We start from the raw sequence: 275,858 nt of genomic DNA, 5'->3' as shown, positions 1-275,858 counted from the left end.
CCACTTGACTCGTGCTGTACTTACTGTCTACTTGCCGTGAACCAATTGAGCATAGCTTGAGCTCTTCTCTTGTCTGCAGATCCATCATTGAGGAGCACAGATAACTGGCCTTTGTACGGAGCCTGGTGCAGGCTTAGTTACGAGCCTGTATGCCACGCAAGTTACTAGGTCTTTTGAAGAGGTGAGAATACTTCTTCAACTCGGTGATGAACTTGGCTCATCGAAGGCTTCAGTGCTCGATGTCTGTGTGGTTTAGTGTGTTCCCTTATCTTGGTCCTCTGTACTTATTTTGTGGCACTTCTTTTCTACTGGTCTGCTGCTGACACAGGTAACGCACAAGCCTTGTCGCACTGAAGACCACAGTGCTCAATGCCCACGTGCATTCCCCTGTCTCACCTCTCAGTGTTCGGTAAACCCAGTTCACTGAAGTCATTGTCGCAGAGCCATGAACACTGGCCATGCATCACCTGCTGCCTATAGATTTTTTTGTGCCGCCTCATTACTGGATAGATGCCACCTCCAGTGCCATGGACATATTATGCACATCCACTGTCCCATTGTTGGAATTGGTTTTCTGAGCTAACCAACAGAAAAATCTCCTGGCTATGACCGGCTGGGGTGTGAGAGTCGGGGAAGAAGACTTGTTGGACTCTTTAAGAGCTCAATCTTGCCGCAGCCAACGGTGGTCTTTAGCATTCTACCACAGCTGCGCTGGTCAAGGGGTTCTCACCTTGCTGTCAGGAGCTGAGCTTCTCACCACAAGTCTGCTTGGAGGCAATCAAGCTTGTGATACCCATGAGTCAGAATTTCATATTGGAATTCTCCACTGCCTTTTGAAGTGAGAAGTCATGCTGACCGACAGAAATTGAGCTTGGCGACATGCCGGCCATTGAGGCCTGTGTTACATCCGCTGTGCTTTTCACCTGACTGAGCACTTTGCCCAGAGCCCCACAGTCCCAGTGTGGGGTGCAGACAAACAGGCGAGCTGCTGACTTAGATGCATAATTCAAATGGGCAGAATGCTTAACCCATTATGCATTCTGCTGATATACCTCCAAAGTCCTCCCAGTAGATATATGTACCATGATATGGGCAGCTTGTAGGTGGCTGCATGCCAGTGTGGCGGGCCTAGTCTTGGTATTGTCTAGGGGCTAATTCCAGGCCCCCTTTTTCCTCTCTGTGACCAAGTAGGCTCTGGAATGCTGCTCCTTTCTCACAGAAATTTTAAACCTGTGGGATGGTCACAGAGCTTTTATTATTCTTTGCATGGGAATAAAGCTGTGACCAGGGGACAGCAGTTCATCACCCTACCCTCCAACCCCAGTGCCCTACGCTCATACCAAGATGACACTCCCACCTTGAACTGACAAATGCACTCCCCTTCTACTGTTCGTGCCCCAACCTGAGACAAGAACCCTCCCTGCTTTTTTTTTTTCTCCCCCCTCTTTGTATTTGACTTATGCCATATGAGTGTCACTTCCCCAGGGCCATGCTCATACCATACATACTTCTATCTGCCACTGGAAGCTGGGAAGCAAAGTCTAGTATTTAAGTTTTTATGGCTGCAGTAACAGCAGCTTTACAAGTGATGCTGTTGGGATAAATCCAAATTCTGCCTTTTCCAGATGTGGATCACTGGACTGAGGCTAGACGCAGTGTGTCATAGACACATGCTTGTCCACATATCAGGTATCTCTTCCCTCAGCATCTGGAAATTCACTACCTTCCTTCTGTTAAGTGTTGAGTTAGGGTGCATCCCCTCTTGCAGGGAGGTGATTACAAGCTAAAGGGAGGCATGTGTTTGTAAGCTCAGACGATATGTCTGCAGTTTATCATGTGAATCACTTCGGTGGAAAAAGGTCCTGTAAGCGTATTTTGACACAAGCTTACCCTAGATTACTGTCTTTGAGGTCAGCGCACATGGCTAGCACCTCCAGTAATGTAGCAGATATCCTCTCCTGCCAAAACTTCCATCTTGCCTTCTTTTCTCCCTTGTCTACGGGACACCATGGGAGCTACAGGTTCGTTCAAATCTGCTCTCACAGCTGCACGGACAGGTGTGACACGCCCAACTGGAACGGCTGTGGCTGTGGAACTTAGGCCCTCGCTGATCCCCATCTATTCATGCCCTTTATATGGACAGCTGCAAGGTGGTCGCACTCCTGTACGCTGCAGGCTATTCTGTCCTTCTTGCAGTCATTACTGAACGAAAGGAGGCCTCCCTCAACACTTGTAAATGGCTTCTTTAACGTTCCATCTGGTACCATTGGATGGTGTTTTGCTGGGCACTGATTACCTCCTCCTCGAAGGGAGCGAGCCCATTGGTTCCACCCTGTGTACTTAGGTCTCCACCTTGGTACCTTTGACTGGTGCTGCACACCCTCTGTCATGCACCTTTGAGCCTTTGGAACAGGCAGACCTAAAGTAGGTCTCAGCGAAAGTGCAAACTTCATGCGATGTCAGTCAGTCCCTTTTGCCTGCGGTGGAGCATAAATGACTCTAGTTTCAGCTTGAGGCTGAACACTGCCTTCCTCCCAATGATTTTGAACCCTGATTTTGTGAATCAAGTTATTGTCCTCCCTGCAGAGGACAAGATCTGACAGATCTGATACCAGGCTGTCCTTACTCTGCCCCATCCCTGGCCTTTGGGATACGTCCACCCTGGAGGTCATCCACTATTCACATAACCACGGTTACATACATAACAAGATTTAAACAGTTCCTCGTTGTAGTCATTTTATTTGGTGACGTAGGAGAGTCATTCAATATTTGTGAACACAAAAAGGGGTTACAGTGTGAGAAAGGTTAAGAATCCCAAACTGTTTTTTCATCATTGTGTTGCTAGTTAAATGAAGAGTTGGGAAAAATAGCTTCTCATCATATTTTATTTTCCCTTGTGGTGAGTCAAGCTCCATACGTCTTCTGATAATTTTGTTAATTTTGTTTAATTTAATTTGCAAATATTTAAAATATGACCATATAACTGGACAGCTACAGTTGTAACATTGAGGCCATTAGGTCTTAGACCAGTGAATTGACTGCCAACAATTTCTGACTATTTTGTAAAGAGCTTTGAAAGGAATTTTTTATGTATTTATTGTATATTTATTGATTAACATGTTTATATTCCTTCTGTTGTTTATTTTTTAACCTTAATCAGAAATGTCTTTAGGCCAACACTCAGAAAATCTCTGCTTGTATATTCCACAACAAGGCTTTAAAATGTCATGCTTATATTTGTTGGTACACTGCATGTCCAAATGTTTGTAGACAACCATTATAATTGGTGAACACATTGAACAAATGTTCAGTCATTCACACTGTTTTGTTAAATCTACATACAAAAACACGGCAAGAAATGGGACACTCTAGAGTAGAATACTATGTCCATGCCCAAAGCGTGAGCTAAATTGGTGTAAAGACACCCAGTTTTGGCCTGTGGGCAGGTAAGCTGCATTTTCTGGAGTGAGCTCCATCCAGTATCTTGGGGATAAGTTGGAGTGGTGTTTGTGATCCAGAATTAATTATCCAACATCAATAGCCAACCTCACTCATTCTCTCATTGTTGCATGCCATCAAACCTCAGAAAATACTTTCCCAAGCCTTTAAAGAGGGAAAAACTACACGTTTTTATTTCTAAGAAAATGTAGATAAGACTTTTTTTCACAAATGTTTGGACATGTAGTGTAGGTTTGTTTAAATGAAAAGAAAATCAATTTCATTCACACATTCAGTGGAAGTAAGATGGGTTTATCTTTTAAACAATGGAAGCATTCAGTTGGATTCACTATAATAATGTGTCATTGCCATAATGTTTCTTAGTATTGTGACTGTGACCGCTTCCTTCATCCTCACTAGAAGTTGATTTTGCAATCCCGTTGCCATCCCTTTTTGGCTCATGGACAGACTGTTGACTTGGCTTACACACCAAATGAGCCACCCTGTACAGTCCGTTGAAGATGACACAAACATTTTCATCTCATTTTCAGTATCACCACAACAGATTTTCTACAAAATGCAGTTTAAATGCAGGTATACAGTAGACTCACAGTACCTAGAGATCAGAGCATTCATATATGTACAGAAATAAAATGATCAGATTGATCTAAGTTAGTCGAAGAAGAATAAATACTTTGACCTGTACTCTGGACAGAAATAAAATCACCAAGGACTACCTGTAAAAGAAAAAAATACAGAAGGATCAAAAGAAAAACTACTGCACATCTCAGATTCTCAGCTGTAGCACACACTATGTTTCCTCTTCTCACAGCTCTACGTCCTTTCAGATCCATAATGTCGAGTTTTCTTATCATGGTAGAATGAATAAACATTTGTGGATTTGTTCAGATCTGAAATATGATAGGGACCTGATTTTTCTTGTCTTTCAAAATTTCAAATGCTTTTAAGGTTTTAATGGTCTTTGTGGTTGACCTAAATCATATTTTCTGTAAGTTTTAAAATATTTTCCTTAAGTTGACCTTCCCTTTCTTAAGTAGTTTGGATCTTTTACTACTTTTACTACATTAATTATTTAACCCAATAGCAGTATCTTCCCTAGAGGATGAATTTACACTACTGTACATACCTTTCCTCTACAAGATTTGTCAGCCATGGTGTTATAAATTACACTTACAAAAAACTATACAGCTCTCTCCCACACTGTTTATAAAATCAAATCAAATATAACAAGCCCTTACAACATCCCATTAGATGTTGTACCCCACAGGGGCCTTCTCTTGAAAACTTGGTCTGGGCACGCTACAATTTGTCTTGCTGTCATGCTATATTTTTGTTAGTTTGTTTTTGGGATGGATTCTTTTAGTTGAAAGCTGGGTCTTGATTTTAGGGGAACAACCTAAAATCAACAAGGGGACAACAGTTCCTGTTTCTGCTACCATGTTTACGCCTCTGTCACATCTCTGTTCCACAAAAACAAGGAAAGAGACCATCCAAATATTCCACTCCTCTGACCACCTACCAGTACCTTATGTATTCAGTTTGTCACCTGTGTGCAAGACATGTGAAGGCTTGTTGACTTTCTTTTTCTTTTTTTCTGTAGAAAATATTGACTAATAGCCAGTTTTCCCAGCACAAGTCCTGCAGAGAAAATATTTCATCTTGGTAGTGTAGATACTCTGGTTATCCAAAACACAGCGAGAACTAATAATAATAAGAAGAAAATACATAGCTGTGAGACACCAAGCTACAGACTGCCAGTCAGAATTTTACATTTACAGTTTTGCAAATGCAAACCACATAACCACACTAGAAGACCTTGAAAAAGATAAAAAGAAAAAGAAAAAAATAAAAATCATCTCTCGTGATTAATGCTGGTCTTACACCAAACCACCCTCTGTTAATTTCCCCACCACAGACAAGTTTCCACTGTGAGAATAATGATACATTGGCTGGAGTTGTTGCATGCTCCTATCCTCTTGACTGTTCAGGGTAAGATGTCAGGATAGCTATCTAAAGTCAGTTTTTTTTCATTTCCAAATGTTCTGATAAAGCCACCTGTGTTTAATATTAATGTAGTATTTAATGTGTAGTCTTGGCTCATGGAAACAATGACCTTTCAGGACCCCCACTCCTTTGCAAATCAAAGTGTGTGATTAATAGATCATTGGCTTTACACCTGAGAGGCTGTCAGACTAGTCTTTTCACAGTCTTCTAATATAGGGTTAACAAATATGACGAGTTTTTAACCACAGACAATTATTTAGCAATATTCGGGCCTTGCAGGGTCACCATAAACATGTGGCAAGAAAGAGAAAAAGCTTATGATAATATTCAACATAATTTTTTAATTTGATTGTCAAGTTGAAAACATGACTGAAGACCACTATCCTGACCATCTTACACGAAACAGCTGAGATAATGAAAATATGCCATAACACTAGCACAACTCTCACTTGTGATTAATTCAGTAACCAGAAGCGACCTACGATTCTGATCATGTTGCAGATGAAATGTGTGCAAATGTAGATTTTGGAGCCTTGCCCAAGGACTATTACTGGTGAAGCGTAGTGTATTTACCTGAGTAATTGAATGCTAGTCTCAGGTGTGGAAAGCAGCAGTGTTAGTGTTCACGCTACACCAATCACATTTTTGTGAATGTTATGTTATGCACTTTATTCCTTGAATCCTTAATGCAACATATGTCAGTTTTATTTCAAGATGATTGCATTTTTCTCCCCCTGTATCTTTGTTGCTGAGAAGCTGGTACAATACACACCCTCCAGCACATCTTTGACGTGTATGAGTTATTGCTCACTTGAGATTACAACAAGAACTTTTTTTTTAAATATTTAACATGTGCCATGCTTACTGACATCTTGCATTTGTTTACTTTGTTTGTTTGTTTGTGCCTGTTAATATTGCTGTATAAAAGAGTTGTGTTGGACAGGAGCTCTGTTGTTTTGTACAAATCAGAATCTGCATGCCTGGAAGGATCCTTTGTGATGGAGTCACCGTTCCTGTACATAAACGTTGTATAAAAAGTATTTGAACCTTTCTTTTTCAAACAAAAGATAAAGTGTTTGAAAAAAATGTCATGGAAGAAAAAGAACAGACCCTTCAAATAAAAACAACCTTTTCCAGTTTTGACTGCCCACTTTCTGTTGTTTTTCTAAAAGCCTCGGGAGTTGATAGGTCCACAAATGTGACCTGATATACATGTACAGTAAGTGACTATGCTTCCCTTCTCTACAGATCGCGTGCGTCTGCACACATTTTTGTTATTTATTTATTTATTTTTTTCAGAATGACTGCTGCGTAAGTAAGTTAGATCTCAGCTGTTAATGTCCCGCAGCGATTTGCCTTTGCTTTGCTTCCAAGGTGCACTTTCATTCCACATGATTTCGCATTTACTGAGAAAAAAAAAACCTGCCTGTCTTGTGATGTGGTTTTCTTGGGTTTCCAAGAGATCACTGGTGGGGAATATGTTTACACATACTGCCACAAAGGAAATTTGGTTTCTTAAATTATGGAAGCCCATTTCTGTCACCAAAATAATAAAAGTAATAGGCACCAATTTGATTTCATTAATATGTAAGTTGCTATCTCAGTATTTCAAGGTACTATCTCATTATTCTGAGATTATAAGTCAATATATTGAGACAATATCTTATTTTTTTTGAGAAAAATATTTCAATATATTGAGAGTAGGGCGGCACGCAGCAGGTAGTGTCGCAGTCACACAGCTCCAGGGACCTGGAGGTTGTGGGTTCGATTCCCGCTCCGGGTGACTGTCTGTGAGGAGTTGGTGTGTTCTCCCCGTGTCCGCATGGGTTTCCTCCGGGTGCTCCAGTTTCCTTCAACAATCCAAAAACACACGTTGATAGGTGGATTGGCGACTCAAAAGTGTCCGTAGGTGTGAATGTGTGTGTGTCTGTGTTGCCCTGTGAAGGACTGGCGCCCCCTACAGGGTGTATTCCCGCCTTGCGATTTTGAGATAGTATACTCTCAATATGTAATGACTTTCTTAGTATACTGACCTATCTCACAATAAGGAAATAACATTTCAATATATTTACTTAGTATCTCAAAATAATAATATAATTACATAATAATATAATAATTATCTCAGTACATTGACTTAGTATCTTAAAACTGAAGACCTGTATTCTGAGGATGAAAGCTTGAAAATATGCGATCATGCAGAAGCATGGAACTTCGGGGCTCTGTTTCTTGTTAAAATCAAAGCTCAAACAGACAAGGTCTCTGCCATTCCACAGAATGTTTCCGTGACACTGCCCCAGAAAATTGCAATGCAAGTGACATTATGCCATTACACAGTGCAATTATAAAGGAAAGATGGATAGCCAAGGTTCCTGAGAGTAAATATCCGCAGTTGTGGAACTCATGACTATGTATCACTACCAACGCTGGCAGCAATGTCTCTAAGATTCCCTGACATCTCGCTGCAGACTTTTTTTTTAATGTTTTAGTTTTATTTATTCAACAAAATGTTACTCACATGATGTCAAAACTTGTCTCTGATTGCTTTGTAGTCCTTGAATGAGCCCGTTTCTGCAACATGGAGTGGGTCCCTCACATGGGAGCAATCATATTTAAAACAGATTTAACAGGGAAAATCTTGTACATCCTGGCCACTAGATGTCATTGTAGTGAGTCTTAATAAACTGGAGAAACAGAGTTTCAGCGTAGTCCTAAATCTAACCCTTGCTGACAGGAATAGACTATATGGTCAAATATCTGTGGACAGCTGCTCATTCAACATTATTTCTAAACCATAAACAAACGTGCTTGTACTGTCAGTGCACAACGTGCTATAAAACTATGTCTCCACATTTAACACTTCCACAGTGAACACACAGATGGAAAAGATGGCAGTGCCTGTGGAACAGTAAGAGACTAGGTGTTTTACTCAGAGGCAATTCAGCCATGGATGTTGAGGGAGGAGAGAGTGCTGTTCCTACACTCCCTCCTCTTGTAATATCCTACCAGTTAAAAGGACCAACCTCTCTGGTCCCAAACACAATTCTCTAACTTCTGGGCACATCTGCCCTATGAAATAAGGTCTAAATAGTCTTAATGGGTTGTTTGGCCTCTACAGTAAGTTTCTACACATCTGGTAAGGCTTTAGATGTGATGCTGGCACTGAGAGCATCAATAATATTGGGTCATGAGTTTTGAATAACATAACCCACTTGAATTCATCCCAGATGTTCTGGATTTAGTAACTTTATTCCAAACATGTAACTCCATTGCCCACAGTCCAGTGCTTATAGAAATGCAATACCTTATAGCCTACAATTAACACAAGGCATAATAATCAGGTGCTGCTGCTGTAATAACAAAAGATGAGTAACAGGGTTCACAATGAGGTCACTGACCTGAATTAAATCATTACATTTCAGGACATATAGTGTGCTTATCCCAATCATAGTTTGCAAAATCTCTTACTATTTCCCCCTGTGTCTGTGTGGGTTTCATCCAAACACACATGGTTGTAGGTAAATTTGCTGTGCAGTGTGTGTGAGTAATTGGGTGTTTGAAATTATCCACAGGTGTGTGTGTGTGACTGACTGGGTTATCGTATAGAATTATGTGTGTGTGTGGTTTCCCAGTTTTCTTCTGTCAGCATGTTTTTAATGCAGGCATTTTTCTGCATTTTACAGCTCATAAGAAAATATGCTACACATTTTGAATTCTGATGGTCATTTCCATTATTCACAGAGCAAATGGAGGAAAAACAGAACAACAACCTTGTTAAAGCAGACTTTAATTCTATTATTTAAATGGATTAATTTAGAGCCTGATCTTTTACAGTCTAAAGCCCACTTCCTAATTGTGTACTTCCAGACAAGTAGAAAACAATTACACATGCACCAAGGGGTGCACTCATAAGGAGCTCTATGTACCCTAAATGTTGCATTCAGTGAGGACCACAAGCATGCACATCAGCTCATTGAGATATAGGCAAGGGCCAGTGAGAACACACTGGTTTGTTTATGTCTGCCTGAAAAACGTGGCTGAAAAATGCATTAAGATATTACTATGAATGTACATGTTTATTAGCTGAAGATGTCGCCGAGATGTTTTCTGAACTGAGCCACTGTAGATTACCCAGTGAACTCCTTTATAAACCCAGATCCAGCCAAGGGCCAGGGCTAAGACAAGCGTGAAGCAACCATACGGAAATGTTTAAAAACGTGTTAATGAGTTGCCGTCTTTGTTAGACTAGAATTAGAATATTTCTGAAGAATAGTTATCTTGATGTTTATCTTAAAAGTAAACTCAGGGGGAAATTGACAACTAGGATGAATCTGGCCTGTGGTTCTAGGGGATTTTAGATTCTGATAACTCAGCGCTGAGTAACTTAGTGATGATAAGAACAATTATAGTGACTTCACCTCAGAAGACTTATTTTATTCTGTTAAGTTCCTGTTTGCTCATATCCTATCAGCAAGGAATGATCTGGGCTTTCATTTATTACAGTTTTTTGGACTTGTAAAAATGTGTTTTTTTTTTCTTCAGAGAGATGTTTTGAAATGCAGCGAAATAACCAGTGTTCACAGTGTGAGGTCTTTTATTAAAACCACATATATATTACATAAACAACATATACACTGTACATAAAAACATTGTGCAAAAGTGTTTTTGAGATTTGAATAAATGCCAATTGTTCATTTAAACTAAAATTCTGAAATATTGAGCTCATTCATATATAAAGAAATCTATGTTACATCAGTTGAATGCTTAGAAACACTGCATTTCAACTTCGATTCGACTTTTACAACAGAACGAAGTTTCTGACAGTTGGATAAACCTTATATCTTATGATTGTCATTATTATGAGATGCTAAGTCATTATTATTGGTGTTATGTTTTTATTGTGATTTGTTAAGTCATGAGATTCTAGTCATTTTTTTTTCAGAGGTTGGTCATTATTTTGAGATGATATTTGTTGTTAAGAAATTGAAGTCATTATTATGAGATGCTAAGTCATTTTTATGAAGTTCCTTCATTCATTCATTATCTGTAAGCGCTTATCCAGTTCAGGGTCGCGTTGGGTCCAGAGCCTACCTGGAGTCATTGGGCATAAAGCAGGAATACACCCTGGAGGGGGCGCCACTCCTTCACAGGGCAACACAGACACACACACATTCACACACACACACTCCCATCTACAGACACGTTTGAGTCTCCAATCCACCTTCCAACATGTGTTTTTGGACCGTGGGAGGAAACCGGAGCACCCGGAGGAAACCCACACAGACACAGAGAGAACACACCAAACTCCTCACAGTCACCCGGAGTGGGACTGTGACACTACCTGCTGAGCCACTGTGCCGCCCCATATGAAGTTCTAAATGATAATCATAAGATGCTAAATTATTACAATTAAATCATTATTTTAAGGTGATAAGTCATTATTATGAGATACTACATCATCATGAAATAATATGTAATTATAAATTTCTCAATATTACAACTTTGGAAGTGACTATATATGGAATTTGACTTGTGAAATTTAGGGCTTTTTAATTTTTCAGTGCAGGGATTTTATGTGGAAGTACCTCTACATTTATGTGAAGTAATGAGTCCAGACTTAGTCATGAAACTGAACGTCACTGGGGGGAGCTATAAACACACCATAATGAACAAAAGACACTTGCTGGCTGGAGTTCCCTCTCAGAGCCTTGCAACACATTCACTGACAGCATCATCCCTGGAGAGGAGCGCTCCATCTCTCAACCGCAGAGTGAGTTCTCTTCTAAATTCTTACTCTAATTCCTTATTCTAAATTCTTCTCAAGTTTTCTATCTTCAGGTTTTTCCTTTAAAAATGTTTTAATGTAATTTACCAGCAGAGCTCTTCACACTGTGTCAGATTTTTTTTTTGTTGAATTTACTAATAGAAAAATACCAAAATGAAAAAAGATATAAAATACAAATATGTTCTATTCATTTCCATTGGAATTTAAGAATTACTGCAAGTCATCAATACTGGGTTTTTTATTTATTATAAATAATTTGTATCAAACTACTGAGATATTACCTTAGATGTATTGTTTAGCGTGAAATTCAAGCCTGTTTGCTTTAGAAAAAAACTCCAGGTGCGCAAATATTTCTCCTGAGATAAGACCTCAGTGATGTCAGGGCTGAGATTTAGAGATCACAATGGAGACACTGTTTAAAGTCTCCTTTTTTGTTGAGAATATTTCTCCTATGGAATGTATAGGAGACGTCTAGAGCAACATGCTTTTGAGCAAGACATCCTTCTTCCAAATAGTTTTACAATGAGACTCCTTTGTGGAAATTTTTTTTTTTTTTTTTTTTTTAGGTCAGCTTGTCTGGTTTGGAGAGTTTCTCGTGAGGCAGGTTTTCATTATCTACACAGGCTGGGCTGTGAAAAATTTGTTTGTGGTTTGAAGTTTATTTGCTTTTGGTAATTTGTTTTGTGCGTGTGTGTTGTATTCTTAAACTATCTCACTTGGAAAATATAGTCATACTGGTCATATGAGAAATCCTGTTGAGTGAAAAGAAGAGATTTTTTTTTCTGTCCTGCAAACATTATTTAATTTTAGTGGGATTAACATCTTGGAACAAAATAAGAATTGTATATTAAAATTGTGGAATTATCTTTGCACAGGTCATGGTTTATCAAACTGTCACAGTGGATATGAGATGAGCTGAAAATTTGTCTTGTGTTGACTTTCTCTTTTACGGACTGTCCCCACTGTGCAGGACTTGGAGAACTGCGTAGAAAACAGAATGACCACAGCGCTGTTATGGATGTGTTTTCTTTTACTCGTCCTGCTGATTCAGCACAGTTCTTTTGGAGTTGAAGTTGCAGGCTTGTCAGGTGAGTATGGAGTCAAAAAAGGGTAAAAAAATGTTGAGCTTGTAAAACAATACCTACAGATGTAAAGGAATTTGTAACTGTGTGTGAGCGACTACATACACGTGAAATTCAAATCCACAAATGTATTGAAATGCTCAAATTTATTCATTCATACATTCATTCATTATCTGTAAGCGCTTATCCAGTTCAGGGTCGCGGTGGGTCCAGAGCCTACCTGGAATCATTGGGCGCATGGCAGGAATACACCCTGGAGGGGGCGCCAGTCCTTCACAGAGCAACACACACACACACTTTTGAGTCGGCAATCCACCTACCAACGTGTGTTTTTGGACCGTGGGAGGAAATCGGAGCACCCGGAGGAAACCCATATGGACACGGGGAGAACACACCAAAGACAGTCACCCGAAGCAGGATTGGAATCCACAATCTCCAGGTCCCTGGAGCTGTGTGACTGTGACACTACCTGCTGCACCACCGTGCCGCCCCTAAACAGCTGTTCCCTGACCAGGAATCGAACCCGGGCCGTGGCAGTGAGAGTCATTATTTGTCATGTATAGAAATAATTATTAAATGTGTAGATTTGCATTTGTAAATCAAATGTTGTGAATGTGTGATTTTATGTGGAAATGTGTGATTTGTGGATCTGTACTTTACGTGTATGTAGTTGCTCAAACACAGTTACAAATTCAGTTACATCTGTGAGTATTATTTTACAAGCTCAAAATCTTTTTGACCCTTTTTGTTTCCATAGTTGAGTCTTCAAATTGACCATGTTTCCTTTGCTATGTATTGTTGGAGCTTACACTACATACATTTAATTGTGGTAAATAGCCAATGAATAATTCCAAGTTAGTCATTTTTATTGTTCTAATCTGTAGTGGACCCTCCAGCCAATATAAAGATCAAGGACCCTGGCCATTTGGGTCATCTAATCATAGAGTGGAGTCGACCGAGCCGCCTTCAGAACCTCAGCGACTGCTCCGTTCGCTACCAACTCCGCTTCTATGATACCTACACCGGGAGATGGAGGGTATGAGAACACGATACATTTACACACAAACAAGATGTTCTTACACAGAGCCATATTTGTATGGGTCCTTAAAGTAACCATATACAACAGAGGATCTTTCTTTGAAAAGACAATTCACGCAAGGAAAGGTCTCTCTGGGAGCTCTGTTTCTTAATAGTGCCTGCCCAGTTATGTACAAGAGACCATGCAGATGCTTGTTACTTTACTAATGTTTTCAGCCTTCATGTATAAGCCTCTGCTTATTTAAACACTGAGTCCATCATTTATGAGTTTTTATGAATAAACCAGCAATTTAAACAATTTGAAGACATTTGTTTGCAATTTTATGGGCGCAATCAGTTATTTTCTCCAACAACTTATTGTCTTCAAATCACGTAACAGCCATTATATTGACACCTTATTGCCTGCATCAGAATTTCTGTACTAAACCAATTTCAGACATAGTCGGCCCATTGTGAGGGACCCTCTCTGAGTAGAATAAACTGGTTTTGGGGAGGACTGCAAAGCACTTTGCTTATTCATCTCTTGAGAGTTGCATTGTAGAATAAAATGTAGAACAGAATAAATGTTTTCATGAATGTTTTATACTTCTTGGTAAGGGAAATGCTGTGCTTTGGAACACCAGCCCTCCGAAACCATGTCCCACAGGGCTCAGAGGCCACGAGATAAGATCGTTAAATCAACAGCCTTCAAATAATTTCCATCCTTCTTTTATATTTTCTTTAACACTTTAAGACTAACATTAAATTATCATCACTGCCAAAAATAAATCAGTAACATTTAATAAAGAGAGGTGAAATGATGCAGGCAAACAGAAATGAACAGAGAGTGAACATGCTTGTCCTTGCACACCCTTATGGGGATTTTTCATGATTCCAACTGCTCCCAGTGTCACATTGGTGCAAATCAGGCCTTATCTGCTTAGTAACCCCAGAGTCTGACCTGACCTTCACATTGTTATTTTTGTTTTTGGCTGCTACACTGTCCTTGAGTGTAGGCAGTAGATCCCTTCTTGAGTCAGCAACATTAGCTCTGGACAGTGTTTGGTGTTTTCTTGTCTGAAATATTCCAGCTGCCGTGCTTAGTATTTACTTTTGTTTGGTGAAGTGACTCTCCAAAAAGAATGGAGCAGAGCAGAAAATAGTTTAGGGGCAAAACGAAGGGTACATTTAAAACTGTGGGTTACAGTATAAGTGTAATGCTGTTTGCTTACAGGAACTAAGCATTGGGCTCTTGGCAATGCCAGGGAGGATCCAGTTTTAGTTCTTAAAAAAAAAGTTTGAAAGAGCAGTGCGTGAGTATGAAGAACATATCAAAGAATGTGCACCTTGCTCTGATGTTATTTAAATTTTTAAAAGGTTCTTGACACTTGCAAAAATATTTCTCTAAATGGCCACTGCTTCCACTATTTCTGCACTATTCAGTTCAAGCTGGAATGAAAGAATTGAACTTAAAGGTAACTTTTTCTGTCAGGTCACACTGAGCACCGCATGTGTCTCAGATGAAGCATGATTCTTGGCATATCTCTCTGAAAAGCCTGCAGCTGAGTTCTGTAGAAGATTGGAAGATTCAGTTTCACTGAACTGCATTATGCAGGCACAAGGCCAAGATGACAGCACATGCCAACATTAACCAGGACTAAAGGGGAGCATATATTGAACAGAAATTAACACTATCCAGGTTCTGAGAGAGGAGAAAAACATAGATGTTTCCCCAGAAGTTCTCTTGAACTAAACATAGCTTGAGTTATGGCCACAGTTAATCACTTTCTCTGGATCTTAAATATATTTGAAACATTGCTATCAGCATCCTGTTCCCGAGTAAACACTGATTTAGATTTCCCTCCTATTCACAGACAATAGCCTCTCCACTCTGTTTACATTGTATTCCTCTCTAAATTGGGCTTTGTGTCATTAGATTTGACAGGGCACAGATGATAGATTTAAATAGCTGTGTAATAAATATATCTTATTTCTTCCTGGTCATATTACATGGAGGTTCCCTCTCCACACATTTCATTAGGCCATCATCAGTGTTAAGATGCTGTATGATCAACATGTTTCATGTTTTAATTTAAACTATGAGGCCAATGTTGTCAGTTCTTTTACTTTAACTATGTTCATTATTGGGGGCTTACAGCACAACATTTAGCATCATGAAACCTGCAGCCTAAATTACCCCACATTTCTCTCACATTGTATGGTTGTTCTGTAAGCTAAACTAACCTGATTAAGTTGTCTCTGAAATTGTATGACACTAATATTTTATATAAATATGGGCTAGAGTACACTGCATCACTGAACAATAGTAGTAGCCATGTTGGACTAATGTCTGATGACATGAAACAAGCATATAACCCCTTCCTGTTTAAAGGAATGTTTAAATGAGTGTGTTGGGGAGGGAGTCTGCAGCAAGGTAGTACATAGTGTACATTATGCAGGTCAATTGTAATAATTCTACTGTAAACTGTCACTGTTTTGTTCAATAAGAAGCTGTGGATGTTTTGGGAGGCTCGAAAATGTTCTCATTTGCAAAATGGAGGGAACTACAGGGAATGTTTGAAAACCATATGAGTTACAGCCTGAACGTTTCTGAATGGCTAACAGGTCAGACTGAAAGTAGCCCTAATTATTAACTATAATAGATTCTGGGAGTAAACATATCATCTGATCATAAAATTAAAACACTTTGAACATTTTCCTTAAAACATATAAGGGTTGTATGCAAGCTACTTTTACTTGTCAGCTACATAAGTCTCCAGCGCAGAGAAAAAGAAGGTCAAAGTAAACATGTCACAGCTAATCACCAGAAAGTGAAGCATACTGAGTTTGTTCCATAAATCTGTCTGGGGTTGTGTACACTAGAAGATATAAATCTTTCACTGACAGATCCTGTTGTACACGCTGCTTTCACTTCTCACTTTTGCTTTCCCCTTGTGGTGGCTGATGGATTTGTTTGTGTGTCTTATAGAGTGTGCGGACAATGAAATTGTCATACGAAGCTCAATTTGACCTGGAGAAACCCATCCAGTTGAAGATGCTCACTCTGGTGAAGGGGCCATGCACCAGTGGGGTGGAGGTCCTGGGAAAGGAGGAGGAGTTTGTGGAGACCTTTGAGCACAAAGGTACATCACTGAGCCATGAGCTCTTTCTTTCCTGAGGCAGTTCTTCAAAACCTATCAAAAGTTTGTGGACCCTTTGGTTTGGGGATCCTCTGAAAGCTTGTATTTAATTATTTTTAGGAAAAAAGATAGCATTTTACTAAGCTAATGAAGGAGCATGTCTATATATTGGGCATGCTTTACTTCAGCCCTCTCAACAGAAGAAAGGGCTAAAAATTTTTTAGAAAGGCATAGTGTCATCAACTTAGCTGTTGTAAACATAACTAAAGACCTTCTACAGTGGTGCTGCTCTCACCCCTAGATGTAATAATCGTGGTAGGATGCTTGGAGGATAGGTTTATTTGGGCCTTTTGTAGACCTTCAGGGTTGAAACAGTGTTCAGGAAATGGGCAGAAAAAAGGCATTGTGACAAAACATATCTTCAAAAACCAGCAGCAGAGAAAACTTTCAGATCAATGTAGAAGAAGTACAATAACTGCTGATTTTCAGGGTGTGATTCCATTCAGTGATTGCTAGTTTTCTGTACAATTCTACTTGACAAATGGAGCAAGATTAATGATAGCATGCTTGAAATGTTAGCCTACAAGTCAGACATAAGTACTGGTTGACACCCCAAAGATTCCTAAAGATTGAATAGTGAATTTGTGCAATGCTGGTTTGTGTAGTTATCGAGTCCTGTTTTTTCTTTGTGCTAAATAACATACCATAAAGATAGTCTTCATGCCTGCTAACCAAAACTAATCTGATGTGTTAGTTTAAAACACTTGGACAAAAGGTGGAAAGTTACTGCCCTGTGCTGATGGGTCTTTTCACAGAAGCAGTGATTGTTTAGAGGGTAAATAAAAGTAAAGCAACACCTCTCCAGTTTAGGCTCAGAGGAGCCATCAGACTGAAACTAAAATGGGATTATCAGGGCCACTGAACAAGGTCATGCTGTACTTTCCAGCTAAGAGCAAGTGAGTAAAAAAAACAAAAAACCTAGTTTCACTCTGCAATTAAATGACCAAAGGTTTATAGACACCCTTTATAATAAGGACACCAGCTGTAGACACAGACAATCAGATATACACACACTAGATATGGGATATATGGATATGGGACACTGGAGCAGTTATACATATGCCCAGTGTGAGGAGTTGGCTAAAGTGGTGTAAAGACCCCAATATTGGACTGTAAAGCAATTGATCTCGAACTCCATGTTGGAGCTCTATCCAGTACATTTGGGATGAGTTAGAGTGGTATTTATGAAGCTGCAATAATCAGTCAACAACATTACTTGACCTCATTAGAGCATTAATGTGTAATGCATGTGTAATACAGCACTGAGTGTAAAGCCTTCCCAGAGGATTAGAAGCTGTTAGTGTGAAGATTAAACAAACCTCCTTTTAAAACCCTGGTGTATATTTTTTTTCTCTCATTCTGAAATGATCCTGAAGACCTTCCACACTTTGGATTTTTACTCTGTTTCTTCAGAAAACAAAGCTGTTCACCCAGACATTTACCATTTAATGTAAACACCCACAAAATTCCCACAATCCATTAGTGTTCTTAGAGTAGTCATCATTTGCTGACAGTTCAGTGAGGATTTTGTGTAGGAAGAAATTCCCGGAGAGGAATTAGGCACTGTTAAACTAAATGCAGCAATTGTGAAGAAAATATTTATATAGGGTTAACTGTGGATTGGTGGAATATCTGGGTCACAAGGGCCTGTTTCTGATTACTTCCTTAGAAGTGTAGCAGGAATTCCCCCCTGGGTCATTCTGTGCTGTAATCTAGAGTCTACACTGATTTAATTAGATATGATCTTTCTCAGATTTGTGGCCCTGATGGAACTATAAACTGCTTTGAAATATTCAGGTTTATCCGGTAGTCTGAGGGGCAAAATGCTGTTTCATCAACAAAGTGTTAAAAGAAATAGAACAAGGTGATGTTCCTCTTTCCACAGAACAATCATCGAGGAAGTTCTTTCACTCAAACTCACGGCAGAGGAAGAGGATAAACATAAACACAAGAAAATCATAAAACATGCTTAGATGTTTAAGCTGTAGACAGCAGGTCATAAATTGCGGACTGATGCATATTTTGCCTTGGTTTTATGTAAGAATTCATGTTATTAAATGATAATCCTTAGACGGTGATTAGAAAGGAAGCTTTCATGGATGAATATTAAGTTGGCTTCTTAAAGCATTTGCCAAGTTAAAGCAGCTGTACATTATGTAATGGGTTTAATAGTTATTCCAGGTGGTTGTTAGGCTATTCCAGGTGGTTCCTAGTGTTCTAGTGGGCATTTCAAGTAGTTCTTTGACTGTTGCTTGAATTCATTCATTTTATAGAAACTGGTTTGCAAATGTTGTACAACCTCACAACCTACCTGATGCAAACAACAAGCTAATCCCCTTCTGAAATTGAAGTGGGAGTGGGTGTAATTGAGTGAGGAGAAAACTACAACATGCAGGAAATTGTCCGACCAGTACCAGGACTTGGAAGCACTTCTCTGAATAAAGAAATCATACTTGAAAGAAAATTGTACGAAAGCTATTTGTCTGACAAGTTAATTCATCACAAGCCCACTCTTCGTGTATAGGTCCTACAGTGCTGTAAAATGTGGCGGGTGTAGGTTAAAAGCAGGAGGAGGGGTTTTAATATTTAAAGCAAAATAATGTAGATATGTTTGCTTGTGAAAGTTTGCGATTGTAAAGTGTTTTTCTTGAATTCTTCTTTTTGTTTGTTTGCTTTTTCCAGGAATAAAGGACTCACGGATAAGGGACTTTCAATGTGTTTACTACAACAAGGAGTACATGGACTGCAAGTGGCGACCAGGTTCTGCTGACACTCCAGACTCTAACCACAAGCTCTATTACTGGTAAAGCTTTATTACACAACAACAATGTGCTCTAAAATATTTGGGATGTAGACATTTAAATTGTAATTGTGAATTTTTGAGACTTTCATGTGTGGGAAAAAGTCACTGAGATTGAATGTGTCATGGTTCATCTCAAATCTGAGTGTTTTGCTTTTTTAAAACCCTGCATTAACCTATGCACAGATGGATTGGACAGCCAAAATATTCATTTATGTTAGTTTAGTGTAGTGATTTCTTTGAAGAACTTTTAAAAGTATTAAAACCTATAGACATCTCTTATCTATCACCTACTCTGAAAACAGTTCTGTTTCACATACAAACATTTTAATGTCACATACGTCTTAATGCTGGAATGCTGGATTTCTACTTTCAGATTAAGATTGAGTATAGGGTTAGGCTTAGAGACATATAATTCCATAATGATAGTATGGATGCATTTGTATACAGGGCACAGCATTATATTTATCCCCTTTAATTTGTAAATTCAGCCAGTTCAAGCTTCACTGTTGTGGCTAGATATGTCCAGCACCTGCACAGCTTGTATAGTATTCATTAAAAAGCTTGAAATTAAAGAACACCTGGAAAAATGCCAACAGACTGCCAGTTGGGTAACCCCACCCCCCAAGCATCTGGCTGTTGGATAACAGAACTATTATTTCTGGCATGTTTGAACTTCATCCACTACCTTTGGGATGGTGTTTGTGATTGAGAACCAACATCAGAACCTGACCTATCTGAATGAATGGATGTTCCAGCATCTGTTGTAAATCCCTATCAGAAGAGTATCCTCATTTTCTTCATTCTCTCAGGCACAGGGAAATGCAGGAAACAGCAGAATGTCCTGAGTACTTCCCTGACACCGAGCTCTGGAAAGGATGCAGGTTTCCTCGGGCCTCTCTTCTGGAGTTTACGGAGTTTAACGTGTGTGTGAATGGCTCTTCCAGAGAAGGGGACCTGTTGCCCGCCTACTTCTCCCTGGAGGTTCAAAACAAAGGTAGCTACACTGGCACAAAAACACAGCCTTGTGGAAGGACACGGTGACCTTAGTCCTTTCCACAACTGAGTGATGAGTTTCAACTTGTCCTTCCACATCAGTAATCAACTAAATACTTGCTAAAATGTGAGCTTACAAGCCACCGCAGTCAGACTCAACAGATTTTTTGTATTGTTGTAAGCTGATAAAGAAACACTTTTATTGTTTTGTTGCATTGTGACATATAATTTATTGTGTTTTTGCAAAGTGATGTAGCAACAGCATTACTGTGTTGCTGCACAGTGACCAGTTCTGTTGTAGTGTTGTGAATGTAATAAATTTTATTGTTGCTGCACAGTGAGATAGAAGCAGCATGTGTAAAAAGTATTGTTGTGTTATTGCATATTTCCATAATGTAATTATTCCATGTAATTATTACAATCATACATAAGATAATATGTAAAATACTCTATGCCAATCCATTAGAGCTTCACATAGGGCCCACCACACACTATTCCAACCTGCAGCCACAAAATGGTTCCTACACCTACACACCAGGGTTGCTGTGGTCGTTTATGATCCATTCAGCAACCAGCTTTCCTTAACTACTACAGTTACTCATTGAGCCATGAGTACCCAAACCACCCACTGCATCACTAGCTCTTCACAGGGGTCATCAGGTAGGCACCTCCTCTCATTGGTGTTTCGCTGAATTAAGCCCACGACACCTCCAGAATGCTCAACAGTGAAGTCTGGCGTCCCAGACCCACCCCCTCCAAGCCAGATTTACAGTTCTACACAACCCTTTACCATCAATAAATCCACACTGGCCTACCTGGTAACTAACGCTGTACCTAGCCCCACTGGCACTGTTAATGCATGCTCAGTGCCACCAGTTCCATGTGAACTTTACATGCTACATCACCAACAACCACAATAGCATTTGCCCAGGTTATCTGTGCTCTCCTTATCCACAACCACTGATGAGACCTTTCAGCTGTTTCTAATAACTCCTTCACAGCTGCCCTTAGTTTCTGACCCCTGCACAAGCAGGGATGTGGCAGACTTGGCTACAAAGCCCCTAAAACCTTTCCACTGGACTTACATGTGCCTGCCACCCATGTTCCCTCACCTCAGCCACCAAGTCTGCACACATCAGCTACTTCCTTTCGAATGCTTCATCAACTGTGTCCTCATTATTATGAAATAAACTATCCGTTTACTTTCAGAGTAGAGCACCATGTTTGGCTTCAATGTAGTTAACACAATGCACTCTGGCAACTGCAGTTTTTTATCTATGTCCACCAGCAATTTCCAAATTCGTGCTTCACCCCATCTACCAATATCTGTAGCCTGCACACATTCTTGGAAACATCCCCGCCTCCCCACACACAAACCTACAGCCACTTGTCAATGCAATTAACCTCTAGGCATTTGCTGTCCAACAAACATGCTAAGACCCTTAGCACTGATTATGTCTCCATGTTTACCTCCCCTGTGACAAACTAACTTTACAAGCAGTATTTTGGCCAAGTCTCCAAAGTGATGACCCATATTTATACAAGACTTTCCTGCTAAATGACTCTATATAACAATGTGAAGATAGCAACACAACTTTCTCTCTATTCATTCCAGCTTATCCTGCTCTTTTATCGTTCTCTATCTCTCTCAGTTCACCCTCTCTTATCTCACCATTTCGCCAACTCTCTCTCTTTCCCTGCAGTAAAGCCTAAGATGGTGTCTAATGTGGAGTTGTTGACTAAGGATGGACTGCTCCAGGTGCACTGGTCACCCCCTACTGGTAATGTGCCAGAGCAGTGTCTGGAGTATGAGCTTGAAGGGACCAATGAGTTCATGGATGGCAGCAAGAGGAAGGTACGGACCGTCACAGAAAATGACATGGAACTTCTGAGTTCAAACACCTTGCTCCTTTTTGCGGAAGTGATGACAATGATTTTAAAAAAAGAGCAAGCAGTCATTTCATGTTAAGAAACAGCAGTAATACTGACACATATTGGACCATTTGTATCAGAGATGATGTATTTTGTACTTTAAACATGGCTGCGGCCAGTGGGGGAGAGTTCTGCACTGCTAAGAGTGTGGCACTCCCTATCAGCATGATTGAGCACAGACCAGGTTAAGAATGACCAATAGGCTTCACTCCCAATAGAACAGGAATATTTTCAGTTTTTCACCTCAATAAAGCTCCAGTATTTGAATAAATGTGGAATAGAATCAAAAAAGGTTTTGTAAAGACACAACAGATTTAGCCATTAGCCATTTCACCTTCGAAGCAAAACACTCCCAATCACACAATACTACCAAGTATGCTAGAGTTAAGGATAACAACACGTGCTTCCTCTGAAACATCTGAATGCAGTAAATACAATGACACTGTTGTTAAACACACATGAAGAACGCAGTTCTACTCACCCAAAGATGTTGCATCACCTAAATGGCATTTTCAAACACTAAGACACACCCTGAATGGATGTGGCATTTTGAAGTTACATGTCAAATCTTAATCTACTTCTCAAGTAATTACCACCACTTTTTGGCAGATGCATTGGGTGAAATGCTTCTTGGCAGTTGTGTCAGATAAATGTGTTTAATACAAGCCATCAATACAAAGTCACACATTCACATTCATGCCTCAAGGTCAATGCCCTTCCAAGCAACAGATTCCTGCACTAGGCGTCTTTTTGTTAAGTTATGGCTGTGTATAATCAGCTTTCCTAAATCTTGGCCTAATCTCTCATTGTTAATATTACCTTTACCCCAGGCAATCCCCACAATCGGTTAAAATATGGAGTTCATGTGTCTATTTAATTAACAAACTCTGGTCACATATGCAGTGATTAAAAAAAAGTCAGTGGTTCTAGACAGATCAGTGAAATGGTCCTAATATATGAAGGCAGCCTTCTTATAAACAGATCTACGAGTTTTTGTATGGAACATAAGGAGTCCTACCATTGATAAAGTTGGGATAATAACTTGTTGTGAATGGAGTGATCAAGTGTATTCATGCACTCCTGTGTTGTATTTTAGTGGACGAATGTGAGTGAGGAGACCACCATTGAATTTGTGAGGAACGGTGAGAGCGAGAAGAGCTGCTTCCGAGTCCGTTCCAAAATCAATGGATACTGCGCTGATGAAGGATTCTGGAGCGAGTGGAGCCCAACCGTGTGTTTTCCAGGTCTGTCACACTTAAAAACACTTGAAATGATTTTGCCTTTAAAGATGTGATCAGATATTTTATCTAAAAGTTAAAAAGTGTAGAACAATTTTACTGACACCTAGTGGCCAGATTTTAATACAAGCATTTTTATATAATGTTAAATATTATTAAAATCAAATAGAATCACTTACACTGTCCCAAAATACAATCACCCCGTTCAGATTGATGCACGATGCTTTAAAAACAAATGCTAGAGAAGAGCTTCAGTGAGCACTCGAACAGCTCCTAACCTCTTGTGTCCCACTTTCTGTTTGTACAGATAATGAAAAGGTGAAAAAACATGAGACACATCTGGAGCAATGGAGCACTATAGTACTGACCAGCAACCTCATCCTCACAGCCCTCATCTTCTGCCTCATAGCATGGGCACTGAAGAAAATGTAAGTTTAATGCTCGTTTGGTTAATTGGTTATAAGCAGTTAATAAACAATAATGAAATCATGATTAATTAATAAAAAAAAGTGGTGTGGAAAAAATATGCGTTACAAATTGCACAGTTAATTCCAAATTCAAAGTCCATATGTACACAGACTAACAGTTTTGTACATAATGTTGATGATAGTAAAAATGTGTTCTGAGGGTCTATTTTGCCCTTCATCCTGCCTTTACCTCTTTGCCAGAAATGAATAAAAATAAAATGAGGCCGATGCATTCCTTTAGAAGAAACCTAAGCACAGTATGCCTCACTATCACAGGTTCATGTGATAACTTGAGGCAACTTTTAAGTCAGACATCTGGTTCCTATCACCACCGCTTTGATCCTTTTGGTAAATTCAGTACATTTCTCCACAATGAGGCATTTCCTGGGAAATCACTGAGAAGTACTTTGTTTATGTCTTGTTGCCTGAATTATACAGAAATTTTGAAACTTCTGTGGAATACTCCTTTAAAGGGGCTGTTGATTTATCATGGCTTTGAAATGCATATTGAAGAAGCCACCAGTATATACTTAATCCTCTCTCTCTCTCTCTCTCTCTCTCTCTCTCTCTCTCTAGGTGGATGAACAGAAAACAACAGAAGTATGTTTTCGACCCACTGTTCAAGGAGAAGGTTCAAAAGGCCATGCCTCCTATTTTGAGTCCTGTGTTTCACTGAATGTCTTCCTGACCATCTACTGACTGGTCACAGTTCACAGAAGATGTCCTGTCGGATACTTCCACATCTACCAGCCAATCGGTTTACAGCACTGACAGATTAAAGTCTGGAGAGTGGATCACTTCAGATGCAGCAGAGTTACTCTGACAGATAGCAGACAGGGATTCCAGGCCTGAATCCAGCACTACACTACGGAGACAGTATGAGCCCCATTGTTAACTCCTCCATATCGTTGGCAGCATAGCAGCACCAGTATTTCTGTCCTGAATGTAATTTCCTTTATTTGTTACTCAACAATTTTATAGTTATTATTATTTGAAAGATGTAATATTTTTAAAGTTACTCAGTGAATTATGCCAGATATCTTGCCTACTTTACAACGTGATGCCTCAAAGCAGCTCTATACGTCTGGGGGTTATTTGTTACATATTGTACATTTATTGCACTACAGTTGCATACTACTTATTTCCATTGAAGCATTGAAGTTTTTGGACCAATGCATTAATATGTTCATTTGTTTATGTATACACTGTTATTGCATAGCTTCTTGAGACCTGTTCATTATTACACTGACGTGTAATGGTTTCTTTTGTTTGAGACATAGCAGTGTGTTTACATGCACATGAGGCTGCCAGATCTAATACTGTATCATGATGGTCTGTGTTTATGTTTTTAAATATGTATATATATATATATATATATTTCTCAATAAAAACGCTTGTTTACATAAATGGGCATGGACCTTCTACGCAAGGCTCAAAGAGAGGATCCAGATCTCTTCTGATGCAACTTGATCATTCATTCCTTATCTGTAAGCGCTTATCCAGTTCAGGGTCATGGTGGGTCCAGAGCCTACCTGGAATTATTGGGCGTAAGGCGGGAATACACCCTGGAGGAGGCGCCAGTCCTTCACAGGGCAACACACACACACACATTCACTTACACACTCAATCTTACGGACACTTTTGAGTCACCAATCCACCTACCAAAGCTGTGTGACTGCGACACAACCTGCTCAAACACATACAGGCATTTATTCACATACACACTCATTCCCTTACACCAGGACAGTTATTAGAGAAGCCAATTCACCTAACCTCCATGTTTTTGAACAGTAGGAGGAAACAGGAGACCCCAGAGGAAACCCATGCAGACACAGGGAGAACATGAAAACTCCACTCAGATAGGACTTGAACCCAAGATCCCAGCACTGGGAGGCGAACGTGCTAACCACCAAGCCACCGTGCCCATTACTTTATGTATGTGTCATGAACACATTTCTGTATAAGGTGTAAAACCCCTTCCATAAAATGCATGTACACACTATTAAGTGCAGTGGGTGTCTGTTGGCTAACAATTCAGAACTGGGAAAGTAGTGTTATCCTCCTTAAAAAGATGTGGGTCTGGCGTAAACCTGGAATTGCTAGGTTCAAAGGGCCCTGGAAAGTGCAACAGTTCGTCTTAGGACATCAAACACTCACCCAGACACTCACACTCTGCTTCACACAGACAATCCACCATCCATCATGTGACTGACTACAGACTGCAGGAAGAAACTGGAGCACCCGGAGGAAACCTGTGCAGCCCTGTTGCTCCACTATGCGGCCAGTCCTAGTTATCTAACACCTAATATTGGATAAGTGAAGGGCCACAAGCCTCTTAACGTACCATATCTATTTTTTTCACTGACAGCTTTTCATAGCAGGTTCTAAAAAAACATAGATCTGTTCCTGTTCTCCACTTCTTACATTGACCGACACCTGTTTAAAACCAGAGTGATGATTCTTCTGCTCATCACAAATTAAAGTGGCCCCCACTCGTCATAAATCAAAATGGGATCAGTACTTAACTATGGTGAAGGTAAATTTGATTCATTTGGACATCGGTCTAGTTCCTGAAGCTCTAACCAATTTGAAACACACTATGATTTATATACTTGCTCTATGGCTTTTAAATATCTGTGTACGTCATGCCAGGATGTCTACGCGAGCCTTTTAAAGCAAACGCTGGCTCAGAAACCCTTTATAAATCCACGAACAGCGCTCTGCTGAACATTTATCCATTCCTTTGGCTGAATTTCATTAGCAGCGCCTGTCATTTTGGGTAGAGTTGGTGCATGTCGCCCCCTGCTGGTAACAGTTAGGAATTGTCCATGAATTACAATTAAACAACATGGAAAAAAATGACACTAAAATGTGATGCTGATTTATTTGGACTATCTTGTTTGTATAGTTGAGACACTCCCCTCTCTCTCTTTCAAACACACACATAATACACTGCAGTTCAAACGTTTTGATTCAATGTCCATTCACCTTAAGCTTGTCTTCCATAATGTAAAATTGACTGTGCTGTAACTGTCTAAAATAACTGCAGTATTATTTTATTTATTTATTTATTGGCTATGTGAGACTATCCAACATCTGACGTGGCTGAATGCTTACAAATCCTCAATGCAGTGTTCAAAGTCTAGTGAAATATTAGGGGAACAGTTAACTGCTTTTAATACCCTTCAAGATTGTGACGGAGCAGAAACATGCCTCCGAGCTCATCCACATGTTAACAGGACACTGACGCTGACAATCTGGGCCCTGAGGTTGTCTCTTCCTCCAGAGATCAGCCTCTGTCACAAACATTCTCTGACAAATTTGAGTGACCTGATTCCAATTTGAGCTATATCAAGTTATCAAGTGAATAAAAGCAACATAATAAAGTAACGTACAAAGAGAACAACACTGATTATATTTATCACCTGACTCAGGAAGGACAAGACACAGACAAATGAATAACAACAGTGATCAGTCAGTTGCATGGGCTTTTCCCAGTAATTATTCTCAAACATGATTTTTTTTTCTGTAAATAAATGGACAGCCATTCATCTCTAGAAATACAATACACCTGCATTGTTCCTCCTCTCAACCAACGTGTTTCTACTGCATAACTGTCCAGACACAGAAAACACATTCTGTTTACACTGCTGTTAAATGTGGACAGAATCTATCTCTAAACCTCCTCTGAATGTGGTCTGAGCGATTTAACGACAATCTGATCACTATGAATCTTGAGGGGGTTTACGGCTGGCTTTTCATGCAGACATGTAAAATACAGAAGTGATCAGATCACAAAAATGCATATTAATGCCAGGTGCAACGTTGTTAGACCTCTTTAAGGGTGGTTGTGGCCCCCTTAAATGTTCTTTAGCCCTGCTTTTTCCTGATGTTATGACTGTATATTTTACAGATACCTGTGTATAATGAGTTAATAGATGTTCACAACTCAGTTTTATTTTTCTACCTGTGGATGGATATACATTTTTTAAAGGCAGCAGCTCCTTGTGGCTTTGCTTTATCTGTACCTCATCAAAGAATTTTGCTGCTATGACGCAATTACCCCTAGACCCCCGGGTTAAAGTTCAGTCCCCCTAAATATTAATTAATCTCTATAACGGGCCTGGCGAGGTGTAAACAGACCCAGTGTGGACAAAAACACCAACATCAAGAGCTTCCAGAGATATCCTCCATCTCTTGCGGCCATTCTCATTCCTGAAGTTGACTGCTTTTTGCCATAAATTGAGCTAAACTGAAGAAAATATATGCTTTTACTTTCATAATATACACGAGGCTTATTATAATTACTCATTTTAAATTCCCATTCCACATTAAATGTGCGCCTTCTCGATGAGTTTCCATTGGGCCCTAAAGTACACTTAGCTGAGGCTGGAGCTGAACTTTTATTCAAATGTTTTATTCCATTCCAACAGGTTTCTACGTTAGTTGAGAAATTATTTCACCTTCAACCAGAAACTTCACGAGGTGTACTATTTAAGTTTTCCATTCCACCTTAAGGCTGAATTTGGAGTCTCAACAAAAATGTCCTTACCTCAAATGGCATAACACGTGAGTAACGCACGTTAGTGGAGTTTTAAAGTACCCAGTCCTCCACAGTACAGTGCTGTAGTCTCTGGAGCAGCTGAGGACACCCCCCCCCCCCCCCCGCGCTGTGAAACGGCGGCTGAGGAACTCCGAGGTGAAGGCTGTGATAATGGATTGGAATCAGAACACGGAGCTCAGTGTTCCACTGTGATTCTGAAGCCCAGGCTCAGAGCTCCTCAGTGTGATGTGAGGAACAGACCAGCAGCCTTCACCCGTACTGCGTTCAGAAACTGACAGCAATAGGATTTATAAACTTCGCCAAGAAGCCAGTAACAGCAGCACAGGCCACGGATGTAGTCTACAGCAGTCAGAGCTACACGACTTACTCAGTACAGTTCCCTTTTTAAGGTTCTGACTTCATGTTTAGTCTTCTAAATTGATTTAAGATATTTACATTTTAACTTAAGATGTTTGTCTTGTTTTCTGATTAATTTGAATTCAGTGTTTTCAGTAATTGTTATATTTTTAGTGCTCTGAGTACATTTTAATATATATTTTAAGTGGTGTATTTAGTATTTCAATTTTAATTCTAGTGATTTCAGTAACTTTTTAATTATAATCTCACTCTTTTTAATAATGCTTGTGTATGTACTTTGTGTGTGTGTGTGTGTGTGTGTGTGTGTGTGTGTGTCTAGGCATGGTATGGATGCAGGTGTGGATGGTAGTAGGATGAGCTCCATGTCTCAGTGGCTGAATTCTGATGTTTTCATCGTGTTTGTGGTGGTGTTGCTCCTCCTCGTTGTTGCTGCCATTGGTGTCTGCTGTGTCACCAGATACCGTCGAACACACACAACAACAGAGTACTGTAGCATTCACACATTAACTTAAACTATCATAAAATGCCATATTTTTTCAGTCATTATAAAAACTAAATACAATCTCTGCATTCTCTCTAGACTTCCAGCTGAGACCAATCATTCACACATCATACACTGCTTTCTCCCTCATTCACACACATCATACACTGCTCTCTCTCTCATTCGCACACATCGTACACTGCTTTTCATGACTTTTGACTCAGTGTTGATGTGTTACTGATGTTTTCAATAATTAAAAAAAAATCTGTATTGTAAATGTCTAAACCTAACCTTGTGGCTGAATGCTAAAGTATTCTCAGAAAAGTTGAAGTGGTTAATGCAGCCAAGGGGAAGAAATTCATTTTTTAATACCCTTCATTTTAGAGGTCACAAGAATGTCTGCACCCTTTTGTCAATATAGTGTACATCACAGTGAGAGTACACTGTACACTCTCTCTCCATTCAGGAGGATGGCAGAAATAGAAATCCTCCCATGTGATGGTTCAGACAGAAGCGGTCAAGTCCGAGTGATCCTCAAGATTGTGACGGAGCAGAAACACGCCTCCGAGCTCATCCACATGTTAACAGGCCACAGGCGCTTAACTGAGGCTGACCAGCTTGCCACAGAGGTTGCCTCTACCTCCATAGATCAGCCTCTGTCACACACACTCTCCAACAGAGGTGAGTGTAATTAGTAGTACTTAGGTACAAGTATAGTTAGTTAGAATTGAAGGTGCACTACATTTTTATATTGTAAATTAACTGTAGAATATGAATAACATGATTTTAAAAAAATATTTTAACAATGGCATCAGCAGAGTGCAGTTTAGGCCTGAAAAACCCTTTTTGAAAAACCTTTCTTAATTGTAGTTCTCCTGCTTGACCTCTTGAGGTCACCGTGTCTAATGCACTGGTAAGTTTGTCAGGGTTCATGATGTGTGACCTCTGGTGGTTAGGCAGTTGAACTACAATAATACATACAGGCACACTGGTGAAATTGCCTAATTCACCTTAAAAACAAAAACAGCCGAGCAAAAACGAACTAGACTAGAAGAATCAAAACAGCAGCTCAATAAATTACCAAGAGTCCTGGGAGATGTGATGTCTGCAACATGGTCCAAAAAATAAACATGTATCCAGACACATTTTTACTGTTGAGTTCCATCACCTTTATTCTTATCAACTCTGACATTCTTATGATATACAGGTGTTCTGCTGCACAGCTGTCGCATTTTGCCCCTTGACCTTCACACACACACACATACACACCTAAAGATTTCTCTAGATTCCTTCAATTTTATGTTAATATCGTACTGTGGATGGGGAAAAAAACAACTAAAATCCTTGTAACCACTCATTGCTGTTGTATTATTCGCTGGTGTTCAGCCTCGGGCCCATCCACAATCATAAAGGACAAGGCCTTTCCTGCACACTGCCTTTACACATAAGTATGATTCCATCACCTGTTGGTTTTCAGTGTTTCTAGTCTGAAACTGATACTATCCCAACTTTTCTGTACTGTGCACATACTGTACTGTTACATTCAGTGTATATTGTGTATATTAACAAAATCTTTAAAGTGCAGAACAAGATATTGTCTGCTCTTCTTTCGTTTAAATACAAGACACTGTTTATTTTAATATTTTTGCGATTGGTTCCGGTTTGAGTAGCACTTTGTCTTTATTAAAGTACAGATCAATCAGTGTTATAATTAGGCATATGTGCTTGAGTAACAGTAATGTGGTAATGCCTGTATCTGCTCTGTCTCTCCCTCAGTCTCACACCACACACAGGCTAGTGATCAGCAGGTCTCCCAGCTGGACTTTCCTACTGATTCTGAGACTGCCGCCACTGGCACACACAGCACTGACTCTGAGGGGACTGAAGAAGAAGGGGTGAAGAATAAAGATAATAATGCAGCTGCTGAGGATGGTGGTGGACCCGTACAATGTCAGGTCAACTGAATGAAGTAAAACACCTGAAGACACCGTAAAGACAAGGTGTAAATATATACAGCACTAATAAAAATGCAAGCTCTAGAGTAATAGAAAATATTAATTCATTGTTTAATTTGTCCTTTGTAAACCCTTCATCATTATCAGGGCTGGTGGTTTGGTGTAATTTATTCCATCTTAGGGCACCACACATTCACTCAGGGTCCTGGAGCTGTGTGGCAACGACACTGCCTGCTACTCCACTACTACTCGTTTTCACTGTCATTATTATAAAATGAATGTAAAATGTAACAATTTAATTCAAATTCAGACAAAATTCAACATGTCCCATGGCTGGAGTAGTCTGATCTATTTAAACTAGGGGTGGGATTTTAACGCGTTAATTTTGATTAATTAATTATTGGGGAAAATAACTATATAAAATCTTTTATGCATTTTAATCTCACTTTGCACCATGGAAAGTTTCTCAGTGCAGTTTCAGTGCATTGAGTTCCAGGCATACAGATTATAACAACGCACAATGTGATGAACATGATGGAGATGATGTAAGAGACTACGCTGGTGGATGGGAAATTTAAATACAAGAAACTTCCAGATGGAAGTACAAACAAAAATGTTGTTATTTGCACTTAATGCAGGAAGGAGTTTGCTTATCACAGGAGCACTTCCACCGTTCGTTACCACCTCAACGCAAAACATGTTGGGGCTAGCGCGCAGGTCAGTAATGTTAACAGTACGTAATGCAAACAGTGTCGCCAGTCAACACTCGACCACTTGTCGGGGTTCACATTCAGAAACAAAACGTCAAAGTCCACGTCAGACAAACTGACTAATTTACTGGCAGTAGACTGGTGGGAAAATAAACAAGATTTTGAATTTAAGCTTATGTTCATTGATTCATTCATCAACCAAACTTAAATCAATATTTCTCATGCTAAATAATGAAATGTGATTAATTTTGATTAATTAATTACAATGCTTCAAGTTAATTCGATATTTCTTTTAATCAAGTCCCACCCCTAATATAAACATAACACATCAAATCTGCAAGAATTACAGGAGTTGATCTGACACAATCTGACATTCTTAAAAACAACCCGATGACAACTGATGCAGTTGAGAATAGTCTTTTAATAGAAAATAGACTTTATAGTAACATATATAACATATATACATCTATGCGTTGGCCTTCAAGACAGCATGAATTAACCTGGTCACAGTGTGTATCTAAGGGTGGATATGAATTGGAGACTGAAGTCTTGGCAAGTGAAAACACCTCATATCCAGGCAATATATATAATATTTCTCATTATGGGAAGCTGTTGTAAAAGCATTGATTTATAAATCAACTACTTGCTAGAATTTTTAACTTTATTTAATTATTTTAATTCCATTGGCAGTTTTTTTAATTGGTAAAAGAAATATATAATTTTATTTATACACTCTATACAAATTATCAGACTAATCTTAATGAGAAATATCATATGTATGGTCTAGACTCAATATATATTGACATACTGGCATTTGAACTGGTGCTCCACCACTTCAGAAAGCACAGCTGCAATACTCTACAGCCCAGTACTGGGAAATTTTATACCCCACCAGCTGACACTTGACAGTGAGCCTAATGACCTTAGGCTCATGTTCAATGGATACGGAGCATTCCATTTCATTTCATGCTTTTCCTGTAGTGATTATACAAAATGCTGCACATTTACCGGATTAGCTCCTTCAGAACTCCACTACACTTAATTCACATAATCCTCCTACTCCACCTTCTTTGTAATCATCTCAACTGAGGAACACTATTTTTGCATGGGTAAGTTTTCATACTATTTTTATCAGAGAAACAGGTCTTTAAACCTCTGAGAGATTCCTTTAGACTCCCCTTCTGCGGCTGGAGCAGCTCCCTCTGACTCCGAGCTCCTTCTCACAGTTCTCTCATAGACCTCCTCCAGAAGTGAGTGAGTCTTCCTGAGCTCAGAGTAATTCTCTCTCAGTTTCTCCAGCTCCATGTTCTTCTCCTCCATCTGTCTGCTGAACTCCTCCTGCATCTTTGTCTTTGAAGTCAAAATGTTCCTGTGGAGTTCAGGCAGCAGGATCTTCATTAAGTTTCTCTCTGCTTCAGCTCTGGCTTCTCCTTCATACGTCTCCATGATCTCCTCCATCTCCCGTCTGTGTCTCTCCTCCATCTCACACCTGTCCCTCTCTCTCTCCTCTTTCAGTCCCTTCACCTTTTCTTCCATTTCTGTCCTTCGCTCTAACTCTCTCTCCAGTTCTCGTTCCAGTCCTCTCTTTTTCTCTTCATCCCTCTCTTCTTTCATTCTTCTCTCTAGGTCAGTTGTTCTGTTGTTAAGTTGTTTTATCTCTCCTTCGTGCTCTTGTACTGCTCCCTCTATCCTTCTCAGAGAGTTCTGCAGCTCCTTTTCATGTTTTTCCTTAGTTTTTCTCTCTTCTTTCATCCTCTTTTCCTCCAATTCTTTCATGATCTTTGTCTCCATTGCTCTGATCTGAGCTTCTGTCTCCAGGTAGATCTCACTGCTGTAGAACTCCTCTCTGTTTCCTTCCACCATCTTCTCGATCTTCTCCAGCAGCTCTGAGACCCGAGACCCCTCTCCACTCTCCTTAATGTTGAGACAGTGAAACCTGTTCCCACATTTCTCCACAAGGCTCTGGACCTCCTGGTTTCCTGACTGGACAAACTCTTCAATCCTCTTCTCTTGGTCTTCATCAGTGACGGTGAAGAGGATCATGGTGTTCCTCCAGCATCTCTCTCCAAACATCTCCTCGATTTTCTGCAGCATGTCTCTCTCCTCTCCTGAGGTCTGCTTCACTGGTATGACTAGGAGGAAGGCGTGGGGTCCTGGGGCCGACAGACGGACACAGAGTCCCACGTCCTGTCTCAGCTCGTCCAGAGAGAGTCCAGGACTGAAATAGTCAGGAGTGTCCACCACAGTCACCTGCCTCCCAGCCACCTGGCCCTGTCTGCTCTCACTCTGCTGCCTCACTGTAGACGCTCCAGCCCTGCTCCTCTCCTCTCGGCCCAGGAGCCTGTTTCCTGCTGCACTCTTCCCACTTCCAGTCCTCCCCAGCAGAACCAGCCTCAGCTCTGATACACCACCAGACTCTGGAGGAGACTCTCCACTCACTGCAGATCAACAAGAATGAAGGGGTTCATTACTTGAATGTTCTGTCTCAGGAAGCATTTCAGAAAGTATATAACATTGTGATCATTTACTTTTTGGAGGAAGTCCTTCTATACTGTTTCTCCTCCTGAGTGGAGCGGCTGGGTCTGGACTCTCTTCACTGACTGAGAAACCACAGCACCAAAATACAGTTTGTGAATATTTAATAATTGTGAAAATTATCTGTAAATGTGTGTAAGATATTTAATGATTCCAAAATTCTGCAAACAACATGTGATAAAACATTCACAGTAAAGGTACTATATTGCACAAAGCATTTGAAGTGACCTGATCAGTTACTTACACTCTGGAGGATTTCCCTCCTTGCTGTTTCTCCTCCTGACTGGAACTGATGATGGAGAGTGTGTTTTTTCCTGCAGCTGCTTGTTTCTCTCCTCTAGAAGTCTCTCTTTCTCTTTAAGCTGTTCCTCTCTCTCCATTAGCTGTGTGTGTATCTCACTTACAATCCTCTCCTTCTCTTCAAGCTGTTTGTCTTTTTCACTCACTTCAGTTTTCTGTTCTTCCAGTTGGATCTTCATCTTCTGGAGTGTGCTGCTCTTTTCCTGCAGCTCCTTTCTCTGTGTCTCCAGTTGATTTTTACAGCTGTCCACCTCTTTCACTGTGTCCTCCAGTAGAGACTCTTTCTCTCTCAGCAGTTTCCTCATATTCACCAGCTCCGTGTCTTTCTCCTTAAACAGTTCACTAACACCTTCAAGTCTTTCATTTGTCTCCTTTAATAACGCGTCTCTTTTATCAATCGTCTCTAAATGTTCTTTTAGAACTGTGTCTTTCTCCTGAAGTCTTTTCTCCATCTCTTCCATTTGTATTCTATGATTCTGCTCTAATTCACTTCTGGTTTGTCTCAGTTCATCTCTGACCTCCGTGAGAAGTCTGTCTTTCTCCTGAAGCTGTGTCTCTCTCTCCATTAGCTGTGTGTCTTGTTCTGTTATAATGTTCTGTTTCTCTTTCAGCTGTTTGGCCTTTTCCTCTAAATCTGTAAGAAATTATGAATTCTACATTTTAGATCATAACAATGTAACACAATCTTAGTTCCCGCGTTATAACTGTTATATTTCAACTGCTCACGTATAACTTAATAAAAAAACACCAACATTCCTCATCAAATTTAATTTTGTGACAATGACCTGCACTAGTTTTGTATTTATTGAGATAAAACACAAAATTAACTCGTGCTTGTGTTGTATCAAATTGTGTTGTAGAAACAATCAACAATTCACTACAAATATGCAATGATTATGAAACTCCAGCAATGCTGCGTATAATAGCTCAATAATGAGTGTATTTTCTGGATCTGTAACTGTACTGTACATCACTTTCTCTGAGGCCAGTTCTTTCTACAATAGTGTGCACTTGTGTCCAGGTGTTCTGACGAGTTGTGCTGCCTTGTCGAAATTTGCTACTATGCAGCTCTGCACATGCTCAGACCAAACTTTTTAATGTTTTCATGTGTTTTTCGTGTTAAATATGTTTTCTCTGGTGCATCACACAATCGTTGTTCACTGTTATTATAAGCTTGAGTGTTCCAAAACTGAACAAGAATTAAATGTAAAACACTATAAAACCACTCCTTATCATCGTAGTAATATCTTTACTAAGGAGATTTGGGCTGTGCATATCTCCTGCTTATACTTCTGTAGGCAGCATCTTCTGATACACTACATTTATCTTACCTACTATTTTATTTAAACAACTGTACGTATAAAAGTACACCATGGCACATTTCGACAAGGAAGCACAACTCATCAGAACAACGGCTGTCCCAGAGGCAAAGAAAACATGGAACATTTGTGTAAAGGCCTTGGAGACCCACCAAGAATGACAGCATTTTAAAATTCCCCAATCACTTCACATCAACAAAGAACAGTATGCACTGCACATTTACAAAGTTAACCAAAACCCTTCAGAAGTGTGTGGTTTTCTGAGATTTACAACTGAACTGAAAATCACTTTCAGGAATCAGTGCCCAAATATAGTCTCCCATCATGTTCTCACTGTACTGTCCTTGGTGATTGTGTTCAAAGTTCATTACGTCCTGGTGAAAGCGGTCGCCTTTCTCCTCTGAATAAGCTCCATATTCTCTCTGAATTTAACTAGGTGGGCATCATGGATTCAGGAGGAACAATGTGGATTCAGCCCCGGTCATGGAACACAGGACCAGCTCTGTACCCTCACTAGGACCCTAGAGGGTGCGTGGGACCATGTCCCTCAAGACATTCTGTGGGGAGTGCTCTGTGAGTATGGGGTACTGGGCCCCAGTCCCTATATAAACAGAGCAGAAGTCTGGTTCGTATGGCTGGCAGTAAGTTGGACGTCGGGGCGGCCCCTTGTTACCAATTCTGTTCATAATCTTTATGGACAGAATTTATCGCCATAGCCAAATGGCGGAAGATGTCTGCTTCGGTGGTCTCAGGATCCCGTGTCTGCTTTTTGGGGATGATGTGGTCTTGTTGGCTTCAACGAGCCATGACCTCCAGCTCTTACTGGACCAGTTTTTCAGCAGAGTGTGAAGCAGCAGGGATGAGAATCAGCACCTCCAAATCTGAGTCCATAGCACTCAGTCCGAAAAGGGTGGAGTGCTCTCTCCAGGTTGGAAGTGAACTCCTGCCTCTAGTGAAGGAGTTCAGATATATCTGGGTCTTGTTCACGAGTGAGGGAAAGATGGAGCAGAACATTGACAGGCGGATTGGTGCAGCGTCAGCAGTAATGCTGACTCTGTACCGGTCTGTTGTGGTGAAGAGAGAGCTGAACAGAAAAGCAAAGCTCTCGATTTACCATTCAGTCTACGTCCCAACCTTCACCTATGGTCATGAGCTTTGGGTAGTGACCGAAAGAATGAGATCGCGGGTACAAGCGGCTGAAATGAGTTTTCTCCGCAGGGTGTCTGGACAATCCCTTAGAGACAGGGTTAGGAGCTCGCATTTCCAGGACAGACTCGGAGTGGAGCAACTGCTCCTCCACATCAAGAAGAGCCAGTTGAGTTGGTTCGGGCATTTGGTCCGGGTGCCTCTTGGACGCCTTCCTGGTGAGGTATTCCAGGCATGCCCAATGGGGAGGAGACCCTGGGGTAGACCCAGAACACGCTGGAGAGACCACATGTCTTGACTGGCCTGGGAATGCCTTGGTATCCCCCCGGAAGAGCTGGAAGAAGTGGGTAGGGAGAGGCAGCTCTGGGTTTCTTTACTCTGACTGTTTACCCTGCGACCTGGACCTGAATAAGTGGACAATTGATGGATGTATGGATGGGCATCAAGGATATGGAGTCTGAGTGACTTCCTGCACCCCACTGCAACAAAGCTCTTTATCAGAGTCTGAACCAGCTGTGCATAGTTTTCACGAAGTATGCTTTGCAGGCCTCACGCATCTTAGCAGATGCTTTCACAGAGAACTTCTTGCGTCTGCTGAATGTATGCAACCTCTTGGTGCCATTTAAATTAACTGTAGCTGTGTGCAGTAGTTCACTTATTCAGCACAACAGCAAATTGTAACATGCTTAGTTGTGTGTTCTGTTCTGTTTTGTTGCTTGTTTGTGCGCCCCTTGTCATGTGACTGTTCCACCCTCTTTTGTGTCTGCTTCCTGCTTGTTCCCAGGTCATGTGATACTCTTCCCTTGTGTTTCTAGTGTCATGTGTCTTAATTGCTGTCTAGGTGTTTCTTTTTTGTGTTGTCTTTATATAGTCATTGTCAGTGTTTCCTGTTTGTGGGTAATTGTATGTATGTTTGCTGTCTTTGCTTTATGTCAATGGTCCTTGCTTGCTCTATATTTAACCTTGCTATGTGTTTCACCCCTTTGTTCTGTATAGTCCTTGTCTATTTCTTAGCCGTGTTTGATGTTTAGAAGCTTTGTTTAGTGTTTAGCTTTGTCTAGTGTTTACCATTGTTTAGTGTTTAGCTTTGTCTAGTGTTTAGCTTTGTCTAGTGTTTAGACTTGTTTAATGTTTAGTGTTTAGCCTTGTTTTGTGTTTAGTGTTAGCTTGCCTCTGTCTTGTTACCTTTTGTTTATTGTTATTAAAGTCTCCTGCATATACCTCATCCCCTTGCTCTTTGACCACTCCTACACACCCCCAGCATTATTACACAAATGAAATGGTTAGTTTAAAATAACTGTATTTATACTGCCATGTACACTTCTGGACAGTCCAAGAAAGTTCTAGACAATTCTGGACAGTTCTAGAAACATCTTGATAGTTGTCACAGTTCCAGAAGCTTTTTGAAATCTATACTCAGCACTGAATATTCATAAAAATATGATCAATTTTAAAATATCATTGTGCTGACCTCAAAAGCAAAGTTAATGGGGCATAATAAATCTTTTCTATTCCTTTTAGGCACAAAGAATTAGGAAAACACACAACACCTGGGAACAAAAAACCTATGTATAATTGTTATATAGTAATTACACAGGTTCACATGTTCTCCACACTGAGAAACACAATCATAGATAGAGCAAGTCATCTCTGTTTTTCAGCCAGTGCAGGAACAAGAGCACTGTTTAGATTCTGTCTCTTTGTCAGGAACGACGTGTGGAAAAGAGCAGTTAAACACATTCATGAGGAAATTAACAATACAGACAATTAATGACAATGTATATGAATATTGAGCAGGCGTCAGAACCATATCTCCATTAAAGCTGGATCTATACTCCACAAACACAACACATCTGAAAAGATCTTTACTGTTAGTTCAGAACAGGGACCTCACCTGTGAGTTTAAGCTGCTGATGTTTCTCTTCCAGCTCTTTCTGCTGAAGAGTGACTTTAGTTTCCTGATCTTCCAGTTGGATCTTCATCTTCTGGAGTGTGCTGCTCTTTTCCTGCAGCTCCTTTCTCTGTGTCTCCAGTTGATTTTTACAGCTGTCCACCTCTTTCACTGTGTCCTTCAGTAGAGACTCTTTCTCTCTCAGCAGTTTCCTCACATTCTCCAGCTCTGTTTTTTTCTCCTGAAGTTGTAGCTGAGTCTCTTTGGTCATTTGTGCAAACATATATAAATACAGTGTACTCTTCTGTTATTATTAAGTAGAATATTAAAGGCAGAACTATCAGTTGTGGGTTTTCCATCCAATAAGTTTTGTGAATTTTGAAAATGGAACTCACATAAATCCCTTTATCTTGCTCATTTTAATACTGCCCCTAATCACGAGAATCTACTTATTTACCTTTTTTCATGTTGAAATGTCTTTATTGTGCATAACATCTGCAGAAAAATTGGATGGAAAGCCAGCTAGTGGCTTTTGTATCACTTTTTTGACTCACCAATCAGCAGAGTAGATTCCTCCATATTCTTTCTCTCCTCTTCTGCCCATACTCTGTCGATCTGTGGAAGTGATAAAAAGTGTGAAGGTTCATTGATGTATACATTCACACAAGAATCAGCAAGAGCAAAAAGCAGCAGGAATTCATTTATTTTCTATTGAAGAAGTGTGCACAGATTGAGAAAAACTAAATAAATCAGGGTAAGCGTATACATGATCTGTATATATATATATATATATATATATATATATATATATATATATATATATATATATATATATGTTTTCTCTTTATCTGTTTTCTTAATCAGATTTTTAGGCCTTAATCCCATATAAGAAATGAGTATGGGGTTTATATGGTCACTTGAATAATTAAATAAATGCAGAGATCCAAATATGATCAGATAATTAAGTGCAGGGAAATGCACTCACTGTGAAAACGCTATTTTGTAATACTCAAAAAAGAAAAAAGACTCATCGATAGTTATTGCAATCATATGACTACAGCTGTTCCTGCCAAGAGTAGCACAAGCAGTTATTATCTAGGGGGTAATTATAGTTTCAGCCCCTTCCTGGGTGTGTTCCCGCCTTGCGCCCAATGCTTTTGGGTAGGCTCCAAACCCACCCTGAATTGGATATGCGGTTACAGACAATGAATGAATGAATGAACGAATGAATGAATGAGTAAAAGGAATGGTCATTTAAATCTTTTTTTTCTGTTTAAAAAATTAACTCTGATTATTATAAAATAGGGTGGCACGGTGTCGCAGTCACACAGCTCTAGGGACCGGGTCGGGTGACTGTCTGTGAGGAGTTGGTGTGTTCTCCCTGTGTCCGCATAGGTTTCCTCCTATCCCAATGATGTCCCAATGATTCCAGGTAGGCTCTGGACCCACCGTGACCCTGAATTGGATAAGCGGTTAATGAATGAATGAATGAATATTATAAAATAATGTACTCACCTGAGAAATGAAGACTTTATCACATGGAGGGCCTATTTTGAGACAAAATTAGAACTTTTAAAATACAGGAACTACAAAATAACACTTTAATCTGTGTATTCTGTAGCACATGTTGCTCCATCAGCTATATTTTTAAGTATAGACTTTCTAGTTTGAGAGATAAAAGTAAAGAGCACTAAAACCTCAGCTCCAGACTAAAGAGCTCAGAGTGTGAAATCTTGTGTGTAGTTTGAGACGTGCTGCTCTGGAGCTTTAGAGAACTTCTCCTGATGGGTTCCTTCACGTTCTGATAAACTGAATCCTGTTTGATATCTTCACTTCACTCTGTAATGATCATATTCCCTCTATGTTTCAACTGATTAATCTCTTCCATTTCATTATTAAACAGTGTTTTTTCACAGAACAGTACAGAATAAAAAGCACTGACATAAACACTCCTCTGCTGGGATATTATTCTGATTCTATCAAAGGTGATAAATCTAAAAGATTTGGAACGTCTCTCAGTATCAGTGTTTAGATCAGATATGTGTGTGTGGGGTGTGTATGTGTGTGTCATTGGTTTGTGAGGAAACTCTCTCTGCTGATGATGTTGAGCTGAACACTACTCTGACATTTATTTTACACTGTTACACTATTCACACTATTTTCACTCACCTCTCTTCTCCCCATGAGACGACCCGCCCTGTCAAAGAAAATAATACAATGTGAAGATTTCATGAATGGATTTGTAAGCTAATTATTACATTTAAATCAGTGGAAAGTAATCCAGATTATTTCCAAAATTAATAAACCTCTCCATAAATATAACAGTTTAACAGAAACTGCAGATGCATATTTGTAAATAAAAATAAAATATTTGTTTTAGTGTTGTCTCTGATCTCACACTCTTTCCCTCTTTCTCTGGTTGTCATTCTAAGCCGTGTAATAATTCATTACTGATGTGTATGTGAAATATGGGCATGTCTGTATGTCATTACTACAGGCCTCTATTGTGTTTAAAGACATTAAATGTATCAAACTAATATTTTATTTGCATCAATGGTGGTGCAGGAACCATCCCTGATGACCATAAGGAAGATGATGATAATGATGCATTGAGAGAGACTACAAGAAATGATGATGATGATGATGTACTGATGATGTGTCATAAATTCTTCCCTCTCCTGACAAAAGAGATCCTGATCCACAGAGTACTGAATGTTCTTATGATTTAATTCACCTGCACCTTATTCTCACCCCTTTAAAAGGCTCCCTCTCGCCTCAGTACTCTGCAAGGTTTTATCTATTCTTCTGACATTCGAAATATTCATACTGAAATTTGTCTCTGGTTCCTTGTTTTTGACCTTTTGCAAGGCTCTTTGACTTCTGAATTTTGGATCACTGTTTTTGGAAGCTGGGACACATGTGCTTGTGCTTTTTTGGACTTTGACCATAGTCTAACTCTTGTCTTTGACTTATCTTTGGTGTTATTTGCTTATGACTGTTTTCTAATAAATAGCTGCATGTGGATCAAAAATTTCCACCTGCTGCTGTTTTGCCGCTTGACGTTACACCTCAAATATTGCATCATCACAAAAGAACAGTGATATCACTCCCAACAGAGTCCACACTGCTTCTAACTGTGGTGTATTTTTTTTTATCAGTAAACTTTATGGTGGAAATGCAGGGCATTGTGCAAAGGAAGGTGGAAGAATCTCTTTTATGATGTTGTAAACTACAAAAACATATCCATTATTTTCAACAGGAACAGTAAACATTTTTATTGCCTTAACACTATAGGTATTTCCTAAAACATTAAACAAAACAAAGGCAATAAATCAAGTGAAATTTGTAAAACTGTATGTAAGTACTCTCTCTCTTTGTTACTGTGGCAATAACTGTTAGACTTTCAGTTCAGACGACCTGTTATCATCCATAACATGTTCTACCAGACAAAAATGTTCACAAGAACATATTAAAACGTTAGATATTCCCATCTAAGGACAAGGTTTTACCAACAGAAGTTATATCTGAGATGAGCTAATGCTAAAGCTAACACTGGCTGCTCAGAGCAATGATAGATGCTGAGGAGGTGCAGGTGCATTTTGGGAAAAAATTTGAACAACCTTTGTTCTGAGATGAGAGATTTTGTCTGGTGCATTTCTGAATTAAACTGTAATAGATGTGATACGTTTATAAACACAGCAGACATTGTGATCAGTGTGAGGAGGGAGGAGTGATATACTCACAGAGTATGAAGGATCTGTGTAAAGGAAAAAAACAGAGCACAGTGTGAGATAAAACCCAATGAGAAAACACTCACATCATTTAAAAACACTTCCTGAGAAACAGTTAATCTTCCACATCAGAAATCTCCTTTATTCATCTGTTACTGTTTTATTTTGAGTTTATATACAGAGGGGAGCTCTGAGATACTTACCCCTTCTCACTTCTACTGTACACTCCTCTGTTGTGTCTCCATCAGTGACCTGACACAGGTAATGTCCTCTATCTGACAGTGTGCAGTTTCTGATCTGTAAGGAGACGTTTCCTCTCTGCAGCTCCTGAGTGAACAGACTCACTCTGCCCTTGTAGCCCCGCCCCTCTGTCACCTGTCTGTTCTTATAGAGACAAACACACTCCGTCTCCTTAAACCACCTGATCTCCAGGTCAACAGCACTGACTTCAGGAGACAGGTGACAGGAGAGAGTGGCAGCAGAGACAGAGTCATATTTATCACCATCAGGTCCAATGAGTTTAAACTCTGTGAAGGAAAACACACACCACGATGTTCACAGTTAAATCTGTTACAGGAAACAATCACAAATCAATATCAAACACTGATCAATATCTGAACATTTGACTCACTGTTGCTTGCAGTTGCCATCTTTATCTCTTCATCTCCTCCTACAGCTTCAGACTAATGACCTCCTACAGAGAGAGAGAGAGAGAGAGAGAGAGAGAGAGAGAGAGAGATTTTGTTATGTTGGGTTTATAGTTACGTAGCTAACACGTTAGGATATGAAGGCTTCCATGCATTTTAAACTAATTAATACAAAAATATTTTGTGTGTGTGTGGTTTTTTTATATATGTATTTTCAAATATCTAATGTTTAATGTTAGCTTGTTGCTAACCTCTCTTCCCTTCGCTCTTCTTCAGAGTTATATCACTGCTTCAGGGAAAAACCTGCTCCATTTTAAAGCAGCTCAGATCTGCTTTTTGTCTAAAACACAACGATCCACAAAAAACAAGCCCGAACCTTCATAAATAAATCTTACACCTCTCTCTCCATTTCAGCGTCCAGAGACGCTTTCACTTTCAATTGCAGCTAGACACACTCTGGGTTGCCAGATTGGAGGAGGAGACTCCACAGTAATAATTTTAATAACTCCTACCAAATTGGTGTTCTGTCGATGTGCTACAATATTGTACTTTTACAAGTATAACCGTCCAAAAAAAAAAACAGTCGGTAGGATATTTTGATAGGCTAAAATAGCATATCACATAATGCCCTACAGGATTAAAAACAGATATGCATAAACTAAATCCTCACATGAAGGAAAATTTTCACACTTCCTGTTCTTCCTTCTGCTTCTGACATCTACGACTCCCATAATTCCCTTGTGTTCGAAGAGTATGTCACATGTTCAAAGCCACCCAATCCTAAAAACCTTTTCAGATCTTCCTCACCTGAATTTTGATTGTATTAACCTGTGAGCATTATCCTGTGTATATTTGCCTGCCAGTTTCATGTTGGGGCATGCACAGAGCTGCTAGGGAGCACAATCCGTTAGGACACTTGTGGAATTAATAAAAGTGATTATATTTATTCTGAAAGTTATATAATAGCATTAATAACATAATAATAATGAAGCTGTTTCAAACACAGTTTTTTCTAAAGATTCCCTGAATCTTCTGATCATATTATGCACTGTAGAGAGAAAAACAGCTAAAACGTTGCATCTGTTCATTGCTCTTAAGCAGCTGCATTACTTGTGCATTCTGGGAAAGTGTTGAGCCTCAGTCTTTCCTCATTCATAAAAGACAAGGACACTGCTGTCATACACAAGCATGATTTTATCAACTGTTGAAAATTTGAATATATTTTTAAAATGTGTTTAATCTGAGACTAAAACTGTCCCATATTTTCAGGAATGTTTTACATGCACCACATTCAGAGTTAGTGTATTTAAACCAAAAACAGAGGTTCCAAAAATATCAAAGATTATACCTTAAATTTCTGCACAGCTTATTTTTCTTATTTTTTTAAACAGGCCCTGTTTTGTTTCCACCTTTTGCTGTATGTGTCTGCATTTCACATTTTTTTTCACATTCAAATATTGGAAATGTGTTTGTGCTTAGTAAGGTAATCTATCACTATTGTTCTCAATTACATGCTTAAGTAAAGCTATTTACTATTACCTTGTTAATACTCATCTGTCTCTCCCTCAATCTCAGACCACACACTAGACAGTGGTCAACAAGTCTCCCAGATGGACTTTCCTACTGATTCACACATGGTCTCTAAGACTGTTGCCGTGGACCTACTCAGCACCAACTCTGTGGGAGACTGATGATGAAAGGGTGAGGAATAATAATGATATAATGATAATACTAATAACACTTCACTCCCTTCTCCTCCTCCTCCTTCCGTTGTCGGTCAAGGTAACTTCCCCGTAAGCAATCCTGATAGGTTTGGTGCCAATCCTAATAAGTGTAGAGGCTTTTTTTTTTTTACAATGCTCTGTGTATTTCTCGAACTTGTTGCCATGCTCTGATCAAAGTAAAATTTCTTTTTATTTTTTTTTTATATTAGGTGGCGCAGCAGGTAGTGTCGCAGTCACACAGCTCCAGGTTGTGGATTTGATTCCCCCTCTGGGTGTGATGAAGAATTCACTTATTCATAGATCATAGTTGTCTGGTACAGTGTGAAATACAACTTCCTTAGAAGACAAGGATACATTTTAATTGGGCTCCTATGATATAATGCGTCCTTGGGGAGATAAGGGTACCATTTTGTGTCCTATGAAAGGCAACCTAATAGGAGGGGCGAGATGACCTCACCCCAAAAAGTGTATGTAAACTGTGGTTTTCCGTGTGTCTTTGTGAGTGAGTCTTTGGGAGGCCTTCTGAAACTGCTCCCCAATGCTTTAAGAAAATAAAGAGCCTGCTGATCTTCCAAGAAAGTCGTCTTCATCTTTCAAGTATTTTTTAAAAGAACTAGAAACTTTTATTAGAACTTATTCTTTCAAGTATTATAGTTAGATTAGATATAAGATTAACACGTCGTAGTAACGACAGGTGACTGTCTGTGAGGAGTTGGTGTGTTCTCCCCGTGTCCACGTGGGTTTCCTCCGGGTGCTCCGGTTTCCTCCCACATTCCAAAAAACACACGTTGGTAGGTGGATTGATGACTCAAAAGTGTCCGTAGGTGTGTGTGTGTGTTGCCCTGTGAAGGACTGGCGCCCCCTCCAGGGTGTATTCCCGCCTTGCGCCCAATGATTCCAGGTAGGCTCTGGACCCACCGCGACCCTGAACTGGATAAGCGGTTACAGATAATGAATGAATGAATGAAAAGATATTAGAATGGTCTGCTGCTGTATGGAACCGTGTACAATGTAAAACCTATGAACAGATTCTCTTTCAATTTAAAGCTATTTTTGACCATTCAAACCAGGGCTGAGCTAGCGGGGAGCTGTTAATACAGATCAAACAGGGAATAGGGCAGTAGCAGTGTATGTTTTAGAGTTTCGTATTATTGTTGCTGACAATGGTTGGAACAAACCTGCCTTAAAAATGGCTTTTCATTACAGACTTAAACCTGCAATTCTATATATCTCAAGATGGGTATATTTCCCTGGCCATTTGTACTGATCGGAAAAAGATCTTCTGCTGCTTAAAGAGGAAAGCAGCGAATAATCCTCCTGTAAACTCATCTCTACATCCTTTAAGCTACCCATAAGAATTTACTGGCCAGATTTTTTCTCTGACCATTTCAGTTCTAATCGACTCTGGTGCAGAGGGGAATTTCATCCATGCCTCCATAGTGCAGAGACCCCAGATTCCGATGACTTTGTTGAAATCCATCCTGCGAGTATGAGCCTTAGACGAAGACCCGGTGGGGAAGGGAGGCATAATGCTCAGTACAGATCCTGTGCTCCTGGAGACCAGCGCTCTTCATCAAGATAACTTTTTATTGATCTTTTTATTGATCATTTTTTCTCTTATTTTAGGACCTCCGTGGCTTGAATTACATAACCCTAACATTTCTTGGTCTAAACAAGAGTTTGAGTCTTGGTCCATGTACTGTATAAGCCACTGTTTGGATTATCCTAGGTTTAGTATTAATCCCACTTCTGTAGAGAGTCCTCATTTAGGGAGACAGTTTGTCAGTCCCAAGGGGTACAGTGACCTTGAAAAGGTATTTACTGAGAATTATGCTGCTAATCTTCAACCACGTCTTTTCTATGATTGTGGTACTAAGTTAACCGATGCTTTAGTTTACCCAAATCATGTATATATTCTATGGAAAGCTATGGAGGATTATATTCAGAAGGCCCTCAACCAAGTTTTCATTAGATTGTCCACATCACCGGCAGTATCCAGATTATTTTTTGTGAAAAGGAAGAATGGAGGATGTGTCCTTATATAGACTATTAAGGTCTAAACTTTGTCACTAAATATAATACTTATCCTCTTCCACTTATTCCGATAGCTTTTTCACTAAATTTGACTTGGTATCTACATCTGCTTTAGGGCGTGATCAGTCTCCTCATTGAACTTTAACCTGGTTAAATTAATTTTTCCTGCTCTTTCAGTACATCTTAGGTTTTTTAGGATTGGATGAAAATGAGTGAGGAGTTATGGGGACAGATTCATCAATTAATTAAACGAGTCCTTCAATGACATAAAGAGTTTGCAGACCGGCATAGAGCATCCAGAACAGTCTATCAGCCTGGGGATTGTGTCTGGCTATCAACCAGGGACATCGGACAATCTGGACAATGTAAAAAACTACTTCTAAGGTATATCTGACCTTTTTTCATTACAAAGAAAATCTATGATGTTACATAGTAACTTGATTTACCCCCCAATACTAGATGACATGTTCGTTCCATGTCTCCTTGTTCAAGCCTGTTTTTTCAGGTCCCCTGAACGAGGCCGTAACAGATAATTCAACCCCCCAGCCAGTGGTTGTTGACTGGGTACCTGTATATTATGTGAGCATGTTGTCTGATTTGCAGAAGCCTGTCAGGTACTTCAGTATCTTGGGGGGGTTATGGCCCTGAGGAGAGGAGTTGGGATTTATCTGGGGATGTGTTGAATCCTGCCTTCAAGATTTTCATGCACATTATCCAGACAAACCTGCTCCATGTCCAAGGGGTCACTCTGGGGCTTGGCTAAGATTTTCAGACTTAGCTCCTCTACAGGCTGGAAGGATGGATTCCATGTCAGATCAGTTTCTGCTTCTAGGAATGTGGCAACAATTCCCAGAGTTGGAGTGACATGGAGTCACATGCTTCAGGACTCTTACATGGTAACTACTCAGAGTATCACAGGACAGTCATTGTTACCGGAATACTAATCTGATTCACCTGTTTTTAGACTATATATACAGTTTGTTTGTTTTTAAATTTTGCAAAGTATTGCCCTTACGTAGAGCCTTGCTGTATTGCTTTTCATATTCTATACATGTTTGTTTTTATGTCTTTGCATGTTCTCTGGTTTTTGGCTTCTGACTTATCCGCTTGTAATAAACTGTGTTGCTTTACTCTGTATTCGTATCACCATTGAGTCCTTACAGGGTACACGTTAAAGTTGCTGAATTCACTTGATAGAAAGAATTTGCTCATACAAAACCCCTGAAATAAGATCTGAGTCAAAACCGCTTTGCCAGTTTATTCAGAGTATTCAGCAGTCAGAACATTTTATGCTTGAAATAAAAAAATAACTATAAAGAGTGTACATGAACAATGTATAAAAGGAAAACGGAAATAAATGAGAGAATAAAATCAAATTACAAGAGCCCAAAGGCTTTACAACTGATGCCTCATTTTGATACAGATTGAAAGAGAGATATTCTCTGCCTTCTGTCCTGACCCAGCAGATCTCCCAGACTTACTCTCTGCAGATCTCTCTGCTCAGTTCAGGGAACCTAAGACCTTATCAGAAAAAAGTTTACCAAGTCTGTACACTGACATGTAAAACTGCTCTAGTTCTAGGTTTTATGGTACATTTGACATAGTCCTGAAATGATAACAGAAAACATAACTTAATTCAATAGGTGTTTTTAAAGTTTTCTTACAGTGGCTTGGTTCATACTGGAGGGCAAATCTCATTTTTCACTATTCCTGCATTGAGCAAGACTTTTTTTCTTAAATTTGAACAACAAAAACATATATTACATATATTACTATATTTTTTATATTTATTTATTTATTGCCATTTATTTATGAACAGGCAACATAGTTTGATCAGGCATATCAGAATTCATATGTTTATCCATCATGTGATGTCCCAGCACACTGAGGAAACCTGACCTGCTTCTGAAGCTGTGAATGATCTTGTGGAGGTGATTGCCCCATTGAAGCTCCATAAACATGTTTCATAGTGAAGCCAAAGAAGTACATGTGTCATAATTAAGCAGACTTGGTTTGTGGGCCCTTGCAAGCCACCACAAAGCAACTGCCATCTCAACAGGAACTGGCTGTTTTAGGTGTGTCATAACGGGCAATAATGTAACTCTCCAGGACAAATTTTCACCAGTCAATGTTCTTCTAACAGGCCCAGACTCCATGCCTAACTTCAATAGGTGCAGTGATTGCAGCTATGAACATGTCATATACCATCTCTTTTTCCATCAACCTTGTGGATAAAAAGTTCAGAACAGTGTCCGAAAATGACTGCCTATAAATAAAATTTATAGGCATTTATCTATGGTGGTCAACTGATACTGCTGCTGTAGTCATTCCCACCACACCAGCCTCATTATCATAAACTATTGTATATTTTGGGTTAAATAGAGAACCCCCGACTATTTTTTATAAGATGGCTATAAGGGGGAAACATGAAAATCTGCTCTGGTAGGTGTACAACAGCAATGACTGTGATGCATATGTCAGTACACTGGTCAACACCTGTCAACAGTACACTCATTTAATTGGAGCTGCATATTTGTTGATGTGTCTGTACTTGACAACTAATTATTTGCGTCTTGGCTTTGAACAACACAACCATCTATCCACCCACAAGAGCTGCGCATTGGTTTCTGCAGATGGTTCAGCTTTTTCTGAGGTGGAGCTCCTTTTAAGGGTTCTCTCATACGCCTCCTGCAGAAGTGAGTGAGTCTTCTTGAGCTCCAAGTAATTCTCTCTCAGTTTCTCCAGCTCCATGTTCTTCTCCTCCATATGTCTGCTGAACTCCTCCAGCATCTGTGTCTTTGAAGCTAAAATGTCCCTTTGGAGTTCAGGCAGCAGGATCTTCATTAAGTTTCTCTCTGCTTCAGCTCTGGCTTCTCCTTCATACGTCTCCATGATCTTCTCCATCTCCCGTCTGTGTCTCTCCTCCATCTCACACCTGTCCCTCTCTCTCTTCTCTTTCAGTCTCTTCACCTTTTCCTCCATTTCTGTCCTTCGCTCTAACTCTCTCTCCAGCTCTCGTTCCAGTCCTCTCCTTTTCTCTTCATCCCTCTCTTCTTTCATTCTTCTCTCTAGGTCAGTTGTTCTGTCATTAAGTTGTTTTATCTCTCCTTCGTGCTCTTGTACTGTTCCTTCTATCCTTCTCAGAGAGTTCTGCAGCTCCTTTTCTATTCTTGCCCTAGTTTCTCTCTCTTCCTTCACCCTCTTTTTGTCCATTTCTTTCATGATCTTTGTCTCCATTGCTCTGATCTGAGCTTCTGTCTCCAGGTAGATCTCACTGCTGTGGAACTCCTCTCCATTTCCTTCCACCATCTTCTCGATCTTCTCCAGCAGCTCTGAGACCTGAGACCCCTCTCCATTCTCCATAATGTTGAGACATTGAAACCTGTTCCCACATTTCTCCACAAGGCTCTGGACCTCCTGGTTTCCTGACTGGACAAACTCTTCAATCCTCTTCTCTTGGTCTTCATCAGTGACGGTGAAGAGGATCATGGTGTTCCTCCAGCATCTCTCTCCAAACATCTCCTCCATTTTCTGCAGCATGTCTCTCTCCTCTCCTGAGGTCTGCTTCACTGGTATGACTAGGAGGAAGGCGTGGGGTCCTGGGACTGAAAGACAGACACAGAGTCCCACGTCCTGTCTCAGCTCATCCAGAGAGAGTCCAGGACTGAAATAGTCAGGAGTGTCCACCACAGTCACCTGCCTCCCAGCCACCTGGCCCTGTCTGCTCTCACTCTGCTGCCTCACTGTAGACGCTCCAGCCCTGCTCCTCTCCTCTCGACCCAGGAGCTTGTTTCCTGCTGCACTCTTCCCACTTCCAGTCCTCCCCAGCAGAACCAGCCTCAGCTCTGATACACCACCAGACTCTGGAGGAGACTCTCCACTCACTGCAGATCAACAAGAATGAAGGGGTTCATTTATTACTGAGGGTGAGAGAATGGTCTGTCTAGAGAAACATTTCAGAGAATATATGTAAATGTGATTATTTACTTAATAGAGGAAGCCCTTCTCTATGGTTTCTCCTCCTGATTGGAGCTGGGTCTGGACTCTCTTCACTGACTGAGGAACCACAGAACCACAATAAACACACGTTCTTAAAGACAACAGTTTGTAGACAGTTAATGCTGTGACAGTGGTCTAGAAATTTGAATCTGTTTACACAACTACTGTTTATTTACTGATCTGTGGCCAGAGCAAAATATCATACTCAGCAAATAAATAAAAACCAAGTACAAAAAATATTATAAAATATAAACTCTAGTATATAATTTTATAATATTTTAATCATAAATCAAATCTTTCATTACATTAAACACAGACATGTGTCAAAAACCCTTCACAGTAATAAAAACAATAAAATGTATTTATTGCAGAAAGTATTTGAAGTGACCTGATCAGTTACTTACAGCCTGGAAGTCTCCCATCCTTGCTGTTTCTCCTCCTGACTGGAACTGATGATGGAGGATGTGTTATTTCCTGCAGCTGCTTGTTTCTCTCCTCTAGAAGTCTCTCTTTCTCTTTAACCTGCTCCTCTCTCTCCTTTAGTTGTGTGTTTATGTCCTCCAGTAAAGACTCTTTCTCTCTCAGCAGTTTCCTCACATTCTCCAGCTCTGTGTCTTTCTCCTTAAACTGTTCAAGTCTTTCATTTGTCTCCTTTAATAACGCGTCTCTTTTATCAATCGTCTCTAAATGTTCTTTTAGAACTGTGTCTTTCTCCTGAAGTCTTTTCTCCATCTCTTCCATTTGTATTCTATGATTCTGTTCTAATTCACTTCTGGTTTGTCTCAGTTCATCTCTGACCTCCGTGAGAAGTCTGTCTTTCTCCAGCAGCTGTTTCTCTCTCTCCATTAGCAATGTATAATGCTCTGTTATAATAAACTGTTTCTCTTCCAGATGTTTGGCCTTTTCCTCTAAATCTGAAAAAAAAAAGAATTTTGGATCATAATTAAACAGTTTCACATGTTCTCCACACTGGGAAAAACAATAATAAAGCAAGTTCTGTTTTTCAGCAGAAAAAAGAGCACTGTTTGGATTCTATCTCTGGAACGGCTGCCAAAACTAAAATAAATGAAATAATTATTAAAATATTTTAAAAATAGGTGGCACGGTGTCGCAGTCACACAGCTCCAGGGGCCTGGAGGTTGTGGGTTCGATTCCCGCTCTGGGTGACTGTCTCTGAGGAGTTGGTGTGTTCTTCCCGTGTCCGCGTGGGTTTCCTCCAGGTGGTCTGCTTTCTTCCCACAGTCCAAAAACACACGTTGGTACATGGATTGGCGACTCAAAAGTGTCCGTAGGTGTGAATGTATGTGTGTGTCTGTGTTGCCCTGTGAAGGACTGGCGCCCCCCTCCAGGGTGTATTCCCGCCTTGCGACCAATGATTCCAGGTAGGCTCTGGACCCACCGCGACCCTGAACTGGATAAGCGCTTACAGATAATGAATGAATAATTTAAAAATAATTTCCTTCATAATGATAATAAATATAAATATAAATTATAAAGACTTATATAATATAAAAAAAGAGAACAGAATATATATATATATTCAGTTTTCATTTTATTATTTATTTTTATTACTATTTATTTTTTGCATTAATTTATTTCTTAATTAAATTAAGAATTAATTATTTTTTCCCATTTTTTTCTTGCTCTTATATGATATAATAAGGGGGCTGTCCATCAATGTCACAGAATCTAAACAGTCTTATTGGTCTTGTAGATCAACTGTGCTTGCTCCATCATCAGTATTTGGTGGTATAGTAATGAAGGCCTTAATATATCCACACCACAACTTGATGAAACACTGGGACTAACCCCGTACGGGAGAGACAGCTCTCTCCCCACGCTTATTCTGCTCTCATAAATAGAGCTGCGGGAGACACTTATGCACAAAATTTTAAAAATATGCATAAATATACAAGTTATAAATGATATTGTACCTGCCCCCTCCACCGATTTATTTATTTGGTGTTTTTATATTCCTCATTTCTCTTTTCTTTCTTTAATTCCACGTTCAGATGTTCGGGTGCTAACCCGGATTGTATCCAAAAAACATAAAACCACGGCTGCCCAAATCCCAGCAGAATTAAATGTGCACCTCAACTCTCCTGTTTCCACCAGAACTGTCCGTCGGGAGCTCCACAGGGTCAATATACACGACCGGGCTGCTATAGCCAAACCTTTGGTCACTCATGCCAATGTCAAACATTGGTTTCAATGGTGCAAGGAGCGCAAATCTTGGGCAGTGGACAATGTGAAACATGTATTGTTCTCTGATGAGTCCACCTTTACTGTGTTCCCCACATCCGGGAGAGTTACGGTGTGGAGAAACCCCAAAGAAGCGTACCACCCAGTCTCTTGCATGCCCCGAGTGAAGCATGGGGGTGGATCAGTGATGGTTTGGGCTGCCATATCATGGCATTCCCTTGGCCCAAAACTTGTGCTAGATGGGCGCGTCACTGCCAAGGACTACCGAACCATTCTGGAGGACCACGTGCATCCAATGGTTCAAACACTGTATCCTGAAGGCAGTGCCATGTATCAGGATGACAATGCACCAATACACACAGTAAGACTGGTGAAAGTTGAGGAACATGAAAGTGAAGTTGAACATCTCCCATGGCCTGCACAGTCACCAGATCTAAATATTATTGAGCCACTTTGGGGTGTTTTGGAGGAGCGAGTCAGGAAACGTTTTCCTCCACCAGCATCACGTAGTGACCTGGCCACTATCCTGCAAGAAGAATGGCTTAAATCCCTCTGACCACTGTGCAGGACTTGTATATGTCATTCCCAAGACGAATTGATGCTGTATTGGCCGCAAAAGGAGGCCCTACACCATACTAATAAATTATTGTTATCTAAAACCAGGTGTTTCACTTTCATTGTCCAACCCCTGTAATTTAACAGTTATTAAAACTGAGATAGATTGGATTAAACGGTAAAAACTCACCTGTCTTCTGTGAAGAAACAACACAGATTTTGAGGGTTTCAGCTTGAGTTTGTAGAGTAGAAATCTGATGTGCTGAAATGACAAAGGCAGAGCATTAATATAATCAAACAAATATTGTCTAATTATTCTGTGTCAGTAAATTTTTACCTGTGAGTTTAAGCTGCTGTTCTTTCTCTTCCAGCTCTTTCTGCTGAAGTGAGAGTTCAGTTTTCTGTTCTTCCAGTTGGATCTTCATCTTCTGGAGTGTGCTGCTCTTTTCCTGCAGCTCCTTTCTCTGTGTCTCCAGTTGATTTTTACAGCTGTCCACCTCTTTCACTGTGTTCTCCAGTAGAGACTCTTTCTGTCCCAGCAGTTTCCTCATATTCACCAGCTCCGTGTCTTTCTCCTGAAGCTGTAGCTGTTTTTCTTTCATCATTTTTTCGAATTTTTCGGTTGTTTCTTTAAGAAGAGTGTCTTTCATTTGTATTTGTTTTTCTTTTTCCATCCGTTCTTCATTTCTCTCTATTAAAATGCTCTCTTTGTCTTTAAGTTTGGCTTCTCCTAAAACCTCTGTTAAAAATATATTAATAAACACATAAGCTCCATCTGGGCATTGCACATATTTCACAGATATGACATCTTTGACAATACTGAGTTCTATAACTCACTTATTGCTCCTTAAAAACACTAGTAGAGTAGTGAGCTGAAACAAACACGAGGACACAAGTTGGAGCAATAAGTATTTGTTACCCTTTTTTTCATGTGTTGCTAGTTAGTGATAGTTTTGTTGGCGAAAGTGTTATAATCCGTGTTTGAGGGTTAGTGAGCAGTGAGCCAGGGTTTGCAGCTGCTAACTTTAGCCGGGTTAGCTCACTTTTTCGATTTTGGTAATGAGTGTTTTTCGCCGGTTGCTATGCGCATGACTGAAGTACACTTTGTGTCGGTGGAACCCAAGCTTTGTTGCGGACAGCGTTGTAATGTTATAATCCGGTTTTGAGAGTTACTGATGAACGAGGGCGAGTGCAAGCACCTGCTTACTTTTAACATTGGACATCATTTCTGGTAACAAGTGCTTTACTGTCGGTTGCTGTGTTTATAACGGCTAATGTACCACCACCGTTACACTTTATTGTTGTAATAACATGGTTCAGTGTGTATTGTGAGCGATATATGGGTTTTATCATGTAGTCAACATTATTTTATTTGATAAAACAAATTCCCTCGGCTCAAATTCAGCCAGAGCCCCAGAGCTGTTCGTTATCTACATTTGTAAACATCACTCGATGAGAGAGAGAGAGAGAGAGAGATGGGTGTGAGGCTTGATTTCAAGACAGTATCTACTAGTATAAACGTGAATTACACTCAGCAGCAGGTAGGGGGAGCTCAGGAAACAAAAAAGCCAATTCTAACTTTGTATTCCTCCTGCAAGTTTAAAATTAAATTATGTTAACTGAATGCTGTAAAGAAGAATCATCTCTTACAGTTTCACAAGCAATGTCATAGGAGTGACTTGGGAAATATGACCTGTGCAAAGGTTATGGCACATTTTATATTCTACAGGCTTTATTTTTGAGGACACAGCCACAGTCTAAAATCAGATAAATTCTTCCCATTCCTGCAGTGACAGTATCTCTACTGAAGTGCATTCAGGTGCCAAAAGCAATTCATATTATGTAAAAACATTTATTCACAACAAAGTGAACGAGAAGAGGATCAAGAACAAGAAGCATATTTATTATTTATTAATTAATTCATGTTCTGTAACCCTGTAACCCTGTCATCCTGTTCAGGGTCATAGTGGGGCCAGAGCCTACTTGGAATAATTGGAATTATTGATATACTTTTAAAAATTACTACTGCATTTATTTTCATAATTATTATATTTGGGCAATGGTAAATTGCACCCCTGCTCCAAGAGTGCACAAAACAGCACACATTAACAGAAAAGCATAATTGCAAAGTCAGAGGATCTTCTAGAATGGTATCAAATATTTTTGAACTGTTATATTAAAAAGATTTTCATATTACAAACTAAACATATTAGTAATGTAGCACTATGTATCCCAGCCAGACCTCTTTCAGTTAAAATGTGTTCCAAAACATCAACACTTCATTGCATGTTGGCTGTGCGAGGCCACTCACATTAATTAAATTCATTTTATAAATTAATATTAAAATAAGGGGTAACGATCAGTGACTATTTTGTATCTTTTCTGTAACTCACCCGTCCGCAGAATAGATTCCTCCATTTTCTTTCTCTCTTGCTCTGTCCATACCCTGTCCCACTGTAGAAGTGAATAAAATAGTGCGAAGTTTCATGACTGTGCTCTGGTCAAAGTCCATCAATATTTTTTAAGTGAAAAGAGGTCATTTTTCTTCTTAGACGTAGGAAAATGCCAAACTCCCCAAAGCTGAAGTAGGAATTGAGCTGATTTGATGACTGAATTGAATTGGTAATATTAACTCAGGTTATTATAAGGTATTATAAGACAATCTGCTCACCTGAGAAATTATGACTTTACCAACACGACTACGCTCTGATTAGAGACAAAATAATAATGTTTAAAATAAAGTACATAAAAACACAAATCGTTTTCACCTGTGTGTTCTGTATCATGTTGTGTACAAGTTCTAAAGGACAAGTTATACTCTTATGAATTTAATAATAATGATATTATTATCCTGATAATCATAATAATAACTTTAAATTTTTTAAAGCATAAGTTAAAAATGTTTTTCCAATTTTCCATTAAAGATTCAACACATCAGCATCCAAGCAGATATTTCAGTCATTTACCCTCACCTTTGCTCTCTTTATCCATCACCCCCTTCTGTAGAAGGAAATAATATAATGTCAGGATTTCATGCATGGGTTCATAAATAGAATATTACATTGATATATCCTGAAAAAATATATCTATAGATCATCTTCTAAAATAAATACATCTCTCCATTAAAAAACAAACAAACATATACAGCCAATTTGACTTGTTACAGTGTTCCCTCTCTCCCTCGTTCACTGTCATGATAAGCTGTGTAATAATGTATTAATGAATTAGGAATATAGGTGAATGTGGGCTAATTATCTGCTCTCTAAAACCTGCTGCCCACTTTCTCTTATTTATTTTCAGATCTTTTTTTTTTAATCAAGGAAATATTGCAGAATTATGTTGTGATGAGGATTGAGTTCACCTGTGTGTGTGTGTGTGTGTCCTATATATATGTCTGCTCCTATTAGTGTGAGAAGCAATTTACTCACCAATACAGAAGGAACTGTGCAAATGAAAAGAACAGGTTCAGTGTGAGATAAAAAACAATGAGAAAACACTAAGAGTTCATCTTCACTGGAGAAACCTTAGTCCATGTAGGGCAAGGCCAGACACCACTGCTGAATGTTCTTGACCTTCAAGCCCTCAGACAGCACTACATGAGAAATACTCATGTTAGTGTAATTTAGTATGTAATCAAACTCTTTCTATCGAAGTCTGTATACAGAATTTTGAGTCTGTTCACAGCCTCAGTCTGGAGATTTCTATCAGAAACAGAGTTACTGTTTATTTTACTGAAATGCTCCGTCTGTCCTTCACTCCACATTAACATCATTTATCCTCTGTGTGATTTACCTCCTGTTTCTGAACACAACTCACTTCTGAACATCTGTGTTTCTCACTTCTGTCTTTTCATGTTTTATTCTGAGATGAGACACTGATGATGAGGCTGAGTTTATACAGAGGGGAGTTCTGAGATACTTACCCACTCTTAATGTACACTCCACCGTTGTGTCTCCATTAGTGACCTGACAAAGGTAATGTCCTGTATCTGACCATGTGCAGTTTCTGATCTGTAAGGAGACGTTTCCTCTCTGCAGCTCCTGAGTGAACAGACTCACTCTGCCCTCGTAGCCCCGCCCCTCTGTCACCTGTCTGTTCTTATAGAGACAAGCACACTCCGTCCCCTTAAACCACCTGATCTCCAGGTCAACAGCACTGACTTCAGGAGACAGGTGACAGGAGAGAGTGGCAGCAGAGCCAGGCCTTTCATCTCTACCACGGGGTCCAATGAGTTCAAACTCTGTGAAGGAATACACACATCATGATGTCCACACTTAAACCTGTACCTAAAACAGTAACAAATCAATATCAAACACTGATCAATATCAGGATGTTTGGCTCACTGTTACTTGCAGTCGCCATTTTATTTATTTATCTCCATCTTCATCTATACATCTTCAACTTCATGACCTCCTAAAGAAACAGAGAGAGAGACAGAGAAATTGTATAGTACACTTTGCATTAACTTTTTAATCATTTAGGTGTTTTGGCACCCCTGATAATTTTCAGGATTTTCGTTTATAAATCATTGGTTGTTCGGATCAGCAATTTCAGTTAAACATATCATATAGCAGACGAACAGTGATATTTGAGAAGTGAAATTAAGTTTATAGGATTTATAGAAAGTGGGCAATAATTATTTAAACACAATTAGGCAGATGCGTATTCAAGAACGTTGTACTTGTTCCTCTGCATAGTAGATTTTGAGCAGTGTTTAGGGTCGTTGTCTTGTTGAAGTATCCAGCCCCGGCACAACTTCAACTTTGTCACTGTTTCTTGAACATTGTTTTTAAGAATCTGCTGATATTGACTAGAATCCATGCAACACTCAACTTTAACAAGTACCTACACTGGCCACACAGCTCCACGGCACGATGGAACCATCACCAAATTTTACTGTGGGTAGCAAGTGTTTGTCTTGGAATGTTCTGTTCTTTATCTGCCATGCATACTGCACATTGTTATGTCCAAATAACTCAAATTTAGTTTCATCACTCCACAGCACCTTATTCCAAAATGAAGCTGGCTTGTCCAAATGTGCTTTAGCATACCTCAACCTGTTCCTCACAGTGGAAACTGACAGCTGAAATCTCTGAGATAGCTTTTTGTATCCTTCCACCTAAATCATGATGTAGAACAATCTTTGTTTTCAGGTCATTTGAGAGTTGTTAATAATAAATAATTTCTCATAATTGGATTCACCTGTGTATGTAGGTCAAGGGTCAGTGAGCTTACAAAACAAATTTCTTGTTCCAATAATTAGTGCTAAAGGTATTCAAATCAATAAAACGACAAGGGTGACCAAATGTATGCACCTGCATAATTTTGTTTAAATAATCAAGTCAAGAGAGTTTTATTGTCAATTCTGCATATGTACAGGACATGCAAAGGATTGAAATTACGTTACTCTCCTCTCCAAGATGCAGTAACAGTTAACAAAAAATAGACTAAATTCAACTAAGCTAAGTATCTAAATATATGAAAGTGAACAAACAGAAGACAAGCGTAGGACATACGATACCAATAGCTCACTGATAGACATACATGAGACAATCGGACACTGACTGAAGACAATAACCTGATTTGGAGGTAAGGCAGTGTAAACAATAGTGCAAAAAATTGTAATAGAAGGAGGTAGAATACTGGATGTACATGACAGTGTAAACAATAGTGCAAGATAATCATAATAGAAGGAGGTAGGATACTGGATGTACAGGGCAGAGTAAACAATAGTGCAAAATAATTGTAATAGGAGGAGGTAGGATACTGGATGTACAAGGCAGAGTAGACAATACTGCAAGATAAATGTATGACAACTAAATAAAGTGAACAAGTGCATACTGGTTCTATTGAAAAAGTCACAGTTAGGTCTGATGAGGAGCTTAAGTGACAGTACCACTATAAACAGAACCGGTGTCAACAGTAGTGCAAATATAGGGATATGAAGCCTGGAGGCTGGTTAAAGTGGTTGAGTGCCTGCCTGATTTTCAAAGACACAGTTGGGTATTGGTGGTAATTGATGAGGTTGCTGAGTAGTGTGTGCGGGGGGCAGAAGTGGGAGGGGGGGCAAGGGAGTAGAGCCGTTGGTGAGCCTTCTTGGCCAGTGATGCTATGTTGATGGTCCAGGAGAGGTCCTCTGTGACGTGCACACCCAGGAACTTGGTGCTGCTCACCCTCTCCACAGCAGCCTCGTTGATGGATAGAGGGGCATGTTGTTTGCAAGTTCTCCTGAAATCCATATCAACCTCCTTGGTCCGGCTCACCTCGCTCCTGTAGTGTGACTTGTCGTTGTTGCTGATGAGGCCTACCACAGGCGTGTCATCCGCAAACTTGTTGAAGAGGTTGGAGGTGTGTGATGGAGAGCAGTCGTGGGTTAGCAGAGTGAACAGAAGGGCGCTCAGCACACATCCTTGGGGAGCCCCCGTGTTCAGAGTGATGGTGCTAGACGAGTTACTGCCAACCCGTACTGCCTGTGCTCTTCCAGTCAGGAAGTCAATCAGCCAGTTGCACAGTGATGTGTTCAGTCCCAGTCTGTTCAGTTTCAGAATGAGTTGTTGGGGGATGATTGTGTTGAATGCAGAACTGAAATCAATAAAAGCATTCTGACATAGGTGTCTTTCTTGTCCAGATGGGTAAGGGCTGAATGGAGAGCAGTGGAGACAGCATCGAACAATTAGATCGATATGCAAACTAGTAGGGGTCCAAGGAGGGAGGGAGGGAAGACCTGATGTGTTGCATGACTAGCTGCTCGAAGCACTTCATGAGGATGGAGGTAAGTGCAACCGGGCGGTAGTCATTAAAACAGGAGGGTGATGACTTATTGGGGACAGGGATTATAGTGGTGGCTTTGAAGCATACAGGGACCACAGCCTGACTCTGTGAGGTGTTGAAGATGTCAGAATACACATCTGCAAGTTTGCCAGCACAGTCCTTCAGCACACGACCAGGTATGTTGTCAGTTCCAGGAGCTTTCCGAGCGTTGATCCTGCTGAATATACTCCTTGTCTGAGGACAGTGTGAGCACCTGGTCTCCAGGAGGGGGCGTGGATTTATGTGCCGGGGTGTGGTTTAGTGCCTCGAACCGAGCGAAGAACCCATTCAGGTCGTTCAGCATAGAGGAGGTGCTGTCACAGGTCTGTGGCAGGGGTTTGTAATCCGTAATGGACTGAATTTCCTGCCACAGGCTCCGAGTGTCTCTGCTCTCACTAAAGCGTTGGAGTGCTGCCTTTCTGATGCCATGGGACAGGTTGGCACTAGCTGTCTTCAGTCCTGCCTGGTCTCCAGATTTGAAGGCAGCATTTCTAACCTTCAGCAGCTTTTGGACCTCACCTGTCAGCCATGGCTTCTGATTGGCATGAATGGTGATGGTCACCATCAAGCAGGGATTCACGGCTGTATGTGTGTTCCGGGACGTGAACGCACGACGGAGATGTACAAAATTATTGCACACTTTCTGTAAATCCTAAAAATTTCATTTCACTTCTCAAATATTACTGTGTTCGTCTGCTATATAATATATTTAACTGAAATTACTGATCCAAACAACTAATGACTTATAATTATCAGGGGTGCCCAAACTATTTCATACCACTGTATGTATACAGGGGTTGGACAATGAAACTGAAACACCTGTCATTTTAGTGTGGGAGGCTTCATGGCTAAATTGAACCAGCATGGTGGCCAATCTTCATTAATTGCACATTGCACCAGTAAGAGCAGAGTGTGAAGGTTTAATTAGCAGAGGGTAAGAGCACAGTTTAGCTCAAAATATTGCAATGCACACAACATTATGGGTGACATGCCAGAGTTCAAAAGAGGACAAATTGTTGGTGCACGTCTTGCTGGCGCATGTGTGACCAATTGCCACGGTATCCAGGGTAATGTCAGCATACCACCAAGAAGGACGAAACACATCTAACAGAATTAACTGTGGATGCAAGAGGAAGCTGTCTGAAAGGGATGTTCGGGTGCTAACCCAGATTGTATCCAAAAAACAAAACCACGGCTGCCCAAATCACAGCAGAATTAAATGTGCACCTCAACTCTTCTGTTTCCACCAGAACTGTCCATCGGGAGCTCCACAGGGTCAAAATACATGGCCGGGCTGCTATAGCCAAACCTTTGGTCACTCATGCCAATGCCAAACGTCGGTTTCAATGGTGCAAGGAGCGCAAATCTTGGGCTGTGGACAATGTGAAACATGCATTGTTCTCTGATGAGTCCACCTTTACTGTGTTCCCCACATCCGGGAGAGTTACGGTGTGGAGAAGCCCCAAAGAAGCGTAGGGTCATGTAAATTAATTCCACCTATTTTGATTGTCAAAATGGGATTAATTTCAAACAGTTGTGCCCATATACAACTTGTTTTCCATGTAAGAACTTTGGGATGTTTGAGTCTTTTTAGAGTTAACAGTCTTTAAAGGTGTAAGGGGGCATTGTGAGTTTCAATCAAGATTGAGTCTCTGTGTCTCTCTGCATTCTTTTCTTGACCCTGGGGGTCCTTAAGTCATAAAAAGGGTCTTTGGAGGGGGTTTTACGGGCCTGCTCTGGAGGTTTATCTCACCTTACGATCTTGGTTAGAGATGTCTCTGAAACGAGCTAAAGTTTGGGTATATCAAATCACATCTTCAGAAAGTCACAATTTCTTATTAGAAATTAATACACATTCATCATATCCACTACATAATCAACCATAAATTATAAAGCACAAGTGGAAATTGCAGATGGCATGACCATAATATTTAACATATAAAATGATAATAAATAGGGTAATGGTAAATATGATGACAGATTTTTTTTTTACTAAGTGTAATGTTATTAGCGATATTAGCGATGATTAGCTTTCTAGATGTAAACAGTAACCTTAGCTAACTGGATTACAATTAATTCTACACACCTTCTACAAATGGGCTACAACCACATAATTACATACTTTAAAAAATTTTTACAAATGTCTTCATCTATTTGTGTCAGAATTGGCTTAGTTGAACTTTACTGAAGATAAAAAAGCTAAGCACTCATCCTGTGAAAAAGCTCTAAACAGTTTTGCATCTGTGTGAATGAGTGAAGGGGTGAGTGTGTGATGCCTTGAGGTGGACTGGTGCGTTCAGGGTTTGTTTACATTTTTGATAACCAACTATGTGCTGGACTATCTGAAGCCACTCACCAAAGAACTCCACTCTGACAGTGTGGATTTAATGGAAGCACACACAGAGGCAAAGAATATTAATTGAGAGAGTGGCAAAGCAAAGCCTGAAATGTTTTTCAAACTGTTTCAGTGCTAGAGAGATAACAAATTCAATAAGTGCGTGACAGTAAAGAAAAGAATGCACGTTAAACAGACAAACAGAGATAACATACCCAGTCCACCCAAGAGAATACAGGTTAAACCTGTTTTATCCCTTCATTGACCTCTTCACTATTGATTTGTAACTGAGATTTGGTAAACGGAAAGATCCTACAATCTTAGCAAAGGCTTTGATGCCAATTCACTGTATAAATCTACAGACGCTGAAGAGGAAGACCTGTACTACACCTGAAACATTCAAATAGAATTACGGATATTTTTTCTTTGCAATATAATTTTCAGCCTTAGTGGCTTAAGATGTGGCTAAGAGGAAATGTGAGAAATAAGATGTTCTCAGGACTAGCTATGATGCCCATTTACAGACACTTAACAGCGGACCAAGAGAATGTTCTGAAACAGTGGAACGTCCCTGGGTAATGAAGTAGTTTGTGTGCATCTAATGAACAGAAAATGCTGTTATTTCACTAAAAGAGTGAAGCCTTTTTCCTAGTCCTTAAATTAATAGATTTGTGATTTTAAATGGTATATCTATTACTTTTAAGTGATATGTAAGACAGTGCAAAGAAAAATGAGAATGAGCACAGAAAGTGCAAGAGGTGAGAGAGAGAGCAGGAATTGTAAACCAAATAAATACATTTCAGTGAAATATATGATACATTTTGCATTTTACACTAACACTAATTTCCCTAGTGTGGACCACTCTAAAACTTTGATGATAGTTAAGGGTGTGCCCTTCATGGTTTTCATCTCTTCATTAGTATTTAAATGAATAAATAAATAATACAGTGGAAACTTACCCGTGTGGGTCTGAGTGAATTTAGAGGCAGAATCTGTAGTAGTTTTTCAGGTTAATACAAATGCTAGTTGTTTTCACATCTTTCGCAGTATTGTATTTTCTCCAGTGCAAGCTGACAACTTGATGCGAAGGACAGAATTCAAAACTGATAGAGTGGCTTTCGCTTTGTTATGTTTCTCAGAGCCGGTTAGGTGGCTACATGTGAACCCATGTGTGGAGTTTGCAGGTTGTTGCTGTTCAGTGTACAGTGTCTTGCTCTAAATGCATTCTATGGTTTCAAGCAGATAAAGTGATACTTAATGTCACTGCACATCATTCTCCATTTTTCACTTTCAAACACTTGCAGAGTTATGACCATTTAACAGATTCTAAAAATGTTCCCCTAATGTTCAGCTTCTCCAAACATGGGTAACACTTTACAGCATTAAGTCATCAGAAAATTCTGAAGCATTAAGAAGAAACAAATGAAAATGGTCATGTTTCAATAACTGTTAGCTTAACAGATAGAGCTTGCACCAATGCATGAATATGAATCAATAAAGGCTTTCTTCAATGTATAAATATATCTGGAATGAACATTAATTATGTTGTTTTCACAAGATACCCTAAATACCCTCAAAATGTTATGAAGTATGAGTCAGAACTTTATTGACTCTTGTGGAGTGAAAACACAGACACAGAATTTTTTTGTACATTTTAGGCTCCCATATGAAGAGGCACACTTATGGTGGTTTATTATTGCTGTTACCTCACTGACTCCACTTTTGATTCAAGATTGTGAGCAATAAATAGTACCTTAAATCATCATTCAAGTCTCTATCATTCAAATGGGGCATGCTACATGGGTCAGTAATAAAGTGTGGATTGTTCATCACTTTACTTTAGAGGGCAAAAACATACATTCATCGTGAATAATCAGTATTTAATCAGTAAACTGTGAATAATAATACTTTATTCTTACATAGTGCTTTTCTAAAACCCAAAGACACTTACAGTCAAGTACATAGACAGATAGGTGGAGACACAGCACACAGACAGTACAGGTTCAGTAGGTGAACCACACATTCCACTTTAGCAGAACATAAATAGTGATTAGTAGACCAAGTTAAACAGAAGGAATACCATAGAAAAGAGAAAAAAAATGAGCCTTAAGATTAGATTTAAATATGGGAAAAGAGGGAGATTTTTTAAACAGAGATGGTAGGGAATTCCAGAGGCGTGGAGAAAGTCGGGAGAAAGCCTGATCACCAAAACCACAGAGTTTGCATGACGGAATTGCAAGAAGTCCAGCAGCTGAAGACCTGAGAGAGTGAAAAGGTACATTGGAAGGAAGGAGGTCAGACAGAAAGAAAAGTGCAAGATTTTATAAGACAGTAAAAGTATCTTGAAATGGATCCAATACCTAACAGGAAGCCAGTGAAGATGCCGAAGGGCAGGTGCAATGTGGTTGTGAATATTAGTGTCTGAAGCTTACGGACAGAGGAGTGGCTGATGGCAGCAAATAGGGAGCTACAGTTGTCAAGTCGACTCGAAATGAAAATCTGAATAAGGATTTCTGCAGCGGACTGAGATAGAGAACATCAGATTTTAGCGAATTTATGTAAGTGAAAGTATGTAGTTTTAACTACTGAGTTTATGGGGGCTTTGAAAAAGATAGTAGGATCGAGGAGGGCACCCAGATATCGGACCATAGCAGAGGGAGAAGTTAATACGTTATCATTGTGAAGAGACAAAGATGGAGTATGATTGAGCGTTGATCTAGAGCCAATGAGGGTTGTCTCAGTCTTATTATCCTTTAACTTGAGAAGCATCCAATTTTTATTCTCAAATAGACAGCTTTCCAAGTTAGTGATAAGTTGGTCATTGACAGAGCTTGTAGTGAGATAGATCTGGGTGTCATCCGCGTAACAGTTGATGACAGTGTTAAAGTAATGCAGTATATGTCTGAGAGGAAAAATTTAGATAGTGAAAAGAACATGTCCAAGGCATAATATAATAAAAACTTACAGACCAGTTAAATCTGAGCCATATAAACAGTCATTGTGGCTAGCCATGTACAAACATAATGTTCCATATTAAAAACGTGGAACTTCTGAATGTAAACAAACAGCAGTTCTTTTTGACCTGGCCTTTACAATTACAGCTTCAAAATCATCGTGATGCTCCACTGAGCTGTAAGCTCATTATTAATATCAGGGTTTCTATGACATTAAAGCACAAAAATGTGTTCAATTCAAGTGAGGCATCTTCAGATTCTCTATATTTTTTTAAGTCCTACTGTATGTTTTATTTGAAAATAATGAACATGTGCTTGAAAAGAGTTGTAAGAAAAGCTAGATTTAAATTATAATCTGTGACCAAAAGAAAAAGATGACATTAACAGTGAATGCTATTAAATTACAAATCAATTTTTAAGTCTGGTTGACTGTCAGACTTTCCAAACCAAAATAAGCAGTTAATAATAATTTATTTCTCAGTTGTTCTGTATGTAGTCCATCATGGCTCAACATTGCAAGGAACTGTCTGTTTTAAGTACAACAAAAAATAATTGTATAATTTATCGAAAACAGTATAATTACACTGATTAACTACTAAACATGAGCTAAAACACTCAGCTCAGCTACTATAACTGAAAACCAGAAGGTAAGCCATCCTTAAAAGATGGCACTGAGCAAAGCACAGTGATTTTTCCAGAGCCTTAAACAGAAAGCAGTATATTTTCTGGTGAGATGAAACCAATGTCATTTTTCCACAGTAGGTGATATAGTTTGGCTCGGCTCTACACAACTTTTGGACTTGGCACATGTTTGATTTTCCACTGGCAACCGAATTGTGTCTGGTGACGTAGCAGAACACTATCACTAACAAGAATCCATTGGCTCTGCAAACCATAGCATTATCTCAGATAAAGGTTGTTTACTCGTTATTTATTAACTGTTGTTGTTGTTTGGGACTAAACACAGCTCTGTACTCAGTTTAGACACATCTGTAAAGTTTTTTGAAGCGTCCAGCCCCTGCTGGAATTTTTGCAGCCACTGATTCAAGCAGTGTTTGAACCTCTTCAAATGACCATGGCATAATTTTATGAGTTGCCATTGTGAGTCGGGTTAAAGCAAATTTCTACTGTAACTTTGAGATTTTACAGTGTTTTTGCTGGATGTTTGCATTTTGTCATGATTGACGAATCCCTCTGGCCAGTCAGTACTCTGCAATGTTTATATGACACATTTAGTCCCTACCCGGCTTGCTGCAAACTATGGGCAAGCAGATACTAAAAAGGAACCAGATTCCAGGGACAAAATTTGCATAACAGGAAAGCAAACAAGCTGAGCCGAGCCACAGAGTTTGTACCATGCAGTAGAAAAGCACCATACAGTTATCTAAGCCTGTAATTTTTATATCAGATAGGGTTCCACATGTTTGGCATGAACCTGGTAAAGGCTCACGCAGTAACTACATAGTGCCCACTCCCAAAATGATGGGAGTAATGTGTAAATATACAACACGTACTTCTCAGCCAACAAACTGTCAGTCAGTTAAGTCTTAGCATATCTTGATTAAACTGGTAATATGGTCACTATATAGTCACTAATATATCGTGTGCATATAAAAAATTCTAGTGCGTAGAAATCTTCATATGTCCAGGTATTCTGCCTTCCTCTCTTCTTCTTTGCTCCTTTCAAATTATTAAAAAAATATAAATTTTCAAAGAGTCTTTAACTCAAACAGAGTTACACAATTTCAAGTGCATCATATCAATTTTCACATTTCCAACCAGCTCATATATGGTTCAGAATATCACATATTAAAACAAACAGAATTATCAATAGTGTAAGCCAACTTTAAAATACCTGTTGGGTCTTTTATTGCTAATTGAAGTATGTGAGACATCAGTGGCTTGGTGATATCTTGATCCGTCTTGAGAACAAGAGAAAGTAATTGTCAAATTCTCAGAAGCAGCTAATACCAAAAAACAACATTATTTAACATTGTCTCTTGTATTAATGTGATTAATTATTTGGAAATACTATGTACAAGAGCTATGTAAACAACACACTCTTAGACACGTGTCAATTTTGCTAGTGATCTAAATGTAAAAGTGTTTTTGCATTAGAGAATGTTCACAATATTTCCAAATATTTGTGGACACAAAATCATCCATGATTTCTTATGAACTGAGTGTTATTTTGCAGTTTGTTGTACCTTTACTGCAGAAACTCCTACTCTTCCAGGAAGGCTTTACACTAGATGTTTTAATGTTATATTGAGGATTTGAGGGCATTCACCCATGAGAACCTTAGTGTCAGGTATCAATTTTGGACAAATAGTTCTAGATCACAAACCCATTCTACGGAACACATAACATTACCTGTATGTTTTCAACAATATATTATACTGTGTACACCTATGTACACATGTCACCTTATGCCGGGATCACACTACAGGAATTTAGGCAAATTCTGATAGGATTTTGGAATGTCCGACAAATTTCCAGTGTCAGGAACTGAATATGAGTGTCCGGAACGAGGAACAGTTGTGCAGTGTGAAATAATTAAACAGCAATGTGGAATCTAGGAGGCCCCATGACACCCTGACGAAAAGTCTAGCATGTTAGAATTTTTGGGATCTTTTCTCCTAGTCATATCCTACAGCGTGTTCCTTTACAATGACCAATAGGAGTAAAGAGCGCTGTCTGGTGCTCATATGTGAACATTGAGAATAAAGAATGAGGGAGGCTGCTGCTGTAGCTGTCAGGTGAAACAATGCAACTGAGGAAATGCTCTTGACATGTTAACACATTACTTCAAGTTCTCTTTGCAGTATATATACAGTCCATACTGTCCTCTGAGGTCAGGTCAATCATTTTTTTTCCTTCTTTTTCTTTTCATAACACAAAACTGCCAGCATTATACACAGGACTTCAGTTGCCATGACTGACAGTTTCTTGGCCTGCCTTCCCAACAACATCTGAACTCACGCAATGAACATCTCACGTGAACAAAGAATTGTCCGTGTCAAACGTGTATTGTTGCCAGTCTCCTGACCAAGACATGGTACAAATTTATAGTGCTAGTCTGACATAGTGAACATTGTGAAAGACAAATATATTGTGTATTTTGATCCCGGCATTAGGGGCTCCATACACTTTTAGCTCTCCCTTGGCATCGTGCATGATCACAGTATGTTCATGTGCATCTGTAGTATAGTACTGAGTGTAGTATTCTACTGGTCAAGGTTTTCCTTGATGAAAATTCAAGCTAGATTTTCACAATTCAACACATTCTCACAATGTGTGCCCCTTAAACATGTGGTATTCACTCATTATAAGGAATGTTACATTGGGTTATTCCGTCTCAATGTTTAACTCATTCATTCATTCATTATCTGTAACCGCTTATCCAGTTCAGGGTCGCGGTGGGTCCAGAGCCTACCTGGAATCATTGGGCGCAAGGCAGGAATACACCCTGGAGGGGGCACCAGTCCTTCACAGGGCAACATCAATGTTTAACTGTCAAAGTTAATTAAGTTTACTAGTGTCAAGGATAGTATTCACATAGCAAATGAAGGCACTACTTTGCACATCCCAAAATTGCCAACAGTTTTCTTACCTTTGAATAGAATTTCCTGCACCTCTCCTAGGAAATTTTTAAAAAGATAGTCAACCACACATTTACAGCAACACTCTCACAGACATCAGCTAATAGAAACTTGAATTATGTAACTCATAAAAAAAAAGGTCATGTGATGCTCAAAAGACCATACTTTCTTAATGAGCAGAATCATTATCAGTGCAAGAAACTAAAAATTACAAACTTGAAAAAACAAAAGCATCCTGTTGGTTGATGATCTATATCATCTATGGATGTGATATCTGGGACAGGGCTTGTGGAGTTGGATGGTCGATCGGAGTTTGGTGATGTCTTATCCTGCCTCTTTTTCTTTTCTGATGAACAGAGAGAGAATGAGAATGACAAATTTAGAAATACAAAACAAGAGAGAGCGACAAAGACATACCTACATTTCCAAATGTTTGCGGACACCAGCTCATCCAACACTTCTTCTGAAATGAAGGGTTTTATTTGGCAGTTTTCTACCAGTGCTACCTTCTAATGTTCTGGGAAAGCTTTACACTGGATCTTGGAACATTGCTGTGAGGATTAGCTTGTATTCATCCATAAGAACACAGTGAGGTCAGGTACAAATATTGGATTAGTTCTGGATCACAGATATCACCCCAAGTATCAAATGGTATTATAACATTAATTTTATATTAATTATAGTTTAAATTGATGAGTTGTATTTAGAGGGAAGCACAGTGGTGCTGCAGGTAGTGTCGCAGTCACACAGCTCCAGGGACTTGGAGGTTGTGGGTTCGATTCCCGCTCGGTGTGACTGTCTGTGAGGAGTTGGTGTGTTCTCCCTGTGTCCGCATGGGTTTCCTCCAGGTGCTCCAGTTTCCTCCCACAGTCCAAAAACACACATTGCAGGTGGATTGGCGACTCGTGTGTGTGTGTGTGTTGCCCTGTGAAGGACTGGCGTCCCCTCCAGGGTGTATTCCCGCCTTGCGCCCAATGATTCCAGGTAGGCTCTGGACCCACCGTGACCCTGAATTGGATAAGCGGTTACTGTCGTCTAATCAACGTTTTCTTAAGGTTGAAAATGAAAGTTGAAAAGACGTCCAAACACAGACGTTGAAAAGACGACTAAAAAAAGTCACATTAAAGACGTCCTTTTAAAGCCGTTATTTCAACGTTGAAATCACGAACCTTATTGTCATTAAATAAACACTGAAGTAAAGTTGAAAAGACATCCAAACATAAACTTTGAAAAGACGAGTAACAGAGTCACATCACAAATACATTACAGATAATGAATGAATGAATGAATGAATGAGTTGTATTTAGAAACATTTAACAATGAAATTTGAAATGAAATGAAGAAAGAAGGAAATCACCTTTCTTCTTGTGAATTCTTGATTGTTGGGCCTTTCCACCATCCCCTGTGGCTTATTTAAAACATACACTTTGTAATTAAAAAATAATATTAAACGTGTAGAATTTGTATAGAACTAATTCACCTAGAACAACTGTGAGAGATGAGAATGTCACTTTATGAACTGTTTATTTAAACAATAAACTTGATTTTCTTCCTTACCTTTGCTTTTTGTCCGTTTCTGGATTAAGAAAAAGACACTTCAGTTATTAACATGACAATCATAACATATATTAAACTATTTACACACCTACACCCACTCATGAACAATTTAATCATGTGCTATGCAAAATTTTAAAAAGTCATACCACTATTTTAAGCCTATCTGTGACCTCCTTCAGTGCAGAATTGTTCTGAGGGCAGCTTAAGAAGCCTCGATCCTCACTGAATAGACAGTCCACTGTGAGGGTGTCCTTTCTGGTTACACATATTCTGCTTTCTGGTACCATGACATCTGGATTAAGGGTTTGATGGAGCACCACTAGAACAGCAGGTTTAACCGCTGCAGAAAAACAGATTGGAGAATTAGTGAATTTAGTGTATGAATTTAGTATTTATCTGTGGGGTGTGGTCGATATTGGCCCACTCCACTCCATTTGTTTCTGGTGATGCTGATGACTACAAGGAGGCCACGTACTACTTACGCAGAGTCACCAAGGAACACTGAACAGACTGAAGCTGTATTGCTACCACAACATGGCTGGCTAACACACAGCAAGGACTACAAAAAAACATCACACACTACCATTTCATGAGCTTGGTGAAATAAACTGCAATTCCACACTGCCAGATTAGCTGAATCATTACACTGCCAGCTTTAATGTTCTCAAAACCAATTCAAAAAAAAAAGTGTGGTGGAAATGAGGAGCACATTATTCACAGCCTCTGTGGTAGAGCACAGCATGTCCCTGAGGATATTAAATCCACACAAAGGGGCTCCCCCAGACAAAGATCGTGGGCTATGCGCTCAGGGCTTGGTCACTGGAGCTGGCTAATATATTTATGAACATTTTCAACATGTCCATTGAACATGCCACAGCACCCACCTGTTTCAAAACAACCACCATTGTCCCTCTCCCAAAATACTGACGCAGGGCTGTTTAAACACTCTTGACTTTTTACAGAATGTATCTGTATGGAGTTAGTTACCTGAAACATCATTAAGTTGTTGCACTGCACCATTAATATCAGTTCCAGCTCGGGAAACAATTGGACAGAAAACCAGAATCACATCACATTCCTCAACTGTGGTCACCGGCTTTAGTTCAGGCCTGGCTTTATGGAGCAGGTTTATGACTTTCTTGTGGACATCTAGAGTGTTTCCTGACACAATAGTCAAGTATTTTGTTGAACCTGTAAGAAAAAATGTAGAATTTTCTAAAGTGTGCAAGGAAATGTCTGAAATATTCACATATCAGAGAATATAAAAATGAAAATGGAAAGGAAATACCAAAAACTACATGTTTAGGAGAAAAATGGAAAATGGCAGAAATGAGACAGTGCCTATGTGTGTGTATTTATATGTAAGTTCAGATGTACTTTAGGTGAATGTAGACATGTGCTGGAGTATAAACCAATACACAGTTGCACATGTAAATGACTAATCAACGTTTTCTTAAGGTTGAAAATGAAAGTTGAAAAGACGTCCAAACACAGACGTTGAAAAGACGACTAAAAAAAGTCACATTAAAGACGTCCTTTTAAAACCGTTATTTCAACGTTGAAATCACATACCTAAATGTCGTTCAATCAGCGTTTTTTTAAGGTTGAAAATGAAAGTTGAAAAGACGACTAAACAAAGTCACATTAAAGACGTCTTTTTAAAGCCGTTATATCAACATTGAAATCACGAACCTAATTGTCATTAAATAAACACTGAAGTAAAGTTGAAAAGACATCCAAACATAAACTTTGAAAAGACGAGTAACAGAGTCACATTACAAATACATTACAGATAATGAATGAATGAATGAATGAATGAGTTGTATTTAGAAACATTTAACAATGAAATTTGAAATGAAATGAAGAAAGAAGGAAATCACCTTTCTTCTTGTAAATTCTTGATTGTTGGGCCTTTCCACCATCCCCTGTGGCTTATTTAAAACATACACTTTGTAATTAAAAAATAATATTAAACGTGTAGAATTTGTATAGAATTAATTCACCTAGAACAACTGTGAGAGATGAGAATGTCACTTTATGAACTGTTTATTTAAACAATAAACTTGATTTTCTTCCTTACCTTTGCTTTTTGTCCGTTTCTGGATTAAGAAAAAGACACTTCAGTTATTAACATGACAATCATAACATATATTAAACTATTTACACACCTACACCCACTCATGAACAATTTAATCATGTGCTATGCAAAATTTTAAAAAGTCATACCACTATTTTAAGCCTATTTGTGACCTCCTTCAGTGCAGAATTGTTCTGAGGGCAGCTTAAGAAGCCTCGATCCTCACTGAATAGACAGTCCACTGTGAGGGTGTCCTTTCTGGTTACACATTTTCTGCTTTCTGGTACCATGACATCTGGATTAAGGGTTTGATGGAGCACCACTAGAACAGCAGGTTTAACCGCTGCAGAAAAACAGATTGGAGAATTAGTGAATTTAGTGTATGAATTTAGTATTTATCTGTGGGGTGTGGTCGATATTGGCCCACTCCACTCCATTTGTTTCTGGTGATGCTGATGACTACAAGGAGGCCACGTACTACTTACGCAGAGTCACCAAGGAACACTGAACAGACTGAAGCTGTATTGCTACCACAACATGGCTGGCTAACACACAGCAAGGACTACAAAAAAACATCACACACTACCATTTCATGAGCTTGGTGAAATAAACTGCAATTCCACACTGCCAGATTAGCTGAATCATTACACTGCCAGCTTTAATGTTCTCAAAACCAATTTAAAAAAAAAAGCGTGGTGGAAATGAGGAGCACATTATTCACAGCCTCTGTGGTAGAGCACAGCATGTCCCTGAGGATATTAAATCCACACAAAGGGGCTCCCTCAGACAAAGATCGTGGGCTATGCGCTCAGGGCTTGGTCACTGGAGCTGGCTAATATATTTATGAACATTTTCAACATGTCCATTGAACATGCCACAGCACCCACCTGTTTCAAAACAACCACCATTGTCCCTCTCCCAAAATACTGACGCAGGGCTGTTTAAACACTCTTGACTTTTTACAGAATGTATCTGTATGGAGTTAGTTACCTGAAACATCATTAAGTTGTTGCACTGCATCATTAATATCAGTTCCAGCTCGGGAAACAATTGGACAGAAAACCAGAATCACATCACATTTCTCAACTGTGGTCACCGGCTTTAGTCCAGGCCTGGCTTTATGGAGCAGGTTTATGACTTTCTTGTGGACATCTAGAGTGTTTCCTGACACAATGGTCAAGTATTTTGTTGAACCTGTAAGAAAAAATGTAGATTTTCTAAAGTGTGCAAGGAAATGTCTGAAATATTCACATATCAGAGAATATAAAAATGAAAATGGAAAGGAAATACCAAAAACTACATGTTTAGGAGAAAAATGGAAAATGGCAGAAATGAGACAGTGCCTATGTGTGTGTATTTATATGTAAGTTCAGATGTACTTTAGGTGAATGTAGACATGTGCTGGAGTATAAACCAATACACAGTTGCACATGTAAATGACTAGTTACTTTCATAATTACAGATTATGTTCTTGCTACTCACAGACAAACTGAAGCATATTTGACACTGTGCTCATATGTGATATAAATGAGTAGATCTATGAAGGTGTCATTTGGAAGAATGTACTGTATATCTCTCAGGCAGTAGCAATTAGACGCATGGACAAACGATTGCGAAAGGACATTCGTGAAATTCCACAGGATTAAGCTACAAGAAATCTGCACTTTTCTTTTTCATTCATTCATTCATTCATTCATTGTCTGTAACCGCTTATCCAATTCAGGGTCGCGGTGAGTCCAGAGCCTACCTGGAATCATTGGGCGCAAGGCGGGAATACACCCTGGAGGGGCGCCAGTCCTTCACAGGGCAACACAGACACACATACACACATTCATTCACACACTCACACCTACGGACACTTTTGAGTCGCCAATCCACCTGCAACGTGTCTTTTGCACGTTTCTTATTTTTGATAATGATTTTAAAAAACTGTCAGTTTAAAAAACTATGAATAAATTTGTAGTGATAGATACTTCCATTAGGTAAATTTTGAGCTTGTTTGCTAACACTACAGATGCCTACCAGTGTATGTTTTAAAAGTTATAAGTAATTGTGGATAATAGCCCTTACAATATATGACGTTAAGGGTACAATTGTAATAATTACTCATGATTATATTCAAGCCAAAGTTGATATAAAATCACGTGACTCACGTGGCATAACGGCTTCCTGAGGAAAGAATGCGACAACTGTTATTAAACCCTTTATTTTATTTCTTCTCAAACATTTACAAGGAAAACGCCAAATAAAATAAGCAGAAACTCACCCGTGTTAGTCTTTCAGAGAGTAGAGGCCGATTCTGTTATAGTTTTGCTGGTATAGCTTTGTTTGTTTGGAGGGAACCCTCAGTAAATCCGAAGATTAAACAGTGAAACTTACTTTCACTTTCGTTTGTGTGAAGTTGACACAATTGCTTCGTCACACCTGGGCGGCTTCGAGTGGAGGCGACTGTCTCACTCTCAGTGCATTCCAGGGGCGTAGAGTTGTGAAGTGACAGGTCCCCACCAATATCCAGCGATTATTGAATTGTCTCCACTAATAATTTGCACCCCTCGAAATAAATAAATAAAATAAAATAAATATAAATCTATCAACATCTCATTAACCTAGAGGTACAGAAAAGTTAAAATCACGTTGTCTTTTCTGTATTTCAAAGAAACGTGTAAGTCACTTAAAGTCAAGTTCGCTCATAAAATGAGTCCATCAAAATAACATTAAAGGCAATGCTAGGCTTTGGCGCACAGCATACAGCCAATATTCTGTATGTTCTGTAACTGTACAACTAACTGCCAACTGTTCTTGTAAATGATCCTTAAAATCCTATTTCTGTTTACGTTCCTAATTCATCTCAGTTCTTATTTTTGGATATTCATTTAAAAATTAAAGACTCTTATTTTGGTGAGTGCTCCTTCACCACTCACACTGCTGCTCCAATCACTCATATTGCTGCTCGCGAAAAGGAAAAGTTAGTAGTGGACAGAAAGCTGCTGGAGGGCTCTCAAAAAACTGCAAAATATCACCTAGCTGAATGCGAACAAGGCGAAATAGTTTTATTTATGGTTTATTCAGAGTACAAGATGCTTCATGTGATAAAATCGTTTTCTTTTTTTCTCTCCGTTTGAAGTATTTAAGGGCATTTATGTGGAGCTGGATTTATGGGTTTCTCACTTAGGAGAATGTAAACTGTGAGAGTGAACTGGGTTGTTTTATACTGAAACATGCTGTTATTATGTATTGTTTCTGTACAGACTCTAATTGTGTACTTTTTTTATTTTTAATTATTTATTTATTTTATTTGAGCTCTTAAGGTGAATTCTGAAATTAAAGGAAATACATCTATGAATCATCAGTTATCAAGTTTTGACCATTATTCGGCTGGGGGTCGCTATAGTAAGAGCTTGACCCTCATCAATCCTGATGACTGATTGCATAAAAGGCTGGGATTAACGACGAAAGGTTTCAACGGCGCCACTTCATCTCGCGTTGTTGACTTCAATCCTCACACGGATTAACGTCAAGGTCTTCAACGGTATCTTTGCGCCCTCTACAGGCAGCAGTATACTGGAACAAAGTGAGTATTACCTGCAAATTGAGAACAGATCAGTAAAGACTGACAAGAAGAAAATATCTTCTCAAGTCAGTAACTATATGCACAGAACTATTTTTTTCATACTGATAAACAGACACATCTTTATGAGTCTTTTTATGGACACTTAATTGTGCAGTTTAACCTGGTCTACTTCTATCACCGAGACAGTGTTAATTGCTTACAGTCCTTTATACTGATTTGATTTCATTGCTTTATGCACTACTGTGCTTTCATTTTGCTAAACTGCCACAAATCAACTGTAAAATGACAGAGCTAATTACGTCTTGTATGAACTCTGAGCAGATTGAGAAGCAAACCGCCAGTCTCCAACAGGACTCTCAAAGTCATGTCCGTATCTTTGAAAATGAATCTAAAACTGCAGAAAATCAACAACTAGAAAGTCAGTTTCAAGAGTCTCAAAATGAATCCAGTTTACCTCTCCGCTCAGAACGCACACAAAAACCCATAGAGAAAATGCTCTCTTTTCAAAAAGAGGAAGCTCATAAAAGGGAAAGGAAATTTATTTCCATGTACACCCAGTGGAAAATTCTGGCCTGAGATGCACACCAGCAGCTCATATTCAGACATTTCAGAGAGCCAGTTGAATGATATAGTTGACAATCTAGCGAAGACAAGAAATGATGTTGCATGCATTTATGATGAAATTAGGTACCGCATGGCGCCCCCATCTGATATACGACGACAAGTTGATGCATGTGTGTCAGTAACAGCGGATATTACCAAAATCATATATGTAAGGATAACAGGTGTGGATGGAGAGTTTGGTGCTGATAGGTAAAGAAATCATCATCACACACTGCTTGATTGTGACCATGCTTGTTCCATTTATGGATCTACTGTCTCACGAGTGAGCCTCAAGTCTAGAACTCATTCTAGTCATGACTCCAGTCATCACTCTATGAATTCATGCTTGACAGCTAAGTGTGCAAATGCTGCAGCAGATGTGGCTGCTAAGGAAGCTATGTATGAAGTATTACTGGAAGAAAATAAACAAAAGGAAAAGATCCAAAATTTGGAAGAACAACATAAAAGAGCACTTGAAGCTTAAAAACAGGAATTAGAACAGTTACAGGCAGAGAAGGATCTAAAGGCAGCTTAGGCTAGACTAGGGGTCTACAGTTAATAAGTGGTATGGAAAACTAGTAACTCATTCATTGCATGTGAGTCAAAGAAAGACAGAGACATGAATCAACCCTCCTTCCAACAGTAATCCAATTTCATAGCTACCTAAGCACAGAAAGATATGTCATCGCTTGCTCACGCCTTTCAAGACAGCATAGCCCTCAATAGGCTTCCAGTGCCAGAACCTTTCATCTTCAGTGGTGATCCAACTGAGTTTGTTGAGTGGAAAAACTCTGTTATGTCACTCATTGATTGAAAGAGCATTTCCTTTGTTGACAAGCTGTACTGTCAAAAAAGTATGTAGGTGGTCCAGCTCATAAAACCCTTGATGAAATCTTTTACAGGAGTGATACTGAAGCTTATCAAGATGCTTGGAACAAATTGAATCAACGATACGGCCATCCAGTCATCATACAAAGAGCATTTAGAGAATGGCTTGCAAACTGGCCAAAAATTCAACACACGGATTCTGTAGGACTGCGAGAGTTTTCTCACTTTCTGAATGCCTGTTTGGATGCCATGCCTCATGTTAAAGGTCTCCAAATATTAAATGATTGTGAAGAAAATCAATAGCAACCTCTCCTTGGAATAGACAAGTTACGCAAACACTGAATCAGAGTCAAGAGTTTCCTACCTTTCGGGAATTTGCTACCTTTGTGTCTATGGAAGCAGAGGTTGCCTGTAATCCAATAACCTCTTTATATGCTCTTCGTTCTTCAGAACCTACTCCAGAGAAACAAATCCTCAGGGAGGTCAAGAGAAATAAGGCCAGTGTTTTCAGCATTCAAATAAACACAGACAGTCAGAGGATAGCTAAGTATCCTGTTAAACAGCTATGCATGCTCTGTCAAGACAACAAACATCAGCTTCACAACTGCTCTGTATTCATAGTCAAGTCTCTAGAAGAACGTCAGAAATTTGTCTAGGAGAAGAAACAAACTGTTATGGGTGTTTAAAGCCTGGGCATAGTGCAAGGGACTGTCACCATTGTCTCCTATGCAGCACCTGCAAAGGAAGGCACCCCAAAGGAAGGCCTATGTGAAGACTGAGAAAACCTGCAAGCTAATGTTAGTGAAACAATGACTGTTGTTGCTCTCAATGTGGTTGGAGAAGAACTTCCCCCAGTTACTCCAGCAGATGCTGTTTGCATTTTGGTGTCTGACTTTAAGGACATCGATGATACAAGCAGAATAGTGTCTCAGGAAGATATTCTTTTCCTGAACAAACTAAAGGAGGGCATAAGGAAAAACACTCAAGACCATTATGAGATGCCCTTGCCCTTTAAGAGATGAGACACACAAGAAACATTATATCATGTCTATGAAAAAGGTCATCGAGAGAGGAGGTGCAGAATAAGTAAAGGATGATGGAACAGAAGGTGAGAAATGGTACATTTCACATCATGGGATCTACCGCCCAAAGAAACCAGACAAACTGCGTGTGGTTTTTGATTGTTCAGCACGGTATGAAGGTACAAGCCTCAATGATCATATTCTTTCTTGACCAGATTTAATTAACAACTTGATTGGCATCCTCATACTATTCCACCAGCACCCTATTGCACTGATGTGTGATATTGAAAAAATGTTTCATGTACATCAATCTGACAGAAACTATCTGCGATTCCTGTGGTGGGAGAATGGAGAGCTCAGTGCACAGTCCAGTGAGTTCCACATGATGGTCCATCACTTTGGTACCATGTCATCTCCTGGGTGTGCAAACTATGGCATGAAGCATTTAGCCAGGGAGAATAATGAATTGTACCCTCTAGGTGCAAGCTTTGTGATGAAGGACTTTTACGTTGATGACGGGATCACTAGCATGGACAGTACAGAAAATGCTATTAAGGCTGCGAGACAGGCACAAGAACTCTGTGCTCTGGGTGGCTTACAGCTACACAAGTTTGTATCAAATAGCGAGGCTGTTCTGGAAAGCATACCATCATCAGAAAGAGCAAAGAATGTGAAGGAGCTGGATCTGGCATTCGGTGACCTGTCTTTGGAAAGAGCCTTAGGTATTCAATGGCACACAGTCTGATTGTTTCAAGTTTAAGATCAAGCTCAAAAACCAGCCAGCCACTCGACGTGGTACACTGTCAACAGCTGCCTCCTTGTATGATCCTTTAGGGTTTGTTGCACCTTTGGTGCTCAATGGAAAACAGATTCTACAAGAGATGTGCAGACATGGCACAGGGTGGTATGATCCCCTGAAAGATGAGCTTCAGCCAAGGTGGGAACGCTGGAAAAGTGATCTGAACAACTTTAAGAAAATTGACATACCTCGTAGCTATGCATCTGCTAGCTTTGGAAAAAATTGTCAGGGCAGAGTTACATATTTTTTCTGATGCAAGCAGCAGTGGCTATAGTCAGTGCTCATACCTAAGACTCAGTAATGAAAACAGAGAGGTTCACTGTGCCTTTGTATGTGAAAGTCAAGAGTAGCTCCCACAGAGCTTACAACAATTCCTAGTTTAGAGGTGACAGCTGCAGTCTGTAAAGGTGAGTGATGTGCTCAAAGAGGAGCTTGGATACTCAGATGTGAAGGAATTTTTCTGGAATGGAAGGAGAAAGACATACTCCTTCCAAAGGATGTAATCCCAGAGCTACCCATCGGGGATCCAGAAAGCAAGGTAACTCATACCCTGAATACTGAAGCTTCAGAGCAACTCAGCCTTATAGATCGCTTATCTAACTTCTCTTCTTTGTCAAGAGCTACACAAGCGGTTGCACGCATTCTTAGAAGAATTAACAAGGACAAATCTCACAGCCTAACTACTGTGTCTGAACGTAAGGATGCACAGCGTGTCATAATCAAGGCTCTGCAGAGACAGATATATCAAGATGAGCTGAGGAGAATAAGCAAAGGATCTTCAGCACTCCTCGTTTCCTAGTTCATTTAAGCACCCTGCGATTATTCCCAAAACTCACCCCATCACAACTATGATCATTTCTCACTACCATGACAAAGTCCAACTTCAAGGCAAAGGCCTTACAATGAATGAGATGATCAAATGGCTTTTGGATCCCCAGAATCAATAGGGCAGTAGCATCCTTTGCTTACAAGTGCATTACCTGTAGGAAGCATAGAAGACCACCTGAGGAACAAAAAATGGCTGATCTTCCACCAGAATGGCTGGACCCATCAGCACCGTTTATTTATTGTAATGGAATGGAGTGCTTTGGTCCCTTTCTTACGAAACAAGGTGGGAGCATTCATAAAAGGTATGCTCTTCTCTTCACATGCTTCTGCTCTCGTACAAGAGTACAAGATGCTTCATGTGATAAAATTATTTTCTCTCTGTTTGAAATATTTAAGGGCATTTGTGTGGAGCTGGATTTATGGGTTTCTCATTTAGGAGAATGTAAACTATGAGAGTGAACTGAGTTGTTTTATACTGAAACATGTTATTATGTATTGTTTCTGTACAGGCTGTAATTGTGAACTCTCTTTGTTTATTTTAGCTCTTACGGTGAATTCTGAAGTTAAAGGAAATAAATAAATCCTACTGAAATAAACTCCTACTGTCTTGTCTTAGCACGGATCAAAGAAAAAAACAGTGGGTGGGGGTTCATAGATTCAAATGTCAAGAGCCTATCGTAGCCCTTGGTGCATTCCATGTGTTTAAGAAGATGACGGATGAAGTGATGCTGTCACCTATCAGGTAATATCTCAGTGTGGTAACTTTCCACACCTCTAGGTTCATTTGCCTCCACTCTATACCATCCATCCATCCATTATCTGTAACCGCTTATCCAATTTAGGGTCGCGGTGGGTCCAGAGCCTACCTGGAATCATCGGGCGCAAGGCGGGAATACACCCTGGAGGGGGCGCCAGTCCTTCACAGGGCAGCACAGACACACACACATTCACTCACACACTCCCACCTACGGACACTTTCGAGTCGCCAATCCACCTGCAATGTGTGTTTTTGGACTGTGAGAGGAAACCGGAGCACCCGGAGGAAACCCACGCGGACACTCTATACCTGTAATATCAAATCACTCCTAATAACCTGATTTAAACTGTTTATGATTCTGACCATTAAATTATGCTTAAACTTTGAAAAACGACTGGACGTATGCTTTAAACTCAACAGGCCAGATGGCCAAGCCTGGGAACGTGAGAAAACACACTTATTTTGCTTGTTGCAAAATTAAAATTGAAATCACATTTTTACTATCGTCATATGTGCAGTTGCCCGAAATGACCACCAGATGGCAGCATCGGCTTAATTTTAGAGCTGTATTAACCACATATGGAACAGAAAAAAAAACTGCAGTTATTATTTGTTTGAGGTTATATATTGTTTTTCTTTTGTTTTATTTTTATAAAAATATGCAAATGTATTCATATATCTGTATATTATTTTCCATCCTCATCACAACATATATACCTAAATATTTAAACACACACATAACGTGTAGTAAATACCTGTGTGTGTGTCTAGACACGCACATGTATATTTGTTCTTAAAGGGCAATTCCATCTTCTTTTTTTTTTTTTCTTTTTTTTTTAATTGCCAAGGAACCAGCACATCCAGCTTTACGGCTGTTACTCACGCTTGTGATGTCACAATATAGGGGTGACATTGTGGTTGGTCTGATTAATCTACAGGTAGGTTATGAGCTCTGTGTGATAAAGGGGCGGGGTACTTGATAACTGTGTGATGTGTATGTTAACACTTATATTGATGTTATTATTATTATTATTGTCATTTGTAAAAGAGCAGTAAACCTGCAGTAAATCTTTGGGGGCTACTTTGCTTTTGAACACCCTGAATGTACCTGGGTAAATCAGTAAAATATCATAAGACATGGCCTGAGGCATCAAACAGCATGTTCACAAACATTGTACGTAATAACTCTCTGTGCGGTTACTTTTAAAGGCATTCTTCACACGTCTAGTTCCATTCGCCACTTTGCGACTTTGAATATTTCATACTGAATCACTCCTGATGATCTTGTTTACAACTCTGACCATTAAATGTTGATTATATTTGAAAAGCTAGTGGAGGTATCCTTTAAATACTCAATAGAGAAGAAGGTCAAGCATGGCAACGTGAGAAAAACCACACAAGACACACATCCAGTTTTTCCTTTCTTTTTTGACCATTTTTTCCATAAAACAAAGTGACATTTTCTACATCACAGGCAAAAATCATGAAGGAATTTCTGATCCAAACAGAAATTTCTACCATAGCCATTCCATACAAGCCCGTGCCCACCCGAATCCCCACCATTCCCCCCTTATACACAGAAATACAAGCCCCAAACCCTATTAATACACTCCTTACATTTCATCATACATCATTGTCACTGAATTCTTCATATTACCATATAGGATAAATCTCCATAAACATTACCCTGATTGTACATATCAAACCCTTTTCTCCATCCAATGGCAGGTGCTTTCAGAAAGTCTACGCTTTCCTTCTTCCCCTGTATTTTTTTTTCCTTTGTTTTCTGGAGTATACATGAGCCTTGGTCATATTTCTATATCACACGCTTTTGCTCCATAGACCGAAGGCCAAGTACACATGATTTTCTACACATAATCAAACTAAGAAAACTTCACACTCTTTTCCTGGAATTCCAATCAGTTTTCGAATGAAAGATACGTGGAACCCTTTGTATCATTCCAGAATAAAGACTGGACTGTAAGTCCAGGTGATCTAGAATGCTGTTTCAGGTGCATTGCCAACTTGTCCAGCTGTTCCAGAATGACGACTCAGACAGAGTTCACAAAATTCCAGCAGTTCCATATTAAAGAAGTAAGCAGAATTCCCAGCATTCCAGAATGAACTCTTAGTTTGAATTCCAGCTGATCCAGAATGCAGGATTCAGGTTCATTCCCAACTGGTCAAAGAAGAAGGATCCTGTACACTCTTTAAAAAAAAAAAAAGTTTTGAAATGCATGTTTGGCTCTAGATAAAGTCTGATTGGTTAAGAACCTTTACAAAATAAGGAGGTTCTCACTCAGAAATGTCATGTACAAAACAATAGTCCCTATAGAACCATCAATGAAAAGATTTTATAAGGAACCTTAAATGGTTCTTATATGGCAAGACTCCAAAGAACCCTCAGTTAAAAAGTTTAGGGAAAGGAAAACTGATTATTCTATGGCATCACTTAAGAACCCTTCGAGTACTTGAGTCCAGCCCAGATAGCAAAATGATTATGGCCCAGGTCTGCCCAATACTCCCCCTTTTTATGGATTGATGTCACTAAGGCAGACCACTACCTCTTGCTACAAGAGCCACATCAACTTTTTGGGTTGATTGTGGCTTGTGTCCAGTTTGCTACGGTCAGCACAGCCATGTCTTGACCAAAAGTGGACCAGATCTGTTTTGTGACATGTGGGCAAACAAGCATTTTTTAATATGCAGCCCACTTTTGCTTCACCTGCAGTTGTCCAGCACCATCTCTCTCGGAAGTGGCCAACATCCGCATGCTATCTGGGAATTGCTCTTGTTCCACAGGAATTCCAGTGTCCCGTTTATAATCAAAATCTAGAACTACAGAAACAGACAAAACAAAGACTCGACGGAATTCCACCTGATCCAAACATCATGACTCAGCGGGAATTCCAACAGTTCCAACTAAAGACATAGTAGGAATTCCAAATGTTCTAGAAAAAGGACTCTAACAGAATTCCGACTGTTCTAAAATGCGAAGCGTCTTTTTGTACAGCTGCCGTGTATTTTGTGAGCGCTAATACAGACAATAAGGCAATAAAAGAGAGATTAAAGTAATCGGACAGTGACCACACACACACATACATATGTTGTCAGAAGAGCTAATAGCAACACAAATTCTGAACCAGAGAGATAGACCCAGTCATTCACACTTCACACACACACAAATACACACCCACACTCGTCTAGGTTTGAGATGCTCTATTTGTTTTGATGGCCAGGCTCTCTGTGGGGTCATAGGGGCTTAACTTTAGCTTGGGGAGGCAAGAGGTAAACAGAGCCAAAATCTTTAAAGGTCTTTAAGACTACCCCATTTAAAGCAGGGCCACCTGGATCTCTATTTAATCCAGAAGGAAGATGGATGCGATTATCAGAGAAGTTACACCACATGCCAAATATTTCTAACCACCATAATCCATGACCAAAGGCCATGTTAGAGAGGAATTCCCAAATTCCAAATTTGTTCCAAATTCAAGTGGTTCAGTGTGAAATTTGCTGTTCTGTAGAAACTGTCTGAGTCAGAGTTTTTGGAAATGTTTTTGATAGGAAGCAGACATCTGCAGAGCTGAAGCTTTTAAAAGAGCCTCACTGGAAGATTTTACACGAAACTGTTACAGATTCACGGCCTGATGCCTGAGGCTGTGTTGTCTGGTAGATTTGTTAAATAAAGCAGTTTGATATATAAAACATGCATTTCTCATAAACACTGCATTTTAAACTCAAACACATTCACAGGAAATTCACTGTCCATTGAGTATCATAAATAAAATGGCCATATATTCATTTTAGACCTTTTGACTCCTGGTTCCTATCACCACCTGGGCAGCGTTTTTCTACAGTGAATCATTTCACATTAAACCACTCTGAATTACTGTTTACATCTTAGCCTCGGAATTATCCAGAAGTCTTAAAAACTCTGAACACCCCTTTAAGTGTTTATAGGTGCTATTATTCTTTATGGTCTCTTCGTGTTTACGACATGAGAGCTTGACCACAGAATGATAAAAAAAAAACATGTTTTGAAAAACGGTACTGGCTTTTTGAATCCAGTTCGTTGCTAAGATGCGCAAAGTAGTGTGTGATCAGTGAGTGAATATATGACGTTTTTGGCACTGAGATTCTTTGCAACATATAACATGGTTCAACTGAAGTACAGCATCTTTTAGAAAAGTGTAAAAGGCAGCCGAAATCCACTCCGCCAGAAAAGCGGATAAAAAAGCGAAAATCTAAGAAAATATTCTTTAGCAGAAAGGTAACGACCATGCTACAAAATGTCGGTAAAGTGAAAAGCGTGGAGCTAGTGGAGAGGCACCGCTGACACAACTTTGTAAAAATGACCCTGTTTTGATGTGAACTTAATGTTTTAAAACGCTCCTACCGAGGCCCTCAAGCTTAGCATAAAAAAGCATATATAGCATAAAACACAAAACACCACTGTAGTCACACCCTTGTTGAGTAAGTCAGGCCTGAGCTGGACTTCTCTGTGACAGAAATGGATTTGCAAAGAACACTGTTACCACGCCCTGTTTTGCCATAAGGTAATTATTCCTCTGTAAGTCACAACATCGTCCAAATTATGAGAGCAATCAGGAATCAACATTGCAGAAATGAATTTGGCTATAGGCTAACACTCCTGCTCTCTGCATTGACACTGAATTAGGCTGCATTTAGACTTCCTATTGTTATTTAACCGTGTTGAAATGTAGCAGTGTGTAGGAGTGTTCACAGGTACGTAACTGTCTCCCTATATCAAAAAAATGTAAACGTGAAAAAACATATCAAGATTGGGTCAATCAATTTGTTCACCACGCTGCTCAATGTGACTACAGTAATTCCTAAAAAAATCCCATTCATTTCTGTGATAGAGGAGTTTAGCTTAGACATTCATTCCTAACATGGGCATGATGCCGGATACAGAATGAAGACACAATTTCAGTGGTCAGAGAAAAAGGAGAGGAAAAAGGAACATGCATATTAAACGAGGCTCAGAGAGTATAAACAAAGTGATGTGTGTGTGTGTGTGTGTGTGAGTGTGTGTGTGAGCATATACAGAGGGTTGTGAAGTCCAGGACATCAAGCACAGACCATTAAGCTATCAGTCACTGGGACTGAAAGAGATTTAACTTTAATCCCTCACTGTTTTGCATCTGTGGCCCAGCTGGGCGTGTGTGTGTGTGTGTGTGTGTGCCTGTATGCACGCATGTATTTGGGGGTGGATGTATAAAACCATTGAAAAGCTAGTGAATTTTTGCATGTGTAATAATGTAAATCATATTATACTGACTTTACATGTAGGGGAGAGCAGGGCAACAAGGAAAATATTTGTGCAATTTTAAATATTTAATATTTAAATATATTGCTGCATTTTGATACAAATTTTGTATCTCCAAATTTACAATTATAAGGAGAAGAATGAATATACACAAATTTCTGTGTAAAAGGATACATTTTTTATATTATTGGCCAGTCAGTCATGATTGTTTTTCCATTGATAGTGTATGTGAATACTCCAATTGTCCACAAGATTAACGCTGGGGGATGAAGTGAATAACATTGATTACCCAGTTACACTGGCACCTGTTGAATGGTGTCATATATGTGGCAGCAAGTAAACAACTGACTTTAAACAGTAAACTATTGGAAGCAGGAGAAATGAACACAAAGGCTACATTGTGAAGGTCATAATATTTGGGCCATAAAAATTCCAATGGGGCAGGTTTCATGTGGTACTTCCAGTGTGTGGTGGTTAGTACCTGCTATGACTTTTGCACATGACACATATTGCCTCCCTCTCACCAAAACATGATAAATTCAGCAAATGTTGGAGAAACGCGTTCTCCTTACTTTTTCAATTTTTACATACAACTGTACCCAAAAAACTGATAGTACTTCAGTGCAGGACTGTAGCCCAGCTGAGTGCGTATATGTATATGTATGTATGTATGTATGTGTGTGTGTGTGTGTGTGTGTGTGTGTAATTGACAGACGTGTTAAGTTTGAACTGCAGTGGATAAGAAGAGGCACTTGCACGTGTCACTGTCAGTTGTGAACTGCACATAATGTGTGTTATGAATATTGGAAAGAAGTAAGTGTCTGTGTTAAGTGTGAATATGTTATATATATATATATATATATATATATATATATATATATATATATTTATACTGGAGAAACTGTAGCATATTAATACTTCGTAGTTGCCCTGGCTAATAAGATACAACAAATACGCTGCCAGTCAATAACTATAGCTCAGATGTTGTTTCCTGTAAATTCCAATGATACGCACATAACAAGATTGCAGTGTAGACACCTAAGAGTTCAGACGCAGGAGTTTCTGATCAACAAGAGAGAAAGAAATACCCTTTGAATCCCTTTGAAGTTAAAAGAATAAAATGTCAAAACCTTGCTCAATTAAGTTGTGCAAAATTCAGACTAAAATTAAAAATACAGGAGAAAAGCCAGTAGTCACTCAAATAAATGTTCAGTGTACTCAGGAAAACTAAATATAATTAAATTAAAGTAGAATTCTTTGGCTCTTATTTGGAGAAATATGGGTTACACCTAAGATAAGAAAAAAAACAGGACACCCTCTGTGAAGTACGGAGGTGGTTTCATCACGATATGAGGCTGCTTCTCTGCAAATACTTTACACATGATCAAACACTCCTGAATAGAGGAATGTATTGGCCAATATTCAGACAGAGTTTAATCTCTTCAGGCAAGAAACATAATCTGAAGGAGTTGGATATTTCACACAGGAAACTACCCCAACCATGCAGCCAAAATAATCAAGACTACACAAAAAGATGAAGATACTTGCATGGCTTGGCCAATCTTTTAACTTGAATCTCACTGAGGATGACAAACTGTGCGCCCATCATAACCACTTTCATAACCTTGGGGAATTATAGATGGTTTAGGGACTGGTCCACAAGGGGGAGCTATTATGCTTCACGTTAATGATACCTTGTGTCCTTGTTGCGTTTTCAAATATATGTCTGAATTCTCTGTGCAATGTTCCCTAACCAGAGGTTGTGAAGATGCATTTTTAAAGAATGACTCCAGAGACAGGTTAGTCCCTGTTTATCTAAGAGGATACATGAGGTCCTAACAGATTTGTATCTGTTTGTCCCACCCTCCTCATACTGAGCAATTATTTTTGACTGCTAGTGTATTTGTGGAGACTCAGCATTCAAACGCACACACCCACTCGCCCCCCACCCCATCCCCATCCCCATCCCACCCCACATACACACACACTAAGTAATCTCTTATTCAGACTCTCAGGACATCTGAGTGCAGCTGGTCAGCTGATGCCGCCTTGCTATTGAGGATAATGGTAATGTTCACCAAGTGCTTATGAGATAGAGTACTGCAGTACAGGCAGAGAGTTTGAGGTCTTGCTGTATGGTTGTGTGTGTGTGTGCGTGCGTGCATGCGTGTGTGCGCGTGTGTGTGTGGTGTATGTGTGACTGTCAGTATCTGTGTATGATTCAAGGTTATTGAGTAGAATATAGAGGCACAGCATGGCTGAGGCTTGGATGATGCTTGCCACACACACACACCAACACAAACACACACACACACACACACACTTATATATATACACACACATTCAGTCCTGTGCAAACTCATAGACCACCCATCACTAATGTAATTTCCAGTCTAAATGGCCATTCAGTATAACTTATTTATATTTCCGAAGATATTTCTGAGGAATTTCCGTCTAAGAGCCACTTGAATAAGTGGAAGTGGAAAGTAGAAAAAAATAGTTCTGTTAAATTCATCTTTCTTCGTGAGTATTTAGTGATCTGTACTTAAAAGTGCAATAGGAAACTTGATTTAACTTTCAAACCAGTTAAAGTAAACCGTTATAAATAATATAACATATCAATAATATGCATAAATGTATTTATTTAAGCAACGTTATCATCACAAGAGCATTCTGTGCCTGTGTAAATATGTTTGAAAAACCTCTTCAAATTGGAGTACCTGTATTTTTTTTTTTGTGGTTCAACTGCTTTGCCACTAGAGGTCACCTTGACTAATGCACTAGTGCATTGGTCAGAATTCAAGATATGTGACCTATGGAATTGAGGTAAGTGAACTACAATAACAGACAGGCACTCCAGGAAAATCATGTAGAGCACCTTTAATGGACATTTTGAGTGGAAATGAAATAAATGAACTGTGGTCTCTGACTGTAGCACAGGACCTCATCAAACACAATAAGGCAATCAGATTATGCAAACACTTTGTTCTCTCTCTCTCTCTCTCTCTCTCTCTCTCTCTCTCACTCTCACTCTCTCTCACTCTCTCAATCTCAATTCTTCTACACTCTCACTATCACACTATCAATAACAAGAACATAAAGTGACGGACAAAGCGAGACGGCAAACGGAAAGCTTTTTCCTCGCACGGAGCGCGTTGGGACCTGTGTAAAAATGGCTACAATCAAAAATGAGGCACTTTTTAAAAAAGTCATATATACTTCTCTCAGGAATATTATGTATACTATATATGTATATTTCTATCATTAGACTATGTAACATCTGTATTACAATTTTTTTTCAATTCATATTGGGGGAAAGAAGGAAAAAAGGAACATTGGCTCTTGGTTGGCAGTCAGAGTCGCTGTAGTCCATCCTTATTGGCTGAAGGATGCGTCCATCTCAGTGTTCATTGGGTGAGACAACCAATTGTCTTTTGGCAAATTCTGATTCGATTGTAGCCGATTCTGAAGAAAGTCTTACGGCAAGAGTCTTACGGAGTGAGTGTCCACACACGTAAGACTCGCATACACAGACATACACTCACACACACAAACACACACCCACTGATCTGTGGAGCAGGCATGGGCCCATTTTCGGTTCCTCTTCAGTGAGCAGGAGATCAACACTCTGAAAAGTGGGAGAAAAAAAGAAAATTAGTGTTACCTTGTGAATTGTTGTAATTGAAAAACAGATGGACACAACAATAGCAAGTCGTCACTGATTCAGTGGGCTGAACAGTTAGTGATCTCCTCCAAGCATGTTCAACTGTGCTATGATGTGCGAGTGACATTTTGATGTTCTCCCTGCCGAAAGAAAATCAAGTATCTTTGTATTATGATTTCCCATGTTTATTTTGCTCTTTACTTCATGTACAAATATAACTAATATGCTGCTTGTCCACTGTATCTCCCTCTCTCTCTCTCTCTCTCTCTCTCACACACACACACACACACACACACACACACACACACTTCATGTTATGGCAAACAACATACCAGTAGGATAAGACAGCCTCCATGACTTCACCAGTTTTGTCTACACACGCAGACACAATGGAAGGTGGGGATAAACACACACACACACACACACACACACACATACATACACACCCACATACACATTCTCAAAATGAATCGCATGTATTGACAAAAAACATGCTAAACATTCCACTCCACTAACGCTGTAGTGTAAATCTCCAATCAATTCCGCTTCTGGAGGAAATGATTCAGTGCACGACGTCCCATTTTTCACCACAATTCAATTCAAATTGATTCTGATTCTTTAGGAAACAACTCAGTGAATCACAATCCCACATTTCAGAACAATTTCAATCTCATTTGATTCAGATTATTTAAGAAATGATTCAATGCATCAAGAAATCCCACATTTCACCTCAATATCTCACATACAGAGAGAGAGACACACACAAACAAACAAACATATACACATATACAAACTCATACATTGGTCAACTTTGGGGGCGACCTTCAATTAGTTTATTAACTGTTTGTATGTCTGTGCTATCTATCCTCACACTTTCTGCTTCCTTTATCCATCTCTCCCCATTCTCTCTGTCCGGCTGTGTCTCGATGCACATGCAGGCGTGAACACACACACACACACACAAATACACACATTTATTGAACAGCTCCCCTGGGATAGCCACAGGTCTGTCTGACACTGAGATTTCCTCTAGAGACTCTCTCTCTCTCTCTCTCTCTCTCTCTATGTCTCTCACACACTATCTTTCTTCATTTGTCTGTCTGCCCTTCTCGTTTGTTTCTCTTTATCTCCATCTATTTCTCAATTTCCTCTATGTTTGTTTGGAAGCACCAATCTATTCTATTTCTGTACCTCTATCATCAAAAAAGCGGTAAACAAACTTGCTTGCTCACACACACACACACACACACACACACACACTGCCAGCAAATCAGATCTTATACGTGGTCAAAGGCAAGGAAATAAATACAAAGAAGCCAAGAGCACTCTATTTGAAGACATCACAGTGATTTAAATTAATTAGATTTGATTATTTAAAAAAAAATTCTTTGGATCTAGGGTTTCATCATGATTCCGTTTAATTTGATTCTGTTACTTTGTGAGTGTCCTGAATCATTTCAGCTTTTGATCATGTGAAATCCTCATATATGGACACAGAAAGTACTTGCATGACTTACATATGGAAACAGGACCAACAGCGATGGCTTTTTATGGACTGATTTAAGTCAGGTGAAGCTGGACCTGTAATGAACCTCTTTGGATGTCCTTGGTCGGTCCGAGCTCTCTGGGTGGTTCAGACAGGCAGCTCAAACCTGATGTTTTGGCGAATTTGAGCAGGACAGGTTTTCTGGAGTCTGAATATCAGAAAGTGTCAACACAGTCTGACCTCACAAATCGGATTTGGCCACTTGTAACTTACCCAAGACTCTTGCTCTAAACATCAAATCCAATGTTTTTCACAATGTGAACAAAGCCCAGATCTGATTTGTATGGACTGACTTTAGTTGTTTTCTTTGTCACACTAATGACACAGGCATGAGTATGCTGAGGCTGGGACGGCAGGAATTTCCAGCCCCAAATGACATATGATGAAATCTGATCTGACCATTCAAACTGAGTCACATGTTCACATCAGACATTAATCAGATTTGAACCCTACATATATGGCTTGAAACCAACTGCAAAAACTGACATCATTATGAGAATTTTCCCGTTCACACTGCAGGAAATCTATTCTGCTAAAATCAGATAAGCCAAGGAATTTTAGACACGCCCGGAGTCTAAAAATAAATGAACAAATTTAATTTGGCCAAAGAGAGGCCACAAATTTTACAAAGAAATCTTAGAGAATAATGCTGCAAAACAGAAAACTATCCAGCTCTCATCTCTCCCTCCCTCTCTCTCTCTCTCTCTCTCTCTCTCTCTCTCTCTCTCTCCATAACAGGAAGCTCTCACAAAAGAAAGGATGGACCAAGCTCAAATCTAGAGTGGCTCTTCACCTCCATCTTCCTCCTCATCCTCCCCTTCATCTCTCCTTCTGATCATTCTGCTTGAGCAGCCTTGACCCTTACCACCACACAATGAAAGAGAGAGAGAGAGAAGTGTACCTTTTCTCAGGTATGCTGAAGAGTGAGAGAGAGTGTGTGATGGAGTAGTGTGGGAGGAGATGGTTCAAGTCTGACCGTCTGAAAGAGTCAACAACTGTGTGTGTGTGTGTGTGTGTGAGAGAGAGAGAGAGAAAGAGAGAGAGAGATGGCCAGATGCCAGGTTTAACTCTCGTACAAGGCGCCACACACATTCTTTGGAGCACTGGAGCGAATCCTCTCTACTCACATCCAACAAATCACACACACACACACACACACACACACACACACACTTTAACCAACTAAACACTTGTTGTAAAACTGTTGTAACGTTAAAACACTTAAATAATGATTGACACATCTCTCAGCCAATCTCAATCTCAAATGTTTTTTCCTTCATCCATGTTCATCCGGTGTTGCCCTTTTTTAACATTCTTTTTGCAAAATTGGAAACCTACAGTTACATTCTGATTTGTGTTCAGATTTTAAAGGGCCCCCTTTTCCAAAATTGGAAAGGTTTGGGTCTTAACCCTGCGATTATCTTTGAGGTCGATTTGACCCCATTCAGTGTTTAACTGGGTAAACATAAAATTAACATGATGCAATGTCCTGTACACATGCTGTACGCATTGGTGTTGTTTGAGGTCAATCTGACCCCAGGCCCATTTAACTGTATAAAGAAATGTACAAAGAAATGTCAATATTTTACACACATTTGATTTGGTTGTTTGGGATGATACTGAGGTCACTATGCCATGCAATTCAAAAAACTTTAGGGCCCTAATCTAACATAACCATAACTGATGGTGCACACGGCGTGGGGAAGTGGAAAACATAACTTTGATATTTCCCGTGCAGTGGGGGGTGGGAAAATATGGTTCCTGCGGAGATATTGATAGTTCACACATCATAGGGATGGAGCAAACATACTTATTATGGTTCATCTTCCTACTTGAACAACAGGGTAGACGTAGTGCTGATAATGTCATCAAATGTCAGGCCCCATGTCTCTAAACACGTTTCATGTTTTCTCCCCATGTCATACACTTTGATGACAGAGAAAGGCAGGGCCGATGAGAGCGTGACAAACACACAGCAGTACGGGATGTATAGACAAGTGGATTCAACAGTCACCCTTTCTTTACAATCTAGGCCCCCATGTGACTGTAGATGAATGTCTGGTTGCATTTTGTGGTCACTGTCTTTCCAGACAATACATGCCGACCAAACCGGCCAAATACGGTATCAAAATATGAGCAACATTTGATGAACAGTCCAGTTAGGCCTGGAATATACAGATGCACACTGGTAAATCTCCTGGGAAGCACCTGAACAAAATCATGTAAAAAATGTTTGTGATGAAGAACAGCAATGTTTGCCTTTTCAGACATAAATGAATGAATGAATGATGCCTTTAAAAAACACATCTCCATTTTTCAATTTTAGGGCAATCAATGAGATTTTATGGAGATCTGCCTATTTCTCCATAGTCACATAACAGGTATTCTGGATGTATAAGGGAGGTGCTTGTGGGGGGTGGTATATATTTAAAGGCTCTTTAAGTAGACAACAAACAATGTAGGTGTCAGAAACCCAGGTAACAATTTTAATTATAATAATTTTTTGAGGTTTAAATTGCTGGTGTCAAATTGACCCCAAGCATAAAAAATGTTAGTAAATTTGAAGGCAACAGAAGGGTTAATGGAACATCTGTGACCAGCTTTGGTCAAAATATCACAAGCATCAAACAACACTGACTTTCTTACCATGTCTAAACAGCCCTATTCAATACGTCTAGTTTCAGTGCCTTCCTAATTAAAGTTCTTTCAAATGATAATGAGCTGCTCGCTGTTCACCCTGACCCTGGCGCACAGCAGTGAGAAGCGAGGAGCAAAAGCTCTTATTTTTTTGTCATTTTCACTTGATTCTCTTTCTTCTCCATTCTCATTTTCTATGTTTTTACTCAGCACTTATTTCTCCACACTTGTTTTGTCTGTTTTGCTCAGTTTAACCTCGTCTTTGTGTTCGTTCTCACATATATGCGGGTTCAGCACTGTTATTGGAGAGAATCACATGAGAGGGCAGGACAACTTTGAAGTTCCTGCTATCCATTTAAGAACAAGAACAAATTCAGAATCAGCCATTGTATCCCACATCCTCAAAATTAATTAGATGGCAAAAACTGTTTGGGTTGTTTTAATCATAGTATGTGGGTTGGTAGGAGCTTCCGATCCCCAAATTAAGGTTTGAATGCACTGAACAAGAGATTTTTTTCCATAATATTTAAGTGGAGCTGATTAATAGAATTTATCCAAAATTATTAGGAAAATTCTTCGATTACTTAACAACCTTTACAAGTATAAAATATTTTTCCTTCTACTGTAAACTCTCCATGATGAAGATGGCACCATCCCCCTCTAATTTAATCTCTAACCTTCACAAGGCACTGGATTAGAAATGCCACACTTTGTGTTTCTGTGGGTTTGTTCTCACCCAAATAATTCCACAATCCCACTCACATTTATCCCCATTGTTCTCAGGACTGTTCTGAGACGTTATTCTCCTCGCTCATCCAGAAATGCATAGAAATTCCCCACAAAGAGAGGGATACAAATAAGCGTGAGTGTATGGCTCATTACCAGCAGACAGATCAATTGGCTGTGCCCTCTGTCCACCCACTTAACTTAGCAATAATCTCTCTGCAGACAAGCTGGGCTTTTTCAGGACACCTACACACACACACACCTACACACACACACACACACACACACACACACACACACACACACTTATATCCACAGGCATATTCCTACTCTCAGAAGACATAGGGTACTGGCTGCTTTCATTTACATTTATTAAAGGTACAAACAGTATAAATCAAGCCTTAAAAAGTCTTAAAGGCAACATTCAAGAAAAAAAAGCATAATCTTGGCTAAAATAATTACATATGATACCAAAACAACTCAATAGCAAAGCTGCTTCTCAATATTAGGCACATGGCACATGGCTATTGAGACCATATCCCTTGCACTGTTCATTCCTCCATCACATGTACAGCATATGTCCAGATTTCTAGAAACCTGACACTCACTGTTAGTGAAAGCACACATTTGGACCAAAGCACTACCTAAAGTCAGGTACGTTTTGATCAGGTTCATATTTTTATTGACAGTAATATCATTGATACATTTAAGCAACGATTAAATCAAGGTGTAATCTCACAGTTGCAGAAATGTCAGAATAAGTCAGAAAAGCTTATCGAGCAATTTCCATTAAGAAACTAGTTTACCAAGGCTAGCATAGGCTAGCATGATGTTAGCTTATTAAGGCTAGGATACATATGTTTTTTGACTCAAAAAAACTGTAACCAAGAATTAATATATATTAATTATTTATTTGCACATGGATGATACAGAGGTTCAGGAAGAATCCTGGAACTATTAAGCAGAACATGCAGAGGCCAGACTTGAGAAGCTTGTGTGAAAATACATTTATTTGATTTGATGTTAAATTTGATCTTTTTTTTTTAAGAAGAAAGAAGGCTGCTTTGTTTTTCATTTGAAACAGCATTTTTGAGGGGCATGAGTTCTTTTGCTTGTTTTTTTTATTGAACTTTTGATTGTTCAATGAAAGAATTAAGCATTTATAAAGTTTTGCAGGCAACTAACTATGTGTCATAGTTATTATTTGTAGTATTATGCCTTCATGTCTGTTATTGACAAAAAATAGTACATTGATGATAGTGTATGATATAGTTCCTTTAAATTCCCAAAATTTCCATGGAAAATTTACATTTTGGAATATTTCCCGAGAAAGTTCCCGAGCTAAAGTTCCCATGGAAAGTAATTTATCGGAAATGTTCCACCCCTTTGCAACTCTACTAGTGACTGCTTTATAGGTGGGTAATATATTTATCACTTAATGTGGAAATGCCTCCAAATTTGGTAGTCAGCTAACTGTGTTACCAAAAAATGCTATTAAACTAAACAACTCAAGTTAAATATGAATTTCTGTGGTAATTCAAACAGTGAATAAAAACTTACAGATGAGTTGAACATCATCCATGTGACAGTTGATTTTTTTAACCTCAAACACACCATTCCACATAAAAAAATGCTTAGCTTCTGAATGTAAACAACCATAGAGAACTGAGGTTACCCACAATTGTAGACGTTCCCTTTAATGTGTAAATGCAAAAGATTAGGCTGGATATTTTCTTTTACAAGAGGAAAAGATGAAAAGGTCAGTTCTTAATGTTAAAAAATAAAATAAAAATTTTTTTGTTAAGATTTGTCAATAAGAGTGTGTGAACTCAATGTAATTAAAAAATAAACTAAGGCAGAAAGCACTTATCCTTTAAGTTCATCAAAGTCCTCAAAAAAAAAAAGACTGTCCACTCAGCAGCAATTTGGCATGGCCACTTGGCAGACTTTTGCACTCATACAAAACCAGGCTACTATCCCTTTGAATCAGGAAATACTTTTAGGCCCAGGCTGCAGCTGAGGGTGCCTGCATTTTTCAGCTTTTACATCACAGAAAACTAATCAGAAAGATCCTTCAGATGCAACCAAAAAATGTATATTTTGCCCTAAGAGACACAACCTATGTGTTTGCCCTTCACAGCTTTCAGTTACCCACAGTTCTCAGCAAAAATATGTCACAGAGAGAATTAAACATGAAAATAAGGCCTCCAGGTTTTCATGTCTTGAGTAAGTTTAATGCCCCCAACTTGAAATGAAATCGTCCTGTATTTGGACATTAAAAGTTGCATATTGAACCAAAATGCAACATGCTTTGTTTTGTATTTTTAGAGTTTATTAGGAAGGATGATTTGTTGTCCCTCAGTGGCCTCTGTGTGTTGGTGTCTGTAACCCCACACCATGGGACAGTAGTTCATGTAATCTCTGGTCCTATCTTAGCTGTAGCCTATATTTCAGTATTAATGTTGCGTCAAAATGTCCTAATGAGACAAGTAAAAATGTTCCATAAACATTAAAAAAATATATTGAAAAAATTTAATTGCAATATATTTCTTCTCCTTTAATGATGATTTTTAAAAAACTGATAAAACTTGAAATGTATTTACAAGCCCTTGGTAGCAAAATTATTTGAACAAATGTCAAAGCAATAACAGACACTGGAAAAGGGACAGAGAGGTAAGTGGGAGGAGAGAGAGAGAGAGAAAGAGCGAGCGAGAGCGAGAGAAAGAGAAAGAGAGAGAATGTGAGAGACAACCTCATTGGCATCACTAAGGAAACCAAGCGGACGAGGCTTCCTTTGACGTACGACAAATCAAAAGTCCAAAAATACGCCTCCAGCCTGCTTCTTTTCTGCATCCTCCGCTAAGCCTCATCACTAGTCTTTCAGCGCAAATCTCTGTGAGAACACAACTGAAACACTTCATTGTTACACTTTGAAGGTCAGGGCTGAATCTCAATGTTACATTACTGACAAACACAAGAAAAAAGTTCCACAGCTTATTTAGAAACTGTTTTAGCGTTATTAAAACCTGTGACGATTTTTATAGCTGCAGCTTTTTGGCTTCATTTATTAAACCAAGTCTAGTCATCAGCAGTCATAATATGTCCAATGTCATGGACTGTTAATAACATAACTAGTCCACCTGGCTAATAACTAATTATCCTACAACAAAATCGACAAGCATTAAAAATATCAATATCCATACAACACTGGTGCCTAGTTTGGCCTAATACACCTATCAGTATTGGATTCTGTGTGTTGCTACTCTTTTACATCACTAACGTAACGATAAAAAACCCTGTCCTTTGAGCATTTCTGGGTGTATGCTTGTTTTTACAATGGTATTTCCTTATCTGGCAAATATGCCTTTATCTTTTTCAGCAAGGACTTTAGATGACAAAGTCCTCCTAATGTGGCCAAGCATTCACACAATAAACACGATAAAGCCAGACACCAAGCACCTACATCAGCTTGAGAGAATTAGCTTATGAAGGGAGAGATAAAGGTAAATGCTTTGGCAATAAAATAAACCCAAGCCATCACGAGAACAAGGAGAAAACCCATATGCTTAGAACTTCAGGTTCATTAATTCATATTTGTTACTATTATGTTATGTAAAATTCATGGTATGAATTAAGGATCTAGAAAGAATTTGGAGGATGCTAAGACTAAAGATTAGATTGAATCTGGGGATTCTGTTCGGTCTGAAAAATACTAGACAAGTATGGATATATAGGTAATACATACAACTGTAGATAAGCTTCCAAATTTAAATTTGTGCACACATATTTAGGTTCAGATTTGCATTTACTCCCACCCTCCCTCCCCACACACACAGACACACACACACACACACCTTAATGATTGCGTGATATGAGGTGCACTACTGCTGCAGTATAATGGAGAGCAGTGTTCTCTGGGTTACTGATGGTTGGGCTTGATTACGGCTTCTCTGACCCAAAGCAACCCGAACGTCTAGACAGCTCTGAGATGGGACACCGTCCCCTCCCCTCCCTTCCCTTTTCCCTTCATTTCTCCTCTCCCCCTTGCTTCTTGCTTCTGCCTTTTCTTCTTCTCCTCTCCTCCCTTCTCATAATTACATTCCATATATATATATATATATATATATATATATATATATATATATATATATATATATATATATATATATGTGTGTGTGTGTGTGTGTGTAAGAGAAAACCGCCCGCCATTAGCCATATAGCCATTCTCACAGAGTTTTTTCTGGCATTTCAAAAACAGGAAAGCCCATACATTGAGTACTTAAAGAAGAGATTATGATACATTACCTCAACAACGTTTAACACATTTCTGTTCGAAGCTCCAGTAAAACACTGAGCTGCACAGCGGTGGATGGTGGAGCTACAGCGCTGAACTGGTGCGAGTGTGTGCCAATTCAGCTATCAACTCTCTGACCCTTTAAACACTTAAACACACATTTTAAGGTCCTGAAAAGAGTACTTGTCCAGGGGACCTCTGCTCACCACAGAACGATTCCAAATTTAGTTCATGAATTGGAATATTATCTTAACTTACGACACCACCTCATGTTCTCTCTGTGAAATATAGCTGAATTAACAGCTCCTACTTGCGCATACGTGTTTCAACATTAGGTGTCAGTCAGTCAGTAAGTGCATATGCCTCTTTTAGGCCGCCTGGCAGGCGGTACGGAAATAACTAAACCAAGAGATATTAAAGATAACGTTTGAAGTGAAGATAAATTATGCATATATAATATTAATAATTGATGTATTCATTGAATACATGTTTTAAAATGTTTACATTGCCGTAAGGATTTGAGTGCTGTGGAGCTGTGGAGCTTTACACACCTCCAGCCCACTCTTGGCACTGAGCATGGTGACCTTAATGGCCACTCCAGACTAGACTGAAAACACCACTGAGGTGACAGAAATTCAGGGAAAGCCATAAAGTGTTTCTAGTGGTCTTCCTAAACTAAGCCACAAACCTTTTAATATATACATTCCTTTACTGCACTTCGTCTTTGTATCTGTCCTCCTGTCTACAGGCTGGTTTTCTACTACTACTCTCCTCCTTTCCTCCCTCATTGTCTTTCCTGTCCATACATTCCATCCTCTCTTTTTTCCCCATCAGTCTATGCTTTATTCCCTCTTACAACTGAATTATGGCTCAGCAATAGAGCAGCCTACATTTTCGCGGCTCTGCTGTCTCATAACTCAGCGCTTATGTCAGCAGTGTTGTTGTATAGAAATGACATCATGAACCACTTAGAATTCACTGCGCTCCGCTTAGAGAATCAGGTGAATGCATTACGGCAGATCAAAGCAGTTTCTCACAGCACTGTGCTTAGCCCAAGGCTAACCTTAACCTTAACCACAAGCTAAAGTTGTGTCTGTAGTACATTTGAATGGTAAATGCTTTAAATTAGTGTACATAATTTTAAAGTAAGAAAATATATTTTTAGGCAAGGTTCATACGTCTATTGTTAATGCTGCCGGGTATTTTCACTTACACAAGACCAGGACCCTATTTCTTTGGATGATGGGAGACATTAAAGTCAAAACGTAAGTGTCTCAAATGTAAAGAACAGTGCCAGTGGTAGAAATGGGCAAAAATTAGTTTGTAGCATTTGGCTGAACAAATAAAAAATGTTTTTGGTTGCTCTGGCACTCATGGCTTCACCACCAAAAAATGTAGTACTCAAAAAACATTTTGGCAAAAATATATTATCAACAAATTAAATAAGCATGATAAATATGTAAGGGATGTATCTTATAGGCTAACATGCTATTCCAGTCAAATTCATTCATTCATTATCTGTAACCGCTTATCCAATTCAGGGTTGCGGTGGGTCCAGAGCCTACCTGGAATCATTGGGCACAAGGCAGGAATACACCCTGGAGGGGGCGCCAGTCCTTCACAGGGCAACACAGACACACACACACATTCACTCACACACATTCACACCTACGGACACTTTTGAGTCGCCAATCCACCTACCAACATGTGTTCCTGGACTGTGGGAGGAAACCGTAGCACCCGGAGGAAACACACGCACACACGGGGAGAACACACCAACTCCTCACAGACAGTCACCTGGAGCAGGAATCGAACCCACAACCTCCAGTTCCCTGAAGCTGTGAGACTGCGCAGGTAGAGAGAGTATGTCTCTTGAATGACACTTAATATCTGTGTATGTTATAGCTGAGAAAATGCCGTAAATAGCCAAATATTCACCAGTAGTAGCATTATGCTAAAGTGGTAAAAATGACAACTGCAGAGAAAAAAAAAACACAAATTATGGCAGTGATTAAAACTATACATTTAAACGTTTATGAGAAGCATGACCATGAACAAGACAATAGGATCACAGAAAAGGTGTCAAAAGATCATTTTTAAAGCTAATGCGATTACCACAGGAGGAGAAACGCTCCCAGAGTCAGTGAGGCAGAAGGAATTCTTATTGAAATTAGGCTCAAGTGTTTCCGCCTCAGGTGAAACCAAAAACAAGTGGCAATAAAGCTGACTAGATTTGAGCCTCGTAGACCTATTCAGGAGCATCATAATTATTTATACTCTTGATTGTTTGTGTGTGTTATGATTATAGCCAATTCAGTTTGGAATGCTTAAGAACTCTGGGATTGTGTGTTTACATAGTTGGAGTTTGGCTGGCAACAGTGCGCGACTTTGTGGTGCCATCAAACAAAGCCCATGTACACATAGTAGGTGGAATGCTAACTGTTAGCAAGAGTGTCTGTATACTGCAACTCTTACATGAGGTCCACAGTTCAGGGGCAAAAACAGTCTGGTATAGCTTAGAACAGTCATTCTCAAACTTGTATATTCAGAGACCCCCCAATTAAAAACTATTCTACTATGTTAACAAGCAAATAACAGGCAATCATATTAACTTAAAGGTAACCGGAGCACTTCTTCATTCCATTGAGGTATGGAGGTATCAGGAATTTCAATGACTGCATCAGCTCTTAAACAGCTCTTACACTGACACCTAGAAACATGAATGTATCACATGCTGTACTAAGCTTATTTTAAACATGGCTGCCAATATCCGGGGGTTTGGGGGGGTGGGTTGGGGGGGTGCACTGGATCATTCAGAGAATGCAGACCAGTTTAATGCTCCATCTTACGTGAATAACACTTCAATTTTTTAAGATATTCAACATTCATTTTCATATATATTGTTTGGTACACATTTGTGAATGATGACCTATAGTGGTAAGGCACAGTGCAAGGCAGCCAATCAGAACAGGGTTCATTTGGCACAGCCTGTTTAAGTCAAAGGAATGAAAAAAAATGTCAGATAAGGGTTAAAATCAATTATAGCAAATCAAACCATACTCAGGTCTTAAATTGGCCTCAAAAGGGTCAAATAAAGCATCATGAAAACATGAGACAAAGATGGAAGAAAGAAAGAAAAAAAGAAAGAAAGAAAGAAAGAAAGAAAGAAAAAGAAGGAAAGAAAGATTAAACTACAAAGGTACAAGGCATAAACACAGGGAGAGGGGGGTGAGAAAGGCAAGAGAGTATGAAAAAAGAGAGTCTAAAAGAGACTGTGTGTGTGTGTGTGTGAGAGAGAGAGAGAGAGAGAGAAAGAGAGAGAGAGAGAGAGAGAGAGAGAGTGAGAGAGAGAGAGAGAGAGAGAGAGAGAGAGAGAGAGAGAGAGAGAGAGAAAGAACACTAAAGCAATAATCAGGCCCATTTTCAGCAGGAGTGAGCCTAAATGGCCATAATTATCCACAATCACTGTGTGTGTTAAATATATGCGTGCAGCTATAAGTCTCCACAGAGGAATCCCTCAGTAGCACAGAAAACCGCTCAGCTACAGCCTCGCTCACTCACACACACACAACATCTTCACAGCTTCAGCTGCTTTCACGCCCACTCCCAGACATTATATTGCACACTCAAACACACACACACACACACATGCATGCACACACAAACAGACGTACTCAAAACCCACACACTCTTACACTCACTTAATTATCTGTAATCACAGAGCGCAAGTCAAATAAGACAGTATATAACCACGCAGAGGAATCCCTTACAAATACACAGCCGTGTTGAGTCCATCCTCATCCACATGCTGTGGTCAGCTCTGCTCTATGGGAGCTGTCAGGCCTCTGCTTTTCACACATATCCACCCCCTGCATTACTGAGAGAGCACACACATATACAGAGACAGCAGTCCTCACTCATAACCAGGCCATTTACTACTACTGCACTGTGAGGAGGATGAGAAAAACACACAAATTCACTTCATCAAACCCACTAGCCTCTGAACAGATTTACTAATCATTCCATTTATACGTCTAGGTCTATAAATTCCAGATATACGTAAATTATATTAAACACCTTGTATGCTGCCTCTTTCATGATTAATACATCTTTATATATGAAAGCTAAGCTGCAAAATCAATGTACTATTTTTACAAGGCCAAGAAAATCAGTAAGAGCATTTACACCTACAGTGCATAAACACCTAGTAGTTTAGCTCTGTCTACTAATGCTGAAGCTATAAAGAATGTTTGTTACTGGCTGTACAGCTTGTACTGGTTTCTGAACAAAGGCCAATACAACAGGAAATCAAATACAGTCTTAAGGAAAAAGGATGCTGGAAAATGATAATGTAAAAATGTATTAGAACTGTTTTTGTTACTCAAATACACACACACACACACACACACACACACACACACACACACACACACACTTGTCTTGAAGGATGCTGGCTTGCTGTGGCTTGAATGACAACTTCAATTGAGATTCTATAAGTAGCTTTATTATATATATATATATATATATATATATATATATATATATATATATATATATATATATATATATATATATATATATATCAACTTCACAATTATGCCTGTGGCTCAATAGACCAATGCCAGATAGACATATTTACACACACCTGAGAGAACATGCAGTTTATAAAAGCAGATGACACTGGTAAGAGTGTAAAATCAGTCCTCTCTTCATTTCAGACAGACAATAACTGATCAGAGTGTCTCCATGATGAAACCCATCTAGAGCATTGCTAAAAACCAGTGCAGGCATCAGAAACATTTGATATGATCCACCACCAACAACACAAAAATTACTAACCTTTGGTGTCCTTCCTGCTGTTCTGGTGGACTCGAAGCTCCTCTGACTTGAAGAAATCAATGCTGGCATAGGTGTTGATGCTGGAGTTTGTGTTTCCCCCCACTGCTGGTCCAGTCAACCCCATAGCTGACCCTCCTCCCAGGACAGAGAAGTGTGCGGCAGAAGATCCATCCAGACTGATCTGAGGGCTCTCCTTACTGGCCAAGTCAAGATCAATATAGTTTAGGCCTTGCTCCAAAGTCGAGGATGCTGCCTGGACCGTGGGTACAGCTGCCACCCCAGGCCCAGCACACTGTGCAGCCGTCGGCTGTCCAGTAGCCCACAGGGGCCCGTCAAGGCCGTGTCGCCGAGGTGCACTGGCTGGTGGGGGTTCAGGGAAAATGGAGGAGGAAGAAGAGGGAGCGAGAGGAATGGGAGGAGGTGCTTTGAAAGTGTCCGAGCGGTGCCTTCGTCGTGCAGAAGATTCTGCCCTGACGAGTCGGGCACCTTGATCGGTCTTGGCAAAAGCCTTGGGTGAGGGAAACTCCATGCTTTGTTCCCGCTCCATAGAGGAAGCCTCAGCTGTTTGGTTAGGTTTAGGGCAATGTGGGGCACCTTCTGCTTTAGCCAATCCAAATGCCATTTCTGTGTAGTCTGTGAAAGAAGCAGACGCCTTGTCTCCAGATGTCCCTGTGATCTTACCACTCTTTCTGTGCCCAATTTCTGCTTCCTGTCCCACCTGAGGTGCTCTAGTGAGCTTCTCTCTGGCCTTTGGGGCTATTGCTGGGATGGGGTTGAAGGAAGAAAGGGGCGTGCAAGACAGTGGAGATGGTGAGTTGCCTAAATCCATGTTAACATACTCAGAGGATGTGGAGATGGTGGTGGAGAGGGGTGCTGAAAAGCTGCGTGGTAGATTGGTACTGCCAACTTGGCATGGAGGTGGTCTGTATAAGGCCTTCTGACCTGCAGAGCACCCCTGATCTACTGCTGTTACCCCTCTGTTGCAACTTCCCTGTTCACCCTGATAAACAATGCTAACATATTCACCCGAGCTCTGGGGTATTGTAGGTTGCAAAGTCTCCCTGACTCTCGGCAGGGTGTTGGCTTTAGATATGTCCACAAAGAGGCTAAAGGGCCTGCCTTTCCGTTGCTGTGGATGACCCTGTTTCTGGACACCTGGCCCTCGCCTCTGCTGGTGATAGTAATGAGCTGAGTCTTTGGGGTGAGCGCCCCCTACCCTGTGTCCTGTGCTTGACCTGATGGTCTTCCCTACTATGCCAGCAGGTAAGGATAGTGGTTTGTCCTCCAAGCTCTCAGTGCTGGCTGAACTAGACGAGAAAGAAGAGGAGGACAGGGAAAGGTGGCCACCTCCATTTGGGCCAACGGAGGTGTCACCTTCACTAGGGTAGCCACCATGCCTACCTCTCCCTCCCGCACCACTGTTGTTCCTACAAACCCCTCCAGGCCTCCTGCCCTCACCCAGATCATCCTCAAAACGTGTAGAGAGTGTGGTATGTTTGTAGGAGCGTGGAAGCGAGAAGTAAGAGTAGACGGTCTTAGGCTGCAATGCATGTTGTTCTGGATGTGAAGGGGGTGTGCTGCAGGCTGACCTGGCACTAATGGGTGACATGTTCATGTAGTCGCTTCCTGCTCGACTCTCCATGCTGCTTCTGCTCCCCCACAAGCACCCACTCATACCATGGAGGTCTGGTGAACAGCTGCTATTTGGGGACATGACCATGTAGCCCTCAGAGGCAGGTAGGCGAATGTGCTGTGGTGGTGAAACGCTGTTGTTTGGGGTCATAGCCATATATTCATCCCCTCCCTTTGCCTCTGCCTCAGACACAGAAAGAGAAAGACTTGCAGGAGTAGTTGTAACGCCTGGCAACATGGACATGTAGCCGCTCTCAATCGATGCATCCTCCGGGATGTCTTTTGTGTTGACACCTTTATCTGCTGAATTTTCTAGCTGCCCACTCGAAGTTGTCACTGAGCTTCCTGAGCCTCGTCGAGAAGTGAATGACTCCCTGCTGGCACTGCGAGACATCACGGCGTAGTCTTCATCTTCCTCCTCTTCCTCTTCCCTGCGGCGAGGCACTATGCGTTCCTGTGCAGAGGACGGTGGAAGGGAGGCCCTCTTGCTAAGCAACCTGCGTTCAGTCTCACACTCTCTGCTGGATGAACGACGAAGAACCCTGCGACCATGTGCTCGCTTGTGGGAGCTATGCCGGTGTCCCACTAACACGCAGCCGGTAGAGGCATCCACTAAACCAGCAGGGAGACCTGAAGCTAAAAGGGAGTGTTCACCAGGGCTGGAGCCATACTCGTCAGAGGAGCCGTAGTCACTGGGTGAACCTGACATTGATACCCTCTGAGGGATCCGAGCATAGGTGCAGATGGGCACAGTTCCCATTGGAGCTACACCCAGTCCACATTCTGAGCCATGGCCAGAGCTGGAGGAGAGACTGGGAGCTGGTGAAGGTGCTGGGTTGGGAGTGTATCGTGCCAAACTGAGCGTGATTTTGGCCGGAGTAGGTGCTCGAGTGGGTTTGGGTCGCAAGGTAGGGGTAGTCGAGCAAGAGGAGCCATTAAGGCTTGGACTAGTGCTGAAAGCAGTTATTCTGCCACTGCTCTCTTCTGTCCGTGCCCCAATACTGGCTGTCCGGGACCTGGAGAAGCCGTGCCTTAGGGTGGGGGATGTGTTGGTGCTGTGAGGCACTCCAGGAGTCTCTGTCCTTGCTCGCCGAGAGAAACCCACCTGGGAAGGTGGCAGATTTGGATGGTGACGTCTGGATGGTACGCTGATAGGGTTTGAAGCAGTGCCACCTCCGCAGGATGCACCCACTGCTTGGGTCTTGCTTCGCTGCCGAAATTCTTCACTCAAGGCTTTCATGGCCTCTAGCAGAGTCTCATGCATATTCTGCGCTACTACAGAATCCTCCACCTGCATCCAAAACTCACCAGGTCCTGTCATGGCTGAGCGGCCCACCTCAATGAAGAAAAAGTTCTCGGAATGGCCACAGCGCCGCACGTTCATCAGTTGGAGCACAACAGCAGCTACGTCTGAGTTGAGCTTTACAAAATTCACTGTCTTATCAGTAAGGCAGAGCCGGTAGATGCCAATCAGGTTCCTTGCCTGGCCTAGGCCCTTGGGCCAAAGCTTCACCTGCCAAACCTCCTTAAAAGCAGGGCCCGGGGACAGCAATCCACACTCTCCTCCACTGCCATAGTCATCAGGTGTCTTACCTACAGTGACAACAAAGAGATGACTGAGTCTACTGAAACGCATTGAAAGGTTACAGTGTGTGTTTATAGAAATGACAGAAAATGTTATAAGAATGTGCTTTAGTCATTTTTCCTGCAATGAATAGAAGTACTTTACAGACACTATGGCAAATTCCATACAAACCAGAGTGTTTCTGCAATTGACTTAAATCACAGCTCAGCGATAAGGCAAAACTTACACTGTACTTATTCTCAGTTTCTAAATAAACTATATGTGTTGCTGTATTTCACGATATAGTGCCATTTTTGATTATATTTAACATTTTAGACACATCTGCGATCTAATGAAACAGGCTTCAATTTCCATGTTTACGTTTTTCTGAATCTGTGGATTATAATTACAACCTGAGAGGCATACGCTGCATGACTTAAATCGTTTGATCTTTAGTTTTGATGTGGATAAAAAAAAAGAAAAAAATTTTTTTTTCAGTATTAAAAATCAATTTATAGGTCATTTCTTTTTTAAGAGTTTTAAACTTAATATCACTGCAATAGAAAGATTTCTATGCATATTATTAGAAACGTGTTTCGCATCATAAGGCATACTGTTGTCATAAACGTGATTAACACAAGGGGCCCCATTTCAATTTAACCGTAATGGGCACATTAAACATAAAACAGAATGTGCGTATTCTAGAATGCCCCTCCCCCCCTTCGCCCAAACCCCCTCAGTAACAGACTGGGCCTATTAACATGTGCAGAAGTGTTTTCTCTGTAGAAGCTTTGTAAATAATAAGGAAAACATGACATTTTACCAGGGGGTGTCCGGACCATGCACATTAATTCATTCGAATTAATTTCCCATTTCTATTCGTATCGAAACGACCCTGTGTGTATTTATGTGGTTGTTACACTGTACTGCGGTTTTGAATGTGAGACTGCGCAGAGTCAGCACTGTGATAAGGGCGTTTACGGACACCCACACACACACACACACACACTCAGCGCGAGGTCTCGACTATGCTAACAAGGACAGTCGAGAATATAGCGGTTATTTCTCTACGCTAAAATCTGACGCGCTCTCTCAGTTCCGGAGACGGGGTGGCGGGGCGCGAGACAGCAGAGACGCAAGTACGCGCTGCACGGAGTCGGAGGAAATGAAAACACGCTGCGGACGCCCTCCCCGCCAGCAGCGCTTGAGCTGAAATGTAGGTTACGCGCACGAGGCGCTCGCTCCAGTGTTCTGAGGATAAAAAACAATAACAGACTGCGCGCGCTGCTGCAGACTCTACTGCACAATGCGCCACCTTCTCACTAAACAACATTATAATACACTATAATATGCTACATTTATCTACACTGTAATACACTATACAACAGTATACTACACGAAGATACACTATAGTACTACACAACTCTATTCTACAATATAATACACTACACTACAATATATTACACCATAATACACTATACTACACTACAATAAACTACACTACAGTATACTACACAACTCTATATTACAATATAATACACTACACTACAATATATTACACTACACTACACTTCAATACGCTACACACAACACTGCACTATACTACACTTCAATACACTACACACAACACTGCACTATACTACACTTTAACACGCTACACACAACATTGCACTATACTACACTTTAATACACTACAAACAACACTGCACTACACTACACTTCAATACACTACAAACAACACTGCACTATACTACACTTCAATACACTACACACAACACTGCACTATACTACACTTCAATACACTACACACAACACTGCACTATACTACACTTCAATACACTACACACAACACTGCACTATACTACACTTCAATACACTACACACAACACTGCACTATACTACACTTCAATACACTACACACAACACTGCACTATACTACACTTCAATACACTACACACAACACTGCACTATGCCACACTATAATACACTACACATAAAACTGCACTATACTACACTTTAATACACTACACACAACACTGCACTATAATACAATTTAATATGCTACACACTGCACTGCACTATGCCACTTAATAATACACTATACACAACACTGCACTATACTACACTTCAATACACTACACACAACTGCATTATACTACATTATACAATACACTATAATTGAATAGAATACACAACACTGCACTGTGTTACAACATACCTTACTCTAGTACACTATATTACACTATAATAAAGTACAATTTACTCTATTGCTCTATAACACACCATAATACACTAGTACAAAACACTTCATACACTACACTGAACTACACTAAACTACAATATAATATACAGTACAGTTTATTATTTTATTAGATGATGCCATAATATATTATAATACATTATATTACACTATGCTGTAATATACAACATAACAAAACATCATATTACACAATTATATATTAATTACTATAATGTCACACTAACAAATGCTGCCAAATGCTTTATTTTTCTGCACCATACTACACAGTACACTACCACTCCACTCTACACAGATACAGTTTTCATTGCACACAAGGTAGCATACATTTCCCTTAACACTTTTTGCACAGGCATCAAAAACACAATCAGAAATCTGACCCAGTGCAGCACGGCAGCTGCGATCTTTATTTAATGCATATTTTCACAAGTGACCTTTTCAAAATGTAAGAGCATAGAACTGGTTGAATTCAGCTGCAAAATGCATTGCAATACATCTCTAAGGAAGATGTAACAAGCTAAGGAACATGAGATGGGTGATATGGAAAAAAAATCATCAGCATGTGAATCAATATTAGAAACATGCACTCTGGTGAAACATGAAGTTTGATGTTAAGTTACATATGTTAGTAACTTTAATGAAGACAGCAATTAGATCAATGTTATATATTAAAGCCTAATATTCTGTGGAATAAATGCAGTTTTGTGTGTGTGTGTGTGTGTGTACAGATGTATTTTCTTTATATTAAAGGCAAGGGTGAATGTTTTTTAAGCTCTGACTGGGTAATGCAGTTATTCTTAAAGAGTTTTTCTTATTATCAGTATTAGTCTTTAGAACCAAAAATACATGGACAATGCATGACATTTTACAACTAGCATAGAACCACATATAGCAGGAAGGTCATGGCTAACAACTACTACAGGAAATGTAGGGAAAATGACATTGGGCTTCACTGAAACATGACAACAAACAAAATGTTTTAATTATCTTTCAACTGTTCCGTTACAGGGGCTAATGCAGCATAAGGGTTCTTAGTGGTGTTCCTGCCTAAGCTGTGACTCAAATACTGTTCTGCCATGTTGGGGGACAATGATGTTAGCCACAGTGTAACACCAATGCTATTTACCTACACTATATCATTGGTTCACACTTCTATCAATCTTGCTGTGAATATCCCTGAGTTCAGTCTGGTTTTGTTTGGATGATTTGGGTGTTCAGTGTACCCCGAGAGGTACATTAGCACCTGTCCCTCATTTCTGAGGAACTGATTGACCCATTTTCCTGAGGATGTCCCAAAAAGGGACATTCCCAAAACTTTGGTAAATGTTTTGAAAATGAGGAGCTAGTTGTCTCCAACTACCCAGGTAACACACCCTTGTATGGCCTTAATGTCTAGCCAGGCTGGAAAACAGCAAGTTCTATCCATATGATACATGTTGGCCTCACATATAATTGACCTCTAGGGTCATTGGGACCAGGATGGGTTTAACATAGGGTCAACCGGGGTAACCCACCTGAAAACCGACGCATGTGAACCCATTATAAAAATAGTGATTATAGCCCACTTGGATCCCACGAATACCACACCTCCCAAGTCCATCTTCTCCTTGAACCCAGCTAGCCTATGTTCCACCCATGTGGGCCCCACTAAGGTGTGCTGGCTGGGTACCGTTAATGGAGTAAAACGCTTAGCATGTGTTGTCTGGGTGGGGGGGCGTTCCTCGGAGCGCCGTTCCCCGTTTATTTGTGTTCATGTGGCCCTTACTTCTGTGCTGGAGCTCAAGCATGGCCTGGTACCACTCGTGCTGTGCCTGCTCGGTGTCGGCGGCGACGGCGAAGCTCTCCGCGCGCGTATACAGCACGATCATGTGCTTGTTCTTCGAGTCCGCGCGCTTGTTGATGTTGAAGCACGCGTCCAGGCGCACGGCCTTCTTGGGCACTGGCGACTTGCTGCGGAATTTCTTCTCGTTCTCGTAGTACTCGAGGCGCGCGGGGCCGCGCTCCGAGGCCGCGCGCAGCACGAAGAAGCGCCGGTGCATGGACTTCTGCTTGCGCAGGTAGCCGCACTTGCGCACGTCCTCGTCGCTCTGCGGCTCCGGTCCCGCCACTGCAGCCGCCGCGTGCGTCTCCATCGCTGTTTTGGCGCGGGTTCGTGTTGTTTTTCTGCCTCCGCACTCTCTCTTTTTCTCTCCTCGGCTCTAGAAACAGAAATCCACGTTCACGCGGTGCACTGCATCTCTACACCTCTCCCCTCTCGCCCCACCGTGCTGCGTCCGCGTGCAAACAAGCCCCACTTCTTCTCCATCGCGCACGGTTGTCTGCGCTTTTTCGCCCCCTTGCCCTGTTTTTGTTTTGTCTCGTCTCCCCCGCGCTAGAAGACCACGTTCACGCGGTGCATCGCATCTTCCCTCCTCGTGCATTCGCATGCAATCCCTCCCTCCTTTACAAACACTATCAACACCAACGCCCCCCCCCCTCACCACCACCACCTCAATGATGTCTTTTTTTTTGTGCTATCGCACCGTCCCGAGAATGCAATGCACTCGTTATTGCACGACCCTGCAAAACATCCCTCCGCCGTGCATGTAACAGAACTCAGTCAGTGCCACCGTACATGTATGTGTGTGTGTGTGTGTGTGTGTGTGGGTGTGTGTAAATGTGTGGAGGCTGGGGGGCTGTAATGGTGGTCGTTCACCGCTTGCTTGCTTCCCCACTGATTGCAAATACGCCCCGCGCGCGCTCCCGTGCAAAAGACTAAAATCACCCCATGCAATAGATGCTGCTCGCGCCTGTATCTTCCTCCCATATGAATCTTATTATATCCCCGTTATATCCGCGACCCTGCTGCTGGTGTTTGACTTCAGCACTAGGAAAGCGCGTGCACTCGCAAAGGCTGTTTTTTTTTTTTCATATTTTTTTTCGGTTCAATTTTTTAATTATTAAATGCGGAATCCCCCCTTTTCCATGGTCACCGCCAGGTCTGTGTGTCTTCCGAACGCAGAGCCTTTAAAATTATAAGAATGGAATTTAACGGCTGTGGCGACACCTGCTGGTGGGCGTTTGCTTCAGACCCTAAAACAACACACTACAGGCTGTGCTTCTGACTGAATCCCAGTAGGAGCTGACTTAAAATAGTGCATACTGATTTTACTTCTCACTTGTTCAAGTGAGTTAAAGAGAATGATGTAATGTGTCAAGACTGGTGAAATTTAAAAGCATGGTCAGCCAAAAAAAACCAACACTGGGTATTATTTAAAGCAACACTGGGTATTTTTTTTTTACCTTAAAATGACATGGGGTGGGGGTCTGGTTTGCAGTATGTGACGTGTCATAGGACATTGGGACGATGGCACGTCATCTGCGCCTGTAGCAGAATTGAACCAGAGTGCGCGCTGCAGAGGCATAACTGTCCACAGTAAAAAAGTTATTTTGACCATTTGGGAAAATGTTTTGTGATTTTAAGCAGGGTTGATAGTAACTATTCATAATCACTTTTTCTGCATCATGAAAACAAATATTTGCATTCAACCTACACACCTTCATTGCCCAGAAACAGTTTGAACCAAGCGCTATATCCGTAAAGAACATGGGTTCCCAAAAAAGGTTAATCAGTAACTACAATGGTTCTCTTTAGAACAACAACTTTTATATAGATCCACTTGCATAGTGAATTTCTATTCATTTGAATTTTTATTTATTTATTTTTCCACAGCAAATTGATTCTAATGTAGAAAGTAAAAACACTCAAACATGTTCTTTAACTGCGACAAGCTGTACATGGTGCAGAAGAATGCTTTCTGGTGCTTTCATTTTCTCCACCCATCTGAAGATATTAAAACATATACCGTGTGTGTTCCTGCCTTGAGCCAACTGGTTCCATCTGGACATTATTCAAATCAGCAATGTGTGAGTTTTAGGAAGCACCAGGTTTAAGGTACCATTTAGGGCGAGGATATTTAGAACACAGCCATTGACACAATGTTGCTATTAAGTAGTGTCAGAGGGGGAGCAAAGCCTAGCCCGTCTTGTCTGATCCCCCTATTGAGTTTTGTCTGCTGAGCCAGAGGATCAGACTGGTGACATTCTGGCCCCAAGTTTCTTACATTCTGTGGAAGGTACTGGGAAGACTTCTAAAATTTAAAACGATATGTCAGTTAGATGTTTAAAAGATATGCTAATGTTTTGGTGCCAGATATCACAAGACTCCTTCAGAGGTCTTCAAAATCCGTACCTAGAAAGGTCAGCTTTATTTTGGCAACACAAAAGGGACCAGCACAAAATGATGGAGGTGGTATTAATGTTTTGGCTGATTCTATGTGCTGTGGTGTATCACAGACTGGTTTTCACTCTGTTTACAGCTCTGTGCCATTAACTTCCCTGAAGCCCATTTGAATTCGGTTGCTAAGGTTGCACGTGTTGACGTCAATGAAGTGTGGACTTTAAGGAGGGCGTAGGGCGCAAGGGGACAGTGAATTGGAACAGACGCGTTGATGCTTTTACGGGGCGGGCCTTGGGTTTTTACAGGCGGCGGAAACCGGAGGATAAACGCTGACTTGCTGTAAACACAAACCGAACGGTTCTAACTTTATATTCACGGGTCTGAGGGAAAAAAGAAGTCTGTATTAGTTTTTGTGGGACGGCCTCCCAATATTTATTACACAATTACTGCTCCCTTTGTTTCTGGGGTCTGGAACCGTGCTAGGGAAATGTTAGAGGTGGTTTAGGTGTTTGTAATGTAGCCGTTTGGCTAGCTAACGTTGACTGAAGCTGCGAGGAGAGTTAACGGTAACATAAACACAGCAGCTAAACGTTAACAGAAGCCGCGGCTGATGGAAACAAATCCAAACTGTGTCTAATTTAGTCTTATATCTGTCTATTAAAAGCTGATACTCCGTTCAGAGCCGTTATGCCCCCCACAAAGGAAAAAACGCCACAAAACAGCATCAATGTCTCCCCGGTGGTGGCGGAGCTCTCGCTCTCTTTCCGTGACGAGCTCACGGCGAGCATCCAGGGCGCGCTCGCGGTGGCCGTGCAGATCGCGGTGGCTGACATCAGCGAGCTCGTGGCCCACGCGCTGCAGGACGTGCGCGAGCAGATGCGCGAGACGCTCCGGGATAACGAGCGGCTCGAGAGCCGTCTGCGCGGCGCCGAGGGCGAGCTGCGCGTGGCCCGAGAGCGTCTGGCACTGACAAAGCAGCAGCAGCAGCGTCGCCAGCGGCAGCAGCGCCGTCTCCCGCGCCCATCGCCGCCGGCTCCCGCGCCAGTGAGGGTCCCGAGTCCTGAGCGGGTGGCACACGTCGAACGGAAATATGAAGTGAACGCTAACGGGAACGGATACGAAGGCGAGTCGTTCTGTGAGATTCGCGAAGACGGGAGCGTGCGCACTAAGGATTTTAAACCCGATATGACGGAGAAGTCCGCAGAAAATCTGGAGTCCGCTCAACAGCTGGAGGCTCAGTGTATGTCACCAGGTGAATGGTGGTGTTAGTTCTTTCTTGTTTTGTAGTTATGGGGAGCTTTGTAACCTCTCGGGTGATGCTCAGAATGTCATAGGTTTGTTCTCTCTCTCTCTCTCTCTCTCTCTCTCTCTCTGACAGACCTTAAGGGCAGTCTTAATTTCCCCAAGCGGATTAATAAAGTATCACTCCTTCTGCCGTTCTCTCTAAGGGGGCACCCCAGGACCAGAGTAGGGAGCACTGCTACAGGGCTAATCTCAAGAAGGAAAATGACCCCTTTTGCATTGTTTACACAGGTGTGAAAGGGAATGCGCACAGTGCACATGAAATCCCTACGCAGTTTAATCAAGCGTGTCTTGTGCCAAACAACGAAGCTGGCACCTCAGCTCTGACGGAGGGGCCTGTGATCATCGGAGTCACTTCTGTGTCTGAGGTAGCAGTGAAGGTGGAGAACACCGAGCATTGCAACGGTCCTGAGACTGAGGAGGAGAGGTTTGTTTCAGATTGCCTCTCGCTGGCCCAGTCCAGAATCCTGGAGGACTGGCGGTCTGAACTTCAGCTTCAGAATTGTCAGTCACACCCCTATACACCTGCTAGCAACACTCTGGGTAAGATTTAAAAGCAGACATTCTAGCAGTAGTTTGAGGAGGAATTATGATCAAATCATGAGCCTGTGCCTGCTTTATGTCTCTCGCTCTTTTTCAGTTGATCCTTCCATCTTCCCGGGAGAGATCCCAGAGCTGGACTTCCTCACTTCAGCGGTCTCCAGCCAGTCAGACCCATTCCCCACCCAGCCACACTCACACAGCGATGACTCTTCCTTCTCCGGTCATGTCCCCGTTCCTCCTCCTCAGCTTTACCCTGCCCACAGCTCAAGCCCCTCGAAGCATGTCTGTAAGGTCTGTAGCCAGTCTTTCAATCGGCTGCAGGATCTTCGCAGGCACCGCACCCTCATGCACCTGAAGAAGGCTGTGCATCATCACAGAGGTCCCAAACACAGTCTTTTCCCCCCAGGCCGCAGCCCTTACCACTGCTCCCAGTGCGGCAGAGACTTCAACCGTGGGGAGCACCTGAAGATCCACCAGAGGATCCACACGGGCGAGAGGCCGTATGTGTGCACCGTCTGCAGCGCACGCTTCCGCCACTCGTGGGCGCTAAAACGGCACTTACGCATCCACACAGGGGAGATGCCCTACCAGTGCGGACAGTGCGGGAGGACCTTCAGGAACTGCGGTGGGTTGAAATTTCATCAGAGGTCACATGCCAAGGGAAAGTAAGAGTCAAGGGAAGGTGCAGAGGTGGAAAAGCCTCAGTTCATTGTACAATCTCCAGCCTCAGCTTTACAGAACAGTTTTTAATCTGCGAATTGTTTATTGTTGCGAGAGTGTGTGTGAATGTGTGAGAGACAGGAAGAAACAATGCACAATGCCCCTCCTTTGAAACTGTAAAAGTATTCCTTCCACACTGGGGTTTTTGGATGTGGTGACCCTGCGATCTAAAAATCAAATCTGAAATTGTGTATTTATGGTATTAAAAGTTAAAATATGTTGATGTTATACAATACTGTAAATATACAGCACTGTGCAAACATCTTAGGCATCTAAGATTATTATTATTATTATTATTAATCAAAATAATCACTATCAATGGTCCTTTATATGAAAATAAACTCTTACAGCTCAAATAACTAGCTTTTTTTAAACCAGATTTTCTCAGGGGCCTAACATTTTGCACAGTACTGTATTTTATGCATTTCTTAGTTTCTTGTTTTTTCCATTTGTCTGCTGGCCTCTGTGTGTCGTCTTGAGCTTCCACAACATTTCCAAAAAAAAAAAAAAAATTTAGTATTTTGTGATATCCAAACTATGATGGGAAAAGCAAGATGTTGAAGGATATAACTGTAATAAACATTTTGAATGGATTATATATAAAAAGCTGGGATAAGGAATGTAATAGTGATTTTAAACTTCATAACTGACAGGTGTCTGATCATATGGCTGGCCATTTTTTAACATTACAGTATCGATGTTCAATACAGTGTTGTATCTTTTGTAAAATTATAAGTTTCCTATTTATTCTTAGGAGGTTTTTTGTTGTTGGGTTTTGTTTTATTTGCTAAGTCATTTTTAAAAAGAAGGACTGACAAACTGCCGAAAAAAAAAAAAAACTTCTGATCTTACCAGTGAATCTCAGGGCTCAACTGGAATTTAAATCCATGCTACAGATGTTTTAACTCTGTCCTGTAGACGCTGCACATTAGCCTGGAATCAGTAGGTGATATTTGACTGTGTTGTGATGTTGTGGGTTACTGAGCAACAAGCTGGATGCAAAAATGGTACCTTTGCTTTTTTTAAATTATGTAAGTGCCTAGGGACTAAAACATTCTCTCTGAACGTTGTTACCCTCTGTTTAATGTTTATATAACTTATCTTAATAAAGATAATTAAACTAAAATTACCCCACTGTGTTGCTCTTACCGTGTCCTGGTTCTTCATTTGGAAGTAGTTCAAAAGACTGCTGACTGCCCTCTGGTGGGATTTCTCATGTTTACCATTCAAACTGGGTTAGTGTGAGAGTGTGCTTACATTGCATGTTCATTTGCACTTCTTACTGTTGGAGATTTGTAATCCTTTCAACATATACTATCCTTTCTTCACAAGTGAGCACAGTTCTGGGTCTTAATGACTGTAATGCCTGTAAACGTATTTGATCAAAATACCACAAGGATCAAACTCCACAGCAACATTCGCCCCCTGCCTAAACAGCTCTGTTTAGAACAGCTTGTTAATGAGCTGCTTGCAGTTCACGCCGATCTGAGTGCACAGCCGTAAAGATCAGAAGCTCAAGCTGTGCCCGGTTGCATAAAACACCATAGGTTTCCCTTAGTGAAGAGTTTCCCTTAACCAAGGGAATCACGTAAGTGTGTTGAATAAAACCCTGCAGACGTTTCACGTAACTAAGGGAGAACGGTAAGGGATTTACTGTAGCGACAGAGGTTTTGTTGCAGTAAAGTTCCACTGTTTCCATGACAACAATAACACCGTGAACACGACAGAAACTTTACTTTATCTAGCCGCCTGCAAAGAGTGTGGTACTCAACACAGCATGCGGAAGACTTGTGGACATGGAAATAAGTTTCACAAAATGCAGGTAAAACGTGGTTACACTGTTCACAATGTCGCTAACACTAGTGATTTTTTTCTCTATCTTGAAAAACTCCTGGGTACACGATCATCTTAAAAACCTCAAAAAAATTCATCCATGTTCTATGTCTTCTGAGCGTTATTGTGAGGTTTTAAGTCCCTTAATTCTAAGGCAATTGATAGTTAAGGAACTTTATGCAACACCTAATGGTTTTTAAGGGATTGCTTAAGGTACGTTCAACACTTAAGACAACATTTAAGTTTAAATGATTTCCCTTAAGAAAGCCCTTATGTACAACTTAAGGCATTTTTTCAGCAACAAAATTAACTTTAAGGGAAATCTTAAGGTAAATTTTCAGTTAAGGTGTTTTATGCAACAGTGTTTTAAGCTGCTTCCTCTCAGTTCTCTTTTTTTCTCAGTTTTTTTCTTCTTTTTTTACTTAATGCTTTTATTTCTGCACACTCAATGTGTTTGTTTTATTACATTTAACCTCATATTTTCCTTTTCACATAAACACAGGTCCAGCGCTGTGATTGGAGAAATTCAGAAGATGGGGTGGGACACTCTTTCTGCACTTGACATCAGAAAAAGAGCAGAATTAGAATGAATAATTTCATCCCATGTTTTCTGTCTTAAGCAGTTCACAGCAAACTGACTGGGTGGTCATGCTTTGCAGTGTGTGGGTGGGAGGTCTCTTGATCAACTTAATAATGTGCACATTCATTGAACAAACTATGTTTTTCATGTCTCCATTAACATATACGTCCAGACGTTTTTCAAAATGAAAAGCATATAACTTTCTGCCAGCTTTGGTTTACTAGTGCTAGTTTTTGTTTGATCTAAAGTAATCACCTGAAACACACAGAAGGGTAGTGTTTATTCACTTCTTACATAGGCAGTAAAATCAAAGTCATTCATCAGTGAGAGTTTCAGAGTACTTTTCAGTCAGTTTAACCTTTTACACACAAATTTAAATAATATTTGTGGCATTTTTTAAAAAAATAATTCAGTAATTGAGCTATAGGTTTAACACACAAAAGTGATAAGGACTCGCATTTGGGGTTAGAATGATAAACAATGGTGAAGAAAAAAAAAAGGCCCAAAGTTGGAGTCCATCTTATGTTCGGAATCTCTGCCTGGCTGCTTTGGAACAAGTTCCGTAACCCCCTGTAATACACTTTTCTGAGCTCCCCAGGCAAATATAACAGAATTCATGGGCACAACTCTGACAGGACACATTGTTACACCCATCTACATGCATCATCAGACTGTGACACTTGGGGCAAGCACGGAACAGCGGGCAGCCCCACACACTGCTAGAGGGCTCTGTGATCAGATCACACTTGAGCAACGTGGAAACAATATGGCAGGACTTGTTGGTGCAGATGGGTGTGTATTTGGGGGAGGAATATGAACATGGGTACAGGCATTGCTTACACAGCAGATGACCACTTGGACACTTCGGACACTGCAGCAGTGGCATGAGGCCTCTAGGTGTGTCACGTACAGGCTTCAGTGAAGAGAAACAAACTGGACACTAGAGCAGATAGACATGGGTTATAGTGATGGTTCCCTGGCTTCTCACTGGAATGTCCCTGCTTTGGGTGAGTCGCATTTACTAGCCACATACTCACAAACAGTATTTATGGAAGTGATTATTTGTTATTTTTACATTTTTGTAAAGTGTAACTCAAATTGTCCTATTCCTCATATAAACAAGGACTACTGATGTGCAGACTGACCAATTAAATGTTTACAGAGAAGGTTATCGACCAATAATGGTAGCTCGTTTGTGAAATTCCGTCTGCATTTTTTTAAGTCTAAAAAAGAGGAAATGTCCAGGTGAAAGAGGATGTCTGGTCACTCTACTTTAACTCACATGGTTCCTCTTATAGAGCGTATGTGAAGTGAGAAGTTTGCCAGTACTTCACTGTACTCACCGTTGTGCTGGGATCTGGCTCCTCTGGCAATGTTTGTGTGTAACTGGTCTCGTAGTGTAGCTGCGTAGAAAACATGATCCTTGTTTAAGAGTTTAGCAGAGCAGGCAGTGGCTCTCTAATCCTGATTCTGGAATGCACTTGCTCTGCACATCTGATACAACCAAAACTCAATATCAAGACCTTCCTGAGCAAACGCTAAAATGTGCAAAGCATTGGCACTCCAGGAAGAGGACTGGGATCTACAGGATTTCAATTTAATTTATTTCTAAAGTATCAGTTAATATTAGGGGAGTAACATTACTGAAAATACAAAACCTTATTCCATAAAAATACTAATAAAACGTATGAGATACATCAGTTTGTACACTGACTGAAAGTGCAGCTATCAGTTCCTCAGAACTGGGAGAAAGATCTCACCTGAGAGAATATGCTGTCTTCTTGAATTGGGGGCTCAGCCTCTTCAGGTTCTTTTGATGGACCTAAAGAACAGTGTACACGTTTGAAATGTATTCTTTCTATAAATGATTAGTGTTTGACTCTGTACTGCATTTACAGCTCGAAGAGGTGACTCCAGGACACTGATTGTATTGCTACGGCAGGTCTGGAGACTTCCGGCCTTGTATTTTCACGTCTTCTCCTGATTTAATACACTTTACTCATTTTGTATCATTGTCAGTGAGGTATTGAAGGTGTGTTAGAGGAAACTCTGTAGTTGTTGCAAAACCATTAGACCGCAGGGGTACACACTAGTGGCGTAGTAAAAAATTGCTAGTGAAAGTGAAACCTTCTTTGTTTTGACAGATTCACATATTGTATAAGAAATATGTTTCAAAATATTTAATAAAGGAATTTAATCACGTGTGAGAATATTTCTGAGTTCTGTTATTTAACAACATCAACTAACTGAAGCATTGATTTAAAAGATTACTACTTAGGAAGAAAGGCAGAGCTGGAATCAAGTACCTGTTCCCATCCCTTTTTTGTTGTTTGTTTTCCTCGTTTCTGGCTTTTCTTCTTTGTTTCAGCAGCCGGAGCCGTGATTCTTTGTAGCTCGCGCAGGTCTTATGTTACACAAAAAGGACCAGATGAGGAGAGAATGTCACAAACATCTTGACTGTTGTGTGATTTCAAACTGAAAGTAAGTGGCAATAACCTAGCCACATAGTGTTGTAGTTTCTGAGAAAAACCGTTTGTCAGCTGAAAAGTCCTGGTGGTATCTGAGTTCTGCTTTTGTCATTTTAGCTTTAATATTACTTATTCCCTTAAGTGAGGCACTGTTACCTGCTCTTTCTTTTGTTAAGAATGATATATGAGTGTTCTTTCAGGAGAAGGAACAATCAAGTGTGTGTGTGTGTGTGTGGTGTGTGTGTGTGTGTGTCAAAAACAAACACAGAACTCATCCCCATAAAAAAATATTTAATGTACACAAAAAAGAACATTTTTAAGAACCAGAAATACAAAATAATAATAATAATAATATAAGATAACAAATCATTAACAGGCCGGTTTTTATTTAGGTTTATATGCAATAAATAAATACAGGGAGGTATGAATTATGGTGCCAGTTTTTTCCCCACATTAGTACAAATACATATTTCAATTTATTCCGTAGATGGGTATCTGCACTTCTCACCGTTAAAGATCTGTCATTCTCCTTCTAACATATCTAAACATTATTTGTAGACAAAGATGATCCCACCCAAGTAGATATTTTTGAAATTTTCCCCTTATACCATAGTTGTCTCGAGTGATCCTTTGAAAGGCACTCATTTTGCTAAAGTGAATGCTCGCTTTGGGCTGCATCCGTTAGGTTTACCACATATACACGATCATAACTCACAACACTGGACTAAGTACCAAACTTGGAGTTCAGTACCAACTTTGAACGCACCAGATTTATGAACTCAGAACCAAACTGTTTTAGGCAGAGAAAGTAGTCTATCACTTTACGTTTGGAATCTCTGCCTGGGTGCTATGGAACAAACACCGTAATCATCAATTTCACACATCTCTGAGCCACGCAGGCAAATAAAACAGAATTCGTAATTACAGCTTTGACAGAATATATTACTACACGCTTCTACATGCATCATCAGACTGTGGCAGGCAGGGCAAGCACGGAACAGCGGGCAGCCACATACACTGCTCGAGCGATCTGTGACCAGATCACATTTGAGCAGCGTGGAGATCAGAGGGCAGGACCTGTTGGTGCAGGTGGGATTGCTTATAAATGAGTTGTAAAAGCATGGGTACAGGCATTGGTCACACAGCAGCTGACCACCAGGACATTTTGGACACTGCAGCAGTGGCATGAGGTGTCTTGCTGAGCTCATAACAGGATTCAGAGGAGTGAAACAAACTGGGCACTGTAGAGAAGATAGACACAGGTTATAGTGCTTGTTCCTGGTCTCATACCTGGAGTGTTCGAGCCTTGTGTAAGTCATATTTACCAGCAACAATATATCTGTAACTGTATTAATGATTAAAATTTTTTTTTTAAGTGCAACACTAATTGCTCTGTGAGACTGGGACAAACAAATCAGCCCTGGAATTTTGGACCAGACGGGTTCCACATCATTTGATAACACACACCTTTTTCAAATCAATCAATCAAATTTTATTTATATAGCGCTTTTCACAACAAAAAGTCGTCACAAAGCAGCTTTACAGAGATCCGGGTCCAAGCCTCCTATGAGCAAGCCAGGGTCAACAGTGGCAAGGAAAAACTCCCTCAGCACACGAGGAAGAAACCTTGGAAGGAACCAAGACTCATACGGGGAACCCATCCTCCTCGGGTCGACACCGGAGAAACAACAGAGAACAGAAGTAAAAGTGAAATGACCGATGAAGGGGTTATAGTAATATAAATGTAGTATATTAGTGATGATAGAGAAGCAGAAATGAAAATGGTGAGGATGATGATATTAGTGATGTATGAGTCTGATGAAGGAGGAGGTGATCAGGGATTCTGTGTGAGTTAAAATTAGGTGCAGAGTTAATCTGAAATAAAACAGCATGGCCAAGCATCATAGTGTAGATGAGACAAGGACAGGATCTTGTACAGGACACAGGGGCTGGATCAGGGCAACACCTGGAGAGCAGCAGGACATCTCAAAGCATGAGAGAGAGACAGGAGAAAGAAAGCCAGACAAAGGGAACAAATAAAAACACAGAGGTTAGTAGGGTCATGGTAAAGAACGGGGAAATTTGTCCTGCGAAAAAAGCTTCCACTGGTCAGGCAAGAGAACCCAGCGACAGACAGCGTGTTGGCGGTTACTACACAGCTAACTAAGAATGCTGTAGCTATGGTGATATGACAGGGTTAACACAGAACAGTGATAATATGAAAACCAGCCCGAACACCAATATAGAAGGAGTAACCTGAAGGTGAGTGATTAACCAAAAGCTTGTTTAAAAAGGTAGGTTTTTAATCTAGATTTAAAGATTGAGAGTGTGTCTGAGCCCCGAACAGTAACCGGAAGGCTATTCCAGAGTTGAGGAGCTTTGTGAGAAAAGGCTCTTCCTCCTGCTGTGTTTTTCTTAATGCGAGGAACAAAGAGTAGATGGGCATCCTGTGAACGAAGTGTACGTGACGGGCGATAAGGTATGAGAAGTTCAGTAAGATACTGCGGGCCTAAACCATTTAGAGATTTATAAGCTAAGAGGAGTATTTTATAGTCAATGCGAAATTTTACAGGTAGCCAGTGTAGGGACGAGAGAACTGGGGTGATATGTTCGAATTTTCTAGCTCTAGTGAGCACCCTGGCTGCTGCATTTTGAACTAACTGAAGCTTGTGTAACGCTTTGCACGAGCTCCCTGCCAGGAGCGCATTGCAGTAGTCTAGACGTGAAGTTATAAAAGCATGCACTAGTTTCTCTGCATCTTTTAATGATAAAATATGCCGAATTTTGGCAATATTGCGTAGGTGGAAGAAGGCGGTTTTGACTGTATTGGATATGTGGGTATCAAATGTGAGAGTCGAATCAAAGGCTACCCCTAAGTTTTTAATGATGGCATTGTGTTTTACTGTTGAATTATCAATAGCAGCATTTCTGAGTGAATGTATCTGAGTATCTTTACCTAGTAACAAGACCTCAGTTTTATCAGAATTTAACATGAGAAAGTTTTGCATCATCCAGTCTTTAATTTCAGTTAGACATTCTGTTATTTTACGTAGACAAGCAACATCATTGGGTTTGGCTGATATATACAGTTGTGTGTCATCAGCATAACAGTGGAATTGAATCCCATGCTTACGGATTAGTCGACCCAGTGGCAGCATGTAGAGTGTGAACAATACAGGGCCGAGCACTGATCCTTGTGGAACACCATATTTAACTAAAGTATGATTAGAGGATTTATTATTCAGATAAACAAATTGGTAACGATCGGATAAATAAGATCTGAACCAAGAGAGGGCAGATCCTTTTAATCCTACCAGATTTTCCAGCCTATCAAGAAGCATCACATGATCTATGGTATCAAATGCTGCACTAAGGTCAAGCAGCACCAGAATAGATATATAGCCCTTATCATGTGAAAGGAGTAAGTCATTAGTTACTCTTGTTAGAGCCGTTTCTGTGCTGTGATTTGGTCTAAATCCAGACTGAAAAATGTCATGAATGTCGTTGTTTTGTAGATAAGAGCACAACTGCTGTGACACGACTTTTTCTAGAATCTTAGCAATAAAAGGGAGGTTTGAAATTGGCCTGTAGTTTGCGAGTACGAGAGGGTCAAGATTGGGTTTTTTAATAATTGGTTTGATTACCGCTAGTTTCAGAGGTTTTGGTACATATCCAATGTTGAGGGATGAGTTTATTATTGTGAGCAATGGTCTAATGAGTTTAGGTAAAATTTGTTTAAATAATTGTGTTGGTACAGGATCCAGTAAGCATGTAGTTGATTTAGATGAGCTAATTAAACTAAGCAAGTCATTTTCATCGACAGAATTCAAGTAGTCTAAGTGCACCTCAGAGCTGGCGGGGGGTTCATCTACGGGAGCCGATGTGACTTTGGACTGATTTTGGATTTTGAGGCGAATGCAGTCAATTTTATCATTAAAAAACATCATAAAGTCATTGCTACAGAAATCAGAGGGAACAATGGGGTTGATTTCCTTTTTGTTTCCAATTAGATTTGATACAGTGCTAAAAAGGAATCTAGGGTTGTCTTTGTTGTTTTCTATAAGGGAAGAGATGTACTGTGATTTGGCTTTAGATAAGGCATGTTTGTAGTCGGTGAGGCTGTGCTGCCATGCAATTCGGAAACATTCTAGTTTTGTGTGTCTCCATTTACGTTCATGGTTACGGGCAGCCAGTTTTAATGCACGCGTGCTGTCACTGTACCATGGAGCAAGCCTTTTCTCTCTAAATTGTTTGGTCTTGACTGGTGCAACACTATCTAGGTTTGTACACAATAAGTGTTGTAGGTTGTTTGTAATGAGCTCAAGGTCATTTGGGTGAGTTGGAGAAGAAATGGTGGTAAGGTCTGGAAGGTTGTTGATAAAATCACTAACTGTTGAGGATGTTATAGTGCGCTTTCTAATATAGCGTGGTTGTGGACAAATATCAAAGTTTAACGCTATTTCATATGTGATTAGATGGTGATCAGAGATGGTCTCATGTAGCGAGAGATTGGATAGATTCTTTATCTCAATGCCCCGTGTTAACACTAGGTCCAATGTGTGTTTGCATTGATGAGTGGGCCCAGTAACATTCTGAGTGAACCCTAGCGCATCCAAAATTGATTCAAATGCAATTTTAAGTGGATCATGGTCCTTCTCAAAGTGAATATTGAAATCACCAACAATTAAGGCCTTTTCTGATACGATAACTACACTTGAGAGAAAATCAGCAAATTCACAAAGAAATTCTGTATAAGGGCCAGGAGGACGATAGATTGTGATGAGCATAAATGAGTGCTGCCTTTTTGATGCAGTGACTTTAAGAGTAAGTACTTCAAAGGATTTAGTATCATAACTAGATTTTTGTGTTGTGTCAATGGTAGGGTCATAGATTGTGGCTACACCACCACCACGACCAGATGTTCGTGGGCAACTGTAATAGCTGAAGCCAGGGGGAGTGGACTCATTTAGGGCAATGTATTCATTGGCTTTAGCCCATGTTTCGCAGAGACATAATGCATTGAGTTTGTTATCAGTAATAATATCACAGACAGTGAGTGCTTTGGATGTTAGAGATCGTATATTTAAAAGCCCTAATTTAATGCTGGAAGTGCTGAAATATTGCGTTCGCTGCAGTGCCTTGGTGTTAATTCTAATTAGGTTGTTAAAACTGATTTTTGGGCGTTTCTGATAACAAGCTTTGCGGGGAACAGACCTCAAAAGACCTTTTTGGTCTTTTGAATGTGTATACCAACTGTACAACTCTGTAACATTTAGACAATGTTATTAAAACAAAAATATTTAAAATAAATATTACAGAAATATAATGATTTAAAGATCCTTTATTTTTGAAGTGACAGGTCCTGATATCTTTATTACAGCCAATAAATAGCAAGTATTTATTTTTTATTTCTGTATTATTCATTAGTATTTGTTTATTACATTAATTTCCTTTTAGTCTTTTGGCTTTTCTTTTGAAATCCATTCCTCTACATGCTCTTACCCTAATGTTCAGAATACGCAGTTCTACCAAAATAATGAGGGGGCTAGTTTGACCAAGCTTTTCCAAGTGGAGGCTGGCTTGACTCCTGTACCTGTTTTAGGGGGGATGTAGCCCCCCATAAATGTCCTTTAGCTCCCCCGCCCAAAAAAATCCTTTCATTTTCAACAACAGTCTCTGTCTCCATATTTACAACGTCTCTTCATACGCCTTCTCCAAATCCACAAAGCATGTGTAGACTAGCAAACTTCCACGCCCCCTCAATCATCTCTGACCTGTGTCTGGTGTGAGGAGATACATTGTGTACTTCATTGCCAATCACTTCTTTTTTGTAAGCATTTGGTTGTCTGCAACAAGACAGCTCTGAATTCTTGCTGAATCTATTTTTAAGGCGATTCACAAACATCCCATAACCATTTAGGGCATTCGTATTTTCACTGCATATAAGAAAATAATAATGAGAATGACCTCCTTGAAGAGGATTGGGACTACTGTATTAATGTTTCAGTAACTGATCTTTTACATTTCATTTAGTATTACTGGAGTAACAATACTGAAAATGCCAACACTGATTCAGTAGAAAAACCTCCAGTACTTCACTGTGCTCACCTTTGTGCTGGGATCTGACTCCTCTGGCAATGTCTGTGTGTATCTGGTCTCGTAATGTAGCTGTGTGGAAAACACAGGGTCTTGTTTAAGGGTTAAACAGAGCAGGGAGTGGCTCCTAATCCTGATTCTGGAATACTCTTGCTATGCACATCTGATACAACCAAAACTCATAATTAAGACCTTCCAGAGCAGACTTAGATGATTTAGAGCTTAGCGGATATTAAAATGTGCAGGGCCATGGTGTTGCATTATTAATTTTAAATCATGTTTAAAGTATCTATTAATATTAGAGTGGAATGATACTAAAAATACAAAATGTGAATAATTAGACAATTCTGATACAGATATGATAAACATTGACTGTAAAAAGTACAAAGGGATGAGTTTCTCAGAACAGGCTGGAGAGTCTCACCAAGGTTTGACGGATCCTTCTAAGTCCACGTAATCGATCTAAAGAACAGTGTAGATGTTTGGAAGTTATTATATCTTTGAAGTAATAATGTTTGTTTATTCAACAGGTTTTTGGTGAAATGTTGAATGTGGGTTAGAACAGTGGAAATTCTGTAGTTCATATAAGAACTGTTAGACTGCAGTGATAAGGCAAATGTGTCTTGATAGAAATGTGTATCATAAAGAATTTGTTACAAAATATTTATTTAAAAAGGAATTTGATTTCTTAGTTCTGTTATTAAACTACATTAACTGACTGAGGCAATCAAAATATGAACTACATTAACTGACGGGGGAATCAGATTTTTAATTGCAGAGCTAAGATCAATTACCTGAATCCATGTTTCCTTTCTGTATCCTCTTGTCTTTCTTTTAGCGTCCTGAGTGGTAATTCTTTGTATCTCATGCAGATATTATCTAACACATAAAAGAAAAGCTGATGATCAGTGTGATATCCCCAGCTGTAGAGTGCTGTTAAAGTGAAAGTGTCAGTGGCATACGTGTTTTAATCTGTGATTAAATTAACAGCTGGAAAGTCCCTTAGTGTTCATACAGTGAGACGAGACAGGATCTGCTGTTGACGTTTTAACATTTAGTTTTAGGGCATCACCTTAAACCAGGAAGGAATATAAGTTTGTTGACAACAGACGTGACATGATAGTTCCCTAATTTCTATTGTCCTTTCAGTTTCAGTTGTTCTTTCAGAAGAAAGAAGGTAGCATGTGTGCCAAAAACAAACACAGGACTCCTCTCCATACAAAAAGTAAATTTAATCCACACAAACAAGAAAACATTTTGAAAAGAAAATGAATGTCTTAATGCACATTTATTTTAGAGAAACAGTTGGTCCATAACTTTAAAACAAAGCAGAAATACAATAATAATAATAATAATAATAATAATAATAATAATAATAAGTTAGATTTATATAGCGCCTTTCTAATACCCAAGGTCGCTTTACACAAAAAAAAATAATAATAATAAAAAAAATAATAATAAAATAAAAAATATAGAGGAATACACTTATGCTTGCAGAGTGCAGAAATGCAAATAAGTAAAAGTAACACATAACACGTGTAACAGGTAACACGTCATCATCAAATCTGTTTTTGTTGCAGCATGTGCCTGTAACTGTAACTGTCCAGTTCAGGGTCACGGTGGGTCTGGAGACTACCCGGTATCATTGGGTGCAAGGCAGGAATGCACCCTGAAGGGGGCACTAGTCCTGCACAGGGCAACACACACACACATTCACTCACACCTACAGACACTTTTGAGTCACCAATCCACGTACCGATGTGTGTTTTTGGACCGGAAACCGGAGCACCCGGAGGAAACCAACAGGGAGAACACGGCAAACTCCTCACAGACAATCACCTGGAGCGGGACTTGAACCCACAACCTCCAGGTCCCTGGAGCTGGGTGACTGGGACACTACCTGCTGCACCACCGTGCATCACTGTTAGCAAAATTCGAAATTAAGGTTTAAACAGCAGCAGCTGGGTTATCCAGACTAATGTAAAGCCTGCACAAAGGGGTGATGGTGTACATGTTCATTTTGTGTATATATGCCTGTAAAATATATTAATTTAATCTTTTTTTTCTCTCTGAAATTATTTATTTATTTTTTGTGAGGGCAGACATTCTTCGGAATCTTTGCCTGCCTGCTTTGGAACAAGACCCATAATGCTCAAGCTTTTTTGTGCTATGAAGGCAAATGAAATAGAATTTGTGATCACAACTCTGACAGGACACATTGTTACACCCTTCTACATGCATCATCAGACTGCGACACTTGGGGCAAGCACGGAACAGCGGGCAGCCCCACACACTGCTAGAGGGCTCTGTGACCAGATCACACTTGAGCAACGTGGAGACAATATGGCAGTATTTGTTGGTGCATGTGGTGGTGATTATATCACATGGGTACAGGCATTGCTCACAAAGCAGCTGACCCCCAGGACACTTTGGACACTGTAGCAGTGGCATGGAGTTTCTTGCTGTGTCAAATACGGGCTTCAGTGAAGAGGATCAATGTGGACACTGTAGGAAAGTTCGACACTGGTTATAGTCATTGTTCCATGTCTTGTGCCTGGAGATTCTTGTGTTTAGCAAGTCATTTTAAACAGCATCAAAATGAGAACCAATGTTAATGACAACTATTGTTCATTATTTTTATAATCGCTGTGTGAATGTATGAATACAAAAGTAAACCCCCAGTGTTTCACTGTACTCACCGTTGTGCTGGGATCTGGCTCCTCTGGCAACATTTGTGTGTAACTGGTCTCATAGTGTAGCTGCATAGAAAACATGATCCTTGTTTAACAGTTTAGCAGAGCAGGCAGTGGCTCCTAACCCTGATTCTGGAATGCACTTGCTATGTACATCTGATACCACTAAAACTCAATATCAAGACCTTCCTGAGCATATGTGGATGTTTTAGAGCTTAGGGAACGTTAAAATTTGCAGCGTAAGGGTGTTACATTATTAATTTATAAATCATGTGTAAAGTATAATTTGATATTAAAGGAGTAATGATGCTGAAAATATAAAATCTGAATCCATAGACAGCTATGATACAACATACAATATACATCACTTTGTACAATGACTGTAAAAGGTGCAGGGATTCGTTTCTCAGAACAGAGAGGGTCTCACCTGTGAGAATAGGATGCTTCTTTGGAGAGTGGGACAGGCCCATTGAAGTCCTTGTGCCAGACCTAAAGAACAGTGTAGATGTTTGAAAGTTATTAAATGAATTAATTATGAATGTTTGACTCAATGCTAATCAATGTACAGATTAAAGTCATGATTCCAGGACACTGATGGAATTGCTCCTGCAGGACTTCACAACTCCAGAGTAGAGACCTCCTGCCTTCTATTTTCAGGTTTTCTCCTAATGTAACACAACTTATTCAACCGGTTCTGCTGAAGTGCTGAGTGTGTTACAGCAGAAGAACCCTTTAGTTGGTTTATATTCAAACTGCAGGAACAGCCACAAATGGAATATTAAATATGTGAACGTGAAACCCTCCACTTTCTTGATAGAGAAGTGTATCATAAGGAATTTCTTACATAACATTTCATATACAAAGGAATATGAAAACATTTGATAATATATTTTTTATTCAGTTATTTACCTACTTCAACTGACTGAAGCAATAATTTGGAAAATCGGTTCAAAATATAATTTTAATAAGAATTGTAGTGCTAGAATCAAGTACCTGTATCCATCCCTGTTTCCTTTGTATATATGATTGTCCTCTTGTTTTCCTCTTTGTTTCAGCGCCCTGAAACGTGATTCTTTGTAGCTCATGTAGGTATAATCACACACATAAAATAAAAGCTGATGATCAGTGTGATATCCCAAATGTCCTGGCTGTAGAGTGCTGTTAAACTGAAAGTGAATTTCTGTACCATCAGAGTTTTAGTGTCTGGGAAACCACCTTTATCAGCTGGAATGTCCCAAACATTTACAGTGTGCCCTATCCGGTTCCGAAATATCACATTAATCAACCTTCTGCTGTTATATTAACTCGAATTGTAGTTTAATACATTTTTAATCACCTTATGAGCAGCTTGGTAGCAGCAGATATCTTGTCTGTAAGTTTTTATTCACTGTTTTAATTACCACCAAAACTCATTTGTAACTCAAGTTGTTTAGTTTTGTTGCGCTTTTCCTAATGCAGCTAAAGGTCTTTTGAATTTGGGGACATTTCCACCATATGTGATTCGAAACAAAGCAAAGCAAAATAAGCCAATATTACTCACCTATGGAGCAGGAATAGAGCAAAATCCTCATCTCAGTTCATCCGTTTGAATGTTTGGAGATCTCGAAGTTGTCCAGAGAAAGACAAAGAGAAAGAAAGCCTACCATACAGAAACTGAAGCAGTAACTCTTTTTACTCATTTATAGACACTAGGGCTTTGTAAACACATTAGACCAGTTTCCAGCACAAGCAAATGGTAAGAAAACATCTTTTTTGATTACATTCATTAACGTCGCTATTATGAGGCAACCTTGGCTTATTGTTAGATCCTCAGGCCTGGCAGGAACATCCATGGCTGATGTGCCCATTTAGTTAATCACCTTATGAGCAGCTTGGTAGCAGCAGATGTGGTGTTATAGGTTCCTAATTTCTGTTGAATAATTGCCTGCCCTTTCTTACATTAAAGGGGGTGTCTACGATTGTGAGGAAACGCAATTCTCACTGGGAGGTTGTGTTCAGGTTCTGTGTGTGTGTGTGTGTGTGTGTGTGTATGTGTGTGTGTGTTCAATGCCACAGATGGCTTAAATGCCAATGACAATGAAAGGTAGTGTGTTTTAGAAACAAACACAAGACTCATTTCCATACAAGAACGAATATTTAATGCACACAAACAGAAAACATTGTGAAAATAAATTTTGTGTTAATGTAAATTCATTTGACTCGGACAAACAGTACATCAGTAACTTTTAAAACCACAAGAAAGACAAAATCTAAGAAGATCATGTACTAAATTATCAATATATGCCTCTAACCTCTGATGCAGGGGCTGTGACAGTTGGCATCCCTTAATGGTGTTTAATTAGTACAATACCCACTTACCAATCGTGCTTATTGTTGAAGCTCTGTCCTGCCCCTTCTATCACATCTTAGCATGGCTTTAGACAAAGATAATGAAAAGAACGCACATATTCCCACAGTACAAGGCTTTGTTTATACCATTCAAGTGAAACACATTGCAAAGAAGAAGCTGGTTTTCTGTGTTTATTCACTTCTTACACTGGAAGTGAATTCAGGAAAAATCACCAGTGAACGTTTTACATTTCTTTCCAGTTAAAGTCATTTTAGTGCATAATCGTGACCAAAGGTCATTTCAAGATCATCAGTGCCAAGTTTTCATCCTGGAAATTTCACCTTTTTGTGTTGTGATTTCAAGTGAATATTTAAAAGACACTGATTTTGTTAATTCTATTTAAGATGACCCAAAAATTATACTCCTCTGTGGATAAACATGTGGAAGATCTAATAATGTGGTTGATTCTGAACCAAGGGTCATTTTAAAAATGTAATTTGTTTTCTATTTAAACAACAGTAGGAACATTTGGGTTCAAAATTAGAGTTAAGTACCAAGTAGAAATGAGCCTGTTTTAAGCTCAGAACCAAAGTGTCTTGTGTTAAGTGTAAAGTCCATCTCCTTATGTTTGGAATCTCTGCCTGGCTGCTCTCGGTTTGGAACAAGTCAAGGACCAGTAATGGACTAAATCTACTTCACACTCCTGTCTGCTATTTAGACAGATAAAACAGAATCTGTGCTTGCACATTTGACAAGAGATATACTTGCACCCTCTTTCATGCATCAACAGACTGTGGCACATGGGGCAAGCACGGAATTGCGGACAGCCTCTGACTCTGCTCAAGGGATCTGTGACCAGATCACACTTAAGCAATGTGGAGACAAGATGGCAGGATTTGTTGGTGCAGGTGGTGGTGTTTATGTCTGAGGAATATGAGCATGGGTACAGGCATTGCTCACACAGCAGCTGACCACTGGGACACTTTGGACACTGCAGCAGTGGCATGGGGTTACTTGCTGTGTCCAGTACTGGCTTCAGTGAAGTGGAACAATCTGGACACTGTGGAGCAGATAGACACAGGTTATAGTAATGGTTCCCTGTCTAATCCCTGGAGTGTGGGCTTGTTTTTACCAGCAACAAAATACACAGTATTAATAGCAGAGATGATTTATTATTTTTATATTTAATGTGCAACTCTAATTCCTCTACTGGCCTTAAATTGAACTCTTTACACTCCAATGGGTGGGTTCACCACATAGGAGCAGCCAAGTTTAATGTCTAGAGATCTGTATGTTTCACAGTGTGAAAAAGATTAGACTTGTTGGTTAATTGCTAGTGGGAACATGTAAGATGTAAGCACTTCCTTTCAGTTTGTTGAATGCATAAATACAAACATAAACCTCTCGTACTTTACTGTGCTCACCTTTCCGCTGAGATCTGGCTCCTCCGGTACTGTTTGAGTGTAACTGGTTTCGCAGACTGACTGTAAAAATAATTTGGTTCTAGTTAAAGAGTATTCCAGTGCAGACAGTGGTCCCTAATCCTGTTCCAGGAATACACCTGCCATGTTCACTTGATAAAATCAACTTTAACAAGGCCTTTCGGAGAAGACTTGGGTGCTAAACCTGGGGTTGTGGGTTGGAGCCCTGCTCTGGGTGACTGTCTGTGAGAAGTTTGGTGTGTTCTCCCCATGTGTGCGTGGGTTTCCTCCTGGTGCTCCAGTTTCCTCCCACAGTGAAAATCACACGTTACTTAAAAGTGTCCATAGGCGTGAGTGTGTGAGTGAATGTATGAGTGAATGTGTCACCCTGTGAAGGACTCCAGGCAGGTATTCCACTCCTGACCAACCGTGACCTTGAATGGCAGTAATGAGCGATTACAGACAATGAATGAATGAAAACTACACATAGTAGACTCTCCAAAAACATTGTGTGAGTTTTTGCATAACATAAGCCCCACCAAACATTTTACCCTAATTGTACTGTTTTTGCCAGTTATTCTAACCACTGATGGTAAATAACAGACACAGAGAGAATACCGTTATACATTCTGATGCTTGAAGGCATGTTAGGAGTTGGAAAAACCAAGAGCTTGACATCGCAAGAACAAATCCCATTTCTGGAAAAATCTGGAATTTAATTATTTTGAGCATTTATTTAAAGCAACACTAACAGTAACATGACCATAAAAGAATACAATGTAAGAATTTGATTTTTTGTCTCCTGAGCACACCTTACCTGCTGCTGAGTGTAATTCATGTTTACAGTAGTGCTCGCTTGCTCACTTACTTAAACACGATCGGCTCTCAGGGCTTCTACAAACACACACTCTCCCTGTCTCTCTGTCACACAAAAACATACACACACACACACCTCCCACTCACTCTCTCTCACCGAGTGATGTTTACAAAAGTCACAAACAGCTTCAGCTGATGTTGAGCCGGGGGAATGTGTGTAATCAAATAAAATAATGTTAACTACATGATAAAACCCATATATTGCTCATAATACACACTGGACCATGTTATTACAACCATAAAGTGTAACTTTGGTGGTATTCTAGCTATAACAGAAAAACACTTATTAGCACTTATGTATAAAGCTAAAAAGTGAGCTAATCCAGCTAAAGTTAGCAGCCACTACCACTCACCCTCGTTCATCAGTAGCTCTCAAAAACTGGAATATAACACTGTTCTCAACAAAGCTTGGGTTCCATCAACACAAGGTGTAACTAAATCATATAATCCACATAGCAACCAGCAAAAAGCACTTATTACCAGAATCAATGCCTAACGTGAAAAAGTGAGCTAATTCGGTTAAAATTAGCATCCGCAAACCCTGGTTCACACCAAAGTAACTCTCAAAAACTGAATATAACACTTTCGTCAACAAATCTTATCAATAACACATGAAAAAAGTGCCATAAATACTACTCCAACTTGTGTCCTCATGTCTGTTTCAGCTCACTCTACTAAATTCAGTCTAGTATTAACTCGTGTGGCCACTCATTCTTTCTCTCTCTCTTTATTTCTCTTTTTCTCTTCCTTGCTCTCTCTGCCATATAATGTCTGTACCTATAATACTGAGCTAGAATAGTCTTGTAGCATAGCTATCCACCTGTGAGCTATGTGCCTTTAAGCCTTACCCATTTTTTGCAAGAGTCCTCCACCCCATGATTCAGAAGTTGCTTAGTGCAATAAACCAGCAGAGGACCCTGTATAGCAGCTACAGAGGCTCTATTCTCCCTTTTACAGCTCTGTGGAACATCACAATCATTTAGATGCTGTAATTTAATGGTAGAAATACTACATCATTGTGTACAATCATTGTGATGCTCCAATGAGCTGTAATGGGCAGAATGATGTCTCTATCATCGTATTTGGCCTCATCCCAACATTTTAGAGTGTGTTGTCAGTCAGTGAAAACACTGAAAATCTTCTTTGCGCTTTGGCAGAAAATAAAGGGAATAAATACAAAACAGATCCTTGTTGTTTTTTTCCCCTTTGTTTTTTAAAAAAAGGAAACTCTTCTTAAGTCACTTTTTTAGATCACAGTTAAAATGATTCAGCAGTTTACACAATGACTGTGAAAGATGCAGCTTCCCTGAACAGGAAGGAGGTTCTCACCTTTGGTGTTTTGACATTTGCTTGGATGAAGGAACTGACCTGATCGAGTTCTTGTGACGTACCTAAAAGGTGTTTGGAAATCATTATGTCTGTGGATTGTTAATATGTTTAATTTGTACATACAGTATATAGTCAAAAATAATGACTGAAAGACACTGATGGAAAAGCTATAGCAGGACTTCACAGCTGCAGTCCTATAGACACTGTCTTCATCTTGCTTTAACACACCTTATTGTATTGAAGATGTATTAGAGCAGAGGAAAACCTGTAGATGGTGTTAGACTGCAGATGAGTGGCGTATTAAAAATTGCAAGAGAAAGTGAAACCTATTGTAAGGTATGTCACCAAATATTTCATACATAAAGGAGTATAATCACTTCTGAGTATAATTTTAGTTCCATTTACTACTATTACGTTTAAGAATTGCAGAGCTCGAATACCTGTTTCCATTCCTGATTCCTGGGTGTAGTTTTTTTTCTTCCTTGCTTTGCCCGTTCTTCTCTGTTGTTTCACCATTGACTCATCGTCCTGAGCAGTGCTCTCAGGAATGGTTTTCCTCTTCTTTCTAGCTCGGGCAGGCATTTAGATATAGATCAAATTTAGAACTGGTAATCAGTGGATATCCCAGACGTCCTGGTTTTAGTGTTCTCTCTTACTGAAAGCAAGTGACTGAAACAAAAATATTGAAGTCTCTGAGGAAAAACCTGTGGGGAAGTCCCAAAAGTTGTTGTCTTTAACTTTCATTCTACTTTATTAAACAGACAATATAATACCTCTTTTCCACAAGTTCACAAAGTTCTGTGTCTTAAAAATATGTCTGTGTCCAGTTTGGGTTAAAATACCACAAATATCAAATAGCACAGCAATTTGCTTACTTTCGGCACCTGTTCCTTTAAATGATAATGAGCCTTTGTTTACAAATGCCACAGGTTCATTTGTGTGTGAGAACTCAGGAGTGTGGCACAAGGAGCAGGAACACAGCTTTCAAGTCATATTTGCTCAGTTCATTTTATTCTCCTTTATTTCTTCATACTGGTTGTGTTTGTTTTGTTCTGTTTAACCATATCTTTTTACACTCACATAAACACAGGTCCAGTGCTGTCATTGAAAAGATGCAGACAAGAAGGCGGGACAATTCTGAAGTGCCTGTCATCTGTATAAGATGCAGCACAAATTTTTTCAGACATAGGCAGATCATTTTACTGGGTTGATTTCAGAGTTGGTGGGTTGGTAAGGCTCCATACCCAATAAATAATGTGCTAATGCACTCAATGCTTTTTCCCCATGAAAATTCCCATGTACATAAATCACATTTAATCATGATGAAATAAAGTTTGTTGATAGCCTATGTGGTATCCCATGCTCTTGCTTTCTGTTAAAGGATTGCCTTTACTGCCTTACATTAAAGTAATGGGGAGCATAGAGCCTCTGTCATTGTCACTCTGGGCTCAGCACTGCAGAAACTGCACTATGTAAATTTTGGATGAGGGCAGGAAACCACCTCCACTCCCTCCACCTCCCCATTGACTTCTGTACAGTGCTGTAAAGATGAGTCACACAAGGGGGAGCCCCAGTAACAAAAAAACCCAAATCTTACAGTGTTCCTTTAAATGCAAACCAGTTCACATCCTTTGTGAGAAGCAACAATAAAGTATGTGTGTCAAAAACAAGCACAGGACTCGTCACCATACAAAAAGAAATCTTTAATGCGCACAAACAAGAAAACATTTTGAAAACAAGTTAATAAGTCTTAAGTTAAATCTATTTTACTCTAAGTGACTGTACGTCAATGACTTTAAAAAACATTGGAAATACAAAGATTAAAAATATCAGGTAACAAATGATCAACGAGCCTGTTTTTGTTGCAGCATATGCAATAGCCACTTTTTTGATAGGCACCCGAAGCTAGATAGTCAACCAGAGATACTACATTTAGAACTCCCACTCTCCTTAGCACAAATGTTGCTCTTATTCTGAGCCTGGTTCCCCAAATACATCATGATCTTAGAGACCCCAAGCTTCTTATTTCCATTTCTTCTCAACTCTTTATACTTTATAACAGGTAACCAATTGCTGATGGCTTCATGGGGCCCTGTGGATGTTGTGATGGTCCCTGTGCCTGCAGCAATGTTGAGACACCAGGCTCTGAGCTTTCATGAAAGTTTACAAGACCATAAAGTAGTAATCGCAACTCCAAAGACCATATACTGGAAATGCAGGCATTTCTGTCAGATCTTAAAGCTACATATGCTTCCGCAGAGTTTGTTTACACTATTAAAGCCTTGGGGCCATCAGTGTTGTGGATCTCTTGTTGTCCCCTGTGCTAACACTGTAAAAGCCAGAATGACCAATCTCAGTCGAGAAGGCCTGTCAGTCAGTAGCTTCCTGCAGATGTGGAATGATAGGGCAAGGCCAAAGTGTCACTGAGTCGGTGACGAATGATATCATTGATGACTCTCCCAGGTCATTAGTGTGGTATCTGTGAACATAAAGCAGAAGAACACTGGATTGAATTTTTGTGCTACTTAATTGCTATAGGTGTCTTCTATATTTACATCTTATGTCAACTTTTCCAGTTGTATCTGGACACAGAGATTTTAACCAGATGTGCTCACCTTGTCTTTGTGGCTGTGCTGGTGGGTCTGGAGCTCATCGGGATCTGCAAACACCTGCAGACAGAAAGGACAGGCAGCAGCAGTCTTCTTCTGCATCTGTGGCACAGGATCCAGAGGTTTTGGTCGGGTTGACCAATCCTCGTGTTCTAGGCTGCATTTCTGCCGTTCTGTACACACCATACTGATCACAGATGGCCTGACATCCCTCTCGTTCCTTAATGCCACTCTGTCTGGTTCCGATCTACAGCTTGACCCAGATCTAGAACTTGAAGGTTTCTGTGGTGTGTCATCTAGGTTTGTAAAAGAGTTCTTTTCCATCCCTGAAAACAGACCTGATACGTCTCTTGGTTGCTGCATGCCAGCTGGTTCTAGCTTTGGGGCTCTGGGACTGAGACTCTTGGACTCCTTGCTCTGCTGCTCAGCTCCTGTCCCCTGTGCCTCTTGGTGACCCTCCCTGCTCTCACTATGCCTCTGAGAGTGTAACTCTCCTGAGCCAGGCTTTGTCAGACCTGAACTCCAGATCTCCAGTGGAGGCACAGACAGCTGCTGAATGCAGTGGTAGAGAGAAGGGTAGTCGACATACTTAAACTTGGGCACCTTCTCCTTGGGGCTGCTGGGCTGGCGGGACGGCACCCTCCCCAGTGGGCATGAAGCCAGCCAGCCTTCCAGGGGGGGAACAGACAGCTGTTTGATGCACTGGTGCAGCGATGGGAAGTCCACATACTGGAAGCGAGGCACCTTGCGTGGAACATCTGAGAGGTCGTCCTTCCGGACATGCGTTGAAGTTACAGAGTCACCTGGCTCTTTCCTGACCCTCCTGACCTCACGGCCGTGCTCCAGTTGGACAGCAGAGGTGGGGAGTTTGGGCTCACCACCCCCACCTGGAGGGAGGTGCCCACGGTCGTCCATTTGCAGAACAGCAGGGCGAATTCGTCTATCTCCTATCAGCCAAAAGAACAATGCATAACTGATCAAGATTTGAAAGGCAAGTCTATAGATTGTCTTTACCTGGGGGTCAGCAGTCTTATCTACAAAGGAATGCTGAGGCCGTAGATTTTGACCACTGACCAGTGTTAACCCCTTTAACCCCTAAGATTATTATTTACTTATACAAAGTTATTATACAGCATTGCTTTGAATCACTTTTGAAAGTCGTATTAATGTTGAATGAGAAGTGAAAATTTGGACCCAACAGTTCCTCTCTGACATAGTCACATTAGACGCACCCAAGCACTGTAGTGTACGTCTATCCAACACCTTTCTTCATTTAAAACATTTGTCTCTGGATTCTTTTCCAAACCTATGAGCCAGTGTGTCCACAACGAGGCGTCTGTCACAAAAGTCTGTGCTTGGTGGCTACATAGATTTCTGTTGCCTGTTGTACTGAGTAAAAGTGGGTAAACAGCAGTATCACATGACAACTCACTACTGACCTTATACTCCTTTTACTGTGAACAGAATGAGGGGCGCTGAGGGCTGGACTTTAGGCTTTAAAAGTGTGGGTGGCAGGATGGGTTAGTTCTCCTTTTGGCCAGATTGGCAGCATAATGATACCACTGAGGGAGTGTGTGTATGTGGGTGGGTGGGTGCGTGTGCATGTGTGTCATGGGTATAAATAGCTCTGCAGGTATGAAGTGAAGGAGAAAAGTAGGTCAGCCTCAGACTGATCGCCTTCGCCAGGGGGCCCAAAACAAAATATCTGTCACACACACACACTCTCTCACTCTCTCTCTCTCTCTCTCTCTCTCTCTCTCTCTCTCTCTCTCTCTCTCTCTCTCTCTAGGACTTCCTGTTCTGGACACACTGGCTACAGCCAGGACCAAGAACACCTGATACTCCACAAAAGCCAGGGAGCGGTCTGGTGACTATGCCAAGATAAAGTGTGTCATACCTGTAAAACACGTTCCCTTCCTCTGCCCATACACCTCGCAGACAGAGACAAGCTTTCCCAGCAGACTCTGACCACCACTGACCCTTTCTTTTCTTTTGCTTATTGTTCTATTGAACTTTCCTACATGCAGTCAACACACCTTTAATAAATAAACAGTCCAGAAAGAATTTTTGTGAGAGTCATAAAGACTCTCACTAGATGGTTGTTAAAGAGCTGTCCTAAATTTTAAGAGGCTCTTGGTTGCTCCATGCTAGCTGCTTCTTGCTTTGGACTCTGGAATGGACACTTGAGACCCTTTCACATAAGAACTCCAGAGAAACTCCAGAGACACTCCAGATGATCTGGTTTGGAGATTTCCCACAATGGTCCTTTCACGCATGCAACACACAGTGGGAGACTTCTAAGTCATATGCATTCTTGCAGTGGGAATACTCAGGAACATGAGTGACTCTATTCACAGATGCGCTTACTTTGACTTTACTTGGATATTCTACTAGGGCACTATTCACTACTAGGGCACTATACTCAAAAATATTGGGTTTTTGCATTCACACATACAGCTCCTCTGGGTAAACAGCTGTCTCCTTATGCCTTTGAGAACGTAAAGGAGACTCTTTGATGAAGAACTTTTGCCATTTGAGGCTTTAAGTTTTTAGAAGTTCTTCATACTCATAACAATCTTGCTTAAAAGTGAAACTAATGTAAATCTGTGTCCACAAAAAAGTCTTTGCAGGCCTTTGCAGATTGTTTTGAAGTTCTTTATGTTGAGAGACAAACACTTTTTGACATGACAAGCTCATTATATGAAACAAACCTCCAACTACTTTGAAGAATGTGGGTGTGGATTATTGTTTCCTTAAACCTGAACACTTCCCACAAGGTGATCTGAGGCCAGCAGCGTTCTCTGGCATTGAATGACACTGAGGTAACATGACTAGCAGAAATACACACTTCCTGTTTGTTGATGGTAGTGGGCTGTGAGGTGGAAAATGAGGTCAGCTGATCTTTTACAGGCACACTGTGGAGATGTGGTTTAATGGCAGGGAGGGGAGCTGAGGTCTTTTGTAACCCAGCAAACAGTTGTTCGCTGATGACTTAAAAATGTGATAAACTACAACACAAGCACCTTATTTACAAAGATGTACTTGTCTAAAAATGCCTACGTTAGAAAGAGTGAGTTAGAACACTAAGTCCATCTGTGATAAACCTACACCATAAAACTGGTGGAACATAAAACTGGAATAAGAAGCTAACATGTACTTGGGCTTAAATTTGTTCCTCACACATCGCCCTGGCACACAGAGAGAAAAAAACATCCACGAGAACTGGAATTGTGCCTGAGCATGAGGAGGAGGGGGGCGCGTGCTCTACATTCACACTCAGTATGTGTGTGTGCGCGTGAGGAATTGGGTCACGCGCGGTGGCCTACATTTCCAGGGTTTGTTGTCTTCTTCTCTAACTCCCTCTCCCTCCTCCTCCTCCTCACGTTTTTATTTGGGCTGGCCCCTCCACTGTGGACTTGTTTTCTCTTGAAAATGCAACAACTATTTTATTTAAAACAAGTCTTTGGTGAGATTTGTAAAACTGCAAGTGGAAAACTAGTTCACTCATATTACAATAAATCTATCCTTATAAAGAGATTAGGAAGGGTTAAAAATCTGCATTATGATCATTAAATAGGTCAAACATACATGAACATCTGCATTAAGTAGTTATGACCAATGCAGCGAACTCTATTATATGATAAACATGAATAGATCACAAAGTTGAAATGTGTAAGGATATAATAATGGAAGAAACAAAGTAGGGTCAGTAAAACCAGCATGTGCTAAGCTTTAACACTGTTGATCAGTGTGGGACTCACTCTTTGGCAAGCAACAGATCACCACTGTCCCTTTTGTCCTAGTGTTATAACCAAGTACTAATGATTTTAAGGTGTTTATGACCTCATTAGTGATTACTGGTACAGTACAAGCCTTATATTACAACCAGGAATCCCAGTGTTGTGATTATAAATCTCAATTCACATATTTAACAACAACAACCAGCCCATAAACTTTCTTCCAGTTTTAGTTCAAGTTTACAGATTCATGAAGCTTGATTTATGATTATGGATTTGCAGTTCAACAGTTCTACAAACTCTGCCTTTGTTACCAAATACAAAAAATATTGTAGATAAAACGTTTTTTACCCAAAAACACACACAGCCAGACAAATAAAACAGGTGTATTGTTGTATGTGAAAGTTGGAAATCCCTGGACTAATGACATGTGCTAATTTTCTGAGTGGAAGTTTCTTAACTTATCTTCTGGGAGTGAGTGTAAATATGGTGTCAGTACCTGAGTTCCACATTTTAGGGGAAAATAACATGACTTAAAATATCAGCAACACATTTAGACCAGCCCAAACATTTTATATAATTCTTTATATGAGCAGTTGGATACTAGGACTGGGCAATATATGGTAAAATATAATATCAAATATCACTGAATACCTATCATATTCATAGTGATATAGGTTTATGGATAAAAACATCACAGTATTTTGAGACAGGCATAGTTCAGTAGCAGTGCTACATTAGAAAACTGTGTAATGATTTTTATATATCAATATCAGCATGCTGCATATTGTAGTGCACTGATTAAAACAGATCATGGCTAATTATGCTCTCTTTAATTAAGCATGTTTTTCACTCTTTTGTTTAGTATGGACTATCTGTCAGGATAACAAAACATAACAGAATAGCAATGACATCACAATCCTCCTCATTTCTTGTTGTTGATATTAAACCATATTAAATATTTTGTTAATTTTCTTAATAAACAAGTATCAAACTTCTGCACAGTCTGTATGTGCTGTGTAACCTTCTGTGGGGTTGAGGAGACAGTTTAAATATAAAATGTCCCAAAACTTTTACACAGGCTACATTTTAGTTTAACTTCAGTAAATAAGCCGGAAACAATAATAATAACCATAACATTGTAGTTACATACCACTGCTGTGATCATATTAATATACTTGAGAAATGTAAAATGTGAGCTAACTTTTACATAGCCACATTTTTGTATAAAATAAACCAGCAATAATAATGATGATAATAACAATTTATTATTATTATTATTATTATTATTATTATTATTATTATACACTTAAAGTTATTGTAAAACTGGTTAAATAAAGCTAATGAAGCAGGATTAATAGAGAATAATAAGAATATTAATGACATTAAAAATAGTAACATGCAATGCCATAACTGAAGATGATAAATATTCACCAAAACTGCCATAATTTCTGACACATCTTATACTCTACATGCTTCATTTCTGGAGCGGTTATTACCTTCTGTTACCGAGCTGCTTTCAGGTCCATGAATGTGCTGAGCATTTGTGTTGAAGAGTCATTTATTCACGCGCGGCCTCCTCCTCGGTCATAAACAGCCACCATCTCACTCGGGATTATGGAAATATCGCAGAAGAGAGAGGGGAGTTTGTTCTGTAACTGACACCCACCATCACTTCTCTGATGTATTCACTGAGCTCAGGCTAAAGCAGCTACACACACATACTCTCTCTCTCTCTCTCTCTCTCTCTCTCTCTCTCTCTGATAGAGCAGTGCACAGCTCAGCTAAGGCCAATCACACGTTGCTCACGTTTTCCTTCTTGCACTAGTCTGAGCCCGCCTCCTCCACCTCCTCCGCCCAATCAGCTGGCTCGATTAAGTCAAGTGGGCGGAGCTATCCTGTCCTACTTCTAGGCAAATTACAATTCAGCTCAGGGCTTGGCCCAACAGTAGCTGCTCACGTGAGGCCTGACTTGTGAGAAAGAACTTGATAGACTGTTTCAAAGCGTGTGTTTACAGATACTGTTCTCATAAACCGTAATATAATTTTTATAGTGGTTACTGTCCTTCAGACTGTTCATTTAGCTTTGCATCATGTGAATGTACTTCTCACCTAACCTTAGAATTAGCTGGCTGCTAAAAAGTGAAATTTGATCTCTCTCTCTCTCTCTCTCTCTCTCTTTCTCTCTCTCTCTCTCTCTCTCTCTCTCTCTCTCTCTCTCTCTCTCAAGGCTTTTCAACTAGCAGTTAAAATATTCTTAAACCAGTGTATAGTAGTAGTAAACTGGTCTGTTTTTGTTTGATACGGCTGAACTTACAAATGTTCATTAAATAAATATGCAATTGTTCTTTTTGTAGAAAGCAGCAATGCTCAGTTCTCCTAATGCCACTCAAAATACATAAATGCATATTGCCAGACTATAGCTGGAGGACTGAAACTGTGACCTACTGTGCCATTTTGTAATAGTGTCCGAAAACATAGTTGACTATTGCAACTCATGTATGCTATCAGATAGCAGATTACCCATAATCCTTACCATTGTTTGGTAAAAACATGCATGACGTAGTGTCTGAAATAGTTCACTACCCTCCTGAATACAGTTCCCTGTAATGTTACACTATATAGCGAATAGGGAGCCATTTCAGACACAGGGCTGGAGAAAGTGCATTAGACAGAGGAGCACAGCTTGTCTGTTTCTTCCTCTGTTTTTCTTTTCTTACAATATTTAGCAGTGCAAGCTGTTGTAGGCATTCATATTACTCCTTATGCTACTGTACAGCTAGCTCACTAGCTTATAGCAATGTGTGAAAGAATCCTCACATGAACGAATAAATACATTAGTGCACTTCAGAGCACTTACTCATGTGGGCAAGTCCTTAGGTAGGTAGGCTGACATGGAGACTATACAAACATTTTATTTTTCCCACTTATCCAGTTCAGGGTCATGGTGGGTCCTGAGTCTACGCGGAATCACAGGGCGCAAGGCAGGAGTAAAATGATTATATGCGTCTGATACAGCCCCATCAGATAATTCAATTCAAATGTTTTTATTGCTATTTATTAACAGAGCATTAGATTTATTGATCAATACCAGAAGGTAAATAGCATTTATAAAACATATAAATAATTCAAGTAACTTATCTAGCTTTAAATTGCAAATTATGAATTTAACTGCTCCGTCTTGTGTGTTTTTTTTTAAATATATAGTATATGCAGGAAATAAAAGCAGTCCACATTTTCACTAAAACCCCTTTTATTTACACATTTGCATCAGATTTACAGTTTGAACAGTAGCAACATTCTATACATTCTATAATAACATAGCTCAGTTGATGTAATAGAAAACATCGCCCCCTCAAGGACCTGGAGGATTAGTGTATCTTACTGTACAGGAGTGGTCACTCATCAGGTGAGTCTGGACACATCAGTCAAATCCAGACCCTAGATTGAGTCTCATGTATGGAGGGAATGAAATATACTGTGGTTTCCTCAGGGTAAGAAATGTCACAGTTTATGCACACATTTTCATTGTCTTAAAAAATACATTATGACATATAAGTGGATGCAAATGTCTTTGGTGAAAGTATTTGTGGATGTAAGATCATTATGTAATGCACTGATGATATAGTTTACTGGATGAAAGAAGAGTAAGCTCTAATTTCTGATCTCTGGCAGGTATGCTGTATGTGTGAAGGAAGCTAACAGACAAATCTATGCTCTCACTGTTGGTTTGGACTGTGGTGTGTTATCTAGGACATGAGTGTGTGAACTCAGGCTGTGTGGTGCTCTAGGAACAAAACATTTAGAAAAGGAATACGAGTGAGAGTAATGTCTACAATTTTAATTGCGTTTGAAACTCTAAGCAATTTAAAGAATCATTTACATATGTTTTTCTGTAGTTGTTTTATATGTGATCTGTGCTTTGGGAATCTCAGTTATGTGGTGAGATGCAGGCGCCTTTTTAAAAAGCACCTTGTTCATTTTGTCTGGTCTGTTTTTCTGTGTTTTTCTTTTTTACCAAAAAATAGGACTTCAAAATACCTACAAAATGAATTGAAATTAATCTTTCTTATAAACTGCAAGATGTCCCAGGACCAGGCCTTCCTGCTTCCTCCACCCTCTTGACTTTGACTTTAAACACTGACTATAGTGTTAAATAGAATTTAAGATACAGTATTTTAGACAGGCGTTTAATAACATATTGGCGATATATCCATATAATCTCTAGCCGATGTGTAATGTCTGTGGTTTTCCGTAGCAGACTGCAGCTGGTTCACACTGAGAGGCTTTCACAGACACTGAGGGAGGATCTTGATGTCTGTGTGAGGTGAACCCTTGGCTCCATTAGTGCATGTATGGGGAGGTTATTAAGGATAGGAAGGGTACTGATAAAATACCCCCCAAACCACCCCTCTTACCTCCCAACCCTCTCTAAATTTCCCTGAATCTTTTGCTGGCTACTCTCTGATGACGGCCAGTGGGGGAATTTGGGCATCTCCACCTGAATGAACAAAAGAACATGTGTGATTCACCATTATATTCATAGTTTAATAAAATCTCCATGTTTATTTTATCAGGGCTCTATTTTAGCCTACTTAACCCTGTTCTTCAGTGACCAGGACCCCCACAAGACCACCACAGCGCAGGTATGATTTGGGTGGTGGATCAGTCTCAGCGCTGTAGTGTTGGGCTGATACAAGTGGATCAGACGCAGTAGTGCTTCTGGAGTTTTTAAACCCTGTGTTCGCTCACTGTCCACTTTGTTAGGCACTCCTACTTTGTTGGCCCACCTTGTAGATGTAAAATCAGAGACAGTAGCTCATCTGTTTTTTTTTTCATCCTCTAGTCCTTTATCAGTGGACAAAGGATGCTTTTGGCTGGATGTTTTTGGTTGGTGGTCTATTCTCTATACAGCAGTGGCACTGAGGGGCTTAAGAACACTAGCAGCACTGCTGTGATTGATCCACTCGCACCTGCACAACACACGCTAACACATCACCACCACATCAGTGTCACAGCTGCGCTGAGTATGATCCACCACTCAAGTCATACCTGATCTGTGGGGTCTTGATCATTGAAGATTAGGGGTAAAGGGGGCTAACAGTGTATGCAGAGCAACAGATTGATGACAGTTGACAGTTTGTAACTGCAGAAGTACAAAAGGGAACCTATATGGTCAATGAAGCTTATAAACCAGAGGAGTGTAGAAACAAGAAGGCCATTGTAGAGTTATGTCTGACTGATGTATGTTTGGCATTTCAGAGTATTCAGGCCATTTCAGCCTCAATAACTCCTTGCTTTACTAATTAACACATTTTTTAAAAGAGTGGTTTCTGTTGTATGAACCTTTTAAATATAATGCCATGTCTACATTTCAAATGCATATAAAACAGATAATAAAAACAATTAATTAAATATATAAAGGCTTACCTAAAGTGTATTTTTAGCCCATCCTCTTTTGCCGGTCCAGGAACCTCTGCCTCCTGTCTTCTGGAATCTCCTCCAAGCTAATGCCATGATTACTCGCTCTGTATGATAAGACATAGGTGAGTTATAATCATGCTATCAATTACGTCTTTTTACACTGACTTACACCAGTAAAGAGGGGCTGCACTTATCTCTTACCCTGGTGTAAGGTCTGGTGGGATAGGCAGAGGCTTATTGAATCCGTCTTTCCCAACCAACCAGAATGTCTCCTCCACTCCTTTACCCTGGACATGGGAGAGATTCTGATTATACTATTTATATGGCCACTTTAATGTTTATATTAAGTTTGTGGATGGCTCATACAACAAAGTTTAATCTGAAATCAAGGGTATTAAGCATTTGAAGCCTAGTCTTCTGGGAAGGCTACACCATAGTTGGAATGTTTCTGTAAGGATATGATTGCGTTCATGATAACATTACTGAAGTCAGGTGCCCCTGTATGACAGCATAATGTTGCAGCAGGTAGTGTCGCAGTCACACAGCTCCAGGGACCTGGAGGTTGTGGGTTCAAGTCCCGCTCCAGGTCCACAGTCCAGAAACACATGTTGATAGGTGGATTGGTGACTCAAAAGTGGCCGTAGGTGTGAGTGAATGTGTGTATGTGTTGCCCTGTCACCCTCCAGGGTGTGCTCCTGCCTTGCACCCAATGATTCTGGGTCCCACTGTGACCCTGAACTGGATAATAAATGAATAAATGAAGGTGCCCGTGTTGGGCGTTAAATCATCACAAAAGTCACTATAAAGTCACTGTAACTCATCCCAAAATAATTAGACGTAGCTCAGTCACTGCAAAGAACACAGTTCTACTGCTCCATAGCACAATGCTTGGAGGCTTTATACCACTCTATACTTGACAGTGAGCATGGTGAGCTTAGAGATATGTTCATCTTCCAGGGCCCCCTCATTCTAGTTCACACTCTCCTGTTCGTAGCATGAATCCTTTAATTATAAAGGGTTTTGACAAACATTTGGACATGTTTTTGTGTGTGTGTGTGTTTGTCTGTGTGTGTGAGCTCATGTATTACCTTAAGTTCTGTCTTGCCCCTTGAGTCTATTTTGTATCCAAGCTTTAGATCTCGGAGCACCTGGACAGTGCTGGCATTGACGTGTATTCTGTAAGCTGTTAAACAAAGACTCGTATCAGATTATGATCTTGACACTTGCATTCAGACATCACATTCATTAAGGTGAAATGGACCAATATTTTACACAGAATTGTTATGCATGTATTATCTGACACTATTTTATGATAGTCGGGTAATTTGGCCTAAAGTGTGATACATACAGTTTTCTTACTTTCCCTTTTGCAACATCCCATGTATAGGAGGGGATGGGGGCACAACAGGTAGTGTGGCTGTCACATAGTGCTGTGGTATTGGGATTTGCATGCTCTGGTTTCCTCTCATCTCCAAATACACATGCTGGTAAGTGGACTGGCTATTTAAAAGGTGTGAACATGAGTGACTTTATGGGTGTGTGATGCACTGTGATAGGCTGGCATTCTGTCCCGGATGTGTTCCTGTCTTGTGCACAGTGATTTTGGGGACTCCACTGACTCACCACAACCCTGATAAAAATGAAGCAGTTGCATACAATGAATGAATGAATGAATGAGTGAATGGATAAGCGGTTACAGATAATGGATGGATGGATGGATGAACAGGCATGCCAAATAGAAACTCAGCATGTATGTTCACTCATGGTTGTTGGCAGTAATTTAAATGGTAGCATATATTTTAAGCATTGCAAAGTCTGGTTCATTTTACCCCCACTGTAATGAGCTCTGTCTGACCAACTCCTCAGCTGACTTTACATCTGAAACACTGAAATATGCAGAAGATTCATGATTGTGAGGTTCACTTTTTAGAAAGATTTAATTCTGATGTGAGTCCTCTAGGTGGCAGTACTGTCTTTACATGAGCGTGTATCCTGGTCACAGGGTTCCTTTTCATTCACTAGTGGGTCGCGGTATTTCAGGTGTGGCGCAAGGAATCGGAAGAAATCAGCATTTATATACTTGTCTTTATTAATGCCTTTCTGTTTTGCCAATAAAGCTTATTCAATAAAAAGCACACACAATGGGTTCCTTAGTAGCCCTTAAACACACTAAAAGACCATTAGACAGGAGACCAGAAAAATATATCTTGCCTGTAAGCAAAATATTCTTTCTTTTCATACGGTTATTTTGAAAATGCGCCACCGAGATTAACGTCTTTTGGCAGCGAGTCAGACACAGGGTCTTCTTTTAAATATGTTCAAATATAAAGCTGCTCCAATCATCAGCTTCACTGCTTTAATGTTAATTTTTTAACGTTAGTTTTGTACCAGCTCTGGGCTTGGGGTCAGTAATGAGCACAAAATATAACAACGACGGCTAATTACAGTTATGAAAGTGGCTTGTATATAGCTAACTGTTAGGGTAACAGAGGAGGATCTGAGAGTTGTGACGTGCAGCAAGTTAATGTTAGTGTCTGGCTGAGTCCCAAACTACACACTGCTGCACTGTGTGTGTATATATATATATATATACTTAGCAGTGCTTTCTGCAGTGTAGTATGTAAAGCTCCATAGTGTGTGGACAAAGCCTCACTCTCTAACGTTAATGTTAATCAAATGCTGTTCCACATAATAATAAATGCAGTATTTTACTGCCTTATTTACATAGGAATGGGCTTATAGCTAGCTAATATTTTAGGTATGGGGTGGGCTTTCATATATATATATACACACATATCAAACTCATTCCTATACTCTTGCACTTGCCTTTGCTCATTTTGCACAGATTGAAAAGTAAGAAACTGAAGCACAGTTTGAATATTAGGCCAATTTTCTGTGTTTTTGAACACTAATAATAATGTTTTGTGTTACAATATTAAGTTACTGATTTAGAGATAGACGTTGATGTTATTTAAATAAATAAAAATTGTAATCTTGCATGTGTAGTTTATTACAAATGTTTTGGGGTGATATGGTACGTGTGTGTGTGTATATATATTGTACAAGATACAGTATAGTAAGGACCTTTTAAATGTTGTGCTTCAGGTTTCTGGTGACTTGTTAGAGGGCCTTTTGATTTTGCACCAGCAGCCAGGGAAAAAGCCAGTGAGAAAGAGACAGGGAGGGAGGGACAGAGCTCTAGGAGGATGCGACCATTAAAGCAGAATTTTCTTTCTAATTCGGCTGATAGTATTAAGAGCTTACAAAACGCTCTGCAGCTTAAGCTCCCTGAGCCTGTCGCTAGCATGCACACACACACACACACACACAAATTTGAAATACTTTCTCACACTCCTTCAAATTAGTCTTGAAATCATTTTTTTTTACCAAATCACCAACATCAGTGACCTCAAACATCTGTGAAAGGAGCTAAGATATGTTAATATTTGTTTACAATAATTACAGTAAAGTATCTCCCAAAGAACAACTTGAGTGAAAGTACAAAATTAGCTTCTCAAAGTACTTAAGTTCTGAGAAAGTTGTATTGTGGTAATTGGAATTCTCAGAAAATCCAACATCTATCAGCAGAGGGGTTGAAGTCTATAGCACTCTAAAATAATAAGCTAATGCTCCAAAACCCAGTCTGTGATCACAAAGCAACACCGCAGTTAAACAACATCACATTCAACACAAAAAAGCAACCATCACTATCACTAAATGTTAATGTGTAGTAAAGGCATAGATTCCTTAATATTGTGCTTGAGTACAAGTAAATTGAACACTGTCTATCACGTTTTGACTTAATTGAGCTAGAATCACTGTACCCACTTACTACACTTTGTATGCTACACTACGCATATCTTCAGAGCTTCTTTTATTGGACTCTCCCCCATTAGAGCATGTTATAATGAAGGTGATATAGGTGATGAAATTTGGTGGTACTTACGCAGGCCTGTGGATTCCATTCGAGATGCTGTGTTTACTGTGTCCCCAAAAAGACAGTAGCGAGGCATGGTCAAGCCCACTACTCCTGCTACCACTGGACCTGTTATTCACACATAAAAACACACAAGCATCAAATCATCACTAAGTTCAGGGTCGCGGTGGGTCCGGAGCCTACCTGGAATCATTGGGCGCAAGGCAGGAACACACTCTGGAGGAGGCACCAGTCCTTCATAGGGTGACACACCCACAGTCACTCACACACTCACACTTATGGACACTTTAATCCACCTACCAACGTGTGTTTTTGGACTGTGGGAGGAAACCGGAGCACCCGGAGGAAACCCATGCAGACCAAACACACCAAACTCCTCACAGACAGTCACCTGGAGCAGGATTGGACCCACAACCCCCAGGTGCCTGGAGCTGTGTGACTGCGACACTACCTGTGCCACCGTGCCGCCCTGAATTTGACCATATTGGAAAAAATATTATATAAATATTAAATAAAGTATAGAACCTGACATTTATTTTGCATATGCTATGTTTTTTTGTTTTTTGTTTTGTTTTGTTTACTCTTCTTTAGAGGAGAATCTTCAAATCTCGACCTTTTATCCAGTTTCTTGTCTTACATATTCGTTGGGAACAAACTGAAGTGTTGGTGTAACTGTTTGGTCAGCTATTTGCACATGTCCACAAAGTCCAGGGCTGAATATTTTATTCACAATCTGGATGTGAAGACCTCCACTGGGATGTATCCTTATGGTCACTCAGAAAATCAACCAGTCGTGATGTTTGAGACATTTGCACACTGTAAATTTTATTACAGTATTACAGCTGCTTTTTTTTGATTGTCATGGTCCAGTGCAATAGAGCAGAGCCATGTGCTCTGTTTTAACAGGTTTGTGCTAATGAGTGTGGGGTGGGCACTCTAATTGGATGAGGAAGATAATTGGATGTTGCTTGGGATTGGCATCACCCTCAGAATGCACAGCCGTCTAGAGGACGAGGAAGGGAAGGGAGTAGTTGCTATTGTGTAGTTTGCAAATGAAAAGTTTGCTTCTAAAAGCTTGCTACATCCTTTGCTTCTTATAGCAAACATATAGAAAACATATGTGATGTCAGGTACAGATGTTGAGGTTCAGGTACAGGATGATTACTTCCAGATCCCAAATCATTCCAGATGTATTGTTTGAAGTTCTATCATTCCAGAGAACACAGTTCCTCTGCTCCACAGCCCAAATTGTGGGACCTTACACACCTTTTAGACCACATTTGGCATTAAGCATGGTGATGTTTGTAAGGTGGCATTTTACAAAATGTTCTCAAAAAAAAAAAAGGCAGAGTCTCACCAGAGTGGAGTCCAATGCGGATTTTGACCTTTACGCCAGGCATGTGTCTCAGCTTGAACGTCCCAATGCAGGACAGAATGTCCAAAGACATGTTGGCCATCTCTGCTGCGTGCCGGTTACCATTGCGGGATGGGACTCCAGATGCCACCATGTAGGCATCACCAATAGTCTCCACCTGTCAATGCAAAAAAAGATATCAAATCTGATTTAGGCACATTGATCTTGATCCATTTCTCATGTTTTTCAGGACTCTTTTGCCACATTGCGCAATTGTAGTGGTATGAGGTAGGCCAAACAACACAGAACACTTGGAAAATGCAAAAGCAGTTTTTTCAAGATGCCATGAAAGTTGTCAAAATATGTCAAGTTAAGTGTATTTTTTGAAGCTCAGCATTAGAGCTGGATGATATGGTCAAAATGTATATCGCAATATATTTCTTAATTTTGGTCGATAAGATATAATTCCGATATGGATATGTACAATAAAAAGCCACACAAAACGTTCAAGAACTGAAAGCAACATGACATCACCATCAAACAAAAACCTCTTGGCTTTGTAAATATTAGTATTTTTAGACTATATTTAAAACGGAGTGCAATTTACTGATGGCAGCACCTAGACAGATGCTATAAATATCGTATATTGAAATGTTGAAAATGTATGTAAAAATCATATCATTGTTACTGAAACATTTCATATTGCCATATATATTGATATTGAATCATTGCCCAGCCCTGCTCAGCATGCTTGGAGGAGAACACTAACTTTGAAAAGTTTCTATTAGCTGTAATCATTCATTCATGTTCTGTAATGACTTAATCCAGATCAGGATCACAGTGGGTCCGGAGCCTACCTGGAATCATTGGACACAAGGCAGGACCACACCCTGGATAAAGCTATCACAGGGCAACACACACTCTCATCTAGGGGCAATTTCACACAGCCTTCTACTGATCAACGTGTTTTTGGACTGTGGGATGGAAGAGGAGCACCCAGAAGTAATCAACTCGGACAAAGGGAGAGCACACTAAGCTCCTCAAAGACAGAGTCCCTGATCGAACCCAAGACCCCAAGATCCACAGTGCTGCCAATTTACTTTAATACTGATAATAAAATTGTATTATGCTCCATATACTCATCCTTGAAGAATTGAGATACACAGCTGGCGCTGCATATAGTGTAAGGACTTTGTAATGTAGTCTCCTCACCCAAGCAGGGAATGCAGGTGTTACACATCAAGTTTCCCCCTATACAACACACCTTGTAGACATCGTGCATTCCTATGATGGAGTCGAACAGTGTGTAGAGGTCATTGAGCAGGTCGACCACCTCGATGGGTTCACTCAGAGCTGAGATGGTGGTGAAGCCCACGATGTCACTGAAGTAAAGTGTGGCCTCAGCAAAATGCTCCGGGACCACGGGCTTCCCCGTCTTTAGAGCTAGAGCTACTGACCTGGAGCAAGACGCACAACACTCATCAGACTTACAGTCACACCAAATGTGTTATATATTTAGTGTGTGTGTGTTTGTGCATGCATATGCATGCCCTTTTTATGTTTATTTATTTATTATTATTTTTCAAAATTTTATTCAGAACAACATATGATATCATTGTTCAGAGTCATAGAATGGTGTACTGCCATGCTGGGACATACTTGGGCAGCATCTGTGCCAACAGATGGTCAGTTTTCTGCCTCTCCACCTCCAGCTCCTCTGTTCTCTCCCGGATCAGATCCTCCAGGTTTGTGGAGTACTGCTCCAGCATACGCAGCATTGAGTCTATGATGTTGGTCTTCTTGCCTTTACTGATGGTCTTAAACTGCAGCGGCACAGAGATATCACACACACACACACACACACACACACACACACAGAGGATGTAAGGCTTCACAGCCACAGATTTCATGATCAGACACAACAGAACTTCTGAAAACAGACAATCCATAAAAGATACATATGTGGTATGCTGATAATGATATTATTATATCATATCCATACATCATATATACATCATATATATGTGTGTGTGTGTGTGTGTGTGTGTGTGTGTGTGTGTGTGTGTGTGTGTGTGTGTGTGTGTGTTTGTGTACCTGTCTGAAGATCTCCTCAAATGTGGGTCTGAGGTTTGGTTCTTCACTCCAGGACTGTTTCATTAACTGAATGACCTCTAGTGGAGCCTCATCCACAGAGACACTCGGCCGACATAGAGGTGGAGGACAGCGCACCTTATCTACAATCTCTGCACGCACACACACAGATACACACATTTCAGAAGCTCTTACACTGAATTTGTATCTGCATTGTTTGCTGTGTGTGGTTGGCATTAGGGACGAGAAAGACGATGATGAAGGAATCGATGAACAGATGAGAGTGAGTCAGCACAATTGGTTTTTGCTCAAAAATATTTGAACACTGGTACACATTGCCTTCTTTTGAATGTAAATGTTGTTGATGCTGTATGATGGTGTGTGCGTGTGTGTCCTGTAAAGTCTGAAGTACTCTTATTTGAAACCTCAGTGGTGTGGCATCATATTTGGCAAGGGTTTCTCTGATATTACACAAACACATAGAAAAACAGATTCATCCATAATCATCAGATTCACCCTCTAGTGTCAAAAATGTATCAAAAACAACTTGAGCTGATTAATCGTATGTAGTAGATATACATCACTGCCCCATGAAAACATGTATCTCCATTGTTATGGATTTTTCATTTGAAGCAGCTGTCCTAAATTTCATAATGAATAACATTTATTTTATATTGACATCCTTTCAGATTTAAGAAGGCTTTTCCTCTCCCGTAAAGATACTATTCATTCATTGATTCATTAATTGTCTAAAACCACTTATACAGTTTAGGGTCGTGGTGGGTCCAGAGCCAACCTGGAATCACTGGGCGCAAGGCAGGAACACACCCTGGAGGGGGCGCCAGTTCTTCACAGGGCGACACAAACTCATATATTCAGTCACACATGGACACTTTTGAGTCGCCAATCTACCTACCAACGTGTGTTTTTGGACTGTGGGAAGAAAAACGGAGCATCTGGAGAAAACACATGCGGACACAGGGAGAACACACTACACTCATCACAGGCAGTCACCCGGACCCTGGAGCTGTGTGACTGCGACACTACCTGCTGTGCCACCGTGTCCCCCTTAAAGTTACTATTTTAAAGTAAATTTACTTTGGACATCAGTGAAAAACAAGTATACATACCTTGTGGGGGCATGTCCAGCATGCAGAAGGGGGCACTGCGGGAGATAACCTCCTGCATGATGATGGAGAAGCTGTAGACATCCCCTGAATATGTCCCTGTCCTCATCAACCTTGCACTTCGCAGGAGCTCCGGAGCTGTCCACAAGTGATCTGCACAGAGAAAGAGACACGTATTTGCTCCTTAAAAATATGTAGTGAAATGGGATGCTCCAGAAAAGCTGCACATGAACCAACTAGAGAGGTATACATCCACCCACACTAGGCTGTGCAATAGTGGACCTGCATTCTCTGAAGTGAAAGAGCACCATCCTTTACTCATGGTTGGGCTTGTGAGTGTGTGTGTATCTTTGTAACTTACCCTCTGGTTTGCAGTCATCCTGGTATATGTCTTGGGAGTTCATGATTTCATTCAAGCCATAGTCAGTCACCTTCAGAACGAAGCGACCATCCACCACACAGTTCCTCGACTTCAGACGACCATGAATGATGGCCCGATGATGCAGGTATTTCATTCCCTGAAAGGGAAGGGGGATATGAGGGAGGGATGGAGAGCAAAGAGGTGAAGAAAGGGAAAAAGGAAGGTATGAGAGGTTATTTAACACGGCGTGAGTGAACAACTAGAGAAGGTTAATATAAAATTACAAATCAGTAAATCATGTACTCATGTACTTTTTGGGTGGTACAGAGCCATTTAGCTATATTAGGTGGGGTAATAGGCTTGTATTGTGTTGTTTTATTTGACTGTTTTTTGTATTGATTGGGGTATTGGTTTCAACTTGAATGTGGATAATCTCTATCCAGATAAAATCCTGATAAAATGTAAACTGCATTATCAAGAAATTAAAAAGCTGTCCATCCCTGTCTCACCCTGATGAGGTCCATGAGCAGAGAAGATTTGAACATCCAGTCCAGTCTCATGTCCTCGTTACTGAGCAGGTCTTCCAGACTGCCCCGTGAGCAATGCTCTGTCACTACCCCAAAGATCCCTGAGTCATGGAAGAGACCCAGGAACAGGTTCAGATTCTCCTGACGCATGTCTCTCAGCTGCAGAGAAACAGAGAGAAAGAAGAGTGAGGAACTCGCCTTGTGCCCCCTTCATTTTGTGTCATTTTAGATCTCTTCTCTGCCTCTCACCTTAATGAAGACCCTCTGAGTTTTGCCACCGACTTCTAAGATGGACCCTCCATTGGGGCATCTCTTCAGCCACACCCAGTCTCCCTGATAATCACAGGGCACAGGACATTAATGCTTCACACACATATTAACTCTTTAGTGCTGAAAGTTTTTCTATTGTGAAAGGCTTGTTACTGGAAGCCATTTTGAAGCTGTGGATTTTGTAAGATTGGCTACATTGACCATAACTAGACTGAACTCTCGGTTAAAGACGTAAAATTGCACCCTATGGACTCTCAGAAATATAAAAGAGATATAATTGTTTTTTTCACATATACATGGAAACACACCTCAAACACGGCCACATTGGAGCTGTCAGGAGTGGAAGTAATGTAGCTGCGTCCAGACACTGAGTGCCGAGGAGTTTTCACATCCAACTGACTCTTCGCCAAACTGTCATCATTCAGCTTCTGCAGAGAGAGAGGTAGAGAGGTTCCACAAAGACTTAAGTTTTCTGAAGCTGACATTTTAATCACCTAAAAGTATAAAAGTATATATATATATATATAAATTCGCAAGTATATCTAACAAGAATCAAATTGCTTTTTAGTCCCTGACTAAACAACGTAATCCTCCATAGGGTGGGTCTCCCACATGGAGGCGGCCATGTTTAAAGCTGATCACTAGGTGTCAGTATAATTGCTGTTTTACAACAAGGAAAATAATCTGGAGAATATGATTTATTTCTCCTTTGGGTTTTAAAGCACACAGGTTATTATACACTCAGCAGTGGTGTTAAAAGAGGAAAACAGCAGAGATGGAATTAAGACTTAGGCTATGGGAGGTGAGATACAAAAGAACTGGAGAAAACTGTGAAAGCATAAATAGAAAAGCAAGATGGAGTGAAAGAAACAAACTGATAGTGGCAAAGTGAGAGAAATTAACCTTTTTGCTGAGCTGCGTGTTGATGAAGACCAGGTCGTCCAGTGTGAGCACGATCTTAGTGGGGGCTGCTCTTCCTCCTCCTCCTCCTGCTCCTCCTCCTCCTCCTGCAAGCGCTGATAAAATACCTACTTGGCCATTTCCTCTACAGACACACACACACACACACACGCACAGATACAGAATCAGAGAACACAAAATCACCAACTGTCCAGTATCTGAACTGTAAAAAAAAAAGCAGAGGAGCATAAACTCTGAGCCACTATAACTGTCATTTACACTTGGCCACATAAATACATTTCCGAAGCTGACATTCATATGACTGCATAAATAGGGTTCAGTGAGGCATTAAAGTTCACTCTTTACTAAATCTCAAACTAATATATATTTACACTGTCTGCATTCCTTTACTCTGTCCTTTAATGTCTAAACTCTCCAGTTCACTTCTCAAACTTCCGCTTCGATTTTACACTGTCCACTTTTATCCTCTCCATTCACATTCTTAGTGGTGGCATACTCAGTTCCAGAAAGTAAAAATATTTGCCAGACTTTGGTTTCATGTGCTATGACCCCTCTGTGGCTGGTCTGAGATGATTACAGAGACAGCTGGAATGAAATCCTGGAAGAGATTTTTACTTATAATTTTTCTTTTGGTGGCGGCACAGTGGAGCAGCAGGTAGTGTCGCAGTCACACAGCTCCAAGAACCTGGAGGTTGTGGGTGTGAGTCCCGCTCTGGGTGACTGTCCGTGAGGAGTTTGGTGTGTTCTCCCTGTGTCTGTGTGGGTTTCCTCCGGGTGCTCCAGTTTCCTCCCACAGTCCAAAAACACACATTGGCAGGTGGATTGCCGACTCAAAAGTGTCTGTAGGTGTGAGTGAATGTGTGTGTGTCACCCTGTGAAGGACTCGTGCCCCCTCCAGAGTGTGTTCCCGCCTTGCACCCAGTGATTCCGGGTAGGTTCCACTGCAACCCTGAATTGGATAAGCAGTTTCAGACAATGAATGAATGAATTAATTAATTTTTCCTTTGGCCCCCTCTGCCAATGGAAGTCCCCAGTGTAAAGGTCCGACTCAGAAGTGTCCGTAGGTGTGAGTATGTGAGTGTGTCTCGCCCTGCAAAGGACTGGCACCCGCTTCAGGGTGTGTTCCTGCCTTGTGCCCTGTAATTCCGGGCACTGGATAAGGGGTTACAGACAATGAATGAATTAGGATGATATAGCTGACAACTGAGAAATATTCATTAATCAACTACACAGCTGTACATTTAAACATTTGAGAACAATACAAAAATGTCACAACTCCATTTACTTTATTAATCTAAGGTAAACACTTGGTTCAAACCACAGACCTTTGGAACTTGTAGCAATATATGGTTTGGTTTTGCTGTAAGTCCTTCAGTAAGAATGTAAAAATATGGTTATAAAAGTATATAGCACACAGAGCAGTTCAAGAGATTTGGCTAACAAGCAAAAATGCCCAAGCATCTATTTTTACTGTTCCTTTGGCAAAGCAATAAACCAGTGGCTCTGACCACGTCAGTGACAGAGACTCCACATACACACATACAGTCCACCACACACAGCAACCCGTAACCAGAGAAACAGGCTCTTACTTCATATTGTAAAGGAAAACACTGGCAGCCACTAAAGCAGAGAAGAGCAGGAAAAGGAAAAAGTAAGTCAATCCATCCATCCCTGCCAGAGAGAGAGAGAGAGAGAGAGAGAATTGTAAGAAGGTTTTCTTACGAGGAAATCGAATTCTTAATAGGGATCTTATTAAGTGGTCATCCCCAAAGAATTCATCATTGCCAATTTTTCAAAACATCAGAATCTACCCCAGAAGACATAGAGGTTTTAAAGCTAAGGGCTGAAAATGACAAATATTTGATGAAAATTGGTTTGATAAAAGATGCCTTTGTATTAAAAATGGAATTAATAAAAATGCATTTAATATGATAATTGTCATGAAAATATATTTTAAATATCTTATCCGTTTCATCTTTTATCACCAACATGGTGGTGTTTTTCCAAGTGTGGAAAAAGTTAATATTTACCCAAAAAAAAAAAATAGTAAAATATAAAAAAAGACGTACTCTAAGCAATTCTATATTCTCTATGTTTCATTCACACGGAATCACAATGTATACAGCTAATTATGCACATTTATTCAGATTTTGTAAAATAAATGTCCTTACCTCCACTGCAGGCAATGTATTTGCTGAACCAGCAGTTGGGATCACTTCCAGGCGAGGCCCCAGCAAAGTGGATGGATTTGCCCATGTACTTGAGTGCCCCAAACTTGGCGATGGTGTGTGAGGCCTCAAGCATGTGTGTGCGGTAAAGGGTGGAGTCCCGTCCATTTGTGTCCAGCACCACGTATCGGGTCTGCATGCCCTCGCCCTCTTTGCCCCCTGAGACCACCTGGTTAAAGCCATTGAATTCGAAGCCACCTTCGTTCTGGGCCAGAATATCTCCTGTCACCCAGCGTCCACCTCCGGTTGTTCGACTGTTCTCCACTGCCATCGCCGTGTAGTAAAGCATGTTGTAGATTGTGCCAAAGAAAGGAGAGACCTTAGGAAAGGAAAATAAATAAAGAAAAAGAGAAAGAAAAGAAAAGAAAAAAGAGAAATGTCACTGTATGTTTGAGTTTGCAGACAAACTTTAAGTGCACCCATTATGGAAACAGATGTACAGCTGTGCACCCAGTCTCCATAGAAAAGCATAAAACTAAATACCATGCTCTGGAACAAGTGCACATGAACTTGTGCCCCATTCCTGGTAATGACTACATGGTCTAACACTGGGCTGGACCTGATATATATTCAGAATATTTAAGCATTTATACCCTAATTGGCTTTAAAAATGATCTTGGCTAATGGTGAAACACCGCCTCTTCACATGATGAATCATAAATAGTTTCTTGGATTAGATATAATCCTTGTGAATCCCAGGGATAATTCACTAGGTACCAATTCCTATTAGGCCCCATACACTTTCAGAAGGTGTACAGAATCAGATTGGCAAGGCAAGAGCCATCACTGAATACCTTTTAACAATATATTTTTTATATTTTATCTTTCAGGTAGCATCAAACAGGTAGCACAGGTAGCATCACAACCCTGTGTGTTCTCTCTATTTACATAGATTTAATTTAAACATAGAATGTAACTATTTTTTTAAGGTTATTGTAGTTAAATAATGATCAGTCATTCAAATCTAAACTTTGGCTAGTCAATTTTGTTGTTAAAGTGGAGACATATGAGTCTTTTTTTGTGTGGCACAGCCCAGTGGTTTTCAGCTCCACTCTGGGGAGCTACCTTGTGCAGTTTCAAATATTCTGGTCTATCCTTCTCCAACACACCTGATCCACACCTTACATATGTCATGTTTTGAAAATAGTATGCTGGCTATGTAGCATGCCTGTACTATGTGACCAGCAACATCAGCACCAGACAAGCATACACCAGCTTAGACCTGCTTAGGCCAGGTTGGACATTGTTTATTAAAACAAAAAAGTATCTGAAATGCTGAAAAAATACAGTTTAACTACTAAACACCTCTCTGTAAGTGGCACTTTTATCAAGTGCCTCAGTTAACAGTGAAAGTATAATCCCAGAACTCTCCAGTATATTTTAATTTGATTATTACATAAACAGGACCAGAGTTCAGATTTTGGGCATTTTTGAGGGCAGGAATTTCCAAATCACAAGCGCAACAGGAGATGCTCCTGTCATGTTGATACAAAGTAGGCAATGTGGGCAAAGCTGAGTGATAGCTAAATGCAAATTAGGGGGAATATGATGTGGTCATTACCTCTGGGGATGTTAGCACAGGCATGGGAAGGTGTGTGATTTGTGGTTAAAGTGATTTGGGCTCTGAAGCCCTTTACCAGTAAAGTACAACATAGTGCCATGGTATTTACTGGGTGTCCTTGAAACCATGACAACCAAAGATCAGCTGAGGGCCAGTAAGGGTGAGTTCCCAGTTGTTTGGGTAGAGAGAGTTTAGACACAGTAAGCTGTGACATGAATCCTAATTCTCATTATCGGATTGTTATAAGGAAATTGTAAGGTTATTTAACTTAGTTTGACATGATCTCACTTGCATTACGAGACTTCATCCAGGGAACCTGTGTGAGTTGTGGATCTTGCAGCCTTACCTGTTCAGGTGAGGTGCTGCTGCGGATCTCGTAGCTGTCCTGAGCTTCTTTAAAGGCCTCATAGAAGTTCTGCTCCCCTTGGTCTACAGTGATGGTGAGCACCCCGTCATAGGCCCGCCGCAGCTTACTGTCATTGGCCAGGATCTCGTAGGTGACATTTTTATATGGCAGCGAGTAGAGCAGCGTGTCATACGGGATAAAGACATAGCCACGGTCAATCATGCGCATATGCGTCGCCGTTGTCAGCAGATTATACTGAGACTGCCCACCAATGAGGACAGACTGCATGCACATGATGACCACTGTGGAGACAGAGAGATATAGAAAAACCTGATGCAGTGCAATCTACACAAATGTATGACCTTAAAAATGGATTTCAGCTGCATTATGGTGCACCCACCCAGTGCTGACCTAACATAATGGGTGTAGCGTATCTGAAACTGCATTGTGATATTTAGAAAATGCAAATTCAGGACAGTGAGAATCACACAGACGCACCTCTCACTCGGTCGGCATCCCGTACTTTTGTTAGAGCCTTCCTGGGCCCGTCTTTGTCCGACTCCATGGTGACGACAGTGCTGACCGGTAGACCCAGACTGCGGAGTGATGAGGCCAGCTCCTGACCAGTTGCCTCCCAGATGTCACTCTCTTCGGACACGACTGCCACATGCGCCCACTTAAAGAATCGTAGGACGGCAAACAGCACTCGGGATGAGAGTGGCAATGGACGCACAAATGTGGGGTACATGCCTTCTTCCATGTTAGCATTCAGGCAGGCCCAGGACAGCAGGCCTTTATTCCAGTTCTTAGCCAGAAGGGCAGCAGAGGAGCAATAACCAGGGTTGGCCGGCCCCAAGAAGGCTGAGCCGTAGCCCTCCAGCTCTGCGAATCGAGCCAAGCCTCGGGACGTATGGCAGTCCTCATTGATGAGCGTGTAATCATACCAGTAACCTTTGTTGACATTGGGGTCCTTGTTGATGCGGCTGACTGCAAGTCGAGCAGCGAGATCAGGCAGAGCTTTGGAGTACAAGGGGTCACATGTCCAGGGTCCCACAAGAGCAATCTTGAATGTGGCGCCCCAAGCCTCACAGGGCAGGTAAAAGATCATGAACAGAGTCAAGAGGAGCCAGTTACCCCACAAGTTGTAACCTCGCAAAACCCAGTTTGAGGATGTGGGAGTGTCACTTTCTATATCCTGACTAGTGCTTCCTTTCCGTCGTCTCCTCTGTTTTGTGGAAGGGTCCTGATGCCATCGTGGATGGTGCGACTGCCACAGGAAACTAGAGTCTCTATAGGTTGCCATCTTGTTTTCCACCTGTTATGGCTCAGGGAAAAGTTGGAAAAGTGGAAAGTACAGTGTGTGTTTTTATGTCTGTGTTGGGAACTGTGTGGTTACTCTGTGTGGTCAGCCAGCAGGAGGAATGGATGATTTTAAATGCCACTCTGATTGTCCTTTGAGTTTCTACCCACTGCGGGCTTCTAGCCCAACACTGGGTCAATCAACAGACAATACCCAGTCATTGCTGAAAAGGTGTGTGCATGTGTGGGAGTGTGTGTTTGAGGGAAGGACATAGGTGGGAGGTAATAGGAAGATGAGAAAGGCAAAAGACAAAGAAAGAAAGTCAGTTAATGTCAGATTTCTTAAGAACTCATGTAGGTTTTAAGTAACTTTATAAATGATGACCTTCAGTATAGTGTTACCACATTAACATTAACATTAACATGCCCTTTCTTACAACTCTAAATGTTTCCAAACTCCAGTGTCTCCACTTCTACATCTACCTTCTCCCTTAGTCTCCCAAAACCTTTTCACTCTGCTTTGTGGCAATTTCAGCTGGGGCTGTGTGCAAGACCTAGTGCTAGGTTGTGTTATGGGCTGTATTATAGGCTGTATGTCTGGCTGTTTAATAGAATGTGTGCTTGGTTTTGTGCCAAGCTGCGTTACATGCTATTTCACAAGTTTTTTACCAGTTTTGTGCCAGTCTTTGTTAGACACTTCATGCCAGGCTTTGTGTGCACCAGGCTCTGGGCCAGACTGTGTGCCAGGCTGTGTTCTCGTCCCACCCCCATGTGCTTGTGACAAGCTGATTAGGTGATGCAGCTCAGGCTGTATTAGCTGTGGCCACTGCTTGGGCCAAAGAACGTGAGGCCTAATTTCCTTTATCCCTTATATCTTTACTTTGCCATCTCTCTCTCTTTCTCTCTCTCTCTCTCTCTCTCTCTCTCTCTCTCTCTCACACACACACACACACACACACACACACACACACACACACTCTCTCTCTCACTGGCTCTCCTCACTATATCCTAAGATAACCTAAGACTCAGAGGGAGACCGTTCTGGCTGAACTCACTCCCTCGCCAATCTTTAGCCTGTACTTAAATAACACAGGAATTAATTCCTTGGTTACACGAGACTTTACAGTTGCACTTCTCCAGCCATGTCTCCACCCACTACAGTGTCCTTCACACAAGGCAGTACATTTGCCATATAGGGTCAGATTGATTGTAATTATATAAAATATGATGAATTACATATCCTCACCATCAATCTCCTGAATGTTCCCATTAATTTTACAGAAGTACAAAATGTGATTTTAGCTATTTCCAGATAATTTTGTGTTCCTTTCACCATTAAAAATTAATCCCTGTGCAATTATAAATATAAACCCCATTCCCAGAAACTTTTTCCCCCCACATATTTCCCATTCCTTATGTTTATGACGTAATCATTGTTTCCTGACCTCCTCAAAAATATCTCCTTCAAACAAACAAGTTGGGATATTTTGTAAAATGCAATAAAAACTGTGATATGTTCATTCTTTTGAAGCATTTAACTTTCAGAAGCAAACAAAAATGCTTTTATTGTAATTCTTAAATGTAAGGGCATACAGAAATTGACACCTGTAGCACACTCAAAAAGCTGGGACATAGGCATGTTTACCACTGTATTGTATCATCTTTCAATGTAATTACACTGTTTAATCATTTGGGAATGGAGGATACCAATTGCACTTTTGCAAATGGAATTGTTGCCCATTCTGACTCTATACAAGACTTCTGTTATCTGATTCTTCCCTTCATGATGTGACTTCCTCTTTGTCAAATAGATTTTCAGGTTGCATTTCAGGATGCAGCGGTGGACAGTGTGTTTTGGTGAACAGTTTTCAGACGTACTCAGGAACCCATGTGGCTATATTTGTCACAAGCTCATGCAGTGCTGCCTGAGGACTTGAATTACCCTAAATCAATAGCATTATGTATGGTAGATAGTGAAAGCTCTAGAATCTTTGCAATTTTAAGGGAACCTTTAAGCCTTATTTGAAAATTACCTCAAAATGTTTACTTCAAAAAGTCATGTGTCATGGTTATGTTCAGTTAAAGGTTCAGGAAAATTAACAAAACACAGATTTTAATATATATATATATATATATATATATATATATATATATATTCATGCAGTGAATTCATGCAATATTCCATTTTTCAGTGGTCATCCCAAGCAGAGTGTGAAGTTTTAAGCCCAGTATTTGTGTTTAAGTCGGTAAATCCCGGGAGCTTTAGCAATAGCCCTGTCATTAGCCTTGTCCTACCTGTTTATTACTGGGTGTTCTCACTCTTAATCTTAAAAAAAGAGGTTAAACAATGTTAAACTGTTGGACAGTATCATGGGGTTCATGCACCCAATAAAAATAATGAAAATAAAAAGCATGCCAAACATTCCAGAGGTATTGGTATGGTATATTTAGTAACTTTGACTGAGAAGCCAACCCTAAGGTTTGAATCTAATCTACATGTGTGTAAGTCATCAGAAGACTTTTATTTTGAAAAAGACTTTGATAAGCAAAGGCTGGGAATATTGGTAGAAACACAATGACTGGAAAGATGTTGGATGAAAAGAAAATGGTTTGACACCTATGGTGCTAGCATCTCTAAATTTTACTATATAAGCCAAATGAACTTATGCTGACAGAAGATATTTACTCATTAAAAGCTTTGGAAAGTATAAGAAAATTCAGAATAAGAAGAACGATCTATCTAATGCATCTGATCTACCTTAATGTGCAATCTTAGCAACCACAAGGTCAGATATTATTGGGGATGCTAGCTTAGTCACATATAGCACCCACTATTAATAATGACAGATTATGTTTATTGCATATATTAGCATACAAAGTTTAAAAAAATGATAAACATGAAAAACTCACTGATATTTAAGACCAATTTGTTTTACTGAAAATTCACAAAGTTAACTTACATAACTAATTGTGCCTCAAGCTGCACTTTCATATTCTGAAACTATAGGGAAAAGACTATAAAGCTAGCCACAAATAATTCACATACAGAGGAGGAAAACGAAGATTCCTCTAACCTGGGCAGATGGGCCAAATTGAAGGCCTTCTTGAGTAAATCTTCCATAAGAATGACCGGCGTCCAAGAGAAGCCACACTTCTGCACTTTTCCAGTAGAAAATAGGGATTTGAGCAAAAAAAAAAGAAGACAAAAATGAATGCTTGAAAGTACTAATCCAACAAAGGTTAAGTAACATAACAACCATCCGAAGAATGTCTCTTGACCTTTTCCCTGTTCCAGAAGTTTCTTTTAGGCCAAAATGAAAACAGAAATCCCTTATAATTTGAAGAAGTCTTGCCCTGGTTTTCCCTGGAATTTGGAGGCCCGTGTTGGACTGGGTCTTGCCCCAAACCGAGGTGCCTTTTTTCGGGAAAGCCGGTGGAGCAAGAGCCTCTCTGAGCCCCGGGACTTAATGGAAATAGGCAGATTTAGTGCGAGAGAGATGAAGAGCAAGAGGACAGGCGGAGGAGAAAGGAGGGGCGGAGGAGCGCTGAGTCCAAGTGTTGACTTCTCGACCTTCTTTAGCCCTTAATCCACATGGTATACACACAGTGAAGTGCCTTTGGTGTATGTGCTTAGAGGAAGGGGAACAGCATTTTGGGGCATCAATTCCAGTTCAGAATTCCAGAAAACTAGAAAAGTGGTCTGTCAAAGTCCAGGACTTGTTCTGGGATGGTTCCTGGTCCACATTTCCATGAAATAAATGAGAGAAGGTGGGCAATTTCTTTATGTACATCTCTTTTCCTATCATATCCTTTCTGAGGAACACTAAGACCTGAGATCTTTCTCTTTCATTCTTCATTCTGTCAATGTAGGCCCAGGCACTAAATCAGCTTTGTGTTGCGAAGACTCTAAGCTGAAGTCTTCTCAAAACAAAGTCGGGGCCTTTGCTCCCTGTAATATGGCGGCTTGCTATAAAAACCCATTACTCTACAAGCTTAGCTTGCTCTTGTTAACCCTCGTGCATAAGAGGTCTTTGCAAACCTAACTGCAATTATTGTGGACGAAAGATGATCAGCTGTAGTATGAGGAAATTTGACACACATTAGCAAGTTATTTTAGCAGATGTTTCGAATCTGAGACAATGTCAGGAACCAAGGTAGACATCGAATCAAGAGGCAGCCCCTAGGGACCAACACCTGGGTCTGTGTCAAAGACTGGAACAGGGTCCAGATCCTTTGGGTCCTGGTCTGGGGAGCTTGATGGGCATGGGCCCAATGGTGAGGTACATTCAAGGATAACCTGGAGCAACCACAGCTAGAAGGCGTCTAGCATCCTGCCAATTAAGAGGCCGGATTGAAGTTTCATTTCAGAGATCTTGGGGAGTTCTTAATGTTATTGAAAGATGTAGAAAAATGCAACTCCTAACAACCATGCAAGACCTAGTGTGTCATCAAAGCTGCCCTCAAAGATTAAAACAACTTTTAGAGCTTTTCTCTCTGAGAGAGATAAGAAAATAAACTTCTAAATTCACCTCAGATCTGAACAAATCTACAGGTCTGTGTTCGTTCTTTAACCGTGAGCAGAACAACTACTTTACACCATAGGACCGAAAGGATTTGAAGCTTTCAGTAAGTTATTCCTGAGATTTAGAAACATCTGTTAAGGGATAAGATGCCTCACACCCTGCAGAACAATGAGAGATATTCATCACCAGATGTGGCACATTGACTGATTTTGCTCACTTGGTAGAGCATTGGTCTGTGTGGTTGATAGCTGTCTCTTGTGATTATGCACCCTGGACCCTGTATGCTTCCCACATCTGGCAAGTTAAAGAATTTATCTCAAGATTCTGAAGGAGGAGAGGCATCTCTTCTTTTAAGGGGCAGGCTGACCTGGTTTGTCCGGTTGGAGTTTCCCTCATCGTGTGAGACCCTTACACACTGAGTTTTAGGGTTAATCTGGTCTTTGTGGGATCTATGATAGCACAATCAGATCAGTGGTTCCTCCATGACAAGAAAACATGGGTCTATATTTGAAATTGGTATTATTTGATTCTGGAGAAGCAGACTATGCAACTTGGAGGTGGAGGACTGAACTTTGGAGGTGTGTAATAGAAAACGTTCATACATCCTTCTCTAAAAAATTAAGTGCATTATTGCAAATTTTCTTTGTTTTCAGTGCACATTTTTTAGAACACTTGGGAGTTCAACATTGCTTTGGTGACTTCTGAATAATGGTCAGTGTTTAATTTTAGACCTTCTGACCTCCCAGTTGATCCAGTTATATACTTTATCCCCGTTTACTGTTATACACAAACACAGGCAGCTTCTGTCCATACAGGAGGAAGACATACTGGTTCAAACACAATCAGAGTGTCATTAAAGAGCATAAGACAGGCTTATTTTCTGAGGTCAGTGGTCACAACTGTGAGGCCAAAGGTGATAAGAATGTAGTGTTAGGCTGCAGGCCTTTTGACCTGACCCTTTGCGTGGACATAGTGATCTTGGGAGGACGGACTATGAAGAAGGACAGAAAAAGAGAAGGGGTGGGATTTATTCTGTGCACTGTGTTCTGTAACAAGAAATACCTCTCTCTCTCTCTCTCTTATTCATCTATTTTTATGCTGTTTCTAGTCACAACATATAACCACTTATGCTTTCTATGTGGCCACTATCTCCACTAGGCTCCACTGACTCCAGTAGGTTCTGAACTATGTGTGTGTGTTTGTTGGTACGTGTGTGTGCGTGTATGTGTCACTGTCTCACAGAACATCTACAGTCCAGTTGGCCTAATCAGATTACTAAGCTTGGGCCGTGCTATACTGAGCTTCAAACTGCAAGCCTCTTAGCAGCCACCAGCAGAGTGTATGTGTGTGAGGGGGGTTGCGAACAATCTTTGACACATTGATCAATACTAATGAAATAAAATGTACATCAACAGATATTAAAGGGGACTTCCACCGACTCTCTTCTCAGCTCTCTTCTAGAGAAGTGATGAGTCAGAATTGTTCACAGTGATGGTGATAGGAACCAGATGTCTGAAGAGTTTAATACATGCCGTGCTGAAAAAGTAGTACTCTCAAAAATAGTTTTACAACTATGTAACAACATTACATATAAAAGCTTAGATGTCATGTGTAGGTTCACTGGTCGCTATGGATTGTAAATAAAATGGTGGTGTAACTCCGGGTTCTATTTGCCACCACTTTAAAGAGATCAGAGACAGTAATATTCTCACAGTGGAGCATTTTGTTTCAAATCTATCTGACATTGTTTACATCATCTCAGTCACTGGTCAACACAGAATATGTTCAAATTTCGTAGAACACCCCCCACAAATGTTGTAGCCTTTTACCATGTTCCATGTACCATTGCTGTCATTCTAAATAAAGTACCCACTGTGGTAATTAGTGCTGAGGGTAAAGGATAGCATCCAGGGCTTTAGCAATTAGCAGAGCAGACCCTCCTCCTTCTTTCTTCTCTCTTTTTCTCTCTGTCCTCCTGAGTAATCTAACTGAGCAGCAATTACTTCATCCATCACTGACTGAGATCACCATCACACCCAGAGTTTTGGTGAAATACTTTATATTAAAAAATGAATGATAAAAAATGTAAAAATGTATTTTAAAATTCCTTTATTTAAGAACAGAGTTACAGGCGCAGAGAGAAAAACACATTTAATTGAATAATTATTGTTAGGTATTTATATAATGAATCATTAGTTATGCACTAACTACATTTTCAATTACAATAACACAAAGCAAATATTGAACAAATGATTTGCTAAACATTCAGGTTTTATTACATAATTACAGAATTTGAGTATACACAATTTTAAATATAATTTACACGGTATATCAGTAATATTTTAAGGGCTTTTAAAGACTGCATGAATTGGTTTTATGGCCTGTAAGATGTATTCCACATGTACAGTTTCTAGGGACAGAGAAGTGAATATTTTGTTTGTATATATATCCGTGTAATGCAAACATGCAATATATTCTGTATCACTTGCTTTAGATCCCCATAAAAAGAAAGCAGAGCAGAAGCTAAGTATAGACAGCTATGTATAGATTCTTAACGCCATGCTTATATCTTTACATAGCTTTTCACAGAGGTCTGCTGTAATCTCAACACATGGACAATCATTCCTGGTATTGGTATTGGGGTTTCATGAGATTATCGGTGTGTAAGACCTCCCTTTCCCCATCACTCAAAACTCAAAGCTGTCTGAGAATTCTGTGTTCCCCTCCAAGCATGCTGAGCTCCACCAGCTTCACTGGAACTTTGAAAGGGCTCCTGTAGCTCAGAGTAGAAGAAGAGGAAAAGAGGGAACTATTGAGGAAAAGATGGATGGTGAAAATGAGTGAAAACATAGGGTGTAGAAGAAGAAGTGAGTAAGATGGAGTGAGAAAAGTGACAGAGAAGATAGAGGGAAAGTAAGAGAAAGTAGGAATAATCCCAGCTGAGCTCAGAAACAGACATGGCTGTTCTTTGAGTTCTATATTTACTCTCAGGGCTTCGGCGAGCTTTGCTCTTCATAGCCGCTTATGTCAGGTCATGACCCCTCTTCAAGAGAACAGTGATACTTTGGAGAATGGGTGGCCATTCCTCTGACAAAGCCTTTTAATTTTTTCTTTCTTTTTCTGTTTAAAATATGAAGTGATATAAAATAATAACATTAGAATTATTGACAAAAATGTTTATGTGAAATGTGGTGGTAAATTCTGGGTTTTTTTATCCATGTACATTAGTAATTTATTATTTACTTATTTAAGTAGATCAGTATTTTTATATAAATCAATGCAAATGTGGAGAAATTTCATCTATGATTCTTTTTCACATTATACAATTATAAGGACTGGTGGGGTTGTGCCTGAAACTTGATTAGTCCAGCCACAGTTTTAATACAACTGGACTCTTCATCTCATGTAAAAGGTGCTTATTAGAAAACAATGTGAAAAAGGACTGCTTTTTAAAGGATGAATTAATGTACCTTTTATAAATGAGAACCCTTGTTTTTTGCTACTTCAGTTATAGTCCAAGGTCAATCAAACACCTGCGGTTGTCCACTATAGTACATTGCTCAAGTGTGTGGTCAGGCCTCATGAAGCCTCTAAGATAAAATCCTGGGCAGTTCTGACGAAGGCAGCGGAAACAAAGCCTTGTGTGGCACTCAGGACAGACAATGTTTGGACAGCCTTCCCCAGTGTGAGTGAGCAGAGCTTTACAGCAGGGACAGGCTCTAAAATAAGGACAATTCTGCACTGAGCATCTGGAAGTGATGCGTCTGGTTGAGAGCAGGGCTGAGCGAAGAGCGCAGTTGGACAGAGTACAGGCATCACCTATTGAACAGCTGCTTGGCCACTCTCTTTGACAGCCCACACAGAAGCGGTAAACACGTCGCTGAATTTCAGAGCACCTCTGGCAGACGGCACACTGACCCTCCAGCCTTCTCACACATGATGTGTGACAAGCTGGACACTGGAAGAAACATAGGTATGACAAGGTTAGACAAATACATCTACCTACATAAAGTCAGAGATGTATTCTTAGATGTGCTGCTACAAAGCACCTGTTAGACATATCAGCTCATATTTTACTGAGGTGGCCTCAGTTTCAATATGTTATATAATGAACAGCCCCTTATAGATGCTTACTTTGCCTTCTAATACTACAAACGGCATTATATCTGTATATCTATGATATGAGGAGAAATGATATCTCACTCCCCAGGGTTGGGGCATGTTTCAGTGTATATTTCCAGACAAAAACGCTGGCTGCTCATAATCTGGGCTAATGGGGAAGAAGTACAAGACCTGGGTCGAGCAACCATGGAAAATTGCGTCACGTCTTTAATCACACCCCTGACACAGTGCACTGAAATAGCTCTTAATAGCATCTCTATTGGACTTAGAGCCTGAAATAGAGTCTGTGCGAAATGTCTGACGTCACACTGTGCACTGGGCAGTTACGTAGCTTCAGCCTTAGCTTTAGCATTAGCCTTACCTTTACCTCCGTAAGGTCGAAGGAGTCAGCACGACTCATGATCCAGAATCTTCTGGTGTCAACCTGCAGTCAGACAGACATGGAGAGAGAGAGAGAGAGAGAGAGAGAGAGAGAGAGAGAGAGAGAGAGAGAGAGAGAGAGAGAGAGAGAGAGAGAGAGAGAGAGAGAGAGAGAGAGAGAGAGAGAGAGAGAGAGAGAGAGAGAGAGAGTAAAAGAGGGGCAAAGAATAACCATTGAGAGTGAGAGAAAGGAAAGGAACACAGAGATGTCCAGGAGTATTTAGACCATCTCACAATGTTCATGTTTTAGCACTTGTACACTAACATACTTAATTTGAATTGAAGTACCTTATTCTGTAACTCGGGTACAAATTCAGTACGGGATCATAATTGTATTTTTAATTGCAGATTTTTAAGTTGTATTGACTTCATACAATCAATTTCATCTTATATATTGTTTTTTTTACACAATTCTATAATGAAAGCTTACTAACATTCACATCTCAATCTGGAGAAGAGCATGTAATGTACCTTTAGGGAACACAACTGAACTTTAACACACTACACCTACTACTCACTGGTTTATGACAAATTAAGGAAATAAAAGACCTGGAGTTCATTCTAAATTTTACAACAACTTGGCTTTGAGGACACAGAATGTGTGTTTAACTGGCTTCCCTGCCTTGCAGGCCTGTCTCCTGCTAAAATAAATATAATGTGTAATGAAGAGAGGAATCAGACACTGGTGACCACGGGATGGTCAAGCAAATATAGGCAAACCTTTAACTCAGAAAAATTTATAATGCGTCGTTCCTAGAGTTCCGGACGCTCCAACACTGTCAATAAAAGGAAAGATAAACGGAACTCAGTGGTAAACACGTCCCAACATTTTTTGAAAGAAAGAAAGAAAGAGAGATAAATGTTACCTGTATGTCTCTTACTCCTCCGAGCAGTGCACCTGTAACTCACACAGTATTGCGAGTAAATAAAAGCTGATTTGATTTTGTTGGGGTCTATTATACTTTTTTCTTTAGTTACGGAAAGTACCCAGGAAGAGATGAGGGAATCCTCTGAGAAAACTCTTTCACTTTCACACTCTTGAATTATCTACTCATTTCCTCATCTGACTGCTCTTTTTAACCTTCGAACACTTCATTAATTTGTCGTTCACTCCTTATTTCTCACTTTATCAAAGTAAAACAGGGCACGTGCTGATTTGAAATGTTAAGTTAAAACTGATATTAGTTATCACTCTTGCTGATCTTCTTGTTTACATTGTTCCATTCACAAGCATTCCTACACAATGCGGGTAGAATAAAAGCATTTGAACAAAACTAACTTCACCTAAACAGCACCTGCAAAAGACTTTAGAGATGTATGTATGGTGTTAGTGTTACGTTTATCTCTTTATGTGTAATTATTTAATAACCTGATGGCGCCCTCTTGTGTTTAGGTAGCTGAACTGCCTCGCTTCAGTTTTGTTCTAGATACATCACGCTTAGTTAATAATAATGTTTGGCTTATAATGGTAAAATGGTCATAATCATGTATAAAATCTGTCTTAATTAGTGTTAATTAGTCTTAATTGGTCATGTTAACCTTAGTCTCTTGTGGTGGAAACATAGGTGGGTGTAAAATGCACAATTTCCCGATGATAGTGGTGTGTTGCATTACTTAAAAGAAAAAAAGGACCACAGGTGTTTAAACATTCAACTGGTTGAAAATAAAACACTTTAATAAGGACGTCCTAAGGAATCACACATGCACATAAAATGATAGTTCTACAAGTGTTCTTTTGTAAAATGGTTCTATGTAGAACCCTGATGGAACCCTGATGGAACCCTGATGGTTAAAGGGTTCAAGGGGTTGGGGCTCAGAGCAGAAATGGGACACACTTCACCGCGCGCACCTTCTTGTGTTTTACTGGAGCCTCGAACAGAAATGTGTTGAAAGTTGTTAAGGTAGTTTATCATAGTCTCTTCTTCGTATTTGGAAGTGTTTCTGTGTCACACGAGCCTTTCACTTTCTGCTCTATATTTAAAAAAAAACTGAAAGTCGTCACTTTCGTCCCCATAACGACACAAATACACGGACACACCTGACCGTTACTTGTTTATGACGAGTTAATCCAGTTACAGAAGTTTAGAAGAAAACAGACCAACAATCCGGATCATTAAAACCGGGGCAGGGGAGACACTGAATTACAGCTCTCACACACAGCACGTTTTAGCAGCCAGACCTTATAAAATATGAAATATAAGTATTTTTTACAAAATGTCTAGATCCTAGCGGTGCTCTGGTCAAGGCTGTATTATTTCTGGTTGATCAAATGTGGTGTTTGCTTTTAGTAACGTTTAAAAACACAGTTAAAAAGTAAACTCATCCGTTTCTGTCATGATCATGAGTTTTCTGGTGTAAACAAGTCGCAAATAATAACAGGTTATTACAAAAAAATATTATTTTCTTATTTTTGCTTGGGGCCAAATGTTGAACGGAAAGGAATCTGTCCAAAAAGGCATTTGTTATTTATCTTGTCAAAAAGCATCTGTTTATGTATTAAATTTCAGCAGCATAGTTGCATAGTTTATGGAAGCATTTGTGCTGCCAACCTGCCCCATGTGTCCTCTTTTTTGAAAACTCAGATATGGTCACCCTATAGATGGTTATATAGCACCTTTTAGAAAAGGGTTCTATATGACATTATGGCATCTATAACCCATATAGAGGAGCTAGAGGAACTGTTTTGGTGCCATATAAAATTAAATGCAGTTTTACTATTCTCTTCTAGTTATAGTTAGTCTTGTTTTGGATGACGTTAGCCTTGGTTGGAGGAAAGTAAGTAAATGTTTATATGGATGAAGTTAATCCTGTTTTGGGAGACGTTAAAGGTGTTTGGGCAGTATTCATCATCGTTTTGTTAAAGTTAGTCACAGGGTTAGATTTAGCTGTACTTACTGTGCTGTGTATAATCTAATCCAGTGTAAGTGCGCTTTCTCTCAGCTGTTCTGGACACTGCGTTCGGCAGTATGACGTTCTCCTGGGTATGAGTGTGTGTGAACTGCTGTCATATGACTGTGTGTGTTCGTAGTTGGAGAATATTATCAGCATGAGACTCACACATGCAGTGCACAGACAGAAAGACCTACTTGCAGCTGAGATTTACTCACAGCAGAGAGTTAGATAAGACAAGAGCAGCAGAGAAAATTCTGCATGACAAAGATCCACAGAGAAACCAATAGCTGCAGGAAATCAGCCTCACATGGGACACTCATAAAACACAATTAATCCACTTCCAGCTGTGGCTAATATGCTGCTTATAGACGAGCTCAAGGAAGAGTGGAAATTGCACACAACATTAATTTGAGTGGGAAATTTATAGAAGAAATCTGTAAGACTGGACTCTCACTTTTAGTAGAAAGGTTCATACGACTTGTTGCAGGAGTGGAATTATGGCTAATTTCATTCACTAGCTAGGTCTATTACATGATGTTGCCATTGCTTCCACTGAGAATTGTGAAACTTTGATAAAGTTTAAATATAGCTGCTAACACAAAGTCATTGGAGGAGAACATTAAGAGCTTTATTATCTCATTTAAAATGTCCTTTAAAGAACACCATACAAAATTGTTAAGAAAAAATTTAATTTAACCGATATGTAAATAAACATGTAAATACTGTAGTTATACACAAATGCATTGAAGAGTCACATCTTTCAGAGGTCATGACCATTTTAAATAACTTTGGTGGTGTGATGCCAACTCCGTGGAGATGTGTGTAATGTGTGAATAAGACGTGACTGTAAATAGCCTTTTATAAAGTCCACACAAAGCTAAGATTCCATGAATCTAGAGTTTGTCCATTATGTGAATATTTTTGCCCATCCGCACCGCTCATTTGGTAAAATGCTCCTGATGCTTTTTAAGTCCAAAAATTAAAAATGGTTTTCACACAAAAAGTAGCATTAAGAAGGATTTAGCTAAGATATAATAGACACAGAAAAAGTCTGTACAGTGTCACTGAGGTCTTCAGTATTTAGGGAATTTTGACTAGCAATTTTTTTAGTGTGCCTTGTCTGTGGACCTTGTGGGACTGAAAAATCTGGACATTTCCTTATATTCGGTCTGTGTCCATTTTTGGTGTAAAACTAAACTGTAGGCTTCGTTTCTTTATTGTTAGGTTTATTCCTCAGAAATATTTTTCACTCGCCTTAGCAAATGGCTCTTAAGCAAACAGGACATTATTTATAGGCGGAGGTGGGCCACTTCTCCGACAGCTGCGATGAGATTGGCTCAGGCCAAATACTACGAGGTAAGTCTGGCCAATGGCAGGGCAAGATGTGTGCGCGGTGGGCGTGGCTTGGGACAGAGCGAGTGAGTGTGGCTGTTTAAAGCTGAGCGAGAGTGGAGTGAGATGAAGTGTGAGTTGTGAGGAAGCTAGGAGACCATGGCTGAGGGAGAAGGCTGCTACCAGTTTCTGTGTATCCTTGGCGGTGTCACCGCGCTGTTTTACCTGCTGAAGTGGTCGTGGAACTGCTGGAGAGGGTTAAAGGTGTACATACTCTCCCAAATCTGGCACACTGATGTCAGAAAATTCGGCCAGTGGGCAGGTAAGGCAGCCTCACCAGAGAGGAGAAATACTATTCAGAATCAACAGAGAGGGACAACACAACTTCAGTTGACCAGGAGTCCCCAGACTTTTTCATTGTGATTGAATGTAATATAGCTGTATTTCAAATAGTTCAATTTGGTTGCCCTACATGGTGCTTCGTTCAAAAAAGCAGCATTTAAACTGCAGTAGACTAAATATACAGATGTAAATGCTTAGGTCTCATTGACAAAACAGTGATCAGTCTGGTTTTCAGCATAGTTTCCATATACAGACTCGGGTATGAAGGATATTTGTTGAGGTTTTAAATATTTTTAGGGAAGGAAAGTGGCTCTTTAAATGGCTAGAATTTAATTGACACATCAATACAGCTAGTGTGTGTTAGTTTGTTCAAAGTCTGACTGTTTCTGCACATTTACCTGATAATTTAATAGCAGCATGTGCTAGATTCTTGTAATTAAATTGAGGGAGAATATCACCAAACTTTCAAAATTTCTTCACAATTCAGATGTCAAACCGTAAACACTGACAAGTGGAGTGCTTTAATATGAAAGGCTTTCTTCTGGAGAAATGTTCAGAATCAGAATTGTTCACAGTGTTGAGGATAGTAACCAGGCTTCTGAAGAGTTTAATGCCTCTAAAAGCTCCCTCACAGGAGGATATTATTAAATGGTTACAAATGCTCTACCTGATGCCAGGAGCAATCTGAGTTGTAAGATACTCTGCAACTAATAATTTCACCTGCACTCCATTTCTTTTTCCATTTTTCATCTGAAATTACATACCCAGATCAAGAGGCTATCTGCTCAGGCAGTGAATAAACTAGAGGCATTATCATTATTTATTTTTACAGAAAACCCTTCAAATTTGTAAAAGAAACCATTTAGAGGTCCTGAAATATATATGAAGTGGTCAAAAGCTTATGAAAACCACAAAAAATGTAGGCGTTTGTATTATTTTAGAAAAAAATGTCTAAAAAAAATATGAAGAGTTGATGAGTCCCATTACTTTTGTTCTTTTTAAACTTGTGTCTCCAGGGGTCTACTTTCATCAGGTAAAATTTGGAGTTGATACCTCCTACTGATTTGAAGTTATTCAAGATGGAGCAGACAGTGGACAGATGGCCTCTCCACGTGTCTCTTTAGACCCCAAGCTCTCCATAAGGAAAATTATTACTTTTACTGCAAAATACAGTGTAGACCTAATGTCAACATCTTAGTGTTTTTTCTTTTAGAAAGTTTACTTTCTATGAGAAACTAGTCTACTCTTCCTCACCAAGTGTCCATTTACCCCTCACCAACCAGTAAAAACCCTTAGTTATGGTGTGTTTTATTCTGATGTACTGGGTTTATTTCTGATGTTTACACTTGTTTCTCACCGAGTACAGTGTTCCTTTAAATGACTGACGTGTTAAAAGGTGAGAGCTGTACTCTGATTGGCTGTAGAGCAAGGCAACCTCCCCCACACCCCTGCTGCATTTAAATGGCCTCAGTGAGGGAAAGGCAGCTAATAAAAGAAATATAAGCTTTCAAAAGTGGCCTGTGGCTGCCAAATACTACCGTTTGAGTCTCTCTCGCGGTGTCTGGGTCTGTTAGGCGCTGAAAACGTATGAGCTCTGCTGCGTGTTTGTCCCGCCTCCTTGGGTGCACGTTGTCATAACTCTGCCCCTGATTGGTCTACAGACTTGATTGACATGTCGTTGGAAAGCTGAGCGCCTAAGCAGTAGGTGCTCCACGGGGATCATGTTTTAATTATTTTTTTGAAAATGTGTACTTTTTTTTTCTTTTTTTCGGGATTTTTTTCCGACCAGTACTCTTGACACAAACATGAGGATTACTCACGAACGGTTTGACGGAGAGACTCAGATTTAGACTCGTTTTGAAGGGGACAGCCGAAGGTAAGCGCTGCTGTGCTAACGGGGTGTGTGTGAGCCGCCTGTGGGCTCTTCAGCGTCGAGGAGCCGCGGTTTTGTCGTTAATGAAGGAAGAAACCTGGAGTTTGGAATATCTTATTTTTTTGGCTTTAATTCCTTAGTCCTACATTTTAGTGTATATCCTCATGATCCCGAGAGTCTGCCCGGTCCATTGGTGTATGATATATATATATATAAACATTGACTCAAATATGGCGCCGTGAAAATTTTGAATATCCGTACTGTCACTAATATTATTTCATAACACTTTCCTGGCAAGGTATATTTCGACCAAAAATACTTATTTATCGAGTGGGATTATATATAATATGAAATCAATGAAAAGCAGCGACTTTAAGCCTTAATTTGGCACCTTGACTGTGGACCTGTGGTATTTGAGATGTACTGACGGATACAACAGTGAGGGGTTTATATTTTCCGCCTGCGTCCAAAGTGAGAAAAGGTTAAAAGTAATGGTCTTTAATTGTTTTTTAACCACGTGCCGACAAGCTCTTAAATCAACCAAAGGGTTAATCATTCAGTGAGAATCCTGACCAGTCCTGTATAATAACCTGTATAATACATTGAATCATTTTGTGGTTTTCTCATATCACTCACCTCTAGACCAAACATTCAGTGTCTTGTAAACAACAGTATTTACACCCCAGTAAATTTGCCCTTGTTTGCTAAGAGTATGACCCTGTTCACAGACGACAGTAACCCCTCTCTCCAGTGATCAAATGACCAGGCCATGGTTTTGAACTTCATTCATTCATTATCTGTAACAGCTTATCCAGTTCAGGGTCGCGGTGGGTCCAGAGCCTACCTGGAATCATTGGGCGCAAGGCGGGAATACACCCTGGAGGGGGCGCCAGTCCTTCACAGGGCAACACACACACACTCACACACACATTCACACACTTCTAATTTGTCAGTCCACATACCAATGTGTGTTTTTGTACTGTGGGAGAAAAATGGAGCACTTGGAGGAGACTCACACAGACACGGGGAGAACACACCAAACTCCTCACAGACAGTCAGTTCAGGGTCGTGAGTTCAGGAGTGGGCTTTAAACCCACAGCCTCCAGGACCGTGGAGCTGTGTGACTGCGACATTACCTGCTGCACCTCCTTGCCGCCCTGGTTATGAATTTAAGTACTGTAAAATTGACATTAGTGTCTCTACTAACTGTGATTAATGATGTTGTCAGTGATGCTTTATTGTTTGCACCGGTCCTTATCACTGATGATCAGATCACTCCTGAAAATAACCCATACGACCAGTACAAGCACATTACACACACCAGGCTTCCAGAGGCTGCTATCTCTATTTTCAGTTATGAGGACACTGCAGTTAGTAAAGAGTCATTGAGCTAAGCATTTCAAACATCTTTCCACAGTGGTCACTGGGGCGACGTCGGGGATTGGTCGAGCCTACGCCCTGGAGGTCAGTTGTGCCCTTAGCTCTCATTCCCATATGTATCATACATTGTTTATACTGTCCCTGGTTGTAACATTTTTTGTTTGCTTGTCTGTGTCTGTGTGTTAGCTGGCAAAACGAGGCCTGGATATTGTTTTGATTAGTCGTTCAGAGAAGAAGCTCAGCAATGTTGCCAACGAAATAGGTGAGTCTTGACATGACGTGACATCATGATTTATAGTTATTCATTATGTAAATGGATCGTTTCAGTTGTAAAGTATGTTGCTTTTAAATAACAGCAGCTTTTAATCCTTCTCTAAACACAAGGAAAAGATTTTGAGCTTGTCTTACAAGCTTTAAAACACATGGACTATGTCAGGTTTCACCCAGTAATTTTGTAATGTATATTGTAATGTGTTCTCTGCAGAAGATTTATTCTTACTGTGACATAGAAAATCAAAATGTGTATCTGTGCTGTAGAATCACAGTATGGACGAAAGACGCGGATCATTCAGGTCGATTTCACTGAAGGACCGTCCATCTACCCAGCCATCGCACAGCAACTCGCAGACCTGGAAGTCGGCATTCTGGGTAATACACTGAGCTGCCATCGGAGAAAGAGACACCTCTGTGATTACTAATATATTGTGTTTTTAAAAGCGTTAATTATTCAGCAGTCCTCTGTTCAGAGACAGACCCCAAATAAATATGTAGATATAAAGTGGCCAGTCCCTGAACTTCTCTTTAGAATGGCATTACATATAAACAGTGATTTGGCTCCAGACAAACTGAATAGTTTTTGCACGGCAAACCAGCTCATTTTCTTCATAGTCATATTTTATTCATTCATTGTTTGTTCTCATTACAAGTTACACATTCCATTTGATTAACTTTATCATTCTCTGACCTCTGACTCTCTTTCTCTCTCTCTCTCTCTCTCTCTCTCACTCGCTCTCTGTCTTCCCCCCACAGTGAATAACGTTGGTATGAATTATGCCTCAATGTTTATGCATTTTTTGGACATTCCTGACCCAGAACAGGTACAGTGGCATGACTCCTGTGTTCCTATGTATGTGGGTATGTGGATGTGTACATGCATGTTTGTGTGTGTAAATGAAGACACTGTTCTTTGTTTATCTTTGTCTTCTGTATTCAGAAAATTACTGAAGTGATCAACTGCAACATCCTGTCCGTCACGCAGGTATAAATAAATGTGTTGCTTGTTTTTTTTTTTAAACTGAGATTGATTGTGTGATGAAAAAGATGATAATGATGTAGTTTTGTCATTCTTTAGATGAGCAGACTGATTCTTCCACAGATGATTAAAAGGTACACACTGAACTTTATTTTAAATATATCTGATCTGCATTACATTGGGACAGCTGGTGATAATATATGTGTGTGTGTGTGTTTGTAGGGGTAAAGGGCTTATCATCAACATGTCTTCAGAAGCTGCTTCTCAGCCACAGCCCATGCTCGCGGTGTACTCAGCTACAAAGGTAGCACACTCCTTGCTATTAGTATTAGTACTAGCAATAATATTGTTAATGACTATGTTACTGTTATTATAGAAAATTGTTCAAAGTTTACAATCTCTTTCTTTTGTGTGTGGTATATATGAATCCATAATTCTCTTTTCTTCTCTCTTGTAGATATTTGTGACATATTTCTCTCGCTGTCTGCATGCAGAATACAGTTCTCATGGAATCATTGTTCAGGTGAAGTATAAGTTATGATTCAGCACATTGTTAGTTAATGGAGCAACGCATTGCAGTATGTTTTCACCAACGTGAAGCAAACATTATTCATGAAACTGTATGTGCATCATCTTTGTAATTATTTTTATAAACTCACGAGATGAAGAATGATAGTACTTTACAGTCCCTGATTAAAGCAGTTAATTCTCCACAGAGATGGTGCCCTACGTGAGGCAGCCATATTTAGAGTCCCTCATGTTTCCAGGCCTCTGTGTGAGAGTATAATGGCCTTTTTATTTTATAATGTTTGACTGTTTGTGGAGTAAGAATTTTTTTTCTCCCCTTCTCTCTCTCTCTCTCTCTCTCTCTCTCTCTCAGTGTGTGGCTCCATTTGTAGTAAGCACTAATATGACCCATAATATAGAGGTGAATCCTCTGGTGAAAAGTGCTGATTCATTTGCAAGAGAAGCTCTCAACACAGTGGAATACAGCACACATACTAGCGGCTGTCTCTCACATGCACTACAGGTATGGGCACACACACACAGTGCAAGTCTGAATTACAGAATTCTGGGGATACAGTTCTCCTGTAATGCCCTTGAAATGTCCAGTGAACACAGTACATCAATAATTCTAGTTGGCAGCACTGGCCCTTGTTCTAGCAGCATCTGAGCTCAAGGGGAGTTTGGACTCTAACTTATTTGTACTAGCTAAGATACACATTCTGTTTGAACACTCGAGTTGCTCTGTATAATACTGTAAATGTAAGTGTAATTCAGCTCAGTGTGGACCAAATTGCATCAAACACATTTGTTACAGTTTTAACAAATAACAATGCATATAAACCATCTATCTATATAAACTATCATCTGCTGCATGTAAAACTATAGAAAGGCTTGTTACTTAACATGAGTAACAAAACCACCCACTGCGTCATTAGCTCTTCACAGGGGTCATCAGGTAGGCACCTCCCCACGTCAGTGTTTTGCTGAATTAAGCCCACAACACCTCCAGAAGACTCAACAGTGAAGTCTGGCGTCCCAATACCACACTCCTCAAAGCTAGCTTTACAGTCCTACCTTACCCTTGTGTATCAACAACTGTAAATCCACACTGGCCTCCCTGGTGACTAGGGCTGTACCTAGCCCCACTGGCACCGTTAATGCATGCTCAGTTCCACCAGTTCCATGTGGTCTTTACGTGCTGCATCACCAACCACCACAACAGCACCTCTGCAGTGCCACTAGTCTGTGAAATATATTACCATACATCTCATATCAAATGGTTTATATTGAAACAGTGGACTGCAAATTACTTTTGCATGGAACATGGATACATTCAGTCATTCATTATCTTTAAGCGCTTATCCAGTTCAGGGTCGTGGTGGGTCTAGATCCTACCTGGAATCATTGGGCACAAAGCGGGAATACACCCTGGAGAGGGGCGCCAGTCGGAATATGCATTATGCTCCCTCTTGTAGTGCAAGCACAGGTAAACTACCCTCCTTCCCTGACTATGTTTCTATTCCTTTTTCCCCAACAGCACATCGCACTGTCCATCTTTTTCCCATCCTGGCTGCGTCTCTCTTCATTCTGCATACATCACATGAAGAATTACGCTCAGGGCATGTCTCATATAAAGGAGAGAATGTCACATGCCCACAGCAAAGAGGAGTGACTGACACACACACACACACACACACACCAGAATGACCGCCAGACTTCTCTCACTGTACACTGTAAAATACATTCTTATTAAAGGATGCACTCCTTTAAAGGATGTGCTTGTCTCAGTGCCTAGTACACTGTAGGTATTACCTTGCTCCCGATCTCCTACATAGGCAGCTGTGTATCTACATACACAATCCTTTAGACATTTGAGTTGGGGTCTGAGACAAGCCCATAGTGAATAGTTATAACACATTCAATACATTAGGATTAGTCTTGGATAAGGGAATAATTTATACCTGGAAATGTGTTAAGACAGGTCTCTGGCTTAGTCAGGGTCTGGAAAACTGCCTCAATATTGTATTTTTATATTGGCTTTTAAAATACTGTCATTTCAGAATGCATGCATTATGCAAATGAGCTTCTTTTAAATTTTTAAGCAATTCATTTTAATTATTTATTTAATTTAATTTTGAATTTTAATGTATTGTAAAGTGTGTATATCATGCAGGAATATGATTCCCCTACATGATATTCTATACTGTGCACATTGTTAGCATTTTCCCTCATTTTGCTTTCTGCAGCTGGGAAGGAAATAGCACTTTTGGAGAAGTCAGTTCAAGTTTTCAAGCAACTCCTCCACAGGCATTTTAGAAAGACACTAAAACATATATAGGACTCAGTAAAAATACAGGAAAGATCGGGACTGTTTGTTTATTGCATACATTCGCTACTGTATAATGAACTTTGAAAATACAACAGAATTATTTTTACATATTTGTTGGACTATTTACAATAAAACACTGCAATTTATATTAAAGTTATTATTATAATAAAATACATGACACCAATCTCTCTGATTTTGTACAGTGATTGAGTAAAATGCAGTGTGCTGAAAGAAGCAGTTTGAAGCATCTTCATGTTTCTTGTCAAAACAATGCCACACCTCTTACTTTCTTCAGCAACAGAGCAAAGATCTGCTTCTCTGTTCGCTCCACAGGAATGCTCAGCTTGGTGCTTCTCTTTGTTTTTTAAAAAAACATTTTCCTTTCCCCAAAGTTTAATTGTCAATAAAGTTTGGGAATTGGCATTAAAAGGGACACACTCTACCACTTTTCCACCGTGGACCACAGTTAAGGGTCTTAATGAAATGCGGCGTTCTCTCCCTGTCTCAACAGCCCTGTTCAGAACGGCTGATTTCAGTGCCTGGGCCTTTAAATATAAATGAGCCACTCACTGTTCACCCTGGCACGAGCACACAGCAAATATGAGCAGAAGCTCTTGCTTTTAGCAATTTTTGCTCAGTTCTCTTTCTTCTCTGTTATTCAGTGCTCTTATCTGACCTTGTCCTGACCTCACATAAACCCAGGTCAAGCACTGTGATTGAAGAGACTCAGACAAGGGAGTGGGACAGTTCTAAAGTGTCTACACTAGACGTCCAAATCAGTACATCTTGTTTACTCATCTTTCTAGATTTAGGCAGCCCACAAAAAAAAAGGTGGTGGCTTGGTGTGCTCCAACTACACAAGTTTCTCATAATATGTCCTATGCCCAAGTCTATGGCATTGCAGGTTTTTTTTAAGTCCATATGCTACTTACTGTGTATTGCACAAGATCATGTAACCTACAGCAGATAGAGCTTCCACTGAAAATGTTGCTGTACATCTTGTGCATATGCACTGAGACTCATATGCAGTCTCACCCCCTGCCCCTTAAAGACACCCATGCACACTATTTGTCAAAAAATGGAGACCACGCTGAGCAGATCCCACACAGGTGTAGGCACATTTAACAGAAACATAAACTCGAACCCAGAACGGAACAAAAAAAAAAAAAAAAAAACAACCTCCACAGATCTTTGTCAAACCCATGTCATGGTCAACAAAATCTCCAAAAAAAGCAACAGTAACATTCCTTAACAGATCCTTCTTTCAGAGAGTAAAGGAGTAGAACTGTCCTCATGACACACTGAGAAAATGAGGTATGAGAACACCATGTACCTGGAACGAAATTAGGTCAAATACCAGTGAGTGCTGTTCAGCCTTTACACAATCTTTCACAACAGGGCACAGATACCCGATACATTATTTACTACACAAATAAATACCCAATACAAACAGTGTCTCATAAGCAGGAGCGTATTTTTGGAGGATCACTTCCATGTTAAGTTCTGCGATTAAAACCAGAAAATAAGCATTGTTTTTCAATGTTTCCAGTTGAAGCTGTAACAAAACAGGTGCTCTATGGAAGCAAATAGGTCTCAACAGATTTTGATGAGATCGTCAATTAGTGTCTTCAATTAGCCTTTCAGATTTTTGAGACACTTAAAAAAATAAAGAGATAATATCCGCGAAAAGAAGCTAAACGTGTGGTTTTTCCACGGTATGGAACTTGTGTTCGTATTTCGCCACCTAGCGGCGACTGAATGCAACTAGTGCAGCGTTTAAGGTGGAACAGAAAATCCGAATAAGAAACTGGCGAATAAGTAGCCGACGTCAGCGTCGTGGTTGGATGTTGGTTCGATTGGAGATAAGATCGATTGCTCATCCTTTGTATCCCGGAAGTGTATCTCTATTTTTTTTTAACTCGTATTTTTAATCTGAGTTTCGTCTACCGAATTTGAGCAACTTCGAAATAGAATTTTTTATGTGAATTTATTAACCTTTAATAATAACAGTGAAAACGTGTTCTCAAAAATTCACGAGTTCAATTCCAGAGCAATTATATTCAGACGCATGATTGCGAAGCAAAATATTCAGAGGTGGAAATCTGAAGACTTAAATTCAAAAGCAGCAAAATTCAGATTCAGTGCTACAAATTCAAAGGTGGTAATATTTCAAAATCTGATGAGACAGATTTGCTTCCATAGCTCTGTAACAGAAGTCTTTAAATACAGACCTCGACTCCAGTTGGACTGCAGCTAAGCATTTCCTAAATCAGTGGTTTCCCCCCTCAACCAAACTATAACAAAATGACCATCATCTACTAATGACTACAAAACCCAGGACCGAACCTGGAGAAAATGTCAAGCTTTGAACATTTCTAGCTTATTGTATCATATTGTATTGTGTAAATGCATGGTCTGAGAATGCATTGTTGATAATAAAGCTCCACATAAAGTAATTAAGGAGTATTCTATAAAGCTGAATGGGAAGCTGAAAGCCTGTCTATAGATTAAAAACAGAATAAGTTACTCATTGGTGTGGAATATCCCTCTGACATAATTATCAATTGTGTACCTGCTAATTCTGAGGCTAGCCTTGCATATAAATACATACAGACTTACAGTCATTGCAAAAATATTCACACTGGAATAAAGAGCATGGAAGAAAAGTGGAAACTATGACTCAAAAACGGAAATATGTACATAAAGCCTATAAAGACTTTGTTGACAGAGATATTGAACACAGCAATCAAACTCTCCCGTTTAGCATCCTCACTTTTTCTTTTTGCTTGCTTTCAAATGTGACAGATGGAGCATAAAGGGGAATGTAACTGCTCTCCACACAGCGAACTGGTTCAAAGTTTGATTCCTTGCTCAGGCAGCAACACCATGCTACCACAATACGAGTTCTCGGGCAAACTTCCCAACACATAACTAACTAAATTTGTAACATGTAAAACACAACCTGTGCAGTACAATTTGGGTCCCTATTAGAACATGAAAAGAAAAATAAATACCTTTATTAAATATAGAAAAAATATAAATAAACCATCATAAGGCCATTTGCAAGAGGAAATAATTTACCCCCCGCAAGACATTTGTCCTGCTTTATGCCATTTGTACACGTTTCTCTTTGGAACAAGTTAAAAATAAAATAGATGAAGCGTGTAACATTCTCTAAAAGTCTTAAAATATCTTTTCAAATGCAATGACACTCGTGATTGAACACCACTTATCTGTATCAGGCTGATATCAGCAAAAAAGCTGTATATAATTACAAAGAACAATACAGTTAACAAAGTCCAATCCTTTAACAAATCTGTCCTGAAACAACACTCTCACACTAAGGGATGTGCTGTTGTTTTCTACCTTGGGGGCAGTAGTGAATCATTTCAACATGGTGCCCTACGTTTACAATCTCATCATAACTGAAATACTTGAATTAAAAAAAGCTCCTATCAGGATCAAGCACAATCTAAGGTTTCGATACAAGATTTTAAAAGAGAACATTTTGTATCGAGCCAATTGTATATATATATATTTTTTAGTTGAAGTCACTTTGGAAAGAAAGTTCTTATATTCAAATTAAGGCCCTGTTAATCACAGTGGAACAGTGATTAACAAACATACAATAAAACCATCATCTCCTTCTTTGGGTCAGGCTGTTTCTTTCAGTAGCATACGAACAAGAACACAAAACATCTTTGATGCAAAAACTAAATAGCACCATCTTGTGGAGAATTCTTAAACATGAGTGAGTATGAGTGGGTTAGTATGTGTAAATGTGAGAGAGTTGCAGCCAGTTCAGTGAGGTTCTTTCAGAAATAAAACAGTAAATTAAGAGAGTTCAGTGAGTAAACTGTTAAGCATGGCTGATGAGGTCTGTGCAACAAAATCACTTGAGGTGTCAGACATGGTGTTATCTTAAACAAATTGTGTGTTCCCTTGTAAGTGACTCGGACTTGAGATCAAGTTAAGTCTTCCCTTGTGCTAATAGTGGCAAAAGCTTACATTATTCAGACACTCATAGCTCCAGTTTGGCCAAACTCTTGACTTTAATCAGTGACTCACTCACACAGCAACACAATCAAAGCTCTGGACATGCATCACTGGGTCACTGATTGTGTGTGTGTTTGGAAGTGAGTCACTGATTATGTGTGCGTGTATAACAGCTATGCTCTCACACACACACACACACACACACTCAGAGCTCAGTGCATGTAACAGGGGTCAGTCCGTGAATCAGAAGTGTGGGGCCAAGCCCTTGAGTGACAGCGTCCAGCTGCGCCAGGTACTGCTGTGATTGGACGGAATTAGAGGGTGGGAGGGGCAGATAGAGGAAGCGCACAGCGGCAGAGGTGCTGTGTTCTTTCAGAAGTGAGTTCACTGCCGATAAGAATTCCTCCGAGGCAGAGGGGGGCGCTGTGGTGTCTGTACCTCGCAGCATCCGCACTACACGGTCCCAGGCCACTATCTTGATAGTGGCTCGAATCCTCAGCATCCCCAGAAGCTCTCTAAATCTCTCCTCTTTGGCCAACCAGCCTTGGTCTCCAGAGTCTGCCTCCACGCACAGGAAAATGCGTAGCCTCGCCCGGCGCCACCTGGCTGACATATTCAGAATGCAGGCCATCTGCAGGAGGAAAAGGCTGCACACATCTGCAAAGCTGCCACTGCCTTCTGCACTCAAAAGGTTGGATGGCCACACATCGATGGTCTCCATGTTGTCTACTGATATTCCAGACATTCCTATTCCTTTAACTTCAGGCAGTACCTGGAAGAAATAACGAGCCAAACACACGTTTTTGCCCATTTTGATGGCATCCGAAATGATGCCCACATATTCTTCCGGCTGAAGAGAGCGAGGGCTCTCCGTGTGACGGACAGGGGGGAAGTGAGCCTGCAGGGATGGGAGATCCACTCCAAAATTATCCCCCTCAGAACTGGAAAAGAAACCAGAGCCATCCATTGAACTGTCACAGAATGCAGGATCCTGCAGGAAGTAGTCCTCTGGGTAGCAGTTGTCATAGAAACCCAAGACCAGGGTGTTTGGCTTCATACCTCCTATTGGGGAGAGGAAGAGGGAGAAAGCATAGGTGAGAAGGGTTATATTAAACATGGAAACCATTCAGAGATTGTATTATTCATATTAATCCTTTAAAGAAAATTAAACAACAACAACAAAACCTGACATATTTTCCCCTTAGATCAATCATGATGTGGCTGGTGTCTGAGGTGTATTTCCTAAGCTTTGCACTGGAGATATATGGCTAATAGAAATAATAACCAATGGAAACCTATAGTTCAGCTATTAGCATTGAGGTGTTAGACAAATAAACAAGTATATTAACCTAATACAGTGTGACATATTGTCATCTGTACAATCTGATCAAAGCACAACATAAAAGCTAGAATCACAAGCATTAGTGAACTTCAAGACTTTAAGAATAGTTTCCCCTAATGTTGACACTATCACTTTGTTTTGTTTACTGGTGTTACTGTGGGGCAAACAGTTTGCAAGTGCACAAAGGCTTGTGGGAAGTGTAGTCTCACCAAGTCCAGTGATGCGTAGTAGGTGCTGAGTGCCCTGCCGGACCGAGGGAGAGAGAGTCAGGTCCACAAATGCCTTCACCCCCAACTTATCCACAAGACTTAACCAGAAATTATACTGCTGCTGAACAGGGTCTGACGGCAACATGTCTATTGGGGAAAGAAAAAAAAAAGTATCAAAATTTCTGCCATTTTATTTATCAAATACAGTGCTTTATAATGTTTTTAAAGACTTCAGTAAAATAATAAGACAGTATCTGTTATTTTCAGACTGACTACCAATTCTGCTATCCTCTAATCCTTCGTGAGTGCTCTTTTACTGACTACAAGAACACTGCTGACGGTAACAGAGGACTATTCTGACTCTTTTCAGTCGTGGAATTTTAAGGGCTTGCGTATTTAAAAGCATAGCCCTGACATTTTCAGTTATGTTAAGCCTTTAATTTAGGATTTTAAAAACTTTAAAGAAATGGTAAAATATCAAAATGCAAACCTCTTCACTTAGTTCTATGTTTGTGTATTAGTGTATATACAACACAAGACATTCTCATCAAGTATATACTGCCCTCTAGTGCTCACATTAAACAAAAATTGTTTATGTATTATTATTATTATTATTATTATTAAATACACCAAACAAACAAACAAACTCACTATTAACTAAGGGTGCAGTATACATCAATCCATCATAAATATCTGAATCTAAATCAAAATCTAATTAAATCAGTGATCAGTAGTATGCCTTTCTGCTCCACATTTACATATCAAAGATCAGAACCAGGCACCTGTGGGAATTCTATTCCTGTGGGAATTGGGGTCTAAATATATATAGCTCTTTAGTCTCCGTATACTTTACCAAGGTCTCCAAGCTGGACATGTCCCAGGACCAACAGTCCTCCCTTTTTCAGCTGGTTTATGAAGCTGATGAGCTGGCAGGAGGAGCGAGGGTTGGCCACCATCAGCAGCAGCTGGGGCCTCCAGAACTTCACATGATCCTTCCTCGAGTCCAGCATCAGCAGGTACTTGCGCACCTGCAGAATGGATTTACACCCAAAGGTAAGCTCACATTCAAGTTTAAGAGTATTCTTGACAGTGTCAATGACAATGGGAGCAATGGGAGCTTCTTGATCAAATTATGTAAATAATTATTAGCTCTTGTGTGTATTCAGGTATTTCTCTGAATGAATGAATGAGTGGGTGAATGATATATATATATATATATATATATATATATATATATATATATATATATATAAAATGTGTGTGTGTGTGTGTGTGTGTGTGTGTGTACATACCTGATGAAAGATGAGAGCTTGGCTGATGTAGCCCCAGCTACTCGTGGGGGATCTGTAGTGCAGGAAAAGCAGCAGCAGGAGGAGTGTCACGATGCTGGCCGAGGAGTAAACTGGATTTATCACAAACATCATTACTAGACAACTCAGCATCCCCAACAGACACGTGTGCCAGGAGAAGAGCTGGAATGTAGGTCTGAGAGAGAGAGAGACAGAGACAGAGAGAGAAATCACTACCTCACGGTGTTAATGAAGTGCCCCATGCTGTTGTGAATGCAGCAGTGCTGTACTCTACCTGAAGTTAGGAGCTGAAGCCCATTCCAGAGCCAGACAGGCCAAGTCTACTGCAGCATACGCCAGCAGATAAAACACAGTCACCAACCCGGCTATCACATTCAGCTGACCTGCAAACACTGTGCACTGACACACACACACACACAAGCTTATTAAACAGCATTTTTTAATGTGTATTTCCCCATCTTTTTCTTAAAACTGGACATTGCTAGCTTCACACACACACCTGCACCAGAATCCAGGTGAAGAGCACAGCAACCCAGGGGTTTCCTGATCTGGAGGTGACAGCAGCAGGTGCCAGGGGCAAACCTGATTACACACACACACACACACACACACACACACACACACACACACACACACACACACACACACACACACACACACACACACACTTTAGGCATGATTTCTATGTAAGAAAATCATTTACATAAAAATATTGGAATGAATTTTCTCTCTCTCACACACGCACACGCACGCACGCACCAAAAAGCTTGTCGATGGCGAGAGCGTGGAGGATGCGGGATGCTCCTATCATGGAACACATGGCCGCGGACAGAGACGCACAATAAACACCAATTATCACAAATGGAGGCCATATGTTTATCCGCTGAAGCACACCATAATCATTAATCAGCAACGACCTGAAAGAGAGAAAAGCGAGCAAAAGGAAAAGGAGAGAGAGGAAGAGGGAAAGATAAAAATAATTTATAGATGATACTCACTGTTCACTGTAATTTATTGTTCACTGTAGTCAAATAAAAATAACATAATCAACAAACAAATAAAGTGAAAGTGGGCAAACTCAAAGAAGTAATCAAAAAATACAAAACCAGTGACTGAAATGTTAATAACTACAGACTACTCTCTGACTTACCGGTCACAGGTGGAGCTGATCAAGAGGAAGAGGAGGATATAGACGATGAAGGTGTAGACTACAGCCATGATGGTGCCTTTGGGAATGGACACACTGGGGTTCTTCAGCTCACCTGGAGAAAACAATACTGACCACTGAGTGAGTAGTGCTAACCTGCAGTAAAAGCTAGATCACTGGGTTTACTATTGCAATCTTTACTAAAACGCAGTAAACACAAGTACATATTAAAAGGAACACCTACGATTGTGGGGAAACATTTCTCTCTGTTTGCTTACATTCAAAAGCTGTGTCTTTTAATGTGAAATGGTGTGTTTGAGAGAGGGAAAGACTGTAGTTTGTACATGGCTGAAGCTGAACTGTAAGTTAAGTTATTGTTATGTTCTGAGAGAGAGAGAGACTAGAATACTGGACTGAGTCAGTTTGTTTTTCGTTCATTTACAGACATTGGGGCTTTGTAAACACATTAGACTGGGTTTGTACAGGGAAACAAGTTGTTTTTGTGATTACAGTCATGAACGTCGTTTTTAAACAATACATTACAGTAAACAATAGCCATACTGTCAAAGCAGAACATAAAGCACCAGTAATAAACAATGATATATGGTCTGACCTTAGAAGTTTATAGAGCTACTGTAAACCTCACTGTACATTTATACATTTTTACTGAGCAATTTAGTCCTAACTATGTAAACATAGGGTAAAAAGGGGAAACCTAAAAGAGGAAGTCTGTGTGTGTGTGTGTGTGTGTGTGTGTGTTTATGTGTGTTTTTACATGTTTATACCTGACATATTCGCTCCTGCCATAATCCCAGTGCAGCTGGTGAACATCACAGCGAAGACAGTGGAGAATGACATCACCCTGTTCGTACTGTAGTCCAGAGAGTATCCCGCTAAAAAATAAAAGCAGAAAAAGTGAGAAACAGTGCCTTCCTCTCAACTCCATGGTGTCCACCACTGCAACAGCTGACCTTGCCTTTAATTTTCAGTCACTTGCTCATTTTCTGTAACTGCTTTATCCTGTTCAGGGTCATGTTGATCTTCCCTTCCATTAGGGGTCCTGATCCAATCTTAAGCATCGGTATCCAGGCAAATCAAAGCATTTCTCTACTGACTGGTATCTGCTTTATTAAAGAAGAACCATAGCCCGATCCTGTTGTAAATGCAGAGTGCTGTTGTAGTGTTTCTAGTTATACCACTGCACTGCTGCACTAAGTGAAATTCATACAAGCTGTTTATAAAGGCACCTTTTCTTAACGTTGATAAAAAATATTAAGCAACACTTTGGATGCAGACAAGTGCATTTCTTTATTTATTCTACGTTTTTTTCTGCAATGTACTTACAGTGTGCACTGTGCAAAAGTATCTTCTAGGAAAATACAAATAATTTGAGACTTGATATGAGAAATAGATAAAGAATATAGAAAAACTGGACATCCATTTAGAAAACTAAAACTGGACATCCCTGCGTTCCGTATTTGGGAACTTACTACATTTGAATCAAATCTTACTCGAAAAACGTAGTCATGCACAAGCATGAGTCAGGTCTCCCCATCGCATGATGCTGCGAGACATGTGACGAGCCATGAGGTTGTGTTATCGACAAATAGCCGCAGCCAGGGATTGAACATGTGATCAGGCAGTAAGGCTTAGACAGTAAGTTGCTGACTCACGTCTCAGGTTGCTGTTAAGAGTGCTGCTGTTAAAGCCCGTGTAGGTTCCGTTGCGAGAGATCGTTTGGTTGTTGTCCAGGATGTGTGTAAATGTGAAGACTTGCGGATGGACCAGCAGTGGGCTGATGAGGATGGAGAGAATGGCCACAGTCACCACCAGCAAGATGATGAAGGAGGCTTTAGCGTAGATATGAGCTCCGATCAGACACACCAACAGACACAGTAGAAGTAACAAAGAGGCGTACAGCACAGAGAACCAGTAACCCTGAGGAAGAACACGGATCCCCTGTGGAGCTCCTACCACTACAAAGGGAGAGAGAGAGGAGAAAAGATGTGCTATATATAAAAAAAGAGGAAATACAGGTGAAGAAACGACAGTGTTGTAATGGTTTCTGAAAAAGAAGATGTTACAAAAGGTGGTCATCAAGATCTTTCATGAATCAAGTAGCTGATTTGTCCACATGCATGTGGCAAATTTGTCTCAGGATTTAGTCTGACTCACGTGTGCCTAAAGAATTCATTTAATAAAGAAACCCTACACGAATCATTACAAGATCCGACTCATCACTCACCTGGATCCTGACCAAAGATGTCCAGGATTGCCTCCACAAGGCCGAGCACATAGACCCCGCAAGCACACACCTTAGCCAGGTAGAACATGAGGCCAATGCTGCCTCCAAACTCTGGACCCAAAGATCGACTGATCATGACTGATGTTTGCAGATTAAGGACAAAATTTAATACATTCATTCACTAAAACATCATTTTACACTGGCACCTGGTTCCTGAATGTTGTGAAAGATACAGTAAGCCCCTCCCCCCTCCACTGCCCCATTGGTTGAGATGGCACAGATTGACAGGATGGTCAAGGAGATGATGAAATAGGCCACGCCCAGCATGAGCAAACCCTGGAGGAGGCCAGCATGACCTACGACAAAACCTGTAAAACACAGTTATTAAAGTTAAAGTGATAGCTCCGTAGAAATAAACACATTTAGACAGATATGAACTAAACAGAAAGGTCAAAATAGAGGGGGAGGATTAGAGAAAACATCTTTCATCTACCTGTGCGGAGGAAGAGAACGATGCTGAACATGGAGAGGATGGTTGGCACCATGACCCCGAAAAAGGTGTTGAGAGTCCGGGGGTTGTTTCTGGAGCTCTCTGCTGCCCCTGAGGAGCTTCTCCTGGACTCCCCCTCATCTCCTGCCACGCGGAAGACTCCATGAGCCAGGAGAGGCCTACGCTCCCCTGCCATGGCCCAAAAACAACAGCTTCTGTTCTAATGACCTTCCTGATACCCTGAGGGGCTGTGGGAGCAGGATGGAAGACCGAACTTGTATTATAAATGTTATTAGATTTGCTGTTGACTGATTATATTTGGTATAGAGATACAGTAAGGCAGAGGCAAAAACAAGGCTAATGTATTTATTGAGACCCTTTGATACACAAAGTCAAAGTGTTTTACAAAAGAGTACCGAGAAATTACAGGAAAAGCTCCTAGTGAGAACTCAGGCAGCTTCATTTTGAATCAGCTGAAGCTGTTTAAATATCAAACAGAAGCTGTTTCTGATTTTTATTCATATGCAGTTGGCATGCCCTTATCTTCAGCCATTTGCCTAGTTTATATTGAAGCTGGCTTGGGAGGCAAGTTGGGGAAGAGGTGGGTGAAGGACGGTCTCTTCCCCAACATCCACAGACAGGGTGCCCTTGAGCAAGATCCAACTGCTTACCAGGTGCAATGTCTGCCCACCTCTTCAGGTGTGTGTGTGTGTGTTCTTACTTTTCCCAGTGCACTTGTGTGTATGTGTTCATTGTCACAGATTAAAGAGTAAAATCGGTTAAATCTGAGGCTCACTTCTGTTTTACATTGTGCAATAACCAAGGAAATACACTAATATTTATTTTATATGTAGCTTTATTATGTATCATATTTATTATATGACTTTATTATTACATTCTCAGCAATATATAATCACTTTTTAAAAGCTCATTATATACCCAGTTTACCAGAATAATGACAACAGCATAAAGCATTTTATAAAGAAACGCACAGCTGCTCACTAAAGAAGCATGAGGTAATTTTCAATATTGTGGAGCACAAAAACAGTGGCATAAATCAGGTGTTGACCACATGTAAAGCTTAACCTCAGAGACAAGAGTCTGAACAGTGCTACACTGAAAGAGAAGGGGCGTCTAAACATCTGTAGATTAACTTAGAGCCAAATTCGCCTGGAGTTTTAGTTGTTGACATAAGACAGATCTCCATTAGGTGCGAGACGTTTAAGACAAAGCAGGAACTGCCATCAAAACATGCCGTAACCTCAAATTAGCAGAGCTGGCATTTCTAGCAAGCTTATAATAAGATTATTACAAGCTTAAAACACCACAAAGTCCAACAATTAACTGCCATAATACTATAATATTTCTGGGTGGATTTAAAACATTTGCCAGGGCATCTAATAAGAAGGGCGGCTCGGCGCTTTTTAAACACTTTCAGCGCCAAAACAACAAAGACAATGCTGAACAGAAGACAGTAGGAAGTCACAACTCCAAAATGAATGAAGTCAAAACTAAGGCATAAAACCTTACCTTATAATCATCTAGGAAATGACTTTTGTATATGATAAACGATGACCGTCCTTCCTCAGCATCCCCCTTCGCACTCGTGGTTTGCCCCGCCGCCGCCGCCTGAAACTGTTTAGAAAAGTCACGAGACTTGGGCGAAACCATGTGACTCTGAAAATTGGGGGAGGGAGGAAGGCGGAGAAAGTTTTCAGGAAGAGGTTTGCTTGAACCCAGGCCAAAATAATACGGGTGGGCAATACAGTAAAAGGCGATGCAACGATACCAAGGCTAATATTAATGCTGATATTTTTCTCGTGGATAAAATTGATTTTACAGAGGAGGTTTAAACATTCAGATTTAAAGGGAATATTATATTAAATACATTTCAACCATGGGGCAAATTTTGTATAAAGAAAAAAAATCCTTAATTTTCCGTAGTCTTTTATCCAGTCCAGTGTAGCAGTCAGTCTGGAGCTTACCAGTGGCCTGAGTGTTTCTGTGGCTTTTCCACACGAACACGATTTGGCACAGAAAACTTGGCCAACGGGTCCGAAACAGCATGTTGGAACGCACCCTGAACATAGCACTAGTCCATTACAGGGCATCACACACACTCAACTGTGAACAAATTTCAACAGTCAATCCTCCTACCAGCATGTGCTGCAGGAAACCAGAGCACCAGGAGGAACCCCACACAGACACAGGTGGAACTCCTCAGAGACAGGCTCCAGAGGTGGGAGACTGAACCCAGGACCCCAAGAAATTCTCTATCTATTTATTGCCGCTGTCCAAATAAAAAAAAAACGTGTCTACATTTTTGTTGATTTTTCATTTACTACATCATTTGAACTCAGCAGCTATCCTTCATATCGTACATTTCATGATGAAGGGACCTATAGAAATGCTCCCTGGAATAAAATCTTTTAAAATGAACTTCTATTGAAAAGTAAGGTTTTTTCCTTCTCCTGTAAAAAAACTATTTTAGGAGATACATGTTTTTAATTGGACAGTGATGATATGCCTGTATATATGTTAATACAGTTTATATACATAGTGAACATGTAATCACAGCCTCTGTAATTCTGCGTTTAAAATATAGGCTTAAACCTTTAATAGTTTTTAATAATATTACTGTAAATGAATTACAAACTAATGCGTGAGTAAGCGTTGATGATTATTTTCTGCATTTCAGGACAAAAACAGCCCTGTGGTCAAAGAGGAATTGTTGGTTAAAAATCACACATTCTCACTTCCTCTTTACAAGGTAGCGTGCATCCATTGCCCAAAGCAAACTCAGACAGCAGTTATAAACAACTTTAATACTCACAGATCATGTACACATTTTCTGTCACCAACAAAGCAAAGCCAGCCAAAACATTTCAGCAGCTCACAAAGCATTTTAAAATACTTAAGACAGGGCCCGAAAAAAAAGGTGTTTTCTGCTTGAAAATTTGTTATACTTTATAAATAGATTAAGCTGAAACACTAGGCCATGTTTTCCATAATGAAGGCAACAGCATTTGTTTGATGCACACATAAAAAAACCTCATACAAAACCACACTGATCCTTTCTTATTTAAAGGAGATCTATTTCGTTTGTGTGTAGAGTTTGAGACAGAGACAACATTTATTTATTTTCCTGTCAACACTGCCATTATGTAAAAGTTACTCTATTTTTCCAGTGATGCAAAACATGTAAACAGGAAATTACAAAAAAAAGCTTCAGATGGTAAATGTATAGTCATCTTCAATGTTGAACGTGTCCATCATTTCCTTCCTTTTTGAAAGCCTCCCTTTTAGTTTTTCAACTGCTTTTTTTTTTACACACCTCCAAAACTCAGTCTTAGAATTTTGCTGCATTTCCTACATCTCAAAATAAAAATAATGTCAAACAAAACACGTAATGCTGAGTAGTGGGCTCTGGGGCTGCAAGTCCATTATCTGAAGTCCATTCTTTTTCTTTCACTGGTGTGACAATTGTCTTTGTTTATTACCATATTTGTTTTTTGTTTTTTTTAAAGTAAGGGCTTTTTGAAAGATCCACATCTTTTCAGAGCAATACTTCTGAGTTGTCTTCTCACAGCAGAAGACAAGAACTTTTCTGAAACCTAAAGCAAGATCTGTGTGAAAGCAACACTACCTGCATCCAGATGGTTGCACGCAAGTGGAGCATCTGATCTCCTGACAAATAACTTATAATTAATGTCTGTTATATGAAAGAACAGCCGTCTTTGTGCAGTAGTTTATTCAGGTCTGAAATTTCTGCCGTGTATCAGCTAAAGCATAGAATATAGCTTTGAATACTGCTCAAAAACATTCCCTTCTGTTATCAGCCGGAGGTTGGTTCAAACTGTACAGTCAGAAAAGTTGAAAAACAGGCACTCTTCTTGTAAAAAAAAAACTTGTTCCGCTCTCCTTAAAAACTCAACTCAAACAGAGTCCTGGGAATTCAGATGTGGCCAGACGTAGGACTGCCCAGTGGGGAGAAGCGAGAGTGTGGTGTGGGGGGCCGTGTTGGCCAAGTTAGCGGCCCCACCAGAGGGTGAGTGTTTGAGGCGGTGCTTTTTGAGCTGCCCGAGCTCACGGAAACAGCAGCCACAGAGAGCGCAGCGGTACGGCCTCTCGCCCGTGTGGATGCGCTGGTGCTTGTGGAGGCTGTCCAAGTGCCGAAAGCGTTTCTCACAGTAGCGGCACGGGTACGGACGCTCACCGGTATGGATGCGCTGGTGAGTCTTCAGGCAGTAGAATCGTCGAAACCCACGTCCACACACGTTGCAGCGGTGCACTTTGTCCGCGCTGTCCCTCGCTGCTGGACTTGGGAATGTGACATCACCCTCTATGGGTGGCATCAAACCCAGCAAGGCTTCACCCTCGCTAATCTGGGGCTGACTGGGTGTAGCAGTCACTGTCAGTAGGGATGAGGATGCTGCTGCCAGGTCTGTAACCTGAGGCTCTGAAGACTGAGGCTCAGGATCTTCTTCAATTTTCACAGCACTCTGTTTGACCTCATTGCCGTCCATCACCTGGATGAGTCCCAGCTCTGTGACGTTGCCCGCAGGAGCGCCGGCCATCTCGAACTCAAACTTGCCAGTGTCGCATGGGTCTTCGAGTGCTTTGGAGGATGAGCCTGCCACCTCCTGCTCCTCTGGAACTCTCCCAAAGTCTTGTACTCCACTGGCAGAGGCCTTGTAATCTACAGAGGGAAGTTAAAGGCATATAGAATATCATGAATTTCCTACCCTCTTCCAAAAGTTACACAGTGTAGATTCTGTTGTGATGAGCAGATTAGCAATAACAGAATCTATTCTCTATACATGAAGCAACAAATGATTTTGAAGCTGTAATTTTAATGGTATAAATATTTCCTAAAGTTTCTTTAATTCAGTGTTGAAACAGCCAGTGTAAAATCAACAAAATAAATGGTACATACACTCACTCTTCTCAGCAACACCGTCCTCCGTAATGTAAAACTCTTCCACCTCTCTCTCCACCATCACTGGCTCCGTGTCTGATGCAACATGAGCGTTGGTGCTCTCTGTCCCCGCCACTGTCCGCCTGGCTCTGCCGCGGGGCCCATCTTTCTGCACCGTAGGGAGACAGAGTCCGACGCTTGGTGCTGCTTTGGACCCAGGTCCAGCCCCAGGTCCAGCTCCTGGGCTACGCGGCGAGGCGTTCCTTAGGGCTCTCCCGCGCTGAAGGGCTCCGTCACTCCCCACAGGGGCTTCCCGATGGTCAAGCAGCAGACATTGCCTAATGTTCTTCTCGGCGGCGGCCATGTAGTACCGCACAGCGCGGAGCTCGGCCTCACTGGCCTGCAGCCGCTCCCGCAGGCTGCGGTTCTCTCTGCGGGACTCGGCCCGCCCCGCGTCCCGTGCCGCCGCCAGCCGTGCGCTCAGGAGCCGCGCTGCCTCACGGAGAACCGCGTCCACCGCGCCGCGCACCGCCTGCTCCACCGCCGAGGAGAGCTCGAACTGCAGCAGGGACGCGCTCATTCCCTCCGCCGCCATGGAGCTTTCTCAGGGTTGTTTTTTTCTGTTAAAGAACAAATAACGTTAATGCTTAGGTTTTAGGGCCCTTGCAATTTGAAGTAGAACCGAGACTTCAAATTAGATACAGGAGATTAGGAAACGACTTTAAATTCAGAGTTAGTTCTCTGTCGGGTGATCTTTTACTGAATGCTGGAACTACTGCACTATTTAAGGTGGAACGGAGAACTCGAATAATATTTAAACGGTTACCTTAAGTTCCTTTCTGCTTGCTCTCTGCTGGTTTGTGCTGCAAGCGGATGATGGTTTTACCTTAAACCTTTTAGCATTAAATGCTACTCCATTTAATGAGGAAGAGAAAACTAGAAAAGACAATGACAAGAAGCCCCCTCTGGCTGTCCCAGTGTTTTTAAGGGGTTAACGTAAGCCTCCTACTGCTCTCGGTAGTCTCTTTCATAGTTTTGATCCAGTTTATGAGCTGAAATTTACAGACAGTTAGCTATTGTTAAAAACGCCAGTTTTAGAAGCTTAAAATTGACCTTAAATGTGTTCATAAATGTAGAAGTAAACACAACAGATGTGACTCTCGCTCTGTAAGCGTTCAGCAGAGTCGCACAACGATGATGTGAGGGAATTATGGGAAATGCAGTTTTTGTGCCTGTATAGTTATAAATTAATTATTACAATTCGTTATTCATTATTACATTAAAAAAAATCCTTTAGCAGTATGGAATGAGCAAACAAACAATTCTTCTGGAAAAAACAAAAACGTTTGTACAAGACATAACAGTGATGTGGAGAATTATGGGAAATGTAGTTTTTCCCTTTGACTAAATAAATACATACACACATATACATTTTTGTTTAGACGTATTAAATGAACAAACAATAGTGGTTAAATGAACCGAAAAAAATATTAACAGTAATATCAGAAGATTATAGGAAATGTATTTCTTGCTTCCGAGCAACTAATGCTACCACAACTGTTACAACTAATAAAACACTTCTACTACTAATGAATACACTTGGATTAAATAAGGTAATGATATTGCCATTTGCATTGACAATGATACTGAACTGAAAAGGTAGTTCAGTCTTGTTTCTACAATACAGTGCTAAATGGATGTAACAATACATAAACCTTCCATTTTCTCCCTTCTTTCATATGTTTGTTTGTTTTATTTATTTATTTATTTATTTATTTATTTGGGCGGCACGGTGGCGCAGCAGGTAGTGTCACAGTCACACAGCTCCAGGGACCTGGAGGTTGTGGGTTCGATTCCCGCTCCAGGTGACTGTCTGTGAGGAGTTGGTGTGTTCTCCCTGTGTCTGCGTGGGTTTCCTCCCACAGTCCAAAAATGTTGGTAGGTGGATTGGTGACTCAAAAGTGAGTGTGAGTGTTGCCCTGTGAAGGACTGGCGTCCCCTCCAGGGTGTATTTCCGCCTTGCGCCCAATGATTCCAGGTAGGCTCTGGACCCACCGCGACCCTGAACTGGATAAGCAGTTACAGATAATGAATGAGGATTTATTCATTTATCTATTTTTTGAGGGCCGTTGTCAACATTTTTATAGAAATATCTTTTTAAATTACCCCCCAAAAAAACTCATACAATAGGTAGTGAAAGACAAACTCCTTGTATGCTTAATATAAATGTCTGAACAAAATGTATTATTGATCCATTCTTATTAGCTCTGTTTTTCAGTATCTGTGTATTGTCCTCTTAGTGTGCAGTGCTGCTACTGACATACGCATACTACTTTCTGACCTTTGCACTTTTAGTCTTTGTTTGATTAATAAACATGCAGTTAAACATTATTGGACAATTGTAGTTTAAGAAAGTCTTAATTCAGAGCCCTGTATATTTTAAAATAGCATTTAGAAAAGTGAACATTATACTAAGTATGATAAATTTGTATTCTGTAATACAGAAAGTCATTAGTTGAGGACTATAATTTGAAATAGCCAATGACTTATGAAGATTTATTAAACATTTTTTTTCCAAATGCTGATAAATATTTTATGATGCTCCATCTAAGGGAAACCAAGCTAGTTTCATTGGGTTCCTCCTCTTCTTCTTTCAGGTCTAAATCGAGGCCCACCAGGTTTAAGTGGGTTTCTACAGTTTCTCCCACCTGCCTGCTGCCTCTCACTGTGAAAACACAACACCACAGTGCTTTGATAAGGTCTTTGGTTCAAGGTTTTAGCATAGACCTCAGCAGAATACATCATTTCAGGAGATTTGACTTTTAATTCAGATAGGTCCAAGAATCTTGTAAATGCTACGCTGAAGTAGACTGGTTTATGAAAAAGTAATAGTGCCCCCTAGTGCTCATTACTGTGGCTGACAGTGACCCTTCTGGAGCTACCGCTGCAGTTTAATTAAAGGGAAATTCCACCGAAGTTTAAAATTCTCTGTCAAATCAGTCACTGAGATGTAAATAATAGTCCTGATTTTTCTCTGTTCTAGTGGAGTTTACAGTGCCTAAACACAAAACCGCCCACAGTGGTGGTGATAGGAACCAGACCTCTGAAGAGCATTATAGATAATGTGGGTGCATACTACTTGCTGTACACCACATATTAAATACTATATTCTATCTTCATTATAGTACATATTAATACCGTGTTACTAATATATATTTTGTACCATAAATGAACAGTGAATACTAATCCCTAAGAAACAGTGTTATTATATAATACCAGAATCAAAAGCAGAATAAATCACATGCTACTGTCATTTTTACATGACGCATTTAAGTGAATGTATTGAGTGAATAAAAATAAAGTAGCATGATATTTTTGACATGGAAATACACTACTGTATCTACATTTGATCAAAACACTAAAGCACACTGAACTGAATGCTGTGAGTGATATATAACCCGGCTCTCAGTAAACATTCACCGACGGAGAGTGTGTTTTTCTTTTTCTTTTTTTTGCTGTGTGCACTAGTGACTGTGTACGTGTGTGCTTTCTCGCCTTATGTTTTCTGTGTGCGTAGGATTGGTGTATGGCTCTTCGTGTCCATCCCTTCAACCATCACTTGCTTGGGCCTCTGCAAACGGTGTTGCTAGGCAACCCCATCCTCAGCTACTACAGTCCCTAATGGGGCTTTAAGAAGAGCAGGGCAGGTGGAGTGTACCATTACAGTGGGCTACTGTAGGGGGGTGATGTGTGGTGATCATCAACTCTGGCTTGACTCAGGGCATGGCGTTTTAAAGCTCCAGTGACAATGAATCAGTCCTGGAGAGCACTGGGCTCAGTTTTATAGCAAGGCCCTAAATATGAGCAGTGCATTGAGTTTATTCTTTTATGATCAGGCAGCCTACCCACACCCCTATGAGTTTGTTACCCTGATGATTATGCCCTACTGTATTATATGTGCTATTCTGTGCACTGCTATAATATCTGTATTATAGCCACAATTAAATGCACTATTATTTGTAATATTCCATGCACTACTATACCATATGTACACCGCTATAATACATGTGCTGTTTTATGTACCATATGCACTGCAATGCAACTGCTATATGTATTTTATTATAAAAGACTACATATATTATATTATATACACTTACTATTTTATGCACTGCATTATGCACATCTCTATGCAATATTATAGGTACTATTTTATCAAGAAGTGTATATTCTACCCTATAAACAAATGTATTACATGTGTTACTTTATGCATTACTATATTGTATGTAGGTATTACAAAGCAGGTATAATTACTGTGGGGCGGTAGCACTACTGTATGTAAAGTGTAAACTATTTCATATTTCACTATAATAATATTTAAGGGCTTCTGTAAATATAATATAGCTGAAATAATAGTGCTAATTGTCATGTATAGTGTACATAATATGTGTAAAATAGTACAGATACTGTACTGTCATTTACAATAATAATCTATATGTATTATTCTATACTAATGTGCTGACGCCCCACAGTAATTATACCTGTGTAATTAGGAGTTAGCGTCCCTTGGGTCTCCTGAGAGGGAAAGCACAAAGGGAAAAAAATTAATTAACAGCATGTGAAGTTATTCAGGGACAGGATTATTCTGGGTATTAGCAAACGGTTAGAAATGTTATAATAAAAATCATAATAACAATAATAATAAAAAAATACAGCCTACATAATTGTGTATAGTACAATTATTACATATACCCTACACATTCTCTTTTAAAATGCCTACCTATTATAAATTCATACTCCAGCTGCACATTACATTATATTCACACTACATACTCAGTTATTTAGATATGTTTGCAAGAACTACTGCGGCATTTAAGGTGGAATGAAGAATTCGAATGAGGAAGCCAAAGCTTAGCCTCGTAAAATGAACACATTCTTCCCGTTTTGGTGAAAGGGGTGTTCTGCAATGGTACTGTCTCCATAAAATGGGTGTGGTCGAGCCTTGCATATGAGATGTTTGGTTTTTTCTGTCACCCAGCCGATTTCACACGGGACTTGGACTGAAACACGGCGTTTAAAGGCTCTGTACACTAATTTAATTGCTTGAAATTCAAGCAGGGTTCATTTCAGACTGGTTCACAAACCTCTGGTTTTGTACTCTGTAGGGGCTGATGGGTTACGCTTATGCTCCTCCAGCCAGATAGCCGAGTCATTTTGGGTCCCTTTGTGTCATTATAAAGCTTTATTTATTCCTCTACTGTGTTTTTCTCCCTCAAAATCGACTGAATAATTCTCTGTTTTGGACGAGGAGGCGACGAGGGAAGAACAGAGAGGGAGGAGGACGAGCAACGGAGGAAGGAAACGGACGACAAGGCTAGGGGGAAAAAAACAAGAAAACAGACAGAAATTGGAAGATTTGAGGGCCTTTTTATGGACTGGACTTCGTTTTGGGTCGTGTTTGGTGTAAAAAGGAGAGTTTGCAGCCACCGCCTCAGGACTGGGTTACAGTAACGTTACAGCAATAGAGCAGTTCCAGTGTTTTAACCGCTGTAGCCTGCAAAACCCTCACAAACAGCGTCTCTGCTGGAGAAATGAACTCTCTGGCCTTCGGTCCGAGCCCTTTTTGATGCGTTTGTCCAGAGCAGCATCTCTCAGGCCTAACCCACAGCTGCCATTATGCCTCTTCACATTTGAACACTGTGAGGAAAGACAAGCTCCATCTCTTCCTCAAGCTCGGTCCCAGCGAAGAGCTCAGTTTCTCTCTTTTCTCCCCTTTTCTCTATCTCTCTCTCTTTCTCACCCTCAGCTCGCCTTCCCTCTGCTCTACACACAGGTAGGTTACAGTTCATCTGGAGAATATCGTTTATATGTTTATTTCACCCATACTCAAACAGGGAACGCTATTCTGCCTCCAAACCGAGAATTAACTTGCCTTTTTTTCGAATTCGCAGTTCCACCTTAAATGGTGCAGAGGTTGCATTGCTGGCGCCTTTACAGTTTAAGGTGGAACGAACGGGACGTTAAAATACGAAACTTCATGAGCATACTACACACTAATTCTAAATGTACATTACACACACACACACATTATATATATATATATATTGTTCCATCTATAACCAATTAACATACTACATTCCAGTGACACATACATAATACATACATTCTGCATTATCTGTACTACTACACCACCCTCTACACTACAGAAGCACAATAAATATATGCTGCATACTGCTGATGAATATTATGTTCCAAACAAAATTACACACTACATTTTACTACATAAGTCGTACTATATACTCCATAAAAAAATTACACACACACACACACACACATATATATATATATATATATACTACATACTATTTGTTACACAAATGTGCATACTACATTTTACTATATAATTCCTCTACATAAATATTAGAATATATATTACACACTGCCGACAAATACTATTTGCTACAAAATACTAGACACTAGACAATGCATACTACATATAAATACTGCATACACAAATGGAGTGGAATATGTATACACACTATATAACGTAATACATACATAATACATATTACAAATTCTTTACAGATTCTTTCTATGTAATCATGCCGTTATATGTGATTATGAAGTTTGCTGTGTTGCTGCAAAGCTGGACAGGTGTTGGAATGGAACTACTGCGCAATTTAAGGTGGAATCAAAAATGTACAAGACAATAAGAAGCTAACTTTTCATTGTAACCCCTCCCTGTTTATCCAACAGCCAAATCCACCACTTCCTCAAGTGCAAGGGAGTTACCCGTAGATAATTCTCTGCTAAAAGGAGACCATTAGAACCATTTGGGATAATAAAGCTGATGGTTTTGCCATTAGTGACCACCACTTTCCTTAGATCCTTTTAAACCCTCACATATATTTAGAATTAGCCACAGATCGTCAATAAATCTATCATCAATCATGAAGTCTCATTAGTGGAGGCTGAATTATGTAAGAAATGGTCTTGTTTGCTTCTCGTCTTTATATAAATTGTCCTGGAACCTTCTGAGATCATTTCTGAAGCTGTGAGCCATAGGCTGGCTTTAATTGTGCCTTAAATTGAAGGTATTATAAATTCTTCATAAGGATCAATGCAAGGCCAACATCTCAGTATAGACTCTTTAGCCCCTGTACCAAGATTTGGCCAGGATGGAGGCTTTATATTCCCTGAGTTAGATGTATTAGATGTACATCATCAGTCATTGTTAACTCAGTTGTTGAAGGATGCTGAGGCTACAGTTCCCCGAACATAGATCTGATGTTTGGTATGATACAGATGTTGGATATTTTTAGAGACGTGGGCCACATTTCCAGCTCGTTTGGCCACAAGATGCTCACAGAATGGAGAATGTGCCTGCAGGGGTGCGGCCAGGCAGGCTGGCCTTTACACTGAGCAGCAGAAGGATGTGGTCATGGTGCCACTGAGGGGTCTACATGCCCTGTAGCTCTGGACACTGGCTTTTGAAACTGTTTCTGGAGGCTTTTAAAGACCTGACCTCAGTGAAAACATGCCAAACCGTAACCGGGATGGTTTTTGCATTGCATTGATTCCATAGCCTTTGTCTAAACCTCAGGGATTTAATAGTGGTTTTATTTTTAAAAACGTGTTATGAAAGCTTAGAAATACTAATATTATTTAGTTGGGAAATTAAATGTAGGGTAAAACTTAAAGTAAACAGCTGGAGCATAAAAGGCACATATTCTACAAGGGAACACAGTTGTAGATCTTAAAGATATGTCTGTGATTAAATGATATTGAGCACCTCGCTGCTCACCCCAACTCAAATGCACACCAGTGGGGAGCAAGAGCAGAAACTCTGGTTTTTAGTTGTTTTTACTCAGTTCTCATTCTTCTGTATGCTCGATGTGTCTGTTTTGCTCAGTTTAATTTGTACAAAATGTACCTGTACCGCTAAGCTGGACCTAGCCTTTGGTCCAAACTATTTATCCTGCCTGTGGATCAGAGCAAAAAATCATGAAATAACACTCAGTGCTGAACTATAAAATCAAGCAAATACATCAAGACCATGACCCAGAACTGATTTAAATGTTCTGTGTGTATGCTACAGTAGATCATTTAAGCTTGGTCCTGGACAATACTGAACAAGAGAAAAGAAAACAGTCCAGGATTAGGTTTAATTCCTATTCATAAAACTGACCTCAAATCTTAGTGTTAGGCAGAGGCATTACTGACATTCCTTCTGAATTCAAAACTCAAATGATTAAAGTTAGACAACATTATTCTGTTTGAGTGTGTGTATATAGACTGAATTTGGGGTCATATTTGGAAATGACCTGTTATTCACTGTAGCTTCAGGATCCTCACGTGCCCCCTTCTCTCTGCTCCACATGCAAAGTTCTCTGGCGAGGGAGGTATGGCTTCTCAGAATCTGTAACTCTCACACAAGGACGTGCAACTGTTAACGGGAAATATGCAAATCTAGGTCACTCACAGCATATGCAGGACAGTCATCGTTTGGTTGTTGGCTTGTGCTGTATTTGAATGCAGCCACTAACACATGCAAAAAAGTAATCTCATTTGAATGAGGCTATGTGTTACCGCCTGACAATGTAATCATCAGTTACGAGGGCCACTGTCTGATAACAGGAGCTGCATAGGGAAGTAATCCTGCTTGGTTTTTTTTTTTTTTTAAAAACAACCCCTGTCCAGTATATAGGGTTACTTTGATGTGCTCATCTAAAGTAAAACACAAATCATTATCTCTTAAACCTTCCACAGGTGACAGACAAAATTACCTTGTACGATGGGCCCAGAGCACTGGCCATTTTGACAGATGACCACGAGCTTGATCCTTGTCCACAGCCAACAAGATCAGACTTTCAAGAGAGTACACGATGATGTCTGACCATTTTTTTTACCTGGGAACTTAAAAATTGCTTCAGAATAATAAAATAATCTATTTCCAAGGGGACATTCTACCACTTTTCCACAAGTAAACAATATTTATGAAACCTGTCAACCCCCACAGCAGCCTTCTCCCCCTTGTCTAAACAGCCCTGTTCAGACAGGCCACTCTCAGTGCCTGTTCCTTTAAATGACAATAAGCCGCTCGCTGTTCACATTGACCTGAGCACACAGCAGAAGCTCTGGGTTTTTGACTGTTTTCTCTCAGTTCTCTTTCTTTTCCGGTCTTTTTTCTCCGTTTTAACTCTGTGTTCTTATTTCAAAAACCCGTTTTATCCCATGTTTTCTGACTTCCGATCACAATAAATTTACTGGGTGGCCTTATTCCACATTGTGTATGTTCGTGGGCTCCATTTTTTGGGAGTGGCATAATTTTTATTCTCCTCCAAATAGTTTGAGTCTAAAATGATGCTGCAGTTTGAAGTAGTTTCAGCAGTGGTTTTGTGTGTGTGTGTGTGTACGTGACAAATAAAGATTTTACTAATAAAATATAGGGGCGGCACGGTGGCGCAGCAGTCACACAGCTCCAGGGACCTGGAGGTTGTGGGTTCGATTCCCGCTCCGGGTGATTGTCTGTGAGGAGTTGGTGTGTTCTCCCCATGTCCATGTGGGTTTCCTCCGGGTGCTCCGGTTTCCTCCCACAGTCCAGTCCAAAAACACATGTTGGTAGGTGGATTGGCGACTCAAAAGTGTCCGTCGGTGTGAGTGTGTGAGTGAATGTGTGTGTGTGTCTGTGTTGCCCTGTGAAGGACTGGCGTACCCTCCAGGGTGTATTCCTGCCTTGCGCCCGGTGATTCCAGGTAGGCTCTGGACCCCCCGCGACCCTGAATTGGATAAGCGGTTACAGATAATGAATGAATGAATGAATGAATAATAAAATATAAAAAGGCTGTAAGGACCAAAATTGTGTACAATTTGTCCATAATCCTAATCTTGTTTGGACACGGTAAGTGGCTCCTGGATCAGTAGAGAAGAGACATGGGATTACACTGTCATCCAGATTACAGCAGATTAAAGTGGTCACTGCTGCCCCTTCGCCCCAGACACAGATTATGGTTGAAAGCTTATAACAATATTGCACTGATTATAAGTATTATATTCATGTCTATAAATAGTAATGGTTATAAAAATATATGGAATTAGGGAGCATCTGAATCATGAATAGTTGAAACCAACACAGAGCACAATTTGTACCTAGGTCAAGGTGATAATATTGTGAATTTAGATGGTCTTACACTATTTGTCCACTTAATATTTGATTAAATTACTATGCGCTGTCGTCTGGTCTTACAGGTGGCTGAGGTCAACAATCAAATTCAAAATGAGTGAGCTGGAGCAGCTTCGGCAGGAGGCTGAGCAGCTGAAGAACCAGATACGAGTAAGAGCCTCCGCATTGTACATGTTATCTTCAGGGCTCTCAGAGTGTTCTCATCATACAGCTCCACTGACATACCTTAGCTCCGCCCACCAACTGGTTGCCAGGTTTTAACAGAAGGAAATAATCCCACTGTAACCAAATTTGGTTTATTGTCAAGTAGTAAGTATTAACCAGCATTATGTAAGAGATTTCAGAGTCTGCTAAGACTCATACCTCTTAATGTACATCACAGCTCTTAGAGTAAAGTACTTGTCTGATAATACCCCCTCAGGTCTGACCACATCCCTAAGTAAGATACATATTATTTATCAGTTCAGGAGCTGATGCAAAATATCCACACTCCGTGACCAATCTGTGCATTATTTCACTGATTTTGTAAAATATCTTTTCAATTAATTGATAAAGGTGTACATTTTATCGATACTCAATTTTAAATAACGCAGAATTCACCCGGTGGTGATGGAGACCTCACAGAAAGACGTTACATGGTTTTGTACTGGTTATAAATACACTGCCTGATACCTGATTTTTTTAATAATAGTTTTGAACTAAGACTTTGGAATAGAGTGAGAGATATTTAAGGCAGAGAGGTAAAATGTAGAAAATGCAGCCCCTAATATTTCCACTTTAAAGCCAGTAAAACCCAGGGTATCTAGAGTGTATAGTCTGTGTGTTGGGGGTATTTCTTATTAAGTAATTTATTATTAATATTATTATTATAATAAAATGATTGTTTATTGTTTTGCAGGATGCAAGGAAAGCATGTGGGGACTCTACACTTACTCAGGTAGAATATACATTAACACATGGAATTTGTGAGAGGCCACTGAAGGCGATTGCTAAAATATGTTTATAATGTGTGTGTGTGTGTGTCATGTGTGAAGATAACAGCGGGTCTGGACCCAGTGGGTAGGATTCAGATGAGGACAAGGCGCACTCTGAGAGGTCACCTGGCCAAAATCTATGCCATGCATTGGGGCTCTGACTCTAGGTAGAACACACACACATTTATCCTCCTGATATAGAGGCCTTGTATATGAGTGCATTATGATTTTCTACAGTGGAGGATCTTCATTCCTCACACTATAGAAAAGTACTGTGCGTAAAAAAGATAGAAGAGAGTTTCTTTCTCTATCCATTGCTCTCAGGCTCCTGGTCAGCGCTTCACAAGATGGCAAGCTCATCATCTGGGACAGCTACACTACTAACAAGGTAATGTTACACCTGTATTTACCAAAGCAGTGGCTCAGAAAAGGTCCAGATGATACACTGGGCCCCACTGTTCTATTTACAAGAATATTTTTTTTAATTAATGCACATATATTTATGGAGCTGACTGTGAGTTGTGCTGTGTGATTGGTCAGATCCATGCCATCCCACTGCGGTCCTCCTGGGTGATGACCTGTGCTTACGCTCCGTCCGGAAACTTCGTAGCCTGCGGAGGCCTGGACAACATCTGCTCCATATACAGCCTGAAAACCCGTGAGGGCAACGTCAGGGTCAGCCGAGAACTACCTGGACACACAGGTATATATATATATACACACACACACACACAGATTTTGTCTTGTTCTGTCTATGGGTTTTGGCCAGGTGTGATGGAATATTTTTTTCTGTGTTATCTCTAGGTTATCTTTCCTGCTGCCGCTTCGTTGATGACAATCAGATCATCACAAGTTCAGGAGACACCACCTGGTACGAGGCCCTTCATCCTCACAGCATGAACACAACAGCAATAACCTACACCACCACATACAGCCACTTACTTACAGGACCTTATGATAGTTTTACATTTTTTTTATATGAAAAATTGTTGATTTTGACATACTTTTCTTAATGCTGTTGTTTTAGTCAGAATAAATATTATAAATCTAGTATTAAGTAACAGCATGGCAGATTTTGACTTTAATTTAAAATGCATAATTTAACAGAATCACAGAAAGTATATGGACAGTGTTTACTGTAAACCAATTTTACAATGTGTATTAATTCTGCTGAACTGTAAATAACTGTGGTGTGTGTGTGTGTCCAGTGCTCTGTGGGACATTGAGACGGGACAGCAGATCACTCTTTTTTCAGGCCACAGTGGAGACGTGATGAGTTTGTCTCTGTCTCCTGATTCACGTACGTTCATATCAGGAGCCTGTGACGCTTCGATTAAACTCTGGGATATTAGAGACAGCATGTGCAGACAGACGTTCACTGGCCATGAGTCTGACATCAACGCCGTGTGTGTGAGTACAGTTATATGAATTTTGATATTTGTATGATCCCTGCCAGTAAGAGCAGTCTACAAAGTACCAGGAATGTTCTTTTACGTGTTAAAATGCATTGTCCACTAATTGTTTACCATACACAGACCTGTTGACCTTATTTAAAAAATGTATTAAAAACGTTAAAATTTGTAATAAAAAAGCATTTCCTCCCTCCCTCAGTTCTTCCCCAGTGGCAGTGCGTTCGCGACCGGTTCGGACGATGCTACGTGCCGGTTGTTTGACTTAAGGGCGGATCAGGAGCTGGGTCTTTATTCTCACGACAACATCATCTGCGGAATCACCTCAGTGGCTTTCTCTCGCTCGGGTCGCCTGCTGCTCGCAGGATACGACGACTTTAACTGCAACATCTGGGATGCCATGAAGGGAGATCGTGCAGGTGGGTTTCACTGGGGACACTCGGTACACAGCAGTGAAGAGAAGTACACCCTTACTACTCTCATTTCTCTAACCTGTATATAAGCAGCTGTAGTCCAGCAGCATTTACTTTAAATTTGGGACAACTTGGAGCCAAACTACACGTCAGTCGTGCTAACTGAACATGCAACTTCAACATATACTTCACACACCTCACATTGAATGGAGCTGTTCGGCACAGTCAAGTGGACTTCCTCATCAGAATGGAGTTTTTGAAACAGTGCAGTAAACTGAAACAGTGGGTGTTTTTATATGCAAATTAGCTTCTCTCTAACTATGTGTGTTCTCAAACTGAAGAACTTTTGAAGAACTCCAAATATAACCAGAGGGCAGCACAAAGCCTGGATGTTAGGTTAGATTTGGTCAGAGAATATAGTGCTAGTTATAAGAAACAAACACGGCCTAAAGCTACGTCCTACGCCCTCTACAGGTGGGTAGCAGTCAGTACATATCTTAAAAGATCACTGCCTGAAATGTCCAACCTTATCGTTCATGTCATCTGACACTGTATTAGACACACCCCCTACGCACACAAATGCGCTGTTTCGGTTCTGCCACATCATTGACTACATGTATCCTTGTTTCTATAAAGGTAATTTGACCCAACTGTGTGAGGATAAGGATATTTGCATGTTGAGGGAACATAGAACATAAGTATACAGATTTCTGCTAAATTTCTCACCTTCAAATCCTCATTTTTTTTAGGAGTCTTGGCTGGCCATGACAATCGTGTGAGCTGTCTGGGTGTGACTGATGACGGAATGGCAGTGTGTACTGGCTCCTGGGACAGCTTTCTCAAGATCTGGAACTGACCTCTCTCTGACACTCACACACATACACACACACACCCTTATTTAACAAATACTCACTTCAGCACACAGTGTATGCCTACTTTACTGTACATATAACACAACACCACACAAACACATGCACAAACACAGAAGCATATTGTACATAATATATATAATGCCAACTAGGTATGAGTTTACAATGACATTGCTTTATATACATAATGCCACACAAATCTGTACATGTCGCCAGTAAAAGTGTATGCAGGTTTGGCCCCCCCTAGAGCTAAACACGAATGTTCTATTAAAAACATATACACACACGCACACAAATTGTCTTTGAAAGACTTGTTTGACACAAAATAGAACATACGCCCATAATCTTACAACGTAACAAACATACATTCAGAGAGAGGAAAGGGTATTTGAGGTGTCAAACATCCATTTGGACTTAAAATGTTTTTTGAACATCACCTAAAGCAATCACTCCATCCTACACACACAAACAAACACACATACATATACACACACACACACACAGTCTTTACAAGATGGACACCATTGCTTGCACTCCAAGAAGACGGAGAGAAGATTTTGGGACTTTTTTCAATTTTTTTTTGTTTTCCACTGTCATATAAAGCAGGTTTTCAGTATAGACGTGTCTGAAGTGTGAGTAGTGTGGTATTGTATTAAATGAAGGAGAAAGCACTGGGAAAAGGACGACGCTGAAAGCAGGTGACACACTGGAGACACTGGTAGGCACCTCCCGATTTTCCACCATTTCAAAATGTCTCGTCGGACTCAGTTTCCAACATTTCATTTATTTTTTTTGTTTTAAAAGATGTACGCCGGCATATAGGGCATCTAAGTAAATATAATGATTTTTGGTTAAATGTTTTGTTTATATTTTTTAAATGCTTATTTTATTCATGTTTTCCCCTTTGTGCCTCAGATAACACTGTAAGGACAATGAATAAAAGCTGGAAAAAGCAGTAGTGTGAAAGTAATTGTCATAATGTGCAAAACTGGATTATGTTACAAAAAGACTGTAAAACAAGGGAAGAATAAACCACACAGTTTTAACTTAGATCAAGTTATTTTTTAATTTTCAAACAATCCCGTATTTAAGACATTACAGGCGAATGAGTTCATCCAGCACACTCTGTAAGACTGAAAACCATCAGTTCATTAAAAGCATCTCAAGCTCCACCCTCTCATAAATGTAAACACTAAAAAATACATCTACTTTAAACAAGAACTTTGAGAGGGGAGGGAAAGTAAGAATGAAAGAAAAAACTAAAACATTTATAAACCCATCACAGAGGATTTCAACTTTGTTGAGTCTTCCTACTGACCACCGATCTCTCCTAGTTACCAGAATCAAAAACCAATCAAACAAACCATGAACTTATTTTCTGTATTAAATATTTTACAAAAAAAAACAGCCAGGGGTTTAGTGCTGTCACTAGAGAAATGCCACGGGTTAACTAAGTAGTAATAGCGTGTAGAGCAGATAAACATGCCTCAAAACAGTGGTTTAAGGCCATAAATGAGGAAATCACACCCCAAAAAAAAAAAAAAACACAACCACAGCACACTCTACCTGAAACTGGATGTGGCCCATGTGTAGCACATATCTCAAGGGTAAATACACTGGTCTATGGTCAGTCCTCCAAGCACAAGGCATTACATTCACTTGGCTGAAAAAGTCAAGACCTGATCCTAGGTTCACGTTTTTTTTCCTCTCAGATCAAAGGTCACAGGACTTCATAAGCCACAGTGTTTTGTTGACTAGGTTTGTGGAGACACTTTTAAAAGGGCTAACTGTATTTGGCTAACTGTAAACTGATGGTGTTTTTTTTAGCACATAAGCTTTAATTTGACTAAACTTAGGTTTCAGAACAAGAAACAAAGTGGGAAAAATGTTGCGAATTCTGAAATGTCCAGATTTCTGGGAGACATTTACATTTGTAAAAATAAAGGCACCCAAAAATGTTCAAAGGAGGGAAAGAATTATTCTCTTTCTGTGAATGGTTTTCTTTGTGGTTTGTCATCCAGATCTATTAAATGCTTACTACTTGATGTTTGACTTATATTTGACAAAGGTGCATAAAAGCCATACAGTAGTGCTCTAATATCCCCATTTTATTGAAACATGAGAAACAATTTATTTATTTGGTTTGAATTCTCTAGCAGTGGGTTGGGCATGAGGCTCTATACCAGTCACAGCTTTCCCCACCAGAAGTGTACATCCATTCCAGGACCAATAAGGAACCTGTATTTTTAAGGGTGTAACTGAACACACTGCTCTACAGCTTCTGTATCTCAATTCTGGTGTGATTTACTCAACTCCAGCTCCTCCTACCTTGAGCAAGCTGATTTAACACATCAGTATTGCCTTCAAACGTCAGAAAACGTTTCACCTGAAGAGTGTGATAGTGAGCCTAGATTACATTCAGCACGCCTTTTAAGCGCACAGCTAGTCCTTTAAACCTACAGGGTCAGGATGGGCCACTGCTGCTTACCACGAGCTAAAAGCTGTAGCTGTGAGGACTCATTGGGAGGAATGTGGTCAGTTGTGAAAGAAACATGGAATTAAAAGAAAGAATTAATAAAGCTGCAAGTGGCAATCAAAGGTTTCCAAGCACAAAAGCTCCAGAGGGTGCACCCCAGCACATTTGTTGCACATAAAAAACGTGTTTAGCTAGATTTAAAAGCCCCATATGCTATTAAATGTCGTAATGCATACCGTGTCCTCTCTGGTCCATGCAGTCTGGTCTGTATATGAAAAGTATGCAGCTTGTTTTAAACCTCACACTGTTGTATCATGAAAACCAACATATTTACATATATACAGCTATACAGCCTACAGCAGTTAAGCCCCGCCCATTTATGTTGAAGTTATAAGGAGTGTTTTAGCCTGGACTTCTCTTTGAATGAGGCACATTTCCATAGAGTCAACTACAAACATGCGTATAAACAGTAATGACAAAGCCTGTTTCAAAGGCATTAAAAAAGGTCTGAAAATTTAAAGTGTGTGTGTAAATATAAAAAAGAAAAAGTAGAATATAAGCCTAATTTTATTTGGGTACTGGAGTTTTCAATGCACCGAAATTAAAAAGGTGTTATCTGTGTCTATGTGTATTCATTTTTACAGTCTTTTTTTCAGTGTGTACATATTTAGGATCAGCTGAAACACCCAAGTCACTTGGTGAGCGAAGGGAAAATCCACCTGGCAAATTCTAAGTTTGAGCTGTTTTGTGAAAGTCACGGTGCAATATCGCCCCCTACTGATGACAATGTGACATTACACGGGAGCAACATGTAACATAAGACCGTCATGTCTGGAGAGGATGTGTATGAGCCGTTTTAGTGAGGGTTTATTCATGTTATAGTGCCCCTACTAAAAACCTTTAGTGCTTGGAACCTTAAAAAGTGTTAACGTGTATGTGATATCTGAGAGCGCTGTTGATTTTTGTAACGAACTCGATGCATACTGGTCCTCTTTCACTTAGACTGATCCTCCTCCTCTCTCCATCTCTCCCTCTCAGGGCATCATGAACAGCACACACTCGGCTCAAAAATAACTCTCCTATTCACACATACACCCACCCACGCTGCCTCTTTTATAAAGCTCACAGCCAGCGACGACACAGAGAGGGAGGGAGAGAGAGAGAGAAGAGCGAGAGAGGGGCACGTCAGCCCTATTCCCTAAGTAAAGTGATAAAGCACATATAGCCGAATGTACAGCTTTCAAAGCTAAAGCAGGAATATACATTGTGCTTTGAATATTATTAGGCCAGTAAAAGTATTACACATAAAAATCTGTTTCAGTGGAAGGTTACATTCATTAAATTATCGCGATATACATGTAGATATAGATCTATGTAATAAAATAATCATCAAATGATATATTAATTTTTGATTCCATCGCAAATAGGCACCCAAAAACGGCTATATAAATTCTGTTTCTGTAGCTTAAACTTTCTCTATATAGTTTCTCTATTATACACACTACTTCTGTGATTAAAATGCTTGAGGATATACAGTACCAGTCAAAAGTGCTCACACTGTGAAAAACGTTTTGGTATTTATTTATTTTTCGATAGTCAACATCGTCAATCCAGGTTTTATGAAGGAATGTGTTCAAAGCTTTAAGGCAAAATGCTAAAAATTCTTTAAATGTGTATATAAAAAACAATCCACTTTTGATGATGTGCAGAGACTTTAGTCCCGCCCCTTCATTTTAGTCTCTCCAATCACTGCCCTGGACTCCTGTTTATGTGCATGTGCAAAGACGAGGTTGAATGGGACAAAAATGGAACAGGGCTGTTTTGACAGTTGAGAACACTGCTGTGGGGCTTGATCCTTGTGGCATTTTCCAAAGATTCCATTAAGACCCCAGAAGTGTGTTAATCTGCAGAAGGGTAGAATGTCCATTTTAAAGAATGTAGAATAAAAACTATTGTAGACTGGTTTAATACTTCTTTGGTGCACTACTTCATATGACACTGGATAGTTATAGCTGTGGCTTTAAAACTTTGGGGAACAGCAAAAAACCTTCCTGTGTGTGTCCAAACTTTTGACTGGTACTGTGTGCTGGAGAAGCCGCTTGGATTCTGGTTCTGTGCAGAACACTGGGCAATTGTTACATCACAAAGCATGGAACCGGCTTGTTGCCATGGCAACCCCAACCACTGTCTGTAGGAACTTGCTGCGGTTCTCCAGCAATCGGCTCAGCCCTGAAACACACTGTGACTAAAACCGGGCCCAAGTGCACTCTTATTTTTCTGCCAGTTTTTGCACTTGGCAGAGAACTGAGCAAACCCGAAGCACCACCAGGGGTATATAAGAGATGAACACTCATGGACAGGGAACACCCATGATTCAATGTGCTAAATGATGCAATTTGGTGGCACCAAATAGCAAGAGTCCAAAATCTAAATCCAGTTCCTGCAATAATGCTCTATATAGTAATGTTCAAGTAGTGAACATGGATCCATTTTGGACACAGTGCAGCTTCGGGGCATATGTGGAGACCAAATATGGGGCCACAATTCCAGTGGCGAATAGACGCTGCCTTACACAGGCTTCAGGACTAAACTATTTGTTCCAGCTAATATCAGTTTAAGAGCACTTTCTTGACTTCCTTGATTGCACTGGGTTCACTTTGTCATATCAGAAACTAGCAATTTTCCTCCTTCCCTGAACCGTTGCACACGGGGATGATTGGTTAGAAAAGTTCATGGAAATGTTACAGCATCATTTGCAAAAATACACACACATGTACACACACAAAACCCCACTTCAAGGCACTGCTATAACAGTAAACATGGTTGTTTGGCTTACTAAGCAACAAAATGGCTGTAAATCCTGTGTAAATTACATGAGATATGAATAATAAGAATTTGAGTGTGTGAATAAACAAGAAAGTGACAAAACTTTATAATAAGGACGTGTATGAAAATCGAGTGAGTATTACTTAAGTGTAAAATTATTTTTCTTAACAACATGCTAAATAACTCAAAAGTCTTCATATTGTTGAAAACAAGTAAAATAGAAACAGACAGGGGTTTGTGTGTGCATGCGTGATTTCACAAGAATTTAGTCCAAAAGAATGTGAGAAATTAAATGCTTTAAATGATGCCAGTCTAGCGGCGATATATACTTTAAGAATCTTTAACAGACGCCAGGGTCTATACTGAACAAATTTTTAACATGTGACTAGCATTTGATTTAATATAATCTAATGCTACTGCACTGTGCATATCTCATAGAAGAAAAATAGTTTAGCTGATGAGGCCTCAGCCTCAAAAAGCCACTAGAAACAGGTTCCAAATGGTCAAAGTGCTTTGATGTGTTACAATCGCATAAATTTTTCATTCAACTATCGGCACATTGAGAGCATTTTAAATAGCAACCTTCTTATAGTTCTAGCTAATAGGGTCTTTACATTACAGTTTTTCCAATAATAAAGCTAAACCTGGGTGTCATTGTAAATCATGACAAGTGTATTACAATTTATCACGCTGCTTAATTGGATGCTGTAATCTTCATCATTTGAAACGTGATAGCTTTTGTTTTTTTGTATAACACTGGTGTATTGCGTAATGAACATTGTGAAAATATTTTGATGCATAATTTATAATCGCATTGGTACCTTGGTCTAACATTCCTGCCATAATATCCAACCAGATAACTGAAGAACTGATCAACTTCTCCAAGCAGCAGAAATTACAATGGACAATAAATATCGAAAAATTCTGTAAACAAAGCTTTTGGATCCACAGCAGACTGTGTGAGCAACTGGAGGGAGAAAAAAATGATTCTGATGCTTTTTCTGGATTTGCTAGTATTGCAGGCAACACCACACACACATGGCCAAAGGCTGCAACTCAAAGGAGTAGAGCCCACTCACACACGTCAACCTTTCTGCTATTGCTTTGGACCACACTATGTACTTTGATGTAGAGTCTTACACTCGTATTCATGTACACACACACACAGACACACACACACACGTGTGAGACCAGCCGAAATAACTTAAAAACAAAAACTCCCACGCACACCTGTTACCATCTAATAAAATTTCCTACTCAAAAAAGCTGGGTCCAAATATTCACTAAAGAAACAAATAAACAAGCCCAATTTGCACATCATCCTTGATGCACTTTAGAAAGACTAATCAGAATATTAAAAACAACATTTCTCATAAGGCTGCTTCCCACATTTCACACCAGGGAGTGATTTTGGCAGCATAAACACACAGCACAGTTGTGAGAGCCTTTAAGAAACAAGTGTAAGATTAGCTTTGACTGAACAATGGAGTTATTATAACGCAGACATAGTGGGCTAATTGCACAAGAATATGGAATAGTGTGTTGAAACTCACTTCAAAATTTTCCATTTTCAACAAGGCAGGGATGCTATATACAGTGGCACACATTCACAACTGGACAATACATTCATGCTGCCAAAAATACAAAGAGAAACAAAACAGAAAATCAAAATGAACTTCAATTCATCTCCCTGACCTCGTAATCTGACTGGGTTAAAGGGGATCTCCCCCTCTGTGAAAACTTCAAAACGAGAACAGCACAAATACAGCACATATTGCAATAGAACAGCAAGAGATACAGTAGATTATTAAAGTAAGAATAATACCAAATACCTATACATACAGAGAATATCAAACTGCTCAAGATATACTGTTCTGACAAAGAGGGAAAAAAAAGGCATTCTCAAAAGCTAAGTCAGAGAGAGACTGCTGTGTAATAGTGGTTACACTTCTGTGCCCTACAGTCCAAAAAGCGCAAGGCTAAATTCAGTTTGTTAAAGCAGAGACTACTGAGAGCGCTTTGACCATATGCATGGTCAGTTGACTTCTTGTTGTCAACTTCTCCATTTCTTGGCTGTACAGCTAAGAGCAAAATTAACAAAATAGGCAACCCAGCTCAAAATATGACAACTATGTGAGATCTGCCTAAAACTGTTCTAATCGTCTGTTGAAACAAACAAACAAAAAAACAAAATAAAACCGTAAAATCACTGATATTTTGAACCCTTAAATGCAACTGATGACCAAACGACTAGGCTACTGCACTATACAGTACATTGGAGAATGGAAAATTACAGATGCTGCAGTAAAACTCCCAACCACTAGAGGTGCATCCATCACCACAGAGCTCCAAAATATTTCTGCTGCTTTATGCAGCCTCACATAGCATACATTTTCACTCAGTGCTTCTGTGGGGATGCTGCTTCTTCATAATTCCTCTCTTCTCTTGTAATAAGGATGGAATGTTGAAATAAGGCTCTGAGTGAGCAGAAAGCAGACTAGTTTAAATCTGGCAATCTAGTTGAAGCAATAAAGAGAAAAAGAGTACTTGTTCTGAAGTAAAAGTAAGCTCTGTTATGGCCAGTATAGCAAAGGTGCACACACCCATACATACCCACCCCCCCCACACACACAAACTCTGTACAATAAGCTCAGAGTCTTCCTTCACAAGATCTATCACATTGATGCTCCACTATGCATGTTAGTGTGTTTTCAGGAGTGTGTGTGTGTAAAACCATTTCGTGTGAGCACTGTAAGTGTTTACTGTATTTGTATGTATGTATGTGTGTGTGTGTTAGTATATATATCCGAGGGAGAGAGACAAAACTGAGCAGAGCAGTGAGGACAGAGCTGCTCTATCACCAATTCATGATGCAGTTTCTGTTCAGGGTCATGAAGTAAACCTGGCTGCTCCCTCCAGATCGCACAGATGCAAAGAACACCTGAAAGAGAGGGAAAGACGGGACCAATGACTTCAGAATAACACATGTCTGTATATCAGTTTTTAATGTTTGACCAAATTGTCCAACAGATTCCTGTTGTAAAGGAGTGAAAATGGGGTAAAGACTAGTTGTAGCAAAATTAAAGTGTTTAAAGTGATAGGAAAAGTGTGTACATGCAGGTTTGTAACAGACCTTGTCATTCCTTTCACAGAGGAACTTGAGTCTTTGAGCTCTCTTATGCATGAAGACCCCATCTAGGTGTCCTGTCTCCACAGAGCGGATTTCTATAGCCTTCTCACCCCATCCCATGATCTGATTAGAACAGATATGCGCTATAAAAAGAGAAAGAGTGAGAGAGAGAGAGGAATACAGAGGCTTTAATTTATATGGAAAAAATACTATGATAGATTTTATTGTGATTATATTGAATATTTTGACAGGAATATCCTATGACATATCAAAACAATTATGTGCTGCCTTACTTTAACAAAATTCTTGGATCATGAAAATTGTCCTGATTCAGAAAGAGACTACACATATTGTATACATTTTATAAATACTGAATTCATGAGCTCTCATGTGTTTGGGATGATCAAATCATTTACAAGAGCACACCACCAGCACCAAATGAGTGTGTGCATGTTTATTTTAAGGAGAGTGTGTGTGTAGCCATACCAACAGAGGTGGGCATCTCTCCCCACTGCAGCACCACATCTTTGATAATGCGGCCATAGGTGTTGACATACACTCCTTCATCCTCATAACACAACAGCATCTCCATCCCATCAGAGCTGGGCAGGAAGACAATGGCATGCGGGGTGACCTGAGACTGGATCTATTCACACAGACACACACAGATTTATTCATTTATTCCCCTGAGTTTACTCTAGCCTTGATTGCTTCTACATAGACAAGTAATATTTGTGGCACGAATAGTTTTGTGTAATTTACTGAGCCTCAAAACCCCCGCAGCAATTAAAGAGCTGTTCCTATCCACCTCACATCAATGAAATAATAAAATAATAACATAACTCATAGCATCAAATGCTGTTATATGTTTCCCAATGTTTAGGTTTAGACCCAGCTCATGAACCCTCAGGCAAATTACTAACGATAGTTCACCATCCACCACAAGGCCAATCAAATCTCATCACACAGCCTTTTGTTTGCTAATTTTTTGAAATGCCCTACTGTAGTCTTGAATGTCTCTAGGCGTCTGCAGTGAACGTCTCAGCCACTAGTGGCCGCCATGGTAATCTCTGGGATAGAGTAATACAGTCTGAGGCCAGACAGTGAAGTGTTTGGAAGAGTATATGGTCTGTCAGACATAAAACAGCATTAAATCTCATTTGGCAACTCACATGGACAGGAATATAGATGTCATAGTTGTTCCCAGAATCAACATCAATGGCATGGAACCCAGCACTTGACCCGTAGATGACTTTTAACCTCTGACCTTCCTCCACTGTTAGATCAACCAGTTGAGGTCTATGAGGCAGGTCACTAAATGACTAGAGAGAGAGAGAGATAAAGAATTAACTGTTGACAACTTCTTCCCAACTAAAACTGTACAAAAAAAGCATAATCCAAAAGCCTTGCTCATTAAAAATAATAATAATAATAATAAAAGATGAAAAAGATTTTTTTTTCACCTTGAAGGCCATAAATTTGTGGTAGGGTTTAGGAGCCCAAGCATAAACCTCCACTGCATTCTTCAAAGCAATCACCAGGAATTTAATCCGCTCATACTTCACTGTGAACACACAGAAATGCAGCATTAGTCTCACAGTAGGAAGGAAAAGTGGAGATTTAATCACCTTTCAAACCTAGGGTTGGGCTTTCTACTTTATTTTCCTTAATCTACTTTGCATGTCATTCTAACACATACTGTGCTGTGTCTTTAATTCATTTTCTTGCCAGTCTGGTAGTGTATACTTAACTACTGAGTGTGGAGTTTTAGTCACTTTGTAGTGTATAATTTTTAAAGTTAGAAATCATTCATATGTATTCATAATGTGCACGTTACCAGCACCTACTAGTCTACCTTAAATTCTGTACAACATTCCTTCTTGACTATGTAAAGCTGACTTACCAACTTTGTAGTGCACACAGCCCTCCATCTCCCCAACAGTGGTCCAGCCCTGCTTTTTCTCCACTTCTGGATCATTGTGGAGAATTTTATTCCTCAGCCAGGCCAAGTAATACACACGTACCTTATTCTTCTTCCCTGGGGAGGGAAAAAAAAGAAATGCTGAATGAGGTCTCTACTAGTCACATTATACCATGTCAGTTTTCTCACAGGATCAGTGATTGGCTATTTTGTCCAGCAGCCTTCAACCTGGCAACAGGAGAGCCAGTAGATTCAGTCATCAGTTTGAAATTCAGGTTATATATATATAAATTCAAGATTAAAAAAAGATTTCAAAACTATCGAAATAAGTGGTAATGTACTAAGTACATGGACAGTCCATAACACACACCAGGCCCCAAAACTAACCTGATATAGTGATGAGCAGGTTAAGTCCCTCCAGCACGTCCATCTGCTGGAACCGTCGAGAATTAATTAGCGGATAAACTTTACCCTGCCCGCTGCGGTCCAACAACTTAAGACCATTCTCTGTTCCGACCAGCAAGTTTACACCTGCAACACAGATATTTCAAATCACTGTAATCCACTCTATGGTCCCATTAGCCAATTTATATGCAAAAATACACACATATTACAACAGGCACATAAAACCCATACCCCAAAGTGCAGCACACAGGATCTCAGAGTTGAACCTCTTCTTGTATTTACGGATCTCCGGGGTATCACTGACGGGGCGAGTGTTTGTGGGATTGACATTAACCATGGAGCCCTTTCTCACCTCCAACTTTAGCTGATCAAATCTAGATCCCAGGCCTGCAGGAAGAAACACAAATTTGAACAGCTGGTAAAATAAGAATGAAGAACATACAGGTATTTCTCACAGAAACATTTGCCTATAACGCTCATATGCACAATTTTTAATCATATTAATTATTACTAGTACTGCTATTATCATTACTAATATTATTACTATCATTAACAATAAGAATAATAACAAACCTCCCACTGAGATGGTCTCCCCTGTCCCTCCAGATGGTTGGTACATTCCAAGATCAACAAAAGTAGTGAAGGAAGATTTCCCAGAGGCCTTGACTAATCCCCTGGATTGATACTGAAATCAATAAATTCACAGGATCTGAGTGACTCACAGTAAACATTGTTACAACAAATCAAGTCCTTTTACCTTGTTATATACGTAACAGACTAATGCGAGTTAAAATATGACCTAAATTAGAGCCAGGACAGTTCCAGGTGCAGAAAAATGTATAACACCCAGGCAGGCTAAAGGGCTCAGAGCAAATATCTGACAACATGGACATGTCACTTATTTACTCTTTACTTATTCACATTACAAATATTTGTTGAATGTATGAATACCAGGGCATTAAATAAATAATAATAATTTATTAATAATAAATGCATGTTTATTCAAGTTTATATGAATTATTTTTACATTTATTGTAAGGCTCCCCCCCTCCCGGTATATCCCAGCTCGGTCCTAAACTACAAAAAAAGAAAGGTGACTCACATCGTAGGTAGAGTCTTTTCCTGGAGATGAGTGTGAGGCGGAGTCAGTGGGGGAGTGTGACGGCTGAACCACGTCAGGCAGGTTGGTGTATCCGTTATGATTACGCTTTTCTGGCGTCTAAATACAAATGAATATCCATTTAAACTAGTCACCTTTTTGTGCAGTAGTGAAGTCCCATGCTGTCCAATGTGACCCTTCACACTTAGTTTCAGCTACTACATTTAATTTTTACAGTACGTATTTATTTACTAAGAACCTCACCCTCTGCACAAGCATCGTCTGGTCCCCATAACTGCCAGCCCGCTGCTCTTCATCCCCTCCTTCACCATCCTCTTCCTCATGAACCACCATTGTGTTCACAGAGTCAGAATCTGCATCACGTGGACTAAAAGTAAATGCACAGAGTGAATTAAATACAAATAAAAGAACACATAGAAGAGAAAGATATTTATACAAATAGCCATGACCTTTTCTACGTAGGTGACAAAATCAGACACAAACTCGTGCACATTTCCTTCCCCTTTCCCTTCCACTCCTCCCACTTTTTCAAACCATAGTGAGAGCCAGGTTCAGGACTGAACAAGTCTATTTTAAAAAGAATTTTGAAAGCCTGTATAAGCTGGCAGGTCTGGGTGCATTGTGGTGATTTACAGGCTTCAGTTTAAAAAGGAAAACATGTTCCATACCAACTAAATATCATTAACTACAATTAGGGCTGGACAATAATTCAATATCAGTATATAATCGCTACATTCATTACACGACACTATCACCAGTCCAGTGCATTCAATTTAAAATTTGGTTTTAATATATTAATATCGACACCCAATAGGTTTATGTTTGATGGTGATATCATGTTTCCTGTTTGAAGCCTTTCCATGGATTTTATACTGTTATTTATACTGTATTAAATGAACTTAAAGAAAGTTGAATGTGATTGTGTTGTTCCCCTTTGCTACTACCGGTCAGTGGGGCTCTCCTCTTCCTGCCCTTCTCCACTCTCGCTCTCCTCACTGCTCTCGCTGCTCTCTGAAGATGATGAGTAGTCATTGGCCTTGACCGGAGGACGAGGTTGCTCTTCTGTGCGCTCTTTCGAGTACAGCCCATGGTCCTGCAATACACAAACACACAGAGAAAAAGAGAAAGAAACCTATGAACATCTGAGTGCATCACAGACAAATACTTGTAAAAAGACATGCAGTGCACATAATCATGCATAATGGATTGTCAAATATAGCTGATAGGGCCAGCTCCATATATTCATACACCATATATTCATCAGGATAATGGAAGTGTCATTTGATACAGGACAAATGTCACTCTTCTTAAATGTAAATCATTCCAGGCTATATTGTAACAGAACATCAGTTATTCTCTTTAACATTGAGGAAAACAAAAATTCCCATCCATCTCCATCCTTAATTACTCAGCTTGTAAAAATATCTGCATTTTTTTTTAGTTTACTTCACTCATTGCAGAACATCAGTAAAATTAATCTGTACAATCATATGCACCGAGAGACAGACACCCACACACAAACACACACATGCAGGTACTGACCTCTCCTATTGCTCTCTTATAGCTCTGAGGATTGCGGAAAAAAGGAATCGAAGGAATAAAATAGGAGTGAAAGAGGAGAGGATTATGGGTTAGTGAAAAGGGGGAAACTGTTAGTCGCTTAGTAAGTATTGATAGTAAAGATAATGTAGTAAGAATTTTAAAAAAAGCCTGTACGTGTGTATGCTTTACCGCTGGTCTGCTCGGTCTGGAGGAGGTGCGGGACTCTCCTGGTTTGTGCCGGCCGTCGCGTGTGAGGATCGGAGAGGAGTCCATTTTAGATGAACCTGAACACAAGACATGTACATATAACATTTACCAAACACCACGCCGCAAAATACACTTTATATAGTATAAACATTAAATTATATAAGACAGCACCTAACACTAAAACCTGATTGTTATAATCGTGATCTCGTTACACTCGCGCACACACACAAACTCACTCAGGATGCGGTGTCTCTCCAGGGAGCCAGTCTGAGGCAAGTTGGACATTAGACTCAAGCTGTCTCCTCTTTCCCAGCGGTCATTGCGGCTCAGATCTGGATTACTGATACGCAAGGTAAATATAGCCAAACGTCAAAACAGACACTCAATATAAAATTATAACCATGAGTTTAACCAGCTGTGTCTCTTTGTGAATTTTTTGTTTTTCTCTATGTATGTAAAATGCATGTGAGTGTGTTACCTGGCTCGTACTGGGTGCCTGATGCCAGAAGACAGGTTAGTATTAAGAGCAGTAGCTATAGAGGCTGTTCTCTGAGGAATCTTGAGGAAAAAAGAAAAGGCATAAAGTTCAGAGAAGCAGGTATTTCTGAGCCGTCATTACAACCACAATATGTAATTAAAATAACATGCACTACGCTGCATTACAAATGCAGCAGGCATTATTTACAGAAGGTATTTTTAGTATCTCTGCCAGATTTATAAATACAAAATATATTTAGCTCTATTATAAATACAGTGTATATAGTAGGGCATTATAGACATATTCTCACTTTTGGAGGCTGCTCAATCTCAGGGAGGCGGATCCAGGGACCATGGTCATCTCTGATTGGACGCTGCTGTGGGGCGGGGCTCTCTGAGGTGGGGTCAGAATTCTGCCGGACAAGCTCTCGAGAGTGTAGTGGGCGGGGCGTGGGGGTGGGGGAGGGGTCCTGGGTGGGGAAGGCGGACATGGTCTTAGTGGGCTGATCACAGAGGGACTGAGAACGCGGCACTGGAGCAGCGTACGGCTTCAGGGGCACAAGGTGGGCCATCTGAAACTACGAGTGTCCACAAAGGAGCCAGACAGCCAAAGAGAGAGGAAGCAGGGAAGGAAGGCGAAAAAAAATAAAAAATAAAAAAAATAAGTGTAGCACACATTCGAGAAAGCAGGCAAGAGCAATCCGGGGTTAAAGTGGAAAGCGCATGAGCATTGTTTGTTTTTGTTTCATTTTGTAAATGCAGTCATGGTTTATTTGGAAAAGGAGGTCAGGAAAGGAGAGTAAATCCCACAGCAGGAAGGAAGGAGGATGTCCCCATTGAGTGTGAGGGACAGGAACAAGGGAGGTCCAGGTGAAAAATGGAAAAAACAGAGAGGAAAGAGATAAGGATACAGTCACTGAAGGGAAACAGAAAGCAGAAGTCAATGCAGAAAATATGTCAAGAGATGGCCACCTACACTCACTCCTGCCGCAAAGCTGCATTAGCCTTTAAATAAACACGCTACAGCTGCTCATTTTGCATCGTCTCTTAGCCTTGTGCATATTACACGTGCAGTGCCCATCTTTAGAAAACCTTTATTCTTACTGATCCATTCATCAAGTTTTCAGCTAATGTACCAGTTACTTGTTAAAGGCTTCTTTATGACAAAAATCAAGTTGTCCTGCTTAGTCGATATAAAGATTTAATTACACTTTTGAATATCCAAGCCTTATGAACATACATGCTCTCTAGTGCCGTTCAAAAAATAAATTCATATTCAAGCACATGTTAACACACCTTGCCCTGGCCACCCTGGGGTTCAACAGGTCTCTGCATAGGCGGAGTCTGTGCAGCCTGCACTCCTCCTGATTGACTAACAGAATCAGAGCGTGACTGGATATTGGTGTCAGAGACAGTAGTGCAGATTTTAGGAGATCCCTGCCTGTTCAGTTTACTGCGCTCTTCCACCTGAGAGAGAGAGAGAGAGAGAGAGAGAGAGAGAGAGAGAGAGAGAGAGAGAGAGAGAGATACAGAGGCTGTAATTTATATGGAAAAAGTACTATGATAAATTGTATTGTGATTATATTGAATGTTTTGACAGGAATATCCTATGACTTATATCAGAACAATGATGTGCTGCTTTATTTTAACAAAATTCTTGGATCATGAAAATTGTCCTGATTCAGAGAAAAACAGAAACTCCCATCTGAGACAAATCTGAAATTTGTTTAAGAGCTTCATATTCAGTCTTCTGCAAGATCAGTACCACAACATCACGACACTGATTAATAAATAAAATGGTGTTTAGACTTAATTCACATGAGCATTCATCACTACTGGGGTTCTCAGCCTGGTTTAAGCCCTGAAGAGAGGAGGTTGTTTATTTATGAAAACGAAAACTGTGCGTATGTATATGGCAATGAGTCTGAAGGCATATTTGATGCATTCATAGCAGATGTAGATGTCTGCACTTTTAAGCATGTTTACCATCCAAAAGCTAACCGTTTTTTTCATACCGTGTTTGTTCATATATGCGGTTATAATAAGCTAGATTTTTCTGAATATGTGATTACTTATCTGCTGTTAAAACATATCTAAATCACAGACATTCAGAAGATTCTAGCTGACATTAAAGTAAAAGAGTCCAGCTCTAGCACTGGAGAGCTTTAATCCCGAAACGTCTTTCCATTTTAACTCATTATTTAGTTATTAAATTTAGGGTGGTCTATGATATAATGTGCATCTACAGAGGTTTTTAAATGTGTATGAACCTCTCTGGCCCAGGCAGGCTTGTTGTTTTCCAGGTTTTTGCTGTAGTGGTACAGAGGCTTCTTGTCCTGTTGCTGCTGTTGCTGCTGCTGCTGCAGAGAGACGAGGTAAGCATGCTCCTGCTGGAGCTGCCTCTGTAATCTCTCTGACTGCCTTTGCTCCTCCAACTGCTTTCGCTTATACTCCTACACAAATGCAAACAAAAGAGACAAAATAATAGAAACATCACATTAACCCCATATACTGCAGGCTGTTATTTGATCACATAAAACGGCAGGTGTTAAACGACCCACGAGACACTGTGATAAGTTTATGGCCAGAGAAATTCACCCACATTCAGAGGTAGTCAGAAAACCTGTCAATACATGTGTAAAAGGAGTGCATATATATATTAGCAACCATTACAAAGTGGAAAAAATTATGTTTATCAAGCGCTGGCAAGCAGATCAGTGAGGAAAAGAACAGGGACCGGGGAGGGAAAAAAATATTAAAAAAATTAAAAGAAAAATTGGAGTGGAGAAGTGTTACCATGAGCAAGGCCTGCTCCTGAAGAAGCTGCTGCTGGAGGATTTCTAATTGCCTCTGCTCTTCCTCCAACTTATGCCTTATAAACTCCTACAGACAGATAGACAGAAAGAGCAGAAAAAGAAAGACATAAATAAACAGGCAGAAAAAGACAGATGAAAGAGGGAAAACAGATGTGAACAGGCTCGAAGAAGAAAAGTAAAGAAATAGGGGCTCCTCAGACTTTAATGGTGTTTTTAAAGTAGTGTGCATGTATAGACCAGGAGTCAGCAGCTCCTCAAAGGAGTGCCTATATATGTGAACGGTAGTAAATCTGTGTTGTGGTAGAATCAGGGTTAAGACCACATGCACTTGTGTGGGTGGGGGTGTGTCAAGTTTGAGTGTGTAAGTGAAGCAGGGGTGAGTTTGAGCCCATGTGAGTGGGTGCATGAAGAGCTATAAGTAGCAAAAGTATGTTGGAAGCAAGGCAGCATGTGTATGTGTGTGCATGTAGGTGTTGTCTTTCAGAGTCTAAATGTACAACAACATAAACAGTTGTTGTACAGTCAGTCACAATTACAGTCAGTGTAATTAAACTTTTTCAGGAATGATCAATATTTCATTATTTTTATATTAGTTTAATTATAACCATATTTTTCCTGATAAAATTTCTGGTTTAAAAAAAAAAAAAACACCCTCATTGTCTCTCTGTGCTTAACTTAACAATAGTCCACCAACTAAAAAATATCAACTCTGACTTTATATCTACAATGAGCCAATAAGGTAGGTGTGTCTACCTGAGTGGACAATGAGTAGACACAGTGATAAAAACTTGAGCAGATCCACTCGTATCAGCGCACATACACTAACACATCAGTGTCACTGTGGTGCTGAGAATGACTTGTTTTCTGAGGGTCCAGACCATTGAAGAACAGGGTTAAAACAAAGTTTGACAAAGTATGCAGAGCAAGAGATAGACTAAAGCCTCTAACTGTAGAACTACAAAATGGACAGAGTGTAGAAACAAGGATCCTATAGATGTGGTCATAATGTTATGTTTGATCAGAGTAAGTGCAAGGCTCAGCACCACTTTTCTGAGCATGTGCATGTGTAAATAATGTGTTTAAGTGTGTAAGGCATCTGTTTGTGTGTGTTAAAAGTGTCACCTATCAGGGGTGTCTCTTTTCCTCTAAAGAAAAGCTTGGCTTGCTAATTCATGCCGATTGGTCTTTTGTGTTTTTGTTACTTTGAATTCTACTCAATGTGGGACTCCTCACTCTCACACACACACACCATACACACAACTGCGTTGAGAGCCTGCTGCCATAGCAACCACTTCATAGGCATGCCAGGGCAGTAGTGGGTGTATGGATCACCCACGCTGCACAGTGATTGGCTGAGTCACACTGCTCCCTGAGCTATGATTGGCTGACCTGCTCTCTCTCAGCCATCCTCCGATCCTCCTCTCGCCTCATGTCGTCGAGCCGTCGGTGAGGAGCCTTCTCCTGCTGCTGCCGCACCATTTCTCTCTCCTTCCTCTGTTGCTGTGTGTGAGTGGTGTGAGAGAGAGAGAGAGAGAGAGAGGGGCAATGAGTCACTAACATATCTGGCTGAAATAATAAGTGGCTTCCTGTTGCTAAAAATCATCCAGTGATTTTGAGAAGTTATAGGAGAGAGAGAGAGAGAGAGAGAGAGAGAGAGAGAGAGAGAGAGAGAGAGAGAGATGGGGGCAGGTGAGGGGGGACTGATGAGTCACCTCTCTGCAGTACTAGATCTCTCCCAAGCTGTGCCCAAGTCTGAATAAATCCATCAATATCTCAGAGCAGTTAAATCCATCAAATCCTAAGAGCTGTTTCTACCTGTTACATCCTCATCACTGTGGTTATATACTGGTGAAACATATGTGGCACAAGAAGATGACATAGAACCAGTGCTTTAAACAGGTAGTATATAAATTACAATAAACCTGTATACAAATTATCAACAGAAACATGCAGTCTGAGCTATTCAGCAACTGGATACCAACATTTGATGCATTTAAGTAATACATGAGAGCTGGAAGAATTTATATGGGCCAGCTAAATGTGTTTATGTTCAATTGCAACACTATACGTCTACGATTATGTACACACCACTTATATTTTGTTAATCCATCTATTTGAAGCTGTACCAATTTTCTGGCATATTCAAATGTGCACCAACACCTTGTAGTCTCCAAAGATCTTTGTGAATCAAAATAGAGAATGCTATATTGTTATTGCTATTTAAATCAGAACTAATTCTGAATAGTTGCATAATAGACTGACACCAAATTGCATCATGATAACCATTAGCTGGAGAGTGAAGAGACCATCTTACCTCATGCATCCATTAGCAAAATGTCCGAGTGTTGCTTTACATGCATCACAGATTACACAGCGATTGGTAAATTGTGATGCGTGTTTACACAATGGATGCCAAGTGAGCATTACTATAGGTTTAAAGGATAACTACAACAAATAATAAAGACAACAATGATCTAAAGAAAGCACATCAAGTAAGAAAACATTAGCCTAATCAATTCAAACACTTCTTGCATTCAGAGAGAATAATGTTGACATTTTAAAGAATATGACATCATTCCTCTTCATTTATTTCCTAATTAGAGAGAAGATACTATTAAATATACACAAGTCTTCACTCATTTAAATCAGGTGGGGGTGGTAGATGAGTCCACCTGCTCTTTAGCAGCAGATGCTAATATTACACTGATATTTTAATGGAAAGTTTTACACTTTAAGGGTATAAATGCAAATTAAGCAAATAATGAAGGTTCCCAAAAACCTTCATTTAACTGGAAATAGATTCTGAGCTCTGTCATACACTCTCCATTAAAGAACCAACTCTTCTGTCACCCTCCTTCCATCTTTCTCTGTATAAGCCTCCAATACCCATTCTCTCCTGCACAAAGGCGGAGATAAATATAACGGCTAATGACGCTTATTAAATTACAGACTCACAGCTTCTCCTTTTGTTGTGGTCAATTACTGGGCAGCCCTCTGCTGTGAGCTCTCATTCGATCGCTCTTTGCAAAAAAACATTTCTCATCTGCTTTATTCTTGCACCGCACAGGAAATATCAGAATCAGTTCAAGTAAATTCAGCTCCAGTCAACCCAGATTTAAAAAGCCCAGAAAGCTTTGAATAAAATCAGTTCAGCAGTTTACAGCATCTCTAAAATGTGTCCATAAAATCAAAGACACTCTCAATGGAGTTTGCACAGCCATTTTTTTTTTTACATTGAACTTTTACTGTTATATTCTAGGGGTGGGAAATGTGACCTTTTTTTAAGGATAATGCAATAAATTGCACTGCATTACACTACTCTGAGTCTATTGTAAATATCACTAGCTTAAACAACACACTCTATATGTACTCTCACTTCAAGGTCCTTCTCAATCATCAAATTCTTCACATGCCTTTCACCTCTGGGTGTACTATTAATAAAGACTGGCCCATTCCAGACTACAAGACTTCTCTGTTCACACAGAGAGCCACTGAACAAACTAACCCAGCAGAAAGTACCTAAAAGTCTGAGTAGGACACACCTGTTTCTGACTCACCAGGACAGTGGTGTTTTTCTTTCCCTTTCGATTATTTCTCTAAACAGAACTCTCCTACATTAGACATCTTCACTTAAATCAAATCAAATCAAATTTATTTGTATAGCGCCTTTTACAACTGACGTTGTCACAAAGCAGCTTCACATAGTGTCAGAACAGAACATTTAAATCTAAGCCCAATGCGAGCAAGCCGAAGGCAACAGTGGCAAGGAAAAACTCCCTCGAGGCTGGAGGAAGAAACCTTGGGAGGAACTAAGACTCACAAAGGGGATCCATCCTACTCTGATCAAACTATAGATTGAATTTTAATTGAATTTTCAATGATCACCAATGAAGTGTCATTATGCTACAGTACAATAACTAATTAGTTGCTAATCTGAGTCCATTTCTACTTCAGTGTAGTTGAACTTAACATTCTGAACCCCTGTGTGATCCAGACACCAACAACCTTTGGCTGTTCTAAAACGCATGAAGCTGTCAGAAAACACCCGTTTTTTTTCCCCAGCTGGTTAAGATGTTACACAATGAGTTTCATCACCAACTCTGTAATTCTTTGTGGTTTGTGCCACAGTAACATGTGAATGAGAAATCAGGAGCTATTGTAATCTGTAATAGCATGACTTCATAGATCATTTGACAGGTCATAGACCATAAAAAAGGCCCTGAACCATTAATTTAAATCAGTGTTAAATCAATACTGCTGTCCTTAGTTCCCCAAAATGTAGTGAATAATTTAACACTGTGGTAAACATGCCTCTGTTACAATATTATGGAGTATTCTGGAAATTTTCCAAAAAACTTTTTTTTTTATATACATAGACCAGGGACCAAAATATCACTGCACTGATAAATTAAGTACAAAACTGAAAACATTTCACTTCCATTAGAGCTGGTGTAAAACAAACGCTGACATACAGTGGTTTTGGTGTTTTGGAGTTTTGTTTGTAGAAGATTAAGATGTGTTCCACAGAAACAGACTCACTGTTGACATTCCAGACTCAGGTAAATCTACAAGTTCACATGCTTCCTCCACATCCCTATCATTTGCAGAAGGATTTGTGTGCCTAACCACACTTGGCAGGCAAAAAAACATTCGCTGGATTTTGTGAGAAAGTTTGTGTTTGTGCATGTGTGTGTGTCTATGTTTTTGGGCAATGGGTGTGTGTCAAAGGCTTGTGAGGTCATGTGAAATATGCAGAAACTTGTAGACTTATTTTGTTCTTGTTATGTGCAGAGATCTGGCATTTTCACAGCCTCAAAACTGTTCTTTTCTTTTTTTTTTTTTTTAAATGTCTAAGCTTGATGAGTTATCCTAGCTAATTGTTGTTATAAAAACGGCAGAATCTCACACATTTTCTTTCCCTTACATTTATCATGTGTGTGACATTGTGTTAAGAAAACTACTATAAATCATTCCTTCCCTGCTATTTTCAAATCTCTCTTAATTCCTAAGACTTTCCCTAACTTTTTTGTGACTGATATATACATAAATTACCTGTATACTAACTGGCTGAAGAACAATCTGTCTAATGGCCAACAAGCCTAGTGCATTACCTCTTCTAGTCTGCGTCTCTGCTCTTTTTGCTCCTCAATGCGTTTCTGTCTGTCGTGCAGTAGCTGGCGTTTGTGCTCCTCTGGGTCACGGCGCTGAGCAGCCAGCTGAGCCTGCTGCCTTTTCAGAGCCTCCGACCGCTCCTTATTCTCCTGCTGCAGCCGGAGAAAATCCCTCCTCAGAGTGGACTCGCCTGGTACGTTCAGAATAGAACTACATACAAGCGAGAGAAAGAGAGAGAGAATTACAACAAAATTACCAGAAGACACTGGGCCATCCTGTGTTTATTTGTGTATGTGTGTTTTGTTTATGTACTGCACAGGTATAGTAGCACCTGGACTCTCGCTCATCCCCTCTATTCTCATCTTCTTCATCACTACCACTATACTCATACTCTGTCTCTTCTGAAGGAGAGAAAGAGAGAAAAAAACGAAACGAAACAAAAAGTGAGTTAGTACAGATCATTGTTGTATAAAGAAATCACTCAGTTCACATAAACAGTAGGAATATTTTAACGCTTTGTACAGTGAATATTTTAACTTCTGAAATGACAAATCATTCAGGAACTACTACAAACCTAGAGCTGAAGTTTTTATTTTTAGAATTTATTTAAACCCTTAGTTTTCCATTCACCATGATAACGGGCTTGTGATCTAACAGGCCAAGCCCCTGTAGGCCAAACACCATGATTTTAAGTATAAAACAGAGGCAAATTAAAAATGTACCTAGTGCTCTACTTTAAGCATGTTGCAATTTATGACAGAGTTGCAAGATGGAGAGGGAAATATACATCCCAAACAAATATCTCCGTATGGTGCGTGGGTATCTTTAGACAGCAGTTCGTTCAGTGAGAGGACCTGCTGGAGGCTCTAATTACACTACTGCACATCTGATATGAGCCACATTAGATAAAGCACATTCTGAATAGTATCTGATTGGCTGTAGAAAGGGAGAACCTCTTCATGAACTCTGGAGCCCAACAAACTCCCATTAAACCAAAACAAGCAGAGAATCTTGCACTTAATCTTTAAAGTTAATTAAAAGAGTTTGGTAAAACTCCAACAAAAGTTTTGGAGAATTCTGTAAGCCGTATTTGTTTTTTACCAATATATTCATTTAAGCCTAAGCCTATTAAATACAGGCTTTCTAATCTTTTTCTTACATTCTGCAATTTTACATCGGAAATATTACTTGGCCAAATACAACAGACCACTTACCCTTCTCTCCTCGTTTCTTGCGTGTGCGGTCAATATGGTCTTTGAGCTGGATGCGGACCTGCCGCTCTGTGGGCTGATCCCGGATGAACGAGTGCTTCAGCAACTGCTCTGTGGAGGGACGACTGGGATAGGTTTTTACCAGACAGCCCTCAATGAAGTCTATAAACTTTTTGGACCTGAAAGGAACAGTAACAAAAAAAGTAACATGTATCAACAAGCCATCAACCAACACGATCCAGCTTTAAGGATTCAGTGGTACTGGGGGTAAAAATATTAAATATAGTTTTGCTTCCTCTATTTCTTAGAATAATCTGAAAAGGTCAATTAAATATTTATGTTTATTTCTACAAACTTAGTATTGAAAATGTTTTGCCTGTGCTGAATGCTGTCATATATGAATCGCAGGACACCAGACTACATAAAGTCAAGCTGCATCAGCCTTCCACTTTGTTCAGAACGAAATAAAGTGCGACATATGTGTCCAGGAAAGGACAGAACAAGAAAAAGGAGGACATACAGAGAGAGCTCAGAGAAAGCATTGGCAGGGAGCTTGTCTTATGTAAGCTAACACCAAAATAACAGAGGTGGCTAACAGTACGGGGCTGATGTGTGCATAAAGAGAAGAGGAGAAAGATTGAGAAAGATTGAAAAGTGAAGACAAAGGCAGAAAAGAGAAGATGAAAACAGATGAGAAACAGGGAAAGGGAGAATATAAGAATACATTTCATATTATATATTAGAGAAGGAAGCATCAGCAGCTAAAACAGGCAGCTCTTAAAATAAAAGGTGAGAATAGACAGTCCTCACCATTTCTTGGACTTGAGCTTTGGAGGAGGGTTCCGGGGAATGAGGAACAGTGCTCTCATAGGGTGCATGTCACACAGAGCTAGGAGAATGAGAAAGAGAGATATGTTAATTTTAATACTTAATATAATATTATATTTAATCTATACTATAATGAAAACATGCTCATATTTAAAGAATAATTTTAGTTATGCACCTGATGTACTAGGCTTATACAGCTAACAAATAATGGAAGATAATCACTAATTTGCAACAGTACAACTGCATAATGAAGAGAGTCAAGATGTTAAATATTCTCAAACACTTTATTTGGCTTCTGACACTGTATAAAAAGCTTGCTATAATAATTAACATAAGTACTTTGCAACTATTTTTAGCGACATTAGCCATATATTCCCTATGATACTTTCTCAGTAAATGATCCATGAGGAAAGGTACAACATTACTGACACTTTTGAAAACGTATTATTCAACAGAAACTTTGAAAACTAATTTAGGAGTGAACAGAATATTCTAAATAATTGTGTGTAGTTTTCAAAACCAATTATTAAATAATAACTCCAGTAGGAAACTAGACAAACTATATCAAATATCTCCTCCAGTACTGAGCATTAGCAAATCAACTGCAGTGGAGCTTCACAGTACATCTCACATATATAAGTATAAAAAACTGTATGTACGGCTGTATGTACATGCATTTTATGGCTCAGATGTCTGTGTAAAAGTGCCTGAGCATAGTAGATGAAGTTTGGCTATCATAAAAGTCCAGTTTGACAGGATCAGTAAACAAAATGTTCCTGGACCAGCACTTTTAGTGGAATTCTGAGCATGGTCCACGCAAAAAGCTGCTCAGACCACGGTGAGCATGAAAGAGTGAGACAGGGAGAGAAAGTGACTAATGTTGGAGTTGCATAAGCGCCGACGGTGGCACACTGACCAGCACACCCACGTCCGCACACTCTCCTACCTCAGTTCCAAAACACGGCTCTATTTCAACACCCTCCAGTTACTCTACATGCAGCTCATACCCTGAAAGTTGGCCAGCTACAAGGACTCAACAATATGGACCAAAGACTAATACTACGATTACACTGCAACATAATTGCAATACATAATTAATGCTACACTTGGAAATGTATAAAAAAAAAAAAAAAAAACATTGGTTACTGAATGCAATATTAGTAATTGAAGACTGCATGATCAAAGCTTCTTAAGAGATACTGGTCAAATATTTTAAACCCTTCTCTAACACACCTGACTCACCACATAATTGACTTTATTCTGATTAAAGGTGTGCTTCAGAGGGAAAGTACAGAGTGGAGCACTGCACTAAGGACAGGAAAGCAATACTCCAAGGTTAATCTTTACTTAAGTAAGTCATTATATCTGAGCTCAACTCCTTGCAAAGCCATAAGCAGAAGGTAATGCTATAAAATAATACTGGGACTACCATTTAGCTCCCAGTCGTGTAGCTTCATTTACTAAGGCTGCACTAAGACCGAATGGTGGGCATAGGGAATTTCATTAATTAATGGCCTACGGTCCCAATTTACGCAACACCATAGCATGCATGAATGTCTGTGTGTGTATATCTTACGGGGTGCTCCTTCTGCCATCTCTATAGCTGTGATTCCCAGGGACCAGATGTCACTCTGTGGAAGGAGAGAAAACACACGACAGCTCATTAAAACCAAAGCGAATACCATGGACTCACAATTACACAACAAATACATACAGAAATACTAAACTAATACGGCAATATAAAAATGAGGAATGTCCTGATTTGATCTAATATCTGTTTAGGCCCAGTCCAAATTAGATTATAACTAAAATGCATTAATAATACATTGTGAAAAAAAATTGACCTTGATGTCACACTATGCACATATGAAATATAATATAAACATAAATATAAACACACAAACACGTTACCCTGTAATCGTAAGTGGAGTCTGGGTTTTCATCACAGGCGATGACCTCAGGAGCCATCCAGTATGGAGTTCCAATAAAGGTGTTCCTCCTGCCCACAGTACGGTCCAACTGAGCACTCACTCCAAAATCAACTAGAGTGAGAAAGGGAAAGAGAATGCGCAAGAGACAAAGAGACACAAACAAAGAGAGATATGAGAGATGGGGTTAACTTTTGAAAACAACTGTAGCAGAAACACATTTCCAAAAAAAATAGCAAGCAAAATTTCTAATGGCTAGAAAAGCAGGTGTGTGTACTGGTTTAATTATACATGATTATATAAACACGCATTCTGCTCAGTGTATCAGAGCTGATGTGTGCCAGCATGTCTACATCAGAGCAGGGAATGCCTCCAGGAGCCCATTGTACTTTGCTCCAATTGTTGGATTAAATGTTAAATCAGAGCACATGATAATAATGAGGTCACACCAATCAAACCGACACTACTGGCTGAGAAACACGGCACACACAAATAGGGACTCTGCTGACCCGTTACAAATTAAGACGACAGAAACACGTGCATGCACACACACACACCACCCTTACCGAGTTTGACCTCAGCGTTCTCAGTCAGAAGGACATTTTGGCCTTTGATGTCTCTGTGGATGACCTTATGAGCGTGAAGATGGGACAGACCCTGAGAGAGATAAAGACAGACAGACATCCACAAGCAGTCAGACAAACAGTGGGAGCAACTAACTCAATACTAATAAAAATGGTGTTTTGCAAATTGTGCAGCCTCTCTATAACCATCAAAACAGTTCTTTGTTTATGCGTGTGGTGTCTCACCCGCAGGATCTCTCTGCAGATATATGCAATCCAGTCTTCCTTCAGTGAGTTTCCTTTAGTATTTTTCACTAGGTCAGTTACAGAGCCAGCACCACAGAACTCCATTACCAGCTACAAACACATAAATGCATAACTTAATTTTCCACATGAACAACATTATTATGTGCAGAAACCAGACCTAAAACTAACTGCCGTATGATTCACACTGATAAATGAAATGAACTTTCGTTCTGATTGTCACTGACTATATTTGGGCTATTTTGTTCTGAGTCTAATTATGCACTGTCAATCAGACTCAGAGTTTATACCTAAAGCTAAATTAGTCATAAAGTGCCAGGGGTCTTGTACCAAATTGATGTTATTATGCATGAGACACAGTATTAAAACAGATCTGCAGAACTCCAGCCCTAAGCAACCACACCAGATTTAGCTAATCAAAGCAGGACCAGGGTACCCTGCTCTAACCTGCATTCACAACTATGGCCCAAACATTGAAACAACCCCTCTAATGTGAAACACCTGCCATGTGACATGGTGAATTTCTCATAGCCTACATTTTTCTTACATTGAATTCTGCTTTTAGGGCACTGTGTGGTTTTGTGTACCAGACACAATAATTTCTCATTGTAACATTGTAAAAACAGCTTGGTGTGTTATAAATATATTTAAACAGTTGTCTGTTTTGATTGGATGTCATGTATCATGTATTATTCAAAAAAAGCTGAGGCACACAGACCCAGAGCTGGTCGTCATGGCCAGGTGGGCTCTTCTTGACAAAGGCTCCGTAGTATGTGGCTATGTTGCGGTGGTGGCTGTACTTCTTCAGCATGTTGATCTCGGCTTTTATCTCCTCCTCCTCTTCCTCTGTGACGTCCATCACCTTTATAGCAGCCAGCTGCCCTGTCTTCACATGGCGCCCCTGAGAGAGAGAAAGGAGAGGGACAGAGAGGGTGGGAGTGGAAGAGGAGAAAAAAATTCAGGCGTAGCAGCTGGCAGATGTGGTGTCTATTAATATCTGGAGAAAAGTCTATATCTCAGATATCTGAGCAAGCCGAAAGCAACCTCCCAGTGACACTTTTAGTTTAAACTCCTACAGTTCATTAGACTTTCACACTGATGCAAGTTCAGTGTGAGGCTACTGCTGTACTTTACACACCTGCACCATGACCACCAACTAATCCTTTGTATACAGAGCACTGACCTGTAACTCACTGTCATTTTCTACACTTGCTCAGTAAATCACTGACCTGTTTAAGACTTGAGAGTTATGGTTCTAATATATAAGTTAGCTATAATTGTGTTGCCAGCAGTTTAGATATTAATGGCTGTGTGTTGAGTTATTTTGAGGGCACAGCAAATTTACATTGTTATACAAGCTGTAGACGTACTACTATACATACTATTACTACATATAATAAAATATTTAGAGATACTGTATATTATATATTTGTTAGTTTATTTAAGTTAATGTACTTTTCAGGAGCAAAGAAAGTCATCACTATCTGCTCCAAAATTATCTTCATACTTTACATTTTGTCTCCACTACCCCCTCACAACCTTTCATCCAAACACTCCTTATCCATCCATCAAACACCTCCAGTTCCCCTCCTCATCCCTTCCTCTCTGCTGCTGCGAAGAGGTAAGCAGAGGCAGGTCTGCCCAACAACAGCAATCTGCATCCACAGCTTACTGACACCCTGTTAGTGTACAGATATAACTCCTCTTTCACAGGAATGTCTGAATCTCTCCTTCCTTCAGCCAAAAAGTGAAGCAGAAGTGCATAAAATGTCTTTCCTCAAATCTATGTAATAGTCATTTAATTTATCGCCTTAAGTTAGACCAGCTGTTCTGTTAAGGTGCTTTTCAGACTGATCCTAACTGACAATTGTTCCTTTCAGAAGAGGTAGTCTCTGCCAAAGCAATCCTTATAATTTCATGGAGAATGGGAGTGGCTTAACTGCTGTAGGCTCCTTTTATGTAATATATAGGGTAGTTTAGGGTAGTTTATGTTATTATTATACAGTGGTTATTGTTGTTTTCAGGATCTATGTATTTAATATACATTTCTAAAAATCCTGGCCCTTGATGTGTTCAGAAAAGCTTATTGTGACCCTAAATTTGTACAAGAACAAAAACATACCATATTCATCATTTGCTTTCATCCCACATTTCTTCCTCCACCGTTGCCTTTTGTTCTTTAACTGACACGCTCATTCATATTAAATTAGATTAACAGAGCATAAAGAAAGCAAACATTATAAGCCCATCCAACTTCCATTCCCGTCTCTCTCCTTCTCTCATCTCACCTTGTACACCTGGCCATATGTCCCATTGCCCACAACCTCTACCAGCTCAAAGATTCCAGCTGGGTCCTGGAACACAGAAGAGAGGTGAGTGTTAGTGCACATTGTGAAAAATATGCACACGGTATAAATCCATACACATTTACACATACCCACGTACAATGCATGTCCAAGAACAAAAGATAAATGTGAATACACTGTGGAGTACAGTTTCTTCCCAACCCAACAACCAGGAGCTAAAACTTACACTGCATCTTCAAACTGAAATTGACAGCTTCAGCTCAGAAATCTCAAATCAAAATCAGTATCTGGCAAAGCAAAAGTTCAGTCCAAAAGGCAGTTCCCCCTTTAGCAAAATATAGTTTATCAGTGAAATTTGCTCCTTTAAATTTGCACTGGAAGGATATGTATATATAGCACTGTGCAAACTGCATGCATAAATGCTGACACATTTGCCTCAAATAGCAATGAATTGCTTTATAATCTGTAAAATATATATATATATATATATATATATATATATTTTTTTTTTTTTACATGGTTCCTGACATTGAATTACTGCTACCTAAACAGTCAAGACCTGAATTTGGTGGAAAACAGAAGGGATGGGCTGTAAGAGCACATTTATCATTAATTGTGAAAAAATATGTCAATGTCAAATATCTCAAGTAATTAGACAGCAATGATTATTGAATGATGCATGACACAGAACTTCATTAGTCATGTTTCATGGAGTGAGTTCTACACAGTGTGTGAAATGTCAATCAACGTATTAAAGGTTTCTTACAGTATTTTTTTAAATAGCTTTTCTTATGCATACACACAGACAGGTGCCAACTACTTCAGAATAACAAAATATGACGAAACATGAAACCCATCTGGGAAAGTGTATATCTCAAAGCTTCAGAAACCACAATCACAGTGAGATGATTAAGGTACGCAATGTGCTCAGTGCTTTTTGGAGGAGAATAACTCTGTTCTTTTGTTAGCTACATTAGCCTCCTAGCTATGACTATCATCCAGAATTCGTTGTGTTTGGTTGCAGTGAGTTGTAGTGTTTTTGTTTTGCCAGACAGCATGCAAATGCTCTGAACTGATGGGAGCAGCTGTTACAGTACCTCCCCTGCTGTGGAGACCTAGTGTGTGTCTATATGTACATATACACGCAACGCTCTTTCTGCTCAAGGTTCATGTGTGCACTACGTCATGGCTGTGAAATGCTGCCAAGAACTGTGAGTGAAGTGGGTTTAAAAACAGCCACACATGCACACTTCTACAGCATGGCCTTGGAAGGGCTGGGTGGGTGGACAGGTCTGCCTTTCTTTACAGCTCTCACACACGCCTAGTTCTCTCAGCTGTGCTCTTTCATACTCCCTTTTCCCTTCCTTCCTCAAGGGATCACAGTATCTTCCCTCTGACAGTAAACAACATGAAGCGACTGGTTAGAAGATATGTGGTTACATGCAAATTAATGAAAAAAAACAAACAAACCCCAAAACAAAGCCATAAAAACCTGATGCAAGAGCTTGACACTGCAAAAGCCAACAAGGTTTTTGCTAATGAAATTAGTCAAATTATTCTATATAATATAATATTATATCATATATAAAATATGATTATGAATTATGAATTAAAACTGCCGCTAAAGACGTTTATAAGAAAAAGGTGGTGAAAAGAAATGATAAAAGAACAAATCAAATATTAGAAAACAAGGAACATAAAAATATATATACTCCAAGACAATGGAACTGGAAGAAATAAGGACAAAGAGAGATTAGTTGAAAATGATGACAGGGTTGCCCACCTCCTACTCAGTGAGTGGGCAGAGGAGGAGAGAGAGTGTGAGATAGAGAGGGAGCGAGAGAGACTGGAGGTGTGGGGAACTAGACAAGTGTGGGGAAACGTGACTTCAGAGGGCTAGAGACAAGTAAAGACGGTTGAGAGGATGGAGAGGTTGAAAGAGGGGAAAGCAGAAGGGCTGTTTCATTCATGCCAGTTGGTAAGGGCTTCATAACCATGTTGAGATTATAATATGACCTGAGTTATTTAAATACTGCAACATTGAAACATTAGTTATTTTTCTGCTGTGCTTCTTCTTTGAACATTTTAGGGGACGGTGGCATAGTTTTTGATGGGAGAGAGGATCTATCTTCAGAACTCTGTTGCATATTCTCTTTTAAAATGTGGCCAAGAACCACCTACTTTGAGAAGAAAGGACCTATTGAATAACGCATACAATAATTCATCACAGACCACCGTTTTAGCATGAAATGTTGGCATCTGTGTTTCTAGTGCTAGACTGCCCAATATAGCGTGAATGAAAGACAGCATCTTGGACTGCTTCTAGAGAACAACATGTTGCCTGCAGCAGTTGGTGCAGGATAGTATAAAAGGCTTTAATGATTAATACAGGCATGTACTGCGAACGCTGATTCTGTTACCGCTTTAGGCCATCAATATGAAGACCACAAACAAGAACAGAAGCAGTTTACTAAATTAAACAAACAATGTGGACATATATCAGTATACAGTTGCTGCAGCCCAGCAACAAGAGGAGGACTGTTTGAGAGAGTTAAGTGTGAGTAACAGAGATTACAACAGAAATTAGTGAGGAGGCCAAAATGTATTTCATGATTGCAATGATCTGCTACAACAGTTACCCACAGGCTTAACTGGCAAAAATGATTAAGAAACTCATGTAGCATTAAAAATATACAATACGTTTTGTATTGGAAATGTACACGGTAGTAGAAATGTAGCACACAATCACACAAGCTATCTGGTCTTATACAGCTTTCCTTCACTGCTAGCAGCATTAGCATTTTTAATAGAGTAGGAATTTAAGAGGGGCTATGTAGGTTATTCGGTATATAAAACACTGTCCCACACCACAAACATGTTTTTAAATTAATGCCCCATAAAGTCTGGTGTGAGATTTGTACATAAATCTGCTGCTTTATTTATGCTTGTAAGCCCATGATCCTAATACCTTTTGCGGAGACAATAAAAACAAAACTTGAACATAAAATTGCTATGAATTTTTCAAATGCATACCTACTATGCTAGTAAATTATGTTAACTCTTATATTAGCTATTTAGCAAATATCTGTAATTATTTATCTATTAGCCCCAAATGGGTGGCACTGGGGCTGTGGGTTCAAAACACTGTGGGTTAAGTCGCTGTCAGTGAGGAGACGTGAGCTGTGGCATTAGTGTCTGCATGGGTTTTCTCTGGTTGATATGGTTTCCCACAGTCCAAACCATGTGCTGCTAGGTAAATTGGTTTATTCTATAGCCTATAGTTATTCTATAGTTTATTCTATATGATTTCACTATTTTTGTTTGTAACATCATACTTGTATCATTAGAATAATCAAACCTATCCAATATAAATTGGAGTTCATATCATATTTCCAAATCCTCCATTGAAGCTTAGCTTAGTTTAAGGTTCTTTTTAAAAATAATAAAAATAATCTCAGTATTCAGAGGTTACTTCTGAGTCTATCTGAAGGAAAACATAGCTCCAAAATTACCTCCTACAGGATTTCTCGGGACATTGAACTAGACAAAAAAATTGCTTTTAGAAACGTACCACGGTAATGTTCCACTAATGCAGCAACACAATACTCTCTAACAGTTGTCCTACTGTTTCCATCTTATATAAGCCCTAAAAAAGAACAGAAACCATACAACCTAATAACTCTGAAACTCTCTTGGGACTGCTTATTGCTTCGAGCTTGTTTCAGTGGCAAAAAATGTTTTAGCAAAGATTGTAAGATGTAGAACAACACCCTTTCTTTTCAGATACTGATAACAATACTGGGTAAACTATCCTTAAAGTGTGCTACTCTTCAAAATATAATGTTTTACTTCATTTTTAGATATGTATATACTGCACTATGGTAGAAAGAGCCATGGTGTTGCTTTGGACGAATTAAGAACAGAAGCACACCCACCACAGCTGCCTGCAACTTATTTATTTACTCTGTTTCTTCTAAGTTTCACTTCTGGCTAAATCACAAATAACCTTTCTTTTCTTAATCCACAGCTTCAAAATGCTTGGATGGCTCTGCAATGCAAATGTAGAATGTTTTATAAAGCCAGCAAAACACAGTTGCTGATACGCGCCACAATTCAGTTTACCTGAGATTTAAAAGGAATAAGCAAGTACATTAGCAAGTACTCATGGAAACCTTTATATATTACATGTCATTTATCACAAATATGAGAACACATCACCATTCTGCCCACCCAAATTATGAGATTACTTGCCAGTGTTTTGTGTGTGTATGTCAGCTGTAGTCATATCTGTCCAATGCTGTACTGAAACTAAGACCTTAGTGGGACCCTATTAAATTAAGGTTAAAATGCTTTAGAAAATGTGTGTATGAATGTAAGTGGTATTTTTTCCCCCATATCATAATGTCTGTGTGTATACCAGAGAGCAGGTCTTATGGAGGATGATCTATCAAACAAAGAGCTCCATGTGAATCATTTCTCTTAAAGCTCTCTCTGAAGAATTACAGCCTAGCAGGCAGAGCTGTGGCATGCAACGCACTGTACCATCTCACCAGAGACACATACGGGGGGAGTGGGGGTGGGGGTGAAGAAATAAAGAATGAAACTAGCAAAACACTGAAAGCCATGTTCCTTGTGCATCTTAGCTTGGTTAAAGCTCTCTCACCCTAGAGACACAAAGGCCTCTCTTCACCAAAATCAAAGACGAGACTAAAATTCCTCAAAAACCACAATCAGGAAGTCGGAACACCATTTATGTTTATGTCAAACCTTTCAAGAGTTTCAATTCTGCATTTTAAGCTAACAGTATGGTCATGTGTATTCTGCCTAACTGCTAAAACGTATTTCCCAGAGATGCACTAGTTTCACAAGTTGAGATTCACTCAACTAATGAAAAGTTTAAATCTGAGTTTTGTATTTGAATGCTGCTGTTCCGACCACGGATGCACTGATCCGATATTAGGATCGGATATCGGTCCCGACATTAACAAAATGAGCTGGATCAGGTATCGGATAAATAGGCCGATGCATGAAACCGATATTTTGAATTGCACTAAAAGTCTTTGTCTGATGTCAGTGCCGGATCAGAGCACGCTGACGTCTGTTTGGTGACTGCTACTTCTAGCCATGTCTCACTCATGTTTTGTTTGTTGTTCAGTTGTGTTTAATTAATGGCTTCCTGTCTGAGTGCGAACCTGGTTTCTCCGTTGTTGGCCGGGGGTTAGGTGTTTGCTATCTCTGATGCTAACGGCTGGCCTGCTGACCAGAGGAGTCCATGTCCATCAATACTCTTCGGCAACTTCCTGCCTGTCTTTGCCGTTTCTCTTGGCTGGGATTGTAGATGGGAGAAACCAGCTTTGCTGATGGCGATTTGCTAACACCGGAGCTAGCTGCTGCTGATTCGGCAGAGGAGCGCGTCCAGGTGCTGGCGCTCTGCTGTGGAATGGTTTTCTGCCACTGTTCGTGGTGATGGCCGGGGGAGCACATGCTGTATATTCACTCTGATGGTCCGTTTATATCTACTATTATTATTTATTGTTTTCATACTTAGTGTTTGGTTTCTGATTGTATTTGACCAAGGTGTTTGTTTATTTTTCAGGTTCAGTTGCTCGATTTTATTTTGGATTTCTGTTTAAACTAAATATTTAATTTCTCATGTATTTGACAAATGGAAGCTACTTTTTTTCCATTTGGGGCTGATAAAATAGATTAAAATAAATATAATGTAAGAAGTTTGACTCTGGTATGCCAAGGTCCTGCACAACTGTTCATTTCAGTGACAAATAAATAGCATGTCACAATGTGTGTTAATTTGTTATATTTTGTTAATATATTTGTTTGTAAAGTCAATCCTTATGTCTTAAGTCTCTTCCACAAGGTGAAGTATATAGTTTATTAATTCAACAATGGTATTGGGTAGCATATGTATCTGTATCTGAACTGAAAAATTTAGATCGGTGCATCCCTATTTCCAACATGTTGTTGATGAATAGGACAATAGAGAAAGAAATAGTGAAGGATTCATCTGCCCTTTTTTTCCAAGCCAGAGAACTCCAACAGGTTCTCTTGCTTCCTCTAAACCTGTCTGACTGGCTCAACCATGTCTTGGGGAAGCCCACAGTAGCATGCCCATTGACAATTAGCTCACTAGCTTAGCTGGGATTTGCAAGCTGGATCATATTTCTGATAGCGGATCTGGGTTCAGAGGGAGGCATTTATATCCAATGAATGCAGCCACACAGAGGATCTGACTATTTATCATCTTTCTTCATCTGAAACGAGAGCCTGTATGTATTTTAACCGACAGAAGCTGCAGGGATTACTAAAGAATTGTGCATCACTAAATCAATGCTGTAAAAACTTTCAATGCCATTCTGTGGTAGAAGAGGAGATATTTCATTATCATTAAATTAATGAACGGTATAAAGTATAATTTTGTTGCTATAATGTTCAAACAATAAGAGTTAATGACTGACTTAACCTTTTGGTCTATTAAGTGCAAAAAGCACTTTGGTTTGAGTAATAATCACAACTTAACGCATGTCAGGAATGTCCATGAATGGTTAACTATGCAAACCAGGGACCTGAAAGCCCCTCAGTCACACTATCAGTTTTATAGCATTAAACAAATATTTATGAAGCCAGACAATTCACAGGTTGTGACTTTCGCTGTTGTGGATTAATCCCATAAATATTATTATTCAGCAACTACTATGACTTATTTTGTAAAAACTAGTGTTCACTGACTACTAATACCCTAATAACTCTGTATTATGAGATTATGGAAGTACAGGGCTGAACAGAAACAGTGTACTGCTAAGAGTCAAATTCAACACACAATCTGCATGGGACTATTTAAGGTTACTTAAAACAATACAATAATCTAAGATCAAATTATAATTACAAATACAATGCAAGTCAAACCTATCAACCTATGACCAGGGGCTTTATTTAATAAATAAATAAATAAATAAATAAATAGGCCTGAACTCTTTATTTGTGTTTATGAATTATGTGCTGAACTCACTTCTGATTTTGCTCTGCCGGACATTTGTTTGCATTTTCCAAGAGTGTGTGTGTGTATGCATAACTGAATTTATGAAAATAAATAGTGTGTAAAATGTGTGTATGTATTCGTCTTCACTTTTTAATTAATTTTGCGCTGCGGTTGGAGGCAGGGGTTGAGGGTGCCTGCTGGCAAAAAAAAGTCTAGAGGAAACACTGATTATATATATCAGTAATTTGGGTGGGTGGGGGGGGGTCTATGTAAAATATAGCTGCCAACAAATTTCATTATCAATAAATTGGATTAGTTGGTCTCTTTTTTTATTCCATACTAACATGTATTAATATTCAATCCATTTGTCATAAACACTGAAACATGGGGCATGTGGTAGGCTACTCCAAAAGCAGGATGTATAAACAGATTTTATGGAAAATGTGAAAGAAGGTAGCAAGGAAAATGGTACCAACAAAACAGGGCCCACGGTTGCAATTCTTTTAAGATCTCTGTGTAGAACTGTTGAGTAAATTAGGTCCCAGGACCTGCCTTTAGTCTACTCACTGACCCAGAGTGCACTGAAGAGTATCTCAACTTGCAGGGAATACTGATGTATACTAAAGCTAAACATGAAATGATTACACTAAATAAATTTATTCAGTGTCACCACTCCGTCTACAGACATTTCTCTCATGGGGACCCAAGCTCTAAGTGTATTATTACACTGTGGAAAGAGCTGAGATTCTGCTGGAAATGTTCAAATTCAACAAGATATTTTCCAATGTATCACTATTTCAGATGACATGTAAATCTGCATTGAATGGCCTGTACACTCCATGTTTGCTGTTGATAATATCTGTGGTATGTGCCACAGAAACAGCTACAATTTACTTTTCCATGACCATTTCCTAACTTCATGTTCACTCTTAGAAGTAAACAACCCATTTTCATAACTGGGACTTTATGACAGACATGTAAAGTACATCTGCCCTGATTTGCTGCTATTGACCTGAACCTATTGAAAAAAATCCTTATTGCTTCAACACAAAATGGCACAAATAGGACACACTGTTGTAAGTTAAATACAGTGACATCACAAAAAAATAAATCCAAAACATGCTGTTTTCGGTGCCAAGTTTTACCATTTTACTGTGTTACAGTGTTTAAAAACTAGCCCGTGATATTCCTATTTAAGAAATGGTGAAAAAACTAATTATGTGGCCTTCACTAAAAAAATAACATATTAAGAAACCTAGTACTCCCTTGCTGTGTGTTAAGAGAGGGCCTTAAACACCAGACACACCTTGTTTAGATTGGAACACTGCTTTCTTCCAAATGGAGCCTTAAACAATATTATAATTATAAATGCTACACTAAAAGCTCGTATCCAAGACCGTTCTTTTTAATGTATTTTAAACTTCTCTTTCAAAATATTTACAAGCACAAAGCAAATAACTGACATCATAGCTCAATAAAAGATGGTCAGTTCTTGATAAAACTAAAACTGAAAATCAGTTTTGCTCTTAGACAACAATAGACAAAAAAGAATGGACATATGAAGTGTTAAGGCAACAGACAGACAAATAGACAAAGAGGAAGATAAATAGAGAATGGGAGATAGATCATACGTCAAAACATGCACAGATTCTAGGGCGTCTGAGATTGCACAGTGGACTTGCAGTAACCACAGGAGGGAAAAAATCCTGTCATCAGCGGATGAGTAGCTGTTTGGAAGCAGAAATGTTTGGCTTTGGTGCAGCAGGCGTCCTCCTAAACCTATCAATGCTGGCTCTTTTCGAGGGCCACAACAGACATTAAAGCACCCAGATAATTGAAGCCTGAGTTTTCTTCACTTTTTTTGGGAAGAAAATAGATTAAAGTAAATTCAGTTTCACTCCATAGCTCTTGCAGTTTAGAACTGGAAAATCTAAGCTGCAAAAAGATCCTGTTTCAAGCTACTGGTTTTTGTGATGTTATGGAGTGCAACTCACTAAGATAGACAGATAAGCCTATTCAGATTACAGCAGTATAAAGAGATGGCATGTAAACCATCTCTGAAACCAGACTGACATCCCATTCTCTGTATTACTCGTTTAAAACTGTGAAATCTGCTTTGGTATGAGCCAACACTCAAGGTTTCAAGAGGGTTATCAGTAAAGGGTAGCAGAAGTCCTGTTGTACCAACTCCAGGAGTTTACTCTAACTGATTCAGGTCAGACCATCAAAACAGTGCTTGCTTGCTTGCACCCAAACACACACATTTTATATTTATATATATATATATATATATATAATTCAAGTCAACTTCATAGCTGAGCATTTACAGTGTTTGAAAGTGCCACTTTATTTCTAAACAGTAATTTTCTCTGAATCTCCAGATTCAGACAGGCGGGGTTTCATACATCACAACCCTGCCAATCTGTGTGTGTGCGGGTGATTAAGAGGGAGGTGGACAGAGGCAAGGACTAATTGCATATTCATAGATCCATGTACTAAATGAAGGTGAAAATGTAGAATTATATTTAAGTGAATTTTAAAACATTAGGAGTTTACTTCTAGGGAATAACATTTAAATCTGTAATTCTGACAAAAATAGGGGAGTTTTTAGGGTTGTTCAAGGACCAGAGAGAGACTTTGATTTGAAGTGAGTCTTTTTTTATTATTATTATTCTAATGATAAAAACATTTGTAAATGTTCATGTAAATATGAACCTACTGTTAATACATGTTATTGGTAGCAGAAAAAAAAAATCTGACGAAAACTGTAGCATATTGGCCCTTTAATCTGCTAGACGAACTGATCCCTTTGGGCCGAGGCTAAGGCCCGGTTCATAAACACAGAGGCCTACTGACACTCAAGTGCTCAGATCCAGTCATAAAAACTCAGACTCACCACAAGATCAAGCTCTGTGGCCTTTTCACCACAGCCAGGTTTTCATTCTGAGGGTAAAAACGGGTAAATATACCCACCGCAACCTGTTTACAGAATGACAACATGAACACACCACAAAGCACTGCCCTTCTGGGTGTGTAGGTTGGAGTGAAAGTCACTCAGGTGTTTCGAGGGCTTTCCTGTTTTAATTCTCCGTTCCACCTTAAACGGTGCAGGTTCCTGCACTATTTAAGGTGGATAAGCTGGCCAAAAAACATTAATAAAAAAAAAAAACGAGACTAAAATCTTGTCAGTTTACACAGACCTGTCTCGGGTTCAAATTAATCTTAGCGTGCTACAGTCTTTTAATTTGTTTTGGTATTTCTGAGAGATGGAGTCACGGGGAGATTAACTACTTTTAATTCTTTATACAGGTAGAAGTTACAGGTAAACACAAACTCACCCGGAGCGCGCCCAGGTCAATTTCGTCCAAACTTCGTGTGGGTGCGTTTTCGGACATGATTCCAGAGATTCAAGCCCAGAACGTAGATATTCCCGAATTACAGGTGTCTTCAGCTTTTCCTCCTTTTAAAAACGTCGATAAAGCACAGTTTTGGAAGGTTAAGGGTTTGTTTTAAATGTCTGAAGGCCGGCGATAAGTAGCTAACGCTGTTAATCCCAACCTCACTTTACATTACATTACATTACAGGGCACTGCATTTGGTTCCATTAGCTCCAACGGTCACTCCTCGACGGAGAGCCGAGTATTTCTCCTATACTGCACTCCTCTCCAATTCCTCTCATTTTGGCAAGAACTGCACTGCTGTTAGCTCACGGAAAAAGGCAGGAGAGAGACAAAATATGCAGCGTATGACTGCTTTGGCTGCAAGGGCGAAAGAATCCCCCTAAATCCCTAAAAAAACGCCCAATTTGTGGCTGTCATTAGCGGCGCTGACAGAACCGAGCTAATAAACAAACCGTCGCTGCATCAGCCCAGCGACCCTCTCAGTCTCTAACTTAACCGTTTCGGGTCTGTGCTGCCTGCCCACGCAAAAATACTCACATACACACACCTAATAACACGGTTTAACCACCGACATCTTCCCCCTGCCTTTTAGGAATCTACTCAGCTCGGAAATCGCGGTCCTTATAGGCTACAAACAAGCCTAGTGCGAACAAATTTACGCGTCTTCTCTTCGCCTCTGACAAACTTTCACCCGCTGCCGTTCAGCTGAACTGAAAAACGTCAACGGCTGATCCCTAAAAGAACCGATTCCCCTTTCCCAGTCATTAGGGAAAAAGGAATCGGCTCCAAATAGTGGCACTCGATTCCACGCAGATACGGATTCATTTAAGATGAGATAATGATCTTATTCTTAACTAAACAGTCTAGATAAAACTTTAATTATTCTGAAGTACTCCAACCTAAACACACATATTATATTGTTATATTGTTATAATTAACTGTGTTATTAACATTAGTGCATTTTGTTTATATAATTAAGTTTGTATTAAATAAAATTCGGTGTATATTTAGAGAATTTTGAGCAGAATCGATTCATGGAATCGACTCCTACTACTTGGAATCAGAATTAGGGTCGATTCCAAATATTCTGGAATCGAACAGCTCTAAGGCTCGTCGTGAATTCTAAGACTTTGTCCCTTGTTCTTTCAGAACAGTCCAGGATTGTTCATTTAGGTGGTACAACCATTTAAGCACATTTTCATATGAGCACTTTGCCCTACTTTAAATCACTATAAGGTAGAAATAGTGTAACGCACTGCTAATGTCTCTCTGTCTACAGAAATAACTTGTCTCCGTCTTGTTTTGGTACAGTCCTGTTTTTTTGTGACGGCTGTGACGTCTCTCCTTTACAAGAACACAGCTCTCGTTTTCTTCCTTATCTCCTTCTCTGGCTCTGTTACAGCTTGATAAAATGCCACAGTGCCATAGCTACACATAACCAAACAACACTTACATGGCCAAAAGTTTTTGGACACCTGTTCAATTCAACATTCCTTCTGAAAACACATCTTTGCAGCAGCAACAGCCTGTATCCTTCTGGGAAGGAATAAACTAGATAGTGGAACATTGCTGTGAAGATGTGATGGCTGCCACGAGAGTATTAAGTGTTTTGGATCACAGACAACACTCCAAACTCATCCCAAAATACATTTCACATAGCTCCATAAAAATAAAACAAATTATTAAAAATAAATAAATGGTACTAAAAATAAAGCAGCTCCACAACACAATGCAGGGGATTTATACTGCTCTGGCCAGCACTTGGCCAAGGGGACCTTAGGCTCATATGCAGTTTCTGAAGGGTATACAAGTATTGTGTGCATTGTGTGCTGGGAAGGTGCATCTACAATTCTTTGGCCATGATATAGTTCTCTCATTCCAACAGGCACTGTTAGATAAAGCAGTTATGACACAGTCACAATCTTTATGTTCTTCAGTCTTTATTTTCAACACTGATATGTATTGAGTGGTAAAGGCTGTGTATGTTAAAGACTCACTGAAAAGACTTGTCAGAGTAGTGTTTTAGACAAACAGATGAAATAAAGAAAATAAGACCAACAAAGTTTACAAAAAATTACCAAAAATAGCACTTCATTTAAACATACATTTTGTAAAATACAAACAGTAATGATTCAGAAAGAAACAGATCAGAAATTAAAGAGCCATGTCCTTCATTGCTTTGTACTTACTTTTTCTTTTTATGTTGTGAAGGGTTATGTACTACATAATTCAGTCTTGACACAACTTTAACCTTGATAAAGTTTTTTGATCAGAGCAGGCTGAAACACTTCTTATACATTGTACCTGGACGGGGCTAAACCAATGGGTGTTGACTAACCATATCCCGTGCATGTGTACGTAACTATATTGGCTTTTATACAAATACACTGAATTAAAACATGCTGGATTTACAGTTAGCAGTTTTACAGTTACAGTTAGTTACACTCAGCTAGCAATAAAATCTTTAATTTCCCACAAAAGACTCACTAAACAACATCATAAACTTCATCTCTCTAAAATACGGGCTCTTTGACCCCCCCCCCCCCCCCCCACATATGTATATACCTAAGCAAGGGGGGGGTCGAATAAAATAAACTAAAATAAAAATTAAGATAAAAACTAAAATTCTCATATTTAATTTTTTCACGTATATTAAATTTTATAAATGTATTGCATTAAGTGTTTCTAGTAGACAGCAATCCATAGAGGAACTACATATAAATTGTAATGACCGAGTATACAAAACCAGTATTAAAAAAGGCTTAAACAAATGGATTGCCTAAGGTTTCTGGAATGTAGCAAGGCTTGATAAAATGACTGCCTGTGTGTGTTGGCTGCAAGCAGTGAACAGGTGTATGGTGGTGAATGCTTATTCAAAAAAAAAAAAAAAAAAAAACTACTGTGAAGTGGCTTTCACCCTTAAAAGGTCCATAATAACAGTACAGAATTATATAAAGCAGGTTGTCCTTAAATTCAGGGGTTACTGCTGGTATTCGAGGCACTGGCACAGTTGCATATTCTTTTGTTTCTGTCTATGAGTGCGTCTGCATGAACGAACCCACTGGATAACAGTGGAAAACCAGGCTAACAGAAACTTAAAAGGAGCAATCAGTCATTTCTACCACTGGAAAATTCAGCAGACAGTTGTTATGGAAATGAGGATTAATAATATCTACTTTTTCTTTCGATAAAGTGCAGCTCACAATTGGGCACTGTCACAAAATACTCCTTGCAGTGACCCTATGAATTCAACTAGAGGTAGATTTAGCTGAAGCGAGGTGTTGTAGTTACCCTTTAAAACAGCTTTAGTACAGTATTGCACACATCTAAGTTACTAGGTGTGTCAGTATATAAGCTATTTTATAACGTGAATAACAACGGGCAACGCAGTGGTGAGCAGGTAGTGTTGCTGTCACACAGCTCCAGGGACCTGGAGTTGTGGGTTGGAGCCCCACTGTGAATGACTGAGAAGTTTGGTGTGTTCTCCCCGTGTCTGTGTGGGTTTTCTCTGGGTGCTCTGGTTTCCTCCCACGGTCCAAAAACATACATTGGTAGGTTGATTGGTGGTGTGTACCTAGCCACCGTGCCAAATCGACAGTGCAGATTATGGTTAATCCACTGTGGCAACCCCGGACGGGAGCAGCCGAAAGAAGAAATCACAAGAGAACATGCAAGATTGCTCCTTTCAAAATCAGTAAAATATTTCCTTAATTTTATGCAAATTAGAAGTAGATGTTGCTGCAGGGTCAGCCAATCAGATGGTTCAAATATGCTGTGGTGCTTTATGCCAGGCCTTCACCACCATGTAAATGCCACACAATGACTTTAACAGCAGTATATTTGTTTACATGAGCTTTTCAATAGTAGTGCAGCTACAGAAATCAGACACTGATGGACATTTTGCTGTGCATGTAAACACAGTTTTCCAATCAGCATCCTGCACCCCTCACTAAAAAAGAAGTGGAACCTTCTGGATCACTGACAACAGTATTACATAACCATAAATACTCTGTTGCCATGGAGACAACGGAGAAGTGGCGGGGTGGAGGGGGGCACAATGATTAATGCACACCTCATACCCCTGCCAAGTAAATATCCCAGAAGCTCTACTTCCACTGTACCCCACCCTCGATCCTTATTTAGTGTCTGTCACTCGTTCTTCAAAACCCAAGCCCCGCCCCCAACAAGACCCAGAACTTCACCACTTTTTCAACCATCTCATCACTCTCCTCCTTGCCAGCCCTTTATTACACTCTTCCCATTTCTTTTTTTCTCCTCCTCAAGCTGCTGTTTATCTGGACTTCCTCTGCCTGGTTTCCTCCCTCCTTCTCTCTCTCTCTCTCTTTTTCACTCCCTCCCTCACTCACTCTCCAACTCGCGGCAGCCGCGACCCCGTCAGCTCTTTATTCCCGTCACCATAACAACCACAAATGTTCTGACAGATTTGCTGGCACTGCACAGAGAGGTGCGGTACTAGAGAGCGAGAGAGAGTGAGAGAGAGCGAGAGAGAAAGAAATATAGGGAAGGAGGCAGAGCAAGCGATGCTATCCACCTACGCGCCTTTGCAATAATAAACGTACGTTCTGTTCTCTTCGTTTCATCAGAGACACTCTCTGTGCTCACCTCACTCCTCTCTCCCTCTCTCTCTCTCTCTCTCTCTCTCTCTCTCTCTCTCTCACACACACACACACACACACACACACACACACACAGCTCTTCTCACCATCCACCATTTTACAAAACTACAGCAAACTCTGAATAGTGCAGATCAGCTCGCCAGCTTCCTCCGAGCCAATTTAAAATGGTCCTTAACGCCACAAATCCACCACATAAAAACCACCAGTGTGTGGAGATGCTGATTATCTTCAGGACAACACATACTGTTTGCAGAATAGCACACATATTTCCTCTGTGGTTGTCACATGGCCTCTGTCTAGGGCTCATTTCACAATGCATCAATCTAAATTTAGCTTGCTTTTATAGTCTATAAAACAGAGCAGTGTAAATAGTTCCTCCATTGTCAGCAGTGCATTCTGTGTTTTTTTGTGCAAAAAAATCTGAAACATTAATACAATTAAATAAAATCTAAAATCTGGAATCAGGGTGAATATGATCTGGTGATGGACTGGATCCTTCTTAAACAGCTGTAAATGAAACGAATCTTTGTGAAATCTGAAGATACACAAATCACTGAATCGTTTTCTAAAGCATTGGTCCCCAATTTTATCCACCAAGGGTCGGGGTTGGCTGCAGGTTTTCATTCTAGTTAAGCAGAGCACATCTGATTCTATTTGTTTAATCAACTAGTCTCCTTTCTAAACAGTTAAAACAGTGTGTGCTTCCGTTTGGTTGGAATGAAAACCTGCAGCCGCACCACACCTTTGTTGATAAGATTGGCGACCCCTGTTCTAAAGAATCATATTCAAATCACCCATTTTCAAAGATCTGCAATCAAATCTACCTCAATCGCAGCCAACTTTGAGATTTTCTCTTGCACTTAACAGTTTCCTAAAGAATCCCATTTGTACCTGAATCGATTCATTGTGAGATTTAAACCCCTACACAGACAACACACAATGCGAGTTAGAGCATGCATGCTTCAGTGGTGAGGCTAATCACTCACCCACCCTCAGCCCATACTCTATATCACAGTAGTGCAGGTTGGTCCGTTATCACACTAAACCCACCACTTCCAGTTCTGTCAGTTCAGGGCAGATAATGAGTGTTTACAGGTTCTGATTGTTTTCATTTGGTCCGCGTCTGCTTATCACACCATGGACTGCACCGTCCGGCTCACATTACGTCCACACCTCCAGAGGAACCATTCTCTCTTTGGTGCCAGGCGGTGGGAGCAGATATTCCTCACACAAGAAGTGCAGGGGGAAGTGAACGAGGATGCCCCTGATGGTCTGGAGCTCTTGGCTGGCTTGTTTAGGGTCCGTCAGGGCAAGGTTCCGCGTGTTCTTGTGTTCTTGAAGCTCGCGCATGTTACGGATAGAGTCCAGAGGAAGACACCGGAAAACCTGCAGTCGAGCAGAAGACATTAGAATACACTCTGGTGAAAAAAATTCCCAAGATATGTTTAGTGCTTATATAATTTGCTGTTATACATGGTTAATGCAGTTAATGTCATATCTAGTTTGGACCAACATTTTGTGTCAGGTTTGTACTCTGAGCCTAACACAACACTGGACTTCAACTATAGTGTGTCTGCATAGGACAAGGTCATTAGACAGGATGGAAATTTGTGACACTTTCCTGACCACAAGTATGAGCACATCTTTCTATATATAAATGAACAAACCTCAGCTTCAGGCTGAAAAATTGTCATTGCTGCTGTTTTTAGCTTTGCAATTCACTTTTTGTTCATTTTCATCTGTAACATTTTAAGCCTACAGTGATTATGAAACCTGTCACTTAAGAGTAATGTGATGATTAATGTACAGAATAACACAAACACTTCCTATGTGTGGCTGTGCGCTGGCTGAAATGAAGCAACACACATTATGGCGCAGAAACCACATAAGAAACTGCAGAGCTTTGGAAATGCAGCATATAATTAAGGCTCGCTGTTATAATTTGATGCTACGTAAAGACCTGACGCAGTTTGGAGCAAGTGTGTGATTATTTACGCATGCAGTTAGTTTACACAATGCTGAGTGATGTCACGAGGCTAATTTTGCTAATACTTTTCTTGCTAGCCTAGCCTCTCCAGGACTTGAGTAAAGAAGTAAACTGACACCTAACACCTTTTGTCTAATTGGCTGAAACTAGAGTGAGGGAGAAATTCAAAATAAGGTTTTGGGCCAAAAAACATTTAAAAAAGTGCACCATTTAGAATCCTTTCCCACATAATGTAACCCAAATTTTCATTGGACTTTTAGCCAGATTACTCTGGAACAAATCTATGTTTCTTTAAAAGATATCCTACATGCTCCACCTTTAATCTCACTCTACACAGATGGAGTCATCTTAAAAAGGCTGTGTTACAACAGACAGTATCCAAGCAGTAAAGTGTGGACCTCCAGCCTACTGCACAATCTGGTGAGTTTACTCAAATGCTTCGTTCAACTGGCTGCCTTCTCAGACCAGAACAGCCCTTTCCAAATTTAGCCTCCTAACTCCCACAAACAGGCAATTACCAAGGTTATTTCTTTGCATACAATAATGCAGTGATTTTCAAAAAAGGATAAGAATGGATGAATCTGGGTGACATCAGTAAAACATGAACACACGCTACACACAATTCTCATTCTCCTCCTACCCTTTCATAAATGGAAGCATTTGATTCAGCGATTTTGTTCCAGACGTCAGTGAAGAAATAATCACTGACTGGATCATCAATATCAATCACAGGCTCTGAATCTGCCCCCAACAGGACCCTAAGAGAGAGAAAAAAGATACAAATAAGTTACTATTCTGGCAAAGTATATATTTATTTTATACCACCCTTTTGCTTTTGATCTGAGACATGTGTGCTATATGAAAATGGATTTGTTAATTTTGCACCTATGAGGCCAATGTAGCTAACAACTAATGAAAGCTAGCTAATATACAAACTGCAAATTCCCTGCTTATGTTTTCTCACTTTTGCCTCAAACTGTGTACAACTTTACTGGTTAATGTTAATTAAACTAAGACTATTGTATAAATAATGTATAGCATGCACTTTTTTACATAAAACACAAAGGATAGTGAACAAGAGGATCAGCAGCCATTTTGAAGTCTAAATTCTGTCCCAGTAAACCACACAGAAAATGTGGGTCCAACTACAGGGCAGGAAGATAAAGTATACCTTTTAAAATTAGTTGTTAATATGTTTTTGTGTAATTTCCTTAAGCAAATGTGTATATTCTTGTCTACATTTAATCAAGATTCCAAGTCACACAAATCAATACAATGGATTTCCTTGAAGTTTGGGAGTAAACAGCAATCAGGCAAGCCACTGATTTCACTTGGATAAGGAGAAACATCCAGTACAGGACAATACAAGATGAGAAAACTAAAAAAGCTAAAGTTTATGTTTGGAATATCCTCAGAAACAGGTTTGGCCTACATATGGCTTGGGTGTACAGGATGTTACAGTTTAACAGCAGCTGAATCAGTTCAGTAAGCTTATTACTGAGGAAAAAGCTTCACACACACTAATCTGAGTCAGCTCCTTTACAGAAAGGCAAATGCTCTGAAGCCTAAGGCAGAAGGAAGCAGAAGTTAGAGCAAATCATACCAATGTACAGTGCTAGCACTGGCTCTGGAATGCATAATCATTTCAAATGAAGATTAGGATGTTACTAAAGAGCTTTAGGTAAAAGTAAGTATATAAGTAAGTAAGTACATAAATAATTAAATAACTACAGATACAATACATGGGCGAGATATGGCCTAAAGTTTAGAGTCCCGACTGGCTGGAACTTCGGGTGTGTGTGTGTGTTTACCTCCATGGTTGGGTAAAATGCAGAGGTCAAATTTAATTGCCATTCATTTAATTTAATTAAATTTAATTTCATATTTATAGCCCATATGTGAAGCACTGAATAGCACCCTTTTATGGACCAGTTTCCAAATGTGTGTGAATGAGTTGCGAGCCAGCTCCATGAGATGCATTATATCTTTACATTTATTTTTACATTTAACTTTAAAAAAAAAAACCCTACACGGGAAGAAAAGGTGAAGTTGTAAATATGTTGGTTTTGTGACATCAGAAAACAGTGACATCTGTTTCAACAGATGGACTGTACAGACTATGTAAATGGTGTATTTGAAATGTTTTTAGTGTTTATGCACTACCATAAACGTGTAAGGTTTTTTCCCTGCGATATTAGCCCTTTAATAAAATGATATCTGGCCCATTTGTTTTGTGCGGTTTATAGACTCATATAGTTTGACTTAATCTATCTTTTTAATGTATGAAATTGTTCCAGAATGAATATATTAATCATATATACAGAGAAGTAAAATAATTGATCAATTAACACCCCCCCACACACACACACACAAACACACAAACAAGCACTCAAGGTGACCCTCTCAAAGCCAGCTGATTTCATGCAGTGGAAGGTGCTGTAGACACACATTGCCAGCCTTTCACCGTTTCCCATAGCAACACAGAGATGTGCTGCTTGCTGGCAGGAAGGAACACAGCGTGCCCCACACACACACACACACACTTATAAAAACTCATACATACACACGAGAGGAAGTTAGACTGAAAAATGAGCTACAGAACATGCATCTCTCACTGGCAAACACCACACTTCTATTTTCTTACTAAGACATTATTTCTGAGCAGCTCACATTATTCTGGTGTTCTCTATTAAAACGAGTTTGTATTTATTAGATTTTGTGTTACTGTTATACACATTCAATATCATAAATTTAAATGGAGCAGATACAAGCTTTTATTCAACCCTAAAGCAATGATTATTAAATAATCTGTTATTCAATAATCAGTGTGTTTATATGCGCTTGGAAAGTCAGCATTTTATAGATACAAGGCCTTGTTCCAGCAGTTATCATATAGAAATTAGCCTTGCTGAACCTATAGAAAAGCAGGCCGTAGGAGAGTGCAGTGAGGAAGTTGTGAGATGAGTGTGGGGATGTGGGTAATGAGAAGGTACGTTGCTGTTCTCCCTCTCTCTCTATATCTGTGTGTAATAACCCTACACCCACACACTGCCCACTCACTGGGTCAGCCTGCACAATCTACAGAGCATTTACAACACTGTGAGCTCTGTACTGGCTTAAAGCTGCAGTTCTTCATCCACTTTAAAGCCAAACACACACACACACAGGGGCTGTTAGGGTCTTATCCCTCAAATCCAGGGATTCTCTACATCTCTCCATGAGGATCTGTGTGTGTGTGTGTGTGTGTTGTATCCTTTATGGTTATTTATTTATTTATTTTTTTCCACACGTGTCAAGTCAATACCCAGCGCATAATACTGCCTTACAGATACTTTCATAAAACATTACGTACACACACACTTTCTAAAATAAAAACACACACACATATATGTCAGTATGTGTGGTCACAAATATGTCCCATGTGTCTAAAATTATAATATAACTAATAATAACAACAACATATTACATGTTATATGCTATTAAGCAGTAAACAACCATATATAACAACATTTTATGTTTTTTTTTCCAGTCCTGTTTAACTGTGGCTTACTTACACAGAAAAGACATTAAATTCCTGACAACACGCTCACCTGAAACACTCTTTTCGCAGGGCGAGTGTGAGTGGTCCTGCCTCATACTCTTCTCCATTCATTCGGGACGGCACCCTCTCCTCGTCCTCCACCAGAATGGCCAACTCACTGTCCCGTGAGCCCAGCATGCTCCGGTCATTAATGTTAGCTGAACCTGAGGACAGAGGAAAGCAGAATGGGCATTACAGACCAATCCAGGTAAACAGGATGGTTATGTCACTGTGCCTTTAAGACTGATGTGTACTACATGGCTAAAAGCTAGTGGAAGCCAGCTTATAAAACATTTCTACGGAAGTTAAGCAAATTTTCATGTGAATGCCACTGCTATTCATCCCCAAAGGTAACGGATGGTGCTCTCCATGAGTCTAGAGCTCCATTGTTTAACAGCCCCAATTCTGGTTGGTTTTATACACCTTCAGCACACACCTGGCATTGGGTGTGGTGACCAGACAAACTTTTCAAGCTCTAGTGCGTTCAGAATCATGTTTTAAGCTGCATTTCTATTTTCCACCAGAAGATGGAGTTAAAGAGTTGATGATTCTTCTGGCTGCAGGTACTGCCGAGGGCAGGTATTTTCTGTTATATACTGCTCAATATCTTCAATAACTCCTGCTATAACTCGCTTTCGATCGATTCACTTGGTAGGGCCTGACTTAAAAGTCTCTCTCTCCCATGTGTTTATATTACCGATGATGTAGCAGCGGTCATCAGCGATCAGGGCCTTGCTGTGGACGTAGATGAGCTCAGTGATGGGCGTCTGGCTGAGCTCTGAGTGTTTGCGTACGCCACACAGAGAGATATACTGCCTCCATTCATCCTGCACTGGAAGAGCAGAGCGGGTACAGTCACGATAATGATCAATAAAAGGGCCGCAGTGATTGACCGACTGACAAACATGACACTTACTCTGTTCCTTCAGTCGGGACAGAATGGAGCACTCGCCACGGTTCATCGTCCTGAAGAACAAAAGGAGAAGTTATTAGGATTTGTGTGCTTGTGAGAGAGAGAGAGAGAGAGAGAGAGAGAGAGAGAGAGAGAGAGAGAGAGAGAGAGAGAGAGTACCTGTAAGTAAAGTGAAGTATTGCTTGTATGGCTCTTCCTCCTCCTTCAGTGATGTCTCCCTCAAACCCAGGCAACAGAGGAACCACCACAAACACACGGTATTTCTTCTTCTCACTACAAACACACATACAAAAGGTATACTTGGGACCAAAAAACACACAGAAGGAAGTAAAAAGGAAAATTCAAAAGCTTATATATCCACACACACATATACACACACATACCTGTGAGCTCGTAGGATCCTATTAACAATGGCGTCTCCAATGGTGTTGTGAACAATCCTATCTTCTGCACAAGTGATGAAAAACTGATTCTGAGAAAACACATAATAAAATTAAATTATTATATATATCTCACTCAATTCCTCCAATGAATCTTCCTCAGAATACACAGCGGTAACTTCAGAAGACTGAGAGACTCTTAATGGGATGGGATTCTCTTTCTAGATTCAAGGCCTGGACATCTGCTGTTCATTAATGGATAATACAGCAGCATGCCTAATGATCAATAGAAGCTAGGAACTCATTACCATGTCATTTGGAAAATGCTAAGTGCAGGATATTCACTCTGTGATGTTATAAAATGAGGAGACCTATGCTGGCTGAAAAATAAATAGCCAGCTTAACACTAAACATGGCATTTGAAAAAAAATGCCCTTCAGTAAAAGGATTTGCTGGTAGCCCACCCACCCATGTTTTGGAGACACAAGTTTCTCTTCATTCAGAGAGACAGGAACCTGGTTTTGTATGAATGTATGTTACAAAGCAGAATGGATAGATGTTCCCCCTTAGCACTCTGATTTCCTTTCAGTGAAATAACATTTTAATTTGTGACTGCATTGCAGTGGTCCTCTAGGACCCTGGAGCGTGGACTGGACTGGACTGGGCAGGCGACTGGCTCAAGTTGGCAGCTGCATATGGTCACATGAGTCAGACACAGACCACACTATACAAATCTGTAACTGTAGCAAACTGTGTGTGTGTGTGTGTGTGTATGTATGTGTGTGTGTTATACCTCTATGTATATGAAATGTTGGCTGTTCTTGATGGTGTGTATGTACGCTTTGAGGATGGAACATTCGCACGTTCCAGCTGACCAGCGGTCCACTGAACGCAGAACCTTTAAAAAAAGAAAAAGAACTTGAAGAGGGAAAAGAAAAAAAAGAGTGGGAGGAGAGGAGGTGGGATAATGGGGCTTTGTCTCCCTGCATCATGAGACTCTCCCGCATGAGGAAGTTTACTGTAAATCAGCATCAGAAACCTCTAATAAACACCAGAAACAGAAAAATGTAATAAACATCTTAAACTGTTAATAAATATCACAAATACAGTAGTAAACATCAGAAATACTTTGATGAACATCAGACATTAACAATATATCAGAGAAAACTATCATAAATATTTTAAAACACTAATAATTAGATATACTGTAACAAACATCAAAACACTCAATAGATATCAGACAAATAATAAACATCTTAAACTATTATACTTAAACTATAAAAATATATTTCAGTAATACAGTAATAAACATCAGAATATATATAAAATCTTAAACAGTTAATATTAGAAATACAATAATAAAGGGTAGCAATACAATAATAAATATTAAACACAAAACAAAATTCAGAATACTATATAAACATCATAAACTTCTAATAAACAAATATTGTAATGAACAAAAAATAGCATAATATCACAAATATTGTTCTCAGAGTGATTGTACCTGTACAGATGCCTTTGCTGCCCCAGGCACAGTGAACGGAAGGTGAGTGGCAGTACAGTGACTCTTGGGCAGTAGATATGGGTAAAACTTGTCTTTATATTTTATCTTAAAGATCTGCAAAACCAAATCAAACACTCTGGTCAACAGTAGTGTCCACTGGATCTCATCACTCTGCACATTTTACAGCCTCTAGCACATTCATTGACCTCTGACCTTGGTAAAGTTCCAGCGCTGGATGAAGTGGCGTGCCAGGTCCCGAGCAGCCTTTCCATGAACCACTGCTCCAAGGTCCCGCCACGGGATGCGAGGGACTGTGGCTCGATCCACGTTGTCTGAGAAGGACATGAATGATACAGAGTGCTGTACTGAGTGTCCTGCAGTGTCCACCAGGCCGGATGTGAGGATGTCATTTGTATTTCTCTAATATTACTTGGTTTCCTATTTTTATAAATGCCTTTCAAGATCACAATAGTGTTTTTGTGCTGACTGCTGTTTCTCTGCTCTTACATGGTACTAATGTCTGGGTGCATGTGTGTTGGTGTCAGCCAGGGATTAGCTGATGACGTTGTACATATATGAAGTTGCTGTTTTTATGAAGAGAAGAGACCCTGACACATTAAAAGTGCATGGCATCTGGAGCTTTTCTCCTGGGCCTGATGCAACTTCTTAAGATGCCTGAGGACCACAAACTGAAACAGAGCTTATTCACAGACAAGGGACAAATAAACCTAACAATGTGGTGCAGAACAGTGTCCAATAAGGAATGTACAGCTCTGAGCAGGACCTGAGTACCTTGGAAGGGCTGGTCCAGCTGTGTCCAGTCTCTCTTGATGAAGTTGCTGTAGTCTTTGCCCATCCAGAAAAGAGCGTTACAGCTCAGATCCAACTCATCATGGCCTTCTTCATGATCCCTGTCAGAGAGAGGAACGGTAGGATCATCTTCCACCTGGACAGAGGGAGAGAGAAAATAAGGCATGACAAAGTACAAATAGAACAGAGGTACAAAATGAAAATATATTATGCACTGTAGTAATACTTCATATAAATCATTCATTACAGCCTAACCTCTGGGGCTGGTCTTGGACTGTAACTAGCTGTTTTGGAGGGCGCTACATCAATCAGCCTGTAACTACTGTCATCCCATCGTCCAAAGGCAAGGTCCAGCCCACCCAGGAAAGCCACTGATTGGTCAATGGCCACCATCTTCTCATGATGAGCCCAGAGGAACACCACTGAGGCCACGTGATCAGGATGACGCATCACCTAGACACCAGCAAAACAAACACACAGGAACGGTAGGACATTATTGGCATTGCTTTCTTTTCCAAACACACACTCAGCAGGACAAACATCCCGATGTGAAGTTTGGAAACAAAGCTATTTCTACTCACACCATGGGTGTATTTTAATGGATTTCTAATTATGTTAAAGAAACACCTGTGGTGACTGTAACAGCGATGAAGAAACACTTGCTGGGACATTGGCACAAACATATCAACCACTGCTCAATACTCATTACAGTGCATTCACCACTACCAGACCCTGCTGGTGTACAGTTCAAAACAAAGAAGGAACAGAGTGTTCAACACAGAGAGAACTAGTAAGTCTTCCACACATAAACCTCAATAAACATCAGCAAGGATCTTTAAATTGAATAGTTATATTGGAATATGTAAACTACAAGAAAGTATCAATAATCGATGGCATTTTGTGCAATTACATCTTTCCAATACAGAGGTCTCCAAATCCTCAAATGTAAACAGAGCAGCTTTAAATTATAGTTATTTGATAAACAGTGGTAGAGTTTTAGAGTTTCAATACAGGATCATTCAATGACTTGTGGGAGTAAGGGCTCTGAGCAGAGGGACAAGACAAAAATGGGTGTGTATTTCAGGGTTCGAACCTTGATGTTTGGATGCAGATTCATCAGGGTCCTCTTGCTGTAGTCACTGTTAATGCCCAGAGCCAGCTCCACCTCTTTATACAAGAGAACACACACCTTCACACCCTGCTCCTGAGAGACACACAGAGAGAAACAACATGACATATTTGGTGTCTAGACATGCAGTCACTTCAAATTAGCAGGAATGAAAGAAAGAGGGAATGATTGGGGATGATTGTAGGTATGTAGTGAAGGGGGTTGTGGGCAATGCAGGTCAAGGTGCTGCCTACTGCTTTGCGTTTGAGGATCTGGTCCAGACGCCAGTATGTTCCTCTGGGGGGACGCTTGAGGAAGACTTCAGGACTCAGCCTGTGAGAGAGAGGGAGGGAGAGATAATAAGTAATCTACATTAATTCATTTACAAGAGGAAGAGTGATTAATTTACAAGAGGGATTGCTCTGAAAACAAGCTTTGAACACAAGGAATAGAGGGTAAAAAACTGTAGATGTAGTATGCATATATACTGACCACCAATCAGTGATGAAGATCTCCTCCTTCGCCTTCTCTAGTGCATCTGCCAGGTCAGAGAAATAGCCACTGCCATTCACGTACCTGGCAATCGAAACAGAGGGAAAATAAAAGCCAAATTCTTAATATTTATTACTGTACATTTTGTCTGATTTATTGTGGAATGTAAAAGAAAATGTTTTAGCACGGTGTGTGTAAAGTCTGTGTACAAAGTCAATAGTTCATTAGACACACACAAGGATCCATGAACGCACCATTTAGTGAAGGAGTTAGGTCTGGGTGGAGCAAAGCCATCGAAGCGATGCATCTGGAGAAAATCACAGCGTGCCGAGAGAGATCGGATCTCATGACTCCACCACTGAGCCTGTCTGTAACTGTTGCACTTAATGATCAGCTTTCTGTAAAACACACACACACACACACACACACACACACACACACACACACACACACACACACACACACACACACGTTTAAATTCAGGTCTGTAGCCCATATGCAAAAAGAACCTTATTTTTAATATGTAATAAACAAGAAAAAGGAGAATAATTAATTAATAAATAATAAAAAGAGCACACATCAAGCAATAAATTAAAATAATAAAAATGTTTGTTACAACTAAATGTTATCAGATGATATCTCCACATGTTCTTTCCACAAAGAAATGTAATCATTTTAACATTACATTTCTGGCCTATTCTGAGCAGTCTGAGACTAAAAGACCGGGTAATGCCTGTGGAATGACTGTACACAAATGTAATACACATTTCCAGGAGAGAGGTCTCCAAATCCCCAAAAGTTGCCCAGTGCAGCTTTAATAAGTGAGTGTGTTCACTATAATTGGAAAGTGTGGTGAAGGTAAACTGTTGTTTAATCAGCGTACCTGCTGAAGTTTTCTATGCACACTCCATGTTTAGTGTCGGTGTAACAACTCCCCACCAGGACCTTCAGCTCAGGGTCAAACAGCAGCACGAAGGACACCAGTCCCGGATCCCTGTCCATATCAGCAACAAACAACCGATAATGAACTGATTAGATACAGCACAGGAATTGAGATGTGTGCTGGATGTTACACTCCACCAAACTAATCAGAGTGTGGCTGAGTGTGTGTGTGTGTGTGTGTGTGTGTGTGTGTGTGTGTGTTAGTGTCTGACCTAGACATATAAAGCATGAATGAGTCCTTGACTACAAGCCAGCGGTGGGACCAGCGGTAACAGAATTGATGATGACCGAAACAGTTGAGACCTTGGATGCGGTGACCTCCCGACCTCTTCAGAATAAAACCCTCACTGAGACAAAAACAGACACAAGTGACCAGTGGGGAAGCAAAACACTAGAATCAACTACTTCCCAAATACTCTTAACGTTGTATGGGTCACTGAAAGTTCAACTGCCTTTTTAACTGCCTCTCTCTTTCTCAACACACACACAAACTCACAGGCCTTTTGGTCCAAGGTCTTTGATAAAGGACAGAGGACTGACTGCAAGGAATTCCAACTAAGAACACAAGAAGATATACAAATCATAATGTGATATTTATGCACGTCAAAGCACAAAATGTGTCTGAAAGTTGGGTGTAGTCACCATGCCATTGAAGTTTCTGCAGAAAGTGTTCTCCAGTAGAGTGTTCAGATACTCCTCCAGATATTTCTGTACAACCCCCATCCCACACACACACACAAACATAAGATAAGACAATTTGAAGGACTACAAAAATATATCTATTATATTATATAATAATTCTCAGCATGAATATGGGTTGTGTGTGTACCGGTTTGCTGGAAGTCCTCCTCATCCTCTCTGTGCCATGCAGTGAAGGCATCTCCTCACTCAAACTCTCCAACTGCTGTCTCTGAATGGCAAACCTGACACACATACGTATTGTTTATATATACACACATATACAATTAAAGACACATAGTTAGATGTATAGAGAGATGTTTTTGTGCATGTGTGTGTCAGTCTGTCTGTCTATCTGTGTGTCACTCACCTCCCCAGAGGAAGAAACTGCAGCATCATCTTGTGTTTATACAGGTCTCTCTGCAGCTCCTGAAAATGCTTATATTTCCTCTTCACTGTCCAGGTGAACTCACCATGGGTGAGACGCACTGTGTACAGAGTACACACACGGACCTGCACACACATACTTTGATTTGTGAGAGAGAATTAAGCAAGCCACTTTCATTCATTCATTCATTATCTGTAACCACTTTTCCAGTTCAGGGTCACGGTGGGTCTGGAGCCTACCCAGAATCATTGGGTGCAAGGCAGGAACACACCCTGGAGGTCACACACTCCACCTGCTCCTGAGTCACCATTCCACCTACCTACGTTTGTTTTTGGACCGTGGGAGGAAACTAGAGCACCCGGAGGAAACCCATGCGGACACGGGGAGAACACACCAAACTCCTCCTTCTATCCAATGAAAGATAAGTGCAATAAAGGCAGCCACACTCCCCCTTCCCACCCCACCCCTTTTGGTCAGACTTCTCTGGATCGGAACCTGCCACGTGTTCCATTATTGATTTCACTGTTGCTTGAAAAAAGTTCAGATAGAAGACCTTCTTCTCTTACACTGTACCCTAGTTGAGTAAGGCTTGAAAGCTTGACCTGATGTTTCCTTCGGCATTTGTTCTCACAGTATTTCTTATATACTATATTAAAAATTAGCATGACGTGAGAAACAGAAAAAGGGGTGTCCATGAAGACAGCCCACACTTGTGACCGGTGTAGTGTCTTTTACCTGCTCTCTAACTTGTGTTGCTTGCGCTTAGGAGTGTTACAGTTATATGGAGTGTGTCTACACATCGACACTATTACTGTACAACAGCAAAATACAGCTCAATCTCACCAACACTCTCACTCTCTCTCACCTTAGAGCGAGTAGTGTATCTCTCAGTGTTTTCCACTCTGCAGGTGACAGGTGTGTTATGGAGCAGTGGAGACACATTTCCCTCCTTTAGATCAGCCAAATGATGCACCACGAAAAACTCACGAGAATCTGAAAAACACACACACACACAAATGCATTAAAGCAGGTAAAAACAGGTTTCAACAATACCCCATTAAACCAAATGTTGTTGAACAGAATGTGGCCCAGAGGCACCTGTATGAATCTCCAGGACATTTCTGATATTCAAATGATATCTTGACCAGAGAAGGAAAAAAATGCTAAATTAATTAATTTAAATGATTCTTTATCATTTCTATTGGTCCACTGATCATCAGCTTTCAAACAATATAAAGAGCAGCTGTAGCTTTAAAAAGAAGGAATCCAAAGTTTTACTCCAACTGCAAATATATGGTTATCATATGAGAGCAGCTGCTTTATCCCCAAGGCTGTGTGTTTCTCTGCTGACCCTGGAGCGCCCTGCTGCTTCTGTGCAGTCATATCACTGGCGTGTAACCTTAAGCACTTTCATTGTTATGGGAACAGAGTTTGGGTCAGTTTTGTCTGGTACTGAAAGATAAACGCTGCTATATTTGTGTCATTTTCCAGCTCAGAGTTAAGACAAAGTGTCAGTGCTTGAATTTCTCTCTATACCAAGAAAAGCTTTTATATATAAAAATGTATCTTACAGAGAAATAAACTACATAAACAGATCTATACAACAACTGACATCCTAGTCTGGATATGTTCAATCTTTAGGTATTGTGGGGGAATTGTTGATTGCTGGTATCCGATGTGACATAAGATCTAAAAAATAAATGTTATTTTGACCTTTGTTTTTTATTTTGTGGTTCTGAGGCATTTCATGCAGTTTGTGGGTTTTTATTTCTTTTTATGTGAAATTACTAAAGCAATCTGGCAACCCAACTACAATGGTTACTAATCACCCATGAGCAGCTGTTTATACACGTATTACTCATGTCTTCATTCTGAGAGCAAAAAGCAAGTATACTAAATCAAATCATTGTGTTTTAAATGTGAAGAAGTGTTAGCGTAAAGTGAAAGTTAACATAAGTCGTGCAATGTCCTCTGAAGTCATAGAATAAAAGACCATGTTTTGTTTTGGGTTTTTCTTGGTGTGTGTGTGTGTGTGCGCGTGTGTGTGTATGCCTCTCAAATATACAAAAATGTTACACTTTAATATCGTACCACTTATTTTTGTCCTATCAGTAGTGGGATATTTACATAAAAGGTGGAGCTATGCCTGGGTCAACCCTCAAAATGAAACAGAAGGTTAGTTTCAATTTTTCTCATTCTCTTCGTTCTACACACACACTCTACATCGCTCTTTCTCGCATCCTCCCCCTCAAATAGCTTCTTCCTGTCTCTGAAGTGTGGACCTTGATTACTGCAAAGAAAACAACAATGTTTAAACGCAGGTGAGTCCTGAACCTTTTGGAAATTTTGTTTTCTTCCTCAATTTTCCTTTCACAACATTCAGAGCTACTGTTACTGCAAGTATTTTACACCGTGTTATTGTAAAAACCCTGTACTCTCTGTGCTCTATTTATATGTATTTGTGGTCTGCCAGCATATCTATCTAAAGCACAGTGGCAATTTTTGACATTTGTGAAACTGTATCTTTACTCTTTTTCGTCTGCAGTGAATCGAAGTCCTTCAAAATGTTTGGTCTGTCCACACCTTACATGCCCACACATCTGTCAGAGGACGAGGTCCTTTGTTTCGAAATGAGGAGGCTGGGGATTGAACATTCACACAAGTGTTTAGCCAAAGCGAAGAATTTCCCCACCAACGGGAGCACAGCTCAATTCAGCGAATGGTGGAACAGACTCAAACATGGGGGAAAAAAACAGAAGCTCGCAATGACCATCATGGCTTTTGGTTCCGAAATAACTCTCAAGCAAAACGACAGATGCAAAAAGAAAGTGCAAGAGCTGCAGACCAAGACTAAATCTCAAGAGGATGAGATTAGTTCCCTGAAGATGAGACTCGGGGAACTGGAAAAAGAAAACCAGAGGCAGGCATTGATGATCATTGAAGCTCAAGCTAACCAAAAAGTGCTTGGACTAGAAACAGAGCAGCGCAAGGAGGAGAACAAGTTATTGCGGCAGAAACACAAGGCTGACAAAGAAAAGATCACATCATTGACGATGCAGCTCCAAGATCTGACCACTTCCCAAGACCTAGATGAATGCAGCACAAACTCTCTCATCGAATGGAGGGACGATGGATGTTCTGGGCTCTCACTGAGGAGACCACAATCACTAAACGATCACATAACTCGGCTCTGCAAATCAATTAAATACCTCGATGACCTTCCTGACTTACAGCAGAACAACTCCAACTACGAGTTCTGGAAGAAGATAAAGGAACTGATTGCTATCAGAATTCCTCCTTCTCTAGTTCTGTACTTGATCAAAGCAAAATGCCCTCAGAATGCCTGGAGTGAGGTAGAGAAAAACATCAGGCAAAGAGACTTCACAGGTATCGACCATACACAGCTGGAGTATCTGCTGCCCAAGTTGCGCAAGTCCATGACAGAAGCCCTGGGGCCAGGGCAGAATCTCTACAGCCTATTCTCCGCACGAAGCCAGAGGAACGGCGAATCCTTTATTGACTACATCAAGGACAAATTCAGGCTGTTCTGCTTGTATGGAGTGGACAACGAAGACCCGGACCGCAATGACCATACCTTCATCTGCTCTGTCCAATTAAAAATGGCTAAGCTGTACAAGAAATACATACCAATGGACTCCTACAAGTATGACGACATGGTGCGGCATGGTGCCATTATAGATAACCAACTTATGGAAGCCGAGAGTAGGAACGAGTGCTTTAACTGCAAAAGGAAAGGCCACACTTATTCCCATTGCAGAAGGCCAGGAGGGGGTGCTGAGGTTGAGTCTAATGTGTGTTTTACTTGTGGAAGGCATGGCCACTGGGCTAGAGATTGCTAGATGTAGAATAGCACAATAGTTATGGACTAGTAATTTTCCATTCAAATACTTCACATCT

At 40.1% G+C, this 275,858-nt stretch overlaps 18 protein-coding genes and 1 long non-coding RNA gene across 30 annotated transcripts in view; 6 read left to right on the top strand and 13 right to left on the bottom strand.

Annotated features, from left to right (window-relative positions):
* The first annotated feature begins 11,158 nt into the window (after window positions 1-11,158).
* il13ra2 (interleukin 13 receptor, alpha 2) lies at window positions 11,159-25,367 on the top strand. Its single transcript, XM_066658822.1, has 10 exons — window positions 11,159-11,230; window positions 12,216-12,333; window positions 13,212-13,363; window positions 16,334-16,487; window positions 19,227-19,347; window positions 20,157-20,341; window positions 22,044-22,195; window positions 23,369-23,516; window positions 23,818-23,938; window positions 24,554-25,367. The coding sequence occupies exons 2-10, from the start codon at window positions 12,243-12,245 to the stop codon at window positions 24,651-24,653; spliced, it is 1,224 nt and encodes a 407-aa protein (XP_066514919.1). The 5' UTR covers window positions 11,159-11,230; window positions 12,216-12,242; the 3' UTR covers window positions 24,654-25,367.
* Window positions 25,368-28,755: 3,388 nt separating this feature from the next.
* On the top strand, window positions 28,756-31,398 carry si:dkey-111e8.4 (uncharacterized protein LOC793802 homolog). Of its 2 annotated transcripts, none has more exons than XM_066658912.1 (4): window positions 28,756-28,911; window positions 29,218-29,382; window positions 29,846-30,060; window positions 31,156-31,398. In XM_066658912.1, the coding sequence occupies exons 2-4, from the start codon at window positions 29,225-29,227 to the stop codon at window positions 31,341-31,343; spliced, it is 561 nt and encodes a 186-aa protein (XP_066515009.1). In that variant the 5' UTR covers window positions 28,756-28,911; window positions 29,218-29,224; the 3' UTR covers window positions 31,344-31,398. The 2 variants fall into 2 exon arrangements, with proteins under 2 accessions (XP_066515009.1, XP_066515004.1); XM_066658907.1 differs by having other exon boundaries at window positions 28,756-28,930.
* Window positions 31,399-32,483: 1,085 nt separating this feature from the next.
* LOC136676349 (trichohyalin-like) lies at window positions 32,484-44,016 on the bottom strand. The gene is made up of 11 exons (XM_066653295.1): window positions 43,865-44,016; window positions 43,598-43,660; window positions 43,170-43,493; window positions 42,979-42,992; window positions 41,405-41,432; window positions 40,751-40,782; window positions 39,790-39,850; window positions 39,239-39,496; window positions 34,824-35,513; window positions 34,573-34,644; window positions 32,484-34,482 (listed from the first exon to the last, which is right to left on the bottom strand). The coding sequence occupies exons 2-11, from the start codon at window positions 43,614-43,616 to the stop codon at window positions 33,176-33,178; spliced, it is 2,805 nt and encodes a 934-aa protein (XP_066509392.1). The 5' UTR covers window positions 43,617-43,660; window positions 43,865-44,016; the 3' UTR covers window positions 32,484-33,175.
* Window positions 44,017-48,621: 4,605 nt separating this feature from the next.
* On the bottom strand, window positions 48,622-64,357 carry LOC136682016 (trichohyalin-like). The gene is made up of 12 exons (XM_066658801.1): window positions 64,232-64,357; window positions 58,471-58,540; window positions 58,050-58,367; window positions 57,556-57,569; window positions 57,100-57,127; window positions 56,799-56,833; window positions 56,521-56,581; window positions 54,465-54,866; window positions 54,318-54,389; window positions 51,775-52,284; window positions 51,359-51,427; window positions 48,622-51,255 (listed from the first exon to the last, which is right to left on the bottom strand). Exons 2-12 carry the CDS (start codon window positions 58,487-58,489, stop codon window positions 49,934-49,936), a joined length of 2,850 nt encoding a protein of 949 aa, XP_066514898.1. The 5' UTR covers window positions 58,490-58,540; window positions 64,232-64,357; the 3' UTR covers window positions 48,622-49,933.
* An 825-nt stretch (window positions 64,358-65,182) lies between these two features.
* On the bottom strand, window positions 65,183-75,837 carry LOC136682304 (uncharacterized). 4 transcript variants are annotated; one of them, XM_066658823.1, is made up of 14 exons: window positions 75,729-75,837; window positions 75,616-75,631; window positions 74,453-74,656; window positions 73,612-73,805; window positions 73,466-73,484; window positions 73,266-73,316; window positions 72,373-72,576; window positions 71,532-71,725; window positions 71,386-71,404; window positions 71,186-71,236; window positions 70,045-70,174; window positions 69,840-69,866; window positions 68,082-68,148; window positions 65,183-67,906 (listed from the first exon to the last, which is right to left on the bottom strand). In XM_066658823.1, exons 2-13 carry the CDS (start codon window positions 75,620-75,622, stop codon window positions 68,121-68,123), a joined length of 1,128 nt encoding a protein of 375 aa, XP_066514920.1. In that variant the 5' UTR covers window positions 75,623-75,631; window positions 75,729-75,837; the 3' UTR covers window positions 65,183-67,906; window positions 68,082-68,120. The 4 variants fall into 4 exon arrangements, with proteins under 4 accessions (XP_066514920.1, XP_066514921.1, XP_066514922.1 ...); XM_066658824.1 differs by having other exon boundaries at window positions 65,183-65,531; XM_066658825.1 differs by having other exon boundaries at window positions 71,186-71,230.
* Window positions 75,838-89,871: 14,034 nt separating this feature from the next.
* Window positions 89,872-112,478, bottom strand: si:ch211-284e13.4 (insulin receptor substrate 1-B). The gene is made up of 3 exons (XM_066658780.1): window positions 112,085-112,478; window positions 104,867-108,091; window positions 89,872-90,788 (listed from the first exon to the last, which is right to left on the bottom strand). The coding sequence occupies exons 1-3, from the start codon at window positions 112,449-112,451 to the stop codon at window positions 90,781-90,783; spliced, it is 3,600 nt and encodes a 1,199-aa protein (XP_066514877.1). The 5' UTR covers window positions 112,452-112,478; the 3' UTR covers window positions 89,872-90,780.
* A 1,862-nt stretch (window positions 112,479-114,340) lies between these two features.
* Window positions 114,341-118,176, top strand: si:ch211-284e13.5 (uncharacterized protein LOC793850 homolog). The gene is made up of 4 exons (XM_066658816.1): window positions 114,341-114,434; window positions 115,203-115,790; window positions 116,072-116,383; window positions 116,481-118,176. The coding sequence occupies exons 2-4, from the start codon at window positions 115,226-115,228 to the stop codon at window positions 117,050-117,052; spliced, it is 1,449 nt and encodes a 482-aa protein (XP_066514913.1). The 5' UTR covers window positions 114,341-114,434; window positions 115,203-115,225; the 3' UTR covers window positions 117,053-118,176.
* A 1,602-nt stretch (window positions 118,177-119,778) lies between these two features.
* LOC136682488 (E3 ubiquitin-protein ligase arih1-like) lies at window positions 119,779-122,188 on the bottom strand. The gene is made up of 4 exons (XM_066658924.1): window positions 121,823-122,188; window positions 121,277-121,338; window positions 120,860-120,919; window positions 119,779-120,456 (listed from the first exon to the last, which is right to left on the bottom strand). Exons 1-4 carry the CDS (start codon window positions 121,830-121,832, stop codon window positions 120,037-120,039), a joined length of 552 nt encoding a protein of 183 aa, XP_066515021.1. The 5' UTR covers window positions 121,833-122,188; the 3' UTR covers window positions 119,779-120,036.
* Window positions 122,189-132,918: 10,730 nt separating this feature from the next.
* On the bottom strand, window positions 132,919-137,378 carry LOC136682429 (E3 ubiquitin-protein ligase DDB_G0292642). Its single transcript, XM_066658883.1, has 4 exons — window positions 137,169-137,378; window positions 136,729-136,790; window positions 134,527-134,586; window positions 132,919-134,162 (listed from the first exon to the last, which is right to left on the bottom strand). Exons 1-4 carry the CDS (start codon window positions 137,308-137,310, stop codon window positions 133,725-133,727), a joined length of 702 nt encoding a protein of 233 aa, XP_066514980.1. The 5' UTR covers window positions 137,311-137,378; the 3' UTR covers window positions 132,919-133,724.
* A 1,064-nt stretch (window positions 137,379-138,442) lies between these two features.
* Window positions 138,443-144,809, bottom strand: si:ch211-284e13.6 (uncharacterized). The gene is made up of 3 exons (XM_066658860.1): window positions 144,574-144,809; window positions 139,344-140,284; window positions 138,443-139,207 (listed from the first exon to the last, which is right to left on the bottom strand). The coding sequence occupies exons 2-3, from the start codon at window positions 140,250-140,252 to the stop codon at window positions 139,196-139,198; spliced, it is 921 nt and encodes a 306-aa protein (XP_066514957.1). The 5' UTR covers window positions 140,253-140,284; window positions 144,574-144,809; the 3' UTR covers window positions 138,443-139,195.
* A 3,708-nt stretch (window positions 144,810-148,517) lies between these two features.
* On the bottom strand, window positions 148,518-164,524 carry gucy2d (guanylate cyclase 2D, retinal). The gene is made up of 18 exons (XM_066658785.1): window positions 163,720-164,524; window positions 163,222-163,523; window positions 161,258-161,633; window positions 160,676-160,757; window positions 159,069-159,210; window positions 158,474-158,593; window positions 158,145-158,228; window positions 157,878-158,054; window positions 157,369-157,525; window positions 157,011-157,160; window positions 155,884-156,032; window positions 155,449-155,612; window positions 155,054-155,246; window positions 153,793-153,967; window positions 152,445-152,543; window positions 149,587-149,681; window positions 148,700-148,785; window positions 148,518-148,602 (listed from the first exon to the last, which is right to left on the bottom strand). Exons 1-18 carry the CDS (start codon window positions 164,522-164,524, stop codon window positions 148,518-148,520), a joined length of 3,441 nt encoding a protein of 1,146 aa, XP_066514882.1.
* A 6,649-nt stretch (window positions 164,525-171,173) lies between these two features.
* LOC136682555 (uncharacterized) lies at window positions 171,174-174,574 on the bottom strand. Its single transcript, XR_010798661.1, has 4 exons — window positions 174,452-174,574; window positions 174,306-174,361; window positions 173,527-173,589; window positions 171,174-173,001 (listed from the first exon to the last, which is right to left on the bottom strand). It is a non-coding gene; the product is annotated as an uncharacterized lncRNA (long non-coding RNA).
* A 3,378-nt stretch (window positions 174,575-177,952) lies between these two features.
* On the top strand, window positions 177,953-187,778 carry hsd20b2 (hydroxysteroid (20-beta) dehydrogenase 2). The gene is made up of 11 exons (XM_066658853.1): window positions 177,953-178,131; window positions 181,442-181,488; window positions 181,591-181,666; window positions 181,942-182,052; window positions 182,434-182,501; window positions 182,618-182,662; window positions 182,756-182,790; window positions 182,879-182,960; window positions 183,114-183,179; window positions 183,537-183,686; window positions 184,701-187,778. The coding sequence occupies exons 1-11, from the start codon at window positions 177,969-177,971 to the stop codon at window positions 184,833-184,835; spliced, it is 978 nt and encodes a 325-aa protein (XP_066514950.1). The 5' UTR covers window positions 177,953-177,968; the 3' UTR covers window positions 184,836-187,778.
* A 58-nt stretch (window positions 187,779-187,836) lies between these two features.
* Window positions 187,837-197,902, bottom strand: slc12a9 (solute carrier family 12 member 9). The gene is made up of 14 exons (XM_066658810.1): window positions 197,762-197,902; window positions 196,235-196,479; window positions 195,975-196,109; window positions 195,742-195,879; window positions 195,170-195,472; window positions 194,282-194,389; window positions 193,500-193,611; window positions 193,109-193,266; window positions 192,849-192,931; window positions 192,624-192,748; window positions 192,332-192,524; window positions 191,893-192,067; window positions 191,040-191,186; window positions 187,837-190,550 (listed from the first exon to the last, which is right to left on the bottom strand). Exons 2-14 carry the CDS (start codon window positions 196,425-196,427, stop codon window positions 189,694-189,696), a joined length of 2,727 nt encoding a protein of 908 aa, XP_066514907.1. The 5' UTR covers window positions 196,428-196,479; window positions 197,762-197,902; the 3' UTR covers window positions 187,837-189,693.
* A 1,141-nt stretch (window positions 197,903-199,043) lies between these two features.
* Window positions 199,044-202,440, bottom strand: LOC136682246 (uncharacterized). 2 transcript variants are annotated; one of them, XM_066658819.1, is made up of 3 exons: window positions 201,976-202,440; window positions 201,174-201,769; window positions 199,044-200,930 (listed from the first exon to the last, which is right to left on the bottom strand). In XM_066658819.1, the coding sequence occupies exons 2-3, from the start codon at window positions 201,742-201,744 to the stop codon at window positions 200,167-200,169; spliced, it is 1,335 nt and encodes a 444-aa protein (XP_066514916.1). In that variant the 5' UTR covers window positions 201,745-201,769; window positions 201,976-202,440; the 3' UTR covers window positions 199,044-200,166. The 2 variants fall into 2 exon arrangements, with proteins under 2 accessions (XP_066514916.1, XP_066514915.1); XM_066658818.1 differs by having other exon boundaries at window positions 201,168-201,769; window positions 201,976-202,437.
* Window positions 202,441-206,156: 3,716 nt separating this feature from the next.
* On the top strand, window positions 206,157-215,939 carry gnb2 (guanine nucleotide binding protein (G protein), beta polypeptide 2). Its single transcript, XM_066658845.1, has 10 exons — window positions 206,157-206,979; window positions 211,395-211,479; window positions 212,228-212,266; window positions 212,364-212,470; window positions 212,628-212,691; window positions 212,844-213,006; window positions 213,108-213,174; window positions 213,512-213,713; window positions 213,915-214,131; window positions 214,875-215,939. Exons 2-10 carry the CDS (start codon window positions 211,423-211,425, stop codon window positions 214,979-214,981), a joined length of 1,023 nt encoding a protein of 340 aa, XP_066514942.1. The 5' UTR covers window positions 206,157-206,979; window positions 211,395-211,422; the 3' UTR covers window positions 214,982-215,939.
* A 271-nt stretch (window positions 215,940-216,210) lies between these two features.
* mink1 (misshapen-like kinase 1) lies at window positions 216,211-255,224 on the bottom strand. Of its 6 annotated transcripts, none has more exons than XM_066658759.1 (32): window positions 254,459-255,224; window positions 244,109-244,174; window positions 242,539-242,721; window positions 241,803-241,913; window positions 241,560-241,650; window positions 240,977-241,107; window positions 240,642-240,696; window positions 239,048-239,126; window positions 238,241-238,416; window positions 237,358-237,427; window positions 237,026-237,236; window positions 233,304-233,414; window positions 231,895-231,981; window positions 231,369-231,551; window positions 230,395-230,565; window positions 229,410-229,676; window positions 229,100-229,179; window positions 228,858-228,961; window positions 228,589-228,698; window positions 228,415-228,438; window positions 227,817-227,965; window positions 227,116-227,239; window positions 226,855-226,971; window positions 226,326-226,437; window positions 225,984-226,139; window positions 225,735-225,878; window positions 225,330-225,464; window positions 224,890-224,990; window positions 224,599-224,748; window positions 223,913-224,072; window positions 223,430-223,569; window positions 216,211-223,237 (listed from the first exon to the last, which is right to left on the bottom strand). In XM_066658759.1, the coding sequence occupies exons 1-32, from the start codon at window positions 254,513-254,515 to the stop codon at window positions 223,154-223,156; spliced, it is 3,939 nt and encodes a 1,312-aa protein (XP_066514856.1). In that variant the 5' UTR covers window positions 254,516-255,224; the 3' UTR covers window positions 216,211-223,153. The 6 variants fall into 6 exon arrangements, with proteins under 6 accessions (XP_066514856.1, XP_066514857.1, XP_066514860.1 ...); XM_066658760.1 differs by having other exon boundaries at window positions 228,604-228,698; XM_066658763.1 differs by having other exon boundaries at window positions 229,410-229,568.
* Window positions 255,225-256,455: 1,231 nt separating this feature from the next.
* Window positions 256,456-275,858, bottom strand: part of pld2 (phospholipase D2) — a 30,126-nt gene continuing 10,723 nt past the window's right edge. For both annotated transcript variants that reach the window (XM_066658804.1, XM_066658803.1), the window contains exons 3-25: window positions 272,806-272,933; window positions 271,923-272,065; window positions 271,704-271,797; window positions 271,517-271,582; window positions 271,371-271,429; window positions 271,087-271,221; window positions 270,816-270,926; window positions 270,187-270,330; window positions 269,933-270,016; window positions 269,695-269,773; window positions 269,426-269,536; window positions 268,588-268,785; window positions 268,315-268,468; window positions 267,736-267,854; window positions 267,523-267,636; window positions 266,812-266,916; window positions 266,022-266,110; window positions 265,798-265,911; window positions 265,642-265,691; window positions 265,423-265,557; window positions 264,736-264,889; window positions 261,786-261,903; window positions 256,456-260,544 (exon numbers count right to left, since the gene is read on the bottom strand). In XM_066658804.1, coding sequence (XP_066514901.1) covers window positions 260,320-260,544; window positions 261,786-261,903; window positions 264,736-264,889; window positions 265,423-265,557; window positions 265,642-265,691; window positions 265,798-265,911; window positions 266,022-266,110; window positions 266,812-266,916; window positions 267,523-267,636; window positions 267,736-267,854; window positions 268,315-268,468; window positions 268,588-268,785; window positions 269,426-269,536; window positions 269,695-269,773; window positions 269,933-270,016; window positions 270,187-270,330; window positions 270,816-270,926; window positions 271,087-271,221; window positions 271,371-271,429; window positions 271,517-271,582; window positions 271,704-271,797; window positions 271,923-272,065; window positions 272,806-272,933 — 2,729 coding nt within the window. In that variant the 3' untranslated portion in view covers window positions 256,456-260,319. The remainder of the gene's footprint in view (window positions 260,545-261,785; window positions 261,904-264,735; window positions 264,890-265,422; window positions 265,558-265,641; window positions 265,692-265,797; window positions 265,912-266,021; window positions 266,111-266,811; window positions 266,917-267,522; window positions 267,637-267,735; window positions 267,855-268,314; window positions 268,469-268,587; window positions 268,786-269,425; window positions 269,537-269,694; window positions 269,774-269,932; window positions 270,017-270,186; window positions 270,331-270,815; window positions 270,927-271,086; window positions 271,222-271,370; window positions 271,430-271,516; window positions 271,583-271,703; window positions 271,798-271,922; window positions 272,066-272,805; window positions 272,934-275,858) is intronic.
* LOC136682272 (uncharacterized) overlaps window positions 274,143-275,858 on the top strand; it is a 2,298-nt gene continuing 582 nt past the window's right edge. The window contains exons 1-2 of the mRNA XM_066658820.1: window positions 274,143-274,261; window positions 274,486-275,858. The exon at window positions 274,486-275,858 is cut by the window's right edge and continues 582 nt beyond it. Coding sequence (XP_066514917.1) covers window positions 274,248-274,261; window positions 274,486-275,800 — 1,329 coding nt within the window. The 5' untranslated portion in view covers window positions 274,143-274,247 and the 3' untranslated portion in view covers window positions 275,801-275,858. The remainder of the gene's footprint in view (window positions 274,262-274,485) is intronic.

This window comes from Hoplias malabaricus, chromosome 2 (assembly GCF_029633855.1).
Source record: "Hoplias malabaricus isolate fHopMal1 chromosome 2, fHopMal1.hap1, whole genome shotgun sequence".
Lineage (NCBI taxonomy): Eukaryota > Metazoa > Chordata > Actinopteri > Characiformes > Erythrinidae > Hoplias > Hoplias malabaricus.
The sequence above is the reverse complement of the archived record's forward strand: the minus strand, read 5'-3'. Positions and strand labels throughout refer to the sequence as shown.

Excerpts from the sequence above, each read along its gene's own strand:
- il13ra2 (XM_066658822.1), top strand. The coding sequence starts at position 12,243 with ATGACCACAGCGCTGTTATGGATGTGTTTTCTTTTACTCGTCCTGCTG. Across the intron at positions 12,334-13,211 it reads TGAAGTTGCAGGCTTGTCAG|TGGACCCTCCAGCCAATATA; the intron begins GTGAGTATGGAG and ends TCTAATCTGTAG. Across the intron at positions 16,488-19,226 it reads GGAGACCTTTGAGCACAAAG|GAATAAAGGACTCACGGATA; the intron begins GTACATCACTGA and ends TGCTTTTTCCAG.
- si:dkey-111e8.4 (XM_066658912.1), top strand. The coding sequence starts at position 29,225 with ATGGATGCAGGTGTGGATGGTAGTAGGATGAGCTCCATGTCTCAGTGG. Across the intron at positions 29,383-29,845 it reads CGAACACACACAACAACAGA|GAGGATGGCAGAAATAGAAA; the intron begins GTACTGTAGCAT and ends CTCTCCATTCAG. Across the intron at positions 30,061-31,155 it reads ACACACACTCTCCAACAGAG|TCTCACACCACACACAGGCT; the intron begins GTGAGTGTAATT and ends TCTCTCCCTCAG.
- LOC136676349 (XM_066653295.1), bottom strand. Across the intron at positions 35,514-39,238 it reads TCAGCAGCTTAAACTCACAG|ATTTAGAGGAAAAGGCCAAA; the intron begins GTGAGGTCCCTG and ends AATTTCTTACAG. Across the intron at positions 34,645-34,823 it reads GGAGGGAAATCCTCCAGAGT|TCAGTGAAGAGAGTCCAGAC; the intron begins GTAAGTAACTGA and ends GTGGTTTCTCAG.
- LOC136682016 (XM_066658801.1), bottom strand. Across the intron at positions 56,834-57,099 it reads GATGGATAAAGAGAGCAAAG|AGCGTAGTCGTGTTGGTAAA; the intron begins GTGAGGGTAAAT and ends GTCTCTAATCAG. Across the intron at positions 51,256-51,358 it reads AGAAGGGCTTCCTCTATTAA|TGAGTGGAGAGTCTCCTCCA; the intron begins GTAAATAATCAC and ends GTTGATCTGCAG.
- LOC136682304 (XM_066658823.1), bottom strand. Across the intron at positions 72,577-73,265 it reads AAGAATTTACAAGAAGAAAG|GTTCAACAAAATACTTGACT; the intron begins GTGATTTCCTTC and ends TTTTTCTTACAG. Across the intron at positions 71,726-72,372 it reads ACAACTTAATGATGTTTCAG|CGGTTAAACCTGCTGTTCTA; the intron begins GTAACTAACTCC and ends GTTTTTCTGCAG.
- si:ch211-284e13.4 (XM_066658780.1), bottom strand. The coding sequence starts at position 112,451 with ATGGAGACGCACGCGGCGGCTGCAGTGGCGGGACCGGAGCCGCAGAGC. Across the intron at positions 108,092-112,084 it reads GCTTGAGCTCCAGCACAGAA|GTAAGACACCTGATGACTAT; the intron begins GTAAGGGCCACA and ends TTGTCACTGTAG.
- si:ch211-284e13.5 (XM_066658816.1), top strand. The coding sequence starts at position 115,226 with ATGCCCCCCACAAAGGAAAAAACGCCACAAAACAGCATCAATGTCTCC. Across the intron at positions 115,791-116,071 it reads GGCTCAGTGTATGTCACCAG|GTGTGAAAGGGAATGCGCAC; the intron begins GTGAATGGTGGT and ends TTGTTTACACAG. Across the intron at positions 116,384-116,480 it reads ACCTGCTAGCAACACTCTGG|TTGATCCTTCCATCTTCCCG; the intron begins GTAAGATTTAAA and ends GCTCTTTTTCAG.
- LOC136682488 (XM_066658924.1), bottom strand. Across the intron at positions 120,920-121,276 it reads AAGACAGCATATTCTCTCAG|CTACACTACGAGACCAGTTA; the intron begins GTGAGATCTTTC and ends TTTTCTACGCAG. Across the intron at positions 120,457-120,859 it reads AGCCAGATCCCAGCACAACG|TGTCCAGTTTGTTTCTCTTC; the intron begins GTGAGTACAGTG and ends TATCTGCTCTAG.
- LOC136682429 (XM_066658883.1), bottom strand. The coding sequence starts at position 137,310 with ATGCCTGCCCGAGCTAGAAAGAAGAGGAAAACCATTCCTGAGAGCACT. Across the intron at positions 134,587-136,728 it reads CAAATGTCAAAACACCAAAG|TCAGTCTGCGAAACCAGTTA; the intron begins GTGAGAACCTCC and ends TTATTTTTACAG. Across the intron at positions 134,163-134,526 it reads AGCCAGATCTCAGCGGAAAG|TGTCCAGATTGTTCCACTTC; the intron begins GTGAGCACAGTA and ends TCTGCTCCACAG.
- si:ch211-284e13.6 (XM_066658860.1), bottom strand. The coding sequence starts at position 140,252 with ATGGACGACCGTGGGCACCTCCCTCCAGGTGGGGGTGGTGAGCCCAAA.
- gucy2d (XM_066658785.1), bottom strand. The coding sequence starts at position 164,524 with ATGGCAACCTATAGAGACTCTAGTTTCCTGTGGCAGTCGCACCATCCA. Across the intron at positions 152,544-153,792 it reads CCGCATTGGACTCCACTCTG|GTCCAGTGGTAGCAGGAGTA; the intron begins GTGAGACTCTGC and ends TGTGAATAACAG. Across the intron at positions 148,603-148,699 it reads CCACCAGACCTTACACCAGG|AGCGAGTAATCATGGCATTA; the intron begins GTAAGAGATAAG and ends CTTATCATACAG.
- hsd20b2 (XM_066658853.1), top strand. The coding sequence starts at position 177,969 with ATGGCTGAGGGAGAAGGCTGCTACCAGTTTCTGTGTATCCTTGGCGGT. Across the intron at positions 178,132-181,441 it reads AAAATTCGGCCAGTGGGCAG|TGGTCACTGGGGCGACGTCG; the intron begins GTAAGGCAGCCT and ends ATCTTTCCACAG. Across the intron at positions 183,687-184,700 it reads GTCTCTCACATGCACTACAG|CACATCGCACTGTCCATCTT; the intron begins GTATGGGCACAC and ends TTTCCCCAACAG.
- slc12a9 (XM_066658810.1), bottom strand. The coding sequence starts at position 196,427 with ATGGCAGGGGAGCGTAGGCCTCTCCTGGCTCATGGAGTCTTCCGCGTG. Across the intron at positions 196,110-196,234 it reads CGTTCTCTTCCTCCGCACAG|GTTTTGTCGTAGGTCATGCT; the intron begins GTAGATGAAAGA and ends TGTGTTTTACAG. Across the intron at positions 192,525-192,623 it reads GCTTCAGCTCCTAACTTCAG|ACCTACATTCCAGCTCTTCT; the intron begins GTAGAGTACAGC and ends TCTCTCTCTCAG.
- LOC136682246 (XM_066658818.1), bottom strand. The coding sequence starts at position 201,744 with ATGGCGGCGGAGGGAATGAGCGCGTCCCTGCTGCAGTTCGAGCTCTCC. Across the intron at positions 200,931-201,167 it reads TGTTGCTGAGAAGAGTGAGT|ATTACAAGGCCTCTGCCAGT; the intron begins GTATGTACCATT and ends TTCCCTCTGTAG.
- gnb2 (XM_066658845.1), top strand. The coding sequence starts at position 211,423 with ATGAGTGAGCTGGAGCAGCTTCGGCAGGAGGCTGAGCAGCTGAAGAAC. Across the intron at positions 213,007-213,107 it reads AGAACTACCTGGACACACAG|GTTATCTTTCCTGCTGCCGC; the intron begins GTATATATATAT and ends TGTTATCTCTAG. Across the intron at positions 213,175-213,511 it reads AGTTCAGGAGACACCACCTG|TGCTCTGTGGGACATTGAGA; the intron begins GTACGAGGCCCT and ends GTGTGTGTCCAG.
- mink1 (XM_066658759.1), bottom strand. The coding sequence starts at position 254,515 with ATGTCCGAAAACGCACCCACACGAAGTTTGGACGAAATTGACCTGGGC. Across the intron at positions 227,966-228,414 it reads ATAAGAGAGCAATAGGAGAG|GACCATGGGCTGTACTCGAA; the intron begins GTCAGTACCTGC and ends TGTGTATTGCAG. Across the intron at positions 224,991-225,329 it reads CTGTGTGCACTACAAAGTTG|TGAAGTATGAGCGGATTAAA; the intron begins GTAAGTCAGCTT and ends GTGTGTTCACAG.